Source organism: Prorops nasuta, unplaced genomic scaffold, assembly GCF_024137725.1.
Source record: "Prorops nasuta isolate Cenicafe-Biocafe unplaced genomic scaffold, Cenicafe_Pnas_1.2 PNAS00008, whole genome shotgun sequence".
Taxonomy (NCBI): Eukaryota; Metazoa; Arthropoda; class Insecta; order Hymenoptera; family Bethylidae; genus Prorops; species Prorops nasuta.
This window is the reverse complement of record NW_027116805.1, coordinates 7,843,438-8,080,725: the sequence shown is the minus strand read 5'-3', so window position 1 is coordinate 8,080,725 and position 237,288 is coordinate 7,843,438. Positions and strand designations below refer to the sequence as shown.

General features: G+C 37.2%; 18 protein-coding genes and 3 long non-coding RNA genes across 51 annotated transcripts; 8 read left to right on the top strand and 13 right to left on the bottom strand.

The window, feature by feature from the left end:
- The first annotated feature begins 6,465 nt into the window (after positions 1–6,465).
- bma (SCY1-like protein bma) lies at positions 6,466–51,887 on the top strand. Of its 3 annotated transcripts, none has more exons than XM_066730087.1 (18): positions 6,466–6,940; positions 39,034–39,245; positions 40,046–40,180; positions 40,633–40,854; positions 43,060–43,180; positions 43,398–43,481; positions 44,156–44,301; positions 44,389–44,519; positions 44,668–44,782; positions 45,037–45,182; positions 45,263–45,416; positions 45,537–45,777; positions 45,941–46,109; positions 46,195–46,364; positions 46,457–46,513; positions 46,664–46,905; positions 47,189–47,424; positions 48,919–51,887. In XM_066730087.1, the coding sequence occupies exons 2-17, from the start codon at positions 39,099–39,101 to the stop codon at positions 47,408–47,410; spliced, it is 2,502 nt and encodes an 833-aa protein (XP_066586184.1). In that variant the 5' UTR covers positions 6,466–6,940; positions 39,034–39,098; the 3' UTR covers positions 47,411–47,424; positions 48,919–51,887. The 3 variants fall into 3 exon arrangements, with proteins under 3 accessions (XP_066586184.1, XP_066586185.1, XP_066586183.1); XM_066730088.1 differs by having other exon boundaries at positions 47,174–47,317; XM_066730086.1 differs by having other exon boundaries at positions 47,174–47,424.
- Positions 46,827–52,345, bottom strand: LOC136775374 (uncharacterized). Its single transcript, XR_010822926.1, has 3 exons — positions 52,252–52,345; positions 51,881–51,945; positions 46,827–46,961 (listed from the first exon to the last, which is right to left on the bottom strand). It is a non-coding gene; the product is annotated as an uncharacterized lncRNA (long non-coding RNA).
- Positions 52,346–56,480: 4,135 nt separating this feature from the next.
- Positions 56,481–56,967, bottom strand: LOC136775375 (uncharacterized). Its single transcript, XR_010822927.1, has 2 exons — positions 56,901–56,967; positions 56,481–56,713 (listed from the first exon to the last, which is right to left on the bottom strand). It is a non-coding gene; the product is annotated as an uncharacterized lncRNA (long non-coding RNA).
- Positions 56,661–58,720, top strand: Ykt6 (YKT6 v-SNARE). 8 transcript variants are annotated; one of them, XM_066730095.1, is made up of 5 exons: positions 56,661–56,748; positions 57,288–57,413; positions 57,588–57,801; positions 57,879–58,150; positions 58,232–58,720. In XM_066730095.1, the coding sequence occupies exons 3-5, from the start codon at positions 57,612–57,614 to the stop codon at positions 58,370–58,372; spliced, it is 603 nt and encodes a 200-aa protein (XP_066586192.1). In that variant the 5' UTR covers positions 56,661–56,748; positions 57,288–57,413; positions 57,588–57,611; the 3' UTR covers positions 58,373–58,720. The 8 variants fall into 8 exon arrangements, with proteins under 8 accessions (XP_066586192.1, XP_066586195.1, XP_066586194.1 ...); XM_066730094.1 differs by lacking the exon at positions 56,661–56,748 and adding an exon at positions 56,769–56,995; XM_066730093.1 differs by lacking the exon at positions 56,661–56,748 and adding an exon at positions 56,769–56,999.
- Positions 58,721–59,005: 285 nt separating this feature from the next.
- ND-42 (NADH dehydrogenase (ubiquinone) subunit ND-42) lies at positions 59,006–61,009 on the bottom strand. Its single transcript, XM_066730089.1, has 5 exons — positions 60,871–61,009; positions 60,752–60,811; positions 59,957–60,607; positions 59,452–59,868; positions 59,006–59,344 (listed from the first exon to the last, which is right to left on the bottom strand). Exons 2-5 carry the CDS (start codon positions 60,809–60,811, stop codon positions 59,120–59,122), a joined length of 1,353 nt encoding a protein of 450 aa, XP_066586186.1. The 5' UTR covers positions 60,871–61,009; the 3' UTR covers positions 59,006–59,119.
- Positions 61,010–61,304: 295 nt separating this feature from the next.
- On the top strand, positions 61,305–64,154 carry LOC136775406 (transmembrane protein 26). Its single transcript, XM_066730144.1, has 6 exons — positions 61,305–61,607; positions 62,248–62,425; positions 62,573–62,980; positions 63,113–63,474; positions 63,613–63,951; positions 64,034–64,154. Exons 1-6 carry the CDS (start codon positions 61,414–61,416, stop codon positions 64,068–64,070), a joined length of 1,518 nt encoding a protein of 505 aa, XP_066586241.1. The 5' UTR covers positions 61,305–61,413; the 3' UTR covers positions 64,071–64,154.
- Positions 64,100–66,423, bottom strand: LOC136775405 (putative uncharacterized protein DDB_G0286901). The gene is made up of 2 exons (XM_066730143.1): positions 66,070–66,423; positions 64,100–65,833 (listed from the first exon to the last, which is right to left on the bottom strand). The coding sequence occupies exons 1-2, from the start codon at positions 66,202–66,204 to the stop codon at positions 64,433–64,435; spliced, it is 1,536 nt and encodes a 511-aa protein (XP_066586240.1). The 5' UTR covers positions 66,205–66,423; the 3' UTR covers positions 64,100–64,432.
- A 149-nt stretch (positions 66,424–66,572) lies between these two features.
- On the bottom strand, positions 66,573–68,979 carry Fer2 (48 related 2). Of its 3 annotated transcripts, none has more exons than XM_066730147.1 (5): positions 68,659–68,979; positions 67,690–67,847; positions 67,469–67,580; positions 67,114–67,325; positions 66,573–66,888 (listed from the first exon to the last, which is right to left on the bottom strand). In XM_066730147.1, the coding sequence occupies exons 1-5, from the start codon at positions 68,760–68,762 to the stop codon at positions 66,782–66,784; spliced, it is 693 nt and encodes a 230-aa protein (XP_066586244.1). In that variant the 5' UTR covers positions 68,763–68,979; the 3' UTR covers positions 66,573–66,781. The 3 variants fall into 3 exon arrangements, with proteins under 3 accessions (XP_066586244.1, XP_066586243.1, XP_066586242.1); XM_066730146.1 differs by having other exon boundaries at positions 66,574–66,888; positions 67,114–67,322; positions 68,641–68,979; XM_066730145.1 differs by having other exon boundaries at positions 66,577–66,888; positions 68,641–68,978.
- An 8,315-nt stretch (positions 68,980–77,294) lies between these two features.
- Positions 77,295–79,070, top strand: Xxylt (Xyloside xylosyltransferase). 2 transcript variants are annotated; one of them, XM_066729911.1, is made up of 4 exons: positions 77,295–77,635; positions 77,782–78,028; positions 78,098–78,571; positions 78,647–79,070. In XM_066729911.1, the coding sequence occupies exons 1-4, from the start codon at positions 77,499–77,501 to the stop codon at positions 78,851–78,853; spliced, it is 1,065 nt and encodes a 354-aa protein (XP_066586008.1). In that variant the 5' UTR covers positions 77,295–77,498; the 3' UTR covers positions 78,854–79,070. The 2 variants fall into 2 exon arrangements, with proteins under 2 accessions (XP_066586008.1, XP_066586007.1); XM_066729910.1 differs by having other exon boundaries at positions 77,479–78,028.
- A 344-nt stretch (positions 79,071–79,414) lies between these two features.
- Positions 79,415–143,249, bottom strand: LOC136775275 (myb-like protein X). 10 transcript variants are annotated; one of them, XM_066729902.1, is made up of 13 exons: positions 142,647–143,249; positions 141,806–142,535; positions 92,001–92,147; positions 90,398–90,542; positions 89,933–90,019; positions 89,432–89,558; positions 86,431–87,093; positions 85,791–86,210; positions 83,482–84,432; positions 81,934–83,180; positions 81,751–81,851; positions 80,667–81,663; positions 79,415–80,582 (listed from the first exon to the last, which is right to left on the bottom strand). In XM_066729902.1, exons 2-13 carry the CDS (start codon positions 141,934–141,936, stop codon positions 80,565–80,567), a joined length of 5,034 nt encoding a protein of 1,677 aa, XP_066585999.1. In that variant the 5' UTR covers positions 141,937–142,535; positions 142,647–143,249; the 3' UTR covers positions 79,415–80,564. The 10 variants fall into 10 exon arrangements, with proteins under 10 accessions (XP_066585999.1, XP_066585998.1, XP_066586000.1 ...); XM_066729901.1 differs by having other exon boundaries at positions 141,806–143,249; XM_066729903.1 differs by lacking the exons at positions 141,806–142,535; positions 142,647–143,249 and adding an exon at positions 135,318–135,543.
- On the bottom strand, positions 93,653–96,845 carry LOC136775276 (uncharacterized). Its single transcript, XM_066729909.1, has 7 exons — positions 96,385–96,845; positions 95,651–95,898; positions 95,004–95,485; positions 94,767–94,917; positions 94,503–94,687; positions 94,266–94,434; positions 93,653–94,131 (listed from the first exon to the last, which is right to left on the bottom strand). The coding sequence occupies exons 1-7, from the start codon at positions 96,447–96,449 to the stop codon at positions 93,662–93,664; spliced, it is 1,770 nt and encodes a 589-aa protein (XP_066586006.1). The 5' UTR covers positions 96,450–96,845; the 3' UTR covers positions 93,653–93,661.
- Positions 143,250–146,019: 2,770 nt separating the features above from the next.
- Positions 146,020–149,282, bottom strand: LOC136775518 (activated Cdc42 kinase-like). Its single transcript, XM_066730370.1, has 2 exons — positions 148,786–149,282; positions 146,020–148,695 (listed from the first exon to the last, which is right to left on the bottom strand). The coding sequence occupies exons 1-2, from the start codon at positions 149,268–149,270 to the stop codon at positions 147,867–147,869; spliced, it is 1,314 nt and encodes a 437-aa protein (XP_066586467.1). The 5' UTR covers positions 149,271–149,282; the 3' UTR covers positions 146,020–147,866.
- A 944-nt stretch (positions 149,283–150,226) lies between these two features.
- On the bottom strand, positions 150,227–157,647 carry LOC136775517 (activated Cdc42 kinase-like). Of its 6 annotated transcripts, none has more exons than XM_066730363.1 (7): positions 157,136–157,647; positions 155,612–155,704; positions 153,964–155,547; positions 153,650–153,880; positions 153,443–153,579; positions 152,988–153,218; positions 150,227–152,305 (listed from the first exon to the last, which is right to left on the bottom strand). In XM_066730363.1, the coding sequence occupies exons 1-7, from the start codon at positions 157,137–157,139 to the stop codon at positions 150,233–150,235; spliced, it is 4,353 nt and encodes a 1,450-aa protein (XP_066586460.1). In that variant the 5' UTR covers positions 157,140–157,647; the 3' UTR covers positions 150,227–150,232. The 6 variants fall into 6 exon arrangements, with proteins under 6 accessions (XP_066586460.1, XP_066586461.1, XP_066586464.1 ...); XM_066730364.1 differs by having other exon boundaries at positions 153,458–153,579; XM_066730367.1 differs by having other exon boundaries at positions 153,443–153,534.
- Positions 157,648–159,247: 1,600 nt separating this feature from the next.
- LOC136775338 (sorting nexin-13-like) lies at positions 159,248–164,416 on the top strand. The gene is made up of 10 exons (XM_066730020.1): positions 159,248–159,374; positions 159,731–159,843; positions 159,918–160,017; positions 160,080–160,166; positions 160,247–160,371; positions 160,463–161,024; positions 161,103–162,635; positions 162,714–162,896; positions 162,965–163,179; positions 163,250–164,416. Exons 1-10 carry the CDS (start codon positions 159,330–159,332, stop codon positions 163,572–163,574), a joined length of 3,288 nt encoding a protein of 1,095 aa, XP_066586117.1. The 5' UTR covers positions 159,248–159,329; the 3' UTR covers positions 163,575–164,416.
- Positions 164,417–165,321: 905 nt separating this feature from the next.
- Positions 165,322–167,315, top strand: LOC136775595 (uncharacterized). Its single transcript, XR_010822959.1, has 3 exons — positions 165,322–165,770; positions 165,873–166,613; positions 166,770–167,315. It is a non-coding gene; the product is annotated as an uncharacterized lncRNA (long non-coding RNA).
- Positions 167,316–169,418: 2,103 nt separating this feature from the next.
- On the bottom strand, positions 169,419–179,012 carry LOC136775430 (transcription cofactor vestigial-like protein 4). Of its 2 annotated transcripts, XM_066730189.1 has the most exons (5): positions 178,841–179,012; positions 176,333–176,985; positions 171,322–171,489; positions 170,907–171,113; positions 169,421–170,682 (listed from the first exon to the last, which is right to left on the bottom strand). In XM_066730189.1, exons 2-5 carry the CDS (start codon positions 176,388–176,390, stop codon positions 170,603–170,605), a joined length of 513 nt encoding a protein of 170 aa, XP_066586286.1. In that variant the 5' UTR covers positions 176,391–176,985; positions 178,841–179,012; the 3' UTR covers positions 169,421–170,602. The 2 variants fall into 2 exon arrangements, with proteins under 2 accessions (XP_066586285.1, XP_066586286.1); XM_066730188.1 differs by lacking the exons at positions 176,333–176,985; positions 178,841–179,012 and adding an exon at positions 172,323–173,319 and having other exon boundaries at positions 169,419–170,682.
- A 527-nt stretch (positions 179,013–179,539) lies between these two features.
- On the bottom strand, positions 179,540–182,800 carry Atg7 (Autophagy-related 7). Of its 3 annotated transcripts, none has more exons than XM_066729969.1 (9): positions 182,662–182,800; positions 182,222–182,456; positions 181,692–182,148; positions 181,304–181,626; positions 180,933–181,233; positions 180,483–180,830; positions 180,278–180,393; positions 179,911–180,202; positions 179,540–179,839 (listed from the first exon to the last, which is right to left on the bottom strand). In XM_066729969.1, the coding sequence occupies exons 2-9, from the start codon at positions 182,419–182,421 to the stop codon at positions 179,798–179,800; spliced, it is 2,079 nt and encodes a 692-aa protein (XP_066586066.1). In that variant the 5' UTR covers positions 182,422–182,456; positions 182,662–182,800; the 3' UTR covers positions 179,540–179,797. The 3 variants fall into 3 exon arrangements, with proteins under 3 accessions (XP_066586066.1, XP_066586069.1, XP_066586068.1); XM_066729972.1 differs by having other exon boundaries at positions 182,772–182,789; XM_066729971.1 differs by lacking the exon at positions 182,662–182,800 and adding an exon at positions 182,523–182,584.
- Positions 182,801–182,951: 151 nt separating this feature from the next.
- On the bottom strand, positions 182,952–184,688 carry cN-IIIB (cytosolic 5'-nucleotidase IIIB). Its single transcript, XM_066729973.1, has 5 exons — positions 184,479–184,688; positions 184,304–184,402; positions 184,141–184,210; positions 183,485–184,068; positions 182,952–183,422 (listed from the first exon to the last, which is right to left on the bottom strand). Exons 1-5 carry the CDS (start codon positions 184,503–184,505, stop codon positions 183,321–183,323), a joined length of 882 nt encoding a protein of 293 aa, XP_066586070.1. The 5' UTR covers positions 184,506–184,688; the 3' UTR covers positions 182,952–183,320.
- Positions 184,689–184,823: 135 nt separating this feature from the next.
- On the top strand, positions 184,824–185,931 carry LOC136775311 (uncharacterized). Its single transcript, XM_066729974.1, has 2 exons — positions 184,824–185,078; positions 185,197–185,931. The coding sequence occupies exons 1-2, from the start codon at positions 184,990–184,992 to the stop codon at positions 185,831–185,833; spliced, it is 726 nt and encodes a 241-aa protein (XP_066586071.1). The 5' UTR covers positions 184,824–184,989; the 3' UTR covers positions 185,834–185,931.
- Positions 185,932–186,412: 481 nt separating this feature from the next.
- On the bottom strand, positions 186,413–203,254 carry LUBEL (Linear Ubiquitin E3 ligase). Its single transcript, XM_066730254.1, has 20 exons — positions 202,942–203,254; positions 202,788–202,877; positions 202,232–202,702; positions 200,184–200,399; positions 199,904–200,119; positions 199,349–199,830; positions 197,887–198,926; positions 196,764–197,035; positions 196,570–196,656; positions 196,237–196,383; positions 195,331–195,687; positions 194,905–195,088; positions 189,510–194,602; positions 188,922–189,119; positions 188,512–188,790; positions 188,360–188,449; positions 188,125–188,281; positions 187,711–188,041; positions 187,115–187,283; positions 186,413–186,790 (listed from the first exon to the last, which is right to left on the bottom strand). Exons 1-20 carry the CDS (start codon positions 202,951–202,953, stop codon positions 186,761–186,763), a joined length of 9,921 nt encoding a protein of 3,306 aa, XP_066586351.1. The 5' UTR covers positions 202,954–203,254; the 3' UTR covers positions 186,413–186,760.
- Positions 203,255–207,407: 4,153 nt separating this feature from the next.
- Positions 207,408–232,670, top strand: Hil (Hillarin). 2 transcript variants are annotated; one of them, XM_066730712.1, is made up of 13 exons: positions 207,408–207,794; positions 208,368–209,317; positions 216,388–216,794; positions 220,958–221,258; positions 226,448–226,564; positions 226,723–226,895; positions 227,727–227,970; positions 228,291–228,517; positions 228,629–228,850; positions 228,952–229,101; positions 229,478–229,667; positions 230,132–230,389; positions 230,976–232,670. In XM_066730712.1, the coding sequence occupies exons 3-13, from the start codon at positions 216,451–216,453 to the stop codon at positions 231,285–231,287; spliced, it is 2,538 nt and encodes an 845-aa protein (XP_066586809.1). In that variant the 5' UTR covers positions 207,408–207,794; positions 208,368–209,317; positions 216,388–216,450; the 3' UTR covers positions 231,288–232,670. The 2 variants fall into 2 exon arrangements, with proteins under 2 accessions (XP_066586809.1, XP_066586811.1); XM_066730714.1 differs by having other exon boundaries at positions 207,408–209,317; positions 220,991–221,258.
- Positions 232,671–237,288: the final 4,618 nt, after the last annotated feature.

The window sequence follows — 237,288 nt, the reverse complement described above, 5'->3', positions numbered from 1 at the left end:
AAAAATAATGAGTAGAAGTGCGAGGAAGATAATTTTGTAAGATTTTAAAGAACGAACGGTATGTGAGGTTGGAGAGGGGAAAGTGAGAGGAGTGGGGAGGGGTAGAGTGGGAGGAGAATCGTATCATCGTCATTCGCGAACAGGGCAAAGCGAATAATGACTGAAATGACGAAACGTGCGATCGTCCAAGGTTGCAACTTGCCAATAGATCATATCTTTTCTTATAGCCTTACCGAGCGAGTGACATTCGCTCGTTGTAATTAAATATTAAGTACACTCGTTAGGTACTAATGAACGCTTTCTTCGTCAAGGATCGAGACCACAGGTGTGATCTATGTGTCGCTAACCTCACTCGCGTCCATGGATCCCAACGACATGAGATTCAGGCTGCTCGTGAGAAAATCAAACCTGAAATTACTAGCATTATACACCAAGTTCTCTCATTTATATCGAGATTATTATTAAATATCAAGTACACTCGTTGGACACTGATGAAAGTTTTATTGCATAAAAAAACATCAGCTAGATCACACGAATGATCTATAGATCCCATTATAAAATTTTCATAATTTTATTGTTTATACGGTTAATTTACTGCTAGACTTTCTTATGCTAATTCTGCACTATTGACTGTTTTACATTTTATAGATCTAGCGATGCATGGATCCAGTGATCTATGGATCTTAGAACGAGATTCACATAAATACATTGTTTAGATCGAGAAAACCAGATTGTTGCAGTCCTTTAATGCTGATTAGTCATTGATCGCGCGTTTCTTCTGTAAATTGCTCTTTTTTCTCTCTCCCCCCTCCCCCCCCCCCACCACCACCACACTATACCATTGACCCTACAGATCTTCGCGATCAGACGCTGATACCGAAATGACTGTCGATAATGTGCAGCAGGAAAATAATGTATTAAGCTGAAAAAGGATTGGAAAAAAGATTGTTTCATTGGCATTGGCACGGTTTAGACAATCCGGCACTCTATGCATATTAAATTATATAATTGCCTAATGTGACTTCTCATTCGTTACTAATTAACCACACTTGTTCCCTTTAATTACCCCCTCCCTCCGTCTTCACAGCATATCCTTCCTCTGCACATTTTTATTGAAAATTCCTCTCCTTTATTTTCGTTCCATTACCTTCTGTCTCTTTTCCCATTTTTTTAAAACACTAAATTATTTATGAACAAAGGTAAATTATTCATTGATCGACAATACTCTTTTTCGTTTATTTCGGCAAAAACACATGGAAGGAAGGTGGAAAAATTCAATGTCATTGCGAGGAAATTGTACTGTATGATATTTCACTACGCAGGCAGGTTTTATGGCTTCCAGATTTTACCTAGAATCTTGTTAGATCTATTATCCAACACTGAAATGTGGCTTCCATCGGTGAGGTCGCGACTTTTAACATTTCATTTTATTAAGGCGAATAAATTACATTTTCGATTTACCTTCTTCTTAGTCTTTACGTAACACACCGGAGATCAACATTTATGAACTTGAAAGACTAATAACGTCCCGTTAATTTTATTGCTGCAATTCCGACGTATTTTTACGCGAGCGAGCGAAAATAATTTCTCCACGACGCTCGAAAAATTCGCATTTGAAAATTATCATTCCTCGTCGAAGAGTTTATCCTAAAACTTGATGCAATAATCACAAGGAAATTTTAAGCTGATTGGAATTCATATAAATCAATTTTTTATATCGCTGTTTATTTTTATTCATTCGATCAAAATTATTCATGCGAAAAAAATTACTAAAAATTAATCCTATAATAAATATTAATAATTATTGTGAAATCATCGAGTATCTTTTTTCTAGAATTATTTTTTGGGCCTGCTATATCTACAAAAAAAGTAATTTAATTTAAAAAATGTTGATTTTTTGTTCCAGGTTTATTTTAAAGCTTTGTACAATAATAACGGTAAATTTTCTGAGTGAAATTTGTGTAATTAATCGGCTGCAATTTCTGTATACTTTTATTTCAAATAGAAATGATCGATCGCTGCTAAAAATAAATTCTTGCGCGGATTAACAAATATCGAAATTGTTCAAGTGTCTTTCATCGTAGGATTCCTTTTTTTTTTTTTTTTTTTTTTGAATTTGCCATATCCAGTTAGGAAATAATTACGAGTACCATTCAAACTTTATGCGTTCGCGTGTCAATCGGTACAAAGCCAACTAATTTGAGTTTTCGAAACAATTGATCGACACCAATGTGGACCAGAAACCCCGAAACATCCCTCGCTATTCTGATTGCGATTTTGTTCATTTTTAATATGCAAATTTTGCTCCAATTATGGCATCAAACTTCGTCTCGTAAATTATATACGTGCTTTACCGTAATTCGTCAATCGATCGTACGGATTTGATGAATCCCGTTGGCTTTCGAGTAAATTATAAACAATAAACGGGCTGTTTCCTGAAATCTCTTTAAAATCAACATTCTTTTTCCACTGGGGGTAAACAGAGGGTAAAATCAATTTAAATATAAATCAAATACTATTGTTGCTATCATAACGAGAAAGATATAATTCCTAAAAATGTATAAATAGAATAGTTTCCATCATCGAAAAAAGACTGACTAATTTAAACGAAACTATTTATTTTAAGCTCCGATTTAAAAGGAATTAAGAGATAGAAAGGAATAATATAATTACAAGCTAATTAAAATCTACAACACCAAAGACAAAAAAAGTAGTAAATAATTTGTATTTTTAATTCTTATCGAAAGAAATCAACAGATAAATTTAAATATTATAGTCCATCAAGTAGAACAAGAAGAACAGAATTCATCAAGAAAAATTGGAAGGATTTTGAAATTGTTTAAGAAAAGAAAAGTTTGAATAAAATTTGCAAGATTTTATTTTTACTCCAAAGCACTCCGAGAATGAATTTGAATATTACAAATTCAATCGAGCGAACAATTAATAAAAGGGGCATAGAATTGAATAGGGGAAAAATATCGAGAAAGAATTAAAGATGATAAAGTGGTTCAAGAAAAGAGAAGCTCGAATGAATTTTGCAAGATTGGTCGAGGCACAATTGGGGAGTTTCGAATGCTTGATTGCGGAGTTTGTGTTTTTAATCACTTTGCGAGGAGCCGACTGGGCTTTTAATTAGCGAGCACCTCGCCAGGAGTCGCTAATTGTCATGGCGGCCATTTCATTAAACGTGGGGATTTTTCGTCGACCACCCCAATCGGTGCGGCACGCGATTCCCTGATTACACGGAAGCTCGACGATCCACTAATCATCCCTGGTCATTCGTCGAGTTGTAGGTGTTGGTCCTATTTATTTTCCTTCATCGCCAACCCCGAATGGAAACCAACCCCTTATGCGCTAGCCTGGCCAACCATGATGGATCATTATTTCACCCATTTACCTCGCGTGTTCCATTAACCGCAATCGCGCCCACCGTCCGATTCATGAATTTATTATTTTAATTACGGATATTTGCCTCGTGTGATTTATCGAGCCTCGTCCTTCCGATAGGACTCGCGATTTTCCAACTTCTACTCACCCTTAACCGACAGTTTCCCTCAAGTTGTATTGTCGCAGGCTCGAAAGGATCGGAAGAGGAAGAAATAAGTTATAAAAGGAGGAAATTGGTGAAGTGGAAGGAGTGGAGAAAATCGAGGCTTTTGTTCAATTAATTATTTCAATTATTGATATTCGTGTGATTTATGGATCCACGTCATTTCCTCAAGGACACTCGCGACTCTCTATCATCCCCCTCTCCTACATGCACGCATACTCGCTCACTCATTCTTCAATCGTTCCCCTGAAATTGGATTGTCCAGCTCGAAAGGATCAGGAAAGAAAGAAACTTACAAAAGGGAAATTAGAAACGAGTAATAAGGGACACGAATGAATGGGAAGTAGGGGAAAAAACGACGTAGGGGAGAGTTAAGATTTTTTAGTAAATTTGAGTGAAGAGCTGCGCGGAGCAGGGGTTGAATTTTATCAGAATTTAGAGAGCCGAACGTGTCTTTTAATTCTGTGGAGAAAGGATTCTCGAGTGAATAGAAATGGTGGTGGGGTGAGGGTGGGAAGGAAGAGAGTCCTGTTGGACACGATAGGTTGGCTCTAATTCCCTCTTAACCCCTCACGCACACGCAGCGAGTTAACCAGCACCCCCTGACACCCCCTGCGACCTCGCGTACTCGCGCCAGGAGCTTCTATTTCGGTCAAGGCCACAGCTGCCCTTGGCACACTGCCCCTCATCGACGGCCCAACCAATCCACGAACGGCTCCATCTATTCTCATTGGCTACTTCCCCTACTATTCTACTCACCTCTTCCCAGCTCTCCATCAACATTCGCCTCAACCCCTTTGCCTGTGCTTACCCCTAGTATCATCCATGTCCTGCTTACACCTACTTTGGGCCCACATCCACCCTGTTCTTCAATCCCTCCTCGGCTTCTTCTCTGTACTTTTCTTCCCAACATCTTCAATTTACTCATTTCCTGTCTTTCTTTCACCATTATTTCCTCCTGAAAATTTAATTTTTAATTCAAACTAAATTTTTTACTGTTAGCTTTTCCACCTCTGACCATATATACTCTCGTACTACTTGTTTGTTGCGGACCTCCTAATTTTTTATCCATCCACACACGTGATATTCTGAAATAACCGTCTCTCTCTCTCTCTCTCTTTACTCTCAACTGTTTACCAATCTCGCAACGCCATTTTAATTTTTCATCTTCCTGTTTGCCTGTTTTTATACTTTTCCACCCCCACTCTCCCCCCTTTTATTAGTATCGTCAATCCACTACGCTTTCCTTTGCATTCGTCCACCACTCTCACTTGTGTACCTTATCCACTACACACTGTTTGACTAATCTACTTGGCCGACTACGCTCCGGGTTTACCTACTTCGTACGATGAATTTATTAACGGTGAAAATTATGCTGCCAGATATCACGTGCCAATTCTCTTAATTAACGTCGTCGAAACGACCGAAGATAAACAGTACGATATTTTCTTAGCCCTTAAAGAACGCGTTTCCTTAAAATTACATATAAAAAGAATTTTCTTATATATCTTTAAAATGCAGCTAAATTAACGCGATGTTGATGGTATAGGACATTTATTATCACTAAAAAAAAACTTATTATAATCAATGTCCTCTTAACCTTTTACTTCACGCTTATAAGGCTTCCATACTGATTTCTGAAGTCTAAGTAGATAAATAAATGTCCAAGTCGCGGCAAAATAGTCACTGGGTTTGAAACACTCGTATGGCACTTTAAGGGTTAAACACGCGTTCAATTCTGGTACTGGGAATATACCAGCTCGATCCTGTCTCGATCGGAGTTCTTTCTCATTTTATTCCCTCGTTCATAGGAGAGAACGCTGTTATTTCCCTGCGGCGATCAAACGGTGTTCGATTGGAAAGTCCACTTTAAAATAACTAAATTTCTCATAGTTTCAAGTTCACAAGGTCTTCAAAACTTTCTTTTACAAAGTTGGACATAATCCTCAGACATTATCGAGCCAAACGAGAGATCGATGTTTTTCCATCGAGCGAAGAATGGGAGAGTACTGATCAAACCAAGATTAGTAAAATCACAAGTAGTAAAAACCTTGCATAGATCAGCCAATAGAAAGGCAGAAATTTCTGTCCAAATTTTGCCACTTGCAGATAAATTCGTTATGTTAAATTCATTTGGCGATAAATCCCGCTACTTTATTATATAGAGATGTATTTTGCCGCCCACCATAAAGCCCGACTGCGTAGTTTAAAATCGTAGTGGGAGTAAGACGGATTTAGTGGGTGGAAAATGCAGGGTATCTATTTCCTGAAATATCTTCGTATTGATGTGGAGGTAGAAGGAGAGTGGGATAAAGTCTGTTTGTGTATGTGTGTGTGTGTGTGTGTTTGAGAGAGTGTGTGAGAGAGCAAGAGAGAAATCGAGAGAGAGAGAGAGAGAGAGAGAGTATACAAACAAGATTGGAGAGAGATTTTGCATTCCCTCTATATACTCTCTTTATTTCTTGTGCAAGGAGAGAGTCCTTGGACAAGCGAGCCATAGATAAATAAAAAAGGGGAAAACGTGAATAAGTGTGGAAATAGAGGCATAAGGAAATGGAAGATTCAGTTGTCTCCTTCTTATACAATTTGATTGCGATTGATAGATGGGTGTAGAGTATACGTGTGTTAGAGAGAGAGAGAGAGAGAGAGAGAGAGAGTGAAAAGAGAGACAGAGAGGGTAGGTTGACAGGAGCTAGTCCCTAGTCGCAGCTACCTGCAGCAGCCCAGACCTATAATTTCCAGGCAGAGGCCTACACCCTGGACGTAGCAGCCGGGGCATGCGCCCTGCGCACGCTCCCCTGCCTGCAGGGGGTGCAGGAGGGAAGAAGAGGGGCTGAATGAGGGGTGGCCCAGCACTGTTTACAGGATAACGGGTCCTCCGCCTCCTTCAGTGTCGCGAGATCCTCCAACGAGCACGCTGCCATCCGGTTCTCCGTAAAAATCCTTCGACTCACCCCTTTCGACTTTTCTAAATCTCATCCCCCTTCAACGACGTCCCCTAAAAACGATCCTCCAACGGGGTCGACACTGGAATCCTTCGCGAGCAAAGTAGTGCGTGTCTCTTCCCAAGGACTTCGAGGTCCTCTTCGTGCTTTCTGTTTCTTCCTCCTTTCTCGTCACTTTGATACGCACACCCTCCCCTTGGGGGGGTTGAAGCAGCTGAGGGGGATGAAAGGGGTGACGATGGAAGGCCTAGCGGTGCTCCAAGAACGAAGAGCCCGCTAAAGCCTCGCCAAGGATTCTGCGAAAAGGACATTTTCCAGTGGACTTCCGGTGCAACCGAACAACTCTCGTGCACTTCCGGTCCCGCTGGAAACAATGCCGGCTCCTTACAACGCTTTCCACCCTCGCTAATCTCGCCGGTTCGACCATCTACGTTCCACTCAACAGGTGAGCTTTGAGCTTTCTCTTCAGCCATGCCACAAACATTCGTCCTTTATTCATCACGTGCACCATTGACCTCCGCATCCGGTACCAAATATATAATTAAACCATCGCGTCCACCACTTTATTCGTACCAGAGTTATATAGTTACTTCTTTGTGGAGTTTTTGCAGTGCTTTTTTTTAAGAGGATAAATTTTCTGCTTATTTTTATGAGCTTTCTTTGAACCGACGAAGTTTTTTTGTTCTCCAAAAGCTCTTTATAGGGGTGAATGTGGGATTTGTGTGGTTACCATAGTTTTTTGCTGCCGCGTGCTATGTAGTGGTAACTCGCACCTTTTGGTGGGAAACTGGTCGATTCTCTTAATTGTCATTCATCGTTTATGCGTCGATGGAGCTTTCGAGTCTGGTTGCTTTAATTTATTTTCACTATAAATCGATACGATTACTTTTTGATAATTTAGAGATACTAATTCGGGATTAACCTGGCTCGACCTTCCATGAGATTTTATAGGGGAATAAAGGAACTTACTGGAAGATTTGTTCCAATCTTCAGTAAACTTTATTTAGCTTCCAAGAAAGGGGGAGGGGGTAGGGTTAACGCGATTAGTAAAATTTCACCAATATTCGGTGGCTAAATGTCAATTAGAGAACTGAACTGAAATTCCGATACGGACCACTGACAGTTTCAGTCTCCATTAATGCATAAAGCAAATCTGCAACGATCAATTTTGTATCAACGATCGAAACTAGATTTGATAAAAGAATAAACTCATCAAAATCGTTCTGTTAACTGAATTCATACTTGTTGGAAGGTTACTTAATTGGCTGTACTACTGGCATAATTTGGAGAAAGTTTTTAAATATTTTTGATAGATCGATAGATTGAAAAATATTCGAGGAGAGAATTAATTGAATTTTATTCATCTGAATAAATCTGAAATGTGCTTTTCCCAAACGTTAAGCTATTGTAGTTTTTTTCGAAAGTCCCGAAAGATCCATTTCAAACTTTACTTGATTTCTCAAAGATCTCTGGGCGAATTGAAAAACATTAATTGAATACGTAGAGGTTTTAGTTTGTTTTTTGTTAACAATTTTTTTCTGTTCACGGTTGGATAAAAGCATTTTGATTAAATTCGGAGCACTCGTTCGAAAAGAGCTTTCTTACTTTTGTTAGTCATGCGATGGAAAAACCACGCTCACCCCTATCGTTATTTATCAATAAACACTCACACATTTCGCAAAAGTCTTGTTTTTCTTTGGAAACGTGAAAATGTTTGATTAATGAATAACAAAAATTCTATAAATGGATAGCAAGGTTTATTTTGATCGTAAATTTTTAATAACTATTTTCTCATTTGTCTTTAGAGAATAAATTTGTACAAATATTCAAATTATTATAGAAACTGAAATTCAATGATCATAATAAATGTAAAAGATAGATCATTGTGAATTAAGGGATGAAGTTTCGCTGTAGTTTTAAAAGTTTTAAAGAAAAATTTCAAAAAAGAATCTTCGATATTTTTAACATATAAAATTATAACGAATGTTGAATCGCCTTGTATAAGTAGTATAAGTGGGGCTTGATAATAAATATTAATATTAAGGAATTAAGAGATAAATTTTCGCTAAAGATTAGTTAAGATCGAGACAAGAGGAATATGGCTTCGAGTATCTCGTTTTTTTGAAGTGTTTATAATAGATGTAAAAACAGGAGATCCAGTATTGAAATTTTACAAGAATAGATTTAGGACATAACAAAGGAGTCACTTCAAGTTTTCCAAGTTCGTTTAAGAAAACGTTATATAAATAACAATTTAATGCAATGATTCCCTGTTCTTTTGGGCATAAAATTGTGATAAATGCTAAAACATGGTATGGATATATTACTTGAGTGTTGATAATAAATTTAAAGGGTAAGATAGTGGGAATTTAAGAGATGAAACGTCGCAGGGGTAGAGAAGGGATCGAAACAGCGGGTATCGCTTCAGGGTTTTTTTTTCGGGGCGGAGTGAAAATGGTCGAGCTGTTTCACTTTTATGAGAAACCAGCAGGAAACCCGATGCGTCCTGGGTTATATCGAGTTGCGCGACCAACCAAACGCGTTTCCCAAATAAATCGAGCGAGTCGAAAATTTCAGAGGCTTCGGATAACCACTGCTCCTCTGTGGTCGCTGAAAAATTGCCGAGGGATCGTATCCCTCGTAGCATACCCCATACTCTTAAATTAAAAGAAAAAAAAAATAAATAAATTTCCACCACTTGGCTTCTGCTCCAGTGATTTACCTTTCGCTGGGGACAAAAAAATGTCTATCACAAAGAAACTTAACTGATCATTGCACTAATGGGACAAAAAATTTATCTCATAGGCGACTTCGTTTTGGACGGTTTATTAAAAAGTCTTAAAATGAAACACAACACAACGAAATGAAATTAGAGGCAGAAAAAATTCCATGGGATTTAATTTTGGGGATGAAAATCCAATTGGACAAATTTCGTAGAAACTGATTTGATTTGACAATATAATAAGGTAGCTCTAAAATCTGTGATATTTCAGAGCAAAGAGGGTAGTTTTGTAAGTATGCACCTCGCAACGAAATGCAATTGAGAAATTTGGTGCAATACAATTCGATACAGAAAAGTTCTAAGAGATTTAATTCAAGGAATAAAGATCCAATGAGATATAAATTTACTGAAAACTAATTTCAACATGATAAGAGTTTAAAAATCTGAAATATCTCCGAGTAAAGGGGGTAATATTGTAAAGGTTCGCCTAATCACAAAATACAAATTGAGAAATTCGATGAAATAAAATTCAATGCAAAAAATGATTTAATTCGCAAAGTGAAGATCCATCAAGATTAATCTACTAAAAATTGATTTGATTCAATGATAATAAGGTACCTTTAATATCTGCCATATTTCAGATCATCAGGGGTAGTTTAGCAAATATGCGAGTTGCAATAATACAAAATTGAAGAATTTCATAAATTCAATTTGAATTATAAGGAAAAGTGGAGAGAAGGAGAATCGAGAATAAAATTGTGCAACAATGGGTTGAAAAGTTATGAAATTCGTTATAGGAAAGCAAGGAAGTTTGGTTGGTTGAGGGTGTAGCGTTTCGCAGGAGACGGTATTCAGTTTGGTTTTACCGGCTTCTAATTGGATTGGGGCCACGGTAGCTCCGGCTCAGCTCGAATCCTGGCGTATATGATTAGCCGAAACTGAAACACAAGCTTCACTTGACTCGGATACGTAGGCTAACGATGATACTATCACCCAGCAGACTCTCAGTCCTCGCACGTCCAAACGCAGATGCCATGCCGTCCTCCCGACAATTCCTGATCGATAATTTCTTCACTCAGTTTCCTTTGACTACTGATTTCACCCTACTCCCCTCTTGTCACTCACCTTTCAAAGATCCATTGTCCCCCACCCGCTCACTGCAAATTTCAACAAATACCTCCATCAAGCACCAAAAATGCCTCTCTGCATGCCAAAAATTCATTTAACCCCAAAAAAGTATCACCCTTGCCACAATGGACTCTTAAAAAAAAAAATTGTATGATTTTAGTATAATATCCTTTCATTGACCGAAGATTGTAAAGATTCGTTAGGGATTTTGGAAAAGCAATTTTGTTGTAGATTTTTTTGTTGGGCTGGCTATGTTAAAATGTATAGTTCAGAAATATGAACGCAACGGATCAGAGAGATAGAATCTAATAAAAGGGAAAAGGTGAGGGTGCAAACCACGAAAATTCCTTGACTTGCCTGGAAATAGTCGCCGAAGGATATTTCTTCTGTCTAATTTGCATGTGAATTCTTCATTTCGCTGGGGAGATATTAAACATCCCGAGAAATTCTTCGCCTTGCGTTCAGTTGCACGTGGTATAATATTCGTGATAGGAAAAAAACTTAATGTCGTATATGATAAAAACTGCCACGTTTGCTCAAAAATTTGCAAGCCCCGTTTTCCACTCTACGAGAATTTGCTATTTTTCATGGACCAATCTTCCTCCCTACTCTATTCTAGAATTTCGAGAAATTCGTTTCTGCAACTTGGATTATTCAACTTATTCGATTAATAATGATGAAAAAATAAAATTACATGACACGCACACATGGAAATAGTAAACAAACTGTATATATAAGGATAATTATTAATTCACAAAAGGAAAACGAATAGAGGCAGAGGAAATGTGAAGAGTTTGAAGAGAAAAATTAGTATTTCAAGAGAAATAACAAATAAAAAAAGGGAGTAGTTGGAATCTGAAAATTAATTAAAAATCAAGCAGATGTACGAAAAATTTCATGAAAATGTGATAAAATTTGTCTTTGATGTATATATTGTATAAAGAATGAATATATTCTTAACGCATCTTTTTGAAAGTCCTAAAAATGATAAGACAGGGATTAGGAATAAAAAAATAAGAAATATAAAACATGGTTTATTAATGCACTAGAAAAAAAAAACACTCCATGAACTCAATCAATAGAGTAAAGTGCAGTACAGGTGTAGCCATAAAAAGGTTCTATATATTGCAAACAAAAATATATAAAAAAGTTAGATCCTTTATACTTTGTGTACATTAAAGAGGCTCTATACTTAGAAACTAGAACTTAAAACTAAATTAGAAAGATATGGGGGGGGGGGGGGATAAATATATATATATATATATATATATATATATATAGAGCGATAAATATAGCCTCCACTTTAAAAATGAGTCTTCCAGTCATAAACTCCCGAATATTCCCTTTCCACATTGCAATCCACTTTAAACATGACGAATTCTGCTAGGCAAATTGAAGCAAACACGAATTTCGCTTGGGTAAAGTGTTTATCGCTCGTGCTTGCATAAATATTTATTGGATAAATCACACTTGGGATTAAATCGAATAGATCTAGTGTGACGGATAGATGGTTTAAGGGGGGGGGAGGGGGGGAGAGGTTACTTTTATCGCGTTGGTTTTTTACTCCCTTGAAAAAGGAGTGAAGGTTAATCGGACGCTGATAAATTTTGGAAAACGAAACGTCAGCTTTAATCCGTGGCCCTTTATAGGGGCGATTTATCGACATCTATATAGTTATATAGTATATGCGAGCCATGCCAGCGGGTATACTATATGTATAAGGGTTAATGTCAACACCGCGTCTATAATCAAACATGTTACCGTAGCGGTGCTCGATTTACGTAGCGTGACGTGATTCGATCCCCCCTCCTCCCCCCTTACCACTACTTTACCCAATGTCAATCTGATTAATTTATCTTTTAAAGTTAAATTCCATCTATTATTAAGTGTTTGCCAATTAGGCAATTTTGAGTAACAAATTATTTAAAATATCTTTTATGGATCAATTGATTTGTTTTTTCAACAATAAAGTTAATAACGTTGTTTATTTAATTTTTGCTGGATTTCATTTAATTTCCAATTGTTGTTAAATATAACTACTGATATTCATTTTTTATACGTACTTGTTATGTGTTTAAAATTGCTTTAGGAAATTGGTCTCAATCCCATTTGAAAATCTTTGTATATCGAAAAGTTGTAATATTTTTAATATGTTATTAATGAACTTTATATCTACGAAATGTTTTATGCACCAAAAAGCTTATATTAATTTTCCAAAGTTTTAAGAAATTTGTCAAGTTTTAGTGGAAAGAAATCTTAGAAAGTTTTCAAGTTCATTCTGAAATACTCGCAAGTGAAATAATTGAATTAACAGATTGCATATGTATGAATTGATAGAATTGCAGTGATTTTATGAGATAGAATGGAGGGAATAACAAGTGGCTGTTGAAATTTATTAAAAGAGACAGGAGTAACAGCAGCTGCTGGAGCGTTTTTATCTCTTCTGTGCATTATGCAAATGTCTCTTTGTAAAACCAAGACTCTTGGGGCGTTGTGTTAGTTTTCTTATGACCCGTGTTGCTGGGAAATATCGTTTGTGCATCGGAAAAGCTCAACTTTCAGAAAAATGCAAACTTTAAAGGGAAAGAACCTGAAAAGTTTCTGACTAAAAATTCAGATAAAAAATGTTCTCTGCAGTGCATATTGATTATTTTAGCATTACAAAGTTACCACGACGATTATTGTAATTATTTAAACTCCACTGTACGTATTACGATTATACTGCACGAAAAAGCTCGATCGACACATATAATAAAAAAAGCCTAGGGAATTTTGCAAGTGTAATTATTTTGAAAGAGGTGGGAATTTGTTTAGAGAGATACTATTGAATAAACTTGGGACGTTGGCAAGTATTGGCCGAGCAAGGTTGGAGCAAGAGAGGGTTGGTTCTGTGATTAAGCCCACGGGTTCGGGGAGCTTTACTTGTTGAATGAGCCTGTGCTACGTGTTTGCTGGCTTGTTCGCTCGTCTCAACACGACACAACACGGGAAAGGCACAATGGTCCAGGGCGAATTCTACGTGAAATTGCAATCGTGCTAGCCTATTCGCCCCTAGGACGGGAGAGACTCGAATATTCAACTGAAAGCTCGCAAGCTCGGCGTTTCCCTTCACACTTCTCAGCACTTTGATAGTTTCGAATTCACGATCCTATTAAACATTTCATTAAAACTTTCTTTAATTCCCTTCTAAGAATTTTAACAATAATTCAACCTTATTGTTTAATAATACAACCTGCATACTACGTGAAAGAGACTCGAATATAGAGCTGTAAAGCTCGCAAGCTCGATGCTCAATTTTGCACCTCTCGTCCTCTTGATCATTTTGGAGCTCGCGTGCATTCATAATTCTATTTTATTAACCCTTACATTTCGTCTTTCCCTTTTATCTCGTAGTTTCCAGTCATTTGCACAGATTTCTTTTTAATAACCAAATTAATCTTTTTAGCTTAATCTTTGGTTCGACTAGATTTATCTTTGTGCTCTTGCGAGGGATTTAATTGATGTGTTAATTTTTGTTTTTGTTTAAATAATGGGATAAATTAATTTAGTTGTATGATTACTTTTAGGACAGTAGTCTGCACAAAATAATAGTGTCGAAGTATACACTTAACCAGATCGAACCGAGTCCAGTGGATGCTAAAATTAAATGTAAGATCTTCAAGGATATCTCTAAAGGGCTTTTAGAACGATTGCTTTTACCTTTGTGCAATTTGCTCCTTTGCAGAATACTCGGTCGTCTCTGGGTCCTCCCTCTTTAGACTGTATTTTTTTCTGTAAAAAATTTAGTTGGAGTATTTGGACAAAATTCCTTTCGGTTTATTTTTCGTTTCGCCAGTGAGTTTTTATGGCTTCGGATAGATTCCTTTTTTTATGGGAAATCCACATTTCTATCCATACCTCTCTCTCTCTCTCTCTTTTACTCGTATAAAAATTCATGACAAATATTCCTCGCATTTTATGAAAATTCATAACCGAAACTTGGCGAAATCTGAACGTGGAATTATATTCTGAAAATTCTTCTTTTAAATTGTATCGTTTTGGAATAGTCGATTGACTAAGGTCAAAAGTTAAGAGATCCCATTAATAAAGATCAACGTTCAAATTGTCTCAAACAGAGCATTAATTTTTCATCGAGTTTTCCAAATTTGTTCGGTTTATTTCAATCCAGTCATCCTTCTTTAAATTCTAATCATATCGCTTTAAAAAAAAAAACGTTTTGTTTATTCAACTCTTCTTGCCCTTAAAACTCTTATCACTCTTAAATAAATTTCTCTTGTTTTATATCCTTTTCTCGCTGTTCCTCATAAAATTCTAATCACTTTGGAAAATTGTTCGCTTATTCAGGTCACATTTTCCTTTTTCCAACAGTATTGAAAAATCCTTGACTCTTTTGCTTCGGTCTCATTAGACTTTCAGAATTCCTTGCTGCATTAAGCAAATACACAGAATAACAGTAGGTTTATTAAATATATATATATATATATATATATATATATATATAATAGAAACAAGTGTAAATAAAGCAGTCGGTACAATAACTCCCATTTTCAAATCTCCTCCAAATTCTTTTTAATTAAGATCCCTTACCTGGAAATTATAGTATCCCCCCCCCCCCCTCCCGTATTTTAGAAAATTTCTTATTCGAAACTTCCATCGACTCTTCCCTCTCTCCTTTGTTGCTCGAATCTCCCATGAAACTTTATAAACGAAACTTTTCTGTTAAATATTCCTCCACAATTTGTTTAATGCAATTTTTCGAATTCTAGTTTGACGAACTTCATTTCACTAATTAACATTTTACTTGAGTTTATATTAATTATACTAATGAAAGTCTGCCATTTCCCAATGAATTCTCTCGTCGAGCAATCATTGTTCCTGGTTTATTTCATTGGAATAAAACGTAGACATATTATAATATTTCATAATTTACACTCCACCACTGTTTTTCCAATGTTATTCGCTGTACATTTTTATGTTTAAATTTCTGTTACGTTTGCATATTTACTTTTCGACATTCAGTCACAACTTCCGTACTGCAATTTACGAGCTTCGATGAATACCGAGGCTCTATTACAGGTCAATTATTATAATTCATTAATTGAAATTCAAGTTGAGCGACGAGGGAATTATTATTATTCATCAATTTGATGTTTGCGCATTAGAAAATCCTCGGAAAAGCAGGAAGGGAGCAAAGTGCATGTAATAGCTCGGTGCAGCCGCGTTGCATAATTGAAGAATTTACGCGTCTCTCCCCTTTACACATATAAACTTACCAACGCACAACCACCGACGCACTAGCCATTCCGGCCAGGGATGAAAATTATTAATAAAGCGAATTCTCTCACCACGCTCGTTTTACGCCAACCAAACTAATCTTTTTTTTCTGTCCATTTTATACAATTTCTTCGCATAACGTAACTGCAAAAATTTACTTTATTTAAATAATTCCACTGATCTCATTTACGCAATATTCCTACCTTCAATTTATCAACGAGAATTATTTCAAGCCCAATTGCATTAAATTTTCCAGAAAATTGTCTATTTGTTTATCAAAATTTCGGTGTACTATTTATTCTTTCTAACAAACACTATTTACTAGTATTGATTGACGTAATTTGTGAATTTCATCTGCCAGCTTTGGTCACGAGGCTCGTTTGTGGAGTGGATTTGGTCGGCTGGTAGGGGTTCGAACAAAGTAGAGTTGAGGGGAGAATGATTAGAGGGGAGGGGGAGGGCGTGTATATAGCCGATCAATTAATGTACTGGACGAACGTATGGTCGAAAGACCAGTGGGACTGTGGATGCCCTGTTTCGAATTCCCGAAGGATATTTAGAGAAAACGACTCACTGTGATAATACGAACATCAGTGCCAATTATTGTAATGAAAAGATCAAGGCCAAGCTCTTTTAATAAACAGATATTAATTAATACTTACTCCTCGCTCTCTCTTTTCCTCTATTGTCCCTTTTATTTTTCAATTTTGTTTTTAATTTCTACTCACCTTTTATTATTCGCTTTTTCGTTTAAACTTTTTTACTCTTTTTAATGTTTACTTTTTAATTTAAATTATTTTGCAACAAAGCAGAGTGGATTTCGCATTGAATAAGTTGCAACAAAAATTTTGATTCTAGGGTAAACCAGTGATGGAAACCAAGCATTGAGGGAACAGTTTAGTAGAGCTAGAATATTCAGGCGTTGCTGCTAGTTTCTTCTTGGTACACCAAAAACACTTCGTTTATTATGTACAGAAGCTCTCTCACCACTCACTCGTAACGAGGATTAATATTCTAATCAACATTGACAGACAGAAAACCACAAGAAGCCCTCGGAATAATTGCCATCGCATCAATTGTCTCGTTAGAGCAATTATTACTAAATGTTCATATTCGAAGAAAATTTATTACGTGTTTGTAACATGTGTATATATAACATTATATCTGTAATTACTTGCTGGTTATATTTCTGAGGAAATTCGTATAATCAATAGTTTTTTATAGTATTAAAGTCATAGATTTTATAAATTTCATTCGTCTCTGCAACTTTATATTTATAATTCTTGAACAGGAACTTTTATACCATTCAGGAAAGCTTTTAATAGAGATTCTGAAATGAGAAAAAAATTCTAGCTCTATAAAAAAAAACTAATTTTATTTACTTCAAAAAATTGACGCTTTAAAAGCTTCGCGTTTCCATGTTACGCCACTTTGTATTATAGATATTTTTTATTTCCATCTTTTATATATTATTGAAAACTACTTTTGCACTCATCTCCGGTCTTAATGTTTGTGGCGTAGAATCATATATTACAAAACTGAGAATCTCGAAAATGTAATTCTTGTGTAACGCTGACCCACTTAACGTGGTAAATTCAAGAAACTTCCGGTTAAATGGAATTTTGTCTAATACAATTTCTAGCCGAGTTTCTTGCAATTAGCGTGGATGCGGAATAATTACCGAAACGCGTTGGTAAATGTGCCGAAGGGTTATGGTATTTCCCCCATTGAAATTGATCACGAGTCTGCTCTATTTTATACCTACTCCCCTTTTAAAAGTCCAGCTAATTTTATTGAAAAAAGTTGGCCCAAGTTTTCCGATAAAATTGATAATAGGGAAAGAAAGCTTAATAGCGAATACCAGTATAATATTGCAAGTGTAAGGAGAGATGGCTCGTTTAATAATAATTTGCTCGTGGAATATAGCTTCTGGTGGTTTTAACCGCTAATAAGTAGTAACAGACGGTATTACGATTCTGGCTAGTGGTTGGAGCAGCGATGGGGTCAGACGGAAAATTAAAAAGTAGATAAGACGCTGAAGGGATTCGGACGGTACCGAGCTCAGCATTAATTCCAGACGTTTATTTCTATATTACGAAAGAAAGAAGACTGTAATCTCTTATTAATGGACCGAGCAATAATAGCGTTCGCGCGATTACCCCAGCAAAATGGGAATTTTCAGAAAATTCTTACGCGCAGTCAGTCCTATTTGGTTCCATTTCCGGTGATAGCGTTCTTTCAGTTCAACCTCCATTTAACCTCTATTGCACAAAGCTTTTATCTGAAATATCCATGCATTTCAATTTCTCATGCTTAAATATTGCTTATTTATATATACTAGTATTAATAATATACAATATATAAATTCCACCAATTAAAGAGAGCTGTGCGAATTTAATTTCCCACTAATTTCTAGTCATTCTTGCAGTAGAATGATTTATCAAGGGCACTGGGTACAAAAATAATGGAAACGAATTAGGGTCGTTTATCAAGACATTTTTAGACGCGTTAGCATCACCCCTTTCACGTTTCTTATCACAACTCCTCTCTTTCCATAATTTTTTGTACCAATGTAACGCAACGTAGGTTTCATCGTAAAAACTTCAGCTTTTCTTCCTACTCAAAGTTTAATTTTAGCACTGAATCAATTTTACAAGTCTGTTAAATAAGTGAAATCCTTTGTTTTTTTTTGTTTTTTCAAAAAAATGATTTATCGAACGGTTATATGGAGAAAACTTTTTAGATGGTGGCTTATTGCTGGTAGTAAGTCCAATTATGGCGTTGGAAAACCGAGGGATTTTGTCAATTTGTAGCAGAGGCAAGTTCAGCGTGGATAAGGAGAAATGGAGGGAATTTGTTGGTGGAGTCGTGGTGCTGAAGGGGGTTGGTGAGGATTCGGCGAGTAAATTCAAGCCGTAAAGCAAGGGAGCCGTAGAGGTAACAGTGCTAGCGTGGAATTTATATCTATATTATATTATCTGCGGAACGCACTAAAAAGTAACTACCCCTTATGTTCCGTCCCGAGAAAGTACCTCCCATTCGATTCCTGGTAAATTGAATTTAATGCTCAAATCGAAATAAATCAATGCAACCTCTCTCCTAATTTCTCCCAAATCCCTGAAAAATTTATCCACCAAAACCTGCATTTCGTTTCAAACAATTCAAATGTAAAAATATTATTCACTGAAATGATGTGGATATCGAAATAAATTAACGAAAACTCCTTCATTAATTCCTCCACGATCCTTTGATAACTCTTTCACCAAAAATGACATTTTTTATATTATTTATTGTAATCCTTGTATATCAAGAAATATACTAAAAAAATAGATCTTTCGTCAAATTAAGTAGTAAGGTTTAAAATTTGTCAGACCAAGTGATGCAGGTAGATATTAAAGGCGACGAGATTAAAATTGTTAGAACTAGGGGTGGAGGGATGCTCTGCGTAAGATGGTCGAGAGTTTAAAATGAAACGGAAATGGTGACTTTACGCATTTCGCGATTTATACATGAGCAACTGCTGTAAGGGGAGGGGGAGGATGGTTGGCGTGAAACAAATTCGATGCATATATGCGCATTTAAAAGCTGCATTATACTTCGCGTAGAGATGGTTAGGAATGTTCCGCAGCATCGCGTCGACACCTAACTTAACGTTTTATCCCAAGCACAAACCAGAGTTTGACGAGGGATGAAGCATCGTCGTCGAGGTAAAATGAAATTCGCAGAAAATTCGTTTATCTCTCTAATTGAAATGATGAAGCGATTTCTTTGATACAATTTGGAAAGGGAATTCCTTAGCTCCCCAAATAATTTCCATCATTCTTTTGCGGTTCTAGCTGAACCCTTAACCACCTCTTTTGGTCCTCTCCGCTTTTGAGTCTCGTCTGCATTCTTTCTCCGTTTCACTGGAATCTCAGGGATCAGGGGAGGGGGTGAAATATTGTGGAATGGCGATATCTCGAGCGCCGAGGTGCCTTTTGAAATTAATTGGCTTTTGATTGCAAAGGAACTTGATTCGTGCAAGAGTGCCTTGGGCGAATCAATATCTTCAAGGATTGGCAAGGATATCTTCGACTTCTCCTTCTCTCTTGCTCTCTCGAATGCAATGAGAAACGAATGAAGAAAATAAGATAATGAGGAGATATGGACTTGGCGTTGCAAAAACGAGAAAAACTTGTGTTGGAAATAAATAAAGCAAGGGGAAATAGCAGGAACGAAAAATTTTACAGAAGAATGTGTTTTTTTTACGAAAAAGAGAAAATGAGGATAAAAATATGGCAAAGTTAATTTTACCTGGAACTTGTTGGATTTAGAGAGTTTGTCGTCAAATCGTATGGTTTATCCAATTGGAAACTAAACCTTGTTACCTCCATGGCTAAATTGAAGCTTGAGTACATTTTATAGCCAAAGTGACGGATAATACAATTATTATTAATATTACCCAAGTCTCTCACACCATTATGAACACATTTTTCTAACGAAGCTCCGATGGAAACCTTCCTCAAAAGAAAAACAAGATTAATATTTTTTAGCAACAAACTTAACGTTTAATATTTGTTATTACGTAGAGAATAAAAATATTAAAGAAAAATTGTTACAACTAGTCGAGTTTTTATATGAAAGTTTTGTGAAAATTTATAAATTTGCAGAGATGCGTTACATTTATTTCACAATTAAATTATGTCAAGTAGAATATTCGTGAAATTCTCACAGTTTAAAGATTTATATCAAAATGAAATTCGTTGGTTGGAATTAAAGTATTGAAAGGATGGAGGACGAATAGGTCGATTATAATCCTCGATTGAATTGGAATTTCTCAGAGCTCGATTATAAAGGAAAACATTCCGTATATGTTTTTCTTATTCTTCTCGGAGTTTCAAGGCTGGCAGCATTATCGATTATATTCCCAGCGTCCCTGATGAATATTTCAACCCTCGCTGGACTTTTCGGTAGATCCGAATTCGTCTCACGTTTTTTTCATCCTTCTATCCGAAAAATTGAAAGTCGATACATCCTGCCACCCCTTCCCTCTTTATATATATATATATCTCTCTCTGTTTTTTTTTCAAGCTCCAATCTCCTCTCTCACTTTCCCACCCCATCTGATTTCCATAAACATACCTCTCTAATCGCTCGGGAGATGCTTTCTGAAAAAAACAGATATAACCAGAAAAACCATCGCCAAATTATTTCATCCACGAACCAAGTGTAAAATAAAATAAATAAAAACTTTAGTGAAATCCTCGTGGACTCGTAAAATGGTCCAATCGAGCTGTACAGCACGCAGGTGCGTTGGAAAAATTAAGGGATGAAAATACGAACAAACAGATGAGATGGAAAAAACGATAATAAAGTGGGAGGAAAATTATAGGAGAAAGGATAAACATGGTGGAGGAACACAGTGGAATAAACTGGATGAAAGTGAAAGAAAAGTGGATGAAAAAATGATGGAAAAATTGAATGTGTGAAAACATGGGAATGTACAAACAATTGCAGGTGAGTCAATAGGAGTTCGGGTGAACCGAGGTGATGGACAGGATTTATACTGCAACACGCACAATGAAGAATCCAATTGTGAAACCATCGGCATTGTTTCCGGGCCAGGGTCCTTCGTGGATTAATTCGGCAGGGTCTGTACGAAATTAGAGCAGTCTTTCTTAATTGACAAATCAAGAGGTCCATTTCAAAGCGTTTGCCAACCAACTACTTGCACCTTGTCAAATCCTCCTTTCACCACCTCCAACTACCACGAGACAAACAAAATAATTGTCCATGTCCGAACTCAAAAAGTTATAATCTTAAAATACCTGAATATAATTGAAAATCTAATAAAAATTTATTTAATGTGGATTACGAAAATAGAAACCTCAATGAGATATACCGAGAGCTGATCGAGTTTTTAATTAAAAAATTAATAAATAGCGTAGGAATCAATGAATTTATTAAAGATCGGTGAATTGGAAAATATGGATCGTGCAAAGCTCATAAAAACACGAGAACTATAAGGAATGGACGTTTGTGGAAATAAGAGAACAAAACTGCTGTCTCATAAGATGAAAAATTTGATGGAAGAAATTGGTTTGTTCCATCGTTGGAACTTATTTCTTGTGTGGACAGGTTGCTTTATCCTTACTGCAGGACTATCTCGGTTGGAAGGATATCGGGACTTGGATCGGCTGTTTCTCAATCGACCAAGTGTGATGGAATTCTGATCTGATGCACACACACCTCCATGCACACATTCGCAACGCCCAACATGTATATACACACATTCACACATATTGCTCAGGGGATGTGGGTCGATAGGATAAAACGTAGGCTACCTGGCTAACGGCCACATTCTAATTTCACGCAGTATTATTTTCGCGTTAAAAATACATTTACAATAAAAAACGACCTACCCTGCCAGCTGTACCGTTGATTTATCTACTGAACTGTTCAGATCAACCATAATACCAATTAAAAATTACATCCTGTCCCAGCAAACATGAGCTTCCTCGCACTACAGTGTATAATTCATGATTGACCAATGCTACTGAACGTAAACCGTATGATTTATTATGGATTGATTCCACTGAAATGTATCCGTCAGCCACAATACTGGCTTGGCATTAGATTCGGTACCAGCAAAACGAGATCTGTGATAATTCGATGAGTATACCGTACGATTTAACGCTGATTAATTCCACTGTAAATTGTTTTCTTAGAGCAGCAATCGTGGGCTTGGGATTGGATTGAGTGGGTAGTGGTTAGAAGGGGGTGGGGGGGGGGGGAGGGAGATCAGTGAGATTTCGGTGTAAAATGAAGGCAAGTAGAAGAAGATAGTTATTACGAGGGTGAATCTGAACAGATAAGGATTGTAGTTAATCCTTGGAAAATCCTTGGACAGACTGGGGTCTGTGTCAAAGAGGCTGCTGGAATATTTCAGGGATGGTTCTCTCTCATGGTTCGTCGATTTGGTGAAAATCGGTTCGTCGATATTCTCAACGAGATTTCGTGGGAAGCTGGTGTATAGTAAAGCTCGTGGGAAGAAAGGAACAAAGGAAAGGGCAAAGAGTAACGTGGAAAAAGGAAAGGGGGAAATAGGGTGAGAAGGAAAAGTCTCTATCACGAATCGTATTTCCTTTCGCGGAAGACCCTCTATCTCGAGTTCCATCCGAGCCTCGACTCACCCCCCCCCTACCCCTCACCCCCTTTCCACCCCCTGGCTTCCTTCTCTTCGAGGGTTTAATTTATATTTGTCATACTTCTTATCTACCTACGACTCCTTTGGGCTCCATTAATATTTCCATATGTGCTTTGACACTGGGGAGGGGGTGGGGGTAGTGCAGGGTAGGTTTACGTAAGAGCAAAGGCAAGCAGCAGTCAAGGTGGATGGATGAGCGAGCGAATGGCAGGGGTAGCAGTGCGATTCCTGGTAAGGAAACTGTTGCCAAGCGAAATTAAGGCAAGACATAAATAAAGAGAGCAAAAAAGGGGCGAGATGAGGGAGGGCTACAGATGGATGAAACGAACGGATAACAGGGGTTGAAACGGTTGAAATGGAAAATCATGTTAGATGAATTGATATCGCCGGATCGATCTTTGAGATAAATGGTCTTCTTGCTGAATTACGTCTCGCTTATTAGTTGGTTTACTACTTTGTAGTCGTCCCTCGTGGTGTTTTTTCGGGAAACGCGAAGGAAAAATTAAAAGAAAAGCTGGAATGGAGGGTGGGTGTACCGAATAATAAGAAAAAACGTGGTAAGAAAGCGAAATAAAGAGAGAGGGGAGCCAGTAGGGAAATGAAGTTAAAAGAAGATCAAAGGAAAAGATAAAGGGAGAGGTTTGAAAGGGGTTGCTTTCGGTGCAATCAAGGGAGAGCGACAAATTTGTTTTTACGACCGGTGGTCGAGGCTGCTGGTACGAGAAAGCGAACGTTAAAAAAGACTCTAGAGTGGATAGTGTTAATTTCGAGGCAAAAATAATATTTCCAGCCGATGCTTTTAATCACGTTTCTCTACGTTATACTCCACCACTCATAAAAAGCTCATAATCTACCCCCTCCGATCTGCCCCTTCGCCTTTCCTCGTTAAACAATGCTCCAAACGAGATATTACACTTCAACCCTCTCTGCCAGTAGACCAATACCAATTTCTACCCTGGATTGAAAAGAAATTTTCTATTCTCGACTAAACAACAATTTTCCACAAAAAGCTACAAAATTATTCTCGTAATATTTTTCTAAATTTCGTTTATCCATTTCATATTTTTTTATAGATTTGAAAGATTTAATCAAACAATTTTTTTTCATTAAGCTTTATCAACCTTTTGCCTCCCAACTTCCATCGCAAATGAAATTATCTATCCTCCCCTAAACACCAATTTCCAAGAAAAAGTTTTACAATCATATCCATAACTTTTTTTTAAAAACATTTTTAATCCTTTTCTATATGTTAAAATTTGCATAATTTGGTTCAGTTTTTCAAATAAAAACAATTTTTGGTTCGGAAAGCTTCATCAACCTGTAGTGGAATGGAGGGGGAAACACTGCCTCGGTAATTTCCTGTTTATTATGCAGCCCATTTTGCGAGATAAGATAATTAGGATGCATATACAAGCTCAGCTTTTATTATTCTGGTGAGAGCATTATTCTTATTTATTTTGTTCTTTAATAATTTCCCAGCAAATTCTATCTAGACGTTTTCTAATTTTAAACTTTCATGTTCAATATTGGAAGCAATTTTTTGTTCATCGTTATTTCAGTTTCCTCTATAATCTCGAATATAGGAAATGTTTGAGTCCCAATTTCACCTATAAGAACTACCTGTCGCTAGTAATATCAGGTTTCGAGCTCTAATGTTAATTTGCTAGAGGAAAGCAATGGGCTTTCTCAAGCTTAGGCAACCTTGTACTAAATTTCTGTGCCAGACACGTTTCATACTACCACCACAATCGTGCTCCCCAAACTTTCCTCCAACCGTCAAATTAAACTGGACCAGTGTGCATTTAGCCCTCAAATATTGTGCTAGCTAACTTTGGATCTTGTTATTTCGTAGCTTTCACGCAAGCCCATTTCTTTTCCAATTGCCAGCATTTAATTAATTTCATCAATTTTTGTCCAAACCCAACTCCAACACACACACACACACACACCCAAATAACAGTCTTAACTTTAATATCAAATAATCGTTTCATAAATAAATTAATTAAATGCTTAGCAAAAGGAAATTTAATTAAGAAAAAGAGCTTCTTTGTTAAATTAGAAAAATAGGTTTTTAAACACGTAGATAAAAGATAGAGAGTGTGTATTTGTAATGCGAATAATATTTACGAGATTTTGTTGGATATTTTTCCCACTTGCCTTGAGGGTATAATTTCCAACAGAAAGAGGAACTCGGAAAGAAGATTGAGCCATATTAATCCCGAGGCAGTGCCAGTCCCGAATTATCGAAGAAACGACCGAGACAAGATCTCTCGTGAGATATTTCAGTAGAAAGCTCCTAAAAGAGATAAGACCATATCCCACGTACCTTCGAGTGCTTGAAAGAACTTTGAAAATCGTCCTTCCGAACATGAGACGAATTAATTACCTTGAGCCTTTATTAATCTGTCTTTTAATAACAATTTAAACGTAATATTATAATTGTAATATTGCTCGTCACGTACTACCACAATTCAGTCACATTAGAACAATTTGTAATTGAACAATCATCTTACGAAAAGGAGACTTTAAACGAGGAAATTCACAGATTTAAAACAATGAAGTTTACAGATTAATTTGAAATGTAAATTCGTAAACTTAATTAGTGAAATTAATTCATGGAACAGATTTCTAAGACGGTGCCACCCTCGAATTATATATAGGAGGAACGACCCACACAGACAAGATCTCTCGTGAGATATTATGGTAGCAAGTTTGCTGGGGTTATAAAATCATATCTATAATAGCCAGGAGTATCCAAAAGAAGTTAAAAAGTTGTAATTTAGAGGATCGTTCGGATTGAGATAGTGGCTCTGTTTACTTTTTCCCCTGCCTCGGATTTTTAATTCTAAACTTTACTACTTCATTTTAGTTTTACGTAATCGCTTTAAAAAAAAGAGTAAAAATGTACACAGCAAAAGTAAGTAAATAGAGTTTTCCTTTCTTCTCGTAGCTGTACAAATAACCACAAATTTGTATGAGTCGGATTTTACGACTGAAAATAATTTCGCAAATTTATTACTCTAAGTATTCATTCTCGCGATAAGTTTACCCAATTTATTTTCTCAGAACACTTTATGAATATAAATATATACGTTATTTGAAAAGTAGCAGTTTCGTGAATTGAGAGAGCAAATTAAATTGTTCTGGAAAGAGAGAGAGAGAGAGAGAGAGAGGGAGAGAGAAATTCTTCATATTATATCTTTCTCTCGTTTTTATTTTTCAATGTAGCGATAATTAAACACAGGCTCTGTTACAGGCTGTTAAGTGGAAGATTTCACTGGACTGGATAGAATTACAGGTTATTAATCGATGTGTTCGCATCTACGGTATTTCCAATAGTCCGGATCGTACACTTTGATACTGGAGAAACGTTCACAGTACACATTACACAATTCCGATGGTAGATTAAAAGGCGAGTGAACATTCACTGCTTATACACTGCACTTGCCTTTATTATCGCTAAAAATGGTCAGGCGTCACATGTTTGATCATAATTAGGTTTTACTACTGAAAATCATTCTTCTTTACGCAACGTCGCTCCTTTCTTCCACTATTCACGCTTTTCAAACATTTTTAATAGAAATTAGTCATCCTAAATTCCAGTTTTCAAACTACAATATACAGGGTGTCCTAAAAATTCTTTTACAAAAATATTACCTCATCCACTATATTTGAAGAAAAAAAAAATAAATCGTGTAAATTTGGAGAATTTTAACACAACTATTAGATACTTGTAATTGTTTAAATTTGAGAGATATGTCAAAGGATATACGATAGTCATTTGAAGTTTTTCAAATGAAAACCTATGTATTTTTATTGCATACACTTTCAGCATATTTCGAGAGCTTTCGAAAACACCATATGAATGTACCATTTAATCCAAGCATTTACGGGATATTTGGATTTAAAGTTGCACGTGGGTGTGGATTTGCCTGAAGTGGTGTGTGCGACTGCTACACGTACACACAAGCGTAATCATTCACCTACCTGTATAATTCTAAATTCAAATATCTCGTAAATACCTAGATTAAATGGTATACTCATTTAGTATTTTGGAAAGCATTCTAGGTCAGCTAAAATACGAAACAAAAAATATGTTTCAATTTATAAAACTTTGAATGGCCATCATATGAGCTTCGATACATTTTCCAAGTTCAAATCGATGTAGCAATGTGATAGATTTTTAAAAATATAAAAAAATCTGTAATAATCAATTTTTTTCTGAATTTGATGAATAAGACGATATCTAGTATAATAGGCAATTTGAGATATCCTGCATGTTATTGTTATCTATTAGTTTAACAGGCATGCCAAGTTTTCTTAGAAAAGGAATGCTTGCTCAAGAATAAGAATTTTTGTGCTTCACAGAAATTGCTGACAAGTTTTACGAATAAAATTGGTTGTAAAACTAAATGGACTGAATTGAGTGTGGAGTGGATTGGGCAAGTTTGAGCCAGCAGGAAGCAGTCCTCTCGAGGATGCTCGAAATCCTGGAGAACATAAACGTTTTCATGTTGCAGCACTAACAATCGATGCAATAACGCGCACAGTCATTCCCACAGGGGTATCATCAATTATCCTTAGTTAGCTTAGGAGATCCAATTGTTGCCACTCTCCATTGTTAATTATTGACGAAATTGCTTGGAAAATAGTCGTTAATCCTCTAATTAGCTCATTTTTCCAAATTTAACGCTAAAAGCACCTATCGTTAAAACTGCAACTGCTTCACATAAATTAAGTAATTTTTATAGCAAGCTTTATTGTATTCTGCTTTATAATGTGAACTTGCTTTAAAGTTACATTACAATTTTCAAGCCTCATGCAGTAGAGTGTTTGGGAAAGTAATGCTCAATAATGAATAAAAGTGTTTTCTGGGGCAAAATGATGATTTCTATTTGTAGCAAGAATTTTGGACACTAACAAGCTATGGTTGATGGTGAAACGACCAAATTTATTTATTGTGTATTTCATTCGTTATAAAGGGTGACCCAATTAATTATGAAATTTCTCTTGAAAATCACATCAAACTGTACTATTGTCCCTGAAACCTTGATGCTCGAGTTTTCCGATAATTCGAATCTCTAGCACTTTAATTAAAGCCCATTGTCATTCCCAATCGACTTAACGAATAGAGTAAAGAATTAGCTAGTTATACACATGTGAATGAACACTGTAAAATTCTTATATGTTTAAGTTCGTTATTCAAATATTTAGCTTCGTTTCAATAAACTTTTTATTTCCAAAATTTAAGAATATATTTATCTTCGGTTGATTTTACAAATTTTAATTAGTCAATTTATCTCAATGAATTATTACAAACCATATTTCAAAGTTTGAGTAATTTACTTTGCTGCTTCATAATTATCCGAGTAATTTGGAAAAATTACAACAAATTAATGGTTTTGCTGCAATTATGAAGATATTTGTGATAATTATTGAATTTATTGGGCTGAAGTTTACTATTTAGCAAGATCGATAAGTTTATTTTCCTGGAGACTTATCCTCGAGGTTTATCTGGATGGGGGATGAAGCGATGCACGAGTGGCAAACTAATTTACACTCGACTGGCAATTTAATCAGGGCCACTGGAAGAAAGTGTTCATTTGAAATTCTCACTTTGACAGGAAATACAAAATTGAAGGACAACGCTGCTACGATGATAAGTACTTTGACTTCAAGGTCACCTGCAATATAGACGTACAAAGGGCATGCAAATACACAGCTGTATGCAGACAGGAAATAAATACTTCAGTGAGCAATATATCGCATTCAAAAACACTCATACCTGGCACGCATGCCTTTTACCATATTTGTCTAAGCAGATGCTAATATATTTTATGATAAGAATACATACAATCATAACTCACTGCAACACATGTATTTTTACATAAAGCACTTTTATCGAGCAAAGCATAAAAGAAAATCAAAGATAAATGTCAATAAATAAAATTATAAATAATTAAGACTGAATGGAATTTTCATTAATTTTACAGTTTGTTTATAATTTTTTATTCACCCACACACACAGACTCAATTCTGGAAAATAAATAAATATTTTATTGAAGTGTACCAGGACACATGGTACAATTCAATATACATGTTGAGTACATAAACAGACACTAGGCAACGTTTAAGTCCGTTTAATCAGGGTGCACACGTATGCACACACACACAAAGAAGGACCGTATTAGATCTAAATACATTCGAGAGAGATACAAAGCACGAACACACGTACAGAGAAGTTATTGGTTGTCGAGAAGCCAACACACTACCACCAACACGAGCCATTCCTTAGGTTGGTTCTGGCTACCCTGTAATTTCAACTATGCAAACGCCACTTTAACCAAATACGAGAGCCACGATAACTGTTTATACCATTTTTTCACACAATATAACAAACACTTCAATTAGAATTTACTACATGAAATAATTATTAATTGATTTAAATAAATTTGAAAAATAAATTCAATAATAAATTATTGTCGATCGTTGGACCTGTGCTGTTCAGTCGTGGGGATATAATGGTAGTTTATTAAATTCTAAAAAAAACTTTGAAAATAAATCACGAAGAGCCAAACTTTTAGGGGTGGTAATTAGAGGGGAAAAATACAGGGGATTTCTCTGATTAATATCAAGTAATTAAAGGAGAGTATTTGGCAGCTTGGTAAAAAAGACTGGTTTTTTTGCTCTTAAAAATTATACAATCACGAGACGTGAAAAGAAACGTGGGGGGGGGGGGGGGGTAAAAGTAGATAATGAAGTTATCCAGAAGGGAATCGGTACAAAAATGATTTATTCTTGATTAGTTGGCAGCTTTTGTAGAGAGCTGCATCCAATTTTCCCAGGACAACGAGGGACTGAAATATTCAGACAAAGGAACTGTTCGCCTCTCTAAAAGCGAATAGTGGTGGAACTCGATTTTAGTCAGGCACGCTACACGACTAAAAATAACCCATAATCATTTTCTTAAAACTTGCACGATACTTAATTTAGAAACAAGCGGAAAGAACTTGAAATAAGTAGTAGTACAACTCAATAATTGTCAAACCAATTACTCGCTCGTTGAAGTTAAAACATAACTTTACATTTTGTATATTTATTTTCGCTTGATCTTTAAAAACAATCACAATAATCTCCAGATTGTGTACCACATTGGGTGATCGAGGGTAAACTGCGCGAAGCGCTGAGGAGGATCTAAAAAATTTGCTTTTGCCTTTTATAAGAGAAGAAGCTTGTACAGAATCTATTAAAAACAGAATGAAGAAAAAAAATAAGTTTACCTTGCTTTCCCAACCACCGCAAATGTTTCATTATTAGCTCTTAGTTAACTCCGTCCGCTTTCCATCAAAGGAACACACGACTGGCTTAATTTCTCGTGGTAAATTAAAGATCTCTCTTTCTCTCTCCTCCTCACATATACCTGCATTGTATTATTTCTTCTCCCTCTAGCACAATCTCGTGCAGAAACTCCCGAGTGAGATCCGACAGGACTTCATCGATCACACCTCAAAAATAGATCTACAAAATTAATTCGTGTCCATTGGTTAAAAATAGTGTTCTTCCTTGAAGACTGGTTTTTATCAGATTTTTAGAGTAAGGTGTTAAATATTCCGACCTCGCACGGTTCTATTCACGTAGAGGTAATCAATTTCGCAATCAGAGATCGCTAAGAAATACGGCCAAGAAATCGGCTCTCTCACTTCACAGCAGAGTTTTATCGCGTAATTAATCGAGAGTTCAGAATCAACGGCAGACACAAAGACAGTATCTTAAACAACAATTCAGTTTTCGTTGCCTGTCGAGTTTCTCTCTCTCTCTCTCTCTCTCTCTCTCTCTCTCTTTACTCTCATTGTATCGCTATATACCTCTCTGAACTAACGAGAAATCATTAAAACCGAAACGAACTTTGAAAGCATTCTAACAAAACTATGGTAAAATAGAGCAAATTAATTGCATCGATTAATAAATTTCTCGACGATTCTATATATTTATCGATAAATCTTTTCGATGATCCATTTACCAATCAATTAATAAATCATTATTCATAGAGATAATTTTGGTTGGAATAGGTGAATTTCGTAATATTCAGCTAAACTATTGTGGTTAATATAAAATTATTTCATAGATGATATTTGTGCAGCTAAATGTATATATAGTCGATATGTGGTTAAGAGTTAGTAAAATTTTCATGTGAGAATTATTATTAGTGGATTTGTAGCGATTGTCGATTAAATTTGTAAAGGGATTTCATCATAGTGGTAACAGCTAGGGTAGGAGAGGGGTGGGGGTGGTTTGAGGGGGTGGTTCATTAGATGTTAAACGGCAAGCAAGCCTGATGTCACTCATGTGTCATATCCGCGCTAAACCTGCTGTTTGTGGCAATTCCCAGATAATACTAGCCGATAATATCTTCGTATCTTTGGAGACAGCTATGTACGTTATCTTCATTATTTTCATAAAATATCTTTATTAGGACTCAATGCCTCCACAACTCTCAGATTATTATTATTGTAATATATTTTATTCCTATACGATATAATCTGATGAATTAAATTTATTACAAATTATATTGCAATCATTTTGCATAAACGTAATATCTGCCCTCAGATTGCATTCTATAAAAATTAATAAATATATATAACAACAAATTCGTCCAAATTGATCAATCTTTAAGAAACTATTTTGGATAGTAAAGAGTGCATAAAGATTTTTTATGAGGAACAAGACACTGATAGCCACTGGGCAATAAAGATAAGGACTTTAAATCTCGAAAAATAGCTGGCTAAATCGGTCAATCAAGATCTACGAGCTTACAAGCACATTCCGGTAATCTCTGCCACGCCTAACCTTTTTTATTGCTAGTCGTGCTTTATCGTATTGGTCCTACGAAAAGTTGAAACCTTCAATTTTTTCGGTTTTATTTAAAAATCGTTATAATTTTATTGATAAACAATTATATATATATATAAGAGTTCTATAGTGTTTGGTTTTATTATAGCCAAACAATTGTTAAAATTATTCTTAAAAATTTATGAATAATAAGGTTGAATATTACTTATACGTATCACTGTGTAGGAAGGATGGTGAGTTAATAAAAAGGATAGTTGATGAAAAACGAAAATTCTTTTTTTAAACGTATTCGATCATACCAGAGTTTCTATGGGACCGTGGAACGCTTACAATTACCAGGAAAAACAAAATTATAACAGTACACTAGCAATTGCCCTGGGCATTTCGCAGTGGTCCATACATAGTTAACTTTGTTTTTGTTAGAATAAAAAACAAGCTTCCGCTTCAGTCTACACCACTCCCAATACTATTTTTAACTCTATCATTTTTATAAAAAAAAAAAAAAATAACAACAACAAAAAGCAATTAATCAAATATAATTCTTTCTTCACCTAAGGGTTACTTTCGATAAAATCGAGATTGAACAACGAGACACGTGAAAATTACTAAAAATGTTCAAGGTTACAACTAAGCAAATATTTTGCAAAAAGCTCATTTTCACAGTGGTGTTGGCCCCAATGGTGCTATTCTCCAGGGAATTATGAACAAAAGCGTTTATTTTCGCAGTGTAATTAAAAAGAAGGAAAAAATATGACGTTTTTTTAATGCTCGATGGTTTTGCATTAACGAATCCACGGGAAAAAAAGCTTCGGAGAAAAAGAGGGAAGTTGGAAAGAAATGGCAACAAAGTCGGGGGAGGGGAAGGTGGGGGCTAATAGTCTTGGGAAGTTCCCTGATCGTCAGTCAAGGGGAAAAAGTGACTGAGGCAGACTGGAAAAGTAGCTGAAGGGGTGGGGATCGAAAAAGCTCAAACGATCAGTCAACCAGTTAAATTCAAGAATCTCCGGGAAATTCGAGAATCCGGGAGCTTTTTATGTGCACAACCCTGAAGGGGGTGTTTTAGTCTTTGTTGAAAATTCTCATTTGTAGGAGACGAGCAATTACAACTTTCTCGACAAACTTCACTCACGACCGATAAGGCACGTTCGTCGTTTCCACGTCGAATCATCCATGGATTCTATCCTTGGAGAACTTTCAACGAATTTTCCTTTTTTCACTCAACAAACTGGAAATTGTTTCGAGAAACTTCTCACCGAGCTATGGACACTGTAATGGGGATTTATTAATTAAATCTCAGTGACTTACTCATCGTTGAATGGCAGTTGGCCAAATGAATCATACTATATATATATAGCTTAGTCTTTACAACGGCTATTCGAAGAAAATTTAATTAGTCGCCACGAACGTTAGTCACTTCACCAGACGTAATTCTAGAAAATTCTCATTATTCGTTCATAGCTTCGTAATTTTAATTTATCGAATCGAAATGGCAGCCTCGAAATTTCTATTTTACATGGACATAAACTAAGGGGAGGGGGGAGTGGGATTAAATTCTTATCCGGAAGTTAACCGGGCTCTATTTCTGGCTCAGGGGAGACCGGAACCGGAAATAGCATCGGCGTAAAACTGTCTTTACGGTCGTTTTGGTTTTATGAGCTCGAAAAACCACCCTGCACTTGACACTGATGCCACACGAATTTCAATAATAACAGAGAAATAAATATACCATGTAAAGTATTTGTATTCATAGACTGCGCAATAAACTTCGCAAACTCGATGAAAGTCTGTTAAAGAGTCAATGAATAAAGGCAGTGATAAATTGTGTATTTATAAAGCAATTATGCAGATGAAATTAAATGGAAACTTTTTAACTTTTGCGTTATCTCAATGTTTATTGTTTATTTTCTATCCTCTCTCCCTTTCTTTCTCACTAGATTATTTCATCCCCCCCCCCTCCCTCCCCACTCTGTCGCTATTCATCCAATGCCATGTCCCACCCCATCCCTTTCCCTTTATTTATTTTCGAGAGTTTCCAGTTCGATTATTAATTAATTATTGGATTCACGTCAAGCGCGATTTAAATGAGAGAATTAGTCATAAGCAATGAAAGAGAGTAGTGAAAACAGCTATTTGGTCCGCCAGTAGAAAAGCAGAGGCACACGCACGATCAAACGGCCAGTAAATTCTATTAAGCATGAGTGCTGCTGAAACTAGGGTGAATCGACAACTGTTGCATTTGCTGGGAGAAAAATAAAAAGGTTCCAGGCTCTTTCTCGAGGAAGGATGGAGTGGTGGAATCACTCGTGCAGGGAATGGTTAGAATTCAAGTTTTCTGCAGGATCGTGGGTGCAGTAACGTCAAATTCCTTATTGCAGTGCCTGCAGTTCAAAGCGAAATACACTTTATTCACGACTAGGAATTATCGTCGTAAACCAAAAACAGACGTGCAATTGCGAAAATACCTCGCAAACAGTTTCCCATGCTAGCCGACTGTTCAGTTTCCTCTCCCAAAGCCGTTTGTTGATTTATGTCCGACCGAAACGGTATTTTTCCACTAGCGCCTACACGAATGATTTGGCTTGATCACTACCGGAGCTTTCCACTTGCCTCACTCCTCTCGACTTCTTCTCCGGAAATGTGCGTGCGAAGAATTTTATCTCCAGCTGTTCCTGACCATTTCGTTGCCTCGAATTCTCCACGATAAAATTCTACGTGTGGTTTACATCACGTCTGACCATTTATTGACTTTACCACTGAATTAATTTTTTTTCTGTGTATCTCGCGAAAACAAATAGCAATGCTTCTATAGATTACTTGAAATTCAAGGGGAACTATTCGAGTTGACTATTTGACGAAATCTCGAGGCCTGGGTAAATGCAGATTGTAATCGTAAATTATTTTGTAGTGTTAAGAGAGAGAGAGAGAGAGTTACGATTCGCCTCTACGTCTTCTGTCAGGAAGCTGGTATCCTGCTAAATGGCTCAATTCGAAACGAGACTGGAAGTGCCCTTTGTGCACGTTTGTGGGAACAATTAAATACATTCTAACTGCAAATACGTCAAGCACATTCAGCCAGTATTTATGAACCAGCAGAAATATTTAAATATCTCTGAAATGTCATCATGCTAAATGGAGTTCTACCTTGGGAATATTTTGTGATTCTATTGCCCTCTTGAAGAATTCATTTTACCAACTCCTATTTTTTTTTTGTCTCGCTCCACTCTCTCTCTCTCTCTCTCTCTCTCTCTCTCTCTGTCTTTCTATTCCTCATCCCACCCCATCGCTCTCATTCTCTAGATTTTTATCCAAGATTGTACGGAACATTCCTTCTTTTTCAAGTAACCTTTCTTGTCAACCATAGAAATATCTTCCATATGAGAAATTTTTGCAAATCCATCATTATAAATTCAAATAGATTCATTTTATTGCCATACATGATACATCCTCATACATATTCCTCGCAATACCTTTTAAAGTATTATATCCTTTCATCGCTCCTATAATTCTTTTTGATCCTGCGACGACATTGATTTGGATTATTTCGCAAATTCCACCAATTTTCCTAGCCCATTAATTTTCCCTCGTTCTACTTACTCCCTTTCCAGTTATTTCTTTCCTTCGAAAGGTTTTCTACCCCAGAAACTGGAGAGAAAAAAGTCTATGTTCTTTTAAAACTGGATAATATTCAATCCAGGATAGTTTCGAGCGTCATCGTTCTCCAGGAATCCTGCGAGCTCACCACGATTCACCCGCCATATAAAACTGGCATTCCCATGAGCCATAAATCTTTTTCGTTCCACGAGAAAAGCTCGCCAAGAGCCCACGGCATATTTTCCCGTTAAATCTCTGATTTATAAAGAGTACGACAGTCCTTTTTCCATCAAAAATTGTCGCTATTTAAAATTTTCCAATATGGAAAAATATCATTAAAATTGCATCAGTCGTTTTTATGCAAAAGAATATCAAGCTTTTCCATTTGAACCTTCCACGAAGCTTCGGGCTTTTTTCTTGTCCTTTTCCACTAGATTTCTTTGAAAATTTATGATACCTCACACGTGATTTTAACAGCTATTTCAAAATAAAAACTGCGATAACATCTAAATAACTTTTCCAGCACGATTTCATATATTTACAATTTTTCCAATCTGCACATATACTAATGGAAGAATATAATTAAAATTACATCAGTTCGCTCTACTGCAAAAATTCCAAGCTTTTACATTTTATCCTAGCACGAAACTTGGAGCTTTTTTCCCATCCTTTTCCACTATATTTTTTTAGAAATTAATGAATCCTAACGCATGATTTTAACAGCCATTTGAAAACGAGAGCTTCGACAGTGCATTGTGTATTTTCGTCAGGACTATTTGACGTTTTAGTTTACATCACATCTTTCCTATTTAAAAATCCTCCTACATATACATATACGTACATAAAAAAAAGCTTTTCCACTCGATCCTTGTACGAAGCATCCAGATTTTTTCTTATCCCTTTCCACTAGATTTCCCGAGAAATTGATGATCCTTGATACACGATTTTAACAGCCATTTGAAAATAGGAGCTGCGGCAGTGTTAGGCAGTTTCGCCAGGACTATTTGACGTTTCAGTGCACATCCCGTAGGATAAAATCGTTCCTGTAGGTTTATCGAAGGATTCGACTAGCGAGTTATCGATCACCCAGTAGGATTCCCGCGGGGATCCTTGCGAGAGGGAAGATGCCCTTTTATGGAACGAGGCGCCTGCGTGACTTTCGACCCTTCCCCAAAACTTTCCAACTCCCTCCGGTTCGCGTCAACCTATGCGAGAGCCTATACACCCCTACGGAAATCTCTTCGATCACCTTCGAGTCTCGGAAACTAGCCTTCGACTCTCAAACCACCCCTATCAACCCTCTCACCCAGGAAAAGGGTCGCATGATTGAAAATCGTCAGGACCTTCGACCCCCGAAGGTCCCATATTTAGCCTTGCTGAATCTGATTCTCCCCTCCCCCTCCTAACCATTACTTCCCACCCCTCCTATATCCTCCAGCAATGTATAGCAATCTTTTGTACCCATCGAAGCATCTTTTTTTGTGTTCAACGATTTATTCCCTCTTCTGCCTTTTTAAATGGTGATAAGTGGCTGGCCAAAAGACGTGTCTCTCCACTAATCCACGATTTACTGAACCCAGGATCTTCTCCTGAAAGTCATCCTCGGGGGTTAGAAACCAATTGGATTTATTCCATCCACCTAAGAACATTCTTCCTTTATTGCTCGCCACATCCTTATTCACCCCACCATGCCTTTGTCAATGCTCTCCATTTTATCCCACTGAACTACACCATACAAACTTCGAAACTTCAATTCATACTCTCGACAAAATTTGGATTATTTGGAGAAAGAAACTTTCATCTTTTTATATTCCTTATTATTCTTTTTGTAAAATTTCGAATTACTGAGGTCTAAGAGAGGACGGGTTAGAAATAATTCTTGGAGATTACAAGTCAATTTATATTGTTAATTGATAAATATTAACAATAATCTTCATTGATTAATTGTAAAGATGGAGATATAAATAATTGTAGATATACAAAGTAGTATAGAATTATATTTGGTCCGCCCATGGTGAAATATATATAAGAGTACTTTGATTTGTTCTTTAAAGGGTAAGTTTTGTTTGGTTCAATCGATCGAACGATGAATTCTTGTGTGAGATTTGAGGAAATTGCATTAATTCGATAGTTGAAATTTCACCTTTCGTCGCCATTATCGAAAGGCGTGTACGTGGGTGGAATGCCTCGATGGATTTGGACTTTTTTCAATATGGGACGTGTCAAAAAGTTGTTTGCACGAAATATGTCTGTACGAAGGAAGGATTGTGGGTGTTCCCTGGTAATACTGCCACTTTAATCCGATTCGAATGCTCGTTACAAGAGATTAGGATGTGAGAGGCATCCCACGTGAGAGTGAATGTCAGCTTGTAACTTCGTTGTTTTCCATAATCCCTTTGCTTCTCGTTCAAATATGGCGAAAGCTCGAAGTACACACTGTCATCCTCAAATTTTGAATTTTCACACCCTCCCCTTAAGTCTATGTAATTTTCATCCAAATTTGTGTTATTTTGCCCCAAACTAAATTCCCAAATTAATCATTGTTTTTATATTCTCCTCGTGTAAATCGATCATTTTCTTGCACTGGTTCTTCAATAATAAAATAGAGGAAAGAATTGGAACAAAAATCTTTTCTCTTACGAATCAATTTTCAGACAGCTCAAAATGTACATTATCATTCATATATTTGGAATTTCCTTCACCTTCCAAAATTTATGTAATTTTCATTGCAATTTCTATTATTCTACCCCAGGACTCAATTCCCAAATTAGCAATTTTGTTACATTCTTCTCGTATAAATTGATATTTTGCTTGCATCTGTTCTCCAATAATAAAATAAAGGGAAAAATTGAAACTGGATGTTTTCTTTTACCAATCAATTTTTCAGGTAGCTCGAAGTATACATTGTTATCCCTATATTTCGGCTCCCCCTCCCCCCCCCCCCTCCCTAAAATTATATGATTTTCATCCAAATTTATGTTATTTTACACTGCTATTCAATTCCCAAAGTCGCATTTTTTTCACATTCTGCCCGTATAAACTGATATTTTCCTTGCATTTGTTCTCCAATAATAAAATAAAGTGAAAAATGGAAAAGGGATGTTTTCCTTTACCAATAAATTTTTCAAGTCGATCTCGCTAAAGCGTTCGTAAATATTTGTAGAAGCGAAACTTTTTTGGTCAAATAGTGGCGATATTTTTCGTGCTTTTGCCCCGTTATTTCCAGAGAGTGAGTTTCACCACCCCCTCCCCCTTCCCCACCCACTGTTCCTCCCTCTTATTCCCAGCAAGAGCGAGATTTCCAATTGCGACAGATCGCAAAATGACAGGGTGTATAAGTGACGAACACTGGCACTGGGGAAAGTAGATCGTGCGTGAAAAAAAGGAGAGAAAATCTAAATGCAAATTTGCATTCGATGTAAATTCGGTCATTGCCTGTCGAATTCCACTATGGGCTTTGACACAGTTGACACGTTCCAACCACGAAGATTTATCACTCCCATGAAATATCGTATTATGAGTTTTTCGAAAAATTCATTTTTTTAAATAAAATTTTTAAAACCTCAAATAAAGTATTGTAAAATTCATCGAGAATAAAATCGAGAAAAGGGATAATGGAGGTGAGATAATAAGTGGATATTCAGGGGAGTCAATGAAAGAAGTTAAATAAAATAAAAGAAAAAAAAATTAAGGGTGGAAACAGGGATACGAGTTGGTTTGGTTATAGATGTTAAATGTTGTTTTTCCATGGGGAATTAATGGAGGGTGGAATTTGTGTGATTGACAGATAATCAAAGGGTATTCGTCGGGGAGGATTAGTGATTGAATGAGGCCTGCAGTAGGGAATTCAGGATGTTTGCCAAGTCCAAGAGCAACAGTTCGGCTCCTGGTGCCACTAACCCAATACGGAATACCTACGAAATCGGAGAACAATGCGGCACTGCTGGCCCTGAGAACATTTGGAGGATCTACGATGGATACAGGAAGGAAGATGGAAAGGTAAACACAGATAGCTTTCAATTTCCATATTCCACGAAGCTTATCCTCTTGACAAATTTACCCTGTGTAATGAATTATCTCACTTTTGTTTATTTGATAAAATATAAATTCTCCTTTTCTAAGAAAATTGATATATTGACCTTCAAATATTCGCCTTTCTTCCATGATGATAATAATGATAAGAAGCATATTTGTACTACTACTACTAATAATAATAAGAAAATTGTATCGCGTGTATCGACGAATACCATTATGATAAAGCATTAATTGGATTAATTAGAAAAGACTCTTAGTAATTCAAGGAAATCCTACGTCTTAGCTGTTTGATAGAGAAACTTCTCGCCGAGTTACTAACTAATTCCGTAGCGCCAAAGCGGAACGGTACATACCACGTCCCCACCAATACACGGACAATTTATATTCTTCAAAGAGATAAGTATTTAGCGACCAACTTCCAGGGCTAGAGAAGATAAGCTGCTTTTTCGAAGAACCTTTATCAACTTTTAAATAAGCAAACTGCTTTGGTAAAATTATCGGTCTATGGTATAATATTGTCACATGAATTTTTAAATAAATATACCGACAACTGGCTTCAATGATACCAAATTTATATTTTATTATTTACTCTTATCGTTGCTCATATATGTTTAATTTTTAATTGTTTTACACACTCCGTGGGAGCTTTATTGTTATTATTTTAACAGGATTTTTGTTCGACAGTTTTATTGTATTTTCTGTTCGTATTAACGTATATCGTTTCATGATTTTATTATAGTGTACGAATGGTTTTAATGTTGCAGGAGGTTTCGATTTTCATCTTCGACAAAAGATCCGTGGAGAAGCTCACGAAACCGAAGCGGAAGGAGCTTATCACGGATATATTACGCAAGGGTGCCAAGCAGATAGAACGTTATTCACATCCAAAGCTGCTCCAGGTTGGGTCGCCTACGTAACTCCATTATTTATTGCTATATCTGATCACGAGATTTCAGAAAGAGATTTCTCCCGCCAATTTTATTCATAAAACATTTTTCCGTCCATCAAACATTTTATTGCATTTTTTATTACCTTAATATATGAAAAGTAAAGATGCAGTTTTCATGTTATGCCCATTTTTTACTCCTCTTTTTTCGTAACAAGCAAAAACTTCATTCGCGAGTCTACTTTTCGCATTAAATTATAACGAGCTGGGGAAAAAATAATAAAATTTAATTTTTATACGTGTATTTTCGTTTGTACTATTCGACAGCTTTATCTCCACAAGTAGTAAAGAATAAAATTGACGAGACTCCCTCTCTCTCTCTCTCTCTACGCGTACCTCAAACTTACCGAGCTATTCGAGCTTGTTTCATATTTTTACTCGAACCTGTGGAATTGCATATTTCAGGCAATAAAAGTTGAAGAGTGTCCAGAGACCCTGGCATTCATTTCGGAGCCGATCTTGGCAAGTTTGGCGAACGTTCTGGCTTACCAGGAGCAAAAGGCAAATTTGAATGCACAGGCAGCGACCAACGTGGCGAAGCCAACTCCACCCACGCCGAGTCACAGGCCTGTTTTCATCAAGGAGTACGAACTGCTCGACATCGAGATACGATACGGACTTCTCCAGGTGGGCGAGAACAACGTTTCGAGAGAGTCTAAAGCGACGAGAAACAGGAAGGAGAGAAAAAAAAATATATGGCAAACTTGTTTCCCCTTGAGAAAAACGAGAAAAGTTTGCTGACGCAACTCCAGCTGCGAACTCTTTAAATGTCCGTTCCTTAAAGATTTATTAGTCGAGAGATCGATTATTTTACACAACGCTGTACCTTCTCTCCTTAATTTCTCACCTTAAGTATATTAATCGATCGACGAATACCTTAATTTATCAATAACTTTTTTAATAACTAAAACGTTGAGCCCCGTGCTTTTACACTTGTTTCTGAAATAAACTTTAATAATTTTGAAAGAAAAATAGTACTTGCGTGTGAAAAAAGAAACACGAGTACGTTGAAATGCCAGCATCAATTATTTCACTCACCACTATACGTTCTCTCCTTATAGATTAATCGATCGACGAATGTATATTAATTTATCAATAGCTTTCCTAGCAGCTAAAAACTTAAGTTCTGTATTTACTTGCCTCTAAGCTAATATTTAATAACAAAATACTTAATTATTCAAAATCTAGGAAAGAGTCTGTTTTCCTTTGCTGTTGCAGTGAAAAATTTTTAATTTGGTCAAACAGAGCCATTTGTCGTTATAATTATATTGAACGACCGATACTTCAACTGCACCGAATAATTTTTATATCAATTAATTAGGTTAAAGAACAAAATTAAAGTTTATGATTAAAAATAGAGGAAGATATTCGGAAAAGTTCTCGTTGTGGATTATTTAATTGAAAAAATTGGAAACTGTTAAGTCTATAGGGAGAGAGTCGAAGAAAGTTTTAAATGAGAATTATTAATATTTACAAACGATTTTAGTCACTCTTGCCAAATAGAGGAAAATTAATTTGATGGAAAAGCAGGAATTCCGATGCAGGGTGAATTTGCAATGGAAACTTACGTGGAAAAGTCGAGGATATCGTCGGGCGATGCAGGGACATCCGCAACCACTTGACTCGGTGCTATATCGAACTTTTGAATAAGATTCTCGATAACCTGAATGTGACCGCACTTCGATATTCTTAGCAGCCACTTGTGAGAGCTGGATACGCTTTTCGATGGAAACTCCATGAATCCTAAACTTACCAGTTTCATTTTAAAGCTTTCAGTTTTCACCGCAACGTGCCACTCCTTTCACCTCGAAGCAAACCTGCAAGAAATACATATTATGCTTTACCTCTACTACTTAAAAAAATGTTTTCGTAATCCTGGCAGTGAAAAAAGTCAATAAATGCACATACGAAATTCTATAAAAATATAGCGAAGATTATACAGAGCCGAGGTAAATTGCAAATATTTTCTCTCACTTTTCAGTGATACGAGTCGAAGATTCAAGTACACGCAAAGAAAACAAATAATCATCAAGGTTGTAGAATTTGATTTGCAGTTTTCTAGCAAAAAATGATATCGATTTTTGGTGATTTTATGAATTATTAACAACGAAGGTTCCCAAGTATATCTGGTGATAGGAGAGTGTATAAATTGAAAATTGGCTTAAATTCAACGCCCAGTTGCAATGTTGTATGAACGCGAAGTAATTAGCAGGACGAGAACAGTTATTAATCCCTCTGTGCCAGTGCAATTTCCATCCCATTCAGAAAAAGAAATCCCTAAAATCCATTATCCTGAAAATTCTCGTCGAAGGACTCACTCATTTATTTATCTATATAGAAATATATTTATTTATTATTTGGCAAATTATTTCGACAATGAAGTAGCACAGAAATTATTGGCAGCACCAATTTCGAGTTAAAATTGTTATTAAATTTCCTGAAACCCCCCACTAATGGATATTGGATATTTCTCCCTAGCACAGAATCACCTTGACCCTTTTCCGCAGGACGAAATCCTGTGCGCAGGACTTGTGCTTGCAGTAAAGGATAATTTTGGGGGAATCGGAGAACGTGTAACAGGACGACGAAATCCTGTCTGAAAGTGCTCTTATATACCAAGCTCGAATTTCACCAAGATAATTTACCTCCTGCAAATTGAACAATTTTATACCCTTCGTATTTGCACTCAATTTGCACATGAAAATTGTCGCTCTGAAATAATATTCTTCGTCGATGATTGTCATTTCACGGTTTCACCCATTAGTAGCAGGGTAATTTGAATAAACATTAAAAAAAGATTTCTGTAGCTAAATATTTATCTTTTGCCGTCAGGTAACCGAAGCCCTGCTCTTCCTTCACGCTAACTGCAAAGTTATTCATCGAAATGTTTGTCCGACCAGTATTATCATCACAAAGAGGGGTACGTGGAAGCTATCAGGATTCGAGTTCACAGGTAAATTTCCTTCTTTCAACGAGACCAGCAATATTGTAAATCAGGAAACTTTCAACCTATCTGATATGGGAGAAAAAGAGCTTGAGTGAATTAACGATGAAAATCAAAAGAAAAACGAAAAAATAAATAACAGGAAAAATTGACTTTTAAATTTTCAAAGACTTGATATATTCTGCCAATCTAATCAGAAATTAGTTTATGTATATTTCTTTCGCAGAAAAACTCAACGACGTTTCCATACCCGTACAGCCATGGACTCATCGAATGCCCAAGATGACCCAGCCTAATCTCGATTATATTGGTAATTATTCTTTTTTCAAAAATTTTTAAAAATTTTATACTACTTCGGAACGAAGCAATTTATATAGCTATATATATATATATATGTGAATTCGTTTAGAAGTTTTCCCCATTCGAAATTTTCATAGTATAATATAGATTTTTCCCCAATTTCATCACAAGAGTTCAATGTTTAACATCAATCTAGTCGGTGAATATTGGTGGAGCCTTCTTGGAAATGTGTCCAAACGCAGTTTTCTTTTTTAGAGGAAAAATTCCATTAAGCGTAAGTCCTTTTATCACTCGACGTTAAAAGGTAATTGAATATCTTGGAAAACTCGGATGATTGTCGATGTTAATTAGCTTCTTTTGAGACGGTTTGTGCAGCTTTCATGAGCAATGAATATTCCTAGTTAATTAACCCTTGAGACACGTGAGAATAATATTGGAGCCATGCATAATCATTCTATTGGTTGCAATATATATAGTTAAAACAACAATCGTTGCGGAGGATATAAATTTGATTGAAAATCATCCCCTTGCATCTTCCCTTAAAGCTGTAGCTTTAAAAGCAATCCCCTTTAAATTTAATCGGTGTCACAGCTGGTCCACACTGAGCAGAGAGCTAAATGGCTGAGAAATATCGTTTAATACTACTTGACTTTTATTTCAATGAATTCTATCGATCTTTTCAAGCACCGGAAGTGCAGCAAACTAAAATGTGTGGATATTGGAGTGATATGTACAGTTTGGGGATGACGATATGTGCCATATTCAATCACGGCAAGTCTCTGGTCCAGGCCAATCACAGTTGTTCGGATTATTTGAAACAATTGGAAAATGTAAGTCATCGTTTACTTCATTCAATCCGTCCAAATATTATATAAAATTGAACTTAAACAGTCTTCAATGATTTCTCGAATCTTCAGCTCGATGAACAAGTTTCCATAATTTTGCCAATGGTACCACTTCCGCTTCGTGAGGCAGTTTCCAGATTGGTCCACAAGAATCTTGAACAGAGGCCAACGGCTCAAGTTGTGTCAATGATCAAATATTTTCAGTAAGCATCATCAATCACCTATAATATATCGAGAATAATATTTGATTTTATACTATCCAAGAGTGGCGATGCAAAATTTTTCATGGCAAAGGTCCTTTGTCAAATTTTCAAGATTTTCAGTTTTATTTCAGAAATTTCTGTTTTCCAGGGATCCCATAGTTCACACTTTGCAATTCCTGGACGTCAGTAAAATGAAGGACGTGATGCAGAAGGAGCACTTTTATACGACAACGCTGGTCGAGCTGTTGCCATATATTCCAAAGGTAGTAGAAACATCACTTGTATGGTCAGACGGAAAGCCCATAATTCATCACCCAGCACTCACAACTTTTATCCTTCGTTCTCTCCTCTTATTTACATACTCCACTTTTATCTCAAATCTTTATCCACAACCCTCATAGTAATTTATTACCCAACACTACCAGTTTTTTTCCTTATTTCGTAATTTCCACCCACAATTTTTATCCTGGATTTTCATCATGAATTTTCATTATTCTTCGAAACTTTCATCCCGCAGAAAATCTGGTACCAGCACATCTGGTGTTATTTGCAAGCGGAGCTTCAATCCCAGGAAGTCCTGTCGGCGGTTCTCCAGCCGATTTTTTACATAGTGCAGAACAGCACGAAGGACGAGTACAAGCAGATTATATTTCCAGCTTTCAGGTGATTGATCAAAGGATAATACAGTTTTTATCGTTCATCGAAAATAGATATATCTTACCAAGGAGAACATTATTATTCAGAACGTTATTCGCAAACCGGAAGTCCATCCAGGGTACAGTGACCTTGCTCGAGAATCTTCACGTGATCCTGAAGAAAACCCCCGAAGAATACATCGATACGGAAGTTTTACCATTTCTTTACACCTCTTTCGAGAATTCGACCACTCAAGTTCAGGTGATACTGATTATAATTTTATTGGAAAATTGTAAATTAATTGTTAGCTCTATTCATTATAGAGATTGATATATTTCTTTTACTTTCCTCTATAATTGATAATCGATATTTTTACCGCAGACAGCTGCATTCGTTGCTGTGTCGAACGTGACGGAATACCTGGACGACGAGACTATCAGAGCCATCGTTCTTCCTAAGCTTTTACAAGCATTTACGAATGGCACCACCGATGCACGTGTCCTCATGAAAGTTATCCCCTATATCCTCAACAGATTGGAAAAGCAAAAGATCATCGACTGTATCCTTCCATTGCTTTGCAGCGTCAAACTGCAGGATCCCGAAATCGTCGTTCGGGTTGTAAGTAAGTGGCATTAAAATTCTTTAACTTTCGATGAAAGTAATGAAATTCGCTAGACGAGCTTTGATTCCTAAAAAAAATTCTCGAAAATATGTCACTCATTTATTTTACACTGTATAAAAAGTTTCAGCGATTATCATTATTATAGTGAAATAATTTCTTGCAGATATTTACAAACTAATGTTGAAAGACAAGAAATATGGATTATCCGTAAACTGGATGGCGACAAGGGCAATGCCATCTTTACTGCCACAGACCGTAAACCCAGCATTAAATTTGGAGCAGTGTATTTTACTGCTCGACGTACTGCAAGAGATGTTAAATCACATAGAAAGGTAACCCGATAATTATTCAGGTGAAATTATTAACAATGCCTCTTGAGATTCGAAAGATTTAACCAACTGGCGCTATTTTTTATAGAAATCGTAAGAACAGCTTATCATTGGACAATCGAACGACGTCCAGCCCAGAAAAATCGTGGTCCTACATGAGAGACAGTATGCACGTTCAGCAATTTAGCATTCCTAATGTGAGAATCGATCAGAGGAAAACCTCGTCTGCTGAGGATATGGCTAGAAAACCCAGTATCAGTAAGTTTTTTTCATTACAATCTTCTATTCTTTAAAACAAAATAACTAATTTTACAATATTCCACTACAATTTGCATCTACTCTTATTTTAGCCTCCATCTCGATGACTGCTTCCGCGGAGAACATGACGAGGAAAAATTCAGTTGCCGGTGTGTAATCGTTAAAACTAATAAAAATTTGTTTAAACAAAATCTTTAGATATTAACAATTTATTAATGGAAAGTTTGTAATTATCTATTAAAGTTTTCTATTATTAAATCAAGATGCTATTTGTTACAACATTGTTATAATTTTTTCAGCAATGTTTAACAATTGGTTCACGCCATCCTCGACAAATGACAACAATTTCCTGAGGGTAGCCAATACTTTCACCACGAGGCGTTTATCGGACAACACTTTGATGACTCCTAAAATCAGGATAGCACCATCTTGCGCCAGTTCACCAGGGACCACTTCAGGCGGAGGTCTGCCCATCCGTAGACACTCCAGCATTGGACCTCAGGAACGTCGTGGATCCAATATCAATTTGTCCCCACCTACGGTACGTTTCTTCACTTTTACAAACAACCCAATTTTTAGTAAATGCTCCATTGTAATCTGCAAAACAATATAAATTCAAAAAATGAGTAAATTAACAAAAAAAACATGGTCTAAAAAATAATAATAAATTTAGACTAGTGTATAAACATGAAGAGACTAACTAGTTAATAATAAAAATGATTTGATCTGAGAAGTATCATAAGACAAAACGTAGATAAAGTTTAGCCAGGCCAGTAGAGTGATTTGGACAGTCTAAATGAGCTATTTAGGGGTGGTTTCGACAGGGTGGGATGCCGAATACCAGTAGCAGTGTGCCATACCTTCTTGGTTCTTCGAGTATGAACAGCTCCAGGAGGCCCTCAGTGTCCACGACCTCTTCATCAGGCCTCTTGCACCAGTTTGGAGTCAACATGGTAAGACAACTACCCCTCAACCTGAATGGACCACCACCACCACCACCAACACTCTCTCCATCACTCCAGCTACCGGGACAGCCTTCCCACTGACCCTCGGTTACAGTGTAAGAATATTCACTTTGCTTCCTGAGACTCTTCTCGACTGCTCTCTAGCACGAGCTTCTTACACTACATCTCCCTTCATCCCATTCCTCTCTCTCTCTCTCTCTCTCTCTCTCTCTCTCTCTCTATCTATCTATCTATCTATCTATATAAATCTTTTTCTCTCTTCTATCTCTTTTCTCTTTCACACTAGTTCCTCGTATTCATTATATTTACAATTTCCTCAAATCCCCTCGATCAAGCTTTCAAAGAATGACCTTTTTTATAAATGAAATAAAAAATATACAAATATTATATACCTTTAATTATTTTCAAAATATTTAGAAATCTACTTGGGTCAAAAGTGGCCAGAGGTAGAAGAGAATTTTAAAGAAATGAATTAATTATTAATAATTTCTTTTGTTTTTGTTAAATAAAAATAGAGAATAACTTTGTGAGCTTGTTTTTCCTCGTTGCTTTGTTTCTATCTCTCTATCTCTACTCTTATTTTCCCTATTTCTCTATTACTTGAAAATCATCTTCCGGCTTGCTCACACTCCCATCCCCACCTTTCCTTCCCAAACTAGCAAATTCGAGCCTATTTGCTTCTCTCGAGCTTTGTCAGAGTCGGAAGTCGAAGCGCCACACACTAACACGCTGTATTTGCACCGGCTAAGATTGTGTGCGACCCAAAAACCTGTCTATCCACTTATTTCAGGCCCTGTCTGCTAAAAGTTCTTGGTATCGCTTTTGTAGCTATTTGTTGCGGCTTCGTACATTTATATATACATATATATATATATCTCTTACTATACTATTAAACGTCTGTAAATACCCACTTGAAAAATCAAATTCTAAATTAAGCCTCTCAGTATCTATACGAATTTTTCCTATTTATTCTTAGTAATGCAAAAACAAAATTTCTCGAATTTCAATTATCTTATACCAATTGTTAGTGGTCCACTCGAATCTACGTCAGTATTATCATTGCTTTGAAAACTCAAGCTTACCCTAACATAAAAAGTATACAAATATTACGATTTAATTTTAATTTTTCTTAAATATCCAATCAGATTAGGTTTTTCTTATCCAAAACTCTATATATCGTTTTAAAATAACAGATTTTCAACTATATTTATACCCAAAGCACTTTCAGGTTTTGATATAAAAAGATTCTCACCAACCAAAAGATATTTCATAGCTGATACTTTGAACGGTTTTAAAATTGACGTAGATTCGAAACATCCGCAAATTGAAAGTTACGTATAGTAGTTGTTTGAAGTATAGTGAGGAGGAGAAGTTTACGATGAAAAGATATTGAATAATAGAAGATTCTATTAATTTATAAGAAATTCCCATGGTTGAGATTTCACAAGGTTTGAATGGTAGAATCGATATGTTTGTATTAGAGAGAGGAACAAATGGAAGGTTGTATATTGAGTTACTGTCCTGAGAGTGATTGATTTATTTTTGGCAGCAGTGCATGACGAGTGGGGGAAATGATTAATTTGTTGCAGTACCAGCTCTTCAGAAGAGATCCGGACGCGTGAAGGGGAGGACTGGCCCTACTGGAGCTCCAGGTGCAGGCCAGCCGAACAAACCTCGCCGCGAATCTATTGAAAACTCGAGGAATTTGAGCCTACTAAACTGGAAGTTCACGGGACCGGAAGTGCAAAAGGAACGATGCGTGAAGAATCCGAATACTCGGCTAATATTTCTCCAAATGATCCACCAATTGCCGAAATATTCGAGTATTTTTGGCCGGAAGTTCGCGGGACCAGAGTAATCGAGTACAACAAGAACCGGAAGTCTCAAGGAACCATCTTCTTGGTGAAGTTTTTTTGGAAAGTTCATCGCACTGCAGAAGAATTTCAACTTAACGAACCGGAAGTGCTGAGAGAACAGTGGATCGATAGCGTCAAGTATTCTAATCTTCAGTTAATTGTTCTCGAGATAATACATCAATTATTATAATATTGAGTACTTTTGACCGGAAGCTTGCGGAATTGAAAGAATTTGGTGTACAAAGAGGCGAAAGTGTCGAGAAGCCATCTCTTTGATCAGATGTCTTAAAGAATTTATCGCATACCGTTGAAGAATTCGAGTCGGATAAACCGGAAATTCGCGTGGCCGGAAGAACAAAAGGAATGATGAAATAAAATCTTGAAGGATTCAACTGTTCGGTTAATTATTCTCAAATTAATTTACCAGTTGCCAAAATATCTGAGTATTTTTAACCGGAAGTTTATGGAACCATCTCCTTGATGAAATATTAAAAAAAATCGTCGTACTGTTGAAAAGTTTGAGCCTAATAATCCGGAAGCAGACGGAACCGGAAGTACGGAAGAAACGATGGACTATTAAAAGCTTCAAGAATTCGAAACTTGGTTAATTATTCTCAAAGTAATTCATCAATTGCCATAATATCCAAGTAATTTTGACCAGAAGCTCGTGGGACCGGAATAACTGAATGAACAAAACACTGGAAGTCTGAAGGAATTATTTTCTTGGTGAAACAAGTTGAAAAATTCATCGCACCTACCATGGTGGAACAGGAGCCTCTACTGGACCTAAAGTACCAAAATCCAATAAAGCAGAAGGTGGAAACCAGTTCAGCATTAACGGATCTAATCTACTTCCGTTTCTTAATGTCAAAAGCACGAAATATGTCAATTTTTGTCCGAAAAGTTCTGCAAGCTTCTTGACCTTGAAGATCGAAGAATCTTTGTAATTAAATTATATTTACAAGTTAAAGAAGAAAGAAGATCCAACGATTATGTATATGGATTCTCGATCTGTGTAAAGAATTTCAAGGTCAGTGAGCTTGCAGATCCGCCGGAAACCGCACGGCCACTAACTATTTGGCAGGCCTAAAACTCATTTCCGGCCGGTACTGTGTAAGCTTACATATCCCCGGCCTTTTTCTTATATGATAAACCGTATCTTTCCCGCTGAAGACATCCGGGGCCGCCAAAGAAAATGAAAAATGGCCGCCGATCGTCAATTTTACTCTAATCGCCGCGCACTAACACAATCACTAATTTTTAAGGTAGCTTTTTTACCCGCGACGATATGAAAAACTTGCCAGTTTCTCCTAGCTTGGACTAAAATGTTGAAGGACTACTAGGGAAAAAAAAAAATAAAACTAACAACAAAGGAGGAAAGTTAAAAGAAAGTAACGAAGCCGCCATTTTGAAGATTAAAAACTCGAGCTGGTCTCGCAATTTCATTTAATCAAAAACCGATCGATACGCGAAAACTAAAAACAGTTGTAACAATAAGGATAAAATGACTGTCCGAGGACAAAAAGTAATAGGATTTAAATATATAAAACTGATTCAAAAAAGTAGCATATTTTTCCGAGTCTTCGTGGTGGATGTAAGATCCTAATAGCTTTTCACTTGAATATCTCGTCTATCATAGAAAAGTTTCCTAAGCAACGCTTGCAAAGCTTTTGATCGGTAGCGGCGCGTCCTAGACTCTAAAAAAAGGGTAGCTTCCCCTTTCACTTAATATTTAATGAAAAGTAAAAATTCTAAGAATAGTCCTTTCGTAGTAGCCCATGGCCGATATTCCCTGTACAGGTTAATAAATTGTATTATACTGACTATATAGTTACATTTATCTCGATTAATCGTAAAATCTCAATCAGACGCAATAAGACAATCCAATTCGAACAGTTTATAATTATATTGCATATTATTAGTATACTTGTAATATACCTATATACTATATCGTTATAATTTTCATTAATAAAATAATATCCACTGATTAGTCTAATTGATAGGGGTGTAAATATCACGATGGACAAATGAAAAGAAAAAAGTGAATATTGAATTGCATCCTAATTGATTATTAAGTACTAATCAACACCCCGTTTGAAAAATACAAGTATATACTATATATATATATATATATATGTATAGTATATATCGTTTGGTCAATGGACGAAAGAAAAAAAAGGGAAATTTGCATCGTACGAGAAATACAGAAAGACTGAAGGAACAATCATTGTAAAATATATGATAAATCGGAGTTTGCAATGTTCACGGGATGATAATTATCGGTCGTGGGTTAGATAATTGTGAAAAAATTCAATCATAAGTCGAGTCTCGATTATTAAAAATGCCAGATAATGCAAAATTCCACTAAAAATTAAAAAAAAATGTTCAGAAGAATTAAACAATTTTCAGTAGTAGTAAAATTCATACTTTCTCCCTTATCAACCTCTGATTCGTGACTGAAACTGCTTATAATACTATCTATACTAAAGAAGGCACAGAGAGATTTCGTCTATTTTTATCTATTTATAATACTGATAATCAATAAATAACAAAAAGTAATAAAACAATAATATTGAATTCGTGGCGTTTCGTTCGTATACGTAAAATCCTGTAAACATGCACACGTGAAATGAATGAAAATTTAATTTAATTATATAGTAAACTATATTATATTATACGATATACACATACTTACATATGTCTTCTCTTCGCTGTGATACTCTAACTCTCTTCGACGCGTGGATTTACGCACCTTTGACCCTTATTATAATTAATTAATTAATTCAACAATTGATTGATCGGTGTGTTACTAATAACGACAATGCTTAAAGTGTGCTGAAAGAAAACCAGTCATTTTTATGTCCATTCGCTTCACTTTTTGTTATACTTCTCGCAATTTTTTTATAGGTAGCACAAAAATTTTATGAAATTTTCTGCCATTTTTCAAGATGCTCTAATTTTACTCGAGATCCGATAAAAGCGTACACTTTAAGCATTGACTTTACTTTGTATTATAGTGACTCGGTTATCTCGAGATTTTTGACATTGTGTATGTATACTACGTACCTCATACGGGCAGGAAAATTACAATTTTCGAGCCCATTTCGCAGCAATGAATACGCGTAAGAGGTGTACTCGAACCGCTTTTTGTACCTGCAAAATAGAGATATTTATTTATCTACCGCATTATAGATTTAAATAAATAAATAAATATATATATTACTTATATTTAGTGAAACAAATAAGCACAGATGAATAAAAAAAAAGATATATATATTACCAAATATAGATATAGTTGAGCAGTATTTAAAAAAAATAACAATAAAAACATCACTGCACCGGGTTACAGATTTATTTATTTATTCGATATATATAATATCGAATATTTTTTTAAACAACTGCAATCTTCAAATACAATAAACATTTTTTCTCCATAGAATATTTCGCGGTAAACAATGATCTATGGTATTATCGTCAATTTAATATAACAATGAATACTGATATATATTTTTATGTTTACAGATGTATTATTTATATATATATATATATATATATCTATGTTGAAAAATATTAATACAAATGTATAATTCTATATGACGTGTATAATATCCATACGGTGTTATATAGTATGCTAACCTTTTTCATTATAATATTGAGAAATATGTGCAATCGTTTGACAAAAATTGAATTGCCCAAAAATTGGAAATTATATTCAATTATATCAACATATTATAGTAATTGCAGCTGTATATATTATTATGCATGTACTTGGCATATAAAGGAAAAATGATAAGTGACAAAAATTTGTTTATCAGGAAAAGAGAAATCAGAATTATAGTTATTTATAGTGATTATACCTCGTCAGTGTATACTTAGTGTATGGGAATGAATCATTAATGTCATTACACGTAAACAACATTTTGTTTATCGTTTATAGAAGGGGAAAAATTCAAGACGATTATTTATTGGATATGCCTCGTCAGTGTGGTGGTTAATGTATGGAGATGAATGTACAAAGTTAAGTGTCCTTAACGTTAAGTCAGACGAGATATCAGTAGGAAAAGATGAATGCCAATGTGTATTGTAAAAAAATTTGTAAAATTATAACGAAAATCGTAGGAAGCTTTGTAATCCACCAATGTCGTTGTAATTTTAGATTTTTTTTTATAGATTATGGTAAAACGCCACGAAAAGGTCCTCTCGTACCGTGAAATTGTTCAGTGTATCCTACAGCAGAGAAGAAATGACTCATTTGAACAGTTATATTAATTACATTTCTCCTGTAATAATCCATATATTAACTATTCTTCTTGTTTCGTCTTTTAATTTTGTTAAATTATACTTTATTTTATTTTTAGACAATTGTAAGATCATTTTAAGATCGTTTGTGCTGGAAAACAGAAAATGTTTATTTTAGATACTTATAATTTCTTTAACGCTGTGGGATTTTTTTAGCAAAGTTCTACGAATCATTGACAATCATGGACAATCATTTTACGAATCTGAAAAAAAAAACGGAGAAGGATCTGAAGTTTGGCAGAGCTCGCAATAAAAGTGAAGAGATCGTAGCATCTCGAGTGATGCACAAAACGAATCTCGTTTAGGAATACCTCTCTACTCTATATAGATTCTAACAAATAAATATATGTAAGAAGTGCGAATATTGTACTGTTTAAAAGAAATATAGGAAGGAAAAGTCACCCACCGGAACCTTTTACGATGCAAGCAAAACGATATACTATATTTTTAACGAGCGAACGAAAGATTCCTTTTTAAGAATAAAGAGACAGCAAAGCTTTTCTGCCGATTCTTCAATATATTTTTCAACCAGCGAACGAAAGATTCTTTTTTTACTAAATGAAAATAGATCTTTTTACATATAACATATTGTACCCGGTGCATAATTGTACATTTCTTACTTAGGAATAAGCAGTCATTTCTGTTCAACTAATAATTTTAACCCTTTTGCTATTCAATGCAAAAAATTCCAAAAGAATAACAAGAAATATCCGTTTACGAGTATGAGTAACTAATATGTATGAATTTTTTGTTTTATTTAAACGTAAAATACAAAAGGGTTAAAAGAGTTTTAGCACAAAAGGTATCGCGCACACGATGAAAAACAATTACGCAGGTTTATCGAGAATCTCAATTCCTAGAATTAGATTAATACTCCTGATAAATTATGAACAAAAGGAATGGTGAAACGCAATAATAGAGAAATTTTGTGGCTTTCACTTTAGATCTGTATTTTGTCTCAATTTGTGTATATCTATGATAAATATGTATAATTTAATGATTCCGCGACGAATCCCAAGGAGACCAACGTGAAATATTCCGTTGAGGAAGGAGCAAAAAAACACAACTGAGCGGTCTAATATAAATTTAACGTCATAAGATAATTCAGATAAGATTACACACTATATTTTATAAGGATCGTCTCAAGATTGTACGACTTCAGAGTGCAATCAGGCTTCACTTCCAATATTATAGGTTAACTTCCGGTTTTGGAAAGAGTTTGAACGGTAGAAGCAAATTCTAGGGAGAGAAGGAGCAATTTTCAAGTCTCTATATTGGCCGTTTTAGATAGACACACTCGTTAGAGCGTAGCCCCATACACTTCAATAAGTGTACAGATATGTAAAATAAATATGTGCTAGACATTCGTACCAGTCGTACATTGCAGCTCTAGAATTTCAAGATGGTGCCCACGCCCACGCGTCTTCGTGCGTTCTACAGAAGCTCCGATATAATTCCGAAAGTCGCGCCAATTTATGTCCATTAAAACTTTTTCACTGTGTCAAACATTTTAACGTTGCGTATCTTTCAAATGAATCAATAATTTTAATAATAGAAGAGAAACATCAATACCTTCATCATTTCAAAGAAATTTTTGGAGGTTAATTAACACTTCTTTTGTGATCTCATGGATTCTATATCGCGTGTATAATAGTTACTGTTTTCGTGGATTTGTTAGATGCTTCTAGCCTCTGATCGTTTCGATGTATATGATATAAAATAAAAGTTAGCAAAGACGAATCTCCGATCTCAATTAGCGAATGTAAGTTTCCACCTGTAATCAGTATAGTAATTAAATGTCGAACACCGGATTGCTAATCGGGATGCGTGATGTGTCGGAAGTACTATATTTCCATTTTCAATTTGACTATCTCGATAAAATTCCTGAAAGCCCACATTTGGAAGTTAACGTCGAGGCTCCGCGAGCTCTCCCCAGAAGTCCTACGATACGATTCAAGCATTGTTGTTACTCGGCACCGGAAGTTGAACTTTCTCAATTATCTCATAAAAGTCCAGTGATTCCGCGTTGAGTTAAAAATTTTAAGGGGAGGTCCTAATTTGTAGGAGAAATTTTATTTTTTTCCAATTGTTTTGTTTGATTAGTCGAAAAAGTGAATTTTCATGAAGCACGTTGGGATTACCCTTTGGATTTCTAATATGGTGCCTAGACTAACCCGTTAAATATAGTTATAAGGAAACAGGAACATCTGGTTATCAATATGTGTAGAAACGAAGAATGATCTATCACATATAAATGAATGTAAATTCCTATTATTTATGAATTATCTTCAATCATCCATTTTGAGAAAATCTTATGTATATTTTTCGCTCTCTCCTCGTTGTCGGATTCTGAGAGCTCGTCGAGAAAAAAAGTAATATGTGTGCTCAACGGACTCCTTGATAATCGATAAGAATATGTGTTCAGTAAAATTATTTTTCATTAAAATCGTTAGGACTAAAAAATATAGAAGTAAATAAAAAAATTATCCAAATATCTCATATAATGTTAAAAACGTTCTTAAAATGTGGCAACGTATCAAATTGAGTCCGGGAATTTTTTAGGAACGTTTTTGACATGATGGACCGTGCTTTGTGGGAAGAAATGGAATTTCGTTCCGAATCATATTGTCCTTTTACTAATTCAAATTCTTATAAATGTCTATTTCATGTATTCGTTTTTAAAAATGCAATAAAAAACTCGTTGTACTGAAAAACTTTATGTGTTGAGTTTATTCAATAATTATTATATGTTTTGTCCTGGAGAAAAGATGACATGGCTGATACAATTCGCAAAGTTTCATAAGAAAAATAGTGAGCGTAGTTATTTTTCATAAGTAATGGAAATATGTGTGAAAATTTTATGAAATATACTGGTGAAAGCTTATTGACCAAGCGCTTTCCACAAGGTATATTGTTATCAGGCCCACGTGGGGGTGCGAGTATCGTAGTCGCTGACACAGAAGGCGGTGTTAAAGGGAATTTACACTTACATTAAAAATGTTGCATATATTTTTATTTTGAATTATTCAGGTACATTCATTATATTCGTATTCGTTTTTATCTGTAATAGGAACTAGTTTCGATGCCATCTATAGGGTGAACGTAAACTTGGAAAAACCATTTGATGCCAGATGGTAAGTGAATATAAGAAAGTTTCCTACGATTCCCCGTTACCACTGAAATGAGATCTGCGCGCTTGTAGGAGTCGTCGTTGGCGATTGCTGGAGATCTACAAGGTTTTAGAATCACTGACTGCACACATTGGTATGTAACTCTAATAATGTAATAGTATATGTATACGACTAATGACAATGATAGTGGAATTGACCGACTTGACGATGTTCGTGTACTACATACATATACATATGATTGACTAGTTGACTATCCTGCTACCTTCAGACTTCAGTTACAATTACCTTAGAAGTTAGAATAGATATCTTCAGCTACACACAACAATCCATCGCTGACACGACTACACTGGACCACACTCACACACTGGACTGAACTTTCAGTAGGTTTGTTCGTGTTGCTTGTACTTCCTGCACTTTTCATTAAAAATGTATATTATACGTCACACAAAGTATACACGTTTAACGAAAAGTGCAGAAAATACAAGCAACACGAACAAAGCTAGTAGTATTTTCTAAAAATTGAAACAGGTGCATCCATCGATGAAGCTGTGATAAATATGTCTTTATTAGATTAATTTCTACGCTCCACTAAGATCGAAAAGTATTTCTAACAAAGAAATACCAGCTCTCTTTGGAGCTTTATAATTAAAGGATATATATTTTTTGTTAAAGGTTCGATACTTACAGTATTAACAAAATAAATATTTTTAATCATTAAAGATTAAAAAAGTTTATAATAAAAGGAATTGTGAAATTCTAAATTGGCATTTTATTCCAAATATTGTAATCAATAAAATTGTAAGTAATAGTGATATTGATTCCAATATATTTTAAAAAACTTCATGTAGGATATTTAATACTAATTTTTTATTTAATATGCATGCTAAAGAGTTCAATCTTACAAAATAATAATTTAAGAATTTGAAGGAAATTAATAAAATATTATCTTTTTTATTTAAGTTTTTCCTAAAGTTGTAGATTTTTCAAACATCAAATATGGTCAAGTTATATGCTTTAACGATCTTATACAAGGAACCAACATGTGCAAACTGTTTAAAGGCTGCATATGATGTAGAATCTTTCTCATTCTTCCAAAGAAGCAGCATTAAAGAGTTTATGGGCTTTGTCAGTAAAACTATAGTTGAAAGAACTCAAGTTTGTGCAAGGCAAAGTGTCAAAGAGCAAGGCAAATATTTATTTAAAGTAATATTAATGTATTAGATTATAATAATTAAAGTTAAAGTAATACATTTCTGCTTGTAGATTATATGTGTCATGTTTATGTAAGAGCTGATAATTTGGCTGGAGTATTAATTTCTGATCACGAATATCCAAGAAGAGTAGCTCACACATTAATTACAAAAGTTTTGGACGAATTTGCTATGAAGTATCAACCCTCTATGTGGCAGACATTGAAGGAAGCTTTGACAGATTTTCCACAAGCAAATATATATTTATCTAAATACCAAAATCCCAATGAAGCAGATGCTTTAATGAAAATGCAAACAGATTTGGATGAAACTAAAATTATTTTGGTATATAATATATTATCATCCCTTTTGGTACAGGCTATATTATTATTCTTATTTCTATAAAAACAAACTACTCTTTTTCAGCTAAACTCAGTGCAAGCTGTTTTGGAAAGAGGAGAAAAACTTGATGATTTGGTATCAAAGTCTGAAGGCCTTAGCGTTCAATCCAAAGCATTTTACAAAACTGCTAGAAAGACAAATTCATGTTGTAGCCTAACATCTTAATTCCTGTATATAATGTGACTTACATATTAATACCATAATTTGATAATTTATGGAAGATATTATGTTTTTGTAAATACTATTTGTGTGTCATTGTATAGTTTAAAGAATGTCAGCAATTCAATTTTTTTTGATAATTAAATACACCAGCGATCCAAAATGCTTCATTAAAACTTCAATATTACTGCCACACAATTAACTTATAATCATGCTTTATATAAAGACTGTATTAAACTTTTTTCCCAGAACACACATTTTGATTAAAAGCTTTATATTATCGTTATAATATCCAAGAATAATGTAATATTTGGAACTGTGGAGTATATATATAAATATATATATTTATATATATTTATTTATAACTGTATACTATATGTAGTTAATTGTGCAAGGTATAATGTTAAAATATTAAGTTGAAAACTCCATTCCAATAAAAATACAATTATATAATTTATTTTTATAAAAGATAATTACCTATAAAAGACCTAGTTATCCCATTTATGCAAAATCATTATTTGTACATGAAGTAAATTTAATGTAAAATTTATATTAGCCTTATGTGTATGAAAAATATATTTGAATAAATAAAGTGAAGGAAAGCTACTTTATGAATGTAGTCCAAAAAATTGTGTGAAATAATTGTGTATTGACTTTATTAAGTTTATTTGAAATGTTATGTACATTGATGATTTTCTACAAATTTTTACCATATTATAAATTAATATATATCTTTTAATATTTACAACCTGACTAATCCATAAACATGCTAGGCCTGGCAGGCTCTGCTTTGAAATTTCTGGGACGTAATTCTCCATTGTTATCGAAATTCCAATAAGTGAAATTGCGAGGATCTATTAGATCCAAATCGGCGTTTAATATTTTTGCTATCTCCTCTATACTATTTCTGTTGTAAACCAAATTTCTAACAGTAAGCTCTACCTCTTGGCCATAATCAGGATCATACAAATCTTTATACTGCAAATAAAATAATACATAGAATAAGAGATATTTCATCTATTACTTTTCTACCAAGAATATAGTAAAAATTATATTATTAAATTCTTAAAATATTATACATATACCTTCTCCTTTAAAATTGATACTAGTTTTATAAAATCTTCATGAGAGAAATTAAAACTAAAATCATTCTCAGAATTGAACGACATTAATTCATTATCAATTGTATCCACATCCCAATTGCGTTGTAAATACACTATCTGATTATATATATCATTCCAATCACCATATACCCAGTCACAATACTGTCTAGAAGGATACACTGGTTCTGGCCAAACATGCTCCAGATCTTCCAAAACTTTTTCAATTTTAGTTTTTCTTGGAACTCCATCATTATCTGACCAATCATACATCATAATTGTAGATAATGGTGACTGTCTTCTTAAAAAGTCTTCATATTTAGTATGCATACTAGACAAGAATTTTGTATCCAAAAGCTTAGAATTAACTTCAAATGGAATATTTCTTGCTTTGATTCGTTTCTACAAGCAATATAGTTAAATGTTTGGTTATATATAAATATCAAAAACCATGCTTCCAAAATCTAATAGGTATAATACAATAAATTACCTCCACTTCATCAACAGGAACATCCAAGTATATTATTATATGTGGTCGGTTTATAACCATTCTTGCCATATGCACAGCGCTTATATATCTATCTAAAGCTACATCTGAAATAACCCCTCGCTCCTTTAAAGTTTGCATAAAAACAAAATCAGAAGTTACTGCTCTTTCCATGACTACACCTAGTCCAGTTGATAGAATATGCAAATTGGCTAACATAATTTGACTTAATTTTAACTTAAAAAAATGATATTGGGTCCATTGTGATGCAGGATGAGTAGGGTCTAAGAAAAGCCTTTCCAATGTGCAAAGTTGACAGTTTTTTGGAAGCAGATGATCAATGTCTCTCATATTCCGCCCTTTAGAGTCAATATAAACATCATCAAATGATGGAGGCTTCATATATAAGAACTCATAATCCTTAGCTATTGCTGCAGCTAATTCTGATTTCCCAGCTGCTATAGGACCTTCAATACTAATTAATTTGCTATTTTTATCATATCTGCCATTAGCATTATAAAATTGATCATATTTATACGTTGAATAACCAAATTCTTCATTTAGATAGTTTATCATCTCAGACCTTGGTCTTCCCCTGGTGGCATGAAACATGTCCCTATCTTCCTTCAGGCTCATTCTAAAGAGAGTCGCTACCTGTACAAGAAAAGCAAAAGGGATATTAACTTCTGCTTATAACACTGTAAATAAAAGCATTAAAATAATTTCTGAGGAATCATAGTAAAATATTAAGAACCGTTTAGAAAATAATTAATCTTTATTCATAAACAGATTACTAACCTTATATAATTGAGGGTTCATGGGCTTTAGCAAAGCCTTACTTGCATGGAAGAATGCCATCTAAGAGACAAATATAATGTTTGATAAAATATTTATGTAAGGAATCTTATAACAGTTACCTTTATAAAAATGCCAGTATCTAATAACTAAAATATTTGAGACACTTCTTTCAGCCTGAAGGCTGAAGGTAAACTTGTATAATGTAATCCATAAAAAAACGTATACGTATCACACGCACATTGTCAAACACAGTCAAACACCTCCACGGAGAACGCAGAATACATCCTTACCGACCATGTTTACACGCGCATGCGCGCGAAAATTTAAACTCCTTACTTTGGCTCTACTCCCATATCACAAAAAGGAGGAAGGCTTATCGTACGTCAATACCATATTAAATTTCCTTCCAAGTTCTTTTTCCTTATATTAAATTCAATCTTCTAAGCCTATACATCTTAGTCATAATACACTAATCGTGATTGTAATTACAAATATATTTATTATGGTAATGTTCATAATTAATTTGATTTTAAATAAATTACGCGCAGATTCTTTGTATTCACTAAATATTTAGATAATAGACGTAAAAATACTAAGTAATTAATATACTGACAAAGTACGAAAACAGTAATTTTAGTGTAAAAAAATAGTGGTAATTTACAATGGCCAAATTTTTGGCTACCATCAAAGCAGTGATCACACGTTTGGTATTTGCCTCTCATGGATTTATTGCTATTTGGCAAGTGACAACTTTTAAGAAGAACCCATTTTTTTGGTACCTCTGCTGTCCAATCGTATTAATGTTCCTCGAGGGAATTTTCACCCTTACGATAAAAGAAAATCAAGAATGGAAATGGCAAGTAAAACTCTTCGTTAATCTTAGTTTTTTAAAAAAAACACAAAATAATTATTTTGTTAATAAAAGCGGTGAACTGATGAAATTTTTAAGTAAACGCAATTCTCCTAAAACAAATTCCGTTAAATTACAAACGGGCACAATATACTGCGCTAATGAGACTTATTTTTATACGACGTTTGATTTTCGTGCAAGAATGCAATAATTTGAGTAAAAGTGACGATTCATCGGAACTGATAGGGTGTGTTTTGTGTGATCTGACAGACGGAAATTGAAGCATTAGGAACAGCCGCTTGGAATCCACTTTGGGCTGGCCCCAAATCAGGTCAAAAAGCTCCTTCTAGTGCAATCAAACCACCAACGCTTTTTATTTCAGATTTATGATCAATTCGTGTTAACAGATACAATCCATTTTCTTCTGGTAGACTTATTTTTATCTACAACAGGAATGCATTATTATAATTGAAATTCAAACCAAATCGTTATCTACCTCTAACATAGCTGTAGAAAATAGATGATTAACATAATTAATATTGTATATATAAACTGAAACATTATATTTACTTGGAATGTTAACATAAGAAAATAAAATGTGCGATTATGTGAAAAATAATTTAAAGGTTTTGTTTGTTGCTTGCAGGTTCTGCCCATCAGTGTTTCTCTATTTAAGTAGTGTGGTACCTGCTATATGGCTGTTGGAGCTTGATAAGGTCGATAGGAGGTTGAGGACGAGAGAATCGAACATTAATTTTACAGAAAGCCTTCATTTATCGAATTTAGCCGCTGAAGACCTGAAACATTTAGAGAGAGTACTAGGCGTATGTATATAATTTATACAAAATAAAATGTTCTCATTCAATTAAACTATTAAAAAAATAGTTTCTACACATAAAAGAATTGCGTTAAGAAACGCTATGAAAAAAATACATATTATAATTATTGCGATGTACCGTTCATGATTCTAGGTAAACATCAAATTGCCAGATTTTGAGATCTCCCCCGAGACCTGGGTAACTTTGATCGAGCAGTTTTTAATGCTGATTTTGATTATTGGTCGTTGGATGCTTCCAAAAGGAGATTTGACCAGAGATCAGCTAAGTCAGCTTTTGTTAGTTTACATAGGGACTGCAGCTGACATAATTGAATTCTTCGATTCCTTCAAGGAGGACAAAATTGCACGTGAACCAGTTCTGGTATATCTGACGCTGGGCATCTGGGCCTGGTCACTTATGCAATTTACTGTTGTCCTTACAGCTACTAAATCTAGAAAATCTAGACTCTCATCCGGAAGTGCAGTGAAGAAACGCGTGCAAGCGGAAACAAGTTGTTGCAGTATCGACGTCTGGGGAATTGCCCTTAACATGCTCCTACAAGTAATTAAAATTTAATCAATTCCAAAAATTGAATATTTAAAAAATTTTTTAAATATAAATAAAATGGGAGATCTCATTCTACACGAATTGATTTTTTTCTTGTTAACAAATCAACGTTATTAATTATTTTAGGATGGTCCTTTTCTAGCTTTTCGTTTGATACTGATAACTCACTATAAAATAGTCAGTTACATGAACATATTCTTTACGTGCAAAAATACTCTAGTGATTTTGCTGCAACTCTACAGACTGTACGTGGTTCAAACTGAGAACAAGAGTGGACGAGGAAAACGTGAATATGAAAAGTACAACGGAGGTAGCATTAGCATAATTTCCAAAGGCGATATGTACAAGAATTGTAAGAAATTTCATCATGATAGGCGAATTAAAAAACTGAAGGAGAGAGATATTGAAGCAAATTACTTGGAGAGTGAAGAATCCAGTGAAGAGTCTGATAGATACGATTCCTTAGCTAAAGTTTCACGATCCAGACGGTAATTAATCATTTAATGTTTCTCAAATGGTTTCACGTTTACCTAGAAAAATAAAATAATTAATCACTGACTCTTGCTTGATTATATTTCATTAAATTAATATAAAAATATGTAAATTGACTTTATTTGCAAATCAAGAGGCAGGAGTAGGCAGGATAATGGGTATTATACATCTAGTTCGAGAAATTCCAAGCAAGAAAAATCCAAAAAGCGAGAGGACAAGAGAAAATCCTCAAAATTGGAAGAACGTCATAAAAAGGAAGAAAGCGAGGAGGAAAATCGTCGCAGGAGGAAGGACAAGAAGGAAATTGATAGAGTCGATAAGAAACGAGAAAGAAATAGATCTAAGAATGAAGATTCGAGTAAAAGTTCAAGTAGGAAGGAGAAATACGAGGAAAGCGAGGATGGGACTTCGACTGATCAGCTTGACGAGAAGACCGTCAGTGAAATTAGTGAATCGGAGCCTGAACGAAGAAGGTAATTTGTCAACTAACGAGAGTCATGCACCAAAGAAGAAATATTTTTTAAACAACAGTTTTTATTTTTAATATTTTTGCAGGTACTCTCATCGTAAAAGACGTCAGAATAAAGAATGACAGAATACCAACCTTTCTGCACCATTTTTTCTTTATATCGTCAGTGTCATATTATGCATATTTCTTATATACATCGGTTTAAACAATGGAATCTTCTTAACAATAAAAAAACCATTTTTTTATGTACTTTAAATGTGCACAAAATAAACAATTTATTTTTAGATAATTCTAGATATTTGATGTTTGCATAAAGTGTTACGTTTTTTGTAAAATTAAATAGGTATTATAAATTAACATTTGATCAATTTCTATTAAACTTAAATAAATATTTAATGTCTTTTAATATAAGCAATGAAATCACATTTTACAATGTCAATCAAAAGTTTCATAAAAGTTAACGCTCACTCAGCTGCATATACAAACTAGTTATTGCTGTCCAGCCATTGTAAGCTTTGTTTAGTATCCAAAGTATTTATATAATTTGTAACATCATTTTGGTGTGTTCCATTTGCTGCACAATAAAGCACAGCTGTATTTTCGAGTAATTCTTGCAAAATTACAAAATTCTTTTTGCTGTCAATCTTCTTTTGTTCATTACCCACATTAGTACAGCAGTGGGAAAGCCTGTTGTTATTTTTGTAGCAATATTGACTTGGCATAGCTTGAACTGTCCTTAACGTATTATCATCATTTTTCACAGAATAATTACTGCATTCACCCAACTCTGACTTATATTTATCTGTACATTGAGAAATTGAATATCTTTGAGTTTCTTGTCTCTGATTTATCTTTTTATTATAAATCTGCATTTTTTTACAATGAAGAGAATTATAATGCATATCACTCAAGTTATAGGGCTTGCAATTTTCAATTCTATATCTACAGTCGTTCATTGGATTTCTTCTAACATTAGAGTTATAGCTTGACAAAAATTTGATGCCATTACTTTCATTGTTCATCATTGTACCATTATTGGAATTAGAATTATGTAAATGGTAAAAATGTGGAATTCCATGATTCCCTTTATTTACTAAATTAATAGGATTTTTCTCTTGATGATTCATTGATAAACTTTTTTTCCACTTGTCATTTTCTAGTTCACCATTGCTAGGGTGATTATATATTGATGATAATTCCATCAAAGCTTCATCAGTAATTGAAGAATCTTCCAGTTTGTTAAAATTAATGTAACTAGAATTCATTTGTGAGCTCATCTCATTTAATAATGTCATGTTATTTGTTTCAACCAATTGTGGAGGAATTTTACCTGCTGAATCTTGCAATATATATGGGCTCTCGTACAATCTGCTTTGTATTACATTTGTACTTTTACAAGTACTAGGAGAACTTGATGAAAAATTATTCAATACTGAGATTCTCTCTTGTTTAGTGTCAATTAATGGATGTTGTTGACATGTATGTAAAGAGTTGGCATAATAATTAGAAGGTAAGTTTTTATTTTGTTTAGCATCGACTGAACACTCTTGCTTAGGTTTTTCTAGCTTCAAATATTCCAGCTTATCATCGATGCTACTTTTATACGAAGGATTCATAACTTGGGAGCAATAAGTTAATACAGAATGCAAACTTGAGTGCATGCAAGTTCCAAGATTCTTATTTGTATCACAGCTTTCCTTAGCTCTATTCACTATAGAGCTATTATTTTGTATTTTTCTTCGTTTGCAGCCTCTCTTTTCTGACTCTGCCTTACCATAAGGGTCCACAGATACAATTTCTATTTCTGGGTAATCTATAATTTCTCTGTATGAAAGGCCATCCAAGCTAACGAAAAACCTACCATTGTATTCCACTGCCAAACCTACCTACAATTAATATTAAAATTAATAAAAGCTAAATCAATAATTTTTAACGTATCTAATAATAGCCTCGGATCTAAAAGAGGCTGAAGCTTGTGTTGGGCGCCAAATTCAAGCATGACATGCACTTCTCAAAGGAGGATAGACGTTAAAAATGATTAAAGGACGATTGCTCAAAATCTGTGCCCTGCCTGGAAAAAAACTTAAGATCCGAGACTGTTTATTAATTTAATTAACGTTACTCGAGGATGATACACTGGTCTCTCGTGCATTCCATGTACGGGCCATTCTTTCCATTCTTTCTCATCTTGTATCGTTGGAGCTTCGTAAGTAGCACCCACATTAAACAATTTTCTCGTTATTGATCTCGTATTCATTGTAATATCGTTTGGTAAAAGTTTTTTTATGACGTTGGAAAAAACACCTTGAAAACCAATTCGTCTTTGTCTTTCGTTTGTTTTTTTTTTTAGAACGTAGCGACGCCATCTATAAAGAACAATTTCGAACTCACAATTTCACTCGGCGCAAATTTGAGCAATATCGCTACGAGTAAAATAAATATTGCGCAAAAATTGAAATAATTAAAATTTCCTGATTTGTTTTCCACCTTGATATTTCGATGCAAGCAATTCGGTAAATTTAGGAGCTGACTTGATTCATATTTAGTAATGGATTACTGAAATTGACGTGAGCTGTGACGAGACACACAAGCATAACAATAAAAGGAAACAACGGATAAGTGTAATATATTTCGTTTGGCATGGCCGATTTTATTCCAAATGAAATACTAAATTAGACTAACTAACGCTATAATTCCGTTACAGGTACATATATAAATACGAAATACATCATCACTCGTATTGCACTTAAATGAAATGTTTTAACGCAAATAAAGGTCTTTGGCACTCTACCACAACTTGACATTATTTACAATGGACAAGCTTCTTGGTACTCTCAGTTCATATTATCGGTCGTTAAGGTTAGGGTGGTCAGTACAGACCGCCTATTGGGGTTCACACCAAGATTTTCCCAGTTTATCCATGACAAGCGTGCTGTTAAGTCTGGAAAAGATAAGTTTAAAAGAAAATGATTGATTTCTGGTAAATAAAAATTAAAAATAATGACGATTCAATGGTCATTTTTAAGAATAGAAAAATTTGAGTGGGAAATATAGTAAACATATCAAATTAATGAAATCGAACAAAATTACTATTAGATGACCGTTTGTATAAGATCTTTGACAAAATATGAGATAAAACGATATAGATAAAATGGTAAATAATTACCACTGGTATTCCATTCGGCTCTCTCGCCATTTATCTCACCCCTAAGGCACCTTTCGACGTAGGTGAGAGGATCCAATCTAGCAGCAAGGACTTCCCGAAGAAGAGCAATATAAGCTATTGCCAGTCTTAAGGTATCGATTTTCGACAGCCTCTTCTCGTACGGAAACGTTGGCACGTGGACTCTAAGCTCGTCGAAAGCCGAGTTGATGCTGCTAAAAATTTTAATCCCACTGACAATCCGTACATTAAACCCCCACCACTATCCAAATCCACCTTCCATCTCTTTAATTAAGTGTTTCAGCAATTAATTTTTAACCTAGAAATTGCTGAAAAATTATTTTGTTTAATTTCTCACCTCAGCATGCGTTTCCTTTCCCTTATATTGGCCGCGTGCCTCTGAATTCGGTAAGGACTTCCATTTGGATAGTAACCTTCCTCTATACCATTTAAATCTCCATCGTTGTGATCTGAATGTAGTTCACGATGTTATTCATCAGATTTATTAATTTACATGACTTGATTGTTAACTCGTATGTATATTTATATAATTGCAGGTGTTTTTTTTTTTCGAATTACCTGGTGTAGAAATTGGCATGTGATAGTGCAAAGGCGAATGAGTGTGTGTCGATGTGTGCGCTACATGCTGGGTTGATCTACTCGCATAAACGCACGATGGCAATTCCGCCAGATCCTCCTCGCTTATGTCGCTGCTCGGCCCGACGTAATACTGCGAGCTAACAATGTCAATTTAATTATCAACCAGACTCGCTCCAAGGACAATTTCTTCTTAAACATTTATACGAAGATGAACAAAAGTTCAATAATATTAAAGAAACAAGTTAGTAATATTAAAACAATGAACATTTCAAGAAAATCAGCGATTGTATCCCGATATAAACGACTCGTGGTGAAACTAGGAGAACAACATCCGAAGGACCATCGTGGTTTGTCAAACAATTGCAGAGTTTAAAAGCAAAATTAAATAAATTCATATTTATTAAAAATTATATAAATGGTGACTATCGTTTAATTTGTTAAAGTAAAATTATGTTAACTAAGAATTTTTTAATAATATCTAATAAATATTATTTACTTTTCCAGTTTCTTCAAAAGAATACTAAATATATATGATGTACTTTAACAAATGAATTGATAAACATATTCACATAAACAAATTTATTCATTTTTGTTATAAAATCGTTGAATACTAAAGTTACGTTTTTTCCTTTTTATTACACAGAAATGCTGGTGCATGGATAGAAGTGTAAGCTAATATTAATCAGATCAAACAGTTATTTGTCACTAAGTAAATATCCTTTACAAATAGTAAATATGCTTTAAACTTATCAACTTGACTTAAATGATGAAAATTCGGTATTAAATTAAGAATCTTATTATCATTTCAGGAAGATGAAGAATAAATTCTATACTTCACAGAAATTGAGAGAGAGAAATATATTGTCTTAATAATAGCTCAATGATTCTTTTCGCGTGGAGAAAAGAAAGGGGAAGAAAAAAAATGATAACCTTTGAAAGTCATCGAACCTAGAGCAGGCGACGGTGGAATCAGCGGGTCTGGACGTGGTTCCAACCCGGTGACGAATCCTCTGGTTCCTATCCTCGTAGTCATAGGCAGGATGTGTCGCCATGCCACTGATTTTTCACTTTTGCATTTAACAAAGAAATATATACGCACGGTGAGGAAATTGCAAGGATCGAGGATCTGCACGAGAATTGGTGGATGTTCGGTGACCTTGAAACGTGTCGGAGGATCGAGGAAAGCGAGAACTATCGGTGAAATCCCAGGGGATCCGGGTTTATATAGTCGAGGAAGGGTGGAGATTTGGGGGATGATCGATACCAGCCCCTGGGTGGAGACTCTGGACCAATGGAGTGCCAGCCTGGCAAGGACGCCTATCAACTCTCGATCCCATTGGCCGATCCTTAATGGCTCGCAATCAGCGATTTTATCTCCGAAAAACTCTGCGGCTCATTGTTACTCTGCCTTCGAAATTTTATTTTCGCCTCTCGCGATTTATTCGCTCTGGGAGGGTGAGGAGTTTCAATTTACTGAAACCCTCTGATGTCCTTTCGACCGAAAATAATTCTGCCATGGCTGACTCTCCTGCACGCGAAAGGTCCATCGCCCTAAAAACTCCCATCCACCCCCTTTCCCCTTTTCTTCAACGATAACCGCATCTCCCGAGACATTTTTTCACACAACTACCCCAAATCCAACCAACCAAACTGAAGACACTCTATTCATAATTGCGTATCTCCCTGCATTTTCAGCCAAGAAGACTTACTGAAAATTCAATATTCCTTGAATAAATTCTTCGCTTTACAATATTTTTAAAAATTTACCAACTGAAACCAGCTTCAGTCGTAAAAATGACAAATTTCAAATATTCTTTAGTTAAGTGAATAATGTTTACTATGTTTACTCAGCACCAAATGATTCCTTGATTGGATTAATTAATATACTGTTTCAATTACTATGAGGTAATATTTCTCTCTATGTAGATGATGGAGAAACGAATTGATTTTAGTTGTCTTGTTACAATTGACAAGATATCATCAAAATATGCAAATTGAGCGAGAGGGGGGGGGGGGATTTGCGGTGAGAAGGAATGAATTTTGGTGTTAGTTGCTGGAGGATGAAGAGCAGTAGCGAGGAGGGGGGGGGGGAGGTACGAGTGGAATGAAAGGGAGAGATTTATACGAGGTTTAATCGGTAATCCCAATTATTGGTACAAGGCAGCAATTGAAATCTGGGCTGCTTAAGTCCCGTAGGATCGGAGGCAAAAGTTTCCCGCGAGCAAAACTTTATCCTCATTGTGTAACCCTACCGAGTGGCCTTATTGTCATCGTATTAACACCTTCAATAATTGCTGCGCGATCTTTCATTGTGCCAATGGCGAACACAGCTCATTTGAATATTCGCTGCTTCGCATCCCTGCCAGCCCATAATTATTCTACTGCTATTCTAATATTCTCTCTCTCTCTCTCTCTCTCTTTTGCATTCTATATCATTCTCAGGCTGTCATTGACCATCCCATTGCACCACGTCAAATCTTACAAATATCCCCCTTTTCTCCACCAATTAAATCATCGATACGGACAAAATTAATTATTGTGAAAAAAGAATGTTATATTCTTCAAAAATTATTTGTAAATTTGTACGATTCATGGAGGAACGTTGGGATTTTGGTGAGAAAAATACTGCAAGTTTGCAAGAGCCGAAGTAACGTGACAAATTGAGATAAATAATGGTTTGTTGGTATACAATGGTCTCTCGAAATTCGTCACGATACTCGAGTCGGCACGCTCCGCATCGGCACTTGCGGCCCCGCAAAAACCAGTCGCATCTGTTTATACCAATGTCCCCTGCTTACTGTTTCTCTCCAGTACTGATCTTGTTGAGATACTACTATTTTTCTATTTTTTTTAGGATAGATTACATTTCTTCTCTATTCTCTGCTCACTCTTTCACGTCCCTTTTATCTTACTCGAGAGTCCCAAACAAAACTCTTCTGTAATCTTTTTCAATTAAAACTTTTGGTACATCTGATTTTTAAAAAATCGCCCCTCCCCCTTCCATTAGATTGATTTCTATCTCTAAATTAATTCCAAGCGAATAAATAATGTTTTTAAAATATCAACTCTGTATATTGTATATATAATATATTGTCAATTAACACATGATTGGAGTCATTTGATTGACGCGTTAATTTCAAAAGGGACAAACTAAAGAGTAAAAAAAAAATAATTGAACGTCAGAATTGTTTGAAGTTGACGAAAAACGCGCGCGCGAGGTTTGCTTTTCCCAAACCGCAGCTCGTCCACGAACAAACAGATCAGTGGTTCGTACTGCAAACTCTTTGGAATATTTGACCAATAAATAATTTAGCAAACAAATTGATCCCTCGGGACTATAAACAGATACTTAGGGGCACGCGCTGGTACCGGTTAAGGAGGCTGAGAAAGTTTTGTCCTAAAGTGAAGAGTAGCTGCCTGGCTATTAGCTGACAATCCTTGTTCCGCTTGGTAGTGACCCCTACTGTGAGAACCGAAGTGGGGCCCGCGGCGTGAAATCTCTATTATCGAGGGGTTACAGGGGGGATTTTGGATTGCCTGAGCAGAATCGTAAAGAGAATCTCCACGGCAGTCCTGGGCGCCCTGGCGCTGACAGGGGAGCCGCCCATGATGCCCCATCGAAAATAATGTAATCGCGAATTAAATGTTTGCCTTCGACGATGGGATTTCCTAAGTTGTCCAGGTCAATCTTCTTTACCCAAGTTTTACCTAATTCGATGGAACGCGTTAAATAGTCTCGTTTCATAACAAAATTATTAGTCTTTGTTGGTCTCTCTCGAAAAAATAAAATAAGTAGCACAATGAAGGAATTAAAACTGTCATAATATGGCAAACAAGTTATAATTCGTTTACCAAAACGCTCCTAAATGTAATTTTATAAGTTTTTTGGGGGAAAAATTAAGTTTTATTTATAGACACTATTGTTATATAGATATTCAAAAGTCAAATTGTTATTATTATTGGTTAACAATTTTGTTACACAATTTTTTTCATTAAGTTTATATTTAATTTATAGCGTAAGTTAATTATAAAGTTTTTATAGAGATGAGTGGAAAGTTGCGCAAATAAAATATGCTTAACAATGTGGTTAAGTTATTTGAATGCGTTCACCGGAGCGTCCCTAAATTGTGGCCAATTTCTTGGTTGTGAATAGGAAAATGAGGCTCATTTTTTTGTTCAATAAGAGTGTTTTGATATGACTATTTTAAAGTGTAAACACACATTTATAAAAACTTGTTTATTACATTTACCGCCAATTTTGGTGGCGCTACTATGGTTTACTTTTACTACTTGGCTAAGGTGACGCAAGCGGCAAGATTCTTATATCAATTATGTTGATTTCATTGAGAAGAGCGTAAAACTGAATGAGTAAAATATGCAAGCAATGTCGTTGAAGTTAATTGAGGGCATTTACTAAGGAGTCCTTGAAGTGTAGCTGATCTTGGTCCCTGATAAAAAAGTGGAGAACGGTGGGTCAATAAAGAGTAATTTAATACATCCATTTTAAAATGTAAACATACACTTATAAAAATTTCTTTATTTTACTACAAACTGATGGTACATAAGTATACAAATGACTTACTATTATTACTTGGCGCGAAATCCTACAGTCTTCTAATTTAATAAAGAAAAGGGCGAAAAGATGAACGAGCAAAATATGCGTAGCAATGCGGTTGACGTTATTTGAGCGAGTTCAACGAAGCGTCCCTAAATTGTGGCCAATTTTCTTGGTCCCGGACAGGAAAATAGGGACTGATGGATGTTGGAGGGGGGGGGGGGGGGGGGATCGTGTGCTCACGCTCGTTTGGATTTGTCGAGTGGAAAGAGACTTTGTGTGCTTTCTGGCACTTACGGCAAGCCGCGCCCGACTACTGGCGATCGTGGTAAGGTTGGGTTGTAGAGTGGAGGGGGGCGGGGGTTTACGAAAGAGTCGCGTGGCGGCGCGTGCTTGTCTCTTTTGTCCTGTTCACTGCGATCTTGAAAAAGATTCAACGCGCAAAGACACGTGTTCCAAATAGGCTTGGCGGTTCTGGCCTGTTTGCCTCCAGGACCACCGCCACGCTGACCCCGATCAATTTTAAACCGTCCTGCCTCGCATCCCAACACTACAGTCACTACACTACTCCTTCCAATCCCAAGCTCAATTATTTAATTTCCTTTATTCTATTATTCTCTTTTTTCATCGACTACCAATGTGTAAGTATTTTTCGCAATTTTATCTGTGTTAAAACATCCGACGTACTGCATGCATTCCAGCACTACACTCGTTCCAATACTTCCAATTTCAAGCTTAATAGTATAATTTCTTTTATTTTATTATTCTTTTTTTTTATCGACTGTCAATGTGCAAGAATTTTTCGCTATTTTATCTGTGTTAAAACGTCCTGCCTCGCATCCCGAAACTATCACTCGTTCCAACTCTAAACTCAATTAAATAATTTCTCTCGTTCTATTCTCTTTTTTCATCGACTTCTATGTGTAAGAATCTTTCACAGGTTCATTATGTGATCAGGAATTATAATTAGCCGAGGATTTTATATGTTAGATTGTTTAGCTTAATTTTATTTTCTATTTATTAGATGCTAATGACGATGTATCCCGTGTTCATTTTTCAGACTCTTTGTACTTTTCACCCCAAGGCAAATTGGAGGTTAAACTCGATTGAGCGGAAAACCCGAAATTTCATCCAGACACTCGGCATCCCTCCGTCGGAACGAGATACAGGATCAGAAATCCATGAAGAATTCCCAAAGTCATTAGCATTCAGTGTAATTTTTTTAGTTAACTGTATTTTTATTACAGCAAAAGCTCTTAGCGAGCTAAACAAAACAGCGCTGAGCTCTACAATGCAGATATGTATTTTGTTTATTACAACAGTACATTGTCGTGATTGATCAGAAATATCAGTGTTTTAGCTATAATAAAATACATGAAGCATTAAAATCGTATAAAAAACTCATATTATAATGTAAAATTGTTTTCCTCTGTAAGAACCAATTAGCAGTTGACAATTTACAATTCGCGCGAGTAATTAGAGGCACCGAATATGACGGTGCGGTTGAAAAGGAGAGAAGAGAGTAAAAAAAAGTAATGTGAACCAAAGAGCGAGAAACTGACATTTCGCACGCAATCACCAGAAAAGTGGACCTGCGTCGAAAATCGAGCTTGTATCGAGATATTGGACAGCAAAGTCGATTTTGTAGGCTTTGTTGCGCTTGTTGATTGGCACGAAAGGCTTTCGCCCGGCTTGTCGTCCACAACTTTTCTTCCTTTTTTGCCTTCTGATCATAACACTTGTGCGTAAAAAAAAAATGACGCACGGGAATCGTACATCAGTGACATGAGAAAATGAAGTATTGAATGTGAGAGATAAGAAAATTTCAGTGAAAAGCAAAGATAAGATGAATTATTAGCAACACTGCTCGTCTCTATGGAAACACTGAAATACGCGGAGAAAGAGGGCTGTTGTAACCTGAGAAAATCAAGATGGCGTGCGTGTAAGACTATGAGAGCGTGTCGTGCAGAATTGGCCATGCTCTTTAACCAGTGCGATATAAACATACACGCTGGAATTAATGATACACCACTTAGTTCCGCGTCAGTTGATTTTCCCATGGTGTTACAGGGTTTTGTATGCTTTTGTAACTATGCATGGAGGCGGAGGGGGTCCCCTTTCTGCTCAAAGGCCGATATGTCACTGCGGCTAATTTCACGGGGCCAGTCATACACCGCCACACACAGTGCGCCCTCTAATTTTCTCCTGAACTACGTCCACCAACCAGCCAATTGTGCTTCTTATATTACACCTAATTCACAAGCTAATTTCCACTCGATCTAGTAACTAAAAATTTCTCTCGGGAAGTCATGTCTTGTATATAAAAAAAAATCTGATATATAGGAATAAAATTTCTGGAAAAATGCAAAGATATACAATTATATGTTATGAATAGAGTTTGGTCAATGTCAATAATTGACGCGGTATTTGAGTATTTTGGGATTGAAATGGCGTAATTTCGTCAGATTTACATGGCAGGGGTGGCTGGACGTGTATCACAGGTGTGGTAATAAATTATAAAATATGATCGGTAATTAACAGTAACTGCAACTGGATAGCATTTATGCGGCAAACTCGTGGAATGGTTACGAGTGGGGGGGGGGGGGGGGGGATAGCGGGGTTGCGTGTAGTTGACTCTTTATAGTGGGGTGTGTTCGTGACGTGAATTATTAGCCCCTGGGCACCCCCGATGGGGGCGGAGCTTCCGCACACGCGGAGGTGGAGCGATTTCCCTCTACACTTCCCTCTTCACCCTCTCTTAGACCCCTTTTCGACTCCTCTTCCATCCCCAATCCCTCCATCTCCACCGGCAAAAATTGATTCCATACGAATTCCGCCTATCAACCTCAAGACGCTTTCTTTTCTAATTTTTTTTATCCTTCAACCATTTCAATTCAATTAGCTATAAATCCATTAGAACAGAATGATTGATGAAACAAATGATCTCATCCTGAAATTCCAACGATTCTTAACAATTTTTAGGTAAAGTACTATTTTTTTATCAATAATTCATAAAAACTTAAATGAAAAAGTTGTGGATAGAAAAGAAGTAATTAGCCATTATTTAGCGATTATTTGTCAAATAATTTTAGATTTTTGTCGAGTAGAATTTTCGGGCCTTTTGTTCTGAACGAGAAGATGGACGGAAGAGAGAAAGGGGAGGGATGCGGTGTGGATAGGATAGGGATGGGAGGGTAGTTGGGGAGAAGAGTTTTCACCATCACGGAGTACTCGCGTTTGTACAGTGGTAATGGGCTGTCAGCAACAGACGTTGGCTGCTCGTGCCTTATATACCAACGCCATTACTCCTCAATCCCCCTTCCATTCCCCTTTAACCTCCCATCCAACCCTCATCCAGCCTCCCTCTGTTCCTCTTCTCTCCACTCGTAACATTCGAGAAATAACAATTCTCCATTTCGATCCCTTCCTCAAAATTCCATCTTTTCATTTCTCCTCAAAACTTTGCTAGTTATATACATACTTTTGTCTTCTTTCCCTCTCCTCATTTTCCATAAAATAATTAATTTAATTTATTTTTAATGTCTTTGAGTATCAAACCAGTAACGACATCTTTGTTTTCTCAATATAACCTAAAAATTGAAACTCGCTAATTCAAGTTATAACGTAGAAATTTTTAGTCACGGTAAGTTATTAGATTATGTTGAAGGAATATTCGAGATAGTGGCCGGAAACCGCAGCAGAGCTTTCTGGTCCAGCCCCACGTGTTTATATCTGCCACCCCCAACTTCCTCCCAAAAGATCAATACTGCGAAGCTTCCTGCATGGGACAGGTAGTTGGTCCAGATTTCATCGTTAGAATCCAAGAAACTCGGTAAAGCCATCCACTAAAAGCTATGCTCCAATCATCATTCTGTAAAGAAAGTTTGAAGAAGAAAAGTTTCAACTTTTGCACGTCTTGCAGTTCTTCAGTTTTCATATTTTCAAATTCTGATCGCTACTGGAACTTGGAACCGAAGAAACTTAAAATCCGCTTAAAATAGCCAAATCTTTTACATCTGTCTCAAAAAATCTGTCAGTGAAATATTTTGTTTCTAATTTTATAAATTTGAAATTTTACCAAAGACAGTAAACAAAATATTCCTAAAAGTAAGCTAATTTGAATCTTTTATGTCATTTATAATTTTGCAAAGTAATCACATTAAAACTGAAATTATTTCATCTGGCTTCATTAAATCTTGATGAAGTGACTGTATCAAGAGACACAGTAGTGCCTGGACGGCAAGTACACTAAAAAGTAGATAAAGATGTCTATATTGCCGTCAAGGCACTACTTCTCTCCCTAGTAGCCATCTTTATATGTCTGGCGACAGCCTGATTACAGAAATTGGCCAGATATAAACCCTTTTCGTTTCCGCCATGGCGGGGAATCTGGCATACAGGAGTGAGACACCTGTAGATAATTTATCATGGACTTCTTCTATGTCATCTACCTGGTCAGAAATATTGTTTAGAATATATTCGCGTCTAAACATTGCGAAGTGATTTGGATTGTTTATAATCGTGAGCTCCGACATTTTAGATCTCAACTGTTGGGCACAAGGAGCGTAGACCAAATTACGCTCCAAAACATGGCGACTGATCACTGAACAGTTTGAGAAGTTGACCAGCGAACAATAGCGTTCAGCGTAAAAGCTAGTAAAATTTCGCAACAGTTGTACAACTGTTGGTTGCGCTGAACGCAACCATTAATAGCGAAGCCATATAGCAAAACTGGTTTCATAGTTTGTTTACTTTCTTTATACGAAGCTGAGTACAAGAGTTCATTGACACTTTGTACAACGCTATTAATGGGATCCCTCACGACTGCTTTACCGACAGTACAAGTCAATAAACAATTAGTTTAATAAAATTCTAATGCGAAGCAAATTGAACAATCGGGCATCTTTAAGACAAAGTGTCAGTCCTAATGAGTCAAACGAGCTTAAAAACACTCAAATCGGATGAGAATTAACTCTGTATGTACCATTGTCCTGCGTTCTTGAAGTGGAAATAACCAAAAGTGACCTCTCTTCAAGAATGCGGGACAATGGTACATACAGAGTTAATTCTCATCCGATTTGAGTGTTTTTAAGCTCGTTTGACTCATTAGGACTGACACTTTGTCTTAAAGATGCCCGATTGTTCAATTTGCTTCGCATTAGAATTTTATTAAACTAATTGTTTATTGACTTGTACTGTTGGTAAAGCAGGCGTGAGGGATCCCGTTAATGGAATGCAGCAAGCAAGTCGTAATACTCGTAGTTCTTTGAACATTTTGGTGCAACCAGTGATTGAAACAATAAGGCATAATAGGCAACATGAGCCAAAACAATTTTATGATGAACGGATAATTAAATGCTCGTCCGAAAGGTATTGTTAAATCTGACGATTCTTGTGGTTGTTCTTATAATATTTTATTGCTATCAAACGTCAAACGGAACTCCTTGGGACGTGCATAACCTCAATAAAAATGTTAACTCTACCATTCCAACCACCATGAGTAACAATGTTTACAGAAAAGACAGCCTGAAAGCCGATCTAGTATTTCCTAAAGAGAATGTCACTTATTATAATGTTTGGTGTATATTTAGCAAAGTTGTTTCCAATTCTCCTATGAGAAGAAAGTTTCGTATTTTTGTTGAATCTCTACTTCGATTAGCCACTGTGGATATTGCTTTTCATGTCATAAGCGATGACAAAAGCAAAATAATAGCAGAAAATGTGATACAGGGTGTGTTAACTCTTACAGGAAAAATAATGAAGGTAAATTAGACATTAGCTTTAATGTTTCTTTAAAACTGGCAAAGCAAATGTAACAAGTGATATTTTTAGGTGCAATATTACGATGTACATGAACTGGCAGCTCAATTGGAAGATATTGTTTCTTCAATGTCTCCACATTTTAGCAGTAAACCAGGAACATATTATTCTGATGCTTTGTTCTTCCTATCATTAGGTTTACACAGAGTTGCACCCTTGGAGCAAAAGCTGGCAGCTATGTTTGATGCTGATACAAAGTTTCGTGCAGATATTAAACTTTTGTTCAAAGAGTTTGAAAATTTTGGAGACAGTGCACTGTTTGGCTTAGCACCTGAGCTTACACCAGTTTACAGGCATGTTCTATACTTATATCGAAGCAGGCATCCTGATACACCTTTCGGTGAGCCGTTTTACTCAGGTGGATATCCTGGGTATAACAGTGGGATGGTACTCTTTCATTTAGAAAGATTACGAGAATCCTCACAATTTAATAGTATTCTTAATGAAAAAAGTATTAGTGTTATGACTGATAAATACCACTTTAAGGTAATCAAAGCAAATAACATCTATTGAATATTCTTAAAATTTGATTTCAATATTGGATTGATAATTAATTTTCAGGGTCACTTAGGAGACCAAGATTTTTACACTTTATTGGGTATGGAGAAGTCAGAATTAATTTATACTGTAGACTGTGGTTGGAATAGACAATTATGCACATGGTGGAAAGACCGTGGCTATGCAGACGTTTTTTCGAATTACTCTAATTGTGAATCTGAAACGAAATTGTGGCATGGGAATTGCAATACTCCTATTCCAGAGGAATAAGTTGGAATATATTCATGTTTTATAATGTTATTATTGTTAATTTTAAATAATCTGTGATTGATTGCAATAAGATTATATTTTTCAACCAGTCTATATTGACAATGAATATTAATGAAATTAACAAATAATGTTTCAAAGGTGCCTACAATATATGTTTTTGTAAAAGTAAATGGGTGTTAAATAATAAAATAGACGCAAGTCAAATGTTATACCTTTACTTCATCTGTAAATTATAATGTTTGTATAAATATGTCGCAAATTTATTTGTTTAAAAAACCATCAGAGTATCGGCAAATATATGCTATCTACAATAGTGCTTATTGAAAAAATAGCGTATTATTAACCAGGTAGACTTAATGAGTTTATCGTAATATTTTGCAATAAAAAAAAATATTGTGTAAATCCAAATCCGACTAGCAGGAATTCCATTTACTTACACCATTGGATGTTAAAGTTCATTAATTGATTTAATTAAATAACTAATTGTGATGCACTACAAAAGCTGAAATAAAGGTTGAGGGAGGAATATTTAATGGGAATTAAATTACAAATAGCCTGTAGTTAAGTAATGCCAACAGAAACGTATAATCTGTATTAAACTACACACACATGTATATAATATGCCATACAAATTTGTTATTTTTTAAGTCTTAAAGACGAAAAATAAATTTCTAAACACACCATTCGTATAATTCTACAAAAACTATGAAAATCAATTCGAAACCTCGACAAATAATAAATTGAGTGACCAGATTTTTCAAAGACTAATTATACAATAGATATGCTAAGTTCTAAATTCGTTGTAATAAAATTTGCTACCTTTGGTCCCGTTCGTAGAATATTAACGTTAATTCCGTTCAGGTTTTGTTAGTCATTAAGCTTGCCATTAGTATTTCATCGATTGCTAGCTTTGGTATATTTCTTATTCGCAATAATTTACACTGAATCTATAATACTATAATATTATTAGTTCTTAATATATTCGTTAATGCAGTGCGTAATTCATTAAATAATAAATTAATGCATTAATTTTTAATATTATGGCATTATAAGATTTCTAATACACCAAAGCCAGAATCGAATGAATCTAAAACTAAAAGAAACTTAACAAGATTTACGTTGTATCATTTTACGAAATGAGCAAAATATTGACTATTTGAATAATAAAATAGATTTCACCTTCTCGGAAGAAGACTTTGATCGAGACTTGACGAGTCCATCTATTTACACATTTCTTTTATGACAATTCGTCATTTTTATCATTTTTACAGAATTATTTACACTTTCCGTTTTTTGTTCATAAAAATTTCAATAATGACGAATGATACTCAACGAAACTTTTTACATTAAACGTAAAAAATGCAGATAAGGTACTATTCATAGCTGTTAATTTTTATGTTATCCTTAATAACACTAATCGATTATTAGAAAATCTGCTCAATATTAAAAATACGACTGTTACGAAAATTATGCCGCTTAAACTAAGTACACAAAGCACCATAATGACTTTTCTTTTTCTAACAAATAATGGGAGAAATTGTATTTTTCCAACGAAACTTCACAGACTACACTATTTACATTCGTAGAAACTTTATGAATGGTCGCTAATCATCTTTTCTGCTGAAATCTCATTACGGACGATATACCATCAGAGTTGCTCTACAGTTTTACGGACACTTCGTATTGGTAAAATGTGTACGACTCTCGACGCTTAGCTTCTTACCGCTGTCTAAAATTAAAATATTACATTAAATTTACATTTAGATAATGGGAAGTAATGAACTCCGATAAGTTAAATTACTGCAGAACTTACACTTTTCAATTTTTCACGACCACCAAAATTTCTGATAGACTCCAATAACATATCCCTGGAATCGATCTGAACCGGCATAGACTTTGGTCTTGACGAGGCACTCTTTAACGTTACACCCGTAATTATTGGCATAGTCGGTGGTTTTGGTGGTATTACACTTTTCGTTTCCGTTTTCGAAAGACCACTTTGATTTACCTGTAGATTCAGCCCTTTTACCACTGGATTAGAATTAATCCTCAGTACACTTTTCATCATTACTCCACTATTTTGCGTGGAGAAATTTTGCGAAGGAACGATTCCAACTACGGATGTGAATTTTTTTGGTTTCGAAGGTACATTATTTACAGGGCTAATAAAATTAGATTCTAATTCAGATTTTTTAGATTCTGACTGAATATACTCAGAATGACGGTAATTAGGGCTACTAGCCCACTTGGTTTTTGTCCTCAAGCAGATTTCTTGACCAAAAGTCTTCGTCAATTCTTTAAAATTTACCGAACTCGTATCAATTTCGTTTCTGCTTTCGCTTGAATTATTTTTTTTTATCTCTCCAGTGATCACAGGCTTTTCGTCGCACTTGTTGCGATCAACTGTATTCAGAGTATGCCTTTTAAATACAGAAGGCGCTGTGTGCGAAATTAATTTCTTTGTCACCTCACTTTGTTCTTTCTTGAATAAGCTTTCGACTCTCGACTTGTCAGTGGAGAATTTTTCTTTCACGTTATCAGCATCCTCTTTTGGATTATTTATGTTGACGATTGTTTTACCATTAAACGCATTATTAGTTCCAAACTTATAATCAGTGTCCATTTTTATTTGAACATTGACGCAAGGTCGTTCCGACCAACTGTTTAGCGTAATAGTAGGAGGACCAGCGTAAGTGTAGCGTTTTTGCTTATCAACATTTCCTCCTGACTTTGTTCTGCGCTGAACACCCGAATTAGATTCAGATTCAACCGAATTTGTTTCTGAAACGGTATTTAATTCCGTACTTGATCTGAAATGAAATTATGGATTGATAAAGGAATCTTTGAATTTTGTACACTAAATATTTTGAATATTAAATTATTATTCATATATTTACTTTAATGTATTAAATACTGGTTTACTATTATTATATTCCTCCGAGACATCTTCATCCCTCCGTTGAGCATTTTTCAACTGGGGCAAAATGCTTTTAAGGACCTAGAAAAATTGTTTTATTTAATTAAGTTGCAAAATTTTCGAAATATACACCAAATAAAAAGCTGTAATTTTCTCTCCTTACCTCTAAAGATTGTAATTGCTGTTTTTCAGTAGGTTCCTCTTGTCGCTTCAAAATGTTCTCTCTCCATTGTGAAAACTTTACGTTAGTTTTTGGAGGCTCCATGTTTAAACTGGTTATACTCGTGGATTTTCTCATTGTACTCTCCTTTGTCATATCTCGTTTTGCTTCATGATCATTCTCAAATACTTCACCATTGAACTTGACATAATTAGAAGTGGAAACATTGCTTTTGGAACGCTGAATGATACGATTATTGATGTGAGATTTCATCTCGTTATTCAAATCTTTATAACCTATATTAGTCGAGTTGATTTGAGAAACTTTACTGCCGACATCAAAAACATCCTTTCTAGGTAAAGCCTTTGCATTCCTGACGTCCATAGCAGATGGAACTGGTTGCTGTTCATTGACCTCGTCGAAAATATTTAAATTCTTCTGCTTGGTATAAGTTGTAATAGTAAAATTCGACAGAGTATTATCGACTGGGGCGACTCTTGGAGTGGACATGTTGGTCAAAGCTCTCTTGTGCTCACTTTCCTTATGTGTTAAAGAACCAGTTTCAAGTTTGTTCTCAAGTTCAGAAATGATCTCCTTCTTCAAATCCACGTTATTCGAGTTATACGAATCTATAGAAAATTGCTTGGTCAATTTTTCCTTCCTTTCATTTCTCTTCTCTGTTTTCATCGTTCGCTCTTCAAGTTTTTCTGGCTCTGCCAGATTATTACTTGTTTTCGTATTTTCATTGGATTTTACAGATAGAGCTATGACAGGTTTTTCATCGAATTTCTGTTTGTTCGACTTTACAGAAATTTCAGATTGATTTGTCTTCTTCGAAGGCTGTGACTTCTCGACAATATGAGCTACTCGCTCTTTGAAAGCAACTGCTGGCCTTGGTGTGATTGCATCATAGTCCTCGACAGCTGATGGCGAGCTGGAGTCTCTGAAGGCACTTGGGGGTGCTGGAAGTTGATACTCCCAGTCATTGATGGATAAATCTTCAACAGCAGAAACGTAATCCGAGGTATCTTGCTGCGAGCCAACAGTGGTATCCGAAGTATTACAACTGGAAATAGTTTCTTCAGCAGCTTCCTTCGATTCAGAAATTTCATCAACCTTCTCTGGATCCTTCTCTTCCTCAAACGTATCTTTAGTTGGATCTCGAGGAGGTGTAACAGTACTGGAAAGTGTATCGGATACTTTCTGAAGCAAAATATCCGTTTTTGAGGGTCGTTTGCTGATATTTTCATCTAAAAAAAGTTACAAATTTTGAATTGGTTTTATGTTTAAAAATCTGTACAATATAAATGTTATATTGAAGAAAACTAGAAACCTTTTGACATTAATCACTATTGTATTTATTCTAGGCTATAAAAAAAGTATTGCTATAGATAATAAAATTAAAATAATTTTCAATAACTATGTGCAGTAGAAGAATCTATTTGTGCACACCCCTCTCAAACAGTTAAGGATAGAAATAATCTAATAAATGCATTAAAAATGGCAAACCCCTTGTTTTGAAAGCGTTTTTTAAAAGTTAGTAACATGCACCTGGTAAAATCTCAAATCCATCCACCATCTTCCCATCCTCTCCTTCCCCCATAAATGCCACGGGCTCCGCTTTTTCCACCGAATTGCAAGGCTCGGACATTTGCGGAGGTAAATTGAGATTTAACGCACATGCGAAATCTTCCGCGACAGAAGTCAAATGTCTCTTTTGCTTTGCAAATGTATCCACCTCGAAATCATTCAACACCGACTGACTTCTGCTCACTTTATTTCTATTTGTATTCGCGTGTAAATTGCAAGCATCGAATGTCTCATCCTGAGTGATGGTAGACTTTCCATTCTCAACTGTATCATCCGAAATACTCTGAGTTATGTTCTCCAAGTGATCGCACTTAGGTATAGTGGATATTATGCTGCAAGAAAGTTTATCCTCCAAACCGTCGAATTTTACTTTGTTTAATTTTTCTGAATGATGATGGTCCTCAGATTCTGCAAGGTTTGTTTGGTCATCAACATCCTCATTGGGTTGGGATGATAATTTATCATTTTCCAAATCTTGTGTTTCATCATGAATTATTATATCATTAGGCTGAAGATTTTCGTTCTCAATCTTCACTGGGTCCACATTATCATTCGATTCAAAAGGTTTTCTGGATGCTTTGGAGTCCTCAGTGGAAGATTCGATAGATGCTTGTTCATTTTTAATTACACACGAATGATTTTCATTGGTAACATCTTCATTCTCAGATTTACGAGGTGGATCATCATTTTCGACTAGATCCATCGAAGTCTTATCATCGGATACTTGAGGAATGTTTTCAGCAATAGTCTCAGGTAAGGAATCATGCAAGGTTTCGGTTTTGCTAATTAACTTCTTGCTGGATTGTACCGAAGCCAGGAAAATTCTACGTTTGGGTACTTTTGGAGGTGCAGCACTGTTGTCCAAGCTCGCCCTACGGGGTGTGGGAAGTGGAATTGTGTCTCCAGCTGTTTCTAACCAAAATAGCCATCACCAAATAGTTAGCAAGCAAGTCTAAAGAAGTATAATTTGTTTTGATAATCCAACAAGCGTAAATTTTAATCTCTAAATACGTGCATCGAAGGAAGGCATTGGCCTATTGGTGTAAACTTTAATAGTACTAATAGTAATAATAAATACAAAATAATTGATTTTCTACAGAAAATTGAAATAAAACGGAAATCTCATATTCAAATTGCTGTTTGAAAATAAATAATAAGTGTCTAATATTTAGCAGAAATTCTTCAACATCTTCAAAAATTATAAGAATAAGGTACTATGTAAGAATATTATTTCTTTTACACAAATTCTTCTACTCTACTTTCGAGTATAGAATTAAGATTGTTCAAAAATTTATTCCAATTCTCGCTGGACTCCTGTCTGCTCACCAGACCTGGCGGAGGTGGCTCCAAAATGCTTAGTTTCTTATCCAAATCAATTTTTGCTTCCGAGCGCTGAATAATTGGCAAAGATGGTAATTTATCAATGTCATTTGGAATGGAATCCATTGGAGCTACCTGAATATCTTCTGGTTTTTTGGAAATGGCAAATATTTGCAAAGTACTCAAAGGTGGAGGAGAAGAATTATTCCTATAATTAAAATCGTTATAATCCAAGCTGTCAAGAGTGTCGTAAGAGCTAGATATCATATAGTCGTTATAAAATTTGGTCGTTCTTATTTGTCCCAGGGATGGAACACATAAAGAATCTGATCTCGAGCTTTTAATATTTTTCTTTGATGAATTTGGCTTTACAGAAAAACTTCGAGACGCTCCTAAATGTGGCTTCTCATAATTATTAACAATTTTAGTGTCCCTGAGTTTAATGTGACTTTGAAAGCTACAGCTGTGTTGTAAAAATTTAGTTTTGCATTTTTCACCACAAATATAACTATCATGATATTGATTTGGACTAAATCTACTTTCCAGTACCCCGCACTTGGACATTTCTTCGAGATCGGATTCTATATCGTCCAAGTGGTTCAAAGTATCCATTTTCATCAATTTCTGGGATGCTTTAACGTTACTGCAACTCTTCTTTTCATCAGAAAAGGCTTTAGAAATAAAACTATGAGATTTACCAAGCCTGGAATTAGAATATTTTCCAGAATCATCAACAGAACTTTCAAAATGATCAGATTTGGTACTGAACGACTTGGTCCTCTGAGACAGACTCTTGATTCTAGAATGTAATTTAACTTTTTCTACATTAAAGCCATTTTGTTCCGAATCTTGAAGAATTTCTGGCCGAGGCACGTTTTCAAAGCTATTACGAGAGACGAAACTATAAGCTGGATAACTGTTTTTAATGCCAGAGCTATGCACTAGCTTACCTCTCTTCGCTGTTACTCTAGCAGTTTCTACTTTCGCAGTATCTCCTACAGGAGCAACGCTCTTTGTTTCAGCATGATCGGTCAGCATCTCTTTTTGCGTCTCAACCTTCGAATCGCAATACTTTGCAACGGTGAAATCATTCTTAAGAGACGTATCTCGCTGGAAATCTGTCTCGTCCACAGATTTTACGGCTGGCATTACACCAAGGTCAGAGTTGGCCTTGGCATGGTCACCAATGTCAGAATTTGCTTTCGACGGGATTCCAATGTCCGAGGGGGGCTTGGACGGATCGATATCGGACGTGAGAGATTCTTCAGAGTCCACAATACGTTCCAAGGCCTGTGTGGACATAGCTGATGACAGAGGTCTGGGAGCTGGTGGTGGTGGTGGTGGAGGTGCTGCACGCTTCTTCCTCAGACCTGAAGAAGATACACGAAATGATTATACACTGCAACCAAGCCGAATGAACCGATAAGAATAAGATAAAAGCAACTGATAACCCCATCGTTGGATCAAGATCCAAAATGGTCACGACTTACTTGAAACAGACTCTGATGGCAGGACAAATGAAAACTCTCATGAATGAAAGTACAAAACAGCAGACATGAATGAACATCCAACAAGCACGATATATCTCACCTGCAGAACTAAGCGAGGTGTTGCTGAGGGCTCTCCCAAGAGTAACAGAAGACGCAGCAGCCAAATTACACAAGCTTTTACTAGCCTGCGAGGTATGCGCCAATTTTCTCGTAGTTTCCGTTCCAGCATGGTTCCTTCTTCTTGGTAGCGTTTCCGGAAGTCTTCCAGCCTCGTTATTATCGCTGAGTATCGAGGCTTCGTGGTATCCAGAGCTGTCCGAGCTATTTCTGCTGTGGCTGATGACCATTTTAGACGAGTCCCCTGCAATCTCCTGCAATTTCGTAGCATTGGCTGTCTCCTCGGCCACCGGAAGTGGTGGTGCCGGTGGCTTCGGCGCGGGTCTGCGCTTCCTCTGTGGCCTTGCAGGTGGTGCCAATGGACTCGCGCTCCTCCCAGTCTCGTCGCTTCTAGCTGGCGAAACGCTTCTGCCTCCCAGACTGTCGCTGCTGCTCAGCGAGCCTTCTTTAGACTTTTTGAACATAAAACCAAAAACGCTTTGCTTCGCCTGCTGGCGCCTCCTCTCTTCCTGCCTTTGAAGAGCCATTATGTCCTGGGAGCTCAAGGCTGATCCTAGGCTTCTACCTTGCTTCGCGTATAACGTCACCTCCTGAAGATGATAATCTCGGAGCGATAGGCCTAGATCCAGAGTCTCCTCCAAGTTAACTGGAAAAATTATGCAAATTATTAGTCGTTTTCCCAATAAAAATCAATTCTAATCTAGTAACTTTGTTGATTCAACCTGATCTCAAGTTTTTTCGATGGCACGGATAAATGGATTTTCATGAAAATTGCAAAACTGTGGGTTTCTTATATTGGATTTTTGCGAATTTTCCGGAAGAGCGAGGGCTCTTCGGTATTTCCAAGAGCGTGTGTTCCTAACGACTGGTGTAACAAGTGGAAGAGCCAGCGGCAGCCTTGCGATAACAATCTTAACAACTGGCTGGTATAACTAGCTAACTGAAATATCTCGTGCACGCGGTTTAAGCCTTCTTCCACGTCTTGCGTGTGCGTATCTCAACAGGTATCTTTATACATACGTGCATTTATACGCTTTCGCTTGTGTGTGTGTGTGTGTGTGTGTGTGTGTGTGTGAGTGAGTATGCGCAGGGCTGTCATAAAGACGTCGCAGCTTCCTTCGTGTTACTGAACTTTGCACACCATGAGAAAAAAAGGATACACCCGAGACTCGTACATAGAATGAAGCTTGGTGCTTGATTTAATGATAGAAGTGATTTTCATAAATTGTCTCATTTTCTAATTTAACTGCTAGACTCGAGTAGCATTTTTTTTTTACTTTAATTGGAATTTATTTATATTACCTTGCAGTGATTTTTGTATTTAATTTTTACAAAACGCACTGATTACATTTTACTTATTTCTCTCTTTTTAATTAATCAAATCAAGTGGTTTTTGATCATAATTGTGTTTATAACGATTTAGAATTTCCTCTTCGCAAAATCGGATTTTACGACGATCTCTGCAAACACACATGCACACTACCTGGCTTTAGAAGCCATACACAATGCGGAATGGATAAAACACTGAATGACACATTTTTCGTCGGCTTCCACGTTTTTTTAGGTCAGATAAAAGTTCCCATCGAAAGAATTCAATCGTGATTAGGCCTGATTCAGATTTTATCAGCGGTTCGTTTCTCGCTAAACAGAGAATCCATTACCCGGTAAAATAAACACAAGAATTCCATGAAAACCCACCGAGGGATCAAGATATTTTTCTAAATATAAATAATCAACAGTATAAAAAATATTTTGCATTTACATTTGCAAAGGTTAGAAAATTCAGGGTGATTATTCAATAAATTTAAAATTCACAGATACTGTGTGTGTGTGTGTGAAAATTCAACGTACAAATTTTACCAAGTTTTCAGAGACTTTCATCATTCGCAAACATCTGGAATCTCCAACGCGCGAGGTAATTTTTTATCCAAGGGCCATGACTCGTTGCAGCTTTGTTGCGTGATTCACTTTAAACACAGAGTTACGGTAGCAGCGAATAATGAGTTTGCTGGGGCTTCGCTTGATTCGATCATGGATCACTCGAGGAATAATGGTGAAAAATATTTTTCAACGTAAATTGGACGAGCACGCAACACCATTCACAGTGCACGAAAGGAGAATGTGCTCACAGCTGAGTTTCCGTGTGACGATTTCCCATTCGGCTACCACTCTAATAAACATAAACTTCGCCTTATTCGTACATTTTATTGTTATCAGTAGCTCAGCCTTCGCGGTTATCTCTAGACGTTCCAGGAGACTCTCTAACCGAGATAAGGGCTGTTTTCGATATCGTTAACAATAGCGATATATTTTTTAAATAATATCTCATCGAAGCCAAGATTAATCTCCTGCCAATGGAAACAATCGTCCACTATAATTATATTGGCCAGGTTTTATTCTTACCGACTTTCTTTGGAGAACTTGTGAAAAGCAAGATCAGGTCTGTTTTTCGAAATCGTTAAGAAAAGTGGTATTTATTTTAAACAACAAATCATCAAAACCACGATAAACTTCCTTATCCACTATTCCTATGTCAGTAGCTATCCCTCCTGGCTTTCTTTAGAAAACTTGAGAAATTTCTGGCCTGGTAAAAAAGCAGCAAAAAGCTTTGGTTGACCAATCGAATGTTTGTTGAATAATCGTGGATTTGAAAAACTCGTTACGAGTCACTGGTGTGCAGCGTGCAGATTTAATTCAGGAATAGATAAGGAAAATGAGGTGGTTATACTGTTATATGCTGAAGTTGCAATGGCTGAGGGAAAAGTAGAAGCCATTACCGTCTTAAATATCAAAGCATCGTGTATGCTTATTTATTAGTTATTTAACTTAATGCATGTTATGCAAAAGCAATCTCGCAGGCTTTCTCGTTTCCACTCATTTTGTCCAATTTTCATGAATGGCCATCGAAGGGCTCGAAACACAGGTTGAAGACTGATGATCGAGTAAGAATTTTCCAACGTCGAGAGATGACACGTGTATTATACCTGGATGTCGAAGCTCGTATTTGTCCCTGTCCAGGTTCTTCTCTCGACATACCTCATCCAGAATCTCACCTAGATTCATCTTGGGACTGACCCTGGAGACGTACAGCTGATTCCTTGGCAAGTGTACCTTGGAGGCAAAATAAAATATTATAACAACTAAATATATCAAAGAATGCAATGTAAGAAAAAATTAATGTATACGTTAATAGAAGCATGCTATACAAATAGAAGCATTGGGAATACAAACACATCCACCCACACGTGAGTCCACAATACACAAAGGTGAAGGGAACTCTTGGGCACACACCACGATCATTAATTCCAAGAGAACGAACGTCTCTCTATCTCATTTTTCAAACTGATCATCAATGAGCACACACACATGGTGCACGTGATGATTGCAAAAATGGAATTCTCTATCTGATCAGAGAAGATTAACACTGGCCACGTGTAATTGTGATTTAAAGAGAAAAGAGTTTCGCTATCTCATCCTGGCCTCACCTGCAATCTGAAGGTGGTTTCGAATGGTTGATTGGTTTGTTTGGTTTTTCTCGGTAAGATCGTGCCTTGCTTGGGTAGAAGTTGTACCTGCAACATGAAATGAAAAAAATCATCAGTGAAATTTCAACAACCACTCTTCTCTTCGGAGGTTTTTTGGCAAAAAGCCATCAATGGGACTTTTGCTTCTCTTCGTCTTCTTTTTCACCATTCAGTCGTCACGGTGAAATGCCTCTTCGCGTTTTGCTAAATACGATTAGCAGTTAGAAAGTAGAAATTCGCGCGACACATGCGAGAAAATCCTTTCTGCGGTTCAACGCGTTGGCAAAAAGACGTTTGGAGCTCGATTCTCGCATCTGCTACCAAAAGGTGAATCGTCAGCTTGTAGAATCTTTCTCCCCTTTAAACGAGGCTCCTCTTTTTCGTCTCAATGATCAGTGGGCGTTAATCGAGGAATGTTGAATATACCTGAAGAGCATCGAGGGCTCCAATCGGTGTATTGGGTTGATGAGGTAAAACCAGGCCACGTTCTCCAATTGCTTGAAGAGTGTAACTCGAAGCGGTCAATTTGTGGGCCGTTGCAATCTGCACGAGGAGGTCCATCATTGGTGTGCTAAAAATAGCAATAAACATATTGTTGAAAGAAATTAAAAAAATATATAAACAAAACTATGAATAAATTTAAACTTGAATATTCCAATTCCAAGTGTATATATATTAGGGTGGTCATTAACAAAAATTTTTTGGCGGATCCTTAAAAAACACTAATATTTGATGAGAAACTACAGTGGTTGAAACCTGTGACCTGACACAAATGATGGAAACACGTGCTTCATTGCGATCAAATATAATTTTCGAAGAATTTTACAGTTTTTCGCAGATAACTCATTAAATATTCGATTCTATGAAAAGATGCATATAACCTTTTCTCTGCAGAATTAAATTCTGCATAATAAAGGTTCTATACATTTTTCTTCTAGAATGCATACTAATCGAGATATTCCTGAAAAATCGATCCTCTTTTTCGTTTATACACATTATATTGATATGTTTATATGAATAATTATTTTTAGTTTACCGTACAATTAACATATTTTATTAAATTAAGAGAAATAAAATGTGTAACACTAAAGCGAAATAAGAATAACTATATACTCATATGAGCATATGTCAATATAATGTGTATAAACGAAAAAGAGGATCGATTTTTCAGGAATATCTCGATTAGTATGCATTCTAGAAGAAAAATGTATAGAACCTTTATTATGTAGAATTTAATTCTGCAGAGAAAAGGTTATATGCATCTTTTCATAGAATCGAATATTTAATGAGTTATCAGCGAAAAACTGTAAAATTCTTCAAAAATTATATTTGATCGCATTGAGGCACGTGTTTCCATCATTTATATCAGGCCACGGGATTCAACCAGTGTAGTTTCTCATGAAATACTAGTGGTTTTTGGGGATCCGTTAAAATTTTTTTTTTTAACGACCACCCTAATATATATATATATAGCTGTTACATTTCAAAGTTTCGTTTACCAAAGATTTTTATTATTTATTATAATAGTTCCTTTTAAAACGCTCTCTATTCGTTACGCGTTATTAACCATTTATACTTCACAATGAAATCCACTTATCCAGCTTTGATAGCCTGTCTCCAACAGAGAGATCTATAGAAATCCACTTTTAGCTCACTCGGATATTTTTCATTTGCCTTAGATAATCCAACAGTGTCAGAAAACAATCATCCAACTCAAATAAAAAGTGTTTTATTCAACCAACCGAATGAATTCAACATTTTACTCTCGACGATTCCGTAAAAAGTGATGGAATAATTGGAGAAAATCTCGTGAAAAGTTGGTGTAGATTTGTTTGTGAAAAAACGAGCAATGAAAACTTTATCTCAGTCTCTCCGTATGCGTAATTTATTATAATTAGTGTTTGGGTGTAAGAAATTCGAGAAAAGTGTTTTGCTTGGAATCTCGATGAATTTTTCTCGATAAAATGGACGAGTATTGGGAATGGAATAATTTTTTCTCGAGTGACGCGAAAGGCAAGCAAGCAAGCACCTTCTTTGAACAGTGATCCTTTGAGTGTGAAGGTGCTGGTCCCTTGGCAGCTGAACGAGGAGTTCCATACTGCCCGCCAGCATATCTGCTGGAGTGTCCTCGGTCACGGTTAATACCATTCTCGAAGGCCTGTCCTTCCCGCTACTCCTGAAACAAGAGACGAAAGGACAAAAATTATACAAAAATTCCACAATTTTCATATAAATATATTTTTAGCATTTGCAAAATTAAAGCAAAGTTACTTTTAAAATTGAATCTCCGGCGTTAATTCAGCCTTTCGATCCTGTAAAGAATTTCAGTAAACTCTCCAATTAATTGCAAAACCACGATAGTATATTAATTTTGAAAAGAAAATCTACAACGTATAACACGTACACAGGATTACAATCGTCCTTGCAACTTTAAACATTCCTAATGCAACTTTCGATCCACGCTTCATCGTGTTACGAGAAAAATCCACGTAATTCTCGGTTGGATTTTTATCGTTTTCCAGCGATGCTCGTGATTGTTTCTGATCTTTCGAAAGTAAAACGTGTCGCAGAGCTGACTTCCGGTGGTCAATTGTGTCACGTAGCAGCTCGGTGTCAACCGTTATCGTAACGCCTGCACTGGTGGGGCGTCCCCGATGAAGAAGAACCGTTTCGATTAATTTTTCCTGCAGCCACCGATACGAAACGAGTGGAGAGGCAAAAAAGGATAATTTTGCGCCAAGGAAGTTCCTTCCTTCGCTTCGTTGGAGAACAATCAGTTTTTCTCAAGCTCGTGAAACTTGTTTATCGAAGCTTCTAAAAGCTCGCACTCGTACGGTCCCATAATAAAAATTGCTACCTCATTCAGAGTGTGTGTGTGTGTGTGTGTGTGTGTGTGTGTGTGTAAAGAGCGCGATGAAAATCGATCCCAGGAGATACGCGCGAATCGTGGATGAAAAAAATGGCGGAGGATGAAAATCGTTTCTTCATTTCCTATAATTTAATCCGGCAACAAGTTCTCGCGTCATGTTTCAGCCTGGTCTCCATTATCGTTTATATTGCTGGACACGGTTTCTAAACACGATATTCAATCTACGCGTCTTCATTGGGTTAGTGGAAAAAAATGATGGTAAGAAGAGATTGGTGCGCGGGTGAGAAGGGGCGAGCGTAAAGAAGATGGATGGTCGAAAGATTAAAATTGCGCGATTGCTCGCTACACAGAACCAAAAAGGTACCTAAATACAATTAAAAAGTACATTGGAATGATGTACTTGTTTATAAAAATTGAGCCGATGTACTAATATATTGTTATTACGTACTTTAGTACATTAATTGATGTACATGGTTATTAAGCTATGAACCCGTATGTTAATACAATGAACTGGAGTACATATATATTTACAGATATTTTCATTAATATAACGAATAAGGATATTATTTTGAAAGTTCATATTCATTAATGCAACGAATAACATTTATTGTTTTAATGATTTCGTGTGTATTGATTATACGTACATAGTTAATTAAAACAATGTACTCGTACATTCATAATACTTATTAAGTTCATAGGGAATTTGTGTCGTTTTTATCCTAATTTATACTAAATTAACTAATATGATTTTTGTAAAAGTAAACGTTTTTTATTATCAATAATAGTTTCTTAAATATACACGTATTACAACATATTAATTACTATATATTATTATTATCTAAAAATTCTGATATAATATGTATCTTAGAGAAATTTTGCTTCGGCTTTAGCTTGAAGAAATAATTTTCTATAAAAGTATAAAAGATTACAGAAGCTGTCGGAAACTCTAAGTTAAACACATAGAAAATCTTAAAACAAATATCAAGTGCTCTTATAACACTAAACGCTTTATACCTTATATTATCAAAAAATATATAAATTTCATTTATAGAAAAAATGTTCGACCCAAGGCAGTAAATAAATGGCTGAATATTTTCTTTCATCCTTCTTAAATAATCAAGATGATCTTCTACTTCTTGAATAGAAGAAGCCAAAAAAAGAAAAGACTCCTGAGAATCTTTGATTGTGAACCTTTTTGTTTTGTTTTTGCCGTTCTCATCCTTTTTTACTATCCTACTTGTTGGCACAAAGTAGGCATGTAAAATTAATAATAAGCACGCATCAAGAGAATCTGAAATGCAAAATACTGTTTTAATTTTGGGTAATAATAAAAACAAAAACGGAAAAGACTTAAATACGCAAGTATTTTTTTAATATATAAAATTGGGCAAAGAACTATAATTATGCAATTTATAAAGTACTCACTTTGATCAAGGTCACTTCGATTCTTTATTTCTGCAATTAAGCTCTTACTATTCCTTTCTTTGATATTAAAATCAATGGATAAAAATTTGATCAATTGTTCAACACAACGTGGCCAGCTACTTAAAAGTTCACTTTCATTTTCATATGCGGCTTTAAAATCCATATCAATCTAAAATAAATCAAGATAAAGAAAAATTATTACATTAAAATGTAAAAGAGTAAATTTGGTTTAGTTACCAAACGATATCCCGAAGGCTGCTTATAAAAAAACCATTTGTCCAATATAGCTTGCGTAGACTTCAATGTTCTTAAATCTGTTAAGCGATACTGTGTGCATGCTTTCCAAACAGAGTCAAATTGTTCACATGTTAAATTATCATATTTTAATGCTCTCAGGCATGATTCTCCATCTTTTTCTGGTTCTAAAATCGTTAAAAATTAAAAAAAAAGAAAAACATTTTGTCAAGAAACAGCAGATTTGTAAAGAATTAATTTATTTACCAAATGATTTTGCAGGCCTGTAACTTAATGTTGATGATTTACTACCTATAGACTTAGGTAAAATATGTTTACACACTGCTGCCTTAAATGATTTTGTAGAATTACAAAACTTGTTGTAAAGCTTGCCCCTTTTACCTGTGCGATAATATTCCTAGAAGAAACAGATTTTTATCATTTATATATTTTTAGGTATTAAATAACTAAATAGGCATTTTATATTGGTTTAGAGATACTTGCTAATTTTTCATTCGGGAACCTCTCTAAAATCTCTCTTTCCAATTTATAGCTAGTGGGAAGTCTTATTTCAATGTTCCTTTCCCCAAAATACTGAACTATTATATTAATTAATGCAACTCTTTGCTCCTCTTCGAACTTGGAATATTTATTGTAATATTCAATGAGCATCATTCCTTTAGGATTTTCATTCAAAATGTTCGATAAAGATATATGGCACTCTTGCAATCTATTTGTGATATCTGGGTACGGTGAATATCTTGATACAGTAGTGGATGATTTTGATGAAGCAAAACTAGTTGGTGAATTGGATCTTAATATTGGTGGTTCTCCGCAGCACATTATAAGTGGGAATCCAATTATTCTTCTCCACTCTTCTAAATTGTGCTCGAATAAAATTTGTGTGCCCATATCCAAATCTGATAAGATATTTTTAATATGGTGTTGTTTTATTACTTTCAACACACTAACATTTACTTTTTGACCTGCAATACATAGATTATTATAAGTATCTGAGAATAACTACTTATATTTTATTAATCATTTATTCGAAAACAGATTATATTAATAATAGGTTATTACATATCTTGTATCTCTTCGCCTTTAATATCCAATGAAAATATAACTTTTTAATGCAAGTTGGTACTTACGTAGCAAATGTTGTAAAAGAGTTTCCTGTCCCCAACTGTTTAGCAGCTCTCTTAAACTCTCTGTTTCTTCATTCTGCACCACTGTTTCTAAATTAATACCAAACTCAGAATTTTCAAACACTGAAAGTGTATTTGCTGCCCCATATTCCTCTGCGCAGTGATGTTGATGATTCAATGATTCATTATTATCAACATTTAGCAAGCGTATGGCTTCTTGTATGCAGTTATCAGCCATTATCAGAGAATTACTTCAAAATATGAATAATTTTTCTTTACAAAACAATATATTCAAATAGTAAGAAATGTTATGTCTTATATATACATGTTTTATATAATATAACATCAAAATGATTTAAGCATTAATAATTCATACATTTCAAGAATTAAAAGCTACAAATATAGTAATAGAAAGTAATGCAGTGTGTAATTCCAAAATACTCATGAATATCAGTAGCCTGGACCTGGTAAGACGACCTCACAATTAGGAGTAATTACAGGTAAAGATATAGTACTATTTTTTTTTCACACACATAATTTTGAAATACTTAGCAAGACTTAGCTATTCAGGAAAATTTCAAAGTATTAATAATTGTAGGAAAGGTTATGCTTTATACATATATATTAAGATAAAATGAAAATGCTCAAACCAAGATGATACTTTACAAAGTTCAAAAATTAATAATAACAGAAGATTTAATAATAGAAAATAATAGAATCATTAAAAAAATACGTACGAATAACAGTAGCTATACCTGTAGCCTATTAGTGCAACTATAAGAAAATGCACAATTACACGCATTTATATATACACTACAATACTAACTGGAGTAAGTTTTCAGTAAATTTTCGACTTATTAATAAATAATGTTTATAACAGTCCCAACCATTTGTAGTTGTGCTGAATACCATTGCTTTCACTAAGAGTTGTCAGGCCGAAGTTATAATCTCTTTTAAATGTAGCTGCAGCGTGCAAGTGGCAGAAGCAGTTACAATAACTTGATGCGATTGGCCGACAACAGACGATTCGAAAAAGCACTATACTTAGCCAATCATATCAAGAATTTGGTAGTTGCTACGCAGGTGCTGTCTTTACTGAGTGTAAACAATAATAAACTTGAATACTTGAAAAAAAATTCTATATGACTTCACGCTGTAAAAGAGAGGTCGATAGAAAAGGCTAGTATTAATATTATTATGAAATTATTTTATAATGTTTTTTTAGACGTATCATTTTCCTGTTTCTTGCTGTATTAATTATTGTTATCGGAGGTCCGATAATATCATGTATAAAAATAACTTCAAACGGCCCTAAATCATTTGCATCAAATTCATATGAGACAAAATGTTTATTATAATTAATATTTAATAACTTTTGACCAAAAAGTACAACGGTTTGTGCTTGTATTCGAACGATTTCCACTATTACGTAAACATGAATATCGTTTTCCAAAATTGCAACAAAATGTCCTTGCTTGTATAAAACACCTTTAAATCGTATTCTTAAATAAAATTGCAAGAAAGTTTCAGGAATGTTTAATTTATCTGCGATAACATTTTTGTAATTACTATCAATTTTGTACGAATCATTGAAAGTACACTCGTTAAATAGGTTCGAATGCTTGTTCATTAGTTGATACGCAAATTTTAATTCATATTTCTTAGCCAATGTTAAGCAAATATTTTTGCGAGACGTTATACAATGAGCATAAATTTTAAATTCCCTGTGCTTCGACTCATACTTAAAACACCAAAGTTTTCTGAGTGGTCCTGAATGACGAAGAATAGTTGGATAATGAACAAGATTATGAAATTTGGGCTTTAAAACATCTTTAAATAGTAAAATATATTCGCTGTTAAGCTTTTTTATTTTTTGCTTTAATTTATTTATGCTAACTTCATCAACTTCAAAACAAAGTAGTGTGTCTATGATGTCTATTAAATTTAACAGATACAGCCAAACAGGATCATCAAATGGTATTAAGTCTCCGATCATGAGTGGAAAATATTCAATGAATGTCATCATTTGTCTTGCAGACATTTTAAATTTTTTCCGAGTTATATGCCATCGTTCAATTTTTTCAGACACATTATCAATTTCTTCCGGTCCATAATCAAAATTTTTTTTTCGAGAATTAAGAGTTTCCAGATCAAAATATTTGATTTCAATAAAATAAAGTATAGCTTGGCTAAAACAGTAATGAGCAATTCCTTCGAAAATATCATGCATTATGTCTGCATAATAATTTTCTACTACATGAAAAGATGGTATACTATTTAACAAAGATTCTTCTAGAATACCAGAATTTTCAAAATTAAGAAGGTCAACTGCATAGTTCTCCTTTGTTCTTAAAAGTTCAGTACGTTCCTCATTTAATGACTGAGCATCTGTTTTTGAAACTTTACATAATCGACAGTAAGAATTGCTTGAAAATGACTTACTAAAGCCAAGAAATGAATTTAGACCTAAATTATCGCCTGTTACTAACCCTAGAATAAAATGAATCTGCTTTTTATCAATTTCTATTCCATTAATTTCCAAGTCTTTCAGTTCTTTGATTAAAGCCATAAAGCATTTTTCATTTCCATAGGTCTTTAAATCATTAGATTTTACAACAGCAGCGTAGAAAACATTCTCCAATTTTGATTCTTCTACAGGGAGACAAGGAAATGAGTAATATATATTACAAACAGAATGCTTCGATGACTTAGACCCTAAAGGATTATTAATTTCAAAGTCATCGGTGTACAAAATATATGGTATCAAAATACGATTAGGATACATAGAACATTTCTTTTGCCATAACTGGCCTTGTACAAAATTAATAGTTTTATTCTTACTATTTGTCATTGAATTTATTTTTTCTAGAGTCGGTTTCAATAAATTGTTTTCAGTGAAAAATTTTTGAAATTGGAATTTTAGTGGCAATAAGACTCCTCTAATTTTATTTTCAGATATAGTTAGAGATCCGCCACAATGTTTTGGCCGTAATTCATTATTTACTATAAACTCCTGCAATTTATCAACATACCCTTGACTTTTTAAATTCTTCATTAAAAGATGGTCTGTATTAAATATTTTGAACATATCTTTACAATTTACTATGACGCTTACAAATTCATTAAAGACGGTAACTTCATTCTTAAATTTCAGCGCACCAAATGACATAAACATATCTAACAAAGGATCAATAATACAATCTTTAACTTGTTCTTGGATTTGAGATACGTCTTTTCGAGTAAAATTATTATTATGGTGTAAGCTCAGAATAAATTCTAAGAGTTTACTAGTTAAAGCTTCGTTTTTCTTAACAAATTGATTTTTACAATTTTCCTCATTTTCTTCTTGAATATTATTTTCAGAATTCAAGGAAACGTTTTCACATAGTTGTTGAAATTCTGAAGATGTATTTAAATCATTAATAGTTGGATTATATATTCGCACAAGAGAAGGTAACTCTAAAACAATTTGTTCAGAGGTTTCAAACTTGTCTACATTATTTCTTTGTGCAACTACATTTATGTGACTTCTATTTATATGCCTTTTAAAACTATTCAAGTTTTGAAAACTCTGACCACACTGAGATTCTATACATCTAACTAGCGAATTAGTAGTTACATCGTGGCTTCTTTTTAAATGGAATATAAGCGAATTTACTAAATTAAATTCTTTTTTGCATATAAAACATAACATTTTACATAAAATTAATGGAATAATTAAAAATTTGAAGTAATTCTATCTTTTATAGGATAAGTCTGTAATAAAAATGAAGGCCAATAGCAATTTCTAAAAAAAACAAGTAACTATACTTTTAATTGAAATTATTAACTAAGAATAAAAATTAATAAAGAACTTTCTTACCTTGTAGTATTCATACACACATGACACAACTGGCACTATGTAAGAGAACGAACTGAGGGAAATAGCGCATTGCAGTAATAATTGTATTATGTATGGATGTTATTAATACAATGAAATTTGGACATTAATTTTATGTACAGGTTTATTAATTTATGAAATCATTCTTTATTACAACGAATTTCATTCATAATCTAATACTTTTAGTACATTAATTCAATGAAAGGTGTTGTTTAAGTTATCCTTAAAAATCTAGGAGCAATTTTATACTATTAACGAACAAATACATTAAATAAACGAAAAACTCGTTATATTAATGTTAAATATTCGTTGAATCGACGTACATAAATGTGTGATATCAACAAACTGGGTTTATTAATTAATGAACGCAGTACGTTGTATTAACGAAAAAGTTCGTTTATTCAATAAACTTTCGGCTAATGTAAGTCGTTCGTTAATATTACGAACAAAATTTCTTTCTGTGTATAAACGAACGTTTTACCACCGCCATTTTAACCATTGAGTGCTTCAAAAATTTTATGAAACGCCATTCGAGTTGCGCAATGATTAATCGCCTAACGAGAATAAGCTTTTCTTCTCTTCCAATTCAGACGGCGGAAATATCGATACGATCATATCACGTACGATGCGTCTGCGCGAGTGACACTCGTCGTTGCTGGAAAATTTACTCTCGCCCAGCAATCTTTCTGTCGTCTGATTATATATCGCTTGATCGTTGCTGGAAATGCGATGATAATTTCAGCGACATTATTACGAAGCAACGAGGAAAATTAAGAAATAATTCTTCATTGATATTTGCCAAAAATTGTCGATAGAAGAATAAACAAAAAAATGTAAAATTATCAAATATGCATTTAATCATGAAAAACCAGCGAAGAAAATGACGTTGGACGAAAGTCCCCACGTGCGATTGACTCGACTGACACCGGAGCTCCATTGAATCGAGCAGAAAGACGACGTGCAAAAGTGATTAGCGAGTGTTAAATTCTTCGCGATACGACAGGGATCATCAAAGAGCGATAAAAAAAATGGTTTAAATGATGTTTGGCAAAGAGAGCCCACGTGCAATTAACTAGACTGCCATCGAAACCCGTTTCGTTCGACTAAACTGACAAGTACCCGCTCGACGGAGAAAGATATTAAACGCGCGTGTATGTGTGTGTGGAGAGGCTTCGTCAGGATTACACAACTCCTTTCATTCACTCGAATGAAAGGAGTTATGCAACGAGTGGCCAGCACCTGAACCTCCTGCAACGCTTTTATATCACCGGAATATACTCTTCTCGTTACTCGAATATCATAAACTGAAAATTAATGCGACAAAACCGAGTGCCAATCGAGCGTCCGTGCAGAGCGCGGGTTCGATTAAATATAAATAAATGATAAAGTGGAAGAAAATGGAGCAAACGATCAAATTTGCCACAAGAGAAAAAAAATAGACGTCTCGTATACGTATAATTTCAACGTTAATCCGAGTTTGCTTTGCGAGATTAAAATTATGGAAAGCCAATGACTAACTGTTACGATGCACGTGTTATGATAATAATAACAACAACAACAATGACGTTGCAGAAATTTAACCAAGACCAATGTTCCGTGTGTTTCTAATTACTTTTACCATTGTACACCGTACGCAACGTTATCATCGTTGTTGTTACGTGGTATATACGACGTGTAATTATCAACATTTGCAATTAGTTGTTTATTTCGCTACTCCGCCAGCGATCGTTCGAGCCTCCTGACACGCGTTGGGAGAACGAAATTTCTTGGATATTGCGAAAGGGGTAATTTGATACTCTGTAAAGTTAATTGCATTGTTGCACCGTCTGTTCGGAGGATTTGCAAAATGTTCCAGTTTGCTCGGATGCGATGAAAATCTCGGCGAAACGTGCCGTTACACGTGATAGTTAATTAGAGACACACGTTTTCCAGCATGAGCTGCTTAGGAGGCCGATAATCAGACTGGAGTTACATCATTCTCAATGAAAACCAGTCAGTCGAACCATGGAATTTCTATTAATCGATTGTGCCTTTATAAATCAATGGGATTCTTGCACAATTTTCTCTATAGACAATTTTAAACTCCTCTAAACGCAGAATTTCAACGATTTATTTTATTTCTTGATTGCAACTTTTATTTAACTATATATATATATATATATATTTCTCTCTTTAACAGACGCGAACGTTCGCTTTATTTCATTCCCCCCCAATACTTCGATATAAAGGACTTAAAACTTCACTATAGACACTGATTGAAAAAGATCTATTTTATTTATTGAATCTATGATTGAACAATCTTGCTCTCTCTTTATCTCCTTAACACACGTAATGGTTCGGTTTATCTCACTCCCTTCTCAATCACTTCAATATCGAGAACTTAAAACTTGACTAAACACTGATTGAAAACGATCTATTTTATTTATTAATTGAATCTATGATTGAACAACCTCTCTCTCTCTCTCTTTGACACACATAATTGTGCACTTTATCTCTCTCTCCTTTTTCACTACTCGAATATGGAGGATTGAAAACTTCACTAAGCATCAATTCTAAATGATCTATTTCGTTTACTAATTGAATTCACGATTGAGCAATCTCTCTTTCACACACACACACACACACACACACACGCGCGCGCGCGCGTGTGTGATCGACTCTAAACGATCTACTTTATTCATTAATTGGATCTACGATCCAACAATCTCTCCCTCTTTCTCTTTCTCACACACAAACACACATAAATAACGTCTTTATCCGATTGTCCTTCTCCACCAACCGAACAACCAATCTTAAAATCAACAATCCACTTACCCGATGCTTTTTACATCAACTCAGAGAAATGTGATCGACAATCGGACATTGGTCCCACTGATCGCAATATCCACGTTACGCAATGTACATATAATTGCGATTTATCAATCAAGTGTCTTATTATTAAAGTAAAGAAGAAAAGAATGCCTCGAGCAGATTTTCCAACAGAGTTCAAGTGCAAGTTTCACGCACTGTTTCTTATACGTGCGAAATGGCTTATCCACTTATAAACGTTAACGTTGCTTTTCTCGGCTCGCATTGTCCGGGCATTTTTTTCCCTCCCCTTCCGGCAAATTGGCGCACCTGAGAACCCGGAGGACAATGAAGCTTTTTCATACTTTATGAAAATCCACAGCCAGTGACAAAAACTGGCCTGATTTAGTTTTCCTTGAAAAGTGGAGAACGAGACGATCCACTCGAGAAAGTTTCTACGATTGCATATAGTGCGAATTAACTCTCGCGTTTGTTTCATTAAAGAGATATTCATTGACAAGCTCGATTGAAGGCTGAATCAGTATCGAATTAATCGGTAAAGTGGTAAAAATTGATGAACCAGTGAGAAGGATCTAATAAAACTGAGTATTTCTTTACGAACATTAAATTCTTAAAGAGGATAGTACGAAATAATGAAAGATATAAATTGGACGTGGGTATAATAAATTAATCAGCAAAATTGCAAAGAGATTTATTCGTGAGAGTATTATCGAGACAATTGAGATTGCGATAAATATTGATAATTGAATGACGATATGCGAGAATCGATGGGTGAGTGTAAGAAAATGCAGAAAATTGTCGAATTTTATTGGAAAATGTTGAATTCCAATTTAGATAGGCTCGAGGAGTTAGCAAAGGTTCGAATGGAACTTTGGCATTTGTAGATAGCAGAGATTGGTTCGTTATATGCACGTTACGCAATTAAGCCTTACGACTTGTCCAATACGTCAGAAAGTATGACGCGAAACAGGCAGAAAACTCTCTTCTGCCGGAGAATCAAGCGACGAGAGGTACTTCCTGCTATTTAAACCAGTGACTCTCAATAAGCTGCACTGTGCATGCGATGCATCGGTGCAACGATAAAAATTTCCCCTTGTCCCATTAATACGAGTCTCGCACAATTATTTCTCAAATTTCACTCGCAAACTCTTCAGGCCTTTTATCATTTTATTAGCAGCTGCAGCCATATACGCACGTATATATATACCACAATATTTCCGTTAAAAGGCAATTTTTATCCTGGGAATCTCGAGCTGGCATTTTCTGAATAAATTACAAAACTAGTTTGGAGAAGGAATTGGCTATTAAGGATCTAATCTTGGTCCTACTTTAAACCGATGTCCATTAGCCCACATTTGCTTTTCTCCACAGTGGAAATACGCCAGTTCCGGCCGAACTTGCCAGTAATCGCCACTCTGCCATTTTTCCCACTGCTGAATTGTTCGCTGGATAGAGAACTGATAGAAAAAGTTTATGGGACGAGTCGAGTGGTGAAATGCCACCTGGGGGGGGGGGGGGGAGAAGGGGGGGGGGATTAAAGAAATTTCAACAAATTTCGATTCTACCTGTCTCACTTGTGATTCGTACAATTGTTTCTTTTTTATAGTAGGATTTAAAAGGTAAATGATACAGGTGTGTATATTAGGGTGGTCGTTAAAAAAAAAATTTTTTTGACTGATCCCCAAAAACAACTAGCATTTGATGAGAAACTACAGTAGTTGAATACCGTGGTCTGATATAAATGATGGAAACACGTGCCTCAATGCGATCAAATATAATTTTTGAAGAATTTTACAGTTTTTCGCTGATAACTCATTAAATATTCGATTCTATGAAAAGATGCATATAACCTTTTCTCTGCAGAATTAAATTCTACATAATAAAGGTTCTATACATTTTTCTTCTAGAATGCATACTAATCGAGATATTGCTGAAAAATCGATCCTCTTTTTCGTTTATACACATTATATTGATATGTTTATATGAATAATTATTTTTAGTTTACCGTATAATTAACATATTTTATTAAATTAAGAGAAATAAAATGTGTAACACTAAAGCGAAATAAGAATAACTATATACTCATATGAGCATATGTCAATATAATGTGTATAAACGAAAAAGAAGATCGATTTTTCAGCAATATCTCGATTAGTATGCATTCTAGAAGAAAAATGTATAGAACCTTTATTATGTAGAATTTAATTCTGCAGAGAAAAGGTTATATGCATCTTTTCATAGAATCGAATATTTAATGAGTTATCAGCGAAAAACTGTAAAATTCTTCGAAAATTATATTTGATCGCAATGAGGCACGTGTTTCCATCATTTATCAGGCCACAGGTTTCAACCACTGTAATTTCTCATCAAATACTAGTGGTTTTTGGGGAACCGCCAAATTTGTTTTCTTAACGACCACCCTAGTGTATATATATATATATATAAGATAGTTGAATTTATTTAAATTATTAGAAGCTTTTGGTGGATCGTTATTCTCTCTAGCCACGTCGAATTTAATTGTAATTGAATTTTCGCGTGATTTTGCAAGATCCATGATTGCCACGTTTATTATCCTTTTGGATATGTAATGTACAGGGTGCTTCGTTAATTCGTGCTAAACAGATAAATTTATAAATATGTAAATTGTAGATAGAACTTATTTTATTTATATATTATATATTATTAAATCATATACATATATAATTTTTGTATCGCAGTATGGGGGGATGATTAAAAAAATAAAATTCTTACACTACTTTCTCAAGTGGCTCTTAATTAAAAAGTTATTAAGCATTGAAAATTCCTTCATATATCAATTCCCGGATGGCACGAGTCGACCAATGGGACAAGGTCAACAAATGGTTCTCTCGATAGAAAGTCTTGAGAGAGAAAGAATATTTAATTAAGAAAAACTTTTTAATCAAAGACTGTGAAAAAAATGGTGTACAGTAATTTTATTCTCAAAATCATTATTCTTGGATGAATTTATTGATTTGGCAAAATCCACTGGATAAGTCAGAGAATGAATTTAAAAATAAAATTATTATACCACTTTCTTACGTATCTCTTAATCAAACGGTTATTAAGAATTAAAAATTCTTCGGTTCAAAACCTCCTAATATATCAGAGTTCCCGGATGGCTCGACTCGACCAATGGGACAAGGTCATCAAACGATTCTTCCGACAGAAACTCTCCAAAGAAATCATTTTTAATCATCGACAACTCTTTAATTAAGAGCTATAAAAGAAAATGGTACAAGAAATTGATCCTCAAAATCATTCTCTATATATAAGAATTTATCAATTTCGCATGAGTTTATCGTACAGTGTCTCCATACAGCAATAAATGATAAAAATAAAATTCTTACACAAATTTTTACGCAGCAATTATAAAAAAATAATTAACAATTAAAAATTCCTTGATTAAAATCCCCGAAATACATCATTTCCCAAACGACCCAACTCAGCCAATATAAAGAAGGCAATCAAATGCTTGCCAAGAATTTTATTCTTAAAATATATAAAGTGAATAATTAAAAAAATTATTAACAATAAAAATACCATAATTACAAACTCCTTATTATACATTATTTTGCAAAGTCCCAAACGAAGCAATAAAAAGAGAAATGTAATCAAATGATTTTCCAAGGATTTTATCGACAAAATCATGGCACTGGTTCCATATGAATTTATCTCGATTGGACATAGGTTAATCGGACACCTTGCGTAAGGTTGCGTCAAAGCGGAGCAAAGACTGTTACGCGATACGTTATCGTTTTTACGAGAGGCCCCCTCGAAAGTTAATTATCCTGTTTGAGACATTATCCGATATTAATACTGGCCGTATCGTCCTTTTATCGCCATTCCAAGATATTCTATTATTATTACGCCTCACTGTGTCTTCCCGAACCATAAAAATCCCATAAAATGCCAACTGTGCCGAATCTTCATCGAGGCTCCCTTAAAGTATCAACATATTCAACACCGTTAGTTTCATTCAAACGACCGATGGCGCCCTGTAAAACACGCACGAGCTTGTCACCGTCCGGCATTCCTGGTATTTTCCTCAATCATCGAAACTCGTGAAATTTAGTCATTAAAGCAGCCCGCGGGACACGAGTGAAACTCTTGTACGATTTAACGAGTAATCCATTTGCTTGATAGTCGAACAAATAAAAACGACCGACTAGAGAGAGAGAGAGAGAGAGAGAGAGAGAGAGGTCGTAAAATAAAGGGAGATAGAAAAACACGTATATACACTCTGGTATAGATTATAATAAAAAATACTGTGTAATTATACACATTTATAGAGATTTCGTCAGAAATACAAAATAAATGCAACATTCTCCTCGCTAGTTTTTCACTCAATTGTTTTGCCAAGTAACACGAAAATTCGTTCAATTTTACAATTATCCTCGATAGATTTCGCGAGACACAAAAAAGAATTAAGAATTTTTCTCGTTAAATTTTCAGGGACTCGTTTAGGAAAATAACACGAAAATTCAATCAGTTTTGGAATTTCGACTCGTAGCAAGTTATAAGAGAGCGAGATAGAACAGTTGGCTTTTGAGGTCAAGTATGTATACATACAGACTAATTCCGTCTCTTTGTTGTTCAACTTCCCCCACCCTCCTCCGACCATCGAGATTATCCCTCGATTTGCATACAAAAGGCCCCATTCGTTCGAGGAGAGAAAAAATCCGATCTTCCTGCTTCGTTTCGATGACGAGTCTTCAGTTGCCAAACGAGCTTTGACATTATTTTCATTGCACATAAATTATACATTCCTTGCCCTGGTTCTCTTTCGTTCCTCCTTGCTCGCAGTGCTCTGGTATCATCCTCTTTAAAAGAAAATATTTTTTATAACGACTCCCCCGCCCCCCCCCCCCTCTCTACTTAAAAATTCTTCTTCTTCATTATTCATGTACGTGTAAACAGTAAAACGTCAATTTATGCATTTTCGATCCCAAAGTCACACCCAAAGGAATTGGTTACGCTCGTTGCATGCTAAAACATGTTTTGCAAACAGCCAAGGGGAGTTTTCTCGCAACGACAACTGTTGCTACATTTGGAAATCGTTGCTAGATTTTTTTTTTTTCTTGGAATTTTGTTCTCTTCTTGGAGTATTCGCGGAAAGCGAGAACGTGGCGAGTATACAAATAGGGTAAGTTCGCGATGCTCTGGGAATTCGATGGGGGCCCGATCGATTGATTCGACGAGATGGCAAAATTACTATGTGTGTGTGTGTGGTTGTGTGCGTACACATGAGGCGAGTCTCTCGGTCAGCGCAAACCTCTCGCGCGGAAAACTTTCGTGCGATGGGGACTGCGGGCAGCTGTTTCTCCACTGCAGGTAAACGTCGAACCAGCAACAGGAGTTGTGCAACCCGTTGACGCTGGTCAAACGTAACGTTGCACAATTCTCGGTTAAAGGGACGCGCGAAAATATACACGTTCACGCGGTTCAATATTTTCTCAACGGTTTCTGATGATTCTAGCAACAGGTTGTGTATAGAAGGATGAATTACGATTTTTTCAGAGCCTTGTAAATAATTGAACAATTTCCCGCCAAAAAAACCATCTCGAATGATACCGATGACATAAAAAAAGAATTTGTGATTCTCCAATTAATTTGGTAGATCGTTGGGTGAAAGTGAGATGATATATATATATATATATATATATATATATATATGAAAATGACAAATTGAGGTGGGATTAATTTCACGCATGTGGTAATTGGGAGACGCGGAGGGTCGTTAAAAAAAGGGTGCAAGGATGGCGTGTGTGGCGTGGGAAAAAGAAAAAGAGAGGTTGGAATGCAAATGGCGCTGGATCACGTGACGTTTGTCAATGCACCGACGAGCTCCGTGATTGGCGGATTACGATCGTGACCGGAAATCCCGCTGTGCCTTCCGCAACAATTTTCAACGCGAGGTGCGACAATCAAAACGGAAATTACGAGTCGCACCTCGGCGATCTCCCCTCGACTCTCTTAACTCCTGGAGCACAGTCGTTTCGAAATTTTTCGTTGGAAAGAAAAAACTCCTATACTTGCTCGCGTCCCTATTCCCGAGAAATCGATATTTATAACCTGAAAACGATAATGCCACATCGTGGGTTTTTCTTTCCCCCACTATGAATGCTAACAAACGTACGAGAGCTGTGGTAGGAGCTAAAAAGACCCACGATCAGACACCAATGTCAAAAATCACTGCGGAATCGGTTAAAGACGAATTACCGGATAAAAAAATAAAAATAAGCAAATCCTGCGATAATACAATCCAGAATCCACAGAGTATACGCAATTTCGCTCAACTACTCGTTGCGACAAATAGAAAATTACGAAGCCTCTTTCCAGATAGACGAGCTGCATTGACTCAGTGAGCGTCGCGTTAATATTTATTTAATAGCTCGTTCACAGGATAGGGTCACGACCTACGCTAATCACTGGTCCGTCACCGACGAATGTCAAGGTCAAACGCAGTCAGCAATGCGGAACGCGGACAAAGGAGTAATAAATGCGCAAGAAACGACGAGGGAGAGAAATTAAAAGCACCGATTCCAAGTACTATTTACTATTTAACGTAGCAATCATCGTTTGCGTATCGTTTCTCATTATTCCAGTTCGCCTTGAATCCTCGATCCTCCCGAGGTAGAAAAAAAGCAAAGATCAGGGTTGTCCGCTTTTTATCTCTAATTCCCAACAACGCCGCCGGCTTTCCTCAGGCCGTTGTTGCTGGACGCTGCGGCAGGTGGATCGAAGAAAATGCGCGGAGCCTTCGTTAAGAATTTTCATTGTATTTTAAGCATCGCTCGACTGTAGCCTCGATCTATCGAAGGAGGTCTGCGGCGTGCGGTTAAACACATATAATATACGTGAAGAGAATTCGAAGGAGAGGAGTGCGGGCTATGGAGTGGATGGTCGAGGAAGCCTTAGACAAAAGTCGGGGCACCCTGAAGAAGAAGAAGCCCGCAAGGTGCATCGATGCATCAGGGAGTGCCAGGCTCATTGGCCAATTAGACGTTGCGCGCCTTGACACTTTTAGTTCCTCCGTGCGCAATCAGCATTGCTAAATAAGTCGAGGCAAAAAAGCGTTCGAGCCTCGTTAATCCCCGCGCCTTTGACAACGAGTCTTCGGCTGGGGGTACGCGACCTTTGATCCGCAGCCTTTCCCGATTAGGTGCAAATTTATTGGAGAAGGTAAAAAATCTCTATTCGAGATCCTGAAGAGTGTAAGGAGGTGAAAAAGTGTTAAGGAAATTTGATGAAAATATATGGTTGCGAGGGCAACGTCGATGATGGCGCGAGTGAGCGTTCGGATTGGAGGGGTGGGGAGTTTATACGTAGTAAGTCGTCGAGGAGGGCAACGTCCGAAGTGGCCTTGCACGCGACCTCATCCAGACGGTAGGAGGTTAAGTTGGCTCCTGCGTCTGTGTTGCTTGCCGGAAAAAGGAACAAACTGGAGAACCATCCGGTACGTCTGGCACAGCTGAGCGAGGGAGCCGCCATTTTATCAATACTCCGCATAAATTTCGCCATTTTTTAAATTATTATTATTATTACTTTTAAACACTATTGACAAATTCCGATGAAAAATTCAGGAAGGAAGTTTGCGGCTAAATTTTAATAATTCGAAACAATTTCTGCAACCTTTTTCCACTTTGATCAATATTTACCATAAATTTTGTCGGATGTTGTTAACATTGTCATTGCAAAATTCCGGCTGAAAGCTTATACTTATTGTAACCGGTTTGGACAATTTTAATAATAAACAATGACAAATATTTAAGATAATTTTACTCTTTAATCTCGATTAAGCACAATTTTATCAACTATTACCATTATTATTATTACAAAATTCCAATGAGAACCAGTAGAAAATTTTAATGAAGAAAGAAAGACATTTTTTGATCATTTTTCTCTATGCAAAAGATCACTTGGAGGTAAATTGATTATGGAGGAGCATAAAAGGGAAGGCAGGAACGACATAATGACTCTCTTTGTGGTACAGTTTAATTGATTTATGACGAGTGTGATATATATAGAGGGCCAGCGAATCCCGTGGACAAATCCCATAATCCTTATCGGAGCTTGATCTGGTAGAGAGAGAGAGAGAGAGAGAACCGGTGGACAAACGGGATGAGGAGGATTGAAAAAGGACCATGGGAGAAAAATGTGTGAGATAAAAAGGGGAAGAGGGGAGGAGGAAGGATGGTCCTGGAAGTTGCATAATATACTGTTATAGATGTAGCTGAGTGGATAATTCGAGTGTATCTTTGGAATTCAGGGGGAGGGGGGAGAAGAAGAGGGATAAATAAAGTTGAATGTGATGAGGGAGGGGAGGGGGGAGGGGGTAAGAGGCGCAGATTCCACTCCCTCCACTCGAGAAGGTCTTCTTCTTCTTCTTCTTCTTCTCGTGGAGGAATCTTCTTGTTTCAGTATACCATCCTCCTCTCCCTCCCCTCCCCCCCCCCCCCCCCCCACCTCTCACCACAATAACAACATCCTCTTTAGGCTTCTTCCTGCTGATCAGGATCAGGCTCCCGCATTCCTCCATCCCCTCCTAAAACTCGTCATCTAATTTTTTACATCATCCTTTCTCTCCGTCCTTCTAGGGAAGTCAGGCCAAGGCTCGTAAACTCGCTTTTCATCGATTGAAACGTCCCCTTTTTATTCCATCCATATCTCCGATATCCCGACCAATCCTCGTCCGTGCCTCTCAACGACCCAAGGAATTCCAACGTGATAAGTTTGTAATAAGGTGCAACTCTTGTTGGGGAAGAGGTCTGCTCTGTGCGTGGAATAAAAGGTTGTAATTTCAGCAGGAACGATTCAGGATGTAGTCCTTATCGATGTTATGGTATATGGAAGTCTAACGGACGTAAATCCTCTTTTGTGGCGAGATGAATTAGATTGATCAAAGTAGCCTTAGTGTCGTGGTCTTCGGAGATTACACAGTATTGAGTTTGGTATTGTTGAGGAATTTCAGTAATAATCCGAAGGTGAGTTATTTTATCTCAGAGGTGTGGTGAGTGCACTCCTACTAGGCACTTTTTTCTCGTAAGCAAAATCAGGAAAATATTAAATTAGAACCTTGTTATTGCAAAGTGGAAATGGTTCTTTTGGATTATTAAACGAATTAATTTTATTTGACATTTTCTTTATCACCGTATTTTCCAGGGACTCGTATACAATGCCTCGTATCATATCAGCGAAGAATTTCAGGAATCCGAAGGTGAGACATTTTATCTTCTAGCAGATTTGGTGAGTACAAGTTGACTCAATGTTCGCCATTATTAAAGATCCATGAATTTCGCAAGTGGTCCCACTGTACATTGAAGGTTACTGGGAAATGGACTCGTTACACACTGAATATAATCCTTCGTCGAATCCTGAGACCAGCCGCCATAATCAGTTTAGACGAAAAGAAACTTTTTTATGGCCACTGGAAAACTCAAGCTCAACGTTATGTATATATAGATATAGGCCTAAGAGAATACGAGGAGTGAAAACTTTGCTGGATTCCTAAAGGATCAGGAAGAGTCGAGGGATTTTATTCCCTGGACGAGAGATGGATAATTGGAAGGAATAATGTAATTACGTAAATTATCATTTATTTTTACGCAATCTCTCGAGGGACCAGGAAGCACAGACTAATATGCAATAATGATAGTTTCGTAGGCGAGCTTCGCTTTCGTTCTATATTAATCAGCATAATCTGAGCAAAAAGCATTGAGTAACCTAGCTACTATACGTTTTACATGTTATAAACTTGCAATAACATTAATTAGTGTATAAATCTAATTTATGGAGAGCAACTTGGCACGTAAATCCTGTGGAGATGGTTAATGATTTTTAAAAGATTCCCAGGAAGTTTCGTAAGATCCTGGAGAACATATATAACAGAGCTTGACAAAAAAAGGTGGGAAAATAAAAATTTAAAGAGGCACTCTCCAAGCGAGTGGATAATTTATTTGCGGCGAAGGGTCGATAAACTTTCAATTGATGAGAAAAATTGTATCGATATTAATTATTTAAGAAGCTTAGAATACAAGATTTTTGAGACTTTGTATAATTGAGATTGATAAAGTTGAATGTGAGAATTTTAAATTTAATGAGATATCCTCTTTAAGAGTGAGCGAATACTTTATTCCCGAAGGAGATGAATAAACTTTTAATCGATTGACAAATAGTCGGTAATTACACTCCTTTATTTAAGAGGCTCGAAGCATTCCGCTTCGACGAGGAATAATACCGAGTTTAATTGGAGAACGAAATAAAGCGAAGAAAAGAGTTCACACGTAAATTACAAGGTTTCTCGCGATGCAAGAGATCGAGGAGAAGCAAAATAATAGATTCCTGATGAGCAGTCTGAGATATATCACGAAAAGGACCAGCGAACATTCCAACGATTGGTGAAATAATCTCCCTAATTACACACTTTATTTAACGAGCTTAAAGCTTTTTGTCTCTAGCAAGAATAACGCTGATTTTAATTGGTAAATGAAATGAGGCGAAGAAACGAGTTCGCACGTAAATTACAGCGTTTCTCGCGATGGCGAGTAAAAATGCGATTCCCAGAGAGCTTTGTAAGATCTTGGAGAAGAAATATAATAGATTCCTGCAGAACTTTGTAAGATATCCTGAAGGATCGATAAAAACTGCAACCACTGAGGAAGCACTCTGTAATTATATTGACATTATTTAACAATTTTCCAGCAATTTCTTTCTAACAAGAGCAATATCGATTTTAATTGACGAAAGGAAAAAGTTGGACAATAATGGATTTCAGGCAAGAGTTCCAAATAAATATGTCCTGCGTATCGCGCAGGAAGTTTTGTACAATTTTGGAGAATCGAATAACAGATTCTTGGTGTGAATATCGTAATACCCTGAGGAACTAGTAAACCTTCCACAATCACAATAAATTTTTTTTAACAAATTTAATGTTATTTCTTTCTAAAATAATAACGTCAATCGTAATCGACGAAGAAAGAACAAGTATAAAAATAAAACGATTCCAAAGCAGCTCTGTTAAAATTCAAATGACCAATCTAACAGTTTCCCAGTGATCAAGGTGAAATCCTACCAATAAATCTCCCACAGCTTTATAAAAATTCAATAATCATGATAAATATTGGTGAAGAAACTTAATATCTGAAAATTCATAACTTCCCTTTTAATTGGTGAACGAAAAAAGTTAAGGAACAAGTTGGCACGTAAATTGCACGGCCTCTCGTGGTGGTAAGTGGAAATGTGGTGCGCGATTCCCATTGAGTTGCGTAAGATCCTGGGGGAGTAAGGAGCAAAGGACTGGTGTAGTGGGTATAATACGCGCGAGAACGGCGTTGGCGGTTAAAGAATTGAAAATTATACGCATCTACAGGCTCGCGAGTACACTCGCGGCGTGTTCCCACTTGATATAACGACAACTTGCATAATCCGGCAGGGTCCGCCTCTTCCAGGCTGCGTTGTTCGCCATCAGGAAGAATCGCGAACACGTTTCTAATGTTTTCAGGATTACTATCATCGAGCGAAACAGCGCTCGATCGATGATAAATTGTCTTTTGGACATTTCGCAAACTCCCATATTCTTCTGGATATTTTTCCACGACAGCCTCGATCTCTGCAGCTCGAACGAGACCACTCTTCGTGAAGAAGCACACGCGTGGCCGATCTCTCTCATTTATTTACACAAATCACCGACTTACCTTGTCATTGCTGAATCGATGATAAATTATCATTCTGATGTGCATAGCGCGTGAAATTTATTGCCGATATTCTCTCGTCATCATTGCAGCTCTTCCGACAATTCCTTTGGTTATCATCAGCGATATTCTTTGCTGTATATGAAGAGACGTTGACATTCTTTGGCAATCATATATATATATATATATATATATACGTTCTCTTTTTACATTTCTATCAAAGTTTCGTTTTTTATACCGACTTTTTCGTCGGATATATTTTAAAAAAGATAGATTTCCCTCGAGAATATCACGAATATCGAGTTTGATAATCGCGCTAGCTTCTTCCGCGATGCTCGCTCGCGAATCAGCTGTTTTCCTTAGCTCCCACAAGTTTTCTCGCTTGGCTGACTTTGGCGAGTTGCGTAACGAGAGCGAGGCATGCGAGCTGCGCGTAATAAGAAAACGCATGCACTCGAATATATATACGAGTCCGTGCATGAATTATTGAATTACTTTCGATGGGAAACGATAACGAGCGAATCGCATTTTTGGACGACCAGCTCGAACGCAGAGACCAGTAGAGAAACATTGTTACGAGAAAAAGTCGCTGAACAATATTTTTCTTGGACAAAAAACGATATAAACAATGACTAAATTATTTTGAATTATTATGATTATCAACACTTCGATATAACGTTAAACTACAAACCCTGTAAACAGCGATAAAAAGATGCCAATATAAATCGTTATTATTGTAAAAGTTTTATACACGTCGAGAGAAAATTTAAATCCAAGTGAAAATAGAATTGAAAATTGAATAAAAGAATCAATCGTACGGAGCGAGGAGCACGAGGAGGCAGATTAAAATCGAAAGAAGAGGACGAGTCAGGCGAGGATGAGTGGTTTCGATAAAAGCTTGAAAAGCTTGCTCTTGGAAAACCACTGCAGGACTGGTATATATATATATATATATATATGCGATAAATCTGAATCGATAAAAATAATTGTGGATGAGAGGTAGGATCTCGAGTTGCTCGAGTAGCAACTCGCTAATCTCTCTGCATGGAAGGAAAGAACGGGAGAGAGGGGGGGGGGGGGTAGATGATAAATAGAAAGGAGCTGGAATAAAAGATTCTTTAATCGGCCAGCTTGATATTCACGCTCGAGCAAGAAACACGACACCGCAATTATCCGCTAATTAAACCGGCTCGCTGGAATTCTCATAGCTGAAACGCGGATTTCATATGCTGCCGGGCTTCCGGGCTACGGTCATTAGGTATGACCTTGAGGAGGGGGAGAAAGAGAGAGGCAAGAAAGGTCGCGTACGGCCATGTCCAGTGAAAATTGCAAGAAAGTTTTCGTAGACGCAAGAAACACACACCGAACGTGCGCGACCTCGATGTCGGGAAAATTCCCCAAGAAATGTTCAATCCACTCTTATAGGATTCTTCCATTTCTTACGAGTTTTATTAAAAATTTCGCGACTATCAATTTTCAGATTTTTAATTTCGTAGAATGAGCGCACTGAGTGATAAAATTTAAAAGACTTCGAGGGACACGATGGTATTCGTTGAGAAGAAAATTATTTGATTGAAAGGAAGAATGCAATTGACCATTCAATTCTTACTTGATCTTGATATTTATATAATTATCTGTGAATTAAAAATATTTACACTTTTGAATAGTATAAAATTTAATCCATTCGATTCAATCATTTATTTTTCTCGTTCAAAAAGACGAAAGAAAATTTCAATTACTGGTCCAGATTCTACGATTTTTGCAAATTTCACTTGAAAATTCCAGCAAAGAGGGGATGATCTAGGGGAAAATAGTATCGATTAGATAGCAGGATAGTGATAAGGCGAATAAAGTGACGCGAGCATGTGTGCAGGAGAGAGAGAGAGAGAAAGGTGAGAAAAATGGGGAGGATGCTTTCGTGAGGATTATCGGGAAAGATTCGAGTGTGATGATGAGGGGGGGGGGGGGAGGGGGAGGGGCTCGTTCCACTTTCTCCTCGATCAACGAGGCGGTTATCGATATAGAAATGAGATCTGGCGCTCGATGTCCAGGATCGACGAAAAAATATCGAGGCACTCACACCGGATGACCTTGAAGATAGCGAGTTGAAGTTTCCAAGCGAAGAACGTCAATTTCTTCGGCGAACAACAATTTGCTATCTCGAGACTCGACGGTGGATCAATTTATAACTAAATTTCTCCGATTTCTTAACTACTCGACTCGACTCTCTTGCTCATTGCGAGTACAATAAATATTCGCTGTCCCACCAATAATCTCCCTTAATTATTCATCTGCCACTCGAGCATCCGTCACCATTTTTTTTAAACAATATTCCACGAGCCTCAGCATTTTCCACGCTGAGCCATACGTGAGTTCCCAGATAAAAGGGGGGGGGGGGGAGTATGTTTAAAAAAAATGTCTCTCCAAGTCCCTCTAAAAAATTGCCGCCCATTGGCCTGTCCATTGCTCCTTCGTCCCTGCGAGGGCAATTTCATAGAAATTATGGAGCGAGATTGCGATGGTCGAATTTAAATCGTTCGCTGTGATTTGTGGGAAGTGAATGATTTGGAAAATGATACTCGTTGGATGTAGCTGATGGTTAAGGGAGATAGGCGAGACTGATAAAATCATTCGATAAATTACGCTAATGGTATCGGTGAAAATAAGATGAGGGACGGGGTGCAGGTTTGGATGGAGGAATGATAAAATTGCTGGTTTATAAATAACGGGAAATTATTTCCTGATGGGATAAAAGGGGGGGGGGTGAGGGCAGCTGAATATTAGAACCGGTGCGTTAATAAATCTAATCGACGTAGACTAAGGAGATACGGACGGCCACCGGATACGCGTTCTAGCTGCACGCACACACTCGCACGCCAGCGAGAAATGTTCAAAACGAGAGCAAAATGTGTGCATCATCTCGAGTCGACCGTCGGCAATTTTCTACGGCTCGCTTTTGCATAACGTTTTCGCGGTATCCGCGTACAAGCACGCATTACCCCGACACGTTCCGTGTAGCTGCGAAGGCATCTTGACACTCCCATATCTTGGAATTTCAGTCAATTCGAAAGAATAATACAAAGCTTTACTTGCCGAAATCCGACCAGTGTGAAGTTAGCGCTTGAAATTTTAAAAGTGCAAAAAAACCAAACAGTTCTACAGCTCCTTGCTATTTTTCAACAAAGTACTGCAGATTGAACTCGAAAAACTATGAAAAAAAGATGATTTGGGGCGCTAACCTCGCACTGGTCGAAATCCGAGAATTTCATTCGTAAACACTCGCGTTCTTTGTTTACCTTGCGCGAAAAGATTTTGAGACTGGCGAAGCTCCGAAGAAAAAAACGTCAACACTGGACGCGCACAACAAAGAGAAGCACAGCACAAGACACTTTTTTCCACTACGTTGCCGAGGCGAAAATAATTGAAAGCTTATTCCAGCTTCTCGGAGACGTTTCATTGCCGAAGGAATTCCAAGGATTTCCTGGAAGCGCGCTCGAGTGGGGCCAAAAAAAGTGTAGGGGTCGCACGGTGAACGAAGAAAAAGGTGAGACTTATAGCACTAAAAATTACACCGAATTGGAGAAAAGTGTTGGAAGAAATTCAATTCGAGATGGTAAACTCGATTCGTGTTTCAAAACAAAAATCCAGGAACGTACGAAAGCGTGGTGAGAAATGGGACGTAAGAGGATTATGATATTAACGGTGAAGAGGAAAATCTGTCGAATCGATTGGAATTATAAAGTTCGTCTTGGAACATCTCGATGAGTTTGGAGCGCGAGGGAATTTGGAGAAAAACATTCCTTTTAACGTGTATTGCATCACAATAATGACGTAACGGGGCCGAATAGAAATAAATTTCGCGAGAGCGATCGGCACTCGATCTGATCGATCGATTCGCAGTCCAAGTCACGTTGTAACTGACTGGCAGGTGCGATTGGTCGGGTTGCATCACGAGGATTGCAACACCCAATAACCTTGCAATGTCGCCAGCTCATTTTTCACTTATCGAGACCTCCAAACGCGTGGCCAAAGGATTTCCTATCGACTTTGCAAGGACAAAATGGCGCCTGTCGTTGCCTCACGGATCATTTGTAATTGCACCTGAAACAAAGCTGTAATCGATTCATTTAGCTAATTACCTCGAGGCGAGTTAATTGGTCAAATATCAACGGTAGCCAAAAGGACACCGGCTACCATTTTCCATCAACGCTTCGTAGACAAAATGGCGCTTATGTATAGCCGTTTCGATGCTATACATTTGTGTTTATTCGACGCTGTATAATTGGGTTTTTCGTGGCTGGAATGAAAGAGTCCATTAGTGATGTTGATCGACGAGAATGGAAAGAGATGAAATCCGTAAAAAGAAGCTCGTCAAATTAATTTATTAATGACGTTCTATATACGGAAAACTATTGCTATGCCGCGATCATCAGCAGCAATAGCAGCAGCACTTATTAGCATAAGCGATGATATAAGAATTATTGTGAGCCATTAGCGAGCGTGCCTGTGTATGTAAACGTTAATCCTACGAGTCTTTCATCGCAATTGCTCCGAGGATTCTTTTTACAAACAAGTTTATAAACTTGACATTGAACGAAGAAGCTTGTACTTGGCGTGCTCTCCAGTTTCTGAAAAATATCACTGATGGTACACTGATGTTGTTCAACCATCATGCGTTGTGAAAATTGTATCAGGCTCGACATTTTTAAATTAAATTTAAAGACTGTCGTCTTTTAACTTCAGCTTTAAAGGTATAAATTCCACAGTCTTATCCCTAAGTTTAAGAGCTCTTTGCTTTCAGTTAGAGTTCGGATCTAATATTAAATCGCGAAGGTCTTGATTTTGCGAAATATACGAGCTGCATTAAACTTTGCGTCAGAGAATTTTTATTAATCTTTAAAGACTTTGCACTGATTCCTTTTATAATTATACAAGACATGAAAAAGATCAGCAGGCATCAGGTTTCAAAGACCTCGTTAACAAAGACAATTTTTTAACTTCATGTTCCATTTGATATAATTACTACGTACAGTACGTGGTAAGCAATAATGACATATCTGCTGCATATATGTACCAACACAATAACATTGAGATGAGAATGTGTGGTAGCCAGTGCATATGCATAATATATCAGCGTTATTTATCGCTAAATTTTGTCCTTTTTTTTTTTTTTATATATAAAAAGAAATACAGTTCGATAAATATGGAATATAATTCTATATATAATCAAAACCCAATAAAATTTCTTGAAAATATAAGTAAAACTTTAAAATCCTCTTCCAAGTTTGTAAACGAGGTACTGCAGAAAATTGATAAATATGGAATGCTCTTTAGAACGATTAGCAAACATTTTTCACAAAGCATGCAGAGATTATTGCCACTATATATAGATACACGAGTTACGGACAAAAGTTGAATTCTTACGGCTCCATAAATGCTTGAAACGGCGAACGTAAAAGGGGGAATGGAATGAAAAGGTTAATATAAACGCGAGCGTTTGATACACGGGGGATTTATACCGTGGCCATGAGAGTTTCGAATAAGCCCGTGTTAACTTGGAACAATTCAATCGTGACTGGAATGAGATTTTCTTGGCGCGGTGACTTCCTCCGGTAGGTACGATGAAGAGTGAAAAATATAAGATAGCGATACGGAGGGGGGAGGATCACGATTTTCGAGGACGAATGACGCACACGCCGAAGATGCCTACGACTATTATCCATTATGATTCAGTCTGGAAAGAATTTTACTTTCGTCCATCTAACCGCGGGATTCCCTTTTAACACTCGACCCAACGTCTCCCAATTTCTTCAACGAGATGAAACGACCATTATGATTCAGGATGAAAGAAGACAACTTTCTAAATCTCCGGAAATCCGGATCCTTTTTGCCACATAATTTCCCTCCATCGCAATCTCCAATTGGAAACCTCCAAAGACGCAGTAGTTGGCACAAAAACAACATCTTGAACAATGATACACGTGTTAAATTTATTCCCGACTATCGCACCCATAATTAAATCATCGAATCAAAGCAATCTGTGATTTCACGCGATTGAGCCACGAAGCGTCGTATCCGCAAGAAAGCGATAAAACAACGTCGTAAAATGGTGGAAAAATATTGATTTGCAAAGTGGCATCGTTCAACGAATTCCCAATGGAGAATAAAAGAAATGAATGTGGCCAGCACGCACGCACGCACGCACGCACGCAGTGGCGTAAATCGATTGATGTTTCGCGCTGCAGGTGGACGCGAGAAGGGAAACAAAAGAAAATGGCGAAAGCGATAATCGATATATTCTGATGATCGATCAGCCGCGCGCCTCATTGTACCTACCCGTGTTTTCTTTCGTCAAGAGCAACGTTTATGGATTATTTCTATAAATATGCCGCGCAGCTGCGTTTTTCAAGTACGGAGGTGCATGCGCGTTGCAGCGAGTTACGGAACATTCGTAACAGTACAGCGTTCTGCACTCGCGACTCCAAGACCGATTCCTCCTACTTGCCACTTCTTCCTCTCGATCATTTATTTCGCTTCCTGCGCGCGGAATATTTAGATGCTCGCTCGCTCGCGCGCGCGCGCGCGCCCGTGGCAACCGGAACTCCTTCGTATCGGATTCATTAACGGTCCGCAGAAATCATAATATAATTACGTAAGACTTTATTGCGCGCGTGCGGAATATTCAAAACATCTTGCTAATTTAATTGACCGGCCAGCGGAAAAAATCCCATTATAATGTGCCACGGTGTCTGTAATCATTGAACAAGGAGACGCGAGTAACGAGGCAAAAATTATAAATAGTCTTTTTGCGATAAATATAATATATATTGTATTTTGAACAATCCTTTATTCGCCAGGTTTTTTTAAACCATGAAAATAGCGATTGCGCAAGAGTGCAATCATTTCCGGGCAAACTTTTGGCTATGTTTCATAATATTTGTTGCGTGTGTATAAATTTAAATATGGATTCTGTAATTGTTAAGGAAGACGAGTGATCGGGAGAAAAACGAAACGATTCCTTGACGAATATTGATCATTAGCGAGGTTTTCTCGAACGAGGAAAAACAGCAATTTCGCAAAAGTGAAAGAATTTCTAATTAAAGTTCTGAGATAATGTTTAAAGACGTTTGTTGGTAAAACTTCTGGAATTACTGAAGAATGAACGTAACGCGAAATGAATATAACAGTCTTGTAACAATTATACATAAAAAAATGATTTATTCTCGAGATTATCCGAACCGATGAAAACAGTAATTGTACAAGAAACTATTTCCGGGCAAACTTTTTGGACGATTTTTGCAAAGAATTACGCGTACGTTGCGAGGCGAAGAGAAAATATTTAGAATGCGTAAATGTTTGCGCAATAAAATTGGAAGATACGGAGGAAGGGAGGAAGGAGGTTGTATATAGAAGGAGAGAGAGAGAGAGAGAGAGAGAGAGAGAGAGAGAAGAGTGTTGTACCGATGCAGGAGAGGGGGAAAAGCGTTCATTCCGGGCAATCTTCTCGAGTTACTCGAGCCGCTGCCGCTATAAGGCGATAATAACACTCTGTAGGACGTCTTAAAGCCTGCGAAGGTGAGTAGCCGGTGTCCTGCGAGGCAACGACCTTGCATGCAGAGTCCTTGCCATCTTATCCCACTACCTAGCCACCACTCCACTTTACGTCCTAGTTCACCTGACTTCGCCGCGTTCGTTCGCCAATCCACTCTCGTTCAGCCTTTTACAGTATACTCACACACACTCCCCACATACCAATCGCGTGAAATCAATTCAATTCTAAATTTAATCTACCCGACTCATCGTACCCCATTAACCACGCGTTATAAATGGCACCATTTTTTCTAAATCATCGTCAATTTTAGGAGAGAGCTTGGAATATCATTCGCGCGACTACACAGCTTAATCGATAGGATTTTGCATCGATGTATCGAACGCAGAGTTGGTACATGCAAGCTGGAGAACACTTCTGACGCGAATACCTTGACTCTCATCGATTTTCCTCCAGAGATTGGACACAGAGTGATCCTATTGGCTAAAACGCTTCTATCGTCATTTTTTTTTTTTTTTTTTTTTTTCGGAATCAAATCCATTCGGGCCAGTGGACTTCGTTAGGAACGATCACGGACCAATCACTGAAACGTCCGTTCACGGAAGCTTAACGCTGAACGTATCAATGAATTTTTTACGAACGCGTGTTCACGTTAAAAAAGAATCATTGGACCATCGAATGGTAGTTTAGTCTTAACGGGGACCAGGTGGGACAGGCAAATACCAGCTTTTCCAATACAGTTACTCTACGTCTCGATGCGGAATTTGCATGGCGATCATCCAAGCACCGTGGAATAGAACCTGCAACGACCCTAACTGTGTATCATCCGGTTTCCTCATCGAAACCAAACTGAAGCGAGCGAGAAAACAAATCTCTGATAAAACTGTGATTACCCTCCGTGCAATTTATGAAAATTCTTACTTCACATCCAACGCTATTAAAAAATATAGCTCCTCGTTAATTACGCAATGTTGCGGTGAAAATAATCCGCAATATACATCAGGCTGTACTCGATTAACACTTTGCTGGAAGATCGCGAGTCGTTAAGTTTTAATGCAAAGCAATTACACCCGTAATCCCATCGACTCTGGATAAGCGCGGGCTCGTGTGGCAGGAACTTGGAGAAGAATCCGAATATCAACGAGCGAGTTGGATCGTCGCGAATGTTTTCTGTACCGGGGACCAATCGGATTAATGAAATAGTTCGGAGGGAGCTTTCCACTGGAACAAAACGAAAATTGGTAATCCTCCTGGCCTTGAGGGGCCTGACAAAGGTTGGAGAAACCAGAAACGAAAGGCGACGGGCTGCAGTTGCCACATATCGCCATTTATAGCCGCTTCGAGCGTTGGTTCGTGTGCGAGTGATCCGCTATCGGTTATAAACACTTACGCAAAATCCACGGGCATTACTTAATCCCTTTCTGCCAGGCTCTGCATTCTCGCATTAATCGCGAATCCACGCGAATGTCGCTGATAGATTCATGTGTATATATATATATATAGTATACAGAGGAAGGCGTTCAACTATTCAGCAGCCTCTCTCACAGCTACCCGACTATTCTGGGACGGAAGAACTTGTCCGGTCGGTTTCTTGCTGCAGGTGGTTCTCAACGCTCTTAGATCCCTTATTCTTCCAGACGAATATATTTCAGCTACTTACGTCCTTTCAATGTCCATCCGTTATTGATTTATATCCTTCAAGCTCGATCTTGAAGAAATATTTTACAACTCGCGAGTATCTTTGATATTGCGATAGGAAGAATTGTTGAGTCTGTTGGTCGCGAAAATCGACTGAAATTGCGGACGATGACTTTCGGGGGATCGACTTGGAGGAGGATCGAGAAAGAAGCGGTTCCACGAGATGGAGCGTCACATCAACGACAACGTGCTCGTGGAGAAAAAGTGGTCGTCGACGAGGTTTCGCAGTCACTCGTCTTTTCACTCGAATAATCGTGCGCTGTACTTTCGATAAACCAGTCGACGACTATATCATATAGCTGTAAAAATATTGCAGCTAAACGAGCGAGATAAAAGTTGGTAAAATCGAAATGGAATTTTCTGTTATGCAGGATAGGAAGTTGTAATGTAAAATAATTGTTATATTTATAGAATGGTACATCGAGGAACAATTGTTGCCATGGATTCGTGGCAGCACTCGATATTAATGATGGATTTATTAGAATGAACGAGTGATATAAAAATCTAGCAAATGACTACACGATTAGGACAAAAGTTGGTAAATCGAGGAGGAATTTTCTGTTATGTAGAATAGGAAGTTATAATGTTAAGTAATTGTTATATTTATAGAATAATGCAGGAGGAACAAATTTGTGGCAGCACTCAACATTTAATGATGGATTTATTAGAACGGACGAACGATGTAAAAATCTAGCAAATAACTATACACGATTAGGATAAAAGTTCATAAATTCGAAAACGAATTTTCTGTTATGTAGAATATAGGAAGTTATGACGTAATGCAATTGTTACATTTATACAGTGTACGAGGAGTAAGAGACTCGCCATGATTTTGTGGCAAAGGACTCAACATTAATGATGGATTTATTGCAACGAGCGATTCGACCACGTGGGTGAAGAGTTCTGACATAATTGATTAAAGTAACGAGACAAGGAGGATAATTGGCGTATATAGAACCGTAGGAATAAGCGGAATTGTGAAATGGGAGTAATAGGAAGCGGTGCAAGGGCAATAAATATAGATCGTAAGAAATTTTCTTGAGGAGAGTGCGCTAGGCAAGAAAGTGGTTATTACTACTGATTATCGGGAGGAGGAATACGGCCGGAGGACATTGTTCCGTAGCCTCGGGTAAGGAAATCGTTGCACGGCCGTTTTTACTTTCCATCGATAGTCGATACGCGCTCGTTATGGTCTCCCGATTTAACGTGTACGCGCGTTAGCACGCGAGAAAGCTCGAGGGACAAAGTAGAAAAATTAGGATCGTCCAACGATTCCGCGAAACGGTTTGCTCCTCGATCGCCATTTTCCTCGTTCGCCATAACCGATTCTCTCGAAATTACCAGGAATCGTCCGAAATCGTTGGGAATCGCTCGCGCTTCTACCCAAACCCATTGTTCATAGTCAGATAGAAAGGCTAACGAAGGATGCATCAATAATGCGAAAATTGTAATCGACCGATCCCCAGACTCTGCACTAATTTATTTTTTATCACGAGAAATTCCGTAAGGGTAGAAAAATATAGGAATGCGAATAAACGAGAGGGGATAAAGTATTTTGAGTTTGATGGATAGATTGATTTTCTCGGCTGAAACTGGATTCCACGTTCCACGAAGGTCCCAGAGACTAGTTCTGCCCTAGTATATTTGCTGGGAGAGACCACCCAATCAAAGAACATCGCGCTAATTAGAGAGATCGCTACCCGTTAATTTGATTAGCGACCATCTAAGGAAGCTGGGCTTGTTATGCTTTCCAAATCGGCTAATCGCGTTAACGGATTATCGAATGCCACGCGATAAAATGTTTTCAATCCTAATATAATATTCTTTCTAAAGGGACCTTTTTTACCATTGCCAATAATATTTCAACTTTTTTTTATCAATATTATCCATTTTAATTATTTTCATGAATGTACTATATAAAAATACAAATTACTCAGTGTGGATTAGAACTTTTAATATTACAATAATATTGTCAGATATTGATTGCCTTCTACTTCGCGTAGCGTTCCTTTCTGTTACTTATAGGATTCCATTGGAAATAACTGATCAGGATTTAGACACCATACGAGGACTCCAGAGACACCACTAATATCGGTGTACAAACGAAAGTGCAAAAGAGATGGGAGAAAGGAGAAAGAATTGACCTTTTCTCTGAGAAATCACCCGCGACTGAATATTCAACAAGCATCAGCTTCGCTCTCCGATCTTTCGATTATCATTGTGCAAAATTTATAGCTTTCGATCGGTAGTTGATTCAGAGTAGACTCGTTCATCTTCCACGCACAAATATTGCTCTTCAAAAAATTACGTCCAACCAGTAAGACGATCCTCCCCTCTCCTTTCTCTCTCTCTCTCTCTCTCTCTCTCTCTTCAGCATCAGTATCTCCACCTTTCGGAACGGACAACGATGCTGGATAATGAAAACTCGACACAAGGCCCGCGACATCGATGCACAAAACCAGTTTAGTTTCTTCCAGGAAGATCTGTGAAGGATGAAGAAGAAAAAAGATGGTTAAATGAGTATAAAGAAACAAAAATTGTGCACATACGATGATTGACTCAGCCTTTCCACTGGCCTTTAGCTAGGCTACTTTCTCCAACTGTCGAATCCCACTGGCAACCGGCTAATTAACTACCTCCAGGCTAGAATTAGTCTCTGCAACATCTAACCAAACGCCGTATCCAGTTATCTATTATATATATATATATATATATATATATATATATATATGTAAACCTTCCACACTGGAGGTGGCAAAGAATAACTCGTACATCAGAAATGCAGAGATAAATATTGATTTATTTCCGAAATATAAACAATCTTTCTTCCTTGGCCAGGTTGTTCCGGAAATCCTTGAGAAATGTCAATCCCAACACTATTCCTATCATCCCTGTCGATAGCAATTAAGCGATTAGCCTTCCGTGGCGAGATTATCCCGCTCCCGATCTCTTCCACACGTAATTGGCCCGTGGCATTGCGCAATTTTTCCTCATTAACCGACACACACGGTTTACCGAGGCAAATTGATAAGCCAGGTAGATGTTAAAGCTTTGCAAAGTAGTCGCCAAGTTCTCGATTGAGACTTTGCGATTAATCGTTGTGGAGTCGATAATGGCGTATAATTGCGATATCGTGCAGATTTCTGGCGGAAAAATGTGAAAAGTTGATTACACGTTTTGCTCCTCGGGACTCGAGTTTGGCTGAGAAAATCGTTCGTGTCGAGTTTCATTTGGTATTCTCCGGTAGGTGTCTTCGTTAAGTTTGCTTCTTCGACATACGAAATTGTGTCTGGCGCGCCTTACGTTTCAAAATGAACTTTTACGGTCCACGCCAATCCGTTACTTCGCGAACGTGTCTTTAATGAGTCGCTGTCTGCGTCCGTTGAGAATAATAATTATGAAATTGTTAGCCCTCTCGTTTCACGCTCGCTGGTTCTACATTCTGTTAACCGCGACCACTTCGATATATATATATATATACAGATTTTTTACAGCTACACTTTATTATCATTTCCATTGTTTACATTGGTCTATTTATTATAGGAATTACAGCTCGCCTTATCATGCAAATCAACCTCACCGTCCAATAATTTCAAGTTAAGAGAATCTTTCGAGCCAGTTGGCAGTGAATAACAGTCGCAAACCTCGTGATTTTTGTGGAACGCGTTATATACATGTAAAAAGTGTATACATTTGGCGCGGAGAAAGGTGAAAAGGCGAGGATACGGCGTTTGCAGAGTTTTTATTCCTGTTTTTTTCAAGATTAACGATAATAATCGTAATAACGGTCGTAGGAAAAAGAAACTACCCCTGTTTAGCGACGAATTTTTTTATTCTCGCGCAAAGCCAAACCACAATCGTCGGCTTCCGCCTTTTAACAGTGCAATAAACCACGAGGAGCTCGAGGAAACGGCGAATTTTCTCCTGAAACGCTCGCTCTTCTCCTCCTTTTCCAAATTTTTTTATTCCCTACATTCGAACGTTAATATTGCGTAAGTTTATCGCTCGCTGGTATAAAGTTTCGCAAAATGTAACAACCCTTGATGATCTTCCTTGTTTTTATTGTTGCGCAATACGAAAATTCCAAGTAACGCGTTGTAAACAAAACAAAATTTGCTCGTGAGACTATAACTAACTCTCTTGATTCAGACGGCTGCATTTTTTATCGCGGGATCACTTTCGATATATCCCGTCGATCGGCGGATATTGGAATGGAAGCCGAGTGAACGTGCAACGTATTCCACATTCGTTATTTTCTTACCACGGCAGGTTGCACATTGTTACGAGCGACTTTTTGTCCTCCTTTCATTTATTCAAAACGAGCTACGCGACACTATCATATGTACTACTGTATATGTATATGACAAAAATTGATATTTTTAAAAAGAGGCTTCTAAAGATTAAAAAAGAAAAATTGTTCATTGAAATCAAGTCTTTCTCTTTTTCAAAATTTTATTTTATGTTTATTGACTGTTGTCTGTAAAATCACTACCTTTACTACTGGTGGATACATAAAACACTTCCGGCCGCATAGGGTTAACTATCCTTATCTCAAATAAATTAACCTTGATTTGAATCAAACCACATTCTTATTCTTCAATTATTTAAAAATTAAATAAATTTTTGCATCGAGAATATTCGAGGCATGATTTATTCGAATAAAATCATTTCAAGCGACGGTCGCTGTTGGATCGATAAATGTTCGAGCCTGTCTCGAAAAATCCACTGGGAAGGATGATAAATCCAGAAATATGATAATCGCGTAACTTACTTTTACTACTTGGCGACAGGCTCTGCAGGGTCTCCCAATAATTCTCCACCTTTCGCGAAGTGGAAAAATATCGATTCGAATCTAGAAATTCGAGTTAGAATGCCATAAACAAAAAAAACTATCTAATTTTTCGTTTGGCAGCGATAAAAAGTATTTAATAGGTATGTATATACGTCTATAAATAATAATATGCAGACGCGAGTTTGCGTCTATATAGGTGACTCGTGCGTCGATTGCTAATCGATTCCGCGTAATGAATTCATGAAGGAAAATCACGGGAAGCGAGCAGACGGTTGGTTAATAAATTCAGAGTGTTCATGGGCCACGAACGAATTCGTAAGATCGCTCGTATTTGACGTATACTATATGATTGCTGACTACCGATGCCCCGTACACGTGTTGATTGTCAAACACGGACTAACGGCCCTCTTCCGTGTTTGCCCTCACTGATTTCACGCCGTCAAACAGACGATACAAACACACACACACACACACACCACGCCATATTTTCTCCTTCTGTTTGAACTGTCGACTCGTCGCCTCATTACGGTCCCGGCACACAACTTTCTTAGCCCGAAAACTAACGGGCAAAATTCTATCCAAATCGTCATTCTTTGATCGTTGATTCTTCCGCAAAGACTCCTTTAATCCTAATATATCTTGATGTATCAACATTCCCCACAGCCTCGTCTCGTCCAATAACGAGTAATTGTTCAAGCGTGTCGATCGATCGATTCCATCGACTTTACAAATCGTATAAACTATTCTGAGAAATTTGTTAATTTCACTGGGAAACAAAACAAGTTGTCGTGGTGACACTGACAATGTAGAGTTGAGATAACTTTTGAAGTTTTATCAGCTGGAGGACCTGTAGAAGGGGCTGTCGTATTTTTTTTTTTTTTTTTTTTTTGTAAATCTATTGAAATGCACTTAAATGCATAGAAGAGTATTTTGTTTATACGGAGGGAATTGTTGGTCATAAATAAATTGACGGACGCGTATGCAGGAGTGAACGTTAAGGACGCTAAATGGTCTTCATCCTTGCACTTTTTGTCTTTTTCATTTATTCGATAAATTGCTTATTTTTTTATGCATACATTATATCTGAGGAAGAAGAGTCGAAACGAGTTTTTTTGTAAAAGTTTATTTTGTTATGCGAATACACTGTAAATTTATAAGTTTTTCCATAAAGCAACGTGTTAAAGGTGACATTTCTTAAGTTTATTTCTCCTGTGATTTTGTTTTTGACCTTGAAAAATTCAAAGAATATCTTTGTAAAATTTGAACAAGATTTATATATTTATTAAAAGTGGACGGAGTCTACTTTTAATATACATAATGAAATTTCTTTCGTGGAAATAGAATCTTTTTACTAAATTGTACGGTGAAGCGAGAGAAAATACATAAATAAAAACAAAACCAACCAAAGAATAGGTTGGACTTGGACCAGCGTGGAAGTTCTGAGAAGAATGCTCGAGGGAGGAGAGAGGGAAGGAAGCCTAAACCGAATGATTTCTTACAGTTCAGGGGATAATGGAGTAAGCGAATAGTCCCTCGTGCTCTAAAATCTAACGATTTTACTATTAACAGACGAATCTGTACGAAAAGACAAACATCTTACAAACCAAGATAACGTTTCGATGTTATTACCAATTCCAACATTCTTTGTAATGTTCCAAAGAAAAACTGTAAGCCTTGACATCGTTACGACCAAAATTTTATCGAGCAAAAAAGAAGAACCTATGACTAAACCATCAAATACGATAAGAGACTTTACCGCTAATTTGCATGTATGTTTGATAAATATTTGTGCTGGCTAATTTAAAAATGCATTTATTTTTAAAACGTAGTCGTAAAGAAGAATATAGCAGCTTATTTATGCACCTTGTACAAGGTAATACGTATACAGTATTGCTTCGTGTTTTTGTTATTTGCACACGTGCGATACGTAATCTTATATTTTTCTTGTTATTCACTGTTTAATAGAGAATATTGGATAATATTGTCGTGAATAAACCGGTCCATTTTTAAGGGGATTTATTTGGAAAGGAATGGAAATAATTTCACTGTTTGTTTTATGGAGTATCTGGTTAGACTGGACCCCAGAATACATTGATGTTATTTAAATTCATGAAAAGAATACTTATGTACTATAGTAGGTATACTATAAAAAAGCTAAACTATGATCGACCTTGATTGTGTCTTAGCAGAAGGTGCGACAAAAGAGATAAACGGCTTTACCGAGGCTTATGTCGTATAATAGTAGCAATCAACAGTTAAAAAATCTTTCAATTCATTTTATTAGCCTGGAATCAATGATACTGAGCTTTCGCCAATAGATTTTCAGATTTCCAAGCGATAATAATCAATAAATCTTAATCAGTCACACAAACACTTTCCAAAAATTACCAATAACAGCTTCCCGACTCCAAACTAATGTAATAATTGCACCATCCGTGGGTGACTTTGCATTCTTCTTAATATAGAGTTTACCGGCAATTTTTCTGTACACGTGTGCTTACATTTAAAAGCAGTCATTTCACCGCTGAATGGTAGGTTTGCTACTATAAACGAGAAACTGTAGTGATTGCTGCGTCAAAAAGTTCGCAGCGAATAATCGTCGAAAAAGCTGTTGTTATAATGTCACAAGTGCATTTTGCCCCTACCTTGGAGTATCCTAAGTTGTCATGGCAATAAACACCGGATGATTATCACCTAAAGTCTCGATCGATCGGACCTGCAAGTGTCACAGTTTTGAACGAGCGAAAGCACTTTTTGCCACGCAGCAAGATTATTATTTGAGTGGTCCCGGGCCAAATTTCATTCTTCGTGCGAAAGTATCGTGGAAAAACTCGGCGATGAATGACGGGAAGCGTGAATTTTACGATGAAAAGATCAAATTTCGCGGCGAGCCGAGAAATCGACACGTGCGGCTTGAAAATCCGCGGCAAACAACACTTGAGAAGTGTCGAACGACGACTGACCGGCGAGTAACGGCTTTCGCGAGGGCTTCGGGTGTTTCCGCGAGGAGTCGTCAGCTTTCGCCACTCGCTCGTCCCCCTCCGAGCGCGCTCGACTTTTTTCGGCCCCTCTCGGTCTAGCAATGGGAACGACGAGCACGGATGAATGAAACCAGAATCAGAAATTAGCTCGATTTTAAAGCCACCAGAAAAAATGCACCAAATTTTCAGCTCCTTCCTTAACTTTCTTCTTCCTCCCCGTACGATTAATATCCATGTGCCATATTCGCGTATATAACGGTCGCTCGAATTCTCCACTTTTTCCACTCGAAAATCTCATCTCGCTACGGTTACCAAATAATTTCCTATTATAAATGTAACCGCTGTTTTCGACTGCTTATTGCACCAAATCCTGCCGGCCAGAATTTCCACCACAAAAACGGATCTAAATTATTAAGTTTTTACAATGCTCCTGCTCCATCCATTACGTAATAAATCATTGCCCTAAGCTGGATTAGTAAAAATGATTTAAGGCGTGGTAGAAAATTGTATCACACGATAAAGCACGCCTTTGTTTTATTTATAGGAGGAAGTTTGTTACGTTATATTCTTATCCGGACTTAATTCCCCATAATTCATACACGATCAGGCTCGCCATTTAAAAACCAATGGCTGATATATCTAGCCATGCATAGAATGGTAGGGCACACAAGCAAAGGTGTGTTCTCAATGGCAAGGTAGGAAAGCACGTGTTACACGTTGCACCGATACCAATCGGAACCGAAGCAACAAAATAATTTATCGATCCCACACAATCCTAATTATCATAAATATACTCCAACGCTTTAGTTATTTCTTATTTTTTCGCTCCTACACTTAATTCTCTGAAAAAAAAAACAAAAATAAGAAATTAATTCGTCCACGCACAACATATTCAGCAATTTTACCGTAAAACGGTTACACGCAATAATTTTCCACGCGTCAAACGCGATTATTGATGCAAAGTGATCGATAGAATTCCACAAGAGCGTTCTCACACTTGGTTAATTAGAGCGATCATTAGCGAAACATTCATTATCGTCGTACTTTCACCGTTGAAACGTGTTTGACGAGATTGGACGATTTTTTGTCCATCGTCGTGAAAATCGACTTCCTCGTGGAAATGGAAAACCCGTCGGACAGCGATCGGTAAGAGGACGATTCGTCGTCGTGTGAAATGGATTTTCTGTTTCGGCCGTTATGCGTGACGCCGGTTTGCGTATACGATTGTGTTCCTCCACGATCATCTACGTCCGATTCACCGCTTGACGGACTTCAAGCTTGAAAGTTTGATCCTTCCACTCGATACCAAAGAACCTCCGGACTTTTCCAATCCAACACACCGTCAATCGACATTTTTTCTTCGCACACTTCTCCGTGGCGAATCAGACATTCATTAAACCCGACAAAGTAGCGATTATCGCGATCGACGATGAAACAGAATTACGCTGAGCTTATAAACCGCAGCTGCGATATAAACACGCGTACGCAATTATCCCAAGTATAACGGAGAGGGAATGAAATCTTCGGTGGAAAGTCGATAATAGGAATTTTATTGGAACAACGCTCCGAGTCCGCTATTGAAAGAAAGTTTGTTTATCGAATAACGTTAAGTATGTAAATACTCGGAATATCACGAATCTGAATATACTGTGCTTTTGTAAGAGTTATTACCGAGAAATTGGCGAGTCTCGAAAACTGAGAATTCAAGAAACTGTTGTGTACGGCTTTGTTGGGGTTTGATCCGTTTCAGTGTAAACATAACCTATAGAATTCCGGGAACTGGGATAATGGAACGCCTGGAAACAACGAATCGTTGAAGATTAGAAAAAAGTTTATATAGAAGAGTGTGGTTTGTGTAAAGCAACGCAGAGATGCTCTCCTTTTCTAACCTATTAGGCTAACCTCCTCGTTACAATCTCGAAACTGGATACCCAAACAATCTCCATCGATCGAGATTAATTCCCCTTCCACTTTCTCTCGTTCCGCACCAGACATTCCAAACTAGCCAGTATGTTGCATATATTCGAGATTAAATCGGACACGAAGAGGCATTGATGAACCATTTATGATTAGCGCGCAGCATTCTGCAGATTATTGACATGAATTTACAGTAAATATTTGACGTCCCCCATCAACGTCCAGGCTAATTGTTTCGCGTCTAGTATATCCTCGTCCAATTAACCCAATTCAATCGGCTCAAAATCTTCCACTTATTTATTTCTGTTCGACTTAATTACAATCGGAATTTCCTATCTCTCGCTAATGAAATCGGCATAATAATTGGTATATCCGATGAGGGGAAAAATGTGAATGATGCTGAGGTGGAATTTCGAGCGAGAGTCCGAATCCGGTAAATAGCTGAGAAAGCCGTGACTGGTTCGTAGAAATAAATTGCTCGGGTAATTTAAAACGAGGATGCAAAGTATACATCGTATGGTTTGGAGGGAGGGGGGGGGGGGGGCTCCTGCCTGCTATATCTAAGGCGAATGGTAATGGGGAGGGAGTACGCTCGTTTCAAGGTCAAACTTCAGGATACTTGGTCAAGGTACGGGCGTAAATCAAAAATTAATACGCGCGAGTTCCAGAGGAGAGACTTCCTGGCAATCAATATCTTTCACGCGAGTCCAAGGGCCGATGATAATAAGCCGGAGAAACGTTTAATATTCATATTCATTGTGAATTTATTTTGACAAGCCCGTCAAAACTTTTCAAATGCGCCACGCGCGACCCACTAATGGCGGGAATTATCATGCCACGGTTATTAAATAGAATTATTAGCGAAAATCAAAATGTCACGCTGTGTTTTGACCAAACGTTACATAAAAGCTGGGGTAATTAAATTCCACCGATGGAACATAAAATATTGATATAACGTCTTGCTTTCACAAGCGGGAAAGGGAGGAAAATAGAGCGTGGTTGAGAAATGGGGATTTTCTAGTAACAAAAAAAAAACAGGATAATTCTGGAGGAAGACGCATCGAACGAGTTTCCGGGGCAGGTAATACGGTACGTAGGAAGCCGTGGATGCTTATTTACGCGATTGGCCATTTTTGTTAAACACTTAATTATCGTCCTGTCAGCCTCGTCACAGTCTAATAACGATCGATCTTGATTCGCTGCCCACGGATGACGTTTTCCTATCTCCGATCGTTTCTCTGCCGCCAATTTCTCTTACGTCACTTTTGGAACACACCCGATTCCAATCGTGAGCCGCGATTGGCCAACGGCGTCTCGAGAATTATTGCTGCGCGCACGGAGAATTAGATTTTTTAAGATGGCGCTTGCCGCCTGCCCAACCGCTGCACTTAACCTACACAGTGGGCTTAGATCTCTTCGTCCAATCCGCGGGAAAGACGTCAAATACATTTCTGCTATTTTGCCGACTTACCTTAAACCTATCATTTGGAGTAAATTTTCAAGTAATTCTTCTGATACAAACTTCCATGTTGGAACCTGATTTTTGGTATCTCAAACTTGTTAAGACGCTGGAGCTGCTTAGAACGATCTGTAATTCTATACACTTGTTGGAAAAGTAGTCACGCTTTTGTAAGGTTAGCCTGCTATTATTAGTGTTCGATTGCGAGGGAATTCGTTACAACCCTCTGTGAATATATGCAACTTTCAAGTCACATACTATACGTTGGTATTTTGTTAAAGAACATATTTCTACGCTGCTGCTTATACAGCTTGTTACATAATATTTTTTTAGCTACCTACAACATCTTCGGTAAGTTATCAGTCACCTTAATCTGACATGTCAAAGTATAAATGAAAGGTGCAGGCAAAACACAAGGATACTCCAAATTGATTTATTTGTTAAAAGCAAAGTTCAATCGTGTATTTGAATTTATTATAAGTTTTATTAATGGCACTGTATTTTTATTTTTTCGAAACATTGAAAAAAATAATAGTCTGAGTATACAGTATGACATTTCCGGTTTCCATGACCTGTATCGTTCAAATGCTTTTGCAAACTATCTTCGCATAAAGGAGATTGAACTTAAAATATAGCTTCAAATAAAAATTGTTCTTCAACTGTGTGCAGGAATTTCAATATGCAAGGACCAGGTTGAAAAATCTGTAATTCTGTTCGTTGGAGAAATATGTTCATTTCAAATTGCTCCTTCATGTCAAACAAAAATCTCTAATTCTTCCGAGTAATCTGACATACCCTCAACCGGCTTGATAAGTCCCATTATCAAATTCCACGAATGGCCTACACTGAAAATTTCTCATCCATGATGTACTCACCGAGGAAACCTCAAATAATTGCATAATTTAAATCCCATCTCTGACACCGCTCAATCACAGCTCCGAATTGCAACTCAAATTTTCACTGACACATCTGACTTTTCCGAAACAAGCAAATGATATTTCCTTTATTAGGAAAGTGCGCGAAATTAAAAAAAAAACGTCAATAAACTACATATTAGTACTACCACTTATCATAAAACGGAGTGGAGTTTATTCGAGTTAAAGGAAGGCTCGTAGAGTACTGAGGGTTGCATCGTAAGGTCACGCATGGTACCATACGACCGTTGAAAACGGTCACGTGCCAAAACACCGGGTGGAACACCCGGCTGGCCAGCTTCAAGGTACTCTAGACATAAACAGACACTCCCATTGGTTGCTCGTGCCCCTTAGCCATCCCCCACTTTTCTCAGGAGCTCGAGAAAAACGGTAACCGTCATTCAGGTACTTTATCCATTTATTCTGTTTTATGCTGCTTGGCGGAACTTCACACATCTGTTGCCAGGCAGGTGAGGGATATTTCTACATACGTATTGATCATAATACGTAATACATGCATGCGGATAATTATATTGCAATTCCAACAAATAATCATAACAAAAAGAGATTCACTGTTACCAAAGATGCTCATTAAACTAGCCTATTTTATGAATTACAGCTTACAAATGATCTCGTTAAATTTTTCTTCTAAATAATATAATGAAAAACTAGGTTAATGTTCATTATAAATTTCTGTCGTACTAAAGACATTCGTGGTGTGTTTAAAACACTTGTCGGTGTTTATTCGAGCTGTTTTACTATTAAATAAAAAATTTAAAAATAATCGATGTGGACTGATAAGAAAAAGTATTCATTGATTCAATTTTATCGATCTAGCGTCATGAATTAAACGACTGGTCTACTTTACTCTCGTTTGGTGAAGTAGCGCCATCTCCCGGCCATCATCTCAATTAACTCGAACGCTCGTTCGATAAGTTGTGCTCTGTTATATCCAGCGTTCTACTTATTTTCTAAAATAATTTTAATCTGTCTCTAATTAAATGCAAGGATTGGTTAGATAAGTATGATGAGTTTTCACGTCATAGAATGTTTCATTAGTAGTGGTGTTGTTACCTTTTTCTTTTCGCAAGAACTACACCTACGGGTAATGGAGCTTCGTGTGTAATTTGTAAAAATTACGCGCGCAATTAAGCGTTGATCCAAGGGTTCATAAAGGTGCATTAAATATGGGGTCAGGGGGGAGGGGGGATATTTTTCAGCCGCTAATACCGACGGATGAGGCGCCGAAGCTGGCGCAACACACGAGAAGAGCAACGCAACTACAATCTGTAAAAATTTGCAGGATTGTGCAGGAGTTTAGAAAGCATACATCCGCGCAAGATTGGCACTTCCGAAACCTGGTGGCAACCCCTTTTTAAATTTCCTCATCGAAGGTTAAAACGTACATTGGAAAAGAAAATCCGATAATTCCAGGAAAAACTCAACGAGTAATTGCATGGACTGCTAAATTAAAGGTAATTATCTTTCTAAATTAATTAAATCTTAAACTAATTTTTCTTATTAATTTCAGAACTTGTTCGTGGAATTTTATGCAGACATCAGATTCTTTTATGAATATTCTTTTAATTCGACAACTTCCTCGACAGTTGCAAAGCATCTTTGCTCGAAACTTCCATCACCGGAAACGCATGCTGGTCGCGGCTGGAATAACCGAACGATTGGAAATTACGTTCGTGCCTAGGATATCTTACCAACGCCATCTTGAAAAATTCTTAACTAATGGGCGAGGCTGTTGGTCGGTGCCAAAACGTTCGCAGAATTTAGATCCACTTCACGCGATTTACATTTCAATTCTCTTTTCCATGGACGCATTCAATACCAGTTCATAAATTCATAACTGACCTGTTTTCTTTCAGAAATAACTTCAGAGTTAAAGGTTGAAATTTATCTTCATCTTAAAACAAATGTCATTATTCATAACACGACTTTCTGTAATTACTGGAGTTATTTCTGCTGGCGAGTTCTTTTGCCAGAACAATTCACCTGGTTTGTCCAATTTAGAGTTTAATCTAGCTCATTAAATTTAATTTGAGATATTTGCACAGCAACAGGAAATCGTTTCGAGTAATTAGTTCTTTCTCAGGAAGAAATATAATGCGAAACGGTACACCTGATATTTTGGAGTGTCCGAATTAATTGTGACTTTATTTTAAGAATACAAAGTAAGATGCTGGATTTAAATCACTGAAGCTTCTGGGTTTTTCACATGCGATTCTTTAAAGGCTGCTCTCGTGGGATCACTACTAGGGCACTCGAGGAATACCTTTCAAAGGACTCGAAATGTTATCTACGTACAAATTGTGTGAGAACAGCGCCATTCCCAGGCGCGAAGCTTTCCAGTGACATCCACCGGCCCGTAATTAATTGTTATTACAAATAATCAGAGCTCGTCGTCTTTACGCAACCTTGCACTTGTCTTTTTACAATTACCTCATTCAAAAACAAGTGCAGGATTGTTCACCTTTATTACAGCATAAATATTGTAATTCGCACAACCTAAAATTTGTTTTGTATTTTACAATTAGTTGTATAATAATGCCAAGCGTAATTTCACAAGATTGTAGATCGATATGATAACAGTGGCAAAAAGTTTGTAACAGTAGAGGCTCGCATTGGTGCGATAAGCTGGATTATAACTGTGTTGTTTAAGATTGATTTTTATGCCATTGTTTGATGGGTTAAAGCGAAATGAGATAATCATTAGACCATGGGCTTCCGACCGATTAATTATCCGAGTATAAATTGTAACGCTTGATTAGTAGCGAGAATGCTTAGCTAATGCTGTAACTGTATAATTGCGCAACGTATACCAGTCAAGAAAACGGCAGATTTGAATTTTTCCTGGCAACATAACCCAATGAAAATCGAAACCCAACCAGTTTCTCTTATCTTCGCTGCCACTACCACTGAGGCTAGACTTTTTCCAGTGACAGTGAAATCAAAATTCTCTTCAAGGTCATCACGAAGATATCATTCACTCGAGTCCCGAGTGTTCCACCAATTAGTTCATCCGTTCACAGCGATAAATTGTAATTCTACTGGATAAATTAAATGCTGTGAAAAATTGGTAAGAATGTTGCAGCTCGTTTTACAAGATGTAATTTCTGGAACATTGAGATTTATGAAAAATTGCTTTGATTTATCTTTCAGGACAAGAAAAGGGGAGAAGAAGGAGCAGTAAAAAGAAAAGGAGCAAAGAACACGTAAATGTTTCGAAAGACTATATGTTAAGCGTAAACAAGCATATCTCGAGTGAATTGGCGAGGAAATGGGCTTATCCGGTACCGACAGATGCTGGGACATTCCTGTAACACCGGCAGTTGGTTGGCAAGGTGAAAAATAAATCGGAACGCCATGATTGCCTTCAAGTGCAACGACCCGTGGCAGAATCGAACGCTCGGCCAATGCAACCTGCCTGATTCATTTTTATCTCTCCTCCGCTCAATAAGATTGCTAGCCGAGGACGAGCCGATTAAATCTCCGCCTATTTGCACGACTAATTTATGACGCAGCAGCACTGAAACCTGCAAACCTTGGAATTCCATTAATTTCAATTCACCCATTTCAACAAGTTTTCCCATAGGTACCCTTCAGTTTAATTCATACGACTTGCGAACATTACTATAATTACCAAATTAATTGATAAAGAAGCAATGTCGGATTCAGACACTCGACACTTATTTTTAATCGTTCATTTTATTAACGACATATTCGTGAAAGTGTCTCGTACCAATTGAGTTCGTACAGTAAACTGAAGGGATCTGGCTATAACTCGCAGAATCATATTGGCGGATGTCGCAGTAATTCTTGGCTGGGGTATCGTGTGTGGTGCACATTTCGTGCATTTCATTTATCGCACGACCTACATAAATTGATTTCCCATGGAAATGCAGGCCAGGCTAGGGCTGATACAGAAGTTTAGAAAGGTACCAATAGGGGCACCTTCGTGGCTCGACGGTTAATACGAACGGGTCCGGCATCGGGGCAGAAAAGCAAGCGGACAATCGAGCATTAATCTCGTCGTTGCTTTGCTTTCCTTGCGAAGCAGTCGCTTAAATAGCTTTTGCTTTGCCGGAGCCGCAGCATTCCTAGTCGAGACGCGACATGCGCGCGTTTTTATGTATGTCTTATACTTGTAAGTGTGTTTGTTTTGCGTGCACTGGAGAAGATGGTCCCATTAGGGAGAGAAACGCGAATTGTGAGAGAATAAACCAAGAGAGGACCTTATCTCCATTCTCCATTGGCCAACAATGGAGAATGGGACCCAGTCTCCCTATACCCCCACACCTCATTTCATAGAGGAAATGAAAATAAAACACCACCGGTGTACGGATTAATATTCCAAAATCGGTTATCCTTGCTATGATGTTACGCTATACACTGTTTGTCAAATCACTTACAAACACAGGTCTTATTGTGCGAACTGTAACTATAAAGCAACGGAAACACTGCCTGCGATGTCACAAATGAACTCGTTTTATGTATTCAAATTGAGTCCAGTCGTGGAATGGGGTGATATTAATCAGATCAAATTAAAAGCCTTACGAGGCAATTTTACATGTGGGAATTTTAAACCATATATATGAATGCGGTGAATCTTGTGAGATAAAATTGTACTTGCACTGCAATCTTATCAGACCTTTTGATTCGAAGCAATGGAACATAATGAATTTTCATTTGTTTTGTCAAGTCGTCCTTGTCGCTCGTAGTATATTCCTTTCCTGCGGCTCATCAGCCTAGTTGGGTGTCGATATGCAAGAAAGTTACGTGAGTCAGGCTTGAACCCTCGCGATTCATCGCCTTTTCCGGCAACAGAGCGTCATTCCTTGTGTTTTTCCTTGGCCTGTCGTCTTCTCCTTTAATCGACCCAGTCCACGCTTAATTGCCTCTCCTCGTTGTTGGAGATCCAGCTCGATCTTACGGAACACCAGTCACAGATTTTCATGACAAAAAATTGTGTCACGTTCTGTTTTACCAGTAAATCCAAACCGTTCCTCTTACAATTCTTTCAATCCAACGTTCTCCATGACTCGGTTACAGTTTTAAGAAGATTCTTTGATTCTGAGAGTTTTGCCCACTCTCTCTCATGGAAATTTCATATACATGAGATTTTATTAATCATGAATTTTCCAAGTAGAATCCTCTTTTATATATTTAGCGCACGACTGACGTGTATTCAAGGATTTCCTCGAGGTCGCCTATCGCTAATAACTTGACAATTGCATTCAGCTTATCTTTTTACGGATCTCTAACGGTAGCCCCTCGCTAATCACCGTATTCAAAACTTGGAAGTCGAGAGAAGACCAAGGCACGAATCGGATATGCGCCGATCTCACACACGAATAATTAACTAATGGGCGGGGAAAATTCTTGATGAATAAAAAAAATATTTTTCTTTCCTGGTTCCACGGACGATTTACCGTTCGGGTGTGTAAAGTGTTGTAACGTGGAATAATAGTGGAGAAACGACAGGAAAACTGGTGTTTCAGTGATTAATCAACCGTTAGCGCCATTATCCGGCCTGTTAATGAACTCTTCTCATTAATTTTCTTCTCCTACGCGCTGTAATTGATGCGAATAGCTAATGAGAGTTATCACCTTGCGTTACATAACTTGTATCAATCAGTTGGCTGTTAAAATCCTGGCAAAAAACTCTATATATCGTTTTATCCTGCATGTTCAGTCGTAAACTTTTCGCATAAAATCCTCTCCTCTTTGTTTGCCATCATTGTTCTGTCATCAACCATTCGTGCCGTTGCTAGAAATAAGAAAATTAGCGTAATTAATTTTTCTTATTTTTACCTTATCAATTATCAATTGTAGTAATTAATAACATGTTGTTTGTACGCATTCAATCAGTTTCCATTTATCTTCGTTTTGTTATTTCTCATTTCTGGAAGAATATTGTGTTGATCGATTTATTCAGTGATCCTGTTTATCTTAATTGATTTCTCACTTGATATTTTGCCACCTGTTCATTTCTAATTCTATCGAATTATAGCTCGCCATCGAACACTAATCACCACCAAGCGATCCCGTTAATCTGAGGATACTTTATTGCGGGACTTGAAATAATGTAATCACCCGCATTACTACGGTATCATTAATGGCGCTGCTAGCCGGATAGGTTTCACGCTGTTTTCATAACTTTTTTTCCTCCACTTTGTTTGAACATCTTTCACAATCATTTTATCACGCTGCTCGGAGATCTACACAGTTTTTTCACAGCCTCGCCCAAATTTCCTCGAGTCATTCAGTGGTAATGGCTCCAAAGAACTTGATCAAAATCTTAATTTTACGTTTACAAGCATTATTTCAAGAACAAATGAGCCAAAAGATATGATAGTGAGTGACGACAAGAGTAGTCTTAAAAAAGTTATGATTAATACTATATTTAACAATTATTACAATCAGAACAATAGACTAACCTGTTCTTGCGAGGTAGGGTCGTAACAGCCATGTTCAACGACTCCTCGTAATTATTATTGGTCCTCCTTGGTGCATCCTGGCAAGCCCCTTGCGTGAAGCTATAAGTCCTCCGCTTCTTTAGGCACAACATCTCGCTGTTTCCTCTTCGCACCACTAAAATTCCCTCAATTCAACATCCACATCCCAAAAACCTCCTCTTTTGCCCCAATTAACAGTTTCTATTTCCCATTCTCCCTTTACCCATCATTCCTCATCCTTCCCTATATTAATGAATTTTTTGTGTCTTTTCTTCTTTTACACAATTTTTCTATTATTCTCTTCTGTTCTCCAGTCAATCACTGTATCGATTAATTCTCATGTTTCGAAGAAAAGTCAAGCTCTTCCATCTTCATAATTTCTTACAATTTATAAAGATACTCTTGTACTCTCCTCGTCTGGATTTTCTTCTTACAATCGAACTCTCGCGTCTCACTTTGCTTCCTCGACTAATGTCTCGCTTTTTCCACGGCGTTTTTATCGTCCTCGCCTTACACGTCGAAACTACGAAGGATCTCTTCATAACACCCTTGCCACCTCGTTCCAGACATCTAGCGTTTTATACCAGCAATTCTCGCTTAAGGCAATACCATTCATTCGACAAGCAGCCCGTGCCTTTCCTGAAATTCCTGGCTTCCCTTTTCGAGCACTTTTCGAGATTCACAGAGCACTGTACAATTTAGCACGACATACCTGAAACTCGTAAACAAACAATTGCAAAATCTCGACTGATTCTCAATACCTTTCTCGCTCTTCCACTAAACGAATTCTTATTTATTCAATACAAAGCTTTTATATTATGACCTTTTCAAAAATCCTTTTAACATCTCCAACAATCATCACATTCGTCCAACTTTCCGTTAACTAAAATCCAACTCCCTCTTCATTTTTCTTTTCTTAAAAAATCTTGCCGAACGATTCCAGGGGCCAGTCGAATCGATGATTGAAAATCCTCTCGAATGGGAAGGCCGGAGAATTCTTTCAACCCGTTTGAGACTTTTCCAGGAAAGATCTTATCTTGGATATGGTCGTGTTGGACAGCCTCTCGCTTTGGTTTTTTCGTATTGGTTCGATCTGGATAGTCCTCTTTCCCAGATTTTGTTTTTGATGTTTTTTTCCAGATTCGATAGGAGATCAGTCGCAATCCGGCGAGTACGAAAGGGACAAGAGGAGGACGCCTGGCCCGTGCCGGAGTTATAACTGTACTGAAAGCAACTGTGTGTGTGGAAGGCAGCAGCAGCAGCAGCAACACTCCGAGCAGCTGAAAGGCTGCGCTCGGAGAGTCTTTCCCGGAGTGAGCCCGGTGATAATGACCCCTACGTACGAAAATTACCTCCTCTCCTCCTCTTCCCTCTCAACTTTCAATTCCCCCTACCTCTCGACATCATCTCTTACCTCACCAGAAACAACTTCCTCTTTATCGAATCCTTTTTTAATTCCTCTACCATCACGAAGTACCTGAAACCAAAATCGGATGCACTTGAAATTTCGATCAACTCAAATGTAAATATATACGCTATTAATATTCTGTGATATATATATATATATATATATATACAAATATATAATAAGTGGTGTTAAGTAAAAGTTTTATAACCTTGCAATTTATTACCAACGATGGAAACTGTAAGGTTGGTTAATTGTAGAAAATTAGGAAGCATTTTTTATCAGAGAATCATGGTAAGTTGCGAGGGCCGGAAACGAGTACACGTGTCCTCGGATTAGTCCGGACTCTCATAAGTCTGCAAGTTCTGCCAGTGCAACCTGCCATTTGCCAAGATGCACGGTAATGCAGCAATGAACTCGTGCCGAGTCCAGAAGCAAGTGCAGTTATGTTGCACTGACCGCTACTATCTTCCCAAGCCTCCACCATTTCTTACACTTCTAATCCCTCAATTTCTCCCGATCTTCATTTTTCACAAGTTCTTATTGCTACTTGCGTTTCCACCATATTTTATTCCTCGGTATTTCTCTTATTTTTATATAAATATACTATTTTTTACAACTCTGATCCTTCCATTATTCATATTTATATTTTTTCCTTCCATTTTAAAAACTTGTACATCGATAAACTTTGCTAATTACTTCGCAACTATTTTTCTAACCTCCAAACGCTGCTCGCTTTTCATCATTGTTACATTCCTAACCCTTCGATGTTCCTCGCCCTTCATTTCCACAGTTCCATCCGCCGTAACTTAATTCATATCTACCATTGCATACTTTGCCTCTTATCTTCCTTCCTTTCAACGATTATTGTTATTATTATTATTATTGTGCATTTTGTATCTCTCCATAGTCATTCCTCAATTTCTCCTCATCTTCTCTCCAATCTTTGCAATTCCCATCCCTTCTCTTCTTCACTCGGCGGCTTTACGACTCCCACGATTTCCAACGAATGCATCTTGGTGGTCTGCACAAACGGCTTTCGTTTTTCAACCGGCTAATTCGTGAGAAAAAACGCAATGCTCGTCTTCTCGTATGCTATCTAACAGAATCTTACCGAAATCGTCTAAAAACTACGATAACATATCGTATCAGTTAAGTGAGAAAGAGTTGAGAGACGAATAGATTCATGAATCGACAAGTAATATCAATGGAGTACACAAGTTGATAAATAAAAAATGAATTTTAAAATAGAATTTCGTCACGTACGGTCACAAAGTTTTTCCCATGAATGTAATACTTTGACATAAACAAACGCTTCCCTTTTCGAGAAAAGGGTTAGAAACGTCTTATAAATTTTAATCTGACATCGGCCGCTATTTATTCTCCATTTTTTTTATCTAACAAACCGAGCTGTCAATTATTGTGTTTCTTAGTTTAATTTTCACTTACGTAAATCCATTAGAATTTTTACGATTATTGTGATCGTAAATTTTCTTGCGAATAAATTTGTGCTTGCATTCTGTGAGGCATCTTCATGAGAATGCAAAGGGGAGAAGAGTATGGCTTTCAAGGTCACTGGGATTGGACGATTACGTAAGAAATGCCGAACAAGATAGTCGAGTGGTAGAGAGAAGGGAGTAGACGAATGTAATAGAGAGGAACCAAAGTGAACGTTCCGAACTCCGATGAACCGTTGTCTTATTATAGCCCGGAAGTTAGAAACATCTACCGGTATCCTCTTGTAAGAACGACGTGAAAACAATGCATTCCTAACCTATGCATCTGCGCGACAAAATCTCATTGGCTTCCGCGAACCATTTACAGTGCCTCTATGTTATTAAGAAATACCCTCGCAAACTACAATAGCCCCCTTTCCCACTGCCTAACATACTATTACACACCATTCAATTATTAACCCGAAATTAACACACAACTGACATCCCGATACTGTGACAATTATTAATTGCGTCTTCTCTATGTTTTCGACCTTTTTTTGTAATACCAAGAAAAATCTCAAACCAGTTTCCTTTTCTGGATCACCCTTCTTCATTCTTCTATTAATTAACGACAATTACGTTACACTCGAAGATTAAAGCTTTTATATTCAAACGGTTTATTCTTCTTTCATGCTTCTATGCGTTTTCCTTTTCAGGATCGCTCTTGCTTCCTGCGTTAATAGTAGCTTGGTTAATTGAAAGACGTGAATAAATATGAAAATTTACCTCTCATTTTAGTACTGTATTATGCAGGTTTCTGTTTCAAGGATTTCTTTAGTTGTTAGAAACGATTGTTTTTTTTTAGAAATCGTTCCTTGTATTATTCACGCACGAAAGTAGAAGTAAATTTGAGTGATTTTTACGAGTCGAAGACCGAGGATACGTTGCACTTGTCTACTGGAATCGCTCCAGGAACTGTAGGAAATAGTAGGAATTAGGAAGGCACGACTTGCTTGGCTACTTGGTAACTTGAACGCACTCCGGCAAAAATCACGTGCACCCATTAGATGTGTACAATACCGACTTGTTTTCTGTTCATGTGTTCCCCCTATGTGTGTCCCTTCACAAGTGCACACACACACAGATATGTTCAGAAACCATGCGTCTCTTATACCTCGGTCAGCGTAATTCAAGAGAGAGAATTTCGATAAAAATACTATTGTAACAAACATTTTGTGCCTTATGCATTGCTGTTTTCCAAACGACTTTTGAAATGCTCTATTTTCTTCATCTATTTTGACCTCGTTTCGGTAAAAATCTGATTTTTTCAGAGGGAACAAATAACGGGATTTCAATAAATTTTCATAGATTCGCATGTGTATATATTTTATCGTAAATACAGTAAATATAAAACATTCTCGTAATTCTTCGCATAATATAGCGACTTACAAATGTTTATATAATATTTTACGTATCAAAATGGGATGGCCTTAAAAAGTATCTGAGGAAAACATTTCAATTTTATTTGTCCACTGAAACACGAGCTCCAAACGATTTGTATGTTTGTTGTGATAAAATAATTGCTTTGATTCGCTTTGTTTCAATTGAAAATAATTTTATAATAGTTTATTTATTTAACAAATGTTATGCAGAATATCCAAAATTCCTTCCATTTGCTGACTAATTCATTCCTCGGTAAAGCTTTTGCTAGCGTGTCTCTTTCAACTACTGTACGTGTCATCGTCACTATCTGACAAATATAACTTGTGCGCGCAAATTCATTGCTAGCAATAATGACATTTGTTTCATTATATAATTTGGTGTTATTGTTAAATATATAAATGTGTCTCGCAAGGTAATAGGGGCTAGTATAAAAATCTGTGCTTAAACAAGCTGACTATTTTGTTTATAAAAAAGCTGATTTATCAAAATCTTACAAAATTGTTGCAAAAACAATCCTGATATGTATTTGAGAGCTTTGTGAGTTTTGTATAAGTATTTTATAATATCTACCTTGAATAGCATTACTACTCAAAGCAATTGACATTTCTTAAAAAGAAACATAAAGAGAGAAAATAGAGTGAAAGCTAAATGGACAGCTATCATTTTTCTTACAATTTTGTTCATCTTTTACTAAATTAATTGATTACTCATTCTATTGCGCCACAAATGAAATTTGGCACTTAAGAAAAATGTACAACTCATCTCATCTAAAAGCCGTGCAAATTCTAGAGCGATAATAGATCTACTTAAAACTTTTAATACGGTAAACTATAAACACTACGTAAAAAAATGTTAAAGGAACCAAAATGGTAAATCAGTCTACTGGGATTGGGTGCCGTAATGCGAAAGGCTAAAACCTTTTTACCTTAAAAAACTACTTAACATTTCTTGGCCAGTCAGTCGCACTTCGGTTTACGATTCGCTAAATACGCTAAAAATAATTCCCAAGCGTGGCATCGAAACTTTCAAATAATAATTTTCAAAAGCGTTCTTACCATGCTAAATATAAAACTATAAAATTTTCACACAAAAATTTCATAAAAGATTGAGAGTATTTCACAAACCTAATTTATAATTGTACATAATGCATTTTGATTTTTATAATCCTTGTGCATTTGTTAAAAAAATGCAAGGAAATTTTTGAGATAATTGAGCAGTAATTTTGGTTTTGATTGTCTGACTTATTTTCGGTAATATGGTTTTTTAAATAAATACTAATTTAATTAGCGCTTCTGAAAGTATAAAATTTTGTTAATTGATTCATTGAAAATCAATAGATGTCTGTATCTTGAAAATTATCACATTGATGTATAAGTATACGTACAGTACTTATAAATACAGTCCTAATACATAACTGAATTTTATAATTGAATAGAAGTATATTTTTTCTATTCAAAGACAACCAACACAGTAATCGATACTGTAAGTTTGACTATAAAATAAAGCAAGAAATTCGCATTACATCTAAGGCAATAAATAAACACTGTTTTAATTGAACAATGTGATTATAATAAAAAATCTATATTTTTTCGAATAAAAGGTACGAGCGGAGATTTTATTAATGCTTTTTGTTTCTGATAAGAATCTATAGGCAGTGCTTATTAACCTCGACTAACCTGAATCCAATCAAAATTTTTTAGCGAATTGATCGACTTAATAAAGCAGGTCTTCAAGGCTACAGAGAATTGCGACCGTAAAGCTAAACTGCCGCCGTATCTTCAGTATTTCTAAGTAACGCAGCGGCTTTAACGACATCTCCTCCGCATTGATTTAGCATGACCTTACAGTCTTCCAATCCAACGAAGTTATTCTCCTTCTTCAACAAACTCTGAAGACGCTCTAGTTTGATAGCAGCCAAAACGTCCCAATCGGTGACGTTTAATGCAGCAACGCAGGATTCTGGAGTAGACTGTTCGTGAAGGACCTTCATCATTATTCTAACTTCATCCGATTGTTCTCCATTTCGCGGTCCTCGAGTCCTTCTAGCGTTTGGCCCATCACACGCAAATTCCAAAAGATCCTCGCAGGAAACGTGATCCGATTGCCTGGAAAGATCACTGGTTCTTACCGAGGATCTTTCCGTATGAGACTTCCTAGGGTTATCAGAATTCTGAGAATATCCCTCGTTGAAGCAATCCTGCATCGTGAAATTTGAAGGTCTTATTGGATTGACGATTGATGAATTTCTCCTTCCTTCTTCTACCTTTTCCTCGGATTTACTGGAGTTTGGTGTATTTTTTCCACTGTTATCTCCATCAAAATTCTCCAAATTACACTTAGATGTTGTACTTTTGGAAGAGTTTCTCGATTCAATGCTGACTTTACGTAACAGCTCTACAGATACGTTATCCCCATTACTCTCTACAACCCCATGACGCGATCCTGGCACGTCGCACTCGATCAGATTATCAGAAAACTCAAGGAGGTCCTCGGAGATAACGCTACAACGATGAAATCTGTTGTCTTCTTGAGGCAGAGAATCCAAGGCTGCTAACTGTGAGTCTATTCGCTGTTCAAATTCTTCAGGACTGTAAAATATCATACAAACTTTAATTTAAGCAAATTTCTTATTTGAATGAATCAAGATCAACTACACATTAAAAATGATTATATTTTACCTATTAGAAGACGCTTGAAGTATATAATCTTGTGATGTACCAGGACCAGAAGAATTTTGAATAGGGAAATGCCCATCAATTTGATCCTCTGCAGGAGGAGTGGTAACCTGCATCTTGGCGAGAGTTCTAGTGACTCCACCGCCAGGAATGATCAAAGGATGTTTCCTCTGATGTCTTGGCAAGCTGTTTTTAGCCTGTAAAGTCTTTGATCTGTCCCTTGGTGGTAAAGGAATTGGATTCTCGTCGATATTGTTTTGATTCTGATTGTTCTCGATTTCAGTGGCCGAATGGTGCCTCTCAAGATTTCTAGCCATTGGCAGAGGCGGTGGTGCATGCGGAGGTGGTGGAGCTCGGATTTTCGGCAGAGTTTTAGATCCTGAAGTGTGGACGTCGAACTGTATATCATCTTCACCGTGGGTGTGACCAAGAGCATGCTTGTTTCCACGAATCCTTGGCCTCACTATCGGCAGTCCTGATCTCAGCATCCTCAGTGGATTAGTTTCCGGTGCTGACTCTAGGGATGGCGTCTCCACCAGACTGTTGTACACTTCCTTTGCCTCGTCTGATAGCGTTGCCTAAACATTCGTGGGACGGGATAGATTTGGGGAAAAAAGAAAACAAAAATTAAATCAAAAGAAAAGTAGAAAAAGGAAAATGGCGATTGAAGAAAAAGGGGATCTTTTCTCTTTCTTTCTCTGTCCCCAACTAGACATTGCAGTTTAATCATGAAGATACCGCTATGTCCGAGTTTCTTTGTATAAAACGAAACTAGCCTAGCCAAAGGGAGTCTGCTGATAATTCTGCATCATTTCTTAACTCTATACGTAGCAAAAGTACAAAATTTGTCAGCGAGTTTAAAATCTCAGAAGTTTTCGATCAGTCCCTTACAATTCTTATAAATGGTATAAAACATCCATGGTGTAAAGTTTACGTACAAATAGTATAAATTCATTCCAAGATTAGCTCACTTGTTGATATATCATTCAGCAATTATTAACACATGCAGGCATGCTATAAGCGTATATACTATATATTTGAATCAATAATCGTATATGCCCTCTATGAATTGTTATTCGACTCCTGTTGCTCATCGTACTTTGTATAAATTATAATATGCCCATTGGATTAAAATTACTTTTTAAATTTTATATGCTTTAATCAAATGAAATCTCTTTTGATTCATGTAGAATTTCTCTGGCCTTTGTAATTAGAGTGACTTGTCACTTATTTCTTCAGCAAATGTTCAGCTTTACATACATCTTATCTCTCATGTGTCTTAATCTTATGATTACTATCTTATCAATATCATCGTTTCATTAAATTTATTAATGTCTTATGAGTATCGTTTCTGTCTTATTAATCTCTTCAATAACTTATTAGTATCGACCAAGTATACGTTTGACATATAAGAGAAAAGGCATCTCAGAAGTCCTGGCTATGGGTCTTGCTAAGGAGCTGGGGACGGCGGAAATGTTAACATGTCGTTCGTGAATTCTGGATATTCGGAGCTCGTGTCAGAATCCAAGTCTGAATTACTGGTGAAAGTTAAACTTGAGCTAGGGGCACTTTCCGGCCAAGAGAGAATGTTGTTCCTGGAGGAAAATGGTGGAGATAGAGAATTTAAGAAGCTTGTCGAGGGTGGAGGTGATTTTCCACAAAGTTCTATAGCAGAAAAGCCTCTGGCTGTATCTGGATGAAGAAATTGACCCTTGTTCTTGTAGTTCAATTTCAAATTGTGTGCCAGCTTTCTGTGGCGTCGTCTATACCTCAATCTGCTTCTTATATCGGTTTCTGAATGAGAAACCGAGTCTGAATCCTCGCTTGAATCGTTCCTGGGATGAAAGGACCTACGAATGTTCTTCATCGGAGGCTTCCTGTTCTCCGAGAGCGATGAAGTTCGATGACGATAAATGTTCGAGGCTGGAATTTTCTCTATCAGAATATCAGTCTTCAGCTCCTTCTTCAACGTGTCGTTCTGGTATAATTTAGGAGGCTCCAGAATGTGCTGATGCATATTTGGACTCGGTGGATTATTCTTCTGCATTACTTTCATATTAGGCTGTTGTTGATTTAACACTGGAATGTTCAAGTCCAAGTGCTTCGGCTTTTGCACCGGGATATTCAAGCTTCTCAGTGGGCTCTGATTCGATTCCAGATTTCTCAGATTAGGCAGTTGCTTGAGTGGAGTTGTATCCAGGTTTCTGGAGTTCTGAGCGATGTTCTTTCCCAATTGTATCATATTCTGGGTGAGTTTACCCAAACCCAAATTGATTCCTTGTACTTTTTTTGAGTCGAGATAATTTTTGACGCTTTCCAAACCAGTTACCTCTCGCTGATATTTCTCTGCCAGCAATTTGCTGCTCAGTTCCACTTGATTCGCCTCTGCATCAGATTTTCTTCTCAGTCGTTGGAAATTGACTCTTAGACTCTCCGAGCTGCTATAAATCGGTGACTCTTTTTTCTCAGGCTCCGCGATGAACAGTGGATTGTTGGATATCAGGAATGGAAAACCATCGTGGCCGTTTTGAGTTTGCTCGTATTTTCTAAAACTGTGTATATTTATTCTCATAGCTTCTAGATTTGCTCTAGGACTGTCTGAGTTAGTTTTTTGATTTGTTTTAATGTTATCAGTCGAACCATAAACCTTGGATTCTTGACTAGCATTTCTTGCCAGGAACGGTAGCTTACCTCTGGGTTTCGTGAGATCAATTTTCTTCTGAAATTCTGTAATGTTCATTTTTGTTTGATCGAAAGAGATACCCATTTTAGGTTTAGTTCCCAAATCCAAATTAGCCATTTTTTCTCTAACGTTAAATTTTACAGAGTTACTCCTGACTGGCTCGTAGTTGATCGATTTTTCACAAATCTCATCCGATTGGTGATTATTCAAATTAGGTAAGTTATCCTTGAAATCTTGTTCGGAATTCATGGATTTCTGTAAAATTTGACTGGATCTGTTGGATATGACTGATGGATCCTGAACATTGGAGTAATAGCATTTAGGCTGCTCTAAATTATTAATATTATCAAAATTATCAAATTTGTCGTCGAAGAAAGTCTTGTTCTTCTGGCACTCCAGGATATCATCATCCACATATTTCGGCAGATCGAAGTATCTATCAACGTAGCTCGTCGAGACCCTTTTGGGATCTCTGGGAAAATCGAAATTCGAATTATCCACGTTAAACGACACTTTGCCATTTGGCTTCATGTTTTGCTTGCTGTCCAAATCTGACGTGCTCTCGTAATTTATGCTGCTCTTTCTGCTACCATTCTCCAGAAATTCTGTGGACTTCACTAAGCTCTGCTTGGTCGCTGCATTGTCCAAGATTCTAGCATCAAATTCAATATCCATGTAGGAAGTCCAAGCACTGGGCTTTGTTAGAAGCTCTCGTGACTTTGCAAAGCAAAACTCTGCTGATGCTTTGTCCCATAAAGGCAGCTTCAGGGTTGACGGGGCACCAAGGGATTCTATGCTGGACACAGTAGAGCTCAGAGATTGCAAGCTCGAGCACAGCCACTTCATTTCAACGATATTCAAGTGCATTTCATACAAAGGGAAAGAAAGAGATAGAAGATTGGCATGAAAACAACAACAAAATTATTACATAATTAGTACGATATTCATTGGTCAGAAACAGATCGAAACATTCCATTTCGAATTCCATGCAAATCATTTTGAAACGAGCAAAGCGTTTGGCCAATTTCAAGAATTTTTGTATCGATTTCAAATAAAAGAAAAATAATTGCAGTACCAATGGCGAGGCGGCGACAAATCAAGGTACGAAAGAAAAATAGAGAAATTATAAAGATCAAAAATAAAATAAACGAGTAGATAGGAAAAACAGGGTCAGAGAAAAGTTAACATTAGTTACTATTATGTTAGTAAGCGATACATAAATTTAAGATTAAAGTAGACGAGAATTTTAATGAATAACGTTAGTTGGCGATATACCTGCTATTGAACTTTTCGGCATCAGGAATTAACTGTGTTCCATAACAGTTTTCTAACATAAAGATAAAAGTGTGGTTTGTGAAAAAGAGGGAAAAACCTTGGTATTTGAGAATTTGTTAATGTCAAGATAATGTATATTGTTAGTATCGTATAATATTAGTGACTTGTGCTTGATGCTAAAATAAATAAGTGTAAAAGACTGTGATAAGAAAGAAAAAAGAATAAAAAAAATAAAAATTAAATGTACCTGTATGTCAGGTATACTGGCAGCTTCCTCTGAAAAGTGTCGTCTATCTGGTTTAGGACTGTGTTGATGTGGTAACTTAAAAGAAAACTTTCTGCGCCTCGAAGGACTTGCTGGGGTTCTAGGTGATTCCGGTGGATGTTCAAGATCTGTCATGGAACGAGCTGTCAATTCCTGCGCCATTGCAATGGCAGAGTAGAGAGTTTTTTGATCAGCTGCTGAGATTGGTTTTACCTAAAGGCGAAGTAAACTCTTACCAACTTTTCTATGACTAAACAAATCTTTTCGGAATTCGCTCTCTCTGCTCCAAGGATATATAATCAATTATCAATTACCTCATTTCTCACATAATTGAAAGATGTAAATCAATGGAAACAACAATCTGGCAAATGATAGATAATGAACACGAAGCAATAAACATTAGTATCATAAAGAAAATAAGAAAAAAATTACTGTACATTTATTGGACTCACGGTGGCTTGTTTTTTCTTGTTGGATTGCTTTGCCTGAATTTCTCGTAGCTCGTTTCTAACGTTACTGGATTCGTGCTCTGATGATTGTGGATGGCCAGGTGGCGGTGGTGGTGGAGAAGTACCTGGAATATTAATTTTATCATCCAAATTGGCAAAAAGAAAATTATAAATAATTAGAGCTGAATAAATCACCTAGTGATCTAAACATTTGGTCCATCTCAGCTAGCAAACTAGGTCCAAAATCGAAATTCAAAGTTTTGTCGAATCTCAACGGGCTTTCTTGATTTTCCTCATCGCTTATCTCGTGATACTCGTGATCTGCTCCAAGTGTATCTGTGTTGGTCGCCATACCGGCTGTTTTCTTATTATTCACCACATTTCCAATACTGCATATCTCGGAATTAGAATCAGACCATATGCTCTCTACAAAGGAAATATTAATTATTAGCAACTAAAGTTTTGAAATTAATTTCTATGGTTATTAAAAATGCAAATAAATTCATTACCATGTTTACTTTGAGCGTCATGATGTATCCTGCTGTCTCTGAAAGATTCCCTATTGCTTTCCAAGCTTCGGTTATCCTGACTCAAGATTTGACTAGAATTATCAGTGGCATCTTCCTGGGGTTTGTAAGGGGTAACTACCTGGCGTGGTAAGTGTGGATATTTTCCTGCTAGAAAGCCAATGTCACCAAAATAGGCTCCATCCAAACCAACATGTCCTGTATGCTTCAAATCTCCTTGGGGTGAGGAGATCATGTCGGTCCGAATTTTTCTGCGCTGAGATGAAAATGCATTCTTGCCATCACCTCTTTGAAACTCTCCAGGCTTGTTACTTGGCAAATTTGATCCAAGATAAGCTATCGTGTGAGCAGGATTAAAGTATCCTGTTTTTCCATTATTCAAAACTCCTTTCCAAAGCATATTGGTTGTTCCTTTGTCTAGAACTGTAATGATGTCACCCTGCCTGTAAACCAATTGTCCAATTTCCGCACTGTCTTGAACAGCTTGAACTTGTTCAGGCTTCAAATCTGGCAGTAAATTGATTAATTCTGAAAACTTAGGTCGTTTAGCCGGTTCGTGCTGCCAGCATTGTTGCATAAGAGAAAAATAGTCTTTTGGACAGCATTCTGGCTGTTCTAATCTTTGGAAATTTGGTTCATCTATAGCTTCCAATATTTGATGACCTGTCAATGCAGCCCATGGTTGAAATCCATAGCTGAACATTTCCCATAAAGTAACACCATAAGCCCAGACATCACTGGCTGATGTAAATTTCAGGTAAGAAATACATTCGGGTGCACACCAGGCAATAGGCAATTTTAGATTTACATTAAAATTTGTTTGGTAATAATCCTTGCCTACTCCCAGTGCTCTGGAAAGGCCAAAATCAGAAATTTTTACTTTATTCTTGGAAAATACTAAAATGTTTCTTGCAGCAAGGTCACGATGAATAAGCCTCTTTGCTTCCAGATATTGCATTCCATCTGCTATTTGCACTGCAAAATCACAGAGGGAGAGCACTGGGAAACTAGCACGTAAGCTAGGCTCCTTCAAACATTCAAGTAGAGAGCGTAATGGTGCTAATTCTGTAACAAGCATTAATGAATTTGTGTCCAATACCACACCGTACAGCCTAACAATGTGTTCATGATCTATAGAATGCATTATAGCAGCTTCCTTCAAAAATTCAATAGGATTATTATGCATCCTCTCCCTGGACAAACATTTTATAGCAACTTGTATTCTTTCTCCATCATTTGTCCATACACCCTGCTGCACTACGCCAAACTCTCCTGTTCCTAACTCTTTATTTACAATTATTGCATCAGCTGGTATCATGTGTTTGTTTGGAACACGTATTGGAGGTTTGTCCTGCCTCTCCTCTGGTAACATACTCAAAGCACCAAGACTGTGTTCCTCACGCTTTGGTAAAAGCATTTTTTTGAACTTGGATAGATAATTCTGGGGAAAATGTTTCTGAAAATATTTCTTTAAGCGTCTCATCTCTGGTTTGCTCATTCCAATTGCATTGAGATCTTCTTCTGTTACATATTTAAGCTGAGCTGTCGTCTGTACTTTCAAGTCGGCTATAAAACAAGAAAATAATGTCAATGTTTCTATAATTTATAATACTGTATTAAGATCTTGTACCTCTAATTCCTGGATAATATTGTTGTAGCTCTGCCTCCATGAGAAACTCGTAGAGACCAGGCCCATTGTTACGAGACATACCTCCTTGTGTTTCTATAAAAAGAGCACTGGTTTAAAATAATTTCATACTATCAAAACAGGAAACTCGATTAATTAAACATAATGAAGGAACGTGTACATAATTTTTAAGAATCAAAGCACAAAGCAATGTAGGAGTTAAAGACAGTATTAACTAGTCCACTTGAATTAAATTAACACAAGTGTTGAATATTATGACTTGTAATTTGCACTGGTAGTTACGAACCTATACAAATTAATCAGTGCTTTCAAGGCAAAACTTGAAAATTCGATTTTTTTATTTAAATTCTTCAATTGATATTCATTTGCAGAGCGTTGACGTGCGTGAATGTCGATTGTGAACTTTGACGAATTTCTAGGTCGCTTTAAATTGACACGAAACACACATATGTGGAAGGAAAGCTCGACTAGATAATGGATGAAGGGGCAAATAGAGAAGACTGGTAGGGGAGGGGCACACAGATTCCTGGCACGCGACTGCTGGAGCAATGCGCTAGATTCTCCTTCCTTTTCCTTTCCTTTCTTGCTTCTCTTACCGCAACATGACTAATCGAACTAAACCTCAGATATAATTAAAAGCCCAGCAAAAACCGACTTACACCAAATTTTCATATGTACGAATCGCCCGGCATGAAAAATGCATCAAAGGCATTAAATCCTACATAAAACGCATTCCAAATATTACTTTTATTAAATGGAGAATAAAGTTTTGGCAAAGTAAGTTGGACGTGTATTATAAGTATAAAAATAGCGTATAGAAAGTTTTAACAGATTCACAGAATTAAAAAGTAATTCAAAATATTAAGAGGGGAATGTTTGGAAGAATTCTTAAAAGGGGAGAGAAGATATTTCCTTTTATCAAACAAGATTAGAAAACGTTCACGCTAAACTGACCGGGAACCGGCATTACTCCAACTGGAAAGATTTCTTCCATCATTTAACTTTCCTAGTGATTATTTCCAAGAAAATCTGAGTATTTATGAATAACGAAACGCCAGAAAAATATAACTGGCTCTGATTCTTTCGTTCCTACATATTCTCCTGCTCCAAAAAAAAAGGTTTGCATTTCCGTATATATTGTTAATTTCAATCTTAAAATCGTCACGAAATCCGTAAATAAAAAACTATAAAGCTTGAAGCGCCGAAAAATGACGAATATTTGAAAGTGAAGAAACGAAAGTTTCTGGAAAATGGAAGAAAACAAAAAACATTTGAGGTACAGAAATAATAATAAAAGAGAAAACATGGAAAATACAAAGAACGATAAGGATATTCGAGAGAAGAAAGCGGGAATGAAAAAAAGGAATACCGAGATTAATGGGGAGAGATAAGTATAAGGCAAGGCGAAAGTTCTATTAACCGGGTGGATATTCGTGGCAGACACGCCCCGTGCGATCTTAAATAGAAAATTATTTATACTTGTAATAGACATCCCTACGCACTCACCCATTCTCCTTCGGGAGAAGGAAGGTACAAGTTGGATAAAGTTGGATAAATGCGAGTTCTTCCTTTTGACATGAGACGCGAGCGTCCCGTCCCGTTATACACCTCTCTCTCTCCCTTTTACTTTAGCATACTCGCACACATGCACCCCACACACATTGTCTCTTTCTTTCTCGCAGCTCCTTTTTCACTCCCCCTCACCTCTCTATCTCTCTCACTCACTTAACAAAAATCTCAGCTCTCTCTAGCCCCCCAATCCTCCTTCTTCTCTAACACTCTATTTCACTCTCTCCTCTCCAGCAAATCTCACAGTTCCACCATCTCAACCACCGCCGATTCCATTGCATCTTTTACCTCCTTATTTTCCACCGATCGCCAATCATTCATCAACTTTCGCTCGCGAAACTTTTATCTGATCAATATACTCTCGATTTTTTCTATATATTTATCTTTTCTGGAGAAAACCTTTCTAGCTTTTGGGGGGAGACATGCGACTGACTGTGTGACACATTTACTACATTCACAGCATTCACTGAGGAATGAAGAGAGTACTAGTAGAGCCGAGCCTAGAGGGTCAGAGGGAGTAGAGTTAGTGATGAAAGATTGTGGGAATTCAGGACCCCCACTTTGACTGCATTGCACCTAAGAGCTTAGGAATAAGGACCATGGTAGGGGCTCCGAATGCCCACAATCTTTCATCACTGACTGTAAAGTGGTAGAGTATTAACAACATACATTGAAATAACCAGCAGTACACAAAGACGCAGCATGCATACATACATGTATATGCAGCTGTAAGTATAAATGTGTAAGTGTATCTACAGAAGATCCCTGAAAATGGCGAAAGTAATAGCGGCCATGTTCAATTCGAATACCGTAGGTAACATAGATATTTTACTTATTGACCGAAGAGAAATTTTCAAAATTTCCCCGCCAAAAAAATATACTAACCCCGGGATTCATAAACAAAACTTAAGCTCAAGTTCAAGCTTAAGACGGGTAAAATCTATAGTCTACGTAACACATCTTATAGGTTTCAAGGTGAGCTTGAACTCAAGTTCTGTTTATGAATCCCGGCCTAAGTTTTAATTATCATTATTTGTGTTATTTAAGCGAAGATTAAACAATCGTAATTTACGACTGAAAAAATTGCAAAAGGCAACTTTAATCAACAAATTATAAATCAGAGAGTTGAAATGAAATTGGATTTATAATCATTATATATTTTCACTATTTTTTAACTAGTAATTAATTATATATTATTTTTAATTATTTAACTCGTACAATTATTCAGAAAGATAGGTTGGAATCGAAACGATTAAAAAATTTTTAAGACTAATTTACTCATCAAACATTATTATGTAATAGGTTTCTATACCTTGTTAGGGAATCGGTAAACTGCAATTAAAATCATCAGAAAGGTAAAAAATACCAAAGTGTCAGAGATTACGCGATCTCTTTGAATTATCAATAAATAAATATTATTCATTTCTAATCACGTGATGCATATCACAAGGCCTCTCACGAAAAGCGCCTCTGGCTACGCACGGAGCAGCACGGAGAATCAGAGAGTTATGATTGGCCAGTTGGCCAGCTAAAGCGGCAGCTGGCGGCAGCACTGAGCAGTGAGCACAGCCCAGTGGAGTGGATGGAATAATCATTCAGAAATCTGAATTAGAGAGAGAAAAAAGAGAATTTGGAATCGGAAGAAATGTCGTCGGTCACATTTGGCCAAATGGACATCCCCCGTGACAATGTAAATAAACAGTTAAGCTGACTAGTTTCTGGAATGATTTTTACTAAAATCGCAATATGCGTGTAGCTGTACATTTGACTGGCAACGTGATATCCTAAAGGTCAGTTTCCCTACTTTCTAACCAGCTACGAAGCTTTTCAACATTTTCTGCGACTTTTCTCATTTCGAATAAAACATATGCTTATCTCATATCAGCAGATAAATTAAAATCTAATCGATGATTGATTATTATCAGTTGTTATCTTTATTGTGTCCCGTATAACAATGCTTAATATTTCCACTCCAATCTTCGTTATTTCGATCCTAAACTCTTTCACAGATTATATTTTTATTTATCTACAATGTTGGTGGTAACCATGTCAGTAAGAAATTTATCAATGGATGAAAATTTCAGTGGAAGCGTTGATCTGCTTAAAAACAATATTGTGATATCAAAATTTTATGAAAAATATTCAACAGTGGAATTTTTGTTTCTGTGAATCTACTGTAATTAATCTTCATTATATTTTGCGTATTTTGGTTGACTGTCATTTTTTTTTTATTTATTATATAAAAGTGATTATTGTTAAGCACTATAAGATCAAAAAAAGTATTCTAAAATACAGATTTTCAAAATTGCTGATAACAGAAAAGAATCAATTTCATTATATGATGTTTTCATAGCAATGAGTTTGCTTGTATTTGTTTTATTTATAATCTGAATGTCATGCTCTTTAATAATACTCTCTTGCTCTCCTTCTAGAGAAGTCTCTCTTATTGTAATAATTGCTTATATCTTATACTTCCTCTACTTTACTATTACTGTTTCTTTCTGTCTACTTAATTATTTTTTTTGTTTTTAGATGAATGTTTCACTATATGGAGCTGTCGGAGGAGCTATAATACTTCTTATTTTTAATTTTGGCATAGGAACTGTTATACAAATAATTTGCTGTCTTTTGGCAATTATCCTGGGGTAAGCATCAAAACATAAACATTTTTTTCATTGTTTAATTTTTTTTATCTTACTGATCAGATTGATTTTTTTAGAATATTAACTTGTATATATAAAAAGTACTCTCCAATTCTTGATGAAGAAGTCAAATCTGGAAAGCAAGACTTATTTGATAAGACTGAGAAAATTCGGGAGGTGAGTATAAAAATTGAATATTTTTTTCTATAATTTATCAATTAAATTTTTTCCTTTTTCAGTATATTCTCAATTTATCAAAAGAAAAGATGACATTTACAGCAGATAGAAGGATAACTGGTAGTCACATAATTGATGAATCGTTACAAGTAATTTTTCCATACAAATATTTAGGAAGATCTATATTAAATTTTCATCATTGAATTTAAAATTTCTTGTTTTGCTTTAGGAAATTCTGGATTTTATTATTAGAGATTATGTTCAACCATGGTATAGTATAATCACTGACGATAAAGAATTTATTGATTCTGTTAGGGATACAGCTCAAAATACTGCAATTAATATAGCTAATAGGTAAGTGGTTTAATTTTAAATTTGTAATTTTTATGTATTAAAGTTATAAATCTTAAAATTACAATTGTAAAATAATTCATTATTTTCTCAGGGTTAAAAATGTAGATTGGATTCCATATTTAACAACTAGGCTTGTGGATGATGCAGCCTCTCACATGAGATTATATAGGCAAGCAAGAGTAAGAATGAAACAACTTAGAACAGCTAAAATGCAGAAGGGCAGTTCCAGTTCTAGCACATCTGGAGGAACACCAAGGAAGACACCAACTCATAGAAGGAACAAAAGTGAAACTGATATCTCCTGGTATTCACAGTCAAAATTTTATGTCCCAAATTTATCAGCTCTCACTGAACCAACAGAAGCTTCTGATGATAAGGAAAATGATTCTTTGGAAAAAATATTCTTTGATTTGGAAGTTCAAATGGAGAACAATCTGATATGTAGGGATCTTGTTTGCACTAATGACACTCAGGAGATGGAGTTCCTTGGAGAGATATCAGAGATTCTTCTTTATTTATTACTACCGAAGGCAGATTTTGACTGTTTGACTGTGAGATTTATCTTAAGAGAGCTATTAGTCAATGTTATTATTAAACCGTTGTTGAATTTATTTTCCGATCCAGATTATATTAATCAAGCTTGCATATGGCTGGTAAGTGTGCTTTCAGAAACAATAAATGAAATCTGTTTAATATAATCATTTAAACTGGTACTTTCTTTTCTGTCTTAGTGTACAAAGGAGCCTGGTCTCTCAAGCGATATGTTTTTGACAGTAATCAGAATAACGGACAATTTGGATGAACTTGTAGCAACAAAAAACTTAGTTTACAAAGAAATAGCACATCTACGATCGAAAGATTCTGGTGGGGAGGATGATCTTGCAGTAAAGCAACAATTAAATAGTTTGTTATACGTTAAAAAGATTCTCGAGACAAGAATTATTGGTATGCAGGAAGGTTTGGAGTCAGAAACTGATGGAATTGCTGTGACAGAATGGAACAGATTACTTATGCCTGGACAAAAATTAGTAAATTTACCACTCGATGAACTTCTCAAGAACAATATAGCACTAAGTTATTTTATCGATTATATGACTTCTATCAATGCAGAAGCGTACCTTTTTTTCTATTTAAATATTTACGGTTGGCGAGTGACAGCGGAACAGCAAATCTCCGACATAGAGCTGCAAAAAATACAGGCAGCTCATTCAACGAGCTTGATAGGTTCGAAGAAAAAAAATGCTGATTTTGAAAATTTAAAAGAGGCCGCTGCAAAAATTTATCAGCAGTACCTGAGTGACAAAACACCATCTAAATTGCAGCTGGATGATTTCCTTGTAAAAGGTTTAGTTAGTAAGATGAAGTCCGAGACGATCAAAGAATCCTGGTTCGACGATTTAAGGAATTGCTGTTTTGAAAAACTGCAGAGTGAGGAAAAATTTTTGCCGGGCTTTAGAAAATCCGCTGCATATCTTAAGTTGTTGGCTGAATTGGATTTATTAAAAGATCCTAATTCGGAGGATGATACCAAATCACTGGATAGCATAAGCCTATCGAGTACAAATAACGAGTTCGAGAATGTAGATGATCCAAGCGAATGTAATAGCGGTAGTAAGGCTAAGGAAAAAATTAAGTCAAGCTCTTCGATTGATTTGACAAATTTAGAAACTGAAAGAGCCTTCGACGAGGTTGACGATGAAGTTAGCTTGAAGATCTCTCAGAAGAACAATGGAGGTAACATTGAACCTGACAGAATTAGTGAAGGGAAGGACGTGTCATTTTATTTAGACTCTAGCTCGGATCGGTATATCAAATTCGATGAGAATGATTATGACCAAAACGTGATTAAAAAATTACAGCAAGGTCATTTCGAATTGACTGCTAAAATCATAGAAACTGGAATTGTAACCGATCACGGAAAAACTTACGGAACGTATGCAGTTGCGGTTAGGAAAATTTATGATTCTGGTTATCAGGAAGAATGGCACATTTATAGGAGGTACTCCGATTTTTATGATCTACACCAAAAAATTAAGGAAAAGTATTATGATTTGGCGAAGATTCCTTTTCCGGCTAAAAAGGCTTTTCATAATATGGAAAGGGCTGTGCTGGAAAGAAGGATGCTAATGCTGAACGGTTGGCTATATCAATTGACGAAGCCAGCGATAGTCGATGGGCATTTGGGTTTACAAAATCTGTTATTATCTTTTCTTGAGCAAGGAGATTACGATAAAGGAGTGCCTGGAGGAAACATAGCAAAAACTGTAAGTCTTGAAAATTTTCTGTTTGGTTTTATTAGTAATATCTAATCGATTTATTCATTTTTGTTATTCTCTTTACAGATGCATATATTAGTAAACCCAATAAAAACTTCTGTAAAATCTGTCACGCATGCGGTAAAAACTATGCCAGATAATATGCTGAGCACAGTGGATGGTGTTATGGATAATATAAGTAAACTTTTTGGTAATCCAAAAAAGCCATTTTATGAAAACACTAAAGTTGGTGCCAGTCTCGATGTCGAGGTAAATAATTTATTAAGAAAATCACATGTTAAATATAAGTAGAATGAACAATTACACTTATTTTTCAGACCGATGATAATATACCGTTAAGAATAATGTTGTTGTTAATGGACGAAGTTTTTGATTTAAAAGTCCGAAACCAATGGCTAAGACGTAGAATTGTAACATTATTAAGGCAAATTATTCGCACTATGTTCGGTGATATTGTTAATAGAAGAATAGTGGAGTATGTATCGTTAATGACAAGTCCAAAGAAAATAGCCGGCTACTTACGTTTATTTAAGTAAGTTCACCAAATTAAATCAATGAATCAATGGCTTTATTGTATAATTATACGGATTATTGCATTACAGAAATAGTGTTTGGCCAAATGGTGTTAAAGCTACGAATAAGCCACCGAGGGACCCTGAAACGAAGAACAGAACGCGAGTGGCAGCTAAAGTTGCTTTACTTTCTTGCCTCTCAGATGAACTAAAGCATATCATAGGAAGCGAAACGACAAGAGTGGGACTGCTCAGGGTCTTCGAACTTTTTCAGAGGCCTATACTAAATAGAAGACTGCTATACGTTCTATTGGAGGGAATTATAGAAACTTTGTTTCCTGAGAACAATTTAGTGTTAATCTTTAGAAATCTTTATTCAGTCTCTCCTAGAGTGAAGAATAAAAAAAAATCTTGATGGTTCAACTAAGCTTTTCTCTGATACATGTCTCGCAATTTCGCCAAATGAAATATCACAACTAAATATTGTACATTTTATGCTTCCGTTGCTCGTTTCAGAAAAAAATTAATAGCAGCGATTGTATCAGGCAGAAGAGCTATTTAAGGACTTTAGAAACTATCGTGATATTCATAAGATGCACTGTAACTATAAGGGTTTTCTATGGATTGATTGAAATCAGCAGTGATTCAGTGGCCAAAAATTAAAAAACTGTCTTAAATTAAGTATGAAGCAGAAACTGTTGTCTCTTGAAGAGTCCAGTCAATCTGGAATCGTCGGTATTATCTAGAACTTATCGAATTATTCATTAAATATTGACTAGTAACTGTACAATCATTCCTCTTGCATTTTAATATAAATATAAATATAATCGGTAATATAATCTTTTCTACAAGTCTATTCTATAAAACTGCATTCATACAAAAATTGTACCAAAATGACGGTAACTAGCACTTCTAAAAACATTTATGATCAAACATGTGATACAGTTAATTAATTTATGTATGTGTGTAAATGTATATGCTATATAATTTATTCATGCACAAGAATCTCTGTGCCATTCCTACAGGGCTGTATTTATTTAGGGGCTACTAAACTAAACAAGTTATAGTTCCAAAGCACTTAAGAAAATTGTAGAATATAATACTTAGATTTATTGTGATGTAATTTTCATTGTTTAAATCCAAGGACATAACAATTGTATAATATTATTGTATATTGATGGATTGCGTATGTATATATAACGTTGTTTCTATCGTGTTATATTTCATAGTAGTTATTAAATATTGATTAATAACAAATTCTTGATAAGCTTAAGTCTACTTGTTAAGCTTTTACTTTGTGAGTTTCATTGCTCCTTCATGATTTAGCAAGATGTCAGCCAATTCTTTTTTTCGAGGCTCCTTTTGATTCAACATGGGTAATTAGCTCATTTAATTGTTGTCGACCAAAGAATCGAAGAGGAACAAAGGTGAGAGAGTGGTTAAAGACAAAAGAAGTTTATTGGCACGGGGTGCTAAACGGAGTACATACAAAGAGAGTTGAATATGGGGACACTGCAAAGCAAAAACAGGATTGGCGTCCGAGGGTAGAATGCATTGTACATAAAATTTCTGAAACAATCGGTCGACACTCCAGGAAGCCGTGATTCTTGTCTAGCATCCTAAGAGAATTGTCACAATTCCATGATATTGAAGCTCATGCTTATTTTGCAATATTATTCATGAAATGTTTGTGAAATAATTGTACTTCAGATATTAAATAGTTGTTGGACTGTCTAATGGGATCGAATGTTTTTAAAAAGACTTTATCGAATTTTTGAAAAGGGGGAATGAAATGGTAGGGGTGAACTTTGGCAAAGAAAAATTGTTGGTTGGGAAGGGACAGAGTGGTGAAAGGGGAGCGGGAAGGGGGGTGGCAAGAGCTATTGTGCCGAAAGAATTGAGAGAGAAGCACTCCAGGAAATGGTAAGGGGGCGCTGTTTCCAGTGGGGGTCGTGCGGCCCCCTTTCAGGAAAAGAGGGGAACACACGAGAAAATCGATATGCATGATTCACGCACGCGAGTACAGTGGCGAGGTGGGGGGAGACGGGGGGATTCCCCTTTTCTCGAAGGGGACGCGGACACGAAACTCTATACAGGCTGCACTCTGGAGGGGTACCCGACAATGCTACCCCCTCGGTCACTCGATCAGTCGTGCCCGAAGACCCAAACTGTTTGTTAACCTCCCGCAAAACTTCTTCGTGACACGTAAATACCTGACGTTTCCTTCGTATACTTTATTCCAGTCCCCCGCGAATTTTGAAACTAACGGTTTTCCGTACCACGTGTTAGAAGACCGATCAATCTTTCCTCAAATAAGTTTGTTGTCTTATAAAGATGCCTATTTTTACAATTCCAAAAATTACACCCATTAGCAGTTTAATACTAGAACGTGCAAAACTATTTTGGCCGAATTCAAATCTTCAACGGTTTTCGTCATTCTTCGATTGGTGATTTTCGTTGCATTAGTTTCGCTTCTCCTGGTTTATTTTCTAACAGGTCTGCGGTCTGTGGTTAGCTGAAATTATTGCTGAATTTTTGTGCATCGAAATTTAGTGGATCTGCGACTACGGTTGAGTGAAGTTTTTACTTTTATTATCACCGAAAACAACAGGTATTATACTAGCTATTTGTTTTCATTGGTTAATGATGGCTTTGTTATAGAAATGTAAAAAAACTGCGAAGCAAGATCTGACTCTAGTTTGGATTATTCTAGCTTTGTCCGAACTGGAAGATGAATAAGCGTCTTGCTGCGATAGTTCTTGCTTAATTATTCGGGGTGGAAAATCGATTTTTCGTGCTCCAGAAACCCTCGCACAGATGTCTATCGTAAGCCAGACTTTTGGGAATCGACTATGTACATACACATACACATATGCAATACAATTCTACATGCGTTTCTATAATGAGATTATTACTTGTAAACGTGTTGTTAAACACGATACAAACTATCGTTGAAATAGGTTATACATCAAATATATGTATACACACAAATAAAATGGCGGCAATAGACAAATCGAATTTTGAAAGATTAGAAATAGGTTAAGATCGATAAATTTATTTTATTATAATTATCCAAGTCATCGTACAGTTCGTCGTTTGGAATAACAAGATAACAAAGGAACAAAAGAGTAATTTATATAAGTAAATAAAGAGACAAACAATCAGTTTAAGGCGTAAAACTGTGGGAACAAAATTTTTTAGGCTAGAAGGGTTAGGAATAAGGTTAAACGTAGCGAGCCTTTATACGTAAACCAGTTCAGCGCGTTACTTGCCCTTTTTAATCCAACGTCACGAGGGGGTAGGGGGTTGCTTTGGGGATTTCGATGCGAGAAATGGCGAGAGCGTTGCGCTGCCAGCTGCATTTTATTGCTCCTCTCCACCCCTCCTCCTCTTTTATTCGATATTTCAACCGTAGAAAAATTCTACAAAACTAAGTCGAATCCAACAGGAAACGGTAAATTAATTTAATTAATTAAAATTATAATAATAAGATAATTAATATATAAAATGTTGAATGAGGGAATGATCGAAACGACATAAATTCTGTATAAATATACGGATAAGACTTATTCACATTGCTGATATATTTTTGTATTTGTTTGTTTTTTAGCTGTTAATTTGCAAGCAGCAGCGACGTGTGACGCGTAATGCATAGACGAAGGATGAGAGTTTATAAACAGGAGAAAACGATGCCAGGGCTGCGGTCAGCTGGGTTTCATTCGGAAATAAGATACGCCTGAGACTTGAAATAAACAAACATAATAACGAAGCGGAGTAGATAGAGCTACCCCCACCGATGCGATCTAGAAATTAAAAGGCGATCGATCCTCGAACGGCGAGGTGTGTCGATCGCGCGATCTTACGGCGCGCTCTTGGCTTTCATATATAATATTATAATATTATTTCTAATTAGTCAGTCTCTTCAAAAGACTATACATACTCGTTGTATTTCGTAACTCTTCATCATTCGCTTACTTCATAACTACAAAGATTCTCCAGACTTTTGTAAATCGAATAAACGCGAGTTTTCTAAGAAAATTATTCAAGTAGAGCAACAAAATTTAGTAAGAGTTTATATAATATGTGGAAATGGTGAAAATTATCGGTGTTAGAGTGAAATGAACATTATGATTGGTGGTCGTAAAGGAAAAGTGAGTGTAACGGTGCAAATTGTTGAATTATTTGAATAAAAAGTGGAAAGTCGAATTGTATATTTGTACTTTAGATTAACATTTTTTGTGTGGGTTAGTATAGATAAGTGACAAAGATAGGAGGAGAGGGAGGGGGAAGGTAATAAATTATATTAGCGAGGATTTATAGCGCTGGGTGGGCAGGGATGGTGATTAAATAGGGAAAAGCATATTATATGTGGGATGAGACAGTAAGTCCAACTTTTCCGGGTCCCACATACAGTTTCGCAGGGACCAGATGGGGTAACACCTGGTTTTCCTTCATAAATAGCAGCATCTGTCCACGATCCACTGGCCTATTTCAATTTCTCATCATTACACATCCGTGACGTTAAACTCGCCATTTTGTAACTATTACATAATATTTTTAAATTTCCAAAATCTCGATAATTCATTACACATACGTCGTATCTTAAATCGTTTTTTCAATTTCAAGAATGTTTTTGAATTTATTTTTTTGTTAAATTTAAATTGAAATTTATAAGTACATAGAATGAAACTATATTTTTATTGTAATAATTGTTTATAAAAAATTATAGTTTTAAGTTTTGTACATAGATTGATTAGTTAATTATGAAAATTGTTTTCTGTGTGTGAAAATTTATTCTTTGGGTAAGACAAGTAACAGATAGTACAGGGGAAAAAACGAGATTTGAGTAGAATGAATATAGCAAAGTTTGATATGTCGAAGGGAATGGAATGGATCGCTTGCACCTGTTATTTTCCTCAACAATTACATCATCATTGAGGATCTAGAATGTCCGCGGCATCCTCGCGCCACGGTCATCCGCAGGTGTCGGCTTTCCTCACCTTTGTGGAATCGTCTCATTTCCGAGGCCGTCGCACTTCAGGAAGCATTCATTATATAGTCTGTCGTTATATTTCAATCTAGACATTAATTTTAAGCGAACGCTTAATTCTAGACCGACAATAAAGAACACGACTGAAAATGTAAACACACTACGCAGAAGAAAGTCAAGCGAGCTTTTGTAAACATAGGAAAGATTACGAGTAGGAGCTTCCTAACAACACACCAACTTTCAAAGACTCTTTTTCTGATCAATATCACTGAAATATTACTAATGACTGAAGTATTTCAACAATATTATTGAAATGTACCTGTAAGTTTGTTGCGGTTTACACGATTGATGGTTTATATTACAATGGATCGATGTGAAATGAGAATATCTTAGCTGTTTGTTTTGACAGTGATAGATTTGAATTCAACGGTTATTGAAGATGAAGTTTAGTGAAACTGATGTAGATGTACCTGCAGTTAGAATCTGAGAAATTGAGAAAAATGTATTTTTTGTATTTTACATTTATATAAAAATGTATTTTTAATGGAAGAAGGCCTGGTTGCAGTTAAACAATGATAATAACACAAAATCTAAATACAATACATAAGAGAAGAGCTATTGTAAATATAGAAAAGATATGAAAGAAAGGATTGTGTAATTGTTGAATAGATTAGAATGGATCGATAGATGAGTTAAAATATGTCGTATATTTTGATCGTTGTGGTCGATCAGAATTTTACGCTTATGAAGGATGAAGTTTGGTGAATTTTATGCAGGCGGGAGGATACGAAGGATCTGAGAAGTTGAAAAAAAAATAGGAAGAAGGGAAAAGGGGTGGTATCTAGTATCCCGTCGCATTATTACACTCGAGGGGCCACGGGGAAGAGGTGGGGGGATCGGTATAGACTTACTTTGGACTCTGGTGTGGGATTACCGTACTTATATTCAAGTCTAATATTAAGTTACCACTTTGCTTTACGGCAAGTGAACAGGCTGCCAGCATATAGGAAGCCCTCCGTGGGCTTCTGTGCCAGTTGCTGGCCCTCCCGGGCCCTCCTGTGTCATGTGAATTCTCCTTGTGAATTGTGCTTGCTTTACTTCCATCGTTAAAGTTCGCGAAAACTAACCTAACTAGCTTTCGTCTCCTCCGTGAAACGCGAAGACATGCTGCGCGACCTTCCAGTGACATTCTTCGACAAAGACCAATATGATTTACCGAACAATGCGTTCTCCACTGGTAACAATTCTTACTATCAAGGAACAAAATCAGTACAAGTCCAATTTTATCAAGTTATGAAAATTTTTATTTGAACGTTACAACGGTAATAATTTGGGAAATTATTTTATGCATATCGAGTTTTATCCAAAGTTTATGAATTAATAATTTATCTTTTACAACCTTACTTATCGCTTATGTTATATACAAATATAGAGTAATTTGTGCAGATAGACATTTCAGTTAATTTTTGTTACTTTTTAAATGGTTAATAAAACTATCAAATGGCTATATTTTGCTTCCGGTTGATCTCGCTGTTGAGTATGTTGATATTATGTCGTTAAGCAAACTTGCAATTTGTTTCATCAAGTTTTGAGAATGCTTTGATTCATCCGGAAGTAAAAAATAGTCAATTAGACAATGGTCGCAAAAATCTTAATTCTAATATCGTCTTTTCCACTTTATACATTATCTAGTGATAAGAAGGCAGAGGTACTGGCTTCTATGAGTGCTGGGGTTAATATTTTACTTCCTAGCACCATTTGAAATCAGTACTACTCTTCTTAGCATTCGACAAAATTCATCGACGACCGATAAACCAAGGATGGAACGCGAAGAAGAAGGGTAAGATATATTAGTGAAAATACCATTGATCTCTTTATATTCGTTACAAGAAAAATATTGCGTATAAAAGAACAAAACTATCGAATGTTTATTTTTCGAGTTAATGCAAATTTTCTTGGTCTTTTCAGAGACTAAGATCCTAAAGACTTGTACAATTTACGTTATACATTTACAATATATATATATATATATATATATATATGGTATCTATTTAAAATAATAATATACTATACGCGCGCGCGCGTAAATACATACATATGCTATATTGCGAGGGTCTCTTACAATAAATATTAAATTCCACTTTGACCAGGGACTACATTAATGACTCGACGTAATTAATTTAGAAACGCCTATTTACAATGAACTCTTACTACTCTTTACTCACATTCATTCTCTTAATTAAGTTATATAATTAATAATCATAATTGATTAATAGCCTTGCGTGTCTTGATTTACAAAACCTTCCTTAATTGGTTTTCTTCGTCCTGGTCGTTTGTCTTATTTCTAATAAGTTATTGGCGAGTACTGGAACAAAGGTTTGCCCGATAGTCTCGAACGAAGACTTCGCACTCTAGGATTAAGAGAAAGAGAGATGAAAAGGGTTGGCAGATGGTTAAGTGGACTCCTTGCTTCGACTGGTGGCCTGCAGCCTCGTCCAGGTTTCGCCCAAGGCCTTGGCAAAATGGTCGTCAACTACAAAATTGGACAAATCAATTTAGAAACAATATCAATCCTGGAACTAACGTTTTTTAATAATTACTATAAGTATATATATATATTGTTTACCAATAAGAAAGAGTGATATAAGATTTGTGACTGTTAATGACTACAGAAACAATTTAATGACAACATTATTTTTCATATTTTTCAGAGAATCAGAAATGTACACTGATCAAGGTTCATTCTTTATTAATTACCACTCAATCCAGGCTCTTTGTCAGCAGTGGAAGAGTTTGCGTTGAAAACAGCTGCGTACTCTTCAAGGCCCAAGGATCGTTTGAAGTGCTCGTCTATCGCAGGATCACTGACGTCACCAACGTTCCTCACTGTCCTCGAACTTCCGGTCGCCACTGATGGCGTTGCTGATGGGGATGGCGTGGCTGCTGTGTCCTCCATCGTCGTACCTTGATAAAAATTCATTTTCTTATTAAAAATATTTTGTTAATCAAAAGAAATTCTAGTACTTTGTATACCTCTGTCTTTTATATAATTCCTAGAATATATGAAATTGCTCTATAACTTGATAATTCTAAATTTATGTTTGTATTCAATAATGGCTAAACTCTGGATTCTAAAGGACGTGAGATAAACAATAAAGGTTTTCAGATTTACCAGGCTGTGGTGTGGTGGGAACAATTACGCTTGGCCTGCTGTGATGATGGTGGTGCACTCTGGTCGCAGACATGTCGAGGGCCTCGCTTTGTATGGGATCACGTCTACGCTCTTTACGCCACGCGCTGCTCGGTTTCCTATGCAGATTTGTCGTCTTTGGACGCTCTTCTATAAAAATCAGGAATAAAACAGGCGTCAGTTCTTCCTCAGACGTTTTAATAATACAGAATAATTTATAAAATGGAATAAAAAATTATTTTACATTTGTATAAAATAATTTAAGTTTGACAAATTTCCACAAGTAAAGAGAAAAATTTTACATAATTTCATTATCCAAATGTAGATGGCTGCGAGTTATTTTCAGCAATGGTGGAATAGTTTTTAATTAGCAAGTGATCCGAGAATTGGATGGGAGGAGGGAGAGGTGGGTATAAAAGTTAATTGAGCGGGGCGCACGCCATGGGTACAGGACGCCCTCCGCGTCCCTCTTTCCCCTTTCCCTTTGCTTTCGTCTTGGAGCGGTCCATTCATCTTTTCCCTCAACAAACCTGTTTACCCGTCTTCCTGACGACCCTCTCACGGCTATTAGGGACTTCCTGTCCCGTCCTGAGAACCGAACTCGTTTCTGCCCCCATCTCGATACCGCGCATCGATTTCCAATTTTAGACCCCCACCCTCTTCTCTCCTTTCCACAAACTATCTTGAAACCTCAAAAATACAGACTATCTATGAGTTCTCTCACATTTGTCACAAACCGATTTTTTCCAATTTCAAACACTCTATTTCACGTATTAATTTCTGTCTCGCCTTTATTTCATAAGTTTACAAAATATAAAAGCATCATAAAAAATCAATCTGGATTTTGATGAAAAGAAGAGGATTTTTGTAAGTTGTACAAGGCTGGGATTTGGATTTAAGACGAGACGTGGTTTTTCCATGAGGAAAATTTAAAAAATTGTGTGCTTCTAGAAGTTTCCCTTTTACCCAGAATGGATACGTACCTGGGATTTTGCATCCCGCGCGAATGCATTCAGCGCCGAGCCAGGGTTGCCATAGGCAGCGTCTCCTGGAAGAGACTTGCATGGCCGCGACCTTGAGAGCATTAACCGCGAAGGTGAGCCAAAAACGGGCTGATGCCCAGTGCCGTCTCGCCCCAGGGCCCTTGGGGCCTCACCAACTCAAATCGCTCCTTCCAGGAAAACAAACGATCTTTGCCTCCCACTTTTCGCTTTAATTCCACAAACTTTGGATAATCCTATACAATCTTGCTCGGAAATATTGCTTCCCAGAAATATTCAGATGAGAAGAACACGAAATCCTTTTCACAATGTTTACTTGGTTAAAATTTTCAAGATAAACAGCGAAGAAAGTTCTCAGAATCCAATTGTGTCGTGTAAACAAGATGGGATTCCCCGAACGCGCGAATAATCCTCCAAGAAATCCGGCGAGCTTTTATTCAAATTCTATGTTACTTTTCAAAACAAAAACCAAATAATCACTAAAGGACTCACTCTGTCGACGGTTACCAAACAACAAAATGGCTCGTTATGCGAAAACTATGAATGATCAATAAACTTGTGTGTCGATGCTTTGACTAAAAATTATTTGTTAAATCTCAGTGTAGTTAATAAAATTGCGCCTCTTCTGTTGTGTTTCAAATGAACACGACTATATCACTGAAATGTTGTGCACGATAGTCTAAGCAGAGTTCGTGAAAAATATTAACAATAAAATTTATTGTTGAAGTAAAGATGTAGATTCCCTCGGGAACTGTTGACTTTCAAGGACGTCACGTGAGAGTTGAAGATGATAGCCGAAGAAACCCATAAGAATGAAACTTTTTAATCAAAAATTTGCCGCGGGACGGTTCGAAAGCGCGGGAGCTGTTATGTTGCGCGAAAATTGGACACCTGTCGCTAAACGTCACGCAAGAGTGCAAGAAGATGGCCACTCGAGGGGCTGAGGAATCCAAGAAAGCCAAAAGGCTTTGGTTTGGTGAATGCGCCCTGACGACTGTCTTAAGATTCATTCATTCATCCGGCTCGGCCTCATCTTCTTCCCTCCCCTTCTCCCGCGGAAACCGCGTCCTTCCCTCCCCCTCCCCAAACCTTTACACATCCGTGCACGTGCGTGTTCGCGGCCAGGTACGACCACCACGAGACCGGCTTTTGCCTGCTTATTTCTACCTTCCTTTTTTCTTCCTCTCTTCTCTCTTTCGCCTTTTTTTCATCTACCTCCCCCCCCCTCCATCGTCCAAACAGAGAGCACAAAGATGTTCCGAGTCCCACTCCCTTCCTCCCACTCCCCATTTGTCGCTTTAAATTTAATGCTCCTTCGTTTCTGTTCATTTTCCACGTTAATTTCAAAAAATTGATTACACGGGTCGATTATTCACTGGAAATTATTCAGAGACTCTGAGGAGGGAGAAAAATAAAAAGTTAAGTGTTTAATGAGAATTGTTTGATTTTTATTAGTAGAGGAATCCGTTATAGTTTTAAAATACTGAATGCGAAATTAGTTAAATCAATCGGTAAGTCATAATAGGCGAAAGAATTTATTTGGATTGAATAGATTGCAAAAATGTTGAGAAACTCCCATGGTAAGCATAATTAATATTTCTGCAGTGTAAAAACAATACTTGGAAATTGGGAGTAGGATTGTGTTAGGAAAAAGAGATACTGAAGCAGCAAATATTATAAAAGAAATAGACGCTCCACTTTGCCTATACATAGAACTATCGCGTGTGTTTGTAGATTTGCAAAGGTTGCATGAGATCCTTCCGAGAATATTCTATTGTCTTGGCGGGAACAACACTGATATTGTCTTATTACCGCAATTATTGCGATAGGAACATATTCCAAGAAAAAAATTTGTAATACCGAATACTGGCTTCTTCAAATTTTTGTTTAAATTTATCAACAATATGTACATCAGTTTTACAAAAAAGAGAAAAATAGCTAAATGAGTGACATTGGAAAAAAATCAGCCCTCGGTTGGTAAAACCAAAGCCTACTTTACCAACCGCGGTAACTATTTTCTTTTTTTTTAATAACAACAGATGCAATCAAATTTAAGACTGCTTTCCGAGTAACGATAAATGTTTTCGCAGTACAATTTTATTTCCAGAAGGATTTTGCACGGTGCCGATGGGAAGACTATTTTTGTTATAGATAGCGCCATCGGGCGTTGGAAACCGTAACTGCCGTTGGTATTTGGAACAGGTTCGATCTTCGACATACCATCGCTTGACAAACCGCACACTCGCAATAGTTTCAAAGCGAGAGATTCCATTACAATGTATCATTTATCGAATATATTCAATTATAGCACTCAGCATTATCTATACTCCCTTGCCGATCCACTCAAAACCTCTTGCTTAAAAAAAAAAAGACAATTCTCATGGTAGCTTGGGATGATTCAGGAGCAAAAAATCTTTCAGTCAGCTGGAAAGAATTCCATAACAATGTATCATTTATCGAATGTGTCCAATTGTAGCTAAGGGAACCACTCAAAATCCTTTTTCTGACATCTCAAATTCTTTCCAGAAAAATCATCCAATGTTTACATATCACAATAGATTAATCAGTACGAAAGAAATAGCTCTGTCCTAGAAAAGAATCTCGAGTACCATTGTTACCTTTTCATGTGTAGCACTTTGATCATACTGAAGCTATTAATCATCGTGTGGCATCATAGCACAGGCTTAGAACTCCAAAACCTGTTAATTTAATTGCTGGCTACTATTCACTATTTAGTTCACCGCGGGATCAATGCAAAGGGGAGAAAAACAAGATCCGTTTAGCGTGCGAATGACGAAATTCTTGTACGGAAAAGATTACTCTATCATTTCGCAAAATAAAAATTCGCAGATTACTCCAAGTGACTCAATCGATAATTGTTAGGACAACCTATTCTCAATTCAGTGTGCGATTAATTCCTGAATAATGATTATTGAGAAGAATATTTATTTTGCAGAAAACGTTGAAAAAATTCAACGAATGACTTGTAATTCGGTAAGTGGACTGGAGATTCGATGGAAAGACTGAAGACTGGACGAGTGGAAGGAGAGGAATGGTTCCCAGAAATGATTGAACGATGTTGATTTATGGAAAAGTGTGGAAACGAAAAAGAAAGGGAGATGAGGGGGGAGGCAAGTTGTCAATATTAGCAGTTGGCGAGAATTCAAGGAAGGCGCGTGGCGACAGAGTCGAATGTAAACAAAGTGTAGTTGACCAGGTTGTATTCATTTTCTCAAGTGGAACAAATAGAAAAGCTTTCCTAGGCTCTCGTGCGCAAGGAGAGCGCGCGAGGCCCCCGAAGAATCTAAAATAAACAGCGAACGTTATCTAATTGGACGTGAAATCAGCATTTCATCGGAATGCGAGCCTCCAACTATGACGATATCGTCTGCCAACCGTCTCCTAAGAATTTCTATTTACCTATACACCATTTCAATTCCAATCCGATCTCTGAATAAAAGACTTTTTTCATCGCCACGCGCCACTTATGTAACTAAAGGAATTTGCGGCAAATATTTTCACGTACCGTAGAAAAACAACAACACCTCTTACAATCGCAGATCAACTCGTGAAATGTATTACTAAAAACGTGACTCTAGAGATTCCATATTCTCCTTATTGATAAGTTCACTCGAAAATTTCCAAATGGCGTGATTTTCGAGAAGCGACGGACAATGAAAACAGAAGCTTGTTCCAGATGCATATGCGATCGGTGCGTAGGAAAAGACAGCGAGAGATGGGAATAAAAAGGACAAAGGAAAAAGAAGGTGGCTCGGGTCGAATAATAAGTGGAGGAAATTTAGCGTTCTTTTTCGCGACGACTTTCTCGTGCAATGATTGTCAGCTGAATAGAAAATAAAGATGTAGGAGGAGGGGGAGGGGGGGGGGGGTGGTGAATTTCACTTTGGACGTCAAAGTGTCAAAGTTATGTAAGAACTGCTGTCGAAACCTGGCTTTCGACAGCACGAGAAATTCCACACAAGTAAACTGACCTTGCACCATTGTAGCTGCTCTGGAGAGGACGTCCAGGGCACTTTCCACGGCTGACATCCTCCAACTTCTAGCCAGCCAAACTTCCTCCGCTTATGATCTTCCTTTCTTCGATTCTCCTATAAACTTTATTATCTTCCTCTTCTAATAGATAATTTTCTTCCCACCTCTCTTCTACAATCTCGACCACGATCCTTCTTCTTTAATATCTAGCCTTGAAAAATTTCTTCTCTCAACTACTTTCCCCACTGACTTTTCTTCCTTCTCGCTCTCTTCCTCTCGACAAATTATTATCTCACCCGGGTGTTACCTCCAGTTTATTTCTGGAATTCTTGACTCAATCTTCCTCCAATACACCCGATGATCTTACTCGAGATTACGCCGAATTTTCTTGATCTCGACGAGATTCCTTCAAGATTTTTTTTTCGCCGGGCTACTTTACGAGCATCGTTTAGACTTCAGTGGCGCTTATCCCGAGGACTCTCCGGGTTGAAGAGGTCGAAGATAGGGAGAAAGAGAGAGAAGCTTTTGAATTCTTGGGAAGCTGCTTCTTCCTGGGTCCCGTTGCTTGTCCCCGGAGCACGTGTCAAGCCGACGGTGCTTACCAAGTCCCGGCTGCGAGTCCTGTGGGACTGCTGTAAGTTTTCCGGACTCTCTGCAAGAAACAAGAATATTGAGGGAGCGTTGAAAACGCGAACGTTAACTGTTTGGGCCTACGAAGGCAACGCAAATAAAGTAAAACGGGGATTAAAAAACGTGACATTGTCTGTGGAATGCGGACCCCTCACCAGAGGACTCCTTCCCCTCTCCCGAGATTCCCTCCCCACCAACCTAACCTCTCCCTCTCTCCACACCCACCACACCAACTCCCACACCAAGCGACACAACACCACACCACGCCACGTGGATTTTCTACGTCAGTTAGGATATCCCGTCAGATTCCAGTATTATGCTCGCTTCTGTGTTCATTTTTATCTGTACTGTAGTAAACACTGATACATATACATAATAAAGTCAGTCGTGGCTTTAACGATATATAGAAAATATACTATCTACCTTTACCTTCTCTCTTCTTATATTTCCTTGTTAAACCTCGAATTTCACTTTATAAGCAAATAGTTTCCTGTATTCTTTTCGGGAGCTGTCTTTTTTGTTCGAAATTTTGAGGTTACCGGTTTTCGGTAATTTCTGCCATCTAGCGGATACAGATTCGAGCGATTTTCCTAGCTATTGGACCGATCGAGGAGGAGTGGGGGTTTGTCTGGGCCGCGTAAATTGAGCGAAGGAGAATCGTGCGGGTTATTAATTTTATGGACCGACCTGATTGTTTCGGTACAATAAAATGTTCAGTATTGTAGGACACGCGAGAAAAACTTTCTCGTCGTGACGCGCCGGAACTTGTAAGAATAAAGAGCGCCATTGTGTCGAAAAGGAAATGGAATTTTTTTCAGAAATTCTTCTAGTCCTAATCATATTTCGTTATTATCTTCTATTCAACTATTATCGTCCAATTTTCTATTCAGTCGTTAAATATTTGCGGGGAAAATGTCGGTCGTATTTTTTTTATTTTACTTATTAAAATTTTGCCTTTTTACCGAATTTTTGAACATTTCACAAAAAGAGAAAAATAATTTATTTTTCAATTAAAAACATTAATTTCAATGTATTTGTGAAATTGGACAATTTTTATTTTTACGCATTTAGAGAAATTTATAAAATTTAAATTTTGCTGTAGAAAATTATTCTAAAAAAATGTAGTATTTTTTGTAGTTTAATGTATAGTCATATCTTTCTACAATGAAGAATCAAAAAGGGAGAAAGTAATAATGGTAGGCGGTTTCACAGAGATTTTCTGTAATCGAGAAAAATAAAAAAAGTGCCGTGCCGAACATCGAAGTATTGACCGTAGAAATTCCTGAGAAAAAAAAAGAGAAAAATTGACAAGATAAAATTCCACTGTCAGAAGTCACGCGAAAGAAAACATTCAGGATGGCCGAGTCGGCATTTGCGAGAGATAAAATTTATCGCGGGCCCTAATCTATTATTTAAACAATCAATCGGTCACTAAAAATGATAAAAATACACTAGCGGAAAAGCCGGGAGAAAAATGCAAGAAGAAATTTCGAATTATCATAAATTTAACAATGAAGAGTACACAAAACACTTATAAGATTAGTAAATAAAATACTGGAAGACAATTTTTTTAATTGTGTTTATGATGGAAGAAAAATTAAGAATATAAGAGAGAAAATTTGAAAGCGAAAAAATTACTGTCGTAAGTTGTATAAATTAGGGAAAAATAGTGGACATAGTCAGAAGTTTGAATGTTTCTTGAAAAATCACAATGCGAGGAATGAATGGAGAAGCGTAATAAAGGAATATAATCCTGACAATCGCGTCCATCGCGCTCGCGGGAATCAATAAAGGAATGCGTGCTTCGCTTTTTTTACGCTACGCCGCATTCCTTAAGTGAGCCGTCGGGTGTTTTCGCGTTTTCCAGTCAGACTCACCTGGAAATTCGATGACACTTCCGGAAATCTGCCTGGGGAACGTCAATGATGGATCTTAGAACTTTTGATGATTCCGTGCCGGGTGAATTTTCATCGGAAACGATGAAAATCTAATGGCTAATGGTATGCGGGCGGGCACAGGAATCGTTTGACACGAGAGGTAGGCTCCGACCCCACTACTTCAACATTTCGATGGAATCTCTGGCATTCGCCAGTATCGCGCTCCCTTCTGGCAAAACTGCCAACTACCCATTTACTTACGGCCCGGGTAAATATGATATGCGTTCTCATCCGTAAACTCTTTTTGGCAGATTTCTTCGTTTCGAATTAGCCATATTTCTTGTATTTTCGCTATATTTTTCTTTATTATTCATACAAGTTGAAAAGTATAGTTAAAATACACAAATCATTTTTTTTGCCTCCGGCTCAACAATCAAAACTCGTATTCACTCTGTGCAATATTTCTTTCTTTATTCCACTACGGCGATCTTATTTCCAGCTGATCATTTCCACACAGCCCGAGTAAATAGGAGAACCATGTTCTTTCATGCAGACCCCAAATTCCTTTTCACCTCGACACAACAATCCAAATTTGTATCCGCATCATGGCACTTCTTTGTTGGTCCTCAAAAATCTCGTTCTCTTTGATGAAAGGAAAAATAACAAAACTTGAATTCACACGATAAGTGTATTTCTGACGCGATTAGCTTTACAGAATGATTGACGTAACAAAACGAAGAATTACAAGATATTTATAATACATGTCATATTTATATAAAATTTATTAATAAACATTTAAGTTTATTAAAGTATTCCATATTGTTATGTAAAATAACATATTGTACCTAAGTACCCGTCAAATCTGTGGAGCTCTCAATACTGTCTCCTGCATTATCATGATAAAAGCAAAAGTATATTTACTCTAATTTAATTATTGTAGTTGTCAGTTCACTTTCATTAATCCTCATTCTCATCCGACGTTTCAAAGTCGAAGCCACACTGAAACATAAATAATTGGTTTTCTTATCACATTGGCTTTAATGCGAAAGCTTTCTTTTCTCAAAACTTACCTCGTCCCAGTCAGGCCTTTTGAGTAATTCTTCGATACCGGAGAGTTTTTCGAGGTAATTTGGTGTGTTGCAGGCGTCTAATATAAAATCGAATCCCCTAGATTTGTATTCATCTATGAGTGGGGTGGAGCAGGCAGTACAGGATGGAAATCTGTGCGTTACAGTTAATCTCATATCGTGATTCCATAGCGATCCACGAATCGTGTGTGGAACTCCTCCCAACAGACCAGTTAATTCGGCCTCTCCAACTTTGGTTTCGTCAATGTTGCTCATCATGGCCTTGCAATCAATTCTAGTAAAGGAGTGAATTATTAAAAATGATAACAAAGTCGTAGATCAAAGAAAAAGCAACATTAATCAAATTTACCCATCATTGTGTTGAGTCAAGGCGACTAAAAGTTCAACTGCTAGACCCGCAGCAATTTGGGACAGACCGGGTCGACTAACCGTACACTGTTGATCAAGGGTCCTATCCGTTTGAGACTACAAATAAATATATGCGATTCTCATAATGAAGAGCAATAACATAATAAATATATTCACTGGGTTTTAATCAAGAGTATTTTACTGACGTTTCCAGGCTGCGTGACGTCATTACAAAAATAGCAGCCCAGATCCGGACCAGCAGTATTTTGAGAAGTTAAGTTAGGATTGGAAGATGGTACGGATTTTCGAGTTCCGTGTCGCTGAACCGTATAAGAGTCAAAGCCCAAGGCTGCATTAATGACAATTTTATCCATTGCTGCGCACAAAAGTGTCGGTAGCCACCTGGCCTCTCGTGAATCCAGTAACAAAAAAACAACGTCGCTTCTTGCAATTAGCTCTTCCAATTTGGTGAATGCTGATCGTGTACTTTCAAGCATACTTTCACCTACAACGTGACCTGGCATTGGAATATGGAGTACAACACCCTCTACGTTCTAGAAACATATTGCTATTCTATAGTATTATTGTTATTATAAAAATGAGCAAGACTTTTGCAGATTGCAATAATGATACAAAAATGACAGCTGTCTTATTACCAAATTAGGATTTATCCTGAGTAAAGCATCTTTTGCAGCATCAGCTTTAAAACGACGCTCTATCGCATCTTGATGAACATATAAACTCTGTCTTACTGTATTGCTATGAGAGACTGTGGAGCTGTCCACTAATACAATATTATTCACAGCCCACCCAAGAAGAACTCTTGCTACAGAACATCCTAAAGTTCCCGCTCCTAGCAAAAGACACTTCAAAGAGCTTATTTTGTCCAAATTCAAATCAGGTACTAGACGCCACTTCATCAATTTTAAATTCAAGTTGATTGCTCTTTCTGATAATCTATGAAAAAAAAATTTAGGCATATCATTGATGTTTAATTTTTGTTCATTACAAGTATGGGATTGCTCACTTTGCAGGATCCATAGTATTGGATAAGTCAATAATATTGGGTCCCATTTTTCCATTAGAGTTTGTTTCCCAGCCCACAAAATGTTCGGATCGAAAAAGAGCGTCATGAGTCGTTTTCCAATTGCTAGAATCTTTCACTTTTAATTCGAAAATAATGGAGTTTTCCAACTTTTCACCTCTCAGAGAAATAACATTAATTGGCCTGGTAAAGCAAAAAATTGGGGCATGCCAGAATAATAAATACAGAAGATTCCTCAATGGCCACCCTGGCTCAGCACTGCTCATACAAGGGTCGTAAAATGCAAAATATATTTCAAAACTTACCTAAAATCAAGATATATAACAAATAAAATAGTATTTTATTTAATTATTAAAAAACACAAACATACCCCATCTAAATCTTCATTTATCAAATATTCTATAGCTTCTGATAAATGAATTATCTTAGAATTTTCCTTAGTCACAAATATAGCAAAATAATTTTTCAATCTACAATCTAATTGCAGAAAATTTTCAAGTAAAGATTCTATTGCACCAACAGATAATCTAACATCTAGTGATGATAACTGTACACAGTTCAATTCTGGCAACTGATAGGGTGTGGGATGAGCCACCCAGTAGAAAAATTTGTACTTTTTCAAATCTGCGTATGAGGCTACAATAAAATAAGAAAGTCTCCATGGTTCTTTAATCGCATCATTGTTTTTTATACTATCCATTATATATTTTCCCATGTTATCAATAAGGTTCTGTGGCTGAACATGTCTAAAAGCTTCATAAGTATTCATGTTAATCATACATCCATGGCAAGCAATCGATGAATTATGAGAAGTTGTATCAATATTCCTATAAATTGATGAAATAATATTAATTTAAATTTTAAACATTAATAGCTAAAAATCATAATATATTCAATTACTCATTAAAAGAAGTGCAATCCAAAAACAAAGGGTTGGCTCGCCCTTCGTTGAAAGGCTTAGTCAAATAACTTCCCCACAGGTGGATATCTGTTTTCTCATCCAATTTCAACTTGTCAATTTTTAATTCAGCAAATTTAGCCCAGAATGTTGGATCAGTAACTGTGGTTACTTTTGTAAATTTTAAACATTCTTCCATCATTGTTTTTGATTGATTTCTTCACATAAATAATAAGACTGGAAAAAAAGTGAAGGTGTTTAATGCCTGAATATAATTAGTTATAATGTTCTATAGTTTATCACATTAACAATGTAGTATGATGTGCAATGTGTGACACAACAATTGTATCAATTGTACTAATCATCCCATCCGGTGTCATGAAGGTTATAATCTCTTCTTAATAATAAATTTTAACGAATTGATTATTTAAAATGTACGTACCGCACGATATTCGTGAAAGTATAGCAAGTGAAGTGAAATCAATGCTGATAATTCTAATTGTTACATGCTTGCTTCGTTTATTTAATACAAGTAAATAATACAAAACGCACCGACTGTTTTTGTTGTTACTCTATTGCTGCTGCAGTTGCTCTAGAGTGTAGTAGCTACACGGTTTAATACTGACAGAACTGCGCCTGCTCACTGTAAAAATTATCGCGGATGCTTGAAAGCCCGAAATAACCGTTAAATTCAACAACCTTGTTAAAAGAAATAAATAAAAGGATGTAATAATAATTGACCATTTTAGTCTGCTCAAATTAATTTCTATGTTTGATCTTTATACAAATAAACAATCTAAAACCATTTACTTAATTTCTGAAATTTCTACAATTTTTATTTTCTGATTTCGGAAACTGCGGAGTGCGGAGTACTAAACTATTGGTTTTAAAATTCAGAACTTGTAATAGATATTTCTGTGACACATATGGATTGATAATGCCGATTGGGAAGTGAAAAAAGCCATCAATAATTTTATAAACACATTCATTTTAGCACCAGCAGGTACCAGAATATATTATGAACACTTTTTTATCTCTTTATTAAAAAATTTGTTCTATATACATATAAATTATAAGTATATGAAACTTTTGTATAAATGATCATAAAATAGGCTGTAATATTTCCAGTGTCACTTGCATAGTTTGATCATCAACCAAGACAATATCGTATATATTTTTGTATGCTTCTAGACATAGTTCTACCTACAATAATAAATATAAATATTAGTAAAACATTATTATTTTAATGATTAGAATCAGCTTACATCGTCATATAAAAAGCCTATTCGTAAAATAGTTTGAGCATCATCCAAACCATCAGCCATATGAACATCTCCAGTAGTATCTCCCATTAAAATAACATTTCTTCGGTCTTTTAAATTTTTTAGATAACTGCTCTCTAAAGAGTGTTCATTTTTATTGAAGGCATGAATCAAGATACTATTCTTAAATCCTTCTATTATGCTATTGTTAAATTTAAGAAAATTGGATATCACTTTTACATTTTTCAATAAAATATTGTGGTGTGTTAAAACTGCTTCTACTACGTCTCCTAAACCACCACTGAATACTAATATTGGTACAGATAGGCTATTCAGTTTGTCAAACAGCTGAATTGTTCCATCTCTTAAAACTGCTTTATTTGTTTCTATAACGTCATTCAACTCTTCAGCTTTTAATTCAACTCCTTTTATTAGATTTTCTGTGTCATACATCCATTGTTCCATAGCAGCAATTTTTACATCTAATGGCAAATCTGGATTAACCTCTATTGGACGATATTTGCGCTGTAGTCTTTTGTCTTCTTCTGGATACGTTCTAGGTAAGTGTTTGCATTTGCTAAATAAAGCTGTAAACAACATTTATGTTTAGTTTTATATTATAATACAATTTTAAATAAAAATGAATAAAATATAATTACCAAAACTGCTAAGAGTTCTAGTACCATTGATATGTTGTTTTGTCAATGTAAAATCAAAGTCAGTAACAACCTAAAAATAGTACTTACATGTGATAAAAGTAAATTTAAAAGATATAAAATGCAATATGTAGTCTAATTTTGTAAAATGTATAGAAAAACGTGCCTGCAATTTGTTTGATCCATCACATAATATCTGATTAATTTTCTGAATGACTGCTGCTTTATCTTTAATGTGTACATGATTTAAGCTCAAAGACGGAAACTGTAAATTAAACATTTTTAAATTATTAATATAATTAAAATCTTATATTATTTAACAGTTAACAACTCGCACATACATGTTCAATTTTATATTCGTTAGTCATTATTAATTTAAACTCAACTATAATTTATTATAGCTTATTGTTGATATCGTTGCTATATGTTTGCGAGAATTCCGGCGAGAAAATGCTGCCTGCTAGACTTCTTTTATCGTAAATATATTTAGGGAAAGCTTATTTCCTAAATATCGTGTTTGTTGCCTGCCAAAAGTGTATATTAAGGCTGCGTTCATTTATTAGCTGCGAGTACTAAAACTCTACAATGAATGTCACGTAAAATATAGGTTTTCAGTACAGGCAGTACATGAACGAACGTAGCGTGTGTCACGCGAAGTATACATACATATGTATATAAAAACGAAAGGTCACGCACGATGCACATCATGGATGATGGAGCTCTTCTGCAGTTCTGCTCTTTTTCACAGAAAGCTTCTGGAATTGAAATATTTTTGCTGATGGGTTATAATAATGCAAATATCTAATCATTAGTCATCATAAGAAAAAGTATCGTCTGATTTCGGCTTAAGACATGGAAAAGATAGAACATTTATGGAAAGCAAATCAGTATATGAGAAGCTTACAGCGTCCAGAGCTAAATACGTTGAGCACTAGTTACATGTGAGGTTATATTTATACTTTAAAAGACTTTATATATGAATTAAATAAACACTTACTTTTAACTAATGGCATTTGCAGATTATTGTTTTATAAATTAAACTTTATTTTTTATTTTCAGAAATTTATGTAGACTTTTAAGTAAGAACATTGAATTACCAAATCAATGTTTTGGCCCCTCAGTAATGTGTTCGCATTGTGGCTTGTTATGGTCAACAGAACCAAATATATATAGATTATTACCAGGAAGAAAACCTTCAAAAAGTATTAAAAAGAAATTAAATTCTATAAATCATGAAGGGAGAAATCTGTCAAAATTCCAAAGGAGTTTAATAAATAAATGTCAAAAAAAAGGAATGAATAAATTAGTAATTAAGTGTTCCATGTGCTTACTTAAAACAGAAGTATATTTTAATAAGCCAGAAAGGTTAAAAAGAAAATCAAATGCTGATGTAGAGGAAAAGTCACTTATTACTCCTTCAAGAAAGAAAAGGAAAAAGTTTAAGGACAAAACAGCAGGTCTTAATATATCAGCATCCTCTAGTCCAATGATAGATAAAGAGAAAGCTTTAAAAAGTTGTTTCACACCAAACATGGAAGAAATATCAAAAATTAAAACTATTCCGAAAGCAAATTTAAGTTCAAGTACTCCGAAATCAAAAATGCTTAATGTAGAAAGGTTTAAAGGGATTTTGGAGAGAAATTCGACACCCAAAAGAAAGAAGACTAGACTAGAATCATTTTTATCAGATCTATAAATATTTACTTACTACTTGACATATATTATAGTATAGAAAATGTAATTTGTTGAATCTTATAATATTTTTAATAAAGAAAAATAAATCTCTTCTGTCAAGCCTTCTTTATCATTTTAGCTTTTATTTGTTTTAAGTATTCTTTTAATTATAAATATATTATCTTATAAAAATAAATATACAAGAAATTGAATACTATATGCAGCTCATATTTCCTGATATTATTAGAATAGCTGGAAATACGAGTTTTAAATGAGCTGAGAGTATAAATTCTACTTTTCTCCGCTCCGCCTTCTGGCGCACATAGCAAAAATCTTTTCCTTTATAGAAGTGGGAATATGGGAATTGGGAACTGGGAACTAGGAACGGGGAGAACGAGAAAGAGCGCGAAATTAAAATGACGGTCTTCAGTTATAATTATATATAATCATACCAAACATGGAAGGAATTTCAATAGGTAAAACTATTGTGAATACAAATTTAAGTTCAAGAGCAGTGAAACGAAAAATGCCTAATATAGAAAGGTTTAACGGAATCTGGGAGAGAAATTCGACACCAAGAAAAATAAAAACCAGATTAAAATTATATTTATGAGAACTGTAAACAATTATTTATTTACTACTTGACATACTTTAAAGTATAAAAAATGCAATTTATTCAATCTTATCATATTACCAATAAAAACAAATAAAAATTTGCCCTAGCTTTATAATTTTAACTTTTTCTATAAATATGAACATTACAATTGATTATAAATTACAAATATACCATTCCGTACAGAATTTCCAATGATACCACACAATGATATAGTTTTCATAAGAAAAATTCAGTAGTCGATATATGGCAACTAAATAAATCGAAGCAAGGCGTTTATAGCACTTTTTCTCTAAGCCCAATAGCAGAGAAACAACTCTCTTCGCTGTGTTTCTGTCACTCCAATGGAATCTCCTTCCGAACAATCTGCAAAAGAAACGTAGGTGGTTGTCGTAAGTAGAAAAATTTGTAGCAAAGTGAGAGTGAAGCTTTCGAATGGAAGCCACGAGGACTTGGCATTTGCCAAGGTGCATACAAGAAGAGAAAAAATAGAACATAGTGAAAAGAGCGTGAAATGCAGGAGGACCGACGAACAAAGTACAGAATGTTTTGCTGGAGCAGGCCAAATGCGAGACATGGATGAGCTTCCTGTTAATTAATCGAGCAGTATGGGTGAGATTAGCAGAGCGAAGAGAAGAGACGTGAATGGTTGATGAAGGAGGGAGGAGGTGGAGGAAGGCGGTTAGTCACCTGAATACACGCGTCGAGATAATCCCGCTCGGACATTTCCTGGTCCTTCGCAGGGGGAACTTTTCCCCGGCGGCGCAACTCTTGTTTGGCCTCATTCAAGTCAAAGATCGTCACAGGGTCCAATTTGCCGTTTAGCACCAGGCCCGCCAAGTACTCAACGTAGTGCTGCCTGCGGGGAAAAGTACCCAGATTTTAGTCGTGCTTCATTCCCGGTACACTCTGTTACCTCGACCAGGTCGTTCCTGTAGTGGTCCGGATTCCGTCCGTACCAGTTTGGGGGCAGTTTCAATCCTGCACGACGGACGCAGGTCTCTAGATCGTCCACGTTCAATAACGGAAGGGGCTCCAGTTGGCTTACGCGAATCTTTTGTACAAGGTACTCGATGTAATGGATCCTGGACGTGCATCAGGGATCAGAAATTAGACTTTGAACCATTGGACAAGGACGCGATGCGTCATACTTGATAATAATAATCATCAAAAATAGTTTTTCAATCGGATCCTCGATATTATCGCTCTGTGGCGGTGAGTCGTTCGGGACTTCCGGTGGAATAATTAATTTACGTATAAAAAGTGAGGAGAATACTATTATCAACCTGCATAGACCAGCGTGGCCAGCCACGACGTCAGAGTTGCATATCGCGTCTACGACCCCAGCTGGAGTTTCTTTCTGCAATTGAACTTTGCACTTCCGTTCGCCAGCGACTCCTTCCGTGTCGAATTTAATGCCATTTTCCTTGAGCAGTTGTTGCAGTTGCGCTGGCTCCTTGTCGCGAAGGTAGAAGAGACAGTTGCGTGGATGATGAGCATGAAGACCCAATTTTGCACAAAAGGGACTCACGGAACATTTTGCTCCCATGACGAAAGCTTTGCCACAACCACAGCAAAATTCATATTTGCACTGACTGCAGGTGAAGTGCATGCAGCCTGAAATAATATTCAATATTTTTCTGTTGTATTTACAGGAGGACCCACGTGCATAGGGGGAATATTGGCACATCTTTATTTACCTCCTCGCGAAAGGGAATAACGAAATTTGCACTTGGGACAATCGATGCCATTGTCAGCCAAGTGTTTGGCCAAACCTAGAGCCTGATTATCCGGATCGTTTTCATCCTTCCACGCTGCAAACTGATCACAGGTGATGCCCTCGTGCTGCTTCTCCCACTACAATTTGTCGCAAAATACTTGAAATTAAATAAATAATTGAGATCGATCAAAGTTTTAATGGATTGTAAACATTACAGGTCTTCTGCAAGATGCACAGGTGACTGATCGACAATCCGGACATATCAGACGTTTCTGATCTGGATTCGCGTAGAAGCCACTGGAACACTATTAAGGTCACGAGGTCAACCTTTAAGAAAATTGAAATTGATCGCTTCTCCAAGGCTTACCTGGACGCACCACTTGAAGTTTGGATCTTGCATGAGGGTCCTGTCTCTCAGTTTTCTTTGAAAGAGCTCGTGGATTGGTGGGTCGAGGAGAGATTTCAGTTGAATGTCCAAGTTGCTGAAGTACTCGAGTACGTCATCCTCGTTGGCCTCTCGGAGATCAGGCTCCTTGCAGAATGGGCAGACAGCATCCACGATGCTACGGTCACTGATCTGAATGGTGAAATAATTTTTTGCACAGTCGTTGCAGCAACGGTGTATACACTTCAGCATCGATATCATCTGAAAAATCACGATCCATCAGAAATATGATCTTGATTGATAATAAATACAGTGACCGAGTAAGAAAAAAGTTTTGCATCCTCGACGAGTCTTCAACGAGTTTTATTGGATCGGAGCAACCTTGTGTATACCTGATTCATGGGAAAGCGTCCAGTGCAGAGTTCACATTCTTGCTGCAAATAAGCCAAAGCTGCCTCGATATTGGAACATTCTTTCGCAGCGTGCAATGCTTCGATATCGCCGAACTTGAGGGCAAGTAAACTAGCAGCGATTTCAGCTTCGTCATAATTGGATGCCTTGCCCTCCGCCAATAACCGTCGAGCGATCCTCTATGGAAACAAAATTAAATTTAATATAAATTAAGCGATCTTTGCTAGAAAATAAAGTATTTATTCCTTCGTAGAGGGAATTATGATAGAAAATTTGTAATTTCAACACGCAACAAACTTACGTTAGTCACACGTACATATGTTAAACTATACTCACCAGTTCAATTACAAGGTTCTAGAGGTTTAAAGGGGAATGGTTGGGGGGGGGGGGGGGTATTAACGACACAAGAAGATAATTTGGCCAAATATGAAAGCAAACAATTTTTTCCTGTTAATTACTTTGCAACCTATTGTTCTAATTTGTCTCTCTATTCGAGAATGTTTTTCCAAGAAGTGGGAGAGTGAGAAACTCGACATAATTTGTTGGGGGTGGTATTGGTGTCTACTGACCTCCCTCTCCGTTTTGGGAGACTCTTCGCGCTTCACGATGCTACTTCCTCTTTTCACATGCTCTCTCTTTGGCCTTTCCTCGCCCTCGAAACGACGAATGCAACTGGCTACGAGGGAAAACCTTTTTTTCTGACCTCCACCTTCCAGAGTCTTATCAATCTCAGCTCTTATCTCCTTGCTACCCGTACTGGCCCTCCGAGTATCTTTAAGCCTTTTTTGCACAGCAGCTTTCGAGGCTTTTGTCGATTCGTTATTCGCACTCCCCTTATCAGTTTTCAATGACACTTTAATCCCCTCGCTCGCTCGTCTCACGTTTTCATTGACCTCATTCGAGATTTTGCCCTCCGCCTTCTCAGCTTTATTAATCGAGGCTGACTTTCGAACGTTTTCAATTTTCGGAGCTTGCACGTCTACGGCTTTCGTTATAGAATTATTAATCCCCGATTTGATAACAGATTGCTGCACCTTAATGGTCTTTTTGCTCGTATCGTTTCGCTTTGAATCCGTGGCTGGCTCGGATGCTTTGATAATAATTGTCCTTACTATGTCCTCTTTCGATACGTTTCCCTTTTTAATTATTGGTTTATCGTTTTTCGCTTCTAATACGATGCTTTTATTGTCCTTCCTTTGTAACTTTTCTGTACTCGATATCCCTTTCTCCTCTTTATCCGTTTCTTTAGTTATTTGGTTAATTGTCTCGTTTCTCTCTTTCGAACTTTCTTTTACGCTTCTCGCTTCTGTCTTTTGCAATTCTTCCTCTTCTTCGTACTCTTCCTCCTCGTCAGTCTCTTCTTCTTCTTCTTCTTCATCTTCCTCTTCAAGGTCTTCTTCATCTATCTCTTCATCTTCCAATTCTTCAACGTCCTCCATGAACTCTTCCGACTCTTCATCATCCACACACGAGCTACTCGACGATTCAGACCTTATCGAGGAACCAGCGCTGCTGCACGATTCAGATCTCTCATCCTCATTTTTCTCGTTTCCGGCTTCGTTGCTCATTTCGGATTCTTCATAATCCGATATCTCCGCTTTTAGTTTTGTCAATGTTTCCTTCAATAAATATTCAGCATCCGTCATATCCTCGATGGTAACGTTACAGAGCGACTCGTGGGAATCGAATTTTTCTATTTTTCTTTCTTCATTTTCAGAAATGCTTTCATTGTTCTCCAATGAAGACTCCTCGGTCTCAGAATTGCAATCTTCTTCCATTTCGTTTTTCTCACTCGGTTCCTCTGCATATACATTATTTGTTGACTCGACGTCGAGATTTCGTTCTTGCAAATTTAATTCTTCCTTTGGATCAATGTATTTAGTCGTTTTTATATTATTTTCATGTACTTCAATTTTTAAAGCCTCTCGTGGGTCTACAATTTCTTCGCTCTTATCCATCTCTGTATTTTTCTCTTCTAAAGTTTGCTCAGTTTGTTCGGTATAATTAATTACTGTGAATTCTTTCGTGCTATCTTTCGAATCTTCTATTACGGGAGTTACAACAGTTTTTGATAATTTTGAATTTGTCGAAGATCGCTTTGTTTGAGATTTTTTCGTCTGCTGGTTTTCCTCTGGGTTTCTTGGGTTTGCAGTGGTCTCCACAGTGGGTTTTTTCACTTTAGCCGATGCAACTATGGGATTTCTAGTTTTAGCTGTGAGCACAGGAATTCTCGAAGTTTTAAATACTTTGGACGCTCCTGAATTAGTTGTATCCTTTGCTGGAGAATTTAATATTGATTTCGTAGATTCTGTTACAGTCTTCGTTTCATTCGTCTCTTTCTTAGCTTCACGATTTTGTACAATTGACCCAGCATTACTCAAACCTGACTTGACAATATTTTTACCAGACAAAATATTTTTCTTCATTCCCTTGTTAATAATGGTATCTGAGTTTTTGCAAAATTCTGATTTACCATTAAAAGTTTTACTGAAATTTTTGGAATTTCCTATCTTGACGAAAATCCTTCTTGGCAAATAAGAAGGTTTCCTCACGACCTTCGAAGGTGACTTTCTCTTCACAATTTTTCCATTAGGTGATTTAGATCTTTGCTTGACAAAAGTTTTTACAGCATTATTATTACAAACTTCTCTACTATTCTTATTCTCTAAATTCTTATCGTTACTCACTGGTCTTTCCTTTTTACCCTCGAGATCTAATAAGCTACGTTCGTTAGTCTTCAAAGGAACACTTGTATTGAAATTTTCTTCAGTAGTAAAGGAAAGATTGGGCAACAAATCATCAACAATAGCATTGATCACCGTATTATTCTTATTTTCAGAAATTGGTAGCAAGCATTCTCTGCTAGAAATATCAATTAATGGTATTGGCAGATCATTCCCACTTTTCTTACTTTCAAATGGATTCAGTATGTTTGAAAGCTTCCCATTATCCAGATCCAGTAAGTTGATCGGTGTGGGTGGTTCAGGAAATTCTATGAGATTTTCAGAAGCATCTACAAAAATTTCTGGGGATAAATTTCCACTGGTGGTAGTGGTAGATTCTGCAGAAAAAACTGTACTTGAGCTCCAATTACTGGAAGGTATTCCCAAAAAAATTTTTTTAACATCCAGCAATGGGATAATTTCTACTTCATGGATACTTCGAGATGCTGAGTTATCTTTGCTCAAGAGAGATTCCTGGACCAACTCTATTGCCTTTGGTTGTTCCTTCATTCGTGAGGAATCACCGAATTTAATATTTTCATATTGGACTGTATCATCCAGCTGTACTATCCCAGTTAAATTAACAACTTTATCATCTAATGGTGGTTTTTCAGATTCCTCAATCAAGCTTCTGCTAATTTCTTCTTCGTTAACATTTTTTAATACTTCGACTCTTCCTCCTCCCACTATTGCATCATCAATTAACGCGATATTATTAGAAGCAATTTCTCGAAAGCCCACACTGTATTGGTTATTCAATGACTCTGACCTATCGATAATTACTGAGTTATTCGAATGATCTTTCGTTAATAATGTATGATCAGAATTAATCGCAGTATTAGGAATCGCTAAATCTATAATGTTTTCGGAAGGTTTTTCAGCTTCCTTTATACACAAATTATTATTATTATTATTTCTTGCAATTTCAAGCGTGGGATTTTTTGGATCGTTCGATGATGACGTTTCGAGTGAAAATGATTGATCGTTAAGAGAAATTGCATTTTCGGTTAACTTCGTCCTTTCCAAACCAGTTGCAATTTTTTCCTCTACGTCACGCCACGAGATTTCTAAACTCGTCGATTCTGAATTCAGATTTCCAACCGAATCGCATGAAATTTGAACGCTCGTCGGCTCGGTCGTCAGTCTCTGCGAGATGTTAGTTTGCACAGCACTCGCCTCAGAATCTTTACGTACCGATATCTCGCTCGTCTCTGGAAACCCTCCACGACTGCTCGAACAACTACACAGATCGATAACGTTACTCGTGACTTTCTTATCGTTCTCCAATAATTTACTCGATTCTCCATTCAAATCCACAATATTCTCATTCCCCTTTGCAATTTTAACACAAGTCGGTGATACTTTCTCCAAATTCACCAAAGGCTCAGTAATGACAGTTTTTTTATTTATTTTTCCTACCTTAGCCTCTTTCTTATCTATTTTATCACTAGAATTAGTTCTCTCACTCGAAACACTCGTGTGAATTTTAACTGCTTTTGGTAAAATTTTCTTTTGTTCTGACTTTGTGGAAGACTCGAGTTTCTTTGGCTTCTGCGAGGTTTCGGTTGATGCAGTATTGCCATCAGAATTTTTCTGTATGGATACCTTGCTCGTCCCTGGAAATTGTTCATGACTGCTGGAAGTACTAGTCGGATCAACGATATCACTCGTGACTTTCTTATCATTCTCCAATAAATTACTTGATTCTTCTTTCACATCCACACTATTCTCATTCCTTTTACTAATTTTAATACAAGTCGATGATACTTTCTGCAAATTCACCAAAGAAGACTCAAGGTTACCAGTTTTTTCATCACATTTTCTTACTTCAACTTCTTTCTTATCAATAGAATTATTTCCTTCACTCGATACACTCGTGTCAACCTCGACTGTCTCTGGTAAAATTTTCATTTCCTCCGATTTCGTGGAAGCCTCGAGTTTCTTTGACTCCTGCGAGGTTTTCATCAAAGTAGCATTAGGCTCTGAATTTTTACCTATCGATATCTCACTTTTTTCTGGAGACTGTCCACGATAATTCGAAGCAGTACTCTCATCGATAACATCACTCGTTGCTCCTGAACGATTACTCTGCAACAGTTTATTTCCCTCTTCACCCAAATCCACAACATTCTCATCCTTCTCAACCACCACCAAATTTTCCAAAGAACTCAACGATGCTTTCTCCAAATTTTCCTGCAGAGAAGACTCAAGATTACCAGTTTTTTCATCAATTTTCTCCATCTTCGTACCAATAATATCTTTCCAGTTGCTCTCATTGGAAATACTCGTGGAAAAAAGTTCCACTGCCTTCGTGAAAGGTCCCAAAAGCTGCTCAGGCAAAAATTTCATAAACGACAAAAGTTGGTGGTTCATCGTGGTGGACGTTGTTGCCTCGTTGACAATATTATTATTATTATTATTATCATCATTGTACGTTGATTCAGACCTCATCTCGCTGTCGTGGGGATTATTTGAAAGTTTTTGCTGGAGATTCGCGTAAATGACAGTCTCTGTGGTCGTGGAAGGTACGTGGGACATTCCAGGGACATTCGGAGTATTTCGAAGGAATTCTGTCTGTGATGGCCGAATTGCGGTAGAATCTGACTCTACCGTTTGTCTCTCCTGGATTTTAACGGTAACTTTGATCGGTTCGTGACTCGCTATGACTGTTGGAGCATCATCCGCTGGGTTCGTGGCGTTATTATCGATTTCGGGCAAATTGAGAGGATTATCGTCGATAGTTTTTGGAGGATCTTGCTCGACTTGCCAATTATCGGTCAGCTGTTGAAGACCTGTCAGCTGCTTTCGAAAGTCGTCCGCCTGCAACGCAGCGAAATGTTCAACGTTTGCTAATATTACCTGCTTCTTCCTCTCCATATCCGACATGTCGGGAACAGGTTCGATAATCTCCGCTGCACTACCGACCAAATCTGCTGCATCTGCAGGCACACAGTCCCAAATCTTTCTGTACTCTCTTCTCTCGTCCATTCTAATCTCTAAACTATATCTACATACTATATATATATATATATATATATATGTGCTGTGCTGATAACAGACATCAACGAGCAAATTCGATCAACACCCCAGTATTTGCAATATTGTTAAATTTATATGGATAAATCGTATGCGATTTTTCTTAGTTAAATTATATTATCCAGAGCACTCTTCTGATTCTATATATGGGGCTTCATCGATTTTCCCAGTGAGGAACTCGGTTTTTACAAAGATAATTACTGACCCTGTAGTGGAGCAGCCTCGTCGTTCTCCACCCCCACTGGAGGACCCCAAATACGCATTAAAAATGGTTTCAACTGATTCTTTTGCAATTCTAGCAATGCTGCGTCCTCGACACCAGCATTCTTATCAAGAGCCTTTACCACTTCCACCAATGTGAAATTTCCTTTCAACATTATTTCTGCACACTGAAAAGAATAAATCAGTGATTATCAGTCGATTCGAATTTGGTTCTTGTTGGTTGTACGATTATTGGGAAATAGTTCCAAAATTGGCTAGATCATTTTGAAGCGAATCTTGGTTTCTTATCGTTATCCTAAAAATCATTACTCATCGCATATCACATTCTATGCTTTTTATTAATATTTGCTAAAATGTATGCTTCTACTTTATAGATGTAGCAGGTTTTGGAACTGGATGATTCGATTACTTTGCGCTGTCTGCGTTGAATCGCAGCAGCCACAGCATTCCAGACGTCGCCTTTGACTAATCGCAGAGCATCCTTGGCCTCACCGATGGACAAGTCACCAATATTGTTCTCCTTCAGCTCTTTGCCTTGAGTGCTGACCAAAATTTGTACGGTTTCTATCAAGTGAGGCCATTGTGTCTTTAACCACTCAATAGGATTAGTAGCACCCTGAGCTAGAGCAGTTTGAACGTCATCGGCTGAAAATCCTTGTCTTTCGGCTTCCCTCAGTAACTCAACAATTTCCAATCCTTGTCTGGTCAAAGTGGATGGGATCTGTGCAGAGGAGCCAGCCTCTGTGTATCTCGACTGACTAGGTTCCTGCAACAAATAGACAAAAACTAATTTATTAATAAACTTTAAAAGTTTTTAAACTTTCTATAGAAACTCTGCACTGGTGACTAAAATTGAACAAAAAATATAATAAATGCTAAAGCGATGACTGAAAACAAAATCAAAGCATGATTATGTATAATATATAATAAAGGTAATAAAATCACTATATATATATATATATATATATATATATATATATATATATAGACAGAGGGAGACTAAAGACAAATAGAAATTAGATGAAAATTCACTTGCTATGTAGGGGGGGGGGGGGGGGGGTGGTGTGGAGGCAAGAACGTATCTCACAGTTGAGCTGGAAGTATTTTAGGTACATTTGATTTTGCTCTTATGTTAGTGGCAACGTATGACGTATTTATAAATAAACGCCATTTCCAGAGGAAGCAAAAAATCAAGGTCCTGACTATATTCACACCGAGGCTACGAAAGAACAATAGGGTCGAGGATGGTGCAGGGGCAAACACGTTGGTAAAACAAAGATCGCACGTTGCATTGCTACAAGGTAAATGCGTTTACCCTAGAACGGTAATAGAAGTGGGTGGAGTCTGTGGAGTTTCTTCTGGTGCGATCTCTACTGTGTGCTGCCACCAGTTGCTGGAAAAGCTGGTGTTCCTGCATCCCACGAGGATACAAATCAGGACTGTTGATGAATCTCGCAGGTTCCTACAACAAAACGCTCCATTCTCGTTTTTTTTACTAAACCAGATTTCACATGCCATTCGAATCCTTAAGCTAAGAATAATGCATGACTAAATCATTTAAAGCTTTACCAGTATACGGGATTACTAGCAATCTTAATGATTTTGAGCTAGACTCGGGATAAAAAAGCTCTTGTGCTGATTCTCATACCTCTCCATCGCTGTCCTCGTAGGTCAACAACCCCTTGGAACCAACCGAAGCTGGTCTCCCATTGGATCTGGGTAGATAATCGTAGGTCTGAAAAATTCATTCATTAGGAGAGAAGCAGATGACTCGAAGGATTGTTAATTATCAAAGGAAATTGCAGAATTTGACAATTGACTTTTTTCTTGGTTGAAACGTACTTGGGTCGATATGGTTTGTGGTGGTGGTGATGTACCAGTGGATACAGACGATTGTTGTCCTCTCTGATCGGATTTTGCAGATTTTTCGATCAGGGCTACCTCCTCGTCTGCTAATTTAGTACTAGTCGAGCTATTTAAAGGGGACGATGCTGGCAAAGCTACTTCAGGTTCAATGTCTATCGACGTGGCAGCGTCGCTTCTCATAACTCTGTCGGCTTCCGACGGTTCGTTAATATTTTGCGAATTTCGTGAAGCGTTATCTAACGCGTTGTCTGCAAAATTTAAAAAATTTTTTTGTTACATGGATTTTTTTCGCTCTGCTCGACCCACGCGTCGCTTTTTCCCATGAAGCAAAATTCGTAAAGATTCTACAATAGGATGTATATATATCTCGAATGATATATACCAAAGGACAGTTCTAAAGAGAAATCTGTGTTTGTACATTGTTGGTGCTTTCTTATTCTATCGAGAGTTGTATCTTTGTAGAGAGAGTAAAAGAACAGATTCCAAATGCGCACTCGTGCTTGAAAATCGTTGCTTGAATGAATAATAATGCAGATTGATATCTTGATGTGACCTTGAAAAATGTCGGTCCTCAAAATTCAAATACGACTATGCATTTGGTACTTGGAAATATTATATATATAGTATACGTAATATAGTATATATATTTGACAAAAATTTGCATGCGTCTTTATTATTCATCCAAGTGTGTATACATGAGAGAAGAAGAAGAAACAAAAGATTGGTATACTAATTGAGCATCTTCAGCTTGATGTAAAATTCAAACGCGTGAAAAAAGTTAAGTGGTACCGGTGGAAAACAAGGCCCGGTAGAGAAACGTTGAAAGAAAAATGATCAATATTGCAGGAAATATTCTTCACACATTCCGTACAAATCTTTAGATTTATTGTAAAAAACGAAGAATGTTCTTGCACGTATTCAAATTTAATATTTGTTTTAAATAGAGGACCTTGTTATCAGCAGGTACCTTATGTAACAGTGAAAGGAATAAAGGAGCGGGCAGCTACAGCCCAACCGCAAGAAGATGGAATGTCACATGTCTGACGTCATTTGGACAGCTTGGTACCAAACGAAAAACTGATTTTTCGCCTCATTCTACCTTTATTCCTTATGGAACCGCTGTCGCCACTTTCCTCGCTGTTAGAAATCTTCAGCGTACTGGTTTTCTTTTCAAGGTCACGATTGGGGTCGGTATCTAGTCGCGATTCGTTCTTTTCGCTCGCAATTTCATCCACTTCGTCCGTGTTAGCGATCGGAGGCAGAGCGCTGCTTTTGGTTTTGCAACAGACCACGCAAACACGGTCCTTCTCCTTGTTTATAAAGGTGCAATGTTCGCAGGACCAATCCTCGACTGGCAATTCTGCACGGACTCCTTGGTCCTTGGTCGAGTCTACTACCATTGGAGATACGGTCCTCAAAGATCTTCTCGATTCTTGAGAACTAGAACGTTGTTGCAGTTGCTGCCTAGTTCCAGAGTCCTCTCGTGAGGATTGCCTCGAAATTCGTCCTTCATTATTCTCTCTAGGTCCGTCCATATCTTGAGTCTTCCTGTCCCTAGCAAGGACCTCTCGAGGAACAACCTTTCCAAGTTTTTGACCATCAGGTTCCAAGCTGGATCGAGTAGAATTTTTATTGACAATTTTGCTCTTTCCCTGTTCGTTGTACGATTCGAGTTCCTCCGAAGCACGATGTCTTCTAGATGCTGAAGACTCCCTGGACCTTCCAGTTTCTCGATGGTCCGAGTCGATAGAGGATCTTCTGGAGTCTCTGCGTGTCTTTTGCAGAATATCTGAGTCTCGTCTGCTGGTCGAGTTTCTCCTCGAGTGTCCTTCGTCGTCCCTTGGACCAAAATCATCCGAAGAACTGGTGACTCTGGATCGTCCAGGAAGACTCGATCTTCTGTCAGAAAATTCTTCATCCGTGCTGCGTTTACGTCTACCACGATAATTTCCATTTTCAATTTTACCAATCGCTTCCACTTTTAAGGAACGTCGCTCTTCGTCGTGGTTCCGACGACGAGGACTCACAGCGTCCCTTCGACAATCCTCGTAACTCCTCGGGACCATTCGTCTTTTGTTCGATTGGCTATCCGACATTTGATCGTCAGTGTTCAATAATCTGTCCTCTGATCTCCAGCTGCTGCAAATGCACATTTGAAGGTTTTAAAATGAGCTTTAAATATATACAGTACATTATATGTAAGGTTTCTGGTTAATTCATGACAAACTGATAAATTCAAATAGAGTGAACAATATTAAGAGAAAAGTGTTTATAAAAATTCTTATGTAACTGTTAATTAAAAAGTTGTCAAGGTCTAAACATTCCTTACATCTCAATTTATTAGTTTCTGGATTGACTAAAAAATTTGTACCAATGTGAACATAGTAATGAGTAATTCTACCAATAAAATCTTCAATGAATTTCTAATTACAAATCATATATAAGAATGAGTGTGCGTGTGTAGTGTAAGAATTTAAAGTTCAGAATAATTTCATCTATATGAATTTATCAATTTGGCACGAGTGAACCGGAAACTCTGCACAGTCCAACACAGTACTCACTCTCGACGATTTCTATTAAAACATCGTGGATCGTCATCATCGTTATAGTTCCTGTTCCTGATGCTTCTGGGTACACTGGTGCGTCTGAGGCTCCTGGATCCACGTGAAAGTCTCTCATCCATGTCAGAATCACCAGAGTCTTCTGAGCTAGCATCAGATGGAGAATCTGGGGACCTTCTAGATCGCGACCTTGAAGCGAGAGACTTTCTGGATTTGAGACTGGGGGATGGCGAGGGTGGTCTGGATCTTCTGCTGGATTTGAAGCTTCTGGCAGGACTGTGTGGTCTGGACAGTGTGCCAGGATAGTGTGGTGGTAACATTGGTGGTGCAGGATATCCCATTGGATAACCCCACATTGCTGGATGATTCAGACTCATTGTTGATCCACTCATGGAACCACCTATGGGAACGTCCCAAGTGCTACCAGGTGGATACCACATCATTGGCATTCCACCAGCACCTAAATGAACTGCAGACTGAGCCTGAAATTATAAACTTAAAAATTAGCTTCTCATTGTCAATTATAAATACAATATTAACTCCACTATAATATACCTGTTGCAACGTTGGATTCCACAAGTGAGAAGTCGATAAATCACACACACTCGTCGACTGCATCATCGATCTGACTGGTGGACTCGGTGGTGCAGCTTTGGTACTAGCCATGCTCAGTGGCCTTGGACTCAAAATGTCCCTTGAAATGTCCGTTGGAGGTCTCCTCCTATTCGCATCCTGCAACCTCATAGCTTCCTGGTACCTCCTGTATCTCTCCTAAAATGTTGAAATTATTTTTAGTAAAATTCCTTAAAGACTCTTATCGATTCAATTTGTGTACCTGAAGAGTGGACATCTTATCCGTTCCTGATACCGAGGCCTCGTTCGCCGAGGTATTAATCGATTGTGATGATTTCGTGGTGAAAGCAGAGCTTAATCCCGAGTCCGGAGTTGCCGGTAAAGGTCTGGTCGCGTTTGGAAGATTTCGCTTGGAAATCCCCCCCACCTTCTCGATCAACGATATGTTCGGAGCTCCCTGGCTTCGCGTTGCCCTAGCCTAAGCGCGAAACTTCAATTTTATTATACGCAGCACTCTTTCTCTGTTCCATCGAACAGTGAAAAGCGTTCGTTGCGAGGGAAAACTGCGCCAACAAGCGTTTGCCAGGTAAAAGATATCGTGAGCAAAATCTACTGGATGATCGATAGCACCTTGAGGAGTGAAGATTCGCTGCTGATGAATAGATACAAAATTGAGGAGTGGTCGATCTGGATACTGATTCTTTGGTGGATGGACAACAACTTAATTATTGTATATAATTGCAATATTGACTAAAGCTAGTATACCGTGAATTTTAAATTGTATTTAAATTAAATTGCTATAACGAATGATAGATGTGATAATTCATGTGATATTAGTTATTGATGAATATTTAAAAAACTAAGAAGTAGTTGATCTGGATTCTGCTTCTTTGGTGTTGGATGGACAATAATTTAATCGTTATATATATAATTGCAATTATGGACCAATGCTACTCTCCTGTGATTTTCAAATTATATGTTAATTAAACAACTATGATGAACTATATGTAGACGTGATATAATTCAGGTAAGATTCGTTATTAATGTTGGGCAGCGATAGTTATCTGCAAAATTATGACTCGTATATTAGCTTTAGGATGCGAATGATGAAACAACTGATTAGAAAGGAAGATCCTAATCAGTTGTTCTTTGGTAACGGTATGGAAAGTGCATAATTGTGTGTATCGTTGTGTTTCTTTTTTTTAATTGCAAATTTTTGGACTCGTGTGTGATAAAGCTGATAATGTTCACCCTGTTCACCGTAGTCTGCCATATTCACCGGTTTGTCTATTCGTGTCTGAATTTTGATCCCATTTAAAAGCCAAACTGTGCGCAGTCGTTATTATTGCGATCTCACTTTAACTTGCCATTTCCTTGCCGTTACATTAATCGAGAGAAAAGAGATGATAATGAGAGTATGGGATTCAGTGAATACGGCAGCAGTTTCTCTTGCGGTAACGTGGTGTATTAAATATCAACGAGTTAATTACAATCAAATCTTCGACGTAAAACAAATCAACGATAATTAAACTTCAATTAAGCTTATTAATAATATCTCTTCGTGGCCTCGGTGTGAAGCTTCTAAGAATTTCAATAACATGCGTTCAGTCGCCTTTACAAAAGCCTTGGAGATATGCTCCAATATTCTCACCAATTCATCAATAATAAATTAATATAGTTACAGTGTACAATAGTTTCGATAGGAGCCATTCGCAAATAGCACTGGGACTTTTGGAATTTGTACATTATCACGTTGTCGTTTGAGAATAATATATATATATATATATAGAGATAAATAAGCGTATATATATATAAATAAATATTAACACCTCTGATTATTACATAATAAGAATTGAAAAGCGCATAGTAGTGGTTCATGAGAGAAGCTGGGATGAGATGGAAATGAGAGGGAAATGAGAAAGCAAGGGTAGCAGATTTTAAAGAAGTTTCCGAACTATACAGCTTCAGTTTGGTTCACAGATAGTATAGGACAAAAATCCATTGCGATTAATGATTAACAGTTATAAGAAAATGATGACATAAGTGGGTAAATTTTAAATCGTAATTATTAAAGTTTTATGCTGGAATTGGTTAATCAATTCGTTAACTGAGATTGTATTTAATTCAACGTTGTTGGATGAGAGGTAGTTTTGCGAGGTTTTTGTCCTTTCAAGAGCGTAGGGAGTCAGCGTACGTCCCAGTGGCGAAAAACCGGAAAAGGAAATAAGGAAAAAGCTTGAATGACTATTTGGAAGGAGAGTTTGGACGCTATGGGAAAGTAGCCTCAGCTCAGGCCATGATGCAGCCTACCTGAGAGGTGGACTTCCGGTTTCTGCGCGGTGGTGGAACCGGAGGTGGATTTGCGAGATGCTCGCCCTTCGGGGGCAACGGGGGCCTGCATTTCGGTGCTTGCTCCGTCAGCAGCCTCCTTCGCACGTGGCTCCTTCTCTTCGGATGTTTGTGATTCATTTCGTCACAGGCCTCGCAATAATTGCCATCGCAAAGGTCGCAACGCGCAAACACGTTCTCCGATCCACACAGAGTACACTTTACGCCGCTCGACAATTTTGCTACCACCGTATTGTGGTTGTTATTGTTATTATTCTTACTCTTGCTGTTATTATTATTATTATTGTTGTGCTGAGCTTGGCCCTTGACAGGGAATTCGATAATCTCGTAGTCAGGATCACCACAGTCTCCGGTCAAAGAAGGGGGTGGTACCTTGGGCGTCGGGGGTGGACCCTTCTCATGATGATCATCCGTCTCCTTCTGCTGTTGTGCCTTGCGTTTTGAAAGAAAATCGTTCGAATCAGACGGATGCAGCAACCACACGCTAGTTTCAACGCTTCGTTTGTGTATCACGTACCATTACCCAGTGGGGCATCGTCCTCGCCATTCTTAGACGGGTCGAAGGATTGGATATAGCCATCGGCCGCCATTTGTCAGCTCCTGGATTCTACGACAAAAATTCGTCCATTAAAAAACTATGTTAAAAATATTTTTGTATCTCAGTGTAATACTGTTATGTCCATAACGAAGCTGGTGCGTTTGGTGCGCAGTGCCGAAACTGTTCGAGTGGGCCCTTGAGAGAGTGACGACGCGCGGCTCGGTGAATTTCGAGGCGGAAGCGTGGCTGATCAGTCTATTTCTGAGGCTGGGAAAAATCGTGTTTCGCGTCTCGAAATAAAGCCGAGAGTCTCGCTCGTATAGCCGGAAATTATCTCCCTAGCTCACCACACACTCCTCTACTTATATATACTGTCCCGTTCGGTGAAATATTGAATTCCTAGCATGGCGTCCAAATCCGATTCAAACGGCCGGCTAGATTTTCTTTGAATTATTCAGCTCGACCAATTTGCCAAATCATACTTTCCCGATACGAATGGAAAATCTGCGGTTGAACGGTGAAAGAGGAAAATTATTATATATATAGTAACCATTACCTTCACTGTTCCAAGTATTAATCATTAAAGACCTCTAATAGGCCCCTACTCTATATCATTTTAATTCACTCGAATCAAATAATCAACCAAAATAGCTCTCCATCAAGAAGCATTCGATAGATAATACGCCTGGTAAAGTTTTCATTGTTATTGGAGAATCGATAATTGGCATTGTTTCAGAATGAAAGATTTATTCATTTTGCTGTAATCGCCTAATGCACCGGGGATTGGTCCACTCGAATTTAGATTCTCGATTTAGAGACTCGCGTATCTTTAGAACGTTTATTCCATTCTGTTTCAATCGATATTTCAACGAAGCCCTGCGATTACCCTTTATTCTTATACCATTTGGTTTTTTGTATATGTTAAAAGTTTATGTTGATTCGTCTTAGTTTTTAAGGTTATAATTTGCAATTTCTTTACCAAAGTGATCTTTCTGGAATATATTCGAAAGATGAAGTTTAACGAATTTTCGGAGAAAATAGAAAGAGCAGCGAAATTGGAAGCTTTCCAAGAATCACCTAAGCCTAGAGAGCTTTATTTTTCCTCGACATTTACGCGAGCTCTTGTATATTTTTTTCCGGACCAAGTAAACCTTTGCATGATAACCAGCCAAAACAAATCATCCCTCTATGGTTTATGGACGCATTAACCTTTATTGGTGCTTCGTATGGTGGTTAGATTATTTTACAGAAAGAGTAATAGATAAAAAACTTTTCTCAACGCTGCCCAGGAGCTTCTTCATTTTTATCGCTTAAAGTAGTACGTTGTGTGTTTCAATATTGATGCACCAAAGTCAACACGTGTTTATTTCAATTTCACCTTAACTGCCACCTGTTTTGCACAAACCCTGCATACGCGCGTTTGGAGAATCGAATAGCTGCATTAAAAAACATAAACAACACGCGAAGCTACTACTTTCCTTTATGAGAAATCCCTTGACGAATGGCCGAACTTTGTATAAATTTGCACCTACCAAAGCGAGGTTCTATAAAATGAAGAAATTTACTAGCAGAAAATCTCGTCTTCATTTATCCTACACAATACCATAACTCTGTACAAAGATATCCAAGTAACGCACGAGCTTCTCTCGCCTACATCCTTTGATTGGCTAGAAACCTGTCTGTTATCTGGGTCACTGCCAATAAATTTTACGAAATCTCCAAGTAAAATTATATTCCTTCTTTAATTGCACATTTTCAGCCTCAGATGATTTGCGATACGACGTAATAATATTTAGCCTCAAACTCGACGAATATCGGTATATGCAAAGCTCTGCAGTAATAATAAACGTTCAGCATAACGGCGAGGATAAGCGAGAATCCGACGATTTTCGGAATTTTCGTTACTGGAACTATACATATATAGAGTATAATATTTTCCGATTTCCATTGGAAAGTTTTCTCGTTATGCAAACGTCACTCGAGAGGGAAGAAACTTGCAGGGGTAATACACTCACACTCATGTAAGAGACCTCTCGCGGAGATGAATTCTCCCGGTTTCCTCGAGTAGCGATCCGCACGGTACTGGGGGCTCTCTCTTCTCGGTTTTCTTCTACTCGTTCGCACAAGCACGAACACGAACGAAGAGGCCGCTGCGTTAGGCTTGCCGCCGCCGTTACTACCAAAATCTATTTCCGTAGCACGGTTGCTGGACCGATGCCACTATTTCGCGCCGAAGTCTCCCCGTTTGCGTAAATATATCGCGATGCGCGATCGTCGCGTGCCGCATGCCTCTTCTTTACCCTTCATTAGCCTGTCTATATACAGCGTTCTCGAATGCTCACTCGCCATTAGAGCCTATTAATTCTTATAATGTTTTCTATCGACGCGACGCTACACCCACCTTTTTCAATATTCCTCTGAAATTCTTTGTCCAAAAATAGATTTATGTAATTTCCGGTAGAATTCTAAAGTTCACATGGATGGTCTTATATTTATATTGTGTGGTTTGCAAGATTTAAATTTTAATTCATTAATTAAATGGATAATTTTGATTCATAGGTGTCGATACGACCTGATAGCATCCAAGTCCACCGATGAATGCACTAATTGTTCTTTATTGAATGTGGGACTCATAAAGGTCGTTAGTGTTGCTGCATGCGAACAAACGTGTGCGACCTGCTTCTCACGCGTGCAGAAAAAACAACCACGTATTCATGTTTTCATGCGCGTTGATTGGATTCCAATCGAAGCGTGTAAACTTCTTCACGAAGATCTGGCTTGTTGGTTTAATTTGCCGAGGTATGGTGGTTCGAGTCTCTTAGTCGATTCGTTTTGGAGAAGATTCCTACTTTACCTGCCGATTCTTTAATAGTGCTGCCATCTACAAACTTCCAGGTTCTTCGAGAAACTAGCTAAATGTTTGAATTCGAACTACCGTTGGTCTGTATTCAGGAACTATTTATAATGTTTAGAAATTAATAGAAAATTGTTTTTGGGAATATGAATTCATTTTAATTATGGAGGTATGTTATGACTTGAGTTGGTGTTGATTGGTCATAGTGAGGAATCGTTGCAACCATTTCCTTATAACATTTCTGGAACATCCCCGATCATCGCTGTATCATGTGTGAAAAATCTAACGCGAGATACCGGATGGCATATTCTGTGAGGCAGAACCACCCCTGCCTCTGACATAGCTTGTACAGCCATTTTAACTTACATACCATGTCTTAAGTGATTTTTCCGTGGTATTCCATACCCTTTATCTTCATCACCCGGAAGTCTAATGCGAAATACCGGTGAACGTACTCTGTGAGGTAGAACCACCCTTGCTTGACTTGGTCTTGGCACTACCGTTTTAACTCACAAACCTTTCCCTAACCTAACTTTTCTGCGACAGTCAATGCTCCCTTCGGATAAAGTCAACACTTGTGACCCACCTACAACTAAGACATACAGTTTTCATTTTAAAATATGTTGATAAGTTTTTAATACCGCCCCATACAGTACACTTGACTAAAAGTTCTCTTATAGCCATCCTACAGTAATCCAATTGACAAAAATACGTCTAAAAGATATCTTTAAGTCATTTGGTGTTTTATGGGATATAACTGTTTGATTTTTATACGAATACATCTAAATTTTAGTTACCACAGCATACAAGGTTGCCAACTTTGACACTGAAGGCAAGGAGTACGTAACACAGAATAGATAGGATTACGTTTAGTTGTAAATATTTTTGACATCTTTCCTACTGCCAAGTGATTTGCATAAAGATTTCGACTTGGCAAAATGGGCGCCTACACGATTTATCTACTCCGTGGCTGCTTTTCTTTAAAATGCCGGTGTCCGTCCCCTCTCTCATTCCTCTATCTCCCTCTTGCGCACATTTGGCTTTACGCTGATGCGAGACCTCATTCCAACTGGTATAGAGTCCCAAATTTGTGCCGGTGACTCTCGCCTGACCCGTCTGCTCCTTCTCACTCGGCACGACCGAAATCTCAGCATTACCCGCCTATATCCTCTCTTATACCTGTTTCTTTCTTATCTTGAACTCTGCGTACCTTGTACACGCACAAATTACCTAATAACTCTATTGAAACAACCGTTTTAAGAATTCGACTGGAAACTGGCACAGCAGCCAGGAATCCTATCTGTGTCGATATTCTCGTTTATTCTTGCAAATGTTAACCCGTTAAACCACTTAAACCAAAATAGAAGATTATTTGCGGAAATATCTCGTTAGAATGCACACGGTAATTTCAACGAACGCTCATGGGAAGACATTTGGTAGAAATTAATGCTTCTAAAGAATACAGATGACGTAACTCTTGGATTATCGCGGATTAAAATAATCCCACTTACGAGCCCACATAATGTCAAAAATGTTTCTCAATTTAATTTGACACGTTAAAATGATTTAGAAGAATATCTGACACTATGTGCGTTATGTAGGATAAAAGCATGAAGTTCGACGAAATGACGTGTTGTTGTCGTGTAATAAGTGTGCGAGGGGGAAACGAGGGGGGTCAGCGATGCGAATATCTTGGAAAAGAGAGTTGTGTTGTGGTCGACCAGAACTGTCAGGAAGTATTCGCCAATGCCGAAGGTAGCTTTACACAGGTTGAAGCATGTTACCACTACGTGCAAGGGAGTAGTTTGAAAGAGGTAAAAGGTATTATATAAAATATATTCAGGAAGGCAGGGAAACTTGAAGTGAATTCAGGTGCTATCTCGAGCGGACTGCTCGCGTTCCCCAGGCGAGGCGCCACCTGCAAGCATCATGGTGTCTCAAAATGGCCGTCCCTCTCACTTCAGACCTTGTCAGAACGCCGAGGAAGCAGGTGCTGCCGATCGGCTTCGATTCCTCGCGTGTTCGTCTCGCCAGAGACCTCATTCCAGGTGCCGAGAAACTACGAACATACAAGTTTCCGCTGGAGAGCCCGATAATTCCAATTCCTGTCCGGAAGCACCTGCGCTGCCAAAGTAAAACCACAGTAAAACTCTTCGAGGAGGTTCAGGTCGAACTGCAAAACGTCACACTGCACACACGCCGCGATACGTTGGGATAATCTGCGAGGTTTTCATCGATCGGTTATTGATCCATCGATTGTCTACGAGATCGAGAAGTTACTAGCGGTTTGCGAGCGTGTGAACTGCTCGGGTGGAAGGAGAGAAGAGTCGGAAAACCGCGTGCTAGAAAGCGCGAGAGAGAAAGAGAGAGAGAGAGAGAGAGAGAGAGAGAGAGAGAGAGAGAGAGAGAGAGAGACTGACAAACAGGTTGTTACGGCAGAAGCGGCAATTGCGTGTGATTCGGAAGCTATAGTTTATAGTGCCTGGTGCGAGCTGTCGATTTTGCTGTGAAAAACTGGCAAATACTGCGTCATACACGTTTGATAAACACAACAGTGGTTATTTTGGACTGGAAAAACACGCTTCGTAGGACTTTGCCGAGCAGGTGGGCACCGGGTTTGCTTTCTCTCTCTCTCTCCCCCTCTTGATTTCTTGCCTTCCTTCTCCCTCCCTCCCTCTTTCTATTCCCTTCTCTCCCTTGACCAGAAGAGTTGAGTGGCCAGTAAGAAAACAACTCGGCAGCAGTCGGAAGTATCGCGGAACCGTAGTACTACTCGTTAGTGGAGGTTATCAGTGAATTTCTCCGTCGATGATTTTCGAACAGTCGTCGAAACATTCGAGAAAGTTTATTCCATTGGAATTTGTGTGATCGAAGATTCGTGCTGCATCGAAACGAGTGGGGAGATTCTTGGGTCGTTCTCGGCCTGCTGAAAATTCTTCGTGCTTTTGGTTTGTCGTGGTTCGTGTTTGTTGGCGATTTCGATGCATGGCAGAGCATCACCGGAAGAGAGAAGGTGTCTACTAAGCGCGGAATGGCATCGTGGCACGACGACACGGCGAAATTGCACGTTGACCCACTCTTTCGAGGAAAAAGTTTCGCGGCACACTAGGTATATAGACACCGGAAACGTGGGCTTTTCAAAATACACGCAGAATCGAACCTCGGCTAGAAAGTTACCGCAGTAGAGCGAGAATCGTACGAATTCTCACATAACGACCTACGTTTGGTGCAAGTCTCTCTCCCCTAGTCCCCTACCACTGTCGAATCTCTCACGTTGCGACAGTTTTTATTTGCTCCTCTGTTTTCAACGATTTACCGGAAAACGATAAGCATGTACGGTGAGAGTTAATATTTGTTTATTGATATCGTAAGAAGAACACACGATTACTGGAAGATCTTGGACGTATTGGAAGAGGGAAAGAGTCAGCCGGAGAAGATTGTCTCTTGGGTGCTTTTTTGGTACTTCTTTCGAACATTGCGGTGTATTGGACGAGCTGACCCACTGATAGAAAGTGGCTGCAGTGGACCGAGAACAGAGAGACGTGGACGAAGAAGACAAGTGCGGTTCGATTCCAAGTGCTAGTCATGCTTCGATAAGCAATACGAATGTACCAAAGCTATCCAAGGATGGAGTTATATTCAAATTTATGAGAAGGTGAGTAGTAATTTAGGTCTATGACCAAACTACCAATAGGATATTTATAAACTCGCTTCCGATACACAATTGAGTAATCAGGAGTTGTGCACACTCTAACAAATACCTACTAACATTACCCACATGGCGCGCAAAGTGTCAAGGACTTTCCTAAAACATTCCGAGTGTATACCAAAAGAATTCATTGAGAAGTACGGTACGAGGAGTACCCACGAGAAATACTCGCGTAAAAAACTGCAAGTAATTTCAATTAATTTAGTATTGCTCTCAGAATTCAAAAATCCTAGAACTGTTTCTTACTTTGCTATGTAAAATGTTAATTTATAATTCTTCATAAAAAAATTCCAGCAAAAATCATTATTAGAGAAAATAACAGTTAGACAAAAACAACAAATACGTTTATTTTATTTCCTCGAGATAAAACAATATTAGGCTACAAAAAGGATTAAAGTGAAATCTGAAATTATAAAATAATATTGACTTACTTTTCTAATAAAATCTATATTATTCTTTTGTTCAATTTATACTTTCAATGAACAAAAACACATTAAAGTGTTATACTTTTCGTTCCACTTTTACAATCATTTTGTTCCTTAAATAATACAATGCTCGTCATGCAGACGTGCGCAATAGCTCTTAACGAGCGACAAATCTATAAACGTGAAGTTATCGCTATTACAAATACGATTGCAAATAACGGCAAATTTATTGTAAAATTGATTTGTAAACGATATCGACTTATTGTTCTGTCAAAACTGTCTTGCATCAATTGTCATTATGAACTCTCGGTGACGCGACGATGTGTCTCGAATTGCAGTTGAAGTTGCAATAAAATTTCTGGCGTTCGTAACGCGATGTGTTACAACCATTCGCGTGTACGCATGCGCGCTTACAGTTTACACATACGTATAAGGGTAGAGAGAGAGAGAGAGAGAGAGAGAGAGAGAGACGGGCACATAAATACCTAGGAGAAGGTGGGTCAGAATGGGGACACTGGTATTCGAGTGGGCATAATCGAGTGATAAACGACTCGCGGGGAATGTAATAAATAATTTTCGCGGATGTAACGTCTTAAGATTTTCGTCGATGTCTCGTCAAAATAATAATAATGTTTTCATATATTCAAGGCGGATTTACACTGTAATGCAAACGTTGTACCACCTGTAGAGAAAGTTTCGCTTAAAACTTGAATGAACCTTGCAATAAAATGTTCTCCTCGTCAATTGATAACCACTTGACCGTAGAATTGGTAAATTATTCTTCTGCTGCATCTAGGTAGCTTTTTTTTTAACATTTCAAAGTTTGCAATAATTTGATTTTCATAATGTTGTGCATGCGCGTGTTCATAAACTACGCATAAACCTACCGTTGTACAGGATGTAAATGTATTTGCATACTAATTAAATTACAACAAAATTATCTACTGCGCTGATCCTCGTGGGGCTTTACCGTTTCTTCGTTTCAATCTACTGCCTGTAATCGTAACAGGATAAAAACTCTTTGTGAGATTTGCTTCGAGTGGTTCTACGTAGTTTTTGTGGTTCGGCCAATAGTCAGCTTCGGAGGATCCGCATTTAACCGTCGGTAAGTATAAAATTTATATTTACTATTTGTAGGTCTCTCTCTCTCTCTCTCTGCATATTTTATTATTGGCAATGCCGATACATTTTCGCGAGATTTAATACGTTATACTGGATACTCAAAATAGTTGAGTGTTTCTGCTTCATTTAACTCACAGACTAGTCGTGATATTTGTTAAACCATTATACAGTGTATCCGTTATAACAACACGTGATTCCAGCACTCGTGCTGGTCTCCCATCTCGTGCATGGGTCAATCAAATTTTTTCCTGCACGTGAAAATTGAACGAGTACCTAGACACTCCAGCATCGAGAATCTAACAGGACTCTATTCTCTATTACAGCAATTAAAGCTACAAATTCCACGGGCATTAATTTGCCATTAGACGTGGTGCGGTATATACCACGTATATATATGTATATATACAGTTTGATAGTTTTTGCTCGACAACCAAATAACGATATATCTAGAGCAACATAGGTGGAATATTTCAGATCGATTCTTATAGTTGTCCATTTTTGAGAGTATCGTAGAACGACCTGAATTATTCATCAGTTGAATAATAATAAAATTATGTTCAACGAAGGATGAAGCCATGTGCTGTCCGAAGTTGGCTAGACGAGTCACTTGGAGTTTCCTCACTGATTTTGCATTTCCTGTTCCTCGAAGAGTCGAACGGTGGCATTCGCACTTATCGAGTATGGGGAAAAAAAGGTAACTTCCTGTTGCCCCTTCTGATGGCCAGAAGGTAATGTGCAGTGAGCGATACACATGGCGGATTCCATAATACATGGCACAGATAACTCAAAGTCCTTTCGGTTGGAGCTGGCAACAGCCAAGCCGAGCCAAGCTACCACACTTTGCAAAATTATTATTCTCTGCTATGAAAAATCAAGGAAGCGGAATACACCATTTTATAACTATTGTACTTTTCAAACTTCCTATACCAACCCCTTCAAACCTCGCCTCGTCAGCGAACAATAATTATCTTCACTTCGCCACACGTGCCACTTTGCGGTCTCGCAATGCACAACTGATACTTTTGAAAACTTTAATAAACTATTCAAGTTTTCAGTCGTGTTTTCGCGTATCGTAATCATCATATGATTGAGTCGTTGCAACGATTCTCCAATTATAAAAAATTTGTATCATAACTACTTAAGGATCGAATTAATAAAGTGAATCAAATGGCAAAGTACGAGGATATAATTTTTATTCAAAGCTTCGATGGATTGACAAATTAGCAGGTAAGTCTAGCAATAAGCGAGGTACAGGTAAGTATAATTTTTAGAAAGCATGGCGATTATCGATTGATAGGAAATTCCTGAAATCCTTCACGCTTCAAAGCAAATGATTTCTTTTTTCTTCATTCAGTGCGCCCGAGGTTGATGCGCACGCGAGCAGATCGGTTCTTCCGTCGTGTAAGTATCTGCATGTTTGTGTGTGTGTGAGGTGCAATGGCGCACGTTCCATGTAGATATCGATGATTTAACGTGTACACGCATTTATTACACATTTAGAAAATGTAAAAGGATATTTTTGTCGTTTATGTTCTTATTGTTTTGAAGTGAGCTCTTCCGGAATCTCTGTCGTTACTTTGTTATCCATCTCAACATATTTGATCAATATTACTATTTAAATTTTGAAAAAAGTGAATATTTCAATATTTATCAATTAGCTGTAAGCTTAGTTTGAAGAATGCGGTTTGTTTTCTATTGGAATTTAGAGACTCTCTCTCTCTCTCTCTCTCTCTCTCTCTCTCTGTCTCTCTGGCGGCATATAAATATTTACTTTAAGGTCTACAAGACCGAATAGAAAAATCCAGTATGGCGGACTCAATATGGCGACGATTTTGTTCCTGATATTTTATTTTATTTCAAGGTAAATGCTGGTAAATATTGTTAAAAATGGGTATTTTTGTTTTCGGAAAGTGTTACTTTCAATTTGAAGGCCTGGAGCTAAATATATCTTGAAAGAATAGAAATCATTGGAAAAAAGCGAAAAATTATCATTTCCGTACAAAATCTGATTAACAATGATGGGGGAAGGCGAATTTTGGTGAATTTAACAATAAGGAAAAGCGACGAGAATGCAGGACGTGCGCGCGGTCGCCGGTTGCGCGGGTTTCGAAAAAGCGTCGCGGCCGGCGGCCATGTTGGAGAAAGAAAAAGATGGCATCGGAGTGGGGAGAGCGGAGAACCTGCTCGCACAAATCCGAAAACTGGTATTTTCCACTTTTCTCGCGCGGGCGTGCATTCTCGTCACTTTTCCTCGCTTTTCCTTGTTAAATTCACCGAAATTTGTTTTCGCCCATCATTTCTCATAAAAAATCACCTAAAATACGACAAAACAGTCAAGCGAAGTGTCCAGTGGTACCGGGAACCTTCATTCCTCTGAAAATTTGACATTCTACTCAAGCGAAATGTCTAGTGATAGCAAAAACGTTGAATTTAGTAAAAATTTGTGTAGTGATTGAAATTTTAGTGCATGTTGCCAGTGGTAAACGCGTTTGTTGTTTTTTCTTTTTTTTTTTTTTGTGTTTTCTTGTGCTTGTGCAGCAGCCAAAGGATAAAGTGCCAAGGACTCTCGTAGTCAGTAAGTCTAATTCTTTTGTACAACTAAATAAACTCTCTCAAATTAAAATTCAGTCCAATCATTCGATAAATCCACATAATAAGAGTGTGTAGAATTGCCGAATTGATAGATTATAAAGTTTTGACCATGCAGAAAGCATTTTGCAAGATTACTTATAAATTCGAACAGAATGTGTCCGAGTTTATAACGTGACTGCTTGAATTTCAATCGATTAGCAACTTGCCATTATTTACGTGCTAATAAACGTAAAACTGGTACGATTTCCCACGCTCACATATGCATAACTTTTCTTACGCTACGATCAATATTCTACGAGATGCAGAAATTTGCGAAAAATTACTCTTCTCGTTCCTCCAATGAATCAACTGGGTTATTTAAACGAGACGCACGACGTTTCTAATTAGCCGCTTTGCGAAAGATCTTTGTAGCAAAGGTATGCATGGGCGTGCATTGTGCACTTTTTGAAATTTGCACATAATTCGTGTTCACTCCTGGCACACCTGCTTATATACTTGAGCTGGTTCAGCGCAGTTGTTACACGGTGCATAAATACTGACACCCAATATGGCGTTACGTGCTTGTTGAATTCTTTTATTTTTTAGTAACAATCAGTGGAATTTAAAATGCCAAATTTATAATGAGTTTTGTGAGAATAAAGGAGATCGTCATTGTGAAAGGACTGGAGAAATTAACGAGGCGAGAATTTGACGAATTTTCTTTTACGCGAGTCGAACGTGAAAAGTTGGCTTACTTAACAGGAAAAGCGTAAGGAAAGGACTTTTTAATAATAATTAGTAAAGTCTGAAAAATTTAAATTTATAATGAATTATGTAAAAATAAAACAGTTTGTTGTTGTAAATAAATTAAAAAATCATTAACCAAGGAAGAATTTAACGAGTATTTTTTATTGTCGTTCCAAATGATAAAAATTTTGTATTACATTGCAAATAAAGATTAAAGAAGTTAATTTTCAATAATAATAAATTGAATAAAAAAGTTCAAATTTAGTCTGAATTAGACAATGAGAACGAGAGAGTTCGTGTTATAAATGGATTGAAGAAATTAACGAAGCAAGAATTTGACGAATGGCGTCTTATTGTGAGTCGAACGATAAAAGAGTTGGCTTACTTAACGGGAAAAGGGTGAGGAAAATGCTTTCTCCGGATATGGCCGTGCGCAAAATCCGTGCAACACTCGTTCTTCGGAAGAGGGACTTTCCGCGATGCTATTTCGTTTCTGCGGCTCCTCGCTTTCCACTAACGAAGGCAATTACCCGCGACGCGGGTTTCACAGATTTTTAAATTTCAGCCGCGCTAGAAATTGTCACTATAAAGAAATATTTACGATTCGCATATTTATGTTTGATGACTCCTATATTATTACTCCCACCCCTAATTCAATAATACACACATTGAAATAAACAGAAACTTGTTAAGCATAATTTCATACTTTATTAGACTCTAAAAAATTAAGAAAAATATTAAAAATATTTACGATTTAACGACCACCTGGCATATTTATGCTTTAATGACTCTTATCACTAGCACCCCTAATCCAATAATAAATACATTAAAATAAACATAAAATTGTTAAACATATTTCTATATTTTATTAGACACTAAAAAATTAAGAAAAATATTAAAAATATTTACGATTTAACGACGTTCGGCATATTTATGCTCGAAGACTCTTATCACTTCCACCTAAAAAAACAATAATATATACAGCGAAATCAGCAGAAAAATAATCAACAAAATTCAACATCACCTTAAACCGTAGAAAAATATTAAACTTTCTACCAACACCATTCTTGCATTGTTCTTTTGTACCCCGCTTCAACTTTCATCTCGTTTCACTGGAATTTTACACTCACCGTAATCCTGCCAATTCTTCGAGACGACGGATCGCGCTAAACTAGCTGGCAATAAATTATCGGACAATTTTATGCGCTGTTTAACGAAAAAAAAAAGCATTATACAATTCAATGGCTGTATAATTGCCAAAGATTCGATCTTGCACAGTGGAAAAGTCGACTTTCGGAATTGGCAAGTTTCGCTAGGATGAAAACAATGAAAAGTTGGCGATTTAGCAGTTTCTCCTACCTCTTCCTAATAATCAGGAAATTTCCACGTGGTATTTTTTATACCTCTTGCATTATAATAAATCTCAGGGGAGGGGGAAGGGTGTGTGTTTTCTGGGGGAAAACGGGATGTACGGAGAGACTCGTAGGTGCACATCGTGGTCGTTGGACTACGCGACTGTCGCAATAATAATCGGTGGGGCGAGCGCCCACCAGCGCCAACCTTATTGGTGTAAGGATATACCTTGCAAGAGTCGCGCTGCCGGAGGAGAAAACTCTTGGCGATCCAGCTGTTAATAACCTCGCCAGTCGGTCATAAGGGTTTAACGCTTTACGATCATGTTATAAGTTCCAGCGATTATTTCCAACGATTCTAATACGGAGCGAGTAAGTAGGATTTTTGAAACTTGTGATATTGCAATTAACACGATTAACAGCGTGAAACCCGACCGAATAGCTGTATTCCATTTCACGCTGGCTATAAACGAGCGCGTTTACACCCGTTTAACGCTATCTTTGAAGAAATAACGAAGGAAACGGTTCCAGGAGTCCTGCGAAAGCGATAGTTCCTGTATAGATATATCGCACTAGTTCTAAATTCGTAAAAACTATAATTAACAAAATTCTAAACCAATGCTTGATCCTTTGTTAAGAAAAATTGAAAACCAAATTTTTATTACCCACATGTGCAAACTAAGAATTTTCTTAACAGTCTGGAATGAGGATATCAGGTTCTGTATCGGTCCCAAGATCATACAGGATTGATATTCGCGAGAGGATAGAATTACGAGAAGAGTTTATATTTTGTTCGAAGGTCGCAGTGGCGAGTCTTCAGCGGAATCTGGAAGGAATCTGGCGGGAAAGAAAGGGGGATATCATGTATCGGCCAAATTTCTACGAGAGCACGTGTCTGCGGTGCAACCAGACGGTGTATCAGGTGGACAGGGTGGGTCCATTGAAGGACTTTACTTTCTTCCACGCAGGGTGCTTCAAGTGTGCTATATGCGGTACCAAGCTCACCCTGAAGACTTACTACAACAATCAGCACACCATCAACGACAAAGAGGTCTACTGCAGCAGCCACGTGCCGAAGCCTGGCCCTGGGACTCTGGATGGTTCCAGTGTGGGCATCAGGAGTGCTCTGAATGTTCCCAGAAGCGGTTACGTCAACGAACAGATCAGGGCCGGTGGTGCGTCACCCAGAGGCCTCTACCCACCTTGGTAAGTCACAGTCGTCAGCATTCCATATACTTGGCGCCCAACGTTCTCCAGAAAGTATCATTAAAATATACGACTACGCCTATGTCGTTCCGTGCAATCCTCCACGGATCTCGCTCTTCCACTCGTGACGCAATTTCCTCATCTTTATTGCTATTTGATTTTCAATCTATCGCTTCGCGTATCTCTCGATGGATCATGGATCCAACTGTGTCTTATTTACACCGACGAGATTATTATACGAAAAAAAAAAAAAAAAAAAAAAAAAAAACAGATGCACTCCTCTCTTCTTTTCCGACCGGATGTTCCTCGCAGATCCGTGGGATGTACTTGTGAAATGTTGTGGTAAATTGGGGCTCGTAATAAATGTCATAATCACTCATTACGCAAATCTTATCCGTGTGTGTTTACTTGGGAAATATTTGAAGACTGTCGTCTCGATCCTTTTGTGGAACGAAAGATTTTCAAAGTATATATATATAAGTGGTGACGTCACTGGTGTACGGATCGAAGTGGAGCGTTCGATGGTGGAAAATGCGAGAGGTGATCGAGTTCCGGTGCATAGGGAAATATCGTGGAAAAAAGTTTATTCCGTAACTCTTGTTGTTGCTCAGCTGTTGTAACACGCAGCCTTCCTGCATAATAGCTCGTATTTGCTTTTGTTCGCTGCTCGTGTGTATACATATATACACTACTGGTATCATTGCATGGTTCTAGCGCCAGCGACGAGGACTCTCCGCTAAAAATAAACATCGACTGCTAATTGTAATTGAGAATTTGCTCTCTCGTAATAAATTCCCTTTTCCTGATGCCGAGTGTGTTTATAAGTGATGTATTATGGAGGATTTAATTAATTCCAGCAAAATTCAACGGTAAAAGCGTTGGGAGGTGGGTTCTATATCGAAATTGCCTTTGCACAGGCTTGTTGAATATTTGTATTCCGGTTAATTGTAAATGGCAGGTAGCAGCATGCTGGTGACATTGGCGGCGCGTCTGCCTTTTACGGCGCACGTCTCCATTACGTAACAAACGTGCTACACGTTGGCCTTAATCCGATAGGTTCTGCAGGGAAGTAAACGCGCGCCTGCGGAATCATCCTTCGAGCACGGAACATTCGCTCTTTAGCCCGAATACCAATTGGACGAGGGTTCATGACACTCGGGGTGCGAGTCAATTATTTATATATATATGTGTGTGTGTTAAATTTCCAGTCTTTTCACTCGAATATTTTCCTCGACCACTGGAAATAATTCCTCGCGATCTTCGAGGCGATTGCAGGAAAATTCGTAAATTATCAAACTTGACACGATCATAAAAATGTTGATAGAGAAGTGTTTAAAAATGCGATTGTAGGAAGACCTTGAAATCGAATTAAAAATTTGGAGGTAGAGAGAGGAGGATTTTGGGAAACAATGGAACGGGAAATTAAAAAGTAACGCGATTATGTTGCGAGTCAACGAGATAAACTTACAATCGAATTAAATTTGCATGGAGGTAAAAAATGGAGAGTTACGTAAGTCGTCGATAAAAGGCTTAAAAGAGCGTGAATCCTGCGACGTTGCTCGTCTAGAAAACATCTATTCATCGAATTCCAGCCGGGTGGTCGCTACTGATCGATCGTTGTAACTAAAATAAAAGGTCGATTTTCAAAAAATCTGGCCAAAATCTCGAATAAACATTCGGACGAACGGTCAATCGCTATTCCAGGGAAGCCACGGGATGTTTCTCCACTGCATTCGCCATACGAACGTGCAAAGTTTGAACTTTCGGAGTGGAGATACGTGCCGTTGTTGCGTTATTATCTTTATCCTCTATTTCTGTCACTCTGCTTTCTTCTCATTTATCTCGAGTTACACGTATAGTGCCGGCACGCTTATGGATATAAAGAATTTCTCAGCGCTGGCCCGGTTTATTGCCCGCCTTTTTATTGGCCCTCGCGCGCTAAACTTGTGCTCGATCTCGATTGTGCGTTCGCACGCGGGGAGAACGTAAACAACGCGTGCACACTTGCACACGATAGACACACATATGGCTTGAACGAGTCGATGCAGATTTTTCATTCGACTCGATCGTTTAGAATGGCGAACGTTAATCGACCTCGCGTTTGGTGGTCCTCGACGTGGACTTTTTTTGCCAAATTTTGCCACATTAAGTTCGACAATTGATTTTTGGATTTGACGTTACATAGGGAAAATCTTTCTCGAAGCGTCTGTGTTCGGGTTTTTCGGAGTTTCTAAGTAGAAGTAGGTGCTTTTGCGTGTATTTGTAGGCGCGCGTGTCTGTGTGCTACGTGGTTACGCGCGGAAAGAATTTCTCGTGCGCGCTTTTGTGTGAGCGGCCCTGGAAGGATCTCGCGTGGGAGAGAGAGAGAGAGAGAGAGAGAGAGAGAGGGGGAGGGGGGGGGGGGTATAAGAGATAATATAAGAAAGAGAGAAAAACGTCTTCATCGCAAGTGAATGAACCCGGAGAGAACGCTTGAGAGGTGTAACACATTCGTTTGAGCGAGACACTAGATTTCTTGTAAGAAACGCTACGATCTTCGTGCGTAAGACTCAATTAACTGATATAATTAGTAAAATAATTGATTTTATAGCGTTTTTATTATACGCGGTAGCCGTGTTATTACTGCATTGTAAACAATTTATGTTAACTTTAAAATGGAAAACGTAGGCTGCTTTGTAATGCAGGAGACTGTGCGGCAATTTTATATTTTTAATTTAACAACAATTTCGTGCTAATAACTATTAAATTGTTCCTTTAAAGTGCTATGTAAATATTTGCAGTGCACCGTTGAAATGTTTAATACATTCGTTTGAGCGAAGCACTAGATTTTTCGCAAAAAATAGTGGAATTCATGTGCATAAGCATTAATTAAGTCAATAATTAATAGAATAATTAAATTAAAGCTGTTTCTATTACACAATAACAATTTTAAAGTTAAAGACGATAGGCGAATCTCATTTATTTGAGAGGAATATTAGATTTCTCGCGAAAAACAATGGAATACATGTGCTTAAGTCTATTGATTTGACGCTGTTTTATCCATAGGATAGAAATATTAAAGTTGAAGTCGATAGGTGAAACTCGTTTGTTTGAGCAAAACGCTAGATTTCTCGCGAAAAACGCCAAGGTCTTTGTGCATAAGCCTTAATTATCTGATATAATTAGTAAAACAATTGATTTGATGTTGCTTTTACTACATGGTGGAGATATTAAAGCTGAGGAGCATTGTGGGATGATTCGTTCGTGCTGATACGCGTTTTAACGTCATGTAGTACGTCGACCCAAGGATAATTTGCTACGGATAAATAATGAGTATACCAGTGGGATATTCATTACCAATGGCAGTCGGTGTTACTTAGAAATTATAAGTCTCGTCATTAACGGAGTAATAGAGAAATCGTTACTGGCATGAGAACCAAATGATGATAATGATGCTACTAGAACCATCATCACTCCTCGTAATGCAACATTTTAATAACCAGCACCGTTTCAATTTTCACTTTCTCGTATATCAGTATCCAATCATTAGAGTAAGATTAAAAATAATGCATTAGTGACTAGTATTTACCTAAAACCTATGCAATCGTACGAACCTTCTAATTATAACACTAAATGAACAATTTTTAACTAAAAAATTGTGTTTTAGATCAAATTAGCTTTTGATCAGATACACTCTAAATTGTGATAAACTGTGTATTTTGTATAAAAATAGAATTTTGGCAGAGGAGATAAATTAGAAAGCAAAATAGAACATGTAACAATTCATAGCTATTCTATTAAAAAACAACTGTTTATATAACTCAATTACACTAATATTAATAATAATACAATATAAAATAATAATTAACAAAATTCTATGCAATTCTATAAAACTCCTTCTAACTTTAACCCAAAATAAACAAATTTTAACAAACAATTGGAACAAAATTATCCAATAAAATTCGAGCTAAAAACTTATCAAAATAAAACTAGTTTTTTCGACTAGTAAAATCTAAATAATTTTGCACTGTGTATCAAAAAACACCGTATAGTGTCTCAGCTTCAAATAAAAAAAAAATGATATTTTAAAAGGAACATGAATTTGGCAACCGACGTAAAATGTAAAAAAAATGTTAATAGCTCGTAAGTGTCCCATGAAGAACGGTTGCATGGTTTTGTTGCAGTTACGATAATGTAGACTCGCCTAATTATGGCAGGCACCTGAACGGGCATGGATCGCCACCAAATTCGTCGCAGAGGGACGGCCAGGGTAACCAGAATCACGCGGCTGCTGGAAGCACCTCGCCCTACAACAATCACCACCACCACCACCACCACCACCATCATAATAATTATTCCGGCGATGGGAGCTACCAATACGGGAGATTCGACGCGAGTGCCCTGCACATCGCCCATGCTCTCAAGCAGACGGAGCTTCAAAAGGGTTACAGCAAAGCCCGCGAGAAGCCTATCGATTATTATCTGGTGAGTCATCTGTGTATAGTTGGATAGTTGATGTAATCGTTTATCGAGCTCTCATCGCCATATTAGGACGAGTCTCCGAACCACCGAGCGAGTGGCTTACAGCGTCCCTTGTTGAGCTACCGAGAGAGCGTAGGGGTGTCCCCCCCCCCCCCCCCCGCCCTTCACTCTTTACCCTCTGCTCAAAATTACAATATGCTTCGATAAAATAACTTTGGAGCTCTATATAGTCCAGGATTATTAACAAATTCGCTATATTATACATCCAGAAGGAAAAAAGCCTTTACGAAAATAAATCTTTAATGGAATAGTGGCTAATAAATATTTACTTGGCTTTAATAAATTGCTGGTTCGATTGAAAAATATTATTTTAAATAAATCAGTTTTAATGTATTTATTTCAATTTTATTCGTGTAGAGTAAATATTTGCTTGTGAATGTTTAAGCAAAGAGTTTTTTTACATGAAATGTTTTTTTGCTCAGTGTAGGATGAGTCTAACGACCAATCAGTGTGGATCGCATTGTTACTTGTCGAGCTATGAAGAGAACGTAGGTGTGGCTCTCCCCTCTCCCTTTCAATTGAATATCACAGCTTGTACCGATCAAGTAGCTTTGGAATTCCACACTTTGGATCTTTAAAAATTGCAGCAGTTTCTACCAAGCAACTATGGACTTTCAACGACCACCAAAATTCCACCCCAGAACCATTGAAAAAATTTTGCACAGGTAGAATTCGCACGCAATTACACCACCCCGAACGAACGCATCAAACGAGTTAATCCGAGGACCACCGAAATAAGGTTGGATGGGCAAATTAATTAAACTCGACGAATGAAACGGAAGAGCGAGCTAGATTCCAAGCATAGTCTGATTTCAACCAAAAGAGAAGAAGACCTCTTTGAAGTCTCGCGGGGATCGAAGATGAAAATCACAACCGGAAATGGACGTGCGTTAAATTAAATGCCCATAGAAGAGTTTCGGACACTCGAAATTATAGCGGAGGACGAGGGATTTCCGAATTTTCCGCTTTTGGAATTCCTCGGGCATTCTTCCACGCCACGTGACTCTCATGCACGAGCGAATCGCTCGTCGAGTGTGGAATGCCAGTCGGTCTCGACGGTCTCTACATGAAAATGAGACTGCTGCTTTTCCCGTCCGAGGAATTGGTCGTTACGGCAGGCAGAGGCCTGGCCTCACGGTTCGTTCGACTCGCGACACCAGTGACGCCGGTTTTGGCCGTGCAAGAAGAAGGCCGCCGAGCCGCTAGTCGCTCCACTATCCATGCGTTTTCTCCCAATCGCCTTTCTCGCGTAGGAACACCAACACACTTCCCCCCTGTGTCACTCGCTTTCTCTCTCTTACCTTATGTTTATTTCTATCTTTTTATCATTGTCTCGATAAAGCAAGAGAAAACTCCTCGCAATTTGTATATATATGTATACATACGTACCTCGGTCCTGGTACGACAATAAATTATCTATCCGTCTTTCCTACCGCAAGACTAATATTTTTTCCCAATGTCCTCGCCCGTACCATGCCTATCTATGGCATTATGGACCACCGCACAGCGTGGGCACTGCGAACTCTCTGACGTATTTCCTACTCTCGTTGGCAACGCCGGGTTTAAGCGCGCGCCTATTCAAAACACTCTTGAAATATTTCACTGGAAACGCTCGCAGCATTTACCTAATGATACTGTGTGCTTTTATGCCAAATGCGCTTCGTCTTGACTTTGAGTAAATCGGCAGATATCGCTCCAAGTAGGTGTACGTATTTACAGGAAACTAGAGTGTTTCCTTTGATGGGCGAATAAATAACCTTTGCGCCAAATTTTCCACTCGTACCTTTCACCTAACGATGCTGTGCTTTAAGCTAAATTCAATTCGAGTAAATCCACGGATATTGTTGTGAATGATACTTTACATATATAAATAAAATAAAATTCTTTTCTTTTTATTTACAACAAATTACTTTGGTATAATAAAACTCCATAAAACTTCTACTTAATTATATATATAACGCTTTTATTATCAGATTCTCTTTATACACAAAAATCTACGATTATTTCTGTAAATAATTCATTACATTTTTACAAGAAAAATTCTTTTCTCTCGATTTGCAAAGAAAGCACTTTTGGACGACGTATTCCACTTACAGGTTTTATCCAATGATACAGTGCTTTCATCAGAATTTGCCTTATATATCCCGCCTCTGCGTAAATCACTGGATATTACTGCAGCGCGAATAGTATTACATATTTACAGAAAACAAGTGCGCGTTTCCTTTGATCGTGGGATAAAGGGTCTTTGACAGGGGCTTCTCATGGTGGAAAGTACAAAGGCTGCTGGATGATCAGCGGATCTTGGAGGCTATTGAGCTTTAACACCACGTGGAATGCATACGTCACTGGTACCACTGAGGCGCACTCGAGCGTTTAACGCGAGCCACTCGTAGTCCGGGATGATCGGATAATCCCTCTGTTGTATCTCCAAAGCCTTTCCTTCGTATATAGCACAGCATATATGCAATTCTTGGCACGGTGCGTTACGATCGTGTAACTCGATCGCTCTCTTATCAACATCTCTGCCCTCAACATTTTACTATATACATATCTTCCTCCGAGACTCTTTCCCCTTTGCACACACATGTACAGTATTTCCCATCACGATTCCTTATCCAGCATTCTTGTCACTTCGACGTCCATCAATATTCATTACACTCATCGCTCGTAATCGCCTGGATCATTAATTAATAAAGGTATATACGCAGCACACACAAGGCAGCAACAGCAGCAGCAACACACTACCACTTGAATTACAATCATTCCACAGCTGGTATCGTGTGCAATCATCGTGCAATCTACCACTGAATCGCGTTAACCCTTTGGCTGAAACTGCAAGCTTACCGGATGCAGTGGTGAAATAATGGATAAACCAATTTTCACGATGAGTCTCACGTCTCTCTCTCTCTCTCTCTCTCTCTCTCTCTCTCTCACTCTTAAGAACACACAAATCGACGTGATGTATTCCAAGAAAAAATTTCACTTATGAATAATTTCAATATCATTGAATTTCCCACAGAAACCCCACGAGTTACATATATATACCACATAATAATTCAATGGAGTATTGTGTATTATCTTCGGATAACATATATATATATATATATGTACACGAGTCTCTCGTTGGAATTTCTCAATCCAAATAGAGAATTTTTTATACAGGTAAATGGTATTCCAAGGGTTCGATTATGGAGGAATGAAACGAGTGCGAGAGAGAGAGAGAGAGAGAGAGAGAGAGAGAAACTATGTTTCGAGATTGAAGCAAGGTTGGATGTGTATTTATGGAGAAGTTGCAGAAGAGGTGGTTCGTGGATTTCGAGAACAATGCAGTAATGGGAGGAGAGACGCTCGACGTGGCGTCGTCGTCCACATTATTCAAACTGTTACCGCGGAAGAACGCGTTTCGCCGTCTTGTTGATTCGCTCGACGGTGAAACCGAGCAGAAGCGTGCTTTCCGCTTGCGGTACTCCGCCACTTGATGGCTAATTAGAGGATCCCCCCCCCCCTCTTCCTTTACCTCCCACAACCACTCTCCTTTGCACCCTGAGACTACGTCGAGGGACGTTGGCAAAGGACCCTAACCCAACGCTTCGCCAACGCTATAATTATAACCTGATCCCCCCCCCCCTCCTCAACCATTAACAAACTACAACTCCACCATTCTCCATCGCAGGAACGATGATCGTACTACGCTTCTTCATCAATTCTCCATCCCCCTCAGAATTTTAACCCAGCTCCTATTGCCATCCTATAAATCAGCATTTAACACTAATGCTAAACACTAATTGAAAATGTCAATCTCTCGGAGCGTAAAAGTGAAAGCAGCTATATAATAAGCTCACTGGTCTTTTTTTAGCAATACCGTCAATCCTGTTAATTATATATACTGTTTTTCAAGCATCTCTCATTAATCCACGGATTTTACGAGTCAGTTTACTACGGAAGCTCCGAGAGTTTTACTCGTAAATCAAGATGCAAATGGAAAAACTGTCGATGCCTGATGATGACGGGATTTTTTTTAGAGAGTCGAGGAAAAGTGATCAATATTCTTGGTAATTTATTCGTGTAAAGCTGGCGATTTATTTTAATGAGAGGAGACAGTGAGAGGAACTCTTTGCTTAGGATTAGGGTCAAGATTGCACGATGCTCTGTATCGCGGTGAATATATGGACAACCATGCAGTTGGTTGGTGGATCTTCTGTAAAGTGTACGTATATGCAGTCGCAGGTTTGGAGTTAATTAAAAAATACGAAAAGGATCAGGATGTAGAGAGAGAGAGGGTCGTGTACCTCGTGAGTCTTTCGGAAAGCTGTAATTAAGCAGCGATTCCCACGCGTCAAGTTTAACCGGAAGGAAGCTAATCGTTCTAATTCATAGTCTTTCTCAGAAGAGAATTCTTCTTCTTAGGGATCCTCTCCGGTGATTCATAAGTTCTATTTTGGATTTTACGAGGGTTTAACCATCAAACTCTCTCAATTTTAGCCAAACGTCTTAAGGAAGATCGTAAAAATGAGACTCTTGGCAGCGGTCGCCGTTCCTACATTTTCGATATTAATATTTATCCAGCCGAAAGGAATGTTTGCACGCTATGCAGTGTATATAGGTGGATGACGTAACCGGCGTGGGTCGTCGGAGCTCGCCTCTGCAGATCGTTGGCTCTCTCGGAAAATTAATTGACCGATCGTCCTGCAGCGAATGTCCCTCGAATGTTCCACGTATCTTTCGCTGGATAAATCGCTTTTGATTCTCTGCATTTCCGGATAATCTTATTTCGCGTGTACTTGTATGTTTTATATATATATATATAAGTATCTGATTGAGGAGAATTAAAGAAAGCTGGAGTACGATGTACGTGAAAGTAAATGCTGTAAAAACTAGATCGACCGCTTTGTCGAGCAATGCTTTGCTTTGTCAAATAAAGCATCGTATAGGTAGTTTTAATTATACTTCCTCGAGAGACGATACAGGCGAAACCTGCACAGTTTCATAACGAAGCAGGTTCCTTGAATTGGTTAAGGAAAGATCCCTGCTGTGATATATATATATATATATATATATATAGTGGGCAATTACAAATCTTCTCAACTTTGTAGAATGAATATTCATTCGTATTTTTTTTTATTGTATTGCAGGACAGAGACGAGCAGACGCGTCTGGAGATGAAGCATCGAAAGGAAGAGGATGACCTTTACAGGAAATTCGCGCACCATCGAGAGGAGGAGGATCGAAGGATTCGAGAAGAATTCCGAGTATGATTTTCAATATTTTTTTAATATCGCATTTGGATTTTTGTCCTGAAGAAAAGAATTTTTTGTTTTATTCCTCAATGAATTTATTTTAATCCGATTGCGATAATTGGAAGCGAGAATCTGATCTAACTTTAAACACGACGCGTTTGGGTTTCCAGGACGAATGGGAGAAAGAACTGGAACAATTGTCCGCAAGATGGGAACGCGAGAAAGGTGGGAGAGTACGCGCACAGCAATTTCAACAGGAAAAGGAAGACCTCGAGAAGAACATGACACTGCGCAGGGACAAGAAGAAGGAAAGTCTTACGCGCAAAATGTTGGAACACGAACGGTATCTAGCCATTTAAAGATACTTCTTCCGCAATTGGCATAATAAGTTTCACGCTTTTGCGAGTACTCCAATGGAGAAACATAAGTCCAAGACTGTAGTGAAGGAATGATTAATTCTCACCGATTGGATTGCTAGTTGATTAGGACGACTGAAATGTTGCAGGAATTTACGTGAAAACGATTTTACATCGAGTTGATTAGCACAAATTGTTCAGAGATTTTCTAACCCATCCTTGGAATCCGACGTAGCTCTGATGTAGTTATTTCATTTTTTTACGGTTTATCGTATGCTCAAAGCTCGCGAGACTCGTCTATACAGAGTGTATCGCTGAAGGTGTATCAAATCATGAGCGTAAGCATTCGCTTATCTCGTAAAACTGTAAAAATATCACTTTTTTGTTTAATTCGCCTATTTGCATTCTGGAAAGACGCGATTAAGAATTAATATTTGTTATGGTCTTAGTTATACGTGGACTTTCATTTCCATGCTCCGGTACGTTTTGACAGTTACGCCCTGTACATACAGGGTCCGACGGTTAAAACGCCCAAAGTACAGGTGCGAGTAGTCGAGTATCCCTGTAACTATATTCCAGTTTAGTTAAGAAAATATCGTACAATACCTTTTGAAAAGGTCCTATGCAAGAATTTAAAATACCTTCAGCATTGCATCTATACTCCGAGTAACGTTTTAACAGTCAGAGCCTGTACAATGTATGTATTTATTCGGTTGCGTGCGAATTAATCCAGCGATGGTCTCTTGGTGGAGAGAGAGAGAGAGAGAGAGAGAGAGAGAGAGAGAGAGAAAGGTCTGTTAACTCGTAACAAATTACAGGGCAGCTACAGCAGCATTGGTGGAGAAGCAGAGTTCGGAGATGTTGGAGCTAATCAACGAGGCGAGAAGCGAGTACATGCTTCAGGAGAGTCTCTACCTCGACGAAGGTGACGGCTACGCCCAAGAAGCGCCACCACCTCCCTACCCCTCTAGGGCTCCACCACCACAGCCACCGGCACTCGCCAAGTATCACATTTACAACGATCCGTTGGAATTCGCCGATATGGATCAGATAGCGATTTCGGTTAGCTCGCTTCATCTATGCAAACATTCCCCTAGACCAATGAAACACCAACCGTGATTCTTTATTGCTGCCATCAAGCTACTTTAATTAGTATCCGTCATGGACGTTTAATCGATTTTCCTGCTAACTCCAGTAATACAACTTTTTAATGCTCCGTGAAAAACTATTTCTCCGTTATTTACCACGCTGCATTTAGCACGTGTCGACCGAAACGATTTTTACGATTAGCTGAAAAAAGTCTCGATCACCTGTAAATTAGACACTAGTTTTAATTGGAAATGCGATAAATTGATATTTTCTTGCATCTCGTCGTTGTACAGGTAGCACAAGAGGATCAGAAAACATTTACCGATCTGGTAAGGCAGTTGGTGAGCAGATGTGGATCGGATATTGAAAAAGCTAGGACAATTTTTCGATGGATAACCGTTAAGAATCTGAATACTATGCAATTCGACGAGAATCTGCGTGGTGATACGCCTATGGGATTACTCAGGGGCATAAAACACGGGACGGAGAGTTATCATGTACTATTCAAACGATTGTGCAGGTGAGTGAAATGTAAAAATAGCGAGTGACGTTTTCTCCAAAGATCAATCGTTATTAATAAAAATAATCATTAACAATCTGTGTGTGTGTGTGTGTGTGGAAATTTCTATAGTTACGCTGGTTTGCATTGCGTGGTGATCAAAGGCTACAGTAAATCTGCAGGCTATCAGCCAGGAGTGTGTTTCGAGGACAACAGATTCCGCAATAGTTGGAACGCTGTGTACGTTGCTGGTGCATGGAGATTCGTCCAGTGTAATTGGGGAGCGAGACATCTCGTCAATGCCAAAGAAGTGCCACGTCCTGGTCAACCAAAGGCGAAAAATGACAGTTTGAGGTCTCTCGCATTAAACGAGAATAGCTTTGATACAAAATACTCATATGCATATATAGAATATCACAAATTCATTAACGACTAACGCAAACGATGATCAACAGGTACGAGTACGACGATCATTATTTCCTCACGGATCCACGAGAATTTATTTACGAATTTTTCCCTCTGCAAGAAGAGTGGCAGCTGTTGAAACAGCCCATTTCCCTCAAGGACTTCGAGGAGTTACCATTCGTACGCTCGCTATTCTTCAGGTGATGCTTAATTTCTGTTATTCTACAGAGTCTGATAAATTAAGACTATAGCACAGCCCGGGCAACGCGTTTGCATTTTGGGATTAGTTTGTCCGAGCGACGAGGACAAGCTCGAAATGTGGACGAAATTGCAACGGAAAGCGGCTCGCTGGAGTTTCCGCTATATCCTATATTATGCACTGTTTGCGTTGGCTCTCCTTTGAGCACGCGCGTTACTGCGCCTACACCTTTAACATAATTAATGGAGATATCTTAGGCTGGTGTGCGTGGCACGGATACATAGTCGCACACGTGGTTGCTCGCGAGACTCCGTAGGATCGTAATAAATCGGCTGCACGGGAAAAGTATACCGTTCACATAAATTCTATGCTTTCAGGTATGGTCTTTACTTTCCGGATACGAACACGAATGCCGTTATGTATACGGATTCTACAGGCGCCGCTACTGTGAGGATAGCGATGCCCGCGCACATGCAATCTTCCCTCATCTTCCATTACAATCTCAAGTTTTACGACAACGACGGTGATGGATACGACGGTGTGTCGCTCAAACGATTTGTTATGCAGGTAAATTTCTGCAGTGCGCACGTCGCTTAACAGATGCTACGCTTGATAAGTGCTATGATTTATCGTGCCTGATTCTCACCCTCGAAACTCTTTCACTTGTTTCGTTCTCTCGGTTTTTTCATTCTGTGCCCATTAGTGGTTACGCCAGAGCTCCATTTAAAAGCGTGCCCATTCAATGGCAATTAAGATTATTTTATTAGCGTCCCGGCGTCGATCGATGGTACCACTGATAAAGTGTCTCTTGGCTGCTTGGGGATCTGGATTAGAGATATTATCCGCTTTCTATTCTGTTGGTATTAGAACGATTATGACGTCGAGGCATTTAATTAAACTCGCTCGGATGCAAAAGATTAATTGCACTCGGAGCGTTAAATAATTTGACGTGGCAATTAAGATTGGTTGAAACGAATGTAAAAGAATGTCTTATCGGATGACCTTGATTTGTAAAGTGATTCTACTTTCAGTCCGTCGTGGGGAATATCGTGGCGTTCCGAGTTCACGCACCGTGCTCCGGTGCTTTTCTCTTGGACATATTTGCCAATGCAGTTACACCCAAAGAGTACTTGACGGGAGAGCCGATGAAGTTCAAGAGCGTGTGTAAATTCAAAATAGCATGCGAGGAGCTCCAAACGGTGATGGTGCCATTACCAGATTGCGCCAGTGGCGAATGGGGCCCCACTAAAGCCACCAGGCTCTTTGGACTCATACCGATTACGCATCAGGTTTGTCAATAGCGTGCAATTATTTATTTACCTCCTTTACTTACTTGATTGCATAAATGCAAACATCACGACGTCAAAGTCCTTTCGAACAAGCCTATAAGGAGCGCGACAAGCTCCTTTATCGAATAACATCTCCTTAACGATTTGCAAACAAAGCGATATTTTTCAAGAAATATCCAACGCGCATAGTCTACTTCGTTTACTAGTGTACAGTACTCTGCACGAGAAAATTTATTAGTTAATTAACGAATTTCACAGAGTGAAATATCACTTGGTGAGATTGCATTATGATTATTAGAATAATGTTCTTTGGTATCTAGCGCATTTGTGAGAATACATCTTTTGCTTAATAATGTAATAAATATCTGTGGTATTTTTCTCTTTTGAATTACGCTTATAATTATTCTGCGTTGAATCTGGTTTATCTTCTCTTTTTTATAAATATTGTGAATATAGCGTTTTCGTAGTGATGTAGCTTTTTTAATGCGGTTAAAGAATATATTTTAAAAGGCTTTAGACGATTGGTCGGTGAAAGATTATATTTATCCATGAGTAAAATGACTGAGATTGAACTTTTTGTTTTTAGGAAGCTCTGGTGTTCGCCGGTCGCGAGTTGGAAATTCAATTTCGCATGTCAAGGCCGTTGACCGATTTTATGGCGACTCTGCATAAAAACGGTATAGAGGAGAAACGCCTTTCTAAGTACGTCACGCACTCCATTGCCGACGACGACGTGGTGACTTTCTCCATAAGTTTCCCCGAAGAAGGTCAATACGGTTTGGACATCTACACCAGAGAATCTACGACGCCTACGACGACGCAACATGACGTCACCGGGGAGAAGCACTTGCTCACACATTGCTGCAAATATCTAATAAATTCAAGTAAGCGAAACTAGGTGTTCGACTCTTTCGCTTAAGCTCAAAATAATATATTGAAACGCTTTCATTATAGAGCTTGAACGACGAAACTCCACCATTTAGTTGTAATGCATTTCGATCGATATCCGTATCGTTGCGAGTTAACAAGATATCGCTCTATATAGTATATATTTAAGAGATCATCGTACTACTATTTAAATGTAATCAATATTTAGCTGACGCGCTACCTCCAGTTTTTGTTTTTCAATAATTAATCCTTGAGTATTTAAGATATTCGAGGCGAGTGCTAAAGTACTTATCATTTAAGATTAAGTTTTTGGTAACTGAGAAACTAATGATTTCCAGACTCCGTTTAAAATATGATATTAGTATATCGTTTTGAATATCATTATCGTTACAATTAATTAAGATGGTTGAATCTAATCACAATTTTGATAATTGTACTTTTTATCCGAGTAAGAGCGTTAATTTAATAATTAAATCAAAGAAAGTTTCGAGGGAAGTTTAGAATCAGTAAAGTATTCTCAATAATCCTGTTTCACCGTAGTGTGTATGATAGTCTTTGAGAAGATTTATAGCGTTTTGCATTTGATTTATGCTACGATGCGAGATACTGTGGAGCTCTTAGAGTTATGTTTTGTATAAATATAATTTACATTAGCAGATTTATTTTAACTGAGATGAATCATAGCACCGTATGTTTAACAATATACAAAGGATACTTTTGTATGTAAAAAGTATATATGCGTCCAATTTCATCGAATTTTAAATTACGTGTATTATATTTATATCTATCTATATATATATATAAACGTACTATAATAAATATACTATTTTAATATGTGCCTTTGTGGTAAGAGCACTTTTTATTATAATAAAATAATATATATCGTATGCATATGTATATCGAATACATTCCGTATTGCGGCGATCGTTATTGATAAATGAATGATTGTTTGCTGGAGTAGACTTTTTTGTACGAGTCTCCGAGCTGATCATTGTTGAGAATCGTCAAAGTAGATATTTCGCATTTGCGGTATTCTTAAGTAACAGAGACACAGGTGCTAATCGCTAATCTCTACATTCGCTCATGTACAGATACAAAAAAAAATATATTTATATGCTGTACTAATGCGCGATATATCTATTAATGAAAAAGATTTATACAATTAATTGTTAACTTTGTAATAATAATTCCTTGTTTTTTTTTTTTTTTTTTAATTGAAATTCTAACGAAATTTTTATCTAATAGAGGGAGCCTTTTATTAATTATTAAGAATTTACCCAATGACGTGTAACGAAAAGACTATACTGATTTCTACATTTTTATTAACGATGAGCGTTTAACAATGTAAAAATTAATTTCTCGCATTCATATATTTCATAAATCATATATTATATTCTTGTATAAAACTTTAATAAACTGACGACTTGAAATTACTGTTTAAAACTATTTTACATTATTTCATAGACGTATGCAAATTTAGTATTTATCTTTAATTAAGAGGAATTACTTTCGCTCGAATAAGAGATACTAAGAAAGAATCTAAAATCACATCTGACTCTACCGACAGTCAGGGTAAAACTGCTTTTTGACTCGAGTTTGTTCTTGAAGATGGCGCTTCGAAATGTGAATGGAAAATCATTGCAGCCTTTAAAATTCATTTTTCCCCCCGTACTTTGACGAGGTTTTAAATGGTAAAAGATAAAAAACAACAATGATAATAACAAAAAATAACGAGTTATAAAAATCAATGTTATTTTTTTAAAGTACATGGTATACCGCAATGATCGTCGTACATCCCATGCCAAGATAACTTTAAATTAGCAGAATTTCGCAAGAAAGTTTCAGCCTTTTCTTGTCCCAGAAAGGAAATGAGTAATGAATCCGTAAAGCTCATCTGTATACCACATCGTGATTTATTGCACGTTAACTGCCCATTGTAATTTCAAATGAGACCATTTATTGGAATTACAGAAGGACGAGCTTTCGAAACTTTTCTGCTTTCCATTAAAGGAAACACGCTTTTTATTTTGTCTTATACGACAAAGTCGTACATTTTGCAAAATTAGTACGAATCAGTATTGAGCAATTCTTAAATAATTACTCTGCAACGATCCAACTCAATTCGAATGTCCCAAGTACATCAGCCAAACCAAAAAATTAAGAAAAAAAAATGCTAACCTCTAAATCTTTGTCAAACAAAATATATGAATAATAAACATCGTGCAAGGACACGATAAAGTATTTAGAAAGTTATTATTGGAGAGAGGAAGGATAGGTATAAGTAAGCAAAAGGAAGGAAAGTAGGTACACGATACGAATGTTTATTTCCCCAAAGCTGCAGAGGCATCTGTCGCTTTCAAGATTGAGAAGAAGCTAGGAGGTATGAATTATTGCAAAAGGGCGTTTTAACCGTTGAAAAATGCACAAGGGTTGGCGATGGTTGCAACATAAGGTTAGCTGGGAGTGCACACGAGACACGGAGAGAGCGACGCAGGAGAATCATAAAGCCTATTGCCGTTTCAAGTGGGCCATTTTGCCAGCAACTGCACGCCTGCTTGCCAAAGCTAATCTCAGCAGCGAGTATATCTATATAATGCATGCAGTTGCGCGCCGGCCTATTTCTAATCCCCGCAAAACGCCCTTTGTTTGGAGATAGCGGAGGGAAATATCGAGGATCGAAAGTGCTGCTGCTGCTGTGTTTTCCCTCGAAGGAATTGCTACGAGGGGGGAGAGAAGGGAGGAGTTACCCCAAACACACAAGTGAGTCACACGCGCCACGGTGGCCTAACATCAGTCACCACTGCGGAAAAATCTCATTTATTTGTAATACTGCTCGTTCCACTGCACGATATGAATCTGGCCCCCTTGCTTCGCGAGATAAGCGCGAGTTTCACGCTCTCTGCCAACGGACGCCAACGACGATATCGTCGCGCCCCCTACCCCACTAGTTTTCTTATAGCACTACCAACCCGCGAGGCGACGAGACCAAAAAGACCCTAACCAAACCACCATATAGCTTCGTCAGATCCTGCGAAATCGATTCGTGCATTATTTATCGCCGAGATATAGACAAGGATAGCGCTGCTGAGTTGGCTCTAGACCTTATCCATTATCTCTTATGCCATTCGTTCAGTGCTCCTCCCAACTCATCCCATTCCGTTCCGAAGTGTATTACGTGCCACTTCGGGTTCTACCAATTTTTTCCCCCATAACGCCCTCCCATGTATCTTGTATCGCCTTACATATTTATCGCATTAAATTAGTTATTTATGTTTCGAGTGATAAGTCCGAGGTTTGGAAAATTTTAGTGATCCATTGGAATCTGGTTTTATCGTACCATCGACAGTAACACGAATGTAGGAAGTATCCAGCCGATTAAATTTACACTTACTTATACTTGGTTAGTTACTTAGAGGAAAAGTCACAGTGCTGCTTTTAGCAGTGTTTAACTTGGTAAAAGGAAGAGTCGTGTTTAAAGAGAGGGTTTCAGTCCCATTGGGGATTTTCGAAGCGAACGTATCGAAATTACCGTATTGGTCGATCGAACGATGAAAGAGTTTTCCTTCCCTCAAACACGCTCAACCCTTGGTCGATCGCACAAAAGCTGTATGCGGTGTAGGTATATAAAGTTTCCGAGAGAGTAAGAGAGGAAGGTAATATTCATGGGGTATATAAATTGATATGGATGACGAGGGCGATTAATCGTATAGCAATTTCAGAGAGAGCGAATCTTTTGATTTGCATGTTTACACGAGGCCTCCTCTCTTCCTCTCGACGACGTACGTCGTTAAAGAAAACTTTTCGTCTCGACCACGTGATACTTGGCTCCTGCAAAAGCCCCTCCCATTATACTACAAGTATACGTGCCGTGCGTCTTCAATACGTACCCCCAAACTTCACATTTTTATTCTCCCTACAACTCCGGCAAACATGCAGTTTTATACCGAGTTACCAGCACTTTTCGTCCACACTTCTTCTTTATCTTCATTCCCCCTTTGCTCTATCCCGTTTCGTCGAAAGCGATCAGAATTGTAAAACACTCGTAAGCCTTTTGCTCTTGTCCACTGAAACGCAACAATATCAGTTCCCTAGAATTGGAACTCCATTGTATTATAATCCTTTAATGTATCGAAAAGAGGGAGGAGGAGAAAGTACGAATCGAGTCTGTCGATATGTACACGTGTATATATGTACATTGGGTTGATTAAAATAAAGCAACTATCCATAGCAACAGTTTATACATTATCCATGGAGGAACGCGAGTGCACGGCTAATGCATCGCTGAATCAGACTTTGGTAATTCAACGTTCTATCGAGGTAATCCAATCATAAATCCGAGTATACGCGAGTAGCGGTGTAAAATCAATGAGAAAAGACAGCGGATGCTGTCCGTTTACATATTTTGGCAAATACATCTTTCCGGAGCAATTATCGTTCTTCATAAATAAAAACCGCTTCCACTACCAGCTCTCGTCCCATTCTTGAGATTCTACAGGGAACTATGCGAAGAATTCTCGCTTGTTTCTATAGAGGATCAAAGTTCCGGTAGCTGGCACGGTTACCGCCTAATGGAAACTCGTTATTACCTAATTAATGTTAATGAACGGCAGTAAACTATTTTTCTTCCTCCACCTTTAGACTACGTACAACAGCCTCTCGATAAGAATCAAAAAAACGAGATATCCTTCGTCCACTCGGAATCCACAAATTTTTTATCAAACTCCGTTATACGTTGCTGGGCGTATTCGTTATAATCGAATCTTTGCCTTGTAAACTCGCGAGGTGTCGTAAGTCTCGTCGATCAATGAGAGAGATAATTTTTCTCTTATTGTTGGTCGATGTACCAATAAAACACGGTAAACCTTTGAGAAAAGCGAAGGGCCAGACTTAATGGGACAGTCTCGTCGTTAGTTTTCAAAACATCGTTAAGGTCTGTAAAATGGACGGGGCCGATAGGGATCTAAGATTCTACAAACGATGCTGAATCGAAGCCTATCGATGCCTGATTTACGAATTTCATGTGGAAAGTAAGTAGCGAAGAGTATATACCACACCCTGTACAAAAGCGAGGTATAAGGTTGAAAGGAGAAATAGCACTGAATGCTATGTAGTCCATCATAATGTTTTGAAAGGGACCTTCCGCAGCGCGATCATAGCTAAGAAGTATTATTCTTTTTTTACCCCCGCAGACTGCTCGTCGAGTCGAAAAAGCAAGAGATTTTCCAAGTGCTGATTTAGTGGATCCGATCGATCGTCAGTTTCGAGAGATCCTGAGATAAGAGGGATCGAAGGCGCAGTGACGATGTCGGTCGGTCTTTTCCATTGCGAAGAAAGAACCTCTCTTGGGGAGCTTGAATTTTTCCCGCCGAGGGCCGTTGTTGCGTGTCGAGAAAAAAAGAAACTAGCCGCGATTGGACCGCAAGATTGCACCTACCCAAATGAACCGTGCGTGCCTCGGATTGCATACCGCCTCCCTCCACCGATTCGGCGCAACAGTCTTTCCGGGCAAACTAGAAGCGTCTCGTCTCGGGGGTAGTTGAATATTTTTTTTTCCTCTTCCCACCGGAGGAGAACAGATGCTTCTGGATTTTGAGATGGTGCTGATAGCACGGTGAAAGGAAGGAAACATCGCGACGCTGCTCGACTGTCGTCGTTCTCAAATACTTTATATACTTTTGTACTGTGTATACGCTCGCCGAGACACGCACGATTGCATTTCTTATGGGTTAAAAACCCACGAATACCGGCAATTAACGACGTTTACCAACGATGGACTAACGTTAATGACACTCTGATTAACGCGATGGCTAAAGTAGAACTTTGGTTTAAACATATAGGCGACGAGACGAAGCGGATACTGTTCTCGCGTTGCCTCTTGATTATAGTTAGAATTTCGAACGTTGGAGAGGACTTTTTGAAGTTTTTACAAGAGAGGGAAATTTCTCATTCACGTATCACTGGTTTCCATTGTCCCTCGACGACCCTGAAAAAGAAGGATTTTAATTAAATAA

What these genes read in the sequence shown, in the direction of transcription:
- bma (XM_066730086.1), top strand. Translation starts at nt 39,099, where the DNA reads ATGTTTGCCAAGTCCAAGAGCAACAGTTCGGCTCCTGGTGCCACTAAC. An exon ending in TACGATACGGACTTCTCCAG is followed by an intron (nt 40,855 to 43,059) that starts GTGGGCGAGAAC and finishes TTTTGCCGTCAG; the next exon opens with GTAACCGAAGCCCTGCTCTT. An exon ending in GAGGAAAAATTCAGTTGCCG is followed by an intron (nt 46,514 to 46,663) that starts GTGTGTAATCGT and finishes TAATTTTTTCAG; the next exon opens with CAATGTTTAACAATTGGTTC.
- Ykt6 (XM_066730095.1), top strand. Translation starts at nt 57,612, where the DNA reads ATGGTCAAGTTATATGCTTTAACGATCTTATACAAGGAACCAACATGT. An exon ending in GCAAAGTGTCAAAGAGCAAG is followed by an intron (nt 57,802 to 57,878) that starts GCAAATATTTAT and finishes TTCTGCTTGTAG; the next exon opens with ATTATATGTGTCATGTTTAT. An exon ending in ATGAAACTAAAATTATTTTG is followed by an intron (nt 58,151 to 58,231) that starts GTATATAATATA and finishes ACTCTTTTTCAG; the next exon opens with CTAAACTCAGTGCAAGCTGT.
- ND-42 (XM_066730089.1), bottom strand. Translation starts at nt 60,811, where the DNA reads ATGGCATTCTTCCATGCAAGTAAGGCTTTGCTAAAGCCCATGAACCCT. An exon ending in TTCCTGTTGATGAAGTGGAG is followed by an intron (nt 59,869 to 59,956) that starts GTAATTTATTGT and finishes TATTGCTTGTAG; the next exon opens with AAACGAATCAAAGCAAGAAA. An exon ending in TATCAATTTTAAAGGAGAAG is followed by an intron (nt 59,345 to 59,451) that starts GTATATGTATAA and finishes TTTTATTTGCAG; the next exon opens with TATAAAGATTTGTATGATCC.
- LOC136775406 (XM_066730144.1), top strand. Translation starts at nt 61,414, where the DNA reads ATGGCCAAATTTTTGGCTACCATCAAAGCAGTGATCACACGTTTGGTA. An exon ending in GAAAATCAAGAATGGAAATG is followed by an intron (nt 61,608 to 62,247) that starts GCAAGTAAAACT and finishes TGTTGCTTGCAG; the next exon opens with GTTCTGCCCATCAGTGTTTC. An exon ending in AAAGTTTCACGATCCAGACG is followed by an intron (nt 63,475 to 63,612) that starts GTAATTAATCAT and finishes TTGCAAATCAAG; the next exon opens with AGGCAGGAGTAGGCAGGATA.
- LOC136775405 (XM_066730143.1), bottom strand. Translation starts at nt 66,204, where the DNA reads ATGAATACGAGATCAATAACGAGAAAATTGTTTAATGTGGGTGCTACT. An exon ending in GACCAGTGTATCATCCTCGA is followed by an intron (nt 65,834 to 66,069) that starts GTAACGTTAATT and finishes TATTAATTGTAG; the next exon opens with GTAGGTTTGGCAGTGGAATA.
- Fer2 (XM_066730145.1), bottom strand. Translation starts at nt 68,762, where the DNA reads ATGGCGACACATCCTGCCTATGACTACGAGGATAGGAACCAGAGGATT. An exon ending in AGGTTCGATGACTTTCAAAG is followed by an intron (nt 67,848 to 68,640) that starts GTTATCATTTTT and finishes TGACATTGTTAG; the next exon opens with CTCGCAGTATTACGTCGGGC. An exon ending in CATGCCAATTTCTACACCAG is followed by an intron (nt 67,581 to 67,689) that starts GTAATTCGAAAA and finishes AACTACATTCAG; the next exon opens with ATCACAACGATGGAGATTTA.
- Xxylt (XM_066729910.1), top strand. Translation starts at nt 77,621, where the DNA reads ATGCTCGTCCGAAAGGTATTGTTAAATCTGACGATTCTTGTGGTTGTT. An exon ending in TTACAGGAAAAATAATGAAG is followed by an intron (nt 78,029 to 78,097) that starts GTAAATTAGACA and finishes TGATATTTTTAG; the next exon opens with GTGCAATATTACGATGTACA. An exon ending in CTGATAAATACCACTTTAAG is followed by an intron (nt 78,572 to 78,646) that starts GTAATCAAAGCA and finishes ATTAATTTTCAG; the next exon opens with GGTCACTTAGGAGACCAAGA.
- LOC136775276 (XM_066729909.1), bottom strand. Translation starts at nt 96,449, where the DNA reads ATGCGTGTAATTGTGCATTTTCTTATAGTTGCACTAATAGGCTACAGG. An exon ending in AGGTATAGCTACTGTTATTC is followed by an intron (nt 95,899 to 96,384) that starts GTACGTATTTTT and finishes CATATTTTGAAG; the next exon opens with TAATTCTCTGATAATGGCTG. An exon ending in GGTTCCCGAATGAAAAATTA is followed by an intron (nt 94,918 to 95,003) that starts GCAAGTATCTCT and finishes TGTTTCTTCTAG; the next exon opens with GAATATTATCGCACAGGTAA.
- LOC136775275 (XM_066729898.1), bottom strand. Translation starts at nt 117,503, where the DNA reads ATGAAACGTCTCCGAGAAGCTGGAATAAGCTTTCAATTATTTTCGCCT. An exon ending in ATACGAGCTTCGACATCCAG is followed by an intron (nt 87,094 to 89,431) that starts GTATAATACACG and finishes TAATTTTTCCAG; the next exon opens with TTAACTTGGAGGAGACTCTG. An exon ending in TAGAGTAACAGCGAAGAGAG is followed by an intron (nt 84,433 to 85,790) that starts GTAAGCTAGTGC and finishes TATTTTGGTTAG; the next exon opens with AAACAGCTGGAGACACAATT.
- LOC136775518 (XM_066730370.1), bottom strand. Translation starts at nt 149,270, where the DNA reads ATGCTGAGATCAGGACTGCCGATAGTGAGGCCAAGGATTCGTGGAAAC. An exon ending in CTTCAAGCGTCTTCTAATAG is followed by an intron (nt 148,696 to 148,785) that starts GTAAAATATAAT and finishes GATATTTTACAG; the next exon opens with TCCTGAAGAATTTGAACAGC.
- LOC136775517 (XM_066730363.1), bottom strand. An exon ending in TGACGCTCAAAGTAAACATG is followed by an intron (nt 153,881 to 153,963) that starts GTAATGAATTTA and finishes TTTCCTTTGTAG; the next exon opens with AGAGCATATGGTCTGATTCT. An exon ending in CCAAATGTTTAGATCACTAG is followed by an intron (nt 153,580 to 153,649) that starts GTGATTTATTCA and finishes TTAATATTCCAG; the next exon opens with GTACTTCTCCACCACCACCG.
- LOC136775338 (XM_066730020.1), top strand. Translation starts at nt 159,330, where the DNA reads ATGAAAAATATTCAACAGTGGAATTTTTGTTTCTGTGAATCTACT. An exon ending in TTTGTTTCTGTGAATCTACT is followed by an intron (nt 159,375 to 159,730) that starts GTAATTAATCTT and finishes TTTTGTTTTTAG; the next exon opens with ATGAATGTTTCACTATATGG. An exon ending in TAATTGATGAATCGTTACAA is followed by an intron (nt 160,167 to 160,246) that starts GTAATTTTTCCA and finishes GTTTTGCTTTAG; the next exon opens with GAAATTCTGGATTTTATTAT.
- LOC136775430 (XM_066730188.1), bottom strand. Translation starts at nt 172,404, where the DNA reads ATGCAAGTCTCTTCCAGGAGACGCTGCCTATGGCAACCCTGGCTCGGC. An exon ending in TCCCACCACACCACAGCCTG is followed by an intron (nt 171,114 to 171,321) that starts GTAAATCTGAAA and finishes ATTTTTATCAAG; the next exon opens with GTACGACGATGGAGGACACA. An exon ending in CAAAGAGCCTGGATTGAGTG is followed by an intron (nt 170,683 to 170,906) that starts GTAATTAATAAA and finishes CCAATTTTGTAG; the next exon opens with TTGACGACCATTTTGCCAAG.
- Atg7 (XM_066729969.1), bottom strand. Translation starts at nt 182,421, where the DNA reads ATGATGGAAGAATGTTTAAAATTTACAAAAGTAACCACAGTTACTGAT. An exon ending in AATACTATGGATCCTGCAAA is followed by an intron (nt 181,234 to 181,303) that starts GTGAGCAATCCC and finishes TTTTTTTCATAG; the next exon opens with ATTATCAGAAAGAGCAATCA. An exon ending in ACGTCACGCAGCCTGGAAAC is followed by an intron (nt 180,394 to 180,482) that starts GTCAGTAAAATA and finishes ATTTATTTGTAG; the next exon opens with TCTCAAACGGATAGGACCCT.
- cN-IIIB (XM_066729973.1), bottom strand. Translation starts at nt 184,505, where the DNA reads ATGACTAACGAATATAAAATTGAACAT. An exon ending in ACGAATATAAAATTGAACAT is followed by an intron (nt 184,403 to 184,478) that starts GTATGTGCGAGT and finishes TTTAATTTACAG; the next exon opens with TTTCCGTCTTTGAGCTTAAA. An exon ending in ATGGATCAAACAAATTGCAG is followed by an intron (nt 184,211 to 184,303) that starts GCACGTTTTTCT and finishes TACTATTTTTAG; the next exon opens with GTTGTTACTGACTTTGATTT.
- LOC136775311 (XM_066729974.1), top strand. Translation starts at nt 184,990, where the DNA reads ATGGAAAAGATAGAACATTTATGGAAAGCAAATCAGTATATGAGAAGC. An exon ending in ACGTTGAGCACTAGTTACAT is followed by an intron (nt 185,079 to 185,196) that starts GTGAGGTTATAT and finishes TTTTATTTTCAG; the next exon opens with AAATTTATGTAGACTTTTAA.
- LUBEL (XM_066730254.1), bottom strand. An exon ending in TTTAATAGAAATCGTCGAGA is followed by an intron (nt 198,927 to 199,348) that starts GTGAGTACTGTG and finishes GTGCATTTGCAG; the next exon opens with CAGCTGGAGATCAGAGGACA. An exon ending in CTCCCAAAACGGAGAGGGAG is followed by an intron (nt 189,120 to 189,509) that starts GTCAGTAGACAC and finishes TTGTTTCCATAG; the next exon opens with AGGATCGCTCGACGGTTATT.
- Hil (XM_066730712.1), top strand. Translation starts at nt 216,451, where the DNA reads ATGTATCGGCCAAATTTCTACGAGAGCACGTGTCTGCGGTGCAACCAG. An exon ending in AGCCTATCGATTATTATCTG is followed by an intron (nt 221,259 to 226,447) that starts GTGAGTCATCTG and finishes ATTGTATTGCAG; the next exon opens with GACAGAGACGAGCAGACGCG. An exon ending in AAAATGTTGGAACACGAACG is followed by an intron (nt 226,896 to 227,726) that starts GTATCTAGCCAT and finishes AACAAATTACAG; the next exon opens with GGCAGCTACAGCAGCATTGG.